This window comes from Poecile atricapillus, chromosome 3 (genome assembly GCF_030490865.1).
Source record: "Poecile atricapillus isolate bPoeAtr1 chromosome 3, bPoeAtr1.hap1, whole genome shotgun sequence".
NCBI lineage: Eukaryota > Metazoa > Chordata > Aves > Passeriformes > Paridae > Poecile > Poecile atricapillus.
In genome coordinates, this window is record NC_081251.1 from 35,971,167 (window position 1) to 36,259,524 (window position 288,358).

The following is a 288,358-nucleotide window of genomic DNA, read 5'->3' on the forward strand; positions in this document are numbered from 1 at the left end:
CTCAGGCCAAGATAAATTGGCCACCCTCCTTGGTGTTAAGGGGAACCTAGACATCTACCTCAGATGTAAGCATGTACAGCTGCATTTCAGATTCTTACATTTGGCCAGATAAAGCTCACAACAAGCCCAAAATACCAAAATCTCACCCTAAATTTACTCTATCCACTCCCTGTTTCAACCACTACAGTTTTTGTCAGAGCATCACTACAGACACCAAGGTTCTGAAAACAGGTTTAAAAACGCCAAGGCAGGTATCAACAGAGGATCCAGAGGCATTCTGCAGGCACCACATGGCCCCAGGATATCCACCGCTGTGATATGGCCGCATATCAACACACCACATCAGTCACAAAATTAGCAGAGACACGGCAGCATGTTTTAGGTGCCTCTGCATATGTTTTCCCTGCTCGGGGTGGAGCTGACACGATGGATCTGCCCGCGGACAAAGCCAAGACTCGGCGCTTGAGGCATGACTGGCACAAGCCCTGTGTTCAACACCTTGCAACACCCAGCTGGCACCTCGCTCACCTCAGCGCTCCCGCCCTTCCCAAGCATCCCGGTGTGCACAGACCTAACATCCAACAGCAAGGAGACACTCAAACACAGTTCAGGGCAGGGAATCACAGCAGGTCCCCAGGAGAGCAGTCTGCAGCTGTTTGCAGAGCAGGCGCTGGTGTGAAATCTCATTAACTTCGGTGATTGTCACTGTCGGACACGAAATGATTCACATGGACGCAGGTGAAAGAAGAAGCAAAGTTTTTTTGTTCTTTCAGTATTTATAGGTTTCCGACCACGACCAGGGATTGGATAGTCAGGTTACCACCTTCCCAACCGCACTGGCTGTGAGAGATGTCCATCAAAAGGCATATTTTTAATGAAATTTACAAACACCTATGTTTATAGTTACTTTCCTGGGAAAGTGGCTAGAAATTATGAAAACAATATCGAAAAACCTGATTCTCAGGGCGACAGGTGATGTCGCAAGTCCCAGTGACTTCAGAGGCATTTAATCATGTACTTACACGTTGGCTGAGCGGGGTGTACATGAGCACAGGCGCTTTGCTGGTTGCAACAATTTTTGACACTAAGCACATGTTGCAGAACGGTATTGGGATTGTCAGGTCCAAGCTTAGAAAGTCTAATCCCTGATCCCACGATTCTTAGGGGGGAAAAAAGTTAGAGGTGGCTAAGTTAGCGGGCTGTGACAAAATTAACCATGAATGTTCAGAGAACTAACTGAAGTAATGTTTGAATCATTAATGATGACTTTTCAAGAAATAACAGCAAGCAAGGAAGGTTCAAACCATAGAAAAGTATAAATACAATACTTATTTTTAAAAGAGAGAATAGAGAACATAGAGTATTTTATCATTTGATCATTTTTGTCAACCTTTTATCCCCTAAAAAGGAACAAATTATTAAATTAAAAAATTGTAAATACCTGGAAGATTATGATAATTATTAAAAACCAGTTGAAATTGGTTAGTCATGAGAAAGATTGTATCAATTGATGCTAATCTCATTCTCTGACAGGATAATTGCTTTAACAAATAAGTGCAAATAGCAGATATGATGCATCGTGACAATGACAAGCTTTTGACATTGTTCCACACAGCATTTTACTAAGTAAGCCATGTCAGTGCATTCCAGAGGTAAGTAGCAACCCTGGAGGTGCACAGCATTTGTAGAGCTGTTCTCGAAGCGCAGTAATTGATGGTTTGTTGTCATTCTGGGAAGCTTTCTCAGGAGGAGTCCCACAGTACGTCATCCTGGGAACAGTTTTACACCCCACATCCATTAACAGCCTGGGTGATGGCATTTGAGTGCACTGACACAGTTTGGCAGTGACATCAGCTTGGGTAAAGTGGCAAAGTGCTTTGAAGGATGGAAATAGCACTAAAAATGGGTCCTAAAGAATCAGCCTAAAATCAATCAGACAAAATACAAAGCAGACAACACTTTGGGAAGAGAAATCTAATGAGGGCAGAAAGTTAAATATAGAATAGGAAACGACTGTGTAGGCAGAAAACAATGGGGGAGATCACAAACTAGAGCCAACAATGTAATAGATGACACAAAGAGCAATCATTCCACTTAATTCAGCTCTGGCAAAGTCCCAGAAAATGCAGAACTGAGTTGGGCACTGGACACTGTGCTCCGAGAAATAAAACTTGCAGTCCATTGCTGAGGGTGAGGGACACATATGACAGCAAGGAATGTTGTGATGTCCCTTCAGCTGTGAGGAAAGCTGAAGGGATGAGGTTTATGTGGCTTAGAAGTAGGGCAGTAAATTGCAAAATAAAGAGCTAAAGGAGAGGTATTATAGTGGCACTCAAAAATGTAGTAAGCTGCCATAAAAGATTTGGTGCCTATTGTTCCACTGTGACAACTAGAGGAAGAACAAAGATCAAATGAATTTCCAGCAGGGATTTAAGTCGAATACTATGAATCCAATCAAACAGTTCAGATTGCAAAGCATTTAAACAAGCTATTTTAGGGGCTGTGAAATCTTCCCTCCAGAAGTCCTGAGCCTGCTTCTTTTGAAATGCCACACAACAACTTTGTTTGTATGATTAATAAAAATATTAAAGGTACATGGTCACCAGTGAGTTTGAAAGCCTGTTTGGTCTCTGTAAGCCAAAAGTTACCCAGAATTGCTACATCATTGCAAGTCCACATCACAAATATTTGCTGTTTCTGTAAGCATGGGTTTGAACAGCAACAGGATCAGACCCACATTTTTCCTTGCACAATGGTGCCCAAGTAATGGCATGCACGTCTCAGATCTTTTAATGTAACATAATTTAATGCAGGTTTTGTATTTGAATAGTATGCATAAATCACTGAAAAAGAATTGCTATCTCTCTATAAGAAAGGAGCTACTAAACAGTGTGTACTAGACAAAGGAAATATTTTTCAAGAGGTTTGCCTGAGGGAGGATTTAACAGAGGAAGTTAATGCATTCCAGCAAGAATCTCCATCACTATACCAGTGGATTAATTGTAAGTAAATCTAAGGCTCTGAGTGAGGAAAATTTGTAACATAAGGATTGTAGATGAACAGTGTGGGATGGCTGTTGAAGATAAATACATAGTTTGAAACAATTTTTTAACTGGTTATATTTTTTCAGCATTTTGTTATTCCCATGACTAACTCTCAGCTATAAGAATGAGGTTTTGATTTAATTCCAAGAAATCATTTTTAATCAAGAATTCATTAAATTTCCATCTTTTCATTTTCACTACAGTGGTTTCTTTTTCTGTGCAATGATTTTATCATCTGATTGCAATCAATACTGCTGTAACAGGCAGTATATGTAGTTCATCATCAGTCAGAGAATGGTAAGGGATTACAGAACATTTATACTACCCCCTCTTAAAGTCCATCCCTCTACCTCCTCCTCCTGCCATTTGCAGGTTGCACCATTTTTTCCTTCTATTGACATGGAGATCTATATTTTACCAAAGGTTTTCAATAATAATTTACTGAAAAATTAAATGAAATATTTTTAAAAAAATAAATGTGTTGCTGTAAAATGTGTTCTTGAGAAGCAGTTTTATGCTTTATCATAGCAAAAATCTGGGTACCACTACTAAGTAATCAATTGGTTATAAACAGCTAAATCATGAAGAATCAGGAATGCAGAATGCATATCAACATGAAAAAAACCCACATTCTTTTAACTGACCTTACACCTACAAGTAAATTCTTGCTTTATCTATAGCAGGATAATCAGTTTTTATTTTAAATATACTCTCTCCTTCCCAACTTGTTCACAAGAACTGCGCTATCCTGGTGACCAATCCCTTTCTTCCATACTTATGAAAAATATTCAGTTCTTAGACACAAAATTAAAGTAACCCCCCCAAAAAAACCCCAACCCCCCCCCCCAAAAAAACGGGGAAGATAATGAAGAAAAAAATGCAATGGCCCTTTCTTTGTTGTAATAATTTCTTAAAGTATAGCTAAAACTCTGCTAGATTCTCTTAATGAGAATTTAACTATTGAGGAGTCAGGCAGTGTGCGCTGGGAAGCGAAGAAAGGAAAATTATAAATAGAAAACACAACTGGAAAGGTAGAAAGGTACCATTAATTACAGGTATTAGCACTGTGGTTTGTATTAAATTATGTTAAATGAGAACATATCCACTCCCTTACTTTTAAGATAGCTCTGAAAATATTTGGTAAGATTTCCTTCTGAAAAAACAGCTCAAGCCATAACCCAGGCTGTATTTTCAAATGTGCTGTCTTCCCTCATCATTAATTTGCTCCTTTCTGCAACCTGAAAATGGATATTGCAAAAGATTTTTCCATTTCTTCCTCCAGCTTATGCAAAGACAACCTAAGAACAGGCTCTGCTCAGTTGTTTTTTTCCTTGCTGTCAAATATACAGGTCATGTTGATTACTGAGTAATATATAGACCTACATAAGTGATTTTGAATATAGGTGAATGCGGGCCCAGCCTTGACAGAAGGCAGCAGTATCATTAAGGAAGATGTAACTACACAACATTAATTTTCTTGCCTCTTTTGGAGATTATGTTTTTATTTGCAATTAATTTTCATGATCAGATCCCTTTGTGCAAATCTACCATTCTACTATTTTCATGAAGTTTATTTTGTAAACTTGTGGAAGAACATCTACATGCCTCAGAAACAGCACTATTTATTGTCTAGTATGATAGCTATGTCTGTTTCAACATATTCAATAATCAGTTACACCATTTTTCTTCACACATTACCATCCTTCAGCTTGAAAAGCTTTGTCCTAACTAAGCTTACTTCTACTGTTTCCAGACCGAAATTACACTTATTTTCACCTTTTGTTTCACTAAGCTAAATGAACTATTTTTATTCTCTCTCATGAAACAGATTCTCCATTTTACTGATCTTTCTTTGAGTCCTTCTCTGTACCTCCTGCAGTGCGATCTCCTCTTTTCTGACTAATAGTGACCAGAATCGCATAAATCGTTTCAGATGAGATGAGACCAATGTTTTTATCCGCAGTATCTAATGGAAACAGCTGACCTGGCATGTCATGTGATTTTAGTAAGTTTTTTTGCAGCTGAATTATATCTATGTTGGTCATCCTCAAGTAACACAATGAGCACTTCCTACCTACTGTTACTTCCAAATAATGAGATTCTTCCCCAGCAGAAAGTATTGCTATCAGTCTCCTTGCATGCTGTGTTATTAAAATTAATCCTCTCTGTTATTAAGGTTCTGAAGGCCACTTAGTCTTGATCGTTCTCATATTGAAATTGTCTCACTGTTTTGTATCATCAGTATGTTTCATTATTATAGCTCTTTTTTTTTTTCCCCTACACCACTGATGGAAATTTCTGGATGAATAAAGATCTTCTGATGTTTCAGATGGGTATAGGATTGGTTTCTTGCTTTCATCTCAAATGTGGAAACATTCATTTTCATATATTCTTTCTCATTAGCCACTACTTTAATTTCCTTTGTAAAGGAACCTGAGCTTCTAAAACTTGTCACTTTCTTCTTACCCTTCTTAATATTTTTCAAATAATCATTTTGTTCCATTCCTTTCAAGATTTTGATTGTTCCAAATGACCCTTCTGAAGTGGCTATTTATCAAGCTGGGGCTGTCACTCTTGTTTGAGATTCTAATTACAGTTTTTTCAGAGAGATTTGGCAGCTGCCAAACTTTTTCCACATGCAAGTCCTCAACCACCTAGATGCATTTGTCATCACGAGATCATTCCCTTAATTTCTCAAAGTTTGACCTTTGAAATTCAGAGCCTTTGTTATCAACCTACTTTTGTTCAAGTAGTGTTTTCCCTAATTAATCTTCCAAAACTATTTCTGTCCAGACTTGACACCAAACGTCTCCAGCACATCTTCATACTCTCAAACAGAAGCTCTTTGACACATTTTCCCAACTCAAACAAGCTCTACTTTATTTATCCTGTCGCTGTTTGTTTCTTCAATATCTATCACACTGCAAATTCTAATCCTCCATTAATCCCCTTAGCTTACCAAACACCATGAGTGTTTTAATATTTGTGTGATCCCATCCTAATCTATATTCTGTCATATCTTCTGTTATCCCTCAAAGATCTAGTTTTGTTGCCAGGGTTCCAGTAATATACAAATATCACAGTTGTTTCTTGCTAACATGACATTATCCCTGGAAGAGTTAGTCCTCCTCATAACTGCTGGCTATATATGCAGTCTAAGCTACATTGTCATCACAATTCCAACCCTCTCTGCTGTCATCATCCTAATAATCTCTGATATTTCTTGTGCTATTTGCTTGATTTCCCTCTTCCACTACCTAAAAACAAATAGTGGGAGACTAATTTTTCATCTATATTTAAAGCTATTTCAAATAACGGATAGGCAAATAACCCACATAAAGGGGAGTTTGGGTCACAAAGACTCCTTTATCTCTTATGCATTTCTAACCAGGCCTTGCATCCCAAAACATAAAGAGTATCTGATGTGCCTCTTCTAAATGACAGCTTTATATGAGACAGGAGAATTGAAGTATAGAGCTAGAAAAACACCACACTATGGGAATAATGAATCAGTCAAGGAAGCAGCAAGAATAAGAGAACAGGGAAGAGTGTAACTGAACCCCAAAGAAATTTCTGATGGTGAGGAATACTTACTGCTACAAGTCCTTACCTTAAGTCTTTACTTCTAGCACACCCAAGTAATAAGCCTTTCAGGTCCTCTTAACAAAAAATTCTGTCTTTGAACTGGTGTAAAATTCAGGTCCCTTCCCTTCCAGTCTTCCATCCTTTTTTTGTTTTTTCTCTTCATCTTCACTGTCTTTGTTCTTTGGACTGTTTTGGTTGGGTTCATTTTCTTCACCCCTGCTTTTAATTGTCCTTTCCAAAACATGCATCTTCCCCATCTGCTTCTCTCTTCTTTGTACTCTCCATTTTAACAGCAAGTGGGTTACTTGACTATATTTACAATTAGAGTCAATGTTTCTTCTGCAATGTAAGCTTCCTTTCTCTTCTATTCACATTCTTCCACTGTCACATATTCTGCCCCACATGTCCATGAAGAAAACAGATATCTGAAAAGAATCTTCTCTGCACAATCTTTCACCTTTCACCATCAAGCACCAGCTCTTCTCTTCCATGAGCTCTATCCACCACAGTGTAGCTTCTGTCAGGAGTCAAATATAGGATGAATAACATGGCCTTGTAGTTGCTCTTTACTCTTTTTCTCAGGCCATTGCCATGCTTGACTCAGTTGCTGTCATCATGTTCTCACTGTTGTCAAGAAAAAAAATTACTCCTTTGTTTTTCACCACTGTTTGTGGTTGTTCCTTCTACTTAATAATTCTTTTCTGGGTCTCTTAGATATAAGCCTAGCAATTAACTGCCTGTGAGTCATGATTAAAGACAGGAGTCCTCCCTTGCACAAGGCCCCTGGAGGCGTAAGTGCAAGTGCTCTGCAGCGTAGCACAACTGAAGGACAGGCTAGTCTCCGCTTGACCCTGAGGAGAACAAAACAAACAACACTTACTCTGCCCTCTCAGAGCGCTAACCTTTGGCATGAGTGAGAAACCCAGACTCCCTTTCTCCTTCCTTCCTGGCCTGGGCTCAATTCAGAACACCCCCTGGTCAAGGCAGAAACAATACAGCAAGCTAAAGCAAGGATAGACTATCAATTGGGCTATTGTGGCTCACCCTTAAGTGAAAATAATTCTAAACAGCACAGTAGTTATCTAAAGAAGAAGGTACTTTAGATCCTGCAGGTATATTAAGTGATTGAGAAAGAATAAATATGTCTTCATGCCACTGTTTCTAGCATTTGCATGACTGACTAGTACTGATGTCATAGGCAGTTTGGTAGTGAGGGATACATACAAACCAGATTTTCCCGATACTAAGCCTTAAATGGAAAAGCTGAAAGTTTTCTCTTCTGCTTGTAACAGAACGGATTTCCTGTACAATAAAAGTCAAGGAACTTAAAATGTTTCAGGCTTACAAGTCACAAATAAGATATCTACTTGGACGTTTGTACAGAAAACTAGAAACACCACTTTGGGTTCATTGCTGTGACCCAAAATGTGGTCGTTTTTGGACCAGATTCCAAGGCCTGTCTCCAAAATGTTGCATATTCAGTGCCATCACCGTGAATGTCTGCACTTGCAGACTAATGTTTCTGCAGTCCTGGAGGAACCTCTTTTCTTCCCAGCTCTGACTTAGTGTTCATTTCACAATAAGCCTCAACTTCTTATAAATGAAAATGGTAGACTTGCCAATACATCAAGCAACACAGTCAATTTATTAATCTGCTCAATAAAAGGTGAGCAAGTATTACAGCACACTGGGTGTGTTGAGGGTCTCCACCCTATGCAACACACAAATTCAGGTCTCAGAGGTTAGTCTCTTATACCATTCTAGGCACTTCCTCAAATCTTCAGTTATTTTCTACTTGCTTTTTCTTCATAATCAGCAGTTGTGGTTTTTGGACATCTGTTGGGGAGGTGGTCTGAGATGGTCTTCTGATGTCTCTTTAGTCTCCCATCTTTCTCTTAAAATATCTTTTTCCATTAGCAGTTTCTTCAAGCAAGCATATATTTTGTTAGTGAGCATATATTTTGCAAGCTTTCTTTCAATCATTTCACAAGCTAAAGCTCACCTGTCTAAAAATACCTTCACAGGCTCTTTCCTCAGTTATTACAAAACTCAAAGTTAGCATGTTTCAAAATGCTTTTGTAGAGCTTTCTAGCTCCTGTTAGTCCTACTTCCCCTTTTTAAGTGATTACAAATTTTCTTAAAACTGATTTATAGTTTATATAAAGGATAGTTTAAACTACAAGGTAGTTTAAATCTTAAAATTTTGTTGTTAGAACAAGGTGGTAGCTAAAAGCTTATTACTTTGTTAAACTTTACTCCCATGCTTTATTTTAGCTGTTTTTCAAAACTTTTCTTTGTAATAATCCCATGGTCTCTGCCTGCATTGCTTGCAGACACACTTAGATAGGCGACTGCTATTTGATTGACACAAATCACCACTAAATTTCTCACAAGCTTTCAACTGTGTGCAAGAACTAGGTAGCATCATTTGTCTTTTGTGACCAAAAAAAAAAAAAGAGAACATCAAATCCATCCCACAATCACACAAGCTAAGATAGCAGATATGGGATTTTGAGTTACACTTGTGCCAGTGCAAGACTGAAAGGCATATTTAGGGGTCTGCTGGTAGTCTCTTCCAGTCAAAAGGCCGTTACACCCAGTTTACGTTTGTGTAAAGTACCAGTGCTCCTCATTTTTCAGATGATGTAAAATGCCCAGCTTAAGACCGTTTAAGACAGGCTGGCTATGAGAAATTATTCAGTTCAGCTTGGGCAGGGCTCTCACTGCTATAACTCATTTCCTCCTCAATTCCTCAATGAGGACTGGCAACACGGAGAGTGTGAAGCCATCAACACACATCAACCTGTGCAACCTAGAAGACTGCAAAACATGCATCCATGCCAATTCAGTGTCCATGATGTTTTCCTTCTCACCATAATCAATGCCTCAGGCCCATCTCCAGTACTTACAACACCTGTGACAGATGAAGAAGTCTCCTCAGCTAATTTAATAGATGCAGGGAAAGACAATGTCCATCACTGGAGCTTTGTGGTGATGTGAATACATCACCAGCGTGTGAGAGGGTGTTTGGCCCAGCATGCAAGGGCAACAAAGCCCACCAGAACCTCCAGATCTCAACTGCTTCATTTCCAATGCACTTCCCATTTCCAATTATAAATGCAGGACAATCTAGGTGTGAAGACAACTCAGTGGCATCCTTGACGCTAACACTTCCTGCGGAGGAAGTAAGGTGACATAATCAACAAGCCACAAAAGTGGTGTCGCCTATGGCCCGTCCAGCAGCAGTTTGTGCCACATGGTGCTCTCAGGTGAAAGGATTCGATGTGACCACTAGTACCATGGTCTAGTTGACATCATGGTGTTCAGGAATGGATTAGATGAGATGATCTGAGAGGTCTTTCCCAGTCCAATTGATTCCGTGATTCTGAACTTGAGGGACAGTGGCAAAAACTAACCAGACCAGACCAGAGCAGACCTCACAGCCCCCGAGGCCGCCATTTGCAGCCGTTTTGCCGCCAAAACGCGTCGCCGCGCGGGCGGGGGAGGGCCCCGTCACGTGGCCGCGCGGGGGCGCGCCCCGGCGCGAGTGGCGTCGCGTCACGTGAGGCGCGGAGGCCCCGCCCCCTCCCCGGCCCCAGCCCGTTGCGCCGCGGGGGGACGGCGGGCGGTGCGCGCGCGCGCGCGCCGCGCGCTCCCGCGCGTCTCCATCTCCTCCGCACGTGACCCCCCGTCCCTGGAACGTGGCATTGTGTAATCACGTGACCCGGGAGCGGAGCGGGGGGAGCCGAGGGAGGCAGGGAGGGAGGAAAGGGGGGCGGGGGGGGCTGCGTACGCGACGGAGCGGGGTGCGAAGATGGCGGACGAGGAGGCCGAGCGGGAGAGCGGCGGCCCGGGCGGCGACCTCCTGGAGCTGCGGCGCCTGCGGGAGCGGCTGCTGGAGCTGGAGACGGGGCTGCGGGAGAGCCGCGAGCCGGCCGTGCAGGCGGCCACCGAGTACTGCAAGCAGCTCTGCCAGGTCAGGCCGCCTCTTCCCTTTTCCCTTCCCTTCCTCCGTGCCCTGCCTCCGCCCGCTCCCTCCCCTCCCCCGCGGGGTGTGTGTGTGAGCTTGGCCGGGCCGGAGCGCGGGGGCCGGGCGGGACCAGCGCCGCCCCCGCCGCGGGGAACCCGCAACCGGCGGCCCGGTGCGGCGGCCGGCCCGGGAGGAGGGGAGCGGGGACTCGGTGCTCGGGAGCGGGCCGGGCGATAGACGTCGCCGCCGCCGCTCGTTGTGGTCTGAGGCGGAGTGGCCCCCGCGCCCGCTGCCGCTCCGGCCCGGCCCGTAATCCCCATCCCCCGCTTCGCCTCCCCCCGACCGGTTCTCGCGGTCTCCAGGCCCCTTTGTTGTGCTCTGCGGCTCGGCTTATCGAAGGGCCCTTTGTTCCTGGCGGTGGCGGACCGGGCCCCCCCCCCGTCCCCGTCCCTTCGACACCCCTCCTCCCCTGGGGGCAAAGGGAGGGAGGCGGCGGTCCGGGAGGTGGGGGCTCCGCCGCTCCTCTGAGGGGCCGGGCACGAGCTGGAAGTCTGTCCCGGGTCCTTCGGCGCGAGGCTCCTGCTCTATGCCCCCTTCCTTCCCCCCGCTGCCTTTCCTATCTCGTACCCTGGAGAGATAGTGGAGTTTCTGCCATTCTGGGAAGGTGTGAAGGTGGTGGTGGACTATACAGAGTCGCCGGTGGTGGTGGCAGGTCTGTGGTGCTGCTCCCCTTTTCTCGCCCTGTCAAGGGAGCGCAATCCCACCTCGGGAGAGGGCTCCCGAGCCGGCACTGTTTGAAGCACCATTGTGTGTAATTATTCTGCCTATGGGAAAAGGCCCGCTTCCCGGACCTTGGGCTGGTCCTAAGGCAGGGTTTGTTTGCAGGTGTTTCTTCTGAGCTAGTGACCCTGCTGAGTATTCGTTCCTAAACAAACTTTGTGGTACTATCTCCACAGACTGCTAAAAAAGCAGACCATTTTAGTCATGTGTATGACTTGTACGTTATGTACATGGCCTTGATCTCTCTTAGGTGTTCTTTCTTGGATAGCATTAGGTGCATCCTAATGTATAAAACAAGTTCTCAAATATTTTGGGCCGCAGAAGCCACTACTTCTGTAGCTTTACTTTGTTTAATAGTCTGGCTGATACAAATGATAGTGTTTGTTTACGCATTGCTATCGCCCATTCATAGACAGTCAGGCAAATTTTTACGAGGTGGAATGGATAAGAGTGAATTCACATGGTTAGTTTGAAATGTGTTTTATTTGTGATTTTGTATCTGGTTTCTTAAAGAGTTCATTATTGGTGGCCATTGTAGCATGCTAATTTCACATCTGTCGTTTCTGGATTAAACTGGGCTCTACTTTCTACTAACCAGGAAGATTTGCTACTAAATATTTTAAGCATAGTTTTATTTTATTTTATATATACAGGATTCATAATCAGGTTTGTTTTTTGCTGGTCAAAATTTATCATGTTGTGCTAGGTTAGACTGTCCATGTTGAGGCACAGAAACATTGGTTTAAGCACAGAGATTGGTTATGTTGGTTCAGATCAGTGTGTTCTCGGTCTATTTTATCTTTGTGCCTACTTTCTTAACTTTATATGCTGAGAGGTGGAAATCTGCCTTTCCTGGCTCCGGCTCGACTTGTGAATGAGCTGTTCATTGAACTGAAGTAGTGTTGGGTAGGTGGGAATGAAGACACCATCCTTGACATGTACAGAGTAGATTACTGATGTCTAAAGTAGATTTATCACTGAAGTTGTGATTATGTGTTCTCAGTGAGTGGCTTCAAGAGTTGTTTGATTCATTTAAAGTTTAATAAGTTTGAATAGTCTTCTTATTACTTTAATGTTACAAAAGTTTTGTAACTTTTGTAACTGACTGTTACAAAAGTCAGTTGTAATGCCCAAATTTACTAGGTTACTTAGCCATGCACTTTTTAAAAGCAAGTCTCACTGAATCTCACAAATCAGTTGTGTAGAAACTGACTTAGAAATCATGCTGTTTTGAAATTAATTACTCCTTTAATTAAATAATTAATTAATTGTTCCTTCCATACTAAGATTTATAGTACAGCCATATCATGCAGACTGAAGGCTGATGTGTAACACTGAGGGTTGAGATATGCCATTTAATGTTGAAAGATCTTGCTTTTCAAATTTTGAACAGAGGTCTAAACAGATGCTTAATGTATTAAAAAGTGTTGTTAGGCAAGTGTTTTTGTACTGGCTGAGCAGGCACTTTTTAAAATCTGTCCACCTGTACTTGTGGTGCCAGAATACTTAAACAGCCTCTTCTGCAGTATTAATCCTTTATTTGGGCTAATACAAAATAGTATTAATGATTCAGAGAGTAGGCTTAGCTACTTAGTTTGCACTGCATGACACAAATTGTAGAAAAAACATGTAGGCTGTTCTAGGTCAGCCTTCTCAAGACATCAGTTCAAAAGCCATCTCAGAAATCTCTTCAAATAACAGTTTAAAGGTATCTGCCATGCTTTCTAGAATAAAGCCTTTGAAAATATATGCATGAAAAAAGGATTTGGTCAAATATATGGAAATGAGAGTTATTATATATATAAATTGAATATATATCACTTATTTATATCTTAGGTCTAGAAGCTCAGTAATGAAGAAATATTTTAGTATTTCTCTCAGTATAATTTCACCTGCTTTTTCTTTTTTTTCTTCATGCTTAGTTTCTAGCCATGTAATAACTGCACGGATCTTGGACTGTCTGGTGTCCTTGTTTTGTTTTGCCAGGTACTCACTCTGGAACTCAGCAACCACCTAGCTTGTTGCCATAAATTAACTTTTATTTTTTTAATTAAGTGGGTAGCAGTGTTCAAGAAATAAGCTTATTTTCAAACTGATGGAAGCTAAAGAATGTGCAGTAAAGCATGGAAAGATCCTTAGGTTCAAAGGCAAATAAAGGATTTAAGTATTCTGTGCTTATTAAATGAAGTGGGAGTTGTACAGCCAAGTCCTTTATCTGCTTTTGAAATACCTCAGTTTGAAATATTTTATTGTTTAGAACCCAACACTGTAGAACAATTGTTAAAAACACAGAAAAACAAGACCCTTTTACCTTGACAGAAAATGTTATAGAACTGTTTTCTTCTCTTGTAAGAATAAAGTTTACTTTGATGTATTTTATATCCAGAATTTCATTAGCTATAAATATGTTTGTGTGCTGCTGCTGATTGCTCTGTGAAATAGTGCAATTATTCTTTAATTTTAAGGGGATTATAGGCTGGATCTTAATCCTGTACCAGATCTGTGTGATTGTGGTTCTGTTCTCCATTATCAACATGCAGTAGAGAGCATTATTTTTATTGTTATAGGGTGGAATTCACATCCATATCAGTATATGTAAAATTATTTTTTAATTGTGATTTGTGCTCTTCTGTTGCGATTTGATAATGAGCAAATCCTTGACAAAATGGTTATATTTTCACAAACTGTATGAGTGCAGACTGTGGCAGACAAAACAGATATCTTCATCTGTAGTGACTGAAAATTGCAAATGTAAATTTTGCAAGAATTCAGAATGGCCCAAAGAAGATTGCTGTTCTTGTCACCATGTGGTGGCTGATTAGATTATTTTCAGACTTGGCTCTTAAAGGTGACCAGTTGTTTATATTCAGTTGGAAAAGACCAAAAATGTATGTTTGGGTTGTCTGTGCTTAAGAGCTAGGTGAGTGTGCTGCTGGTGGGTATATCAAAGTTCCTCACTATGGGCTGTGTTCCCTTCCAATTATCATTTTTATTTATTTTTTTTTTAAATTTTGATAAATAAAAAAATACAGATTGCAGGCTGGTAATAAATTTTCTGTGGTCATTAGGTTGTGAAGTCTTTTTGGTGCTTCTGCCTCTTCTGACTGTGTTTCTGTAGTTGATGTGTTTTGAGTTTTGCCTTCTTTGTTATTTTGACACTTCATCTCTTTCCTGAATCTGCTTCTAAGGATTGGGGTTTTTTTTAGTCCTGCTGTACTTTGTGGTACAAATTCTCCAAAACTGTAAGGTGGTTAGGTTTGTTGTACTGATGTACAAGTTGTCAGCAAAAAGCGTCCTTCCTATATTATAGGCATAAGATACTATTTGGATGGTTGTGAGACCTTTCCCCAATAACTTTGTCTGCACTTTCAGTTCATTTCTTGGTTGTCTTGTCATGTCTGCCTGTTATGAGAAAGATCACATGTTAAAATGTGTTAAAAGTGTGCTTAGCTTTTAGTAGACGTATTAATATCTTTCCATTTTACCCAGAAGTAACCTAGAATCTTCTTAACACTAGTAGCAGAAAAGATGTAATGATGATAGAAAAATTTGGGGGGCTCTGGTGGTAATGGAAATTTTTAGAAGACACCCCAAAACTTCTTTTAAAGGAAAAATATTTTTAGCTGTTCTGGCTGTGCAGTTTGTTCCTACTGTTTTAAGCTGGTTTTTACTGTGTGTTGAGGTTCTAGTGAAGTGTTACGACCTTAAGGTCCTACCCTATTTTTTTGGGATATCCTGTCATGCTAGAGTAGATCTTGGTAATATTCAGGGATACGTAATCTAAGGTGTCCCCCCTAAAAGCAGACCTGCATGTCTCTACATAAAAACCTTTACTATTATTATTATTATTGTAATTGTTTTATAATACAGATTTTCGCTAATTTTTTGTTTCTATTGGAGTCTAATGTTTTCTCTTACAAATTCTCCTAATAATCTTACTATATAATTGGCATTCAGTTTTAATACCTCACAGACTTCACAACTTTCTGGTGCTGTCACCCTCTTCAGCTGTCATTGTCTTCCTTGCTTTTAGTCTCTCAGTTCTCAACTTCCTCTTCAGACCCAAAGTGACAGAAATAATCTTCAGTTCTATACAAAAAATTTGAAATAAAGCCTTTCTTAAATCTTTTTCTTATATGTTCTGGATTTATCCAAACTCAGAGTCTGTCTTAATCTAATGACAAGGAAGTGTTTCAGTGGGCTGCTTTATTTTTTTCTGCAGGAGTTAGAGTATGATCCCTTGCCAAGAGTAATTCTGTGTATAAAGACCTCAACAGCCTTTGAAGGATTTTTTTTTGCTATTTCACTGAACACCTGCAGTTGTGATGTGACCATAAGATTAGTGTTCACTGATGGTGAGAAACACCACCCACAAAATGTCAGGTGCCTTTTTAATAGAAATATGAAGGCATTTCCTCTTTTTCTTAATATCATACTTGATTTCTTACTTCAGACAACTTTTGTCAGACTCTCCACTGAATGGATAGGTAGATGTCCACCTTAGATTTTGTTTGGCTCAACAGCTAACAGTGATGTTTACATTATACAGGCACTGGTGGAATGTAGCTGTTAGTAAGTGAATATTTTTTTAACTTTCAATTCAGTTATGCCCTGTCTAATCAAGTCTGTGTCTCTTCTTTTGGGTATGCATGAATTCCATAGTTTCCAGTGCTTTAGGTAAAAAGTGTTTTCTGTTGAGTCCACTGAGTGGTTTTTACACTGAGGTAACACTTAAAAGTTTGTTATGATGTTTCTGTCTTTGCACATTTTCCTCTACCATTCTGTGTGTTGCTTCTGGTCTCACACACAGTTCCTATCTTTTTCTAAATACATTACCATGAGTGCAAAATTCCTATCATAACTTCCAATACTTTCAATTTTACTTCTATAACTGTGACCTCCAGATGTTCTGCTATTCAGGGAGATATGTACAGCTGCCAGAAATTGCAAGGAATCTGCTAAAATATAGTACACCACACAGATTTCCAAGTGCATGAAGAGAAACACCTGTCATCACTGTGTCAAGTCATGCAGACTTTCAGCTGCCTGAGGCATTTTTGTGCTACTTCATCACTGTGAGACCTGCTATGTCAAACAGTCACATTATCTCTTTGACTGGGGAGGGGGATAGAAGCAAAACCCCCAGATTCATTTTTTTTTTTTTAATTAAACTACATGGAGTTAGGGAAATTGTCTTGCTTTCAAATAAAACAGTATGTGTACCTATCCAGTTAAGATGTATGTAAAAAATATTTAGAAGAAAGCACCCTCACTGTTTAGGGTAAATCTAAACAATGAATATAAATATTCTAATCCTTGTCCTCAATAATGGCATCGAGCCCCAGCATCGTATTAGATTTGAGCTGGTCTTTGTTAGAACTTCTGAGATCTGTATTATAAGGTTTTATTAAACCTGTATTTCCTGTATTGAAGTAGGACAGGTAGACCATGATTCCAAAGCAGCATTGATTATTGGTAAGCCATAGCTACAAATGCTTGTTTAATCTGTTCTCAAAACTATCCATTAAAAAAGATTCAAAAAAACTCCCTGCATAATACATTTCAGTTCAGTGTTCAGCCTTCAATAATTTCTTCTGCCAGCCCTTGCAGTGTAACGTAATATCTCGTTGCAGCTTAAGACTATTGTGATGTGTTGTATCCCACGTAGATAACAAAAAGTAGCATATTCTATTTCTGTTGGAAGCCTGACTTATTTTCAATGCTGTTTTCAGCTCTTTTCCACTTTTTACTTTTGAGAACAGTTTTTGCAGTTCTTGATGTTAATTTTTTCCTATTTCCCCCTTTCCTTTTTGCTTTGTTGCTGTATCTTTGGAATGTATGGGATTTTTCTTACTTGCAGGGAAGGTAGGAATCTAATAAGAATTTGGTGAGAGGGTGACAGTCTATCTAAAACTCAGGATTTAAGTTAAAACATTTCTCCTTCTGAGTACAAATATTCAAGGGAAGAGTGATAGTTCTCTGAAGCATAACAAATTAAGGTAGTTAAGAAGATGACAAAACGGAGGTGGAGGGATAAAAATTATTAAAACTTCAGAATGTTGACAAAAGCTTATCTTTCCATGTAAGTTCAGCAGTTAGATACTTAGTTTCATAGTTACCCTGATGGACATGTTTTGCTAACTTACTTGATGCTTTTACTGAAGTTACTGAGAAAACCCCTTCTATCAGCAAACTACCATTTCTCTAAGAAACACTTCCAGTGAAAAGTTAATACTCAGAGCAGATACAGTTCTGCATAATATCCTTGATTCTTGTTGCCCATTCAAAGACTGAGAGGTGTTCTGCTTTACACAGTCCTTTATCCCTTTGAGAAAACCTCTGAAGACCTCCCTGTAGATTCCAGTTTACTTGTATTAGTTGACTGTAAGCAGCAGCTGCACATCTGTGCTGGCATAACTTTCTGTACTGACACCTACATTCCTGCCTTTACCTTTTCCCAGAAATCCAAACTTTATTCCCCTCTTTTGAACAATGTATATCCATAAAGTCCAGGTTGCTTTCTAAAACTGCAATTACTGAAGATTCACTGTTTAAAAAACAAGGAATATTGGCTATAGGCAATAAGCAAAGCACTGTGCAGGGCTATACAGGGAGTATATGTATGTTAATATTAACATCCAGTAGGGCATCTCATTCTATCAAAATATCTGCATTGTATGTCTCACTTTCATAGTACTGATATTAGATATCTATTTAAATGTTCAGTCCATTTTCTATATATTTTAGATTTTTAAAAATTATTATTTTGATAGAGAATGAATGCTTCATAAACCATAGGTCTTGAGGGAAGGAAACAAAAAAAAGTGCTCTTCTGGGGACTCTTTGCTTCTATCATGAGTAAGAATTAGGGAGTTTCATATGGCCTTTTCCATTTACTCTGCCATTTAAATGTCATCATTTTCTTGTATTCTAGGCTTATTGCAGATATGTTGTGCATTGTTCCTACTTAAGGCTTCTTTAAGTTATGGATCAAACGACAACAGTTACTGGACATCAACATATTGTTTATTCTGTGTGGTACGTTACTTAAACTGACATACAAGGCAAAGAAACTATTTTAAATTCACATATTTAGGGAGCATATCTTCTAGAAATAGTGCTCCAAGCATTGATTTATACCTGTCAAAAATTTTTAGTTGGTTTTTTTAAAGGCCTCCATGCATATCCTTATGCAATTATAATACAGTGTGTTTCTATAGTTTTCATGAGGGAAACTAGCATGAGGTTCTTAGGCCACCAATGAGGATGTACAACAATTTGCAAATTTTAGTTTAAATGACACTTAATGTGTCATGTTTTAGGAATATGCAAGTCTTTTTTTTTTTGAGGTGAGAAATATTTTTTTCTGTTTATCTCTCAAAATGTGCATTAAAGACAACTGTGTGGTATTATTTTTCATGTCTTTCATCTCTAAGGATGAAGTATACTGCTTTCATTTGTGAAGAGTTAATCTAATAACACCTAGTACTTGGCGGAACAAAGACTTTCAGAAAGAAGATGTATGTAACGTCAAAAAAGCAGTGGAGCTTTATAAAATTATTCTCTGAAAATAGACCTGATCCAGTAGGAAATGGGACTACACTCCAAAATGTGTGCCTGTTTTTGGTAAAAACAGTTTGATCAAATGTCTTTTCCATCTTCTCTTCTGTAACTGTTGTACTGTCTTCTGGTATACAATATTACTAGCTTTATGATTTCCCGTATGAAGGTAAAGTAAATTAAACAATCATCAGAGAAATAGGAAAATCCTGTGCTAACTTATCTAGCTCTCACTTGGTTGTTACTCATTCTGAACTAATTCATTCTGAACTAATTCATTCTGAACTAATCATATAGTTCCTTGTTCTTATAGGAACTCATGTAACATGGACAGCTACCAAAGCTCCATCCGTCTTCAAACACTGACTCCTGGTGTTCATTCTTTCCTAGCTGCTTGGCAGGTGCATTTGTTGCTTTGGGGACCTTAACTCCATGAAGTAAAATTCTTTAGGATAAAGACCAGTCTATCTGTAACTCTCTGTTGTCTTTTGAGATGAATAGAACAGTTTTCATTTGAGCAGATGTAGCATTCTCAGTATCCTGTATATCAAAAATACCCCCAGAATTTGGAAGGATTCCTCTTCTGTTTTTCAGAATGATAGAGAGAATGGGTTCTGTCAAATAGACAAATCATGTTTGGTATTTGTGTATCTAACAGACCAAATATTGTTTCGGTGAATTGGTTAAGTACATTCAGTGATCAGGCATTAAATCAAATCATGAATAAGGAGTTCCTCAGTCTTGCGATTCATAGAATCATAGAATGTTAAGGGTTTGGAATGAAACTTGAAAGATCATCTAGTCCTAACCCGCCTTGCTGTGGACGGGGACACCTGCTTCTAGACCAGGTTGCTCAAGGCCTTATTCAGCCTGTCCTTGAACACTGCCAGGTTTGGGGTGTCCACAGCCTTCCTGGGCAGCCTGTTCCAGTGTCTCATTACCCTCACAGTGAAGAATTTCTTCCTAATATATAATCTAAACTTCCCCTCTTTCAAGCTGTACCCATTATTCCTTGTGCTATCACTACAGTTCCTGATGATGAGTCTCTCTCTAGATTCCTTGTAGGCCCCTTCAGATACTGGGAGGCTGCTGTGAGATCTCCACACAACCTTCTCTTCTCCAAGCTGAACAGCCCCAGCTTTCTCAGCCTGTGTTCATGGGGGAGGTGCTCCAGTCCTCTTGTAAACTTCAGAGCAGAGCCCTGCTCTGAACTTGCTCTAACAATTCCATGTCCTTCTTATGTTGGGAACCCAGAATTGGATGCAGTAATGTGGATGGGGTCCCACAAGAGCAGAATAAAGGGGAAGAATCACCTCCTTTGACCTGCTGGCCATGCTTCTTTTGATGCAGGCCAAGATTCCATCTGGCTTTCCATGAGCTCACACTGCTGGCTCATGTTGTCTTTCTTCAGCTATCATCTGCAAGTCTTTCTCTGCAGGGCTACTCCCAGTCACTTCTCTGCCCAGCTTGTCAGTGTTTCTGGGATTGCCACTACCCAGGTGTAGAACCTTGCACCTCTTTGTTGAACTCCATGAGGTTTGCACAGCCCATATCTTCATCCTGTCAGGATATCTCTGATTGGCATCCCTTCCTTCCAGCACACTGACTGCACTACGCAGCTTGGTGTTATCAGCAAATTTGCTGAGGGTGCACTTGGTCCAACTCTCCATCAAAGATGTTGAATCAGCTCTACTACTGACCTCTGAGGGGCACCCCTGGTTTCCATGTGGACAATGAGCGACTGACCATAACTCTTGGCATGTGGCCATCCAGCCAGTTCTTTATCCACAGTGTGGTCCATCCAGCAAATCCATGCCTCTCCAATTTGGAGACAAGCATGTCAATGCAGCAGAGCATCAAACACTGCTTAAGTCCAGGACCAATGGTGGTCCTGTCATAGATTGCTTGTTTCAGAAGCCTGTGATAATATACTGTTTTATAACACAAATGAGCACAAGGATGGGTACAATAAGAGATTAAATGTTCATAATCACAAAAGACACAATCTGAACTTCATTTTTGTTTTTAATCATTGGAGTGTTGCTCTTATGAAGAGAATTACAGGGATAAAAAGTAACTTATGTTTATGAATCTGTAATAGTAAAGATGGTGGAACTTCATTATCCTCATTCTACAGAGTGGGAACTTGCCGAATGTTTTTGTTGAAACTTGTGTAGCAACTGAGCCCTGCTTTTGGATACCCAGCCAGACTTGGTCACCGTGTCAGTGTGATGGCAGGAGTTTAAGAGTTCTGCTCAGGTTTGCCAAGACATTCAGCAGAAGGCATGGCATTGGCTCCACTCCTTTCCCACATGTGGACACAGTGGCAGTACTTTGACACTGGTAAAAAGACACTGGTGGTTATTAGGCACAGTGTGGTAGATGTTGCCTTGTTCTTTCACCAGAAATGTCAATCAGATGGAAGGCATTCTTTTGGATGCCAATTTGACTGTGCTGAGTATACAAGTTTAACATGACAGTTGAGTAATCTTTCTGCTGAGGATGAAGATTATCAAGTTATCATCAGAATTAAAAGGGTTTGAAGTAGCAGTGGGAGAAGTTGCATTCATCTGATAAAGATGGCTAATACAAAAATGTAGTGCAGTTGAACTAAAGAAATATCATAGTGTCTCATTTCACTGGATGAGAGAGCAGGTTTAAGTCACCTATGCTGCAGGAAATGTAAATATTTCCAGATTAGACACAGTTATTTCTGGCTGTATTCCTATTTTTAATCTGTCCATATGCCAGTCTGATAATTAAAAGAATAGGTAAATTACATTTCCTGGCAGTGGATGAAAGTTTACTGTAATGAACATCCCGCCACATTCATGAAATGCTTGTTTAATAGCCAACTGCTGAATGCTCTTTTTAACTAAACAGAGTAAAATATGAATGTTGGGATGACAACACTGAATGGAGACGTGATTGAATAGCTGAATAGAGAAAAATGTAGCCTAGAACTATAGCAAGTTCACTTATGTTAGGATGCGAGAGTGAAATCAGATACCAATGACCAGATCAGAAAGAGCCTGTTAAATGCAAAATGTTGAAAGATGAAAGGCAAACCTAAAGAATGGTAATTTCTATTACCGTATGTGAAGTATGAGGCTTAATGAAGTTATTTACTGACGTTTTAAATAACTTATTTGTTCTAAAATAATTCATGGATGTAACCAGAGGCTCTCCATTAATTTTCTAGGTTTTCCTAGGTCTTTTTCTAAAACTAGCTGGGGTTTGAATTATAAGCAAAATAGTGCCTTAAAAATAATGGGACAAAAAGCACCAAGGTAATTTTGCTTTTGTTTTGCCTTTTTCAGTTTAATAATTAGCAAACTAAGCTCATTCAGTATGTGTTGAGCATGCTCAGATGAAAAGCATGCAAATTCCCTGCGCCTTTTAACTTATATTTGGGGAGAGAAACATATCTGTCAATTAAGAGAAGGTTCGGTGTTTAGTAGTTAACATTCAGTTGTGTCCCCTTCCTGTGGGTTTTTTTTTTAAACTTTCTGGATGATGGTAGATGACATAATTACTGTGAGAGTTGTAGAGCCCCACAAGCTGTTCTATTTCTGCTTCTGTATCTGATGAGGTGCTTTTTTCAAACCTTCCTCCAGCAGACTTTTCCTTAAAAATATAAACATATTTTCCAACAGCATAGTTACAGCTTTTGGTTTCATATCTGTAAATTGAGGGTAGTGGTATTTCCCTGCTACTCAGTTATCTGCATTAGAGGACAAACTTGACATTTTTGTTGCTGTTACATTATCTGCCTAGTGAAGTATAAGTAGTTGTATTAGAGGCATAGTTAACTTTGTGTGCCAAAGAGTTGGGGTGCTAATGTTCCTAAAAAATGAATTATAACAATAGTTTAAAAAAATCCTCAAAAAGTTGATAAGGAAACTTACTCTTAAGATTATAACATGGATTCTTCCCACCATTAGTCTTAACTTGGCTTGAGGCTAGAGATGTACAACCTTGAGAGTTACAGCAAGTAGTTGTAAGAAGTCATCAAGGTCATTAACGCCTTTGGTGGTGAAAATATGTGTAGGGGGAGGAGAGTTCAAATACTCAGTGCACTCCTGCATTTTCAGAATCATTGAAATCTGTTTAGTAATTGCATATTAATGGTAACTAAAGCTACAATGAGTTTTATTTATATATATATATATATATATATATCTCCACAAAAGAGACCTAAGTAGATGTGGTTATTTGAGGAGAATCTCTTTAGGCAAGAGTTAAAAAGTAGTTAATGGTGCTTCTTACTAACTTTGTCTTTGTTCAGCTTCAATATTTTCTAATTTTTGTGGAATGATACTCAACTTATTTTACATAATAAACCACATAATATGTAGTTACGTTATAAGCTACTGAATATATGTATGAATGTGTAGTGGTTGAACAGACTGAGAAAATGAATCATTCATTGCAGGGTAGTTGGTTACATTTACTGGATTTCAAAAGTATTCTAATTCTTTCTAACAAATCAAAATTAGTCAGCAAGCTGTATCAGTTCTTTAACAATTATCTGTTCTCTCTGTGTTCTGAACTTAACAGTTGTGTCTAAAAAGTCTCCAGGGAGGATAGCTTTCCTTAGATATGAACAGAGGAATGAGTTGCTGCATGTCTTGATTTTTTGCTGTTTCTGTTAATCTCCTTTTCTGGTGGAGCTTGAACGCAAAACCTAGATGTGTACAGTTAATTTTTGCAAGTTTGCCACCAAAACAAAAAAGGTGCAGTTATAGATCAGTTATTTCTTTTTATTCTGGTTTGATAGGCAAGATTTTAGATTTACGTGGTTAGTCTGAGAATAAAAAAAATGAAGAGGATGGTGGGGGGAGAATGTTTATTAAAAAGGGCTTGTAGGTAGACAGAGCTTTGCAACACTTTTATGGATTATCTTTAAAAGGAAACTTGTTCTGGAAACTAGTACTTGAAGGTATTTGAGCTCATGTTTCCTTTGTTAGATAGTGCCAAAAAAATCAGGTCTTATTAAGTGATGGGTATCTATATCACAGAGTGCATACCTGTGTATCTGGGTTCTGAAGGTACCAGTAATAAAAAACAGTGCTACCTTGTAGGTGGTACTTCAAATACAGGGGTGGTGAGCAGAGCTCAGGTGGGCTTTTTTTTGCCAATGTCAGGAGAAACGCTGCTATACAGACAAGAGTATGAAAAAATACCTGCTCATACCGTCTAACAAAAGTTGCTTTTAGTGTTCTGAAAGTCTCTTCAGTAGATGAATGAGACATGAGAGTGGTTGAAAGAACAGTTTTAGAGGATACATGTGAACCAAAAGACTGAGTTCCTATATGTTAATACTCTGGATCAGACATGGGGTTTGATTTGAAAGTGTTCTGATCATCCCTGTTAGCACACTTCTTTTTACATAGTGGAACAGCTCTGTAGTGTAGAAATTTTAATGTCTTTTGGATGAAACTAAACCAGAAGCTCTGTTCCAGAAGCAGTTGCAGTCTACTTCACCTGCTAGTGGGCATCCAGTTAATGGAACCAGCTGAATGCCAGTCTGTGATGGGTTCACTGGAGACTTGGGTTCTCAGAACCCTTTTTCTGATGTATTATCCACTCCTTGTGCATTGCACTGGAATGGTATAGTCATTGTGAGCTTTTTGTGGACCAGAACCTAACTGGCAAACTCAGATTCTGGTTTTGAACTTCATCTCTGAATGAGTCTGTCTTGACTCACTGATTCAGTCCTTGCTAATCTTGGCATGACTTTCACTTGTTTTCAGCTGCAGGGTAGAGAAGCCAGTGATGTTAGGATGGCTTTGCAAAGAGTGAAAGCAGTTGGAGTTTTCTGTTTGAAGGGAAAGGAAAAAGCAGCACAGATTGAAACTGCAGCCTGTCAGTGGAAGAGCTGTAATGGGAAAAAAATTGGATAGCTCTGTACCATGCTGCAGAAACTGAGAGTGAAAACAATTGCTTAAATACGATCTTGTAGTAAGTGATAGAATTAAGAGTCTGGCTTCAGTCCACTCTTCTGGGCACAAGTCAATATCTCCATTAGAATTAAAGCGTCATCATCTGATTCTTCAGCCAAACGGGAGTCTTGGCTTTCTAGAGCTATACTTTGCTTTAAAACTTTATTGTGAGGCAATTCAGAAACACATTCAAGTAAAAATAGCATATAAATAAATTAAAATCTTGATAAGTTTTAAAAATAAAAATTGAGAACAAATTGAGATTGATGTTCTTTGATCATAACCATCATTTGTCCTGTAGAAAATACTATCTCATTAGATTATGTCATCCAGAGTTCCGTATACGCGGTCTGATACTGTGTACCTGCTGGAGTTTTGCTGTTTGGTTCTGGTTTGTTTTGTATTATAATAACAAACATGTAAGAGCTAATATTCTTGCATCACTTGTGTAGCTACAAAATCAAGGTAACAGTGCTAAGCCTTGGTAAACAAATACTGAATCAGTTAAGTAGTGCCAGTTTTAATTTGCATCATTAAACTGCTTTGGAAATTATTTAGAAGTGCAGTGCTGTGTTGTTTTGATGTAAAGTAACTTCTCTGTGTACTGTTCTAAATAAATAAAAACTGGTTTTCTTGATTTTACTATGGCAAATTTGTGATAGCAGCAATATTTCAGATGGGTGCTGTTAAGTCTGATACTTGTGGAAAGGTTTGAAATATCTGTGTTTTTCTGTGAAAGTTTTGTTCTAACCTAAAAATCTGTAAAATTGCCTGTTGGGTATCCCAACTTGAAAACAAAATGGAAACAGGTCATTTATGTTTCAGTTTTTCTGTTGGAGACAAAGGTGAAAGGAAAATAAAGATTGATTATGGTCATTGTGATGTGAAGAATGTCTTGATCAGAAGGGTGTCATACCGCAGTGAAAGCAGTAGATACTTGTGATTTTTTTTCCCCCTCCTTTTCCCCTGTACTTTTTTAAATGGGCAAGAGATGGGGTTTATACTATGTAACCATTTAGTTTACTCTTAAATGCTTTAAGAATCATGTTACAGTATTTGTTTCTAATGACTAATGGGCAATCTGTAGTAGACTTGGTTTAAAGTAGTCAGGGAAGTAAGGGTTTTTTCAGCATGCAGAACTAGCTCAAGAGCTGCTCAAGCTTTTGCTTGAATACTCTGTTCATTTGACATCTTAGTTGGGTAGTTTGTACTTACACAAAGTGAATGCAAATGCTGGTTGCATCCCAGCAATTCCTTAGCTGCCTTCACTTTCCTCAAATAAGGTGGGAACTTTTCATGGGAACCTTAACCTCACAGTTTTAAAAAAAAAGAAGTTGCAGCAGTTGGTTTTTTATGTGATGAAGGGCTTGTTCTCCATCTTCTGGTAAAACACTGAACAACAAGGTGGAGAGAAAGGCAAGGAGAGAAATCACAAAAGTAAAAGATAGTTTTCATCTCTAGAAGCTTTAGCTCATCAAGGCTGAGAATAATTGTAGTTTAACACTGTAAAGATTTTTTTTTTGTGTGTCCCTTTAGCATGTAACTTTGCTGTAGGACTTCATAAAGACATCATCTGGTACACATGTATTGGTATAAAATCTTCTTGACTCCAGATATGTCTAAATCTGGACTTTTAATTTATTTTTAGTATCTCAGATACTTAGTTAAAAAGAACACGTTATAAAGCTATTCTGAACCAGTCTGTTCATTTTCCTTACCTGAGAGAGGCATCACAGGCGGTGTTGCTGTGTTCACTTAAGTTCTGATGGTTTGGAAATGCTTCTTGAGGCAATTCCTTTATAGAAGCTGTGAGGACGATTGCCCAGTGCATGGTCTTGTGCTCATTGGTCATGCCTGCTATAATCCTAGTCATCTTCTAATTGAGTTCTTTTACACTGAATTCTTTGGGGTGGGGATGATTTTACTATTGCAAACCAGGACTGATGCCCCACATGGAAGGGAGAGATCCATTAACTTACTTACTGGTTTATTTCTATTTTACCAGTTCAGTTCTGTGACTTTTCATGTGATCCAGTAATGATACTAGCACAGGGCTGGAATTGCACAAAAAACTCAAGGCCAGAAGCCTGACTTAGTTTGTAAGCTATCATAAATTTACCTTAAAAGTAGACTGTTATCAGCTTTCCAGGAATTTGAACAATGCTGTCTTGATCACATGCTCAGTTCTTTATTGGTTGTAGTGGTCAGTGAGCTTATGCTTCAGGCTCACAGTTTTACTCTGAAAAATACAGCTTTCAAAAATAAACTTGTCTTGAATGAGATAAATGTTTAGCCTCAGCCCAAGAATCAGTGTAATAGATTTCCCAGAAAACCACCCAAACAAACCAAAACTTTTATTCTGCTATTGTTAAGTCAGATGATAGCATCTGTGTCATGATACCTAGCTACTTGATTAAGAATCCACATCAAGCCAACATATTCCTTGTGTTCCATCTCTTAGGATTTAGGGCCTTTGTCAGGGACTAATCTGTCTTGCAATTTCTAGCATTTTCTCCAGTACCCATTCTCTGTTAGCATTCAAGGGCTTGTTACCTCTGCATGTCTGAGAAATTTTTTCCTGGCTATCCTAAAAAAACTAGAGAGCATTTCATTCTCTTGTCTTTATTCCTGGAAAGCAGTGTTTTAGTGGCCATTCAGCATTTTTTGGACTCCTTTTTTAAAGATGTTTTATTTCTCACTGTATTGTTCTGTTCTTGGTCTGAGGAATTTATGCATGTTCAATAAAGTTATTTATAACAACTTTATTTATACATTGCAGTTAGAATATAATTCACAGATTTTTTTTAAAAAAACCTTTCTGTTCATTTGTATTTCATGTAGGAATTTCAGCAGTGAATTTATTGGTATTAAAAAGTGGCAATATATTAATGTTTTTAAAGAAATGTGTTCATCTTGGCTATCTCAAAGTAACTGCATAAACCTATAATTTATGAAATGTTTTTAGAAGTTTCCGTATCTGATGGTCTAGCTGCCCAAAATGTAGTGAGACCTCAAAATACTTGGTTAGCCTAGTATCAGGATGTGTGCGCACCCTTAATGTGACACCATCTGGGAACTGTGCTTGTGCACAGTTGCCTTGCGTGCTTCTGCAATGGAGTGCTGTACATCTAAGATTCCTCAGTGTTTCCTCTTAAGATGCTTAAGATACTGGTCCTGGATGCAAGAATTGTCAGTGAGCTTATCTACTGGCAAGATGTGACTGGTGGAGACTTCTCAAGTTCAAGCAGACAGTTGTGTCAGTGTACGCATTCCAGTACTGATGAACAGTCCTCGTGGAGCCATGGATACTGCAAGAACTTTATTGAATATTTCATGGTGCTCTTAACTCCCCTGGGAGAGGAAAGTTTATCCAGCAGTTTTGAATCTTCTTCTGTTTTCTTTTGAGTAATAGTTACACGTTAGCAGTTAGCAGCAGTCAACAATGTGAAGCACATGCATGGGAAATACTTTTTCAGGGAGAAGCAGATAGGTTGCAGTTTTGGAAGTGAAAACTGACTTAAGATTATAGACCCTTGGAGTTAGTATTGGGGGGGTGTATTTAATCTTACTAATTGGGTTATTTTGGTAATTGAATATTATACAACTCCTTTGTTGGAGAAGGCATACAGCAGAGAGAAATCATCCGGGCCTATTAGTCAGACTTTTAAATCCAAGTCTTCATTTAGTGATTATCTGCAAGGTGTGGAGATCAGTGCAGAAGGCGACAAAAATGAAGTACAGAATCATGAAGGGGGAAACATCTTTTCTAGAGATGTAGTAAATCTCACTTTTCTAAGCTTCAGTAAAAGTGTCAAAAGCAGAAGGATGGCAGTTGAGGAACGAGTAATTGCGTGGGGTACAGAATATAGGGATACATTTCCATTTTAATTTCAGTTTAGGTTTAAATGTTAAGAGTCTTTTAGTTTACCTTCAGGGTTACACCAGCTTTGTAATACAAAGAGAAGATTGTGCTGGTAATACAAAACCAGGAGGCATCATCTGTTCTGTTTTCTTCACAGGTCAGTGTGGCTGCATTGTCAGTGTTCTTCACATTCAGCAGCAGTCAGATCACATAGGAAGATTTTCAATAGACACATTCAGTATTTTCATACCCTTACTGCTCTAGTGGCTTTGCTCCTACTTCTCATGGCTCATCATTGCATGTTTTAGTAACTTGCACATTGACAAGCAGGAGTGAGAATATGATTGTGAATTACATTCTTAAAATACAGCTGTTTGTATTTGAAAGATAGTTCTTGCTCATCTGTAGTATTACACAAGAAATTTGAGGAAGCAAGAGTTGAAATAATTGCAAGCAGATAGTAATGTAGAGCTTTTAAAGGTCAATACTAGAATTACCATTAATTACCATTCACTTTTTGTGCTGTTCTTTAGTTGACCACGGGCAATATATTTCATGAACCGAGGGAAATACATACAGCCTTGTTTTTCCTCAGTTTGCATGGGAAAAGAAAACATCTTCTAGATGATGAGTAGTACTCAAGCAGTACATATGTGGTAGTATAAAATACTTCCTTTTGCTTTAGTTGTATGTATTTAAAAAACAATGTCTGGCACTAGATCTGATTTTCTAACACAATCTAATGTAGAAGCCAACTGTTCACAAAGAACATTATCTCACTCCCCATGTCTTATTGTCAGATAATAGTATTGCCATGGTAAGGTGATTTATTCCTTCAAAGAAAGTAAGTCCTTGTCTTTCAGGTTATGGACTGACCATTGACTTAATTCATTGTGTATCTCTGTTGTTACAAGCTAAATTAAGAGAATTGTCTGCTTTTCAGAGTGTCTGAAAAATGACGTATGATTTTGGCAGGAAACACTTTTTTGTGTGCTTTCTGGAAAAGGAATACTAAATATTCTGGCAATTGATATTTTTGAACTACCTTTAGCAAGAATAATTGTGTGAGATCTTTCCTTATTAGTCTAATAAACTTGCAGGCTTAAACAGACAAACTTCAGTTATTCAAATACTGAAAGAAATCAAGGTTATATCTCTTCCCCTGCTTTTTAATTTCTCTAGGTTATAATCTTGTAGGGAAGAAGAAGATAGCACAAATCATTTTCATGTATTGTCTCACCATAAGTCTCTTAAGTGAAGGTTAGGCTCATGATCACCTGAGGAACCCGATTGTACAAAATTTATTGAATCATACAATGGTTTGGGTTGAAAGGGACCTTAAAGGTCGTCTAGTTCCAGGCCATGGACAGGGATACCATTCACTAGATCAGGTTACACAGGACCCATCCAACCCAGCCTTGAGCAGTGCCTGGGATGAGATATCTAGCTTCAACACCTTCTGAGTAAAGAATTTCTTTCTAACATCTAATCTAACATCATGTCCGTTTTCAGTTAAAACCATTGCCCCTAGTCCTGTTACTACTGCCTGTACAAAATATCTCTCCCCCTCATTTTTATGAGCCCACTTAAGATACTGGGAGGCCACAGTGAGATCTCTCCAAAGTCTTTTCTTCTGTATGCTGATCAACAGCTTTCTCAGCCTTTATTCATAGGAGTGCTGCTCTATTCCTCTGTTCATCTGTGTGGCCTCCTCTGGACCTGCTCAACCAGGTCTATGTCTGTCTTGTGCTGAAGACCACAGAGCTGGATGCAGCATTACAGCCTGGATCTCAAAAGGACTCACAATAGAGGGAGAGAATCCCCTCCCTTGACCAGCTGGCCACCCCTCGTTCGATGCAGCCCAGGATGCAGTTGGCTCTCTGGGCTGTGAGCACAGCTTATTGGCATATATTCACCTTTTTATCCATGAGAACAACCAAATCCTTTTCCTCAGGGCTGCTCTCAATGACTTCCAGTTCATGTTCATGTCTGGGGTTACCCTGACCCAGGTGCAGCACCTTGTACTTGGACTTGTTGAACTTCATGATGTTCTTGTAGGCCTAGTTCTCAAGCTTGTCCAAGTCCCTCTTGGACTTGTATCCCTTTCTTCTGTTGTGTCAACTACACCATTCAGCTTTTTATCATCTGTAAACTTGCTGAGGGTGCACTTGATCTCGGTGCCTGCATCATGGATGAAGATACTGAAAAGCACTGGTCCCAAGACAAAGTCCTAAGGGACACTTACTCTGGATCAAATTATGTTATATGTCTTCTTTCAGTCCCTTTAATCCTAAACATCCAATTCTAAACCAGTCCAAAGCAGGCAGTGGAACTTGTTTTGACTCAAGTGGTTATGTTTTCAGGCTCATCACAGTCTATGGCATCTCTCTGCATCTTCCTCTGTATGATGATACCAAACTCAGGATCTCAAATTCATTTTTGTTTCCTCATGATCCATCATCTAGGGATACAAGCTGTGAGTTGCCCTGGTTATTAGAACATACCTGTTGCCTTTACAGGGCAGAATCATAAGCCAAGAAAAACAGTGTTAAGTAATTTACATGGCTCATATGGGAGCCTTGCTTTGCTGGTTTTCTTTAGTTACCCTTTCTTGACTGGAACCCTCACTTTCCTTTGAAATTTCTGTTGGTGATAGCAGAACTGTAGCCATTCTTCACCAGCTTTGAATAAAGCTTGACCTGTTTTCTTGAATCAGGCTATTGGTAGTTCCTCTGAAAACAGCTGCTCTTTCGTGTCAATTGGTTGTTGTAAGGTACTGGAGGAGTGAGAGGTGGTGTTGTGGCAAGGGGAGCCCTGTCTCTGTGGGAATGCTCCTTGTGAGCAGCAAGCAGCAGAGTGATATCACTGAGAAGTGCTGTAGTTCCTGCACCTGCCTGTGTGCGTGGAGCTCGGTCATTGCTTTGCTGCTTCTGCCACTGTGGAGTTTTTTTTTTGTGGAGGGAGCTCCTTCAGCCACTCTTTGTACGCAGCTCCCTAAGATTCATCTCCATATAATGCAATTGTGTTGAGCTTGTTGTTTGGACTTTTCTCCTATGTGGATGTGCTTGGAGAAAGTCACTGAAATAAAGGTTTTACTAGTTCTTGGAGTTGTTTGAGAGGTGCATCTTACCTGTGTGACCAATGTCTGTCACTTTTGCAGCCTCTTAGTCCTTTGGGTGTAGCAGGGAATGAAAATGACAGTCCCAGTCATGTTCTTACATATATTTAAGCTTGCGTTATTCAGGTGTGTTGAGGGTAAGAATCTGTTCTTCAGAGCTGAAGAGAGATGTAGGGCTACATGTGTAACTCCTGTTAACAGTAAATAGTGCTGCCTTTTAATATGAAACATATTTTACCACTGCTTTGGTGTTGTAGGGCTAGTTTTAGCAAAGATTGTTCAGTAAACCATCCTCTGGTGGGTGGGTTGCTACAGCAACATTCTTGTAAGGGTTCTGCTAAAGATTGAAAATCGTCTGAATTAACCTGTGGCTATACATTTTCCACAGTTGAAATCACAGGTATAGTACATATTTATTTTTATTGTACAGGTCAAGATTATTCCAGTTTTGGAGGATTCTTGACTGTGTAAGCTGCTGCTAAAATAAAATGTGTATTTCAGTCTCACAGAGGAACAAAACTTTTGCTGCTGTGCTTGGAATACAGTACTTGGCTTGATTAACAAGCATGTCCCGACTAGGGAGATAAATAACTTAATGGGGCCCAGGGCTGGGGGTAAAATTCTTTCTTTTTATGGTTGTAAGCAGAGCACAACACTGATTCATTAAGCAAAGCAGAATGAATTTGATTTTCTTTGTAAAATGGCAGTGCTGTATAGTCTAGAGACATCCAGACAAGGAAATCTGTCATAGTAACGAATATTTTTGAAGGGTGTGGTGGGTGTAAACGTTTAATATAGTTCATATAAAGGCTTGGAAGTGGCTGATCTATATATATGAGATAAAAATAGCACAATTTAATGCTGAAATTAGTGCCAGTATGTTATAGTGCAAACTCTTCTTGCTTTTTACAGTGTGTTTGCCGCTTTTAAGAGATGATAGTAACAGGTCACCAACACTGAATACTTTTTGTTAGATGGTGTATTCTGAGAATTTGCCAATCTGTTGATTATATCTATTTTTTACTAACTGCTACTGAATTTTCTATCTTAAAAATTAGATTTTAGTTGCTTCAGTTTAGTCTTAATAATCTGAATGTGGATTGTAGTGGTCTTCATTGGAGTGTCATAGTTTCTGCAAGTGTTTTTATAATTCTTCTCTCATCCAATTTTCTGGTATTAATGACTACATGGTATTTCTGCAAGGTTCCTATTTATCTGGGAGAATTCCAGCTGAGTTCTGTCATAATGTGTCCCCCCCATGTGTAGATTGGATGGTGATACTGCCTAGCTGGAGGTTCTTTAGCATGCTGACCACCTACCATGAAACTTGAGATCTCCTGATCTTGTTGTTAGAGGTCTCAGTGGTCACTTGTCATATTATGAATCAGTGTCTCTCTACTGACTGTCAGTTTCCTCCTTAGGTTCTCATCTTTGCAATGGCAGCTGAGAATATTCTGGATATTCTTCAGTCACATTTAGATGACTGTTTAGTTGTATCTTCCTGCCTCCTCCTTTTTTCTTACCCCTTCTTCTTCCTTCTTGTCCTCAACACTTAAGAGACACTTCCAAGTTATGTTGTCCTGGCTAGGTAGCTAAGTTGGAAATGTCCTTCATTTGCCAAAGCTTGCATTAATCTTGTTGTTTGCTGTGGTCTTTTGAAGAGGAGATGAACAAAAATATATGGGCCACATTCAGAATGAAATTTACATCAACTAATAATATGGTGTTTCAAGTATTAAAGAGGATTCATGACTTCATAGATCAGATTCTTAAATATCGACTTAATTTACTAGCAGAAGTTACTTGGCCAGATTTGGCTGTTTGGCTTCCAGGCCAGTTGTAGCAAATTTGGACAGTTTGGATAAAAGATGGGTAAAATTGAATGGTAGTTTATGCTGTTACTGCTTTGGTCTTAAATGTTAGCTACCACTTGGGAGATCAGTTAGTGTTGTGGTTTGGGGTTTTTTTAATATATATTCAGTCTAAAAAGAGGAGTATATATTTTTCAAATTAATTAGAAAGGAAAGTAATTTGGGGTAACAGTGTTAATTTTAACTATTTATCTCCAATTACAAAGCTAATTGTCTGAGCTAAGTAGCATTCCAAACTAATGCAAAGAGTTTTCCAAGCATATCTATGAATCAATATGAGCAGTAAAGTATGCTGAATTTCAAATTACCATGTTTGTCCCTCTTTTATTCAGTCTCACCAGCAACTTGTTTTCACATATTCCCTTTACTGGGGGAATTGTCTTTTAAGTAAGTGTGAAATTGGTTAAGCTGTAATACTCTTTTAACAAAAAGCAGTTGTGTGGTGTTTTCTCCAGTACAAAAATGCAAGTCATTCCAAAGCACTTAAAAGAAGAAAAAGCTTACTCCGTAAGGAAAGAGGATTATATCACTGTGCTTTTTATTTTAAATTTTCTGTGTGTACTATACTATGAAAGGTGCAGTATTGATTGCTCTAGTGAATTCTTAACAAGAAACAACATCAATTTGTGGAGAGAGGACTACTTTTACAGGTCTGTGGCATTCAGGTAAACTGAAGCTTAATACTATTCACTCTTTTAATGGGACTACTTATATCAGCTGGACAAAGGGAAGAAGTTATTGCCTTTTCCATATGAAACATTGCTCCAAGACCCAAAAAGTGAAGAATATAAAGTATGCTTTCCTGGGCTGTTTTTTGTTCGGCTTTGCTGTTTTGCCACTAGCATCCTTAAACAGGTTGCATGTGACAAGTCAGTAATGGAAATCATAGTGCTTCTGGTTATGAGGGTATTAGGATAAAGAGAGGCTCTTCACTGGAGTTTTCTTTCAAGATTCTTTGAAGGCAACTGCTTTGTTCCAATCTGATTATTCTAGTACATTGAGCAAAATTTCCAAGTGGTTCTGAAATAGTGTTTGCTAATATTGTTAGCTTGTTTATCCAGTCCTCCTCTGTTCTTTCTTTCATGCTTCAGCTCTGTTTTGCTCTTCCTCAATTTCTCTGCCATGATCTGCGGTGCTTTTTTCCTGCTGTTAGGAGAGCATCAAATTGAGTGTTACAGCAAAACAGACAGTATTCCATCTAGGTTCAAGGTTCCAATAGGAAGCACTGGATGTTCAGAAGCATCTTCTCCTACAGTGGAGAGAGCATGTAACTTCTTTACATATTCATTGTGTCATAAGATCTCCTTTAAAACCAGACAGGTTTTAATGCAGCACTTTGCCAAAACCTGCTTATTTCTTACCTGTTATGTCCTTGAATGAGATACCTTTGGGTCCTTGTTTTGGGTGAACAATATATAACCTGTTGATGGTATTGTAATTGCAAATGATGATATGAAACAGATTTCTGATTCATTTCAGTATAGATTACATTTTTTATTGAGGGGATTTATTTGGATTTTGCCAAATGTAAGAATTTTAAGTATGTAATATTACCACCGGCTAACTCAGTGCAGACAGCTAACAGACAGACAATGCTGAATTTAACTTAAGCCTATCTTGGCAGAATTGAAGACAGGAATAAACCTAGTTCTGTTTTGTCTTGTTTTTTAATGGGATGGCTTGCCTTTACAGAATAGTTAACATTTTGTTTTCTTACATTCTGATACATAAAATTGCACTAAGTTCCGTTTTATCATTTGAGTTGCATTGTATCCCAAACATAGCAAATTCTTTTAGATAATTGTATTAACATGTTAAAAATTAAACAACATTTCAGCATTTGATGTTAACTGGGTTGAGAACCACTTTGTTCTGTTTCTTTATTTGGGTATGTGAGGGACTCTCTAGCAGAAGAGCTTTGATTTTCCTTACCAGAACAAACCTTGTCAGAATTGAAACAATTTTGTCAAAATTAGTTTAATTACAGCTGTCCTTAGTAAATGGAGAATTGTGACTTTTGCTGAATGTCCTTGACAGTATGAGCTCTGTAACATGCTTTCACAACAACAAATCTGATTTCCTTCTGTGAAGTAGGTGGTTCTGCAGACAAGGGGATAGCGGCAGATGTGTTTTCTTCCAGACATCAGCAGGTCCTAGTATTTCATCTCACACAGTATTCTTATAAACAGATCTATGAAATAGTCCACTAGCTGATGTGTGGGTCCCAAAGACACAGTACTATGAAGTATAGATGACAGCCAGCTACTTGGCAGCTTCCTATCAAAGCTCAGCATTGGAACAAATAATCCCTTAACTTCTTTATTAGTGACTGAAATAGGGGACAGAGCACATCTTCATCACTTTTGTGTATGATAGTGATTTGGTGGGAGCAAGCAAGGTAAGGGAGGTCAGAGAGACTGTTGGGAGGGAGCTTAGCATCCAGGGGGAATGCGCTGACACGTAGTCTGCCTAAGGTGAGCACAAAGCTGGGGGGTGGGAGGGAGTAGCCCCATGCACCAGTAGAGGCTTGGGATCAGCTCTGTTTCACCAGCCCAGCTGTTCTCCTGAGCAGCTCCAGTATGCCCTGTCTAAGGACCTGCTACACCCTCAGCTATGCTAGCACCAGTTTGAGGGGGATTAATCCCTCTGTGGGACTGCTTCACTAGGTACTGGTGGAGGAAAATCCTAATAAATGTGATTCTAAACATTCAGAAACAGGTTGCCCAAAAAGGCTTTAGAGTCTCTGTTCTTTAGTATATGCACAGCTCCATCAACATATTCCTCCAAACAATATATTATAATGATCCTGCTTTCAGGCGTCAGACAGCCAAAACTCTCTCTTACTCTCAGTTGTGTGTTATGGCTCCTCAAGAAGCAAACAGCAAAATTGGTTATTATAATATGACAGACTCCATGCAGCCCGCCATGGTGTAGGAATTAGTTTTCAATCCATCAAGTTACCCTAGGCATGATAGGAGAGATCCGTGGGGGATGTGGTTGGGATGTTGACTGGAGAACCTTATTATCTACTCTGCCTAAATGTGTGTCTGAGTCCTCTGGCCTTAACGGAAGTGAATAGAAGTCTTCTGCACTTGGGTTGGTGGTTTTTGTTTCATCATTCTCATGAGTTTTAGTTTGAAATCACTGGTGTTCATGTGGCAAGTAGGAAAGCAATCTTTTTACTAATGAGTTTTTGATGTACAAATGGTGTCTTTAAAATGCATAGAACATAGTCCTTTCAGAGCCATGTAAAAACCAATGTCCTGAAAATACCTGTATCTTCAAGGTGGCAAAGCAGGGGGAAAGTAAAACTGTTCCTGGAAGTAAAGAAATTAAAATAAAGACTAGTACTTTCAAATTTACCTGCTTTAGAAGCTGAACTATAGAGATGAATGTCTAAATATGAGTTTTCAGTCCCTTAACTATGATATGCTCTTCAGGCTTCGGTATTTGCAAAATAGGAATGTAAAATGAATCATATGATGTTATCACAGGGAGGAAGTGTCAGTCATAACGTTTTTGTATGATCAGAGAATGACTGTGTGTGGAGTCTTTTAAGTGTCAGTTTTTAATGAAACAGTAAATTTTAAGGAAAAAAAAGTATTCGTTGAGAATCTGTAATTCATATTAAGGAGATCTGCTAGTGAGAAATATAAAATTTCAAACTTAAATTTATTCCTGATTTTTGGATTGTTTTTTTTCCTTTTCCTAAATAGACTTTGTTGGAATATGCAGAGAAGTGGAAGACATCAGAAGATCCTCTGCCTCTGTTGGAGGTGTACACGGTGGCTATCCGAAGTTATGTTAAAGCACGACCTTACCTTACCTCTGAGTGTGAAAACGTAGCCTTTGTGCTTGAACGTTTAGCACTGTGAGTATGTTTTTTTGGTTGCTAAAACCAGTCTGTATGGTATTAACTTTTCATTGCTTAAACGCTTCCCCAGTCCAGTTCTCAGCACCTACCTCCCTCATGGTGGATGCTGTATGTAAGGGAGAATATCTTGTTGTAATTGAGGCAAGAAGGATTCCTGACCTAGGACAAGACAACATTCCTGGCTTGAAACACTTTGCTATTAGTGATCTGCGTACTATCTGAAAGTGCATCAATTTGCACAAGAATTTACAGGGTTGGATTCTATGATTTCTTTTTTTAATGGTGTCTTTTAGAGAATTTGCTTTTACAGTTTCTCCAAGAGTGTTCATGACCTCTTTTTCTTAATGTGCTCGAGAAAGCAAACTGTTTCATGGCTGGTGTTGCAAACAACAATTTTGATATTAGAATAAAGAATTGTAAAGTTGACATAATTTCAATGTCAACAATTGCCTCAAATAATACTCCTTTTTGACTTCCAGAAGCTGTATTGAACTTCTACTATGTCTGCCTCTGGACTTACCTGAAAATAAATGGGAAGAATTTCAGGCTTTTGTACAGGTGAGTTTGGTTCATGAAGTGGAGACTTAAGAGCTTTTCAGAATGGTTTGGAAACCTAGGGATATTGAGTATGTAGGATGTCTGTAAGGATCAAGGCCTTTAGCTGGAAATACTATGTACTCTGTAGTAATTGCAGAGTTTTGCAGATTATTGAAAGAAAATTCATGTTTTAAAATGTGTTTGACTATTAACACTCTTAGAAGTGAATCCTATCATATATGTCATTCTTTACTATCTATAGTTGAATGTTTGAAACTTATGAATGAAAAACCAGTTGATACTGAAGGGTTCTTGGATCTCTCTCTCTCACAGGGCACTGGCGGGTTAAGGTTAGAGCTCTGCATTAAAGGAAGGTGTTGGAACAAGTTCTGCTTCTCAGTATTTATCAGAAATATGTAGTGGGGGGTCCAGTCTACAGTTTTAAAAAGAACAAAGGAGGAGGGAGGAGAAGAGAGTAATAATGAACAAACCAGATATAGTTACCCTAGGATTCTCAGTCAAAATAACGTAGGAAGATGAAAGGCTGATTATTTTAGAGTGAATTTTGACTAGCAATTGCCTTATATAAATCAATTCTGAAGAGATGTATTTGATGCTGAGGGGTTCCACAGCCTTGAGAGCAGGTGGAAAAGTAAAAGAAAAATGAGCCATTTCTGGGTTGTTTTTTTTTGGTATTTTTAAAGGACCAGTGTAAGTTGTGCATTGCTGCTTAAGCCACAGATTTTTGCAGGTATTTAGTTTGCTCCTGAGTGTATATCTGCTCACAGAATTTATTCTGGTATATAATTGCAGTGGAAGATATTTTAATTGATTTTAAGACTCCAGCCTGTTTCATCATATTTGCATAGAAACATGCAGTGAGATCTTAACAGCTAAAATCTTTCGACATTATAAAAATATTTTTTTCAATGTTTCCAGTACATAGAAACTGAGCTGCTGAGGAGTTTGAGAAGATAAAGTTTAGGTACCTGCTATCAGAACAGTATGTGGACTAGAGAAATTCCTCATCCATTTTTAAAAGAGAGGCCTATTTCAAAATTTAGTTTCAGAAATTTCAGAAGTAGCCCTGTAAATAAATCTCAAGATGAGTTTGAAGCACTCAGTTGTTGATGTTTCTCAGCTTATATCTTAGGCAGTAGAGGCAGAAGTAAAGCTTATGTAAGCTGAATGTTAAGATTGTTTTGTTATATATTTAACTCTGTATCTGATAAGGTGTTAATTTGATAACATAAGGTATGAAAGACACATTATTTATATATTTTTTAAACAATACCTTGTTTTGTAAAATATATTATTTAGGTGGCTCATAAAAACTTGATGGAAAATGGCAGCCAGGAATTGCACATTTTAACAACACTTACACAAGAGAGGGGAGTGTGGAAGAACCCAGTTTTGTGTGGTATTCTGTCCCAGGAACAGTTGGACCCAGATAAAGGTATAATTTAAAGTTATAGTTGAAATAAAATGTACTTAATTTTTATGATACATTGAAATATTATTATCATCTGTGGAAGTTTTTTGTTCAATATAGTTTGTGATGATTTATAAGCTATATAGATAAAAATGCATGTAGCATTTTTGGAATTATTAAGACAGTGTGTTCATGGTAACATATAAATAATTTAGTCTTGGTATTTTGCATAAATCATAATCATGCTTCAAATTCTCTTGACATTTTATTTATAAGCCATGTGAAGGAAGTTTACATACAGACTAATTTACGATGGGGTAAGTTCAATACTAATATACAAAATTTATTTGACATAAACCCAAAAAATAAAAACTGCTTATATTTTTTTTAATGAAGATGTCATTTAATTCAGTTATGAAATGCCAGGAGGACCTTTACTGAAGATTCATTTAGATCTGAGTTCTGGGAATGGCTAACAGTAGTTGCAAAGGGAAGAATATATGATCAGCAGAAGCTTACAAGGATAGTGCCCTGATATGTTACTTTTGTTTTGGTGATTGCAATTCAGAAGTGGTATCCTTGTGTGAATAAATCTTATTTGTTTTTTCTGATTCTTTGCCTAAATAGTTTTAGAATCTGTATAAAGTGCCACATAAGCATCTGTGGCAGAGGTGCACTGTTTTTACATCAAGTGAAGTAATTCCTCTTACTGTCTTCCTCCTTTTTAGCCTGGTGCTTGCTTATTTCATATGATGTTTTCTATCTATTAACAAGTTAACTATTCTCACATCTTTTAATGAATGCATCACAAGACCTGATTCGATAGTCTGCTATCATATCTCATCTTCTTTCTTATGTAGTGTTTTCATGTCTTCCAACTTTACTGTCCCACTCCTTGTATGGGGAGCCAAAGGTTTATTCAGCAGTCAATATGATTTTCTGCTTCCTTCAGCGGAAATTCCTTTCATAATATTTCATTATGTTAGCCTTGCTTCTTGACTGAGCATTGGACCAATGTTTTCTTAAATCAGAACTGAAAACTGAAAATTTTCTTTTGAGGACTAGTACCTATTTCAGTGTTAGGATTTTCGCCTATCATGCCTATATGTACAATTAGGCTTGTATTTCTTTTCCCCCATGAAAATAATATTGTGAATTCTATCAACATTTTAATTTTATCTACTATGCTGTGTTATGGACTGTTGGCATGTTTTTGCTACCCTGCTTTTGTCAGCATATTTTGTCATGGTTCTCTGCCATTTTCCAGAAGTTTATAAAAATGCTGGACATAGGCTGTCCCTGGTACAGATCCTACAGAAACCCACTGAAAGTATGTTTGGGGTTTTTTTTATCCTTTTTCTATTATGTGATAATTTATTTCTGCAAGGATCTTTTTTTTACTGCCAAAAGAGCTTGGTACTTTAAGGATTTGATAGACTTCCTTTAATGCCTTTAGAAAATAAATTAGATCTTTTTTAATTCGTATTACCACATCTCCCTTGGATAAGTCCAGTAAATGTATAATGTGATTTTCATGGTTTTTAGTTTGTTTGTTTTTTTGCTGAAACTGGGCTTACTCTTCCACAAGATTTGCATTTTGTTGCTTCTTTTAATTACTTATTATACACCTAATACAGACTTTGGATTTGTATATAGTCCTCAGAGTCCCATAAAGTATCCTTTACTAGCTTCCTCTCAACCATCCTGCAGCCATTGTAACAGGTACTTGTAAGAGAGATGTTTAATTAATATTTAATTGCCTTATATTTGAGTCTTTTTAAGAACTTGCTCATAAGTTCAGTATTGGATGAGGAGGACACAGGTCAATAAGTAAGACTGTGACTGTGGACTTCAGGAAAGTGAACTTTAACATCTTTAAGGAATTTCTTGTAAGAATCCTATGGGAGTAGGTCCTGCACCACTATCAGACATTGCATGGCGTTGCATTTGCATGGTGACTGGACTTGCTATTACTTCAGGTTTCACCTGCATGACTTCTTTTTTTCTCAAGATTGCATATGATAGACAAGAAGCACTTGCATTTGGAGAGAGGAATTTTCTGCATTTCTCCACTTAATTAATTGGTTGCGGAAGGAAACCTTAGTAATGTTGTCTTAATTTTCTTAATTTTTGTCTTAATTAATTGTCTTACTGGCCTCCTCCTGAACCACCAGATAGCTTAATGTGAGATCAGGACTGATACTAATCTAGAATTGAAGCTGATCTGAATTAATGACAAGTGAAAATTAGATTTCCTGAAGTTACGTGGCTGTCTGTGCAGCCTTGTTGTTCAGAGTGCCAAAGACTGAAAGTTGAAGTACACCAAAGTGTTTGGGATTATGCCATAGCCTATGCAATGTCAAAACACTGCACTTCCATCCTCGATTTCTGTCAGTGTGGCTTGTGCTCTTCAGCATGAAAGTGCTTTTCCATCCTCGAGGTTATGATTTTTCTTGTAGTGATGGTATGATCTTTCAAAGCTGTCACTGGTAGCTCCTCCGCTGACACTGTGGGTGAGTGGAGGAACTTTGATAACCTTATAAAAAGCCAGGCTGCTGCTGCTTTTTTGGTATCTAATTCTAATTGTCCTTAAATCCTAGAGATTTAAACCCAGATGCCAAGAGTTAGGTTCTTGAATTTTTCATAAGTTTAAATGTAGTAGGGAGGCATCTAAAGAATATCACACTGAAAAGAGGACCTGGATACAACCATCACTATATATGTCTGGATATAACCATCCAGAGACAGTTATGGTGGATAACAGGCAGAACAGTCAATGTGGAACTGTTTTCAGTAATTATAGCACCTGTCACCAGAAGTTGAATGATACCAGCAGCCTCAGTTTTGAGAGGAGACAAAAAAAAGTGTTTTCATCCTGGGTATATTCAAAGCAACTATGTGGAACTTCTTTTATCATTTCTCCAGACACTGTGCCACCACAGAAGCATCCAGGATCGATGCACAATTCAGCAGAATTGTACTGAGATGTTGCTTGCATGAAGGATTCTGAGTCCCAGCTCCTGATAGATATGGAAAGCATCAAGTCACTTCAGAGTCACCCATAGTGTGAATGTACATGTGGACTAACACTTAAAGATGACTAAAGAGGTGTCATGGCTCAACCTCAGCCAGCAGCCAAGCCTCACTTAGCCACTCTCTCATTCTCCCTCCAGCAGTATCAGGGAGAGAATTGGAAGGGTAAAGGTAGAAATCTCACAAGTTGAGATAAAGACGGTACCATAGGGAAAGCAAAGGCTGCTCACACAAGCAAAGCAAGGAATGAATTCACAGCTTCCCGTGGGCAGGCGGGTGTTCAGCCATCCCCAGGAGAGCAGGGCCCCATCACACCTCACGGTGATTTGGGAACACAAACACCATCACTGCAAACATTCCCCCATTCCTCCTTCCCCACCTTTATGCACTGAGCGTGATGTTCCATGGTCTGGAATGTCCCTTTGGTCAGCTGGGGTCACCTGTCCTGGCTGTGTCTCCCCCCAGGCTCCCCCAGCCCCCCACCAGCCTGGCAGTACGAGAAGCAGAAAAGGCCTTGGCTCTGTGTAAGCCCTGCCCAGCAATAACAGAAACATCTCCACATTATCAACCCTGTGTTCAGCACAAATCCAAAACACAGCCTCATAGCAGCCACTGGAAGAAAATTAGCCCAACCCTAGACAAAGCCAGTACATTAGTTTCCTGACTAGCAACTGAAATTCTCTGAGTTGGATTGTCCATGTGTATATTCACCTTCTGGCTTCGTCCTCCTTGGCCAAAGTAAGATGTAAAGGTGGTAAATTCATTTGAACCTACCCTACATCTGATGAAGGGTCTGGTAGTAGGATTAGGAGTGCTTTGTAGGGCAAATATTCTTTGTGCTCTTTAAGTCTAATAGTTAGCCAAAATGTGGCATTAATCTGGACTGTCTTCCACAGAGAACCTGTTAGTGCTTGGAATTTACTCCTGCTCTCATATGCAGCTAATCTGTGGATTACATTTTCTCTGGTTTAATCCATGTGAGGTAGCAGCAATACCTGTAATAAAAGTTTAGTTCATAGTCCTTCTTGTAAACTTGGCATGGAATCACTTGGCAGTAGGACCTACCATGCTGGCTATGGGATTCAAGGGAATAAGAGGGAAACTATCTAAAAGGTTAGATCCTAGGCTGTCCGAGTTAATTTGATAGACTTGGTAGATTGTAGTACCAGCTGTCTGATGTTATCTGCACATCTTTGTTTTCCCTCATGTTCTGTAATTTTATATTAGTTTTGCACATGCCTTGCACGAATATGTTTGTGAATTATAATGGATAAAGGAGCATTGCACAAAAATTACATTTAATAATTTTTCCAGTAATTGTTCTCATTAAATATGTCAGGGTTTGCACTCATAGAGGTTAAGTTGTTCATTTTAGAAAAGCACTTGTGTCTCAAAGCATTTTTATGAGTTACAATTGTTATAGCAGACTAGCAATTTGGCCACAATAACTTTTAAAATTGACATTGCACAATAAAATATATTTATCAAATATTTAATAAATAAACAAAACCTTCCTCAATAACCTCAAAATCTTGTCCTTGAGACTGTTCCCCACCATAAACTTAGTCTTGTAACCCCAGCACTGTTTTTTGTCTTAAAATGTCAGCTTTAGTTCAGTTACAAAACAAATGTAATTAAAAAATTCATGTTTTGAATGAGCTTTCAGATGTTAAACATAATGGTTGTAATCACTGAGATTAGAATAAAGGCTTAAGAGCCCAATATGTAACTCTAACCCTGAGGTCTTCCTGCGTCTTGTTGAGAAGATAACAGAAAATGTGGTGATGCTTATGCAAGGTAGGCTGGCGGAAGCAGTAAATGCTAAAGGAGGGGGATTACTGAGAACTAGCAGATAGAACATGATATTTACAATATTAAATGCAGCAATTATAGTAATAAATCAGAGTGAAGCATCTTGGGTTACCAATATATCTTAAAGTCTAAGGTCTTCCTGTATATTGTTACAGAAATAAGGTAAAATGTTCCAGTGTTATGCCAGGCAGAGTATCCAGGGCTAAATGTTGTGGGTGAAAGGATTATTGGTACCTGGTAGAGGAAGAGCAAGGCTAGACTACTGAATGTAGTTAGTCACAGGGTCATTCGTAGGTTGGCAGGAGTATGAATGTCTTTCATAATGCATTGGTAATGACGTTAAAGGAACATTTATCTGCTGCTTAGAATGTCCTCTAATAAATACAAAAAATATTTACTGTCTACTCATTGTCTGTTAGTGTGCTCTGGTTTTCCTTTCTTCCTGTATAAATACAAATCTGGTCATATCATCATCACCATGGGGAGAGGAAGGAGTTCATTTTACTTGAATATTTGTATACATCAGTTAGCTATTGCTGATCATTTGTAACAGGGTACAAGGATATGAACAAATAACTGAGAAGTTTGTTGAAATGGTAATTCAACCATAAATCTGAAAATGGGTGAAAGATGATGATGGGGTCTAACAGGCCCCATGTCTGCAAAAGGCAGTATTTCCTGCCTTTAAGTCTTGTGCACTGAAGTGCTAAAGAAAACGGTTGACCTGATTTTGATTTCAAGATGGACTTTTAGTAATGTACTGTATAAGCAGCTAGAAGAAGGAGAAATAATGAAATAAAGGCCATAGGGAATCAAGCTAAATAATATGGGAAGGAGCAAAGAATGAAATGAGATGAGCTTTTTTATTTTTTTAGCAAACCATGTTTCATATTCTAATAGTTCAAGTGTTACAGAGAGAATTGATTTCTTCTATGTTGAAAGTATTTATTTCATCAAGTCAAAACAGGACTTGAAAAGTCAAGAAAATATAATTTAAGTGAATGGGCCACATAATTCAGGTGAAATTCAGGACAGTGAAATTAAAAGGAATATGATGAAAATTCATATCAAGATGTGTCAAAAAGTAATCACTGCAGATGACCAGAAGGTTTTGAGAATACTGAAAGGCTGGAAAAAAAATCTCATTTAGAAAAGATCAAAATTTTACTCCTAATACTGAAAGCATGAAATGAATGTGCTGGTTTTCACAAAAGAAACAAAAAACAGTAGAAAATATTTGCTGTTTATAAAAGATGTGAGAATGTGTTATGAAATTAAAGTGAGGGCAATTGAGAACCAAGTTGATTTTTTATGCAGTATTATGTCTACGTTGTGGAAACAGGGAGGGGTTGATGTCAAAAGGATTAAAAAAACCTGATTGTCTTTGTGTCTAGTTTTAACAATTGACTGTAAATGTTCTGGAGGTAGTACTAAACTTCATGCTTCAAAGCTGAAAGAATTTTGATCTTGAAGATCTGGATGAGATCCAAGATGTATATTTAAGAATTGGAACATTAACGTGTGTTCCCCTTTTCCTAGGGTTCTTATGCCTTCCACTGAGGCACCTAGAGTTGGGTTGTTAGTGTAGAATATAGAGTTTAGCTCTGGTGGGAGCATATCTGAAAAATTCAATTCAATACCTGTCTCTTTTGAATTTTAGACTGCACAGATAAATGTACACAAGATAAGCCTCTTTTTTCAAATAAGGAAACTTTTTCTGTTTGAAAAACTATAGTGTTTGACTGTATTCTATGAGTTTATAATATGAAACATCTCACACCAGTTAAAACCGGTTCAGAAACTTCTGTAGTTGTCACATTCTTCAATAGCAAGATCTTTAAAAGGCAGCTGTTAGCAAAGGCGTAGCACAAACGTCCAAAGGATGAGTAGCAGCTTTGTGTTGTCTTTCTGTAGAACTATAATTAAATAGTATCTAAATATTTTAATATTTATATAGTATCTCAGTCTGCTTTGTGTGCAGCTGTTTAGCCAAGAAATTAGAATTAATTAAAACCTGCAAGTATATAAAAGGTCTGTGACAGGGAATCTTTATGATAACGAAAAAGAAGTGCAGTTCACCAAGAAGCCTTTTCCTCATCTCTGCTTCATAGCTTTTTTATCTGTTTTGATTTGTGTAAATTTTAGAATTTTAGGGGTCAGCCATTATTGAGTAAATGCAGTCTGTCAACTCTGTAACATACATATAATGTTTTTGGTTTTTTGGGTTTTTTTTTGTTTTTTTTAGTGAATGAATTTTTAGTGTCAGAAGGCCCTGTCCTGCTGGATATGCGTATTAAGCACCTAATGAAAACAAAGCAATTAACACAAGCTACTGCCCTGGCAAAACTCTGCTCTGACCATCCAGAAATCAGTGCAAAAGGCAATTTCAAACAAACCTACCTGGTCTGTCTTTGTTCAGGATCACCAAATGAAAGGCTAATGGAAGAAGTAAGTAAATAATGAAGAATTTTTTTTTCTTAGACTTATTTCTTTAATGATAGTAAAGTGTTACTAATCATAAGCTGGTGTTCTACAGAAGAAGTTTATCTTTTAAAATGTTATCTAAAATATTTTTGGTCAATTTTTTTTTTCCTTTTCATTCAAGTCGCTTTTAAGCTGAGTAGTAATGACTCAAAATGCATATGGGAGGGTATTATTATGTCACTAATAGGCATTTTCTGGCTGTGCCACAATTTTGTGTTTGATTTTGCTTGAAGTATTTTAAAACTCTGCCTCAGATCTCATTAGTAAACTGAAGTTAATAATTTTCTCATTCTTATTGTTTTAACTATATTGCTTTTTGTGTACACCTAGTACATGGAATGGGGCCTTTTAGATGCTGCTTGCAATTCAGAGAATAAATGTAACTTCACCCAAATGCCTGGGTGCAATTGAAGGTGAAATCAGATCTTTGATCTGGTTCGTAATATAAAATCCTTCTAATTTAAATACAGAAGTCAGAGGTGAGCTGACAGCTTTGCTCTTTTGCATTCTTTCAGGTGGCATCTTTATTTCTCATCCCACTCCAAAGTTTTAGCTGAGCCTTTTACCTTCTTGAAGGAAAACTAACTGCAAATGTCTCTTTTCTTGTCTGCCAATGTCTCTGCTGTCTTTCTGTTGCTGTCATCTTTTTATGTTAAATATTAAGCATATTGCTGCTTAACTGAACCTAAAGGGATAAGAGTTGTGTACTGACTAGGGCTGGAAAACTTTCCTACCCTAGATACAGATGAAATTCTAAGATGAGCTGTTCTTACTGAGCATGTTCTTCAGATACTCAGTAGAATTAGATCAGTCTTGCTCTTCTCCCAGCTCTGGCTGCTGCAGACCCTGGCAGAACAGGCTCAGGAGGGGTTGTGATGGGGCTGTGCAGTCTTACCTTTGTTTGCTGGAGACAAGCAGTGGAACTTGGAATTTATGACCCTGTCAACAGCCTTCCTTCATTACTCAGCCCCAGCACCGAAGGGGCTTGTTCAGTGAATGAACCGTGAATGCCCTGGACAAAAGGAAAGGGTTATCCTTGTTTCTTTGGATGCCATAACATACAGATAAGTTCAAACTGGGTTATCAGAGAGAACCTAATTCAGGTATTTCTGAGCTTTGGATTGCTTAGATTAGCAGCTCCAGCTGCAGCACTGTTTGCAGTGCTTTCCAAAATGACCTTTCCAAAATGGTTAAGGTCATGTATTACCAAGAGAAGGCACATAATCTTTAACATGTCAAGGTGGAATTATGATCTGAGAAGGACGGTCATTTTGTAGTGTGAGAACATAGTGTAGAGTAAGAAAATAGTAAAAAATAAGTGTAAAAAAATATATTATCAGTGTGGAAATTTTTATATCAATTCAGATCAGGCAGGAGAGCAACATTTAAGCAAAATTTCACCTTGGATTAGTCTAACATCGTTTCCTTCAGTAACGTGAAGAATCAGACCTGCAGTATGTGAAATGCTAGACTGACAAACTTGATGGCTGGACCTATACAAACCTTGTTAGAAACGTCTCTTGTTAGAGGGTCCCCTAGGAAGCATGAGAGGCTGGAAAAGCTTTTAATGAAAAAAAAAATAAGTTGCCTTATTATAAGTTCAGTTCACCATATTCTTCTTTAAGCTTTTCATTAATAGTCCCTGTCTGAGACGGAGCACTGAGCAAAGCAGACCTTCAGTCTAAATTGCTGTTACATTTGTATTGTTCCATGCTAAGAAATGCAGTTTTCTTTAGAAGATGACTTTGAAGTTATTAGACCTCAGATGACATTCAGTGAAGGGCTGTTAGTATATTTACAAAGTGTCAATTTAGAGGTGTGAAAATAAGTAGTTGTACTATTCAAAATTGTAGTTTGTTTGCTGGATACCGTGGTGCCCAACCCAGCTGTGCTGCCGCCTTACCCAGAGTGCTGGACAGGCTGGGTGTTTGGGTGAGCACTTCTGTTTCTTGCTTTGGGTGGTCTTGTGATTTCTCAAGAGAGACTTCCAACAGTGCTGTCATATTCAAGCTATTCTTCACCTGCTGGTGTCAAAGAATAAGTAGCAGCATGTCCTGCCAGATGCACTAATTGATATAAGCAAACCAGTCTACTGAGAATCAAATTAGACAGTAGTTGTTAGAGCAAGTGCACTGACTCAGTACTGATACAGCTGTCTAGCAGTACTGGGCAACTGTGATTTTTCCTTTGATTTGCCACAAAATTAAGTACTTCCATTGGTACTTGAGAAATAATTTATATTGTACAGACTGTAGTGTTCTTCTAGAACAGCATTCAGATGACCTGCTTCTTACTGTATTTCATGTCTTTTTTTCATATCTTTTTTCATATCTTTGATTTTTTAAAAAATTCTAGAACATTCATGTTAAACCTCAGATTCACTAACCACCCAGCTCATTGTATTAAAGCAGTAGTGACATCAGTGATAAGTAAACTGGATTAGAATTACAGGTAATTATTTTTTACGGTGTTAAGCTGCAATTTAAAGTTAAAAGTCTTCATATCACTATTATCATATATATGTGATATATATGAATAATTAATATACTTTAAAATTCTTAGGTGACTGAGACACTAGAGACAAGTTATATGTCTAAGAAACAAGTTTATGTTTACTTCAATAAAAGAGTTTTTCTGGTGGCATAAGGAATTTTGGCACTGTCTAGAAATGTACTGATTTGCTTTCAAGCTCATCTCTGACTGTTAAATTAAAGTTCTGAATTATTGTCTTACAAGGGCTAATTTGACCTTGTGTCTGAAAATGCAGCCACTTTCTTAGTCTTGTTCTTCTCTTTCTTCCCTTCTAGATTGCAGAAGTAGATTGCAAAGATGCTCTAGAAATGATCTGTAACCTTGAATCTGATGGAGATGAAAAAAGTGCTCTAATTCTATGTGCAGCATTTCTATCTCGCCAGCTGCAGCAAGGGGAGATGTACTGTGCCTGGTGAGTTTGAATCTTGTTTTGTATGTAAGAACAAAAACTTTAAACACAACAACAACAAAAAAATATCTGGGGAAGATACATAAGCCATAAGCTAACTTTCTTTAGCTGATAAAATCTGTGAGCTGAACAGGAAGGAGATAAGACTCTTGGAAAGCTAAAAAAGAAAATAAATGTATTTTGCAAGATAAGCATCCATTACATGAATTTGAAGGCTGTCAGTATGATGAGGCAAATACCAATGGATGGTTAATGATTCTTCCATAGAAATAAGAAATTTAATATCTGCAGGCAACTGGTCAGCATTTAATCAGTAGGTACTGTTCTTTCTGTTCTGTAATAACACAGTGCTTCTTTTTCTAACAAACTTAGAATGGAAGCTCCTCTTTACTACTACTATAACCACAATAATAAGCTAGATGAAGATACTTATTGTTTAGGGCTTGCTTTCATTAATGTGGGAACAAATAACTGGTCTTAGTTGGTGGATATTTGAGCTGTTAGGGTTTGAATTTCCTTCTGCTAACTAGCAAATCTGTATAATTCCTGAAGAATTTGCTGTGTTTGTGCGTCTCCGTTTTATGTACAGCAGCAGGAGAAAACTGCTAATGCAGTATTTTGCTTTAAGAGATTCTGCTAAAGTTTTGGGGGTTACAGCATTCCACAAGGTACTAGGTACTCTTGACTATTTGCACCTGAGGAGGAGTGAACAAGTGAGATAATGTAGATACTGTTTGGCTTTGGGGGCTAATTTCTTGCTAAATCATAGTCGCATTCCTAAAGCTGCTCTAAGAGCTGAAAAAATGTATCTACCACAGAGAAGAGCCAATCTTCTGTAGGTACTAGTAATAACTAAGAGTTCAGTGAATAGTAAACTACTGTACAAGACTTTATTTTTTCAAGACCACATAATGAGTAAATTATGTAGCATAAATTCTGGTAATACTGGTTTTAATCTGAACTGTCCTTCTAGAATTGAGTAATTGTCATAATTTCAAAATTTAGATACTTAATAGTGGGGGTATTTTAATGAAAGATAAGGTGTGAACAAATTTCAAACTTTTTCCTTTCCCAAAGACAAAATGGAAACTGTTCTTAGCCTTGCATTTCTTGTTATCAGATTAGTGGTTGCATTGATGGCCCTGAAATATTGTTCTCTTGTTCTAGGGAACTGACTCTTTTCTGGAGTAAACTGCAGCAAAGGGTAGAGCCTTCTATTCAAGTGTATCTAGAGAGATGTCGTCAACTTTCTGTGTTAACTAAGACTGTTTATCACATTTTCTTCCTGATTAAAGTAATTAATTCAGAGGTAAGGATACTCCTGAAAGAATATTTTTGGCACTTTCAATGGAACTGTAATCAGGAAAATTTATGAAAACTTCTTTGACATCCTGTATTTCTGTATAGGATCAGTTTCAGGGCAATCCTAATTGGCTTTAGGAAAGGCCATAGCAACTTCCTTCTGCAGGTAAATTATAAATTGATTCATTTTGAATCATTAAAATGTTGGTTCCTTTGGAAAAATAGAGTGGGGTTAAACAGAAAAGGTGGATGCCGCAACTGAAATGAAGGAAGCACTAAAGGTGAGGTTATAGCCTCTAGGTTTGCCTGTGTCTTTTAAAGGTGGTATTTTCTGTAAGGAGGCTCTAACATTCCTCACCATTATTTCCCATAGTTCAAAAATTACAGAAAATGGAGAGAACCAGTTCATGAGGAAAGGAAATTAAGGATGTATAATAACATATAAGAAAAGGAAAATTACAGGAAATTGGGAAAGAAAAGAAAAAACTACACAAAAAAAAAAATCCCAAAACTAGAACTCAAAACCTTTTGAATTGCCACTTATGAATGCAGTTTATTTTGATAAATGAAATAGTTGTCATTTGTGGGCTTAGACCCAATGTTACATTAAAACCCTGCTCATCTCTCTCAGCTAACCTTGTAATCTAATTTTCTTAGTTTCTTTAGTAGTTGCAATATTTAATATTGATAGCTCAATTGAGCTCTTATGAAGATTTCTGTGAGTTGTGATATTAATTCTAGGCATAAAAATTCCTGGCTTTGTTTTTCAGTGTTCTGGTATAGGTAATCATGGGCTTCTAAGTTGAAAGATTCTTCCTCCCCCCTCCCTGAAAGATGTGAAATAAATTGGAGTTGGAGAGGGGGAGGAAAATAACTTTGACAGAGTCTTGTGATATTAAGATCTTTGCCTGCTCCATGCCGTATTGATTTTTCTCCAGTGAGCATTTAATTGTTTACTTCTTGGCAGAAATTGGAGACCATGTAGGTAGTAGACTCATACATTCATAAATTTGCTGAACTTTATTCTCATGTATGCCACAGCCTCTCTTGTGCATCCCTGGCAGCATAAAGAGCTTGTAAAGTCAGTGTAAAAATAAATGGTGTTGCCTTAGGGTATGAATGAGTAAAGACCACATGACCTTTAGAACATTCAAATGATGGAACATTTAACAAAATTTAACTATACTTACTGCTTTCAGTTGGACTGAAGCCGTGTGTTCAGTTGAGGTCAGCTGTCTTTGAAGTGACATCATTTTTAAAAATAAAAATAAACCTTTTACTTTTAATGAACTCCATATTATAGATCTTTCTGAAGATCACGTGTTTTTCTTTAACTGCAGCCTTTTTTACCATTTGAATTCTACCCAACGTTAGGTTGATGTTTCATAGAAGCTCCTCTCAAATACCTGTGGCACAACTGAAAGGCTTGATTCCAAGGGAAAGGCTCAATATTGCTCTAATATAAACTGAACACCTCTAACATAAAGTCCAAAAGTCTTCAAACTAGACAGACCATACAATTAATTGGTTTTTTAGTTGTATGTAAACTTCAGCATTTTTTTTAGTAGCATGAAGACAAATTATGCAACCTAAGGAATAGCATCTGAAGACAATCCATTCTGGTTTTTGAGGTAAAAAGTATTCCTGTGAACCCCAGGTGCATTTTTTTCAGACACTTATGATTGAATAATGACATCTTTTACTTAAAAGTATAGAGTTAGAGAAAGTGACTTACTAAAATTAGTCTTGCTTTTACAGATTGATGGTGCTGGACTTGCAACCTGCATTGAACTGTGTGTGAAAGCATTGCGCTTGGAATCCAGTGAAAATGCAGATGTCAAGATATCTATTTGCAAGACTATCTCCTGCTTACTTCCAGATGATTTGGAGGTGAAACGTGCTTGTCAACTGAGTGAATTTCTTCTGGAACCCACTGTGGATGCATATTATGCTGTTGAAATGCTATATAATCAGCCTGACCAGAAGTATGATGAAGAGAATCTTCCAATACCAAATTCTTTGCGCTGTGAGCTCTTACTTGTACTGAAAACTCAGTGGCCTTTTGATCCAGAGTTCTGGGACTGGAAAACTCTAAAGCGTCAGTGTCTGGCACTTATGGGAGAGGAGGCATCCATTGTGTCATCCATAGACGAACTAAATGATAGCGAAGTTTATGAGAAGGTTGAGGATGGCCAAGAAGATAGTAAAGAAACTTCTCTGAATGGGCTTGCTGGCATTGATGAAGCTACCAGCCTTCTTAGGGGTATCAGAGATGAAAAGCAGAAAAAAAGAGAAATCAAAAAACTCAGAGAGAGAGGGTTCATATCAGCTAGATTTAGGAACTGGCAAGCTTACATGCAGTATTGTGTGTTATGTGACAAGGAATTTCTAGGTCATAGAATAGTTAGACATGCACAGAAACATTATAAAGATGGAATTTACAGTTGCCCTATTTGTGCCCAAAATTTTAATTCTAAAGAAAACTTTGTTCCCCATGTAACTTTGCATGTGAAAAAATCTAGCAAAGAGAGATTGGCTGCTATGAAACCACTGAGGCGACTGGGAAGACCTCCTAAAATAACAACTGCCAGTGAGAATCAGAAAACTAATTCTGTATCCAAACAGGAGCAGCGACCCATTAAGAAGAACAGTCTCTATTCAACAGACTTCATTGTGTTTAATGATAACGATGGCTCAGATGATGAAAACGATGACAAAGATAAACCTTACATACCAGAGATAGTGCCAGTTCAAAAGCCACCCCCTGTTAATGAATTCACCTGCCCTGTAACACTTTGTAAAAAAGGCTTTAAATATTTTAAAAATCTAATAGCACACGCAAAGGGCCATAAAGATAATGAAGAAGCTAAACGTTTTCTTGAAATGCAGAGCAAAAAAGTGATTTGCCAGTACTGTAGACGACATTTTGTAAGTGTTACTCACCTGAATGATCATTTACAAATGCACTGTGGCAGCAAGCCTTATATCTGCATACAGATGAAATGTAAGGCTGGCTTTAACAGTTATGCTGAGCTGCTGACCCATAGGAGAGAGCATCAAGTTTTCAGAGCTAAGTGTATGTTTCCCAAATGTGGCAGAGTGTTTTCTGAAGCTTATTTACTCTATGATCATGAAGCACAACACTATAATACCTATACCTGCAGAGTCACAGGCTGTGGGAAGGTGTACCGCTCACAGAATGAACTGGAGAAGCACATTGAGGATCACAACCAGCAGCCTGAAAAAGAAGAGCAGCCTGAAAACCAAACTAATCAGCCTGATCTTAGTCAGCCTTCTAAAGCTAATGAAAGTACTGATGGAGTTTCAGTTAAAGAGGAATTGACATCTCCTCCAGCTGAAAACCGAAGCAGTTTTGTTGAAGGAGAAAACATCTGGAACCAAATCAAAGCAGAACCAGTAGGGAATGAAAGTGTAAATGCGTCGGTGAGTGTACTTCAGCAAAGCAATTCCTTGCCTAATGCTGGTTCAGACCAGTCTCCTATGAGTTCAATAAAGACAGAAGAAACAGTTCCAGCAGGCAGCATTAAGCTGTCTGTTGTTAACCAGAAGATCCGAGATAACTTTGTAAAAAGAGGTAAATTGGCTGCTACTGCCAGTAAAGTAGATACTACTAAACCTGGAGTCCAGCAGTCGTGTCCATCAGCTGACTCTTGTCTTCCAGTTTTCCAAGAGAGAAAGGAGGAAGGCTGTCTCAGTCAGACTCAGAATATTCAAACTGTTTCTGTGACTTCAGACACATTAAAACCAGAAGCCCTTGAATCAAAAAGCTTAGAAAGACAAGTGAGCATCGTAAATCCATTCAGCATGCAGAATCAGACAGGGTATCGAAACGGTGTACCCATTTCCAAACTTGAAATTGAAGACAGTATTAAAGCTGCAGCTAATCTATATAACCTGCCTCTAAAAACTTTAGAAAGTATTACATTTATTCCATCACAGTCTAACATAAACAGCTCTTTAGTTCCAGCTGTGTCACCAGCAGCCCCAATTCAGAAATTTAGTTGTCAGGTTGAGGGGTGTACTCGAACATACAATTCATCACAGAGCATTGGCAAACACATGAAGGCAGCACACCCTGATGAATATGCTGCTTTTAAAATGCAGCGTAAAAATAAGAAACCGCGAAAATCCAGCAATCTGCAAAATGTGCTGAATGATGGGAAGATTGTATATCTTATGCCATCACAAGTGGGCAATCCCAATGGTGCTGCTTTTACTGCACAGAACAAATCAAATTTGAATCCCACCTGTTCCAGTCAAGTGCAGCATGTCACAAGTACTCTTTTCCCAACCCACCTAGAAAACCTGGCAAATCCTATGTTGCCTATAGTGGAAAATGTCATAAATCCAAATTTGTCCACTCGTATTAAAAGTGAGCCTGAGAGTGTTTTATGTTCACAAATGGAAAATTTGTCTGCTGCAACCTTACCTTCCCAGCTGGATGATCTGGCAAAAACAGTTATGCCTCTGAATATTGATGGTGGTTCAGATCCTTTTCTTCCTTTGCCTGCGGAAAATGGTCCAATGTCTCTCTTTCCTTCATCAGCAGAGAATCCTCCAAATTCAGTCTTCTCACAACTGGAAAATAACACAAATAACTTTGCTTTGCAACTGGAAGGAAACACTAGTTCTACCTTCCCAAAAGAGGAAAGTGTTGATCAAATATTTCCCTCACAACTGAGTAATGAAAATAGCTTCAGTGAAACTAGCTCTCAGCATCCAGCTTCAGAAAAGGTGAAAAAAGATCGTGGCAGGGGCTCAAATGGGAAAGAAAGGAAGCCAAAACATAACAAGCGGGCAAAGTGGCCAGCAATAATCAGAGATGGCAAATTTATCTGTAGCAGGTGTTTCAGAGTTTTTACTAATCCTAGATCACTTGGCGGACATTTATCTAAGAGGTCTTACTGTAAGCCTCTTGAAGGATCAGAAATTTCTCCAGAAGCTCTGCAAGCTAATGGACAATCTTTGCTTGCCAGTATGATTCTTTCTTCAAATTCATTAAACTTGCAGCAGTCTCAGGAGTCTGCCTTCAATCCAGAGACATGTTTTAAAGATCCATCATTCCTCCAGTTACTTGCAGCAGAAAATCGTTCCACACTGCAGACTATATTTCCACGGGCCAACGTGACTAACTTTAATACCAGTGGAAATGAGGAAGGTAATCAAATTATAAAACAAGCCTTGGAAACTGCAGGCATCCCGAGTAGCTTTGATAACACAGAAGTACTTCCACGTGTGGTTACGACAAGTTGTGGCTCTGGTACAACTCAGATAAATGCAACTGTTCTCCCCAGCTCAGCCCCGCCCTCTCTGCTGTCGACAGTCTGTAACCCCAGTACCCTGCTGACAGACCAAAACAGGACCCTCAGTGCCAAAATTCCTCCACTAAGTGAATGCAAGAGTTTGCCTGTTTTTGCAACAGAGGACTTAATGCTGAAGACTGTTGAAAATGGCTTGTGTCCTAGCTCATATTCTAACACTGTTGCAGCAGTGCAAAACTTTGCAGGGAACAGCTCACGAGTTTCAGTTATAAGTAGTCCCAAGAATTCAGGATCAAGCAACTTGAATAAGAAGGGAACCAGCTCTTCAAAGAGGAAGAGAAAAACACCTACACCCCTGCTCGTGCCCAATACATCACAGAAATTAGCAGTAAACAATGCAACAGTAATGGGACTTCTAACCAAAAGCACTGAAGGAAACATGCAAGTACAGGGAGAAAGTTTTCAGTCCAACCTGCTGGCAAATTGTGGCTCTCAAGCAGTGGTAGAAAACCTTGCACAGAAACTCAGTAATGTTGACAATCAGTTACTCATTGCCAGTATCAAAGAGAATTTCAAAACAAATCTTGAGGCTCATACAGTTCTGCCCCCTCTAACAGTAAAAACTGAAAATGGGGATTCCCAAATGATGGCTGCAAGTTCTTGTGTGCAGGCTCATTCAGAAGAACAGATTTCACAGGACAGTGTTATGCAGAACTTTGAAAAAACCCTGGAAATAATTAAAACTGCTATGAATTCACAGATGCTTGAGGTGAAAACTGAAATTCAGGATACTGTAACTGCTTCAGGACAAAACTTGCAAGTAAATAATGCCCAGGCTGCTTCAGAAAGTTCTGCACACAGTGTAAAACTACCCACTTCTACACAGTTTGCTGTGCACACAGCAAATGTTCCTGCTACAAAGGGTAGCTCTGCCCAGTCTGAGATACCTCAAAAGGATGATACTCAAATGTCAGAAATTTTGGAAAGCTTGCAAAAATTGAAGCTGGAAGATGATTCTCCCATTTCCATCTCTGAGACTGTTTCTCAGTGTCCTCCAGCAGATAAGCTAGCACCAGCAGTTCCTGTTGTATCAATTGAAAATAAACCTCTTATCCAGCTATCTCCTGAGGCAAGTAACATTCAATTTAGTGACAGAGTTAATAAACCTTTTGTATGCCAGAATCCTGGCTGCAATTACAGTGCTATGACAAAAGATGCATTATTTAAACACTATGGCAAGATCCATCAGTACACTGCAGAAATGATACTAGAAATAAAGAAACATCAACTAAAGTATGCCCCATTCAAATGTGTTGTAGCTACCTGTCCAAAAACATTCACAAGAAACTCTAATCTCCGAGCGCACTGTCAGCTTGTACATCATTTTACAACAGAGGAGATGGTAAAATTAAAAATTAAGAGGCCTTATGGCAGAAGATCTCAAAATGAAACTGTAAACGCAGCCCCACAGCCTGTTGAAGTAAAAACCGTGCAGACACTAGTAATAGAAAACAAAACTGTAGCTCCATTGGTCAAAGAAACTCAGATAAAGGAAGTTGTAGAGCCTGTAAAAATATTGGAGAAACTTCTACCAGAAAGTAATACTCCTGAAAGACTGGAAAAACCTCCCCAGGTGGTTTCTGTTCCTCTGGAACAGCACAATCCAGCATCCTTTGATAGTACACAGGAACAAGCCAAAGTACGCAAGGTTAGGAGGCACAGGAAGGAGAAAGAGGAGAGGAATGGTAGGAAGCCCGTAACAAAATCTCTGGAGTTTCCCACTAGATACAGCCCCTACAGACCATACCGGTGCGTCCATCAGGGCTGCTTTGCAGCTTTCACAATACAGCAAAACCTAATTCTTCATTACCAAGCTGTGCACAAATCAGACCTCCCTGCTTTCTCTGCTGAAGTGGAGGAGGAGAACGAGCAAGGCAAAGAGGAACGCGAGGAGGTGGAAACCAAACCTGCTGTCAGAGAGTTCCGGTGTGAGGTGAGTGACTGCTCTCGCATATTTCAGGAAGTTACCAGCTTAATCCAGCATTATATGAAGCTTCATGACATGACTCCAGAGCAAATTGGAAATATGAAATCAGCCCCAGAGGTGGGACGGTTTTTTTGTGACCAGTCTCAGTGTAAGTCTTCGTTTACAGCTTATCTTAACTATGTTGTGCATCTTGAGACGGATCACAGTGTTGAGATAAAGCCCAACAAAGTAGAAGATGACGGTATGTTCAAGTGTGACTGTGAAGGCTGTGACCGTATTTATGCTACAAGGTCTAACCTCTTGAGGCATATTTTTAACAAACATAATGACAGGCATAAAGATCATCTAATAAGACCCAGGAGACTAACACCAGGCCAAGAAAACATTTCAAGCAAAGCAAACCAGGAGAAACCATTGAAATCTAAACAGAGAGGACTTAAAAACAGATCGGGAAAAGAAGGTAACAGGCTGTCAGTGAAAACAAAACGAAAGAAGAATGTGAATTTGGAAAACAAAAACTCAAAAGGAATACAGGTTCAGGAAAATAAGGCTTATTCACTGAAACGAGGTAAATATGTATATTTAATAAAGGCCAGAAACGATGCCTTATCAGAATGTACAAGCAGGTTCATAACTCAGTATCCATGTATGATCAAGGGATGTTCTTCCGTGGTCACAAGTGAAAGTAACATAATAAGACATTATAAATGTCACAAACTGTCCAAAGCTTTTACTTCCCAACACAGAAATCTTCTTATTGTATCTAAAAAACACGCTGTCTCCCAAGTAAAGGAAGCCTCTTGTGAGCAGGAGGGAACTGATGAAAAAACTGATGTGAAAGAGCCTGAACCGAGTTTGATAGAGAGCAATAATGATTCAAGCACAACTACCTTACCACAAAAGGAAACTGAAAAAGGTGAGAAGGATGAAGTGGATGAACTGACAGAACTATTCATTACTAAACTAATTAATGAGGATTGTTCAACTACTGAAACTCAAGCAAAAATCTCTTCCAGTGTAAATAGTGACTTGCAGGAGACCAGCTCCTGCCCCTCAGAGAAGCAAAAATCAAACAACCTGAAAAGAGCAAATAAAGAAAAAAATGTATCTCAGAGTAAGAGAAAGAGAACTGAGAAAACAGAGGAAGCACTGCCCAGTGGCGTGAGTAGCCTGCACAAGGAGGAAGAGACTGCTGTCGCCATTCAAACAGCCGAAGAGCAACCTGCGGCTTTTGACTGGAGCTCCTTCAAGCCAATGGGTTTTGAAGTGTCATTCCTCAAGTTCCTTGAAGAATCTGCTGTGAAGCAAAAGAAAAATTCTGAAAGAGAATACCATAGCAGCGGAACCAAAAAAGGATCCCATTCAAACTCACGGAAAGCCAGTGAGAAGGGCCCCGTAGCAAGTGATAACGTCACTTGGTCATGTTCTGAAACTGAAACCCTTGTACCGTTTGCCAACCCATCACGGCTTCCATGTGGTGATAATGTAAAGATAGTGTTAGACAAGACTCTTAAAGACTGCACTGAGCGTGTGTTGAAGCAGCTTCAGGAAATGAAACCTGTTGTCAGTTTGAGAAAGCTCGAAGGACGTTGGGAGGATAATCCCGAGGTTATAGCTGCAAAAGTAATTGTTGTGGGTACTGAGGAAGGGGAATCAAAATACTGAAAACCTAATGTGTTTAACCATAACCTGTAATAGAATTTATTTTGAATAGGAAGCCATCAAGCATGCTAGTAACTGTGGAGCTCTTTTATTTTGAAGTGATTTAATCTAGCAAAAAACATGACGTGAGTCATGTAAATGTCTTATTTGTTTTTATCCCTATGGGACTTGAAGAAAGTAATTGCTTCAGTTTTGTAAATACTTGATCAAGACCTCAACTTTCTATCAGATTGTCCTTTCCATAAACTAAATCTTTGTGAGTTGTCTGTGATTGGTATCTTTCACCAGGTTACTTCTCATGTATAACAGTTTTCTTTATTTGTAGATACATTTTTTTGTATATATTTATTATTGTAAATCATTTGCTGCCACCAGCAGTCTGTAAGTCTAAACTATTAAATGACACATTTATATTCGGAATTTTAATTTCTAACTAAGTGAGCAAGTTTTTACAACTGTCCTTTAATCATTTTAAATTAAGAACTTTTGAACTAAAGCTAGCTAAGTCTGCCATATCCAGTTTATTTTGCATAAAACATTTATTTACAGAAGAAAAGCTGGATAAGATCACATTTCATAGGTTAAACATACTGACACACTCATTTTTGTAAATTTTAACATCCAGTATCTATGGATGATACTCATATGTAGTTAACACATAAAAATAATAGTTTTCTTATAGCTACATTTTTCATTGCTTTTAATTGGTTACAAAGCATTTATGATTCCATAATAAAAAATGGAAATGTGAATAAAAATAGTTTGCTACATTGAAGATTTAAAACAATATTTGGTATTAAAGAATCCATTGTGAATGTGATAGAAAATTAGTAGTGTGGAGCAGTGTACATATTTGAGGTGGTGATTTGTGAAGTAGCCCAGTATTGCCTTAAATAAAAACACATTTCATTTCTTGTTTTATACATGTGATCTTATAAAGGTTATTTTTGTTTCTGTAACTTAGATTGGTGTATAGTTTAATTTTTGTTAAAAAAACAAAACAAAACAAAAAAACTTCAGAAACCATTTTTGTAAATAGTGGGTTTATAAAACAGATGGGTTTATTTTGATAATACCAGTTTGGTATCTATCTATAAAATACACGAGTCCTTATGCCATACCATTAAAAACTAAATAAACAAGGCACTTTCTGAAAGGGAAGTGAGATGGTGATCTTACAGATGAACTCGGTGGTTGTGCTCTGTTGGTGGCATAGGCTCCCTTTGCGCTCCTCTGCCTCTCGCTGACTGTATGTGGCACCACTCACAACCTCTCTTTTCCACACTGGAACGAGCCTCAGAAGCGGTGCTGCTTGTAGTGCCCGGGATTGGAGCAATTCCTCTGTATGCTGCTAACTGAAATGACAGGTATCCCATTTGTTGAGTAACCAAAAGTGTGAATGCATTGGTGGGAGCTGTCAGTACCCAGGAATCTTCAGTGTTGGTTTTCATGTGTGGTTATGTTTGACTCAGCCAGCTGGATTGTGTGGTACCAAAAACTTTTCTGGGATTATTCTCGTTACTGGATGTGACCTACCTTCAGTAATATAAAACAGTCTTTATCTTGGGTGAGATTGGCTTGATTTTATTTTTTTTTCTATAAACTTGTCTTGCTGTGTGAAGCTTTGCATTAAATGCTAGATTTGATTGCTTGTAAGCTATTCACCTGGAATCTCTGACAGTTTTCCTGAATATCAGTGCAGAGGGCACCTTCCTATAACCAAATGAAGTGACTTGTTGCGAGAGTGAGGATCATGTCTGAACAGGAACAGCATTTCACCTCGGGCACAGCCCTTGGTTTGCTACATGGTGCTAAATTGCTTACCTTCGCAGAAAGCCCGTGCTTCCATATGAACAGAGCCCATCAGCTCCTTTCACTTTCCATCCCTCCCAAGTGACCAAACTTTTATTATGCCACGTTAGTAAATCAAAGGTGCAGTCTGAGAATGACAAAACCAAAACAAACCCTTGCATTTTGACTCTAATAGTGATCATTATAATCATTACAAGTACACGGTGCCATTTTCTACCTTCCCAAGGCCGCTGGTCCCCCTGGATGGAGCTGCTGTTGGATACCAGCCACGGTGATTGTAGAGGGAGCTTCTGCAGGGGAGAAGAGGGCAGAGATCCTCTGGAGAGGATCCTCAGAGCTCACCTGAATTCTCACGTTTTCAGCTGTACCTAACCACTGTCACTGTCAACAGACCTTGCAACTGTTAGTCTTTAGAAGATTGTTTGTGTTGTGTAAGTTGAATAGTTTCAGCATTCCTGATGATTGATACTGTATAATTTGCAGTTCTTGGACTGAGAATAGCATACAACTATTAGCTACACAGTGCTATACTAGAATGCTATTTAAAAAAGAGAAAAGGATAAAAAAATCCAATGTCATAAATATCCAGGAAATAATTTCTGATTTGCATCTGAATCTCTGAGAATAAAATATTTAATACTGTCTCATCCCAATCAATCCAATTAAAGCAATGCAGTACCCGTATAGTTAGTACATTCCATGGCACACTCCCTTTTAGGTGGTTACTGACTGCCTATCCAACAGGTAAGCTAGTATGGGGTCTGTTATTTCCTTTTTAAAAAACAAACAGGAGTATTTTGAACTTAAAATGGGGTACCAAGGCAGGGTCTGATTTAAAATATCATAGACTGTAGAGGGCACTCTGGTTTGTAAAGCCACTTGTAGAAACTCCCAAGGAAATAAATTTGGTGTTTGCATTTAGATGTTTTACCTTGGGTGATACAGAAAACCTCCCACCCTAGCACGCCTGGATGGGCAGCTTCTCCGGGGCTTGAAGCCACACGCTTGTCCTTGGGGACTGCTGGGTGGGATGGGGCTCTGTGGTGGCTGAGCCAGCTGTACCAGCAGCACTTCAGCCCCACTGCCCAGTCCTCTGTCTTTTGCCTTTTCTTTCTCCTCTTTGTCTCTGCCTTCCAGAACTGTCACCCACTAACTGTGGAGCATTCAAACAAAGGTGCTTTCTTTTGAAGCCCCTTGTTGCAATTAGGAATGTGCTGACTAAAGCAGCAGGTGTTGCTGATGGGGAAGCAGCCAAATTGAGGAATCTGTCTGAATTCAGAGCATGGACTGTTTTGTGATCAAAATACACCTTTAAACTGACAGCCTCTCTGGTGCTTAATTACGTTTATATAAAGAAATCTGCTATTACCTGAGCCCTAATTCAGTGTAAATAAGAGTAGTGGATTTGTCCCTACCTGTTTCAGGGTGGTCCTTCACAGCTGGATGTGGGGACTGTGGGCTCAAGCATTACAGTGGGTCATTTGGTCTATGGATGTTGGATAGTAAGTAAGCAGTGCTTGTACAAATAACACTGGGATCAGTTGTTGGGTCAGGTGAGGGGCAGGTAGTTGGCTAATTGTTGCGATTACTTTCTGTGCCAAAGAATTAGTTGGGGCTCCCACTTGTGTGCAGAGGAGAGAGGGCCGAGGGCAGGGACAGACTAGTTTGGGGTTTAGGTTCCCCAGCTGGAGAAGCTCCTGCTCGTGCCCTGCTCAGCCCTGCCTGGAGCCTTGGTATGGAGGTGATACAATTAAAGAGATGGGAAATGAGGCCACTGGTACTGGAGAAGGGAGTAGAGGGAAAAAACTATCAGCAAATAGGGAAATACTTTGTGTCTTTTTTTCAAACCTCTTCTGTCCCAAGGCAAGAAGCTTACTTGGATTTTAAAGAAAATGAGAGCCTATGTAAGATACTGGTCCTTTGATGTTGCAGGGATGTTTTGAAATACGAATGAGGTAAATATTTTTGTATGAATGTGCATGCAGTGATTACGTTATTTCTCCATTACAGTATGGACTCAGATCAGCTTTCTATCAATTGCTTATATCCTTGCAGAACATAGCACTTGAGTTAAATTTTTTAAAATGTTAGTCTGAGTGACTCAGAAGCTTAGGGACCAAACCTGTAAACTCATTTGAACCAAAAATGTAACAGCAAATGCCTTCAGGAGTGCATGGATGAGTGAAACTGAAACTGGAGAACAAAGGCATATAAAAACGGGGAAAGGGAAGGAGCCAGTAAAAGACCGAATGGTTGCCAAGAGTGAGGGTTCAGACAGTAGATGAATTTGTTTCTGTTCTCTCAGTTAAGTGATGCTCATTTCCTTTTCATTAGTAGCCCTGTGAAACACTCAAATTTTGCAGCACATGATGTGAAGGCTACTTGGCAATTTGCTGCGAGTGAGTCGGGTTATGTGGAGTTGGTCCATAATAATTTTTCAGAATATTTCTCATGTAACGTACTGGCTTTGTCAAAACTGAAGTATCCTCCAAGACTCAAAACACTGATTTTTGAATTTATTTATCACTTCTTGACTGTTGGAAGATAGAATTAAAAATAAAACTTTGAATATACATTCCAAAGAATTAGAGTTCTTGTTTGATGGGAAAATTTTTGGTCTAAGTGGTAATCTCTGACCAGCCACAGAGCTTTAGGGGGTGCTCTAAAACCCTTCAAGCCCTGACTTAATATACTTTTTTATTAGAGAGCAGCTAATGCACTAATTTTATCAGAAACCTGTGTTGGCTAAACTGTGTTTGCTTCTCTTCATTTTCTCTCAAATAAACCTTACTTTAAAAACAATGAATAAATATTTTTTCATTAATGTGCTCTTAAAAATCTGTCCTCAGTTATTAAAACCCAGATACTTCAGAAACATATTTTTCTTTGATACTGTTGCCCTTCTCTTAATAAAATGATGCATGAGGGTCCAGATGGGCCAAGATAATTCTGGGGTTTGTTCTCAGTTACTTAACCTGTAGCAGTCACATTTTCACAGGGTTCATGGGTGGTGGTTTTGCTTCAGGCACTCTTTGGTGGGTTTTGTCCAGGAGCTGCAAAAGCAGCTTTTCTAAGTGCATTTCTGTCACAGGCCACATTCTGTGTATGTAGAGGTTTAACAGAAAATGTTCTGAATTGTATAAAGCACCCTGTCTCTATATAAGCACAGATTCAGCATCAGTCAAGATTTAAAACTAACTGCCCACAACCTGGCAAGCTGGTCTCTGAGAGACTGCTGTTGCTGTTAAATTCAGCAGCAGCAAATGTCTTTCCATATTTTAAAAAAGGTAGGTTTATTTCAGGGGAGAAAAACAAAAACAAAACCCAAACCCTTCCTTGAAAATCACCACCAGAAGTTCATAGCTTCTTCAGTAGTTGCTAAGGTTCACTCTAACTGCCACTCATTAAATGTAATGCTTTGTAACCAAAGCCAAAGGGCCAGAGGGGGCCTCAGTGGAAAAAAAATAGTTAACCTGCTTTGGCTACTTTTTTTGTTTCTTCCTTCTTATCCTGGCATGAACAGTAAAATTAGTTCAGCATTCAGGCAGCTCCACTTCAGTTGGTGTTCTTCTCTAAACAGTGCATTTTTATCAGGCTCAGTACCAGATGTATGTCCAAAGGTCTTTCATTCCATTAACTGAAAGAAAACACTACCCTGAAGGAAGTTTTGTAAGGCACTACTTTCCACTGTCTTACAAGCCTAGGTTCAACTCCCTTTCCTGTTAGCCCAAACAACATGCATAACAAAGAGCAGAGGTGTGTGGTGTTTGAGATACTTTGAAATTTGGGGGAGGGAACAGGTGATTCCTTTTTACTTTGTTTATACTGGAGGCTTTTCATATTTCCAGATTTCGCATGTTCTTTTGCAGCAGAGAAGTCTACTGAAGGAGTAGCATACATCCAACCTTACTAAAGGGACCAGATTCTAGGCTACTTAATACTAGGGACTACTGGCTACTGTTCTTCTGTATTGTGTGGTCTGCATTTCTCTGTTCAGATCCTAGGGAAGTGCGAATAATCTGTTCACTTAAATGCCACCACCAGAGCAGAAGACAAGTCTAATGACATGGGAGCTGCTTGGTGCAGTTGACCAGGAATGAAGTCTATACACTAGTACATGCTGCTTGCACAAGTTTGAGCAAGTGCCTTTCTTAAAGCATGCTTTTTGATGATTAACAGCCTAGCAGCTGTAAGGGCTCAAATAATTCCAGAAAGAGGTGCTTTACAATCAGCTAAATAACCAAATCTGTCTTTATCACATGGGCTAAACTAGATGTGTCTACCTCTTCTTGGTTTTGTTTTTTTTTTTTCTTTTTTTGAGATGTTTTACAGTAGTCCAATGGAATGGACTCGTGACTACCCAGCTCACTTGAAGGCACAGCAATCATTCTATGCCAGTACTTTCCTATTTCCATTTCAGCAATTACCAGGTCTGATCAACCTACCTGACAAATCCTGTATACCCTGTTGCTGTCTTTCTTCATCAATCCCAGGTTCTTCCTATCTCTGCATATAAAAAGCCTATTTTTGCTTGTACCAAAGCAATTCCGTGTAATATTCAGTACACAACTGTTTGAGCAATTGTTTCTGCATGATTTATCATAAGTATCTGTGTTTATATTAAAGCTTCATGGAATTCTCAGAGCTTCTACATTTCTTGTTTCAACATGAAAAGGTCTCAGTGATTCTATGTATGACATACACAATGTAAGTGAATTTATCAGCTCAAGTAATGGGGAACTAACAGAGAAACAACATTTCCTATGTAACTATCCTTTCAAAGGATAGTTCTGCAAAGCACTGATTGGAAAAGCAATTTGTCAAAAACAGCTTGTGTAATGGGAGGGTGGTCTTCAGCCTTCTTTCAGCTCAGCGGGGAATGTTTTCATGTTCATGTTACATATTCAGAGGCAAAGATGATGAGCTGTTGTGGAGTTGTCCTGCAGCTGCTGCTCTGTTGTACCTGATGAGTTCTGATTCGCAGCAATCACTTTTTGAGCCTTGCTGTTTCTTCACGTGTCTCTTCAGATAACATTTTATGGAGTATTTGAAAATCAGATAACTCAGTTCACTTAGATTTAATATGATGCACAGGCATGAAGTTGCCACCAGAAAATAGAGGAAAATCATTTTCTCTGTGGGTTTGGAAATATAACAGTCTACAATATTGGGACATGGTTTTATGTCACATTTCACAAGACGTGGTATTTTGAATCCATTGTACAATTTATAAAACAGAACAAGAAAAACTATTTCAAGTCCTGTTTTTAAAATGAGGCTGATTAGGTAAGTGCACAGCAATCCACCGTCTATCTTTCCTGGATTTTTATAAAGCTTCTGGTTGTGGTGTTTCTCTCTGTTCTCTCTGTAAGCAACGTGAAAGACAACGAGGAGTGAAGGGGTGGAGACCATGATTAATTGCAAAGCCCATAGTCTGATGTGAGAGACAGGGAAAAAATGGTCAAAGCAGACATTTTCACAACCAGGCTGCTTGATATTGCACTCAAATTCATCATGCTCGTGTTTCCAGATGTTTTCTGCGGCAGCAACATAAACCAGTAAGCGGAACATGAACACAACAGCTATCCAAATTCTTCCAATACCTGTTGAGTATTTATTCACTCCACTCAGCAGATCACGTAGGAACGCCCAGCTCATTTTTCTCTTCAAGGAAAGAAGGAAATGCTGTATCAAAGAAACACAAGATCAGAGAGATGCATCCTCTTGGGTGAAGACAAATGAGACATTCATTCAATATAAAATATAACCACTAGCTGAAACAATTTAAAATATTTAAGCATTTAGAAGTGATTTAATTTTATTAAGCATTTAAATAAGAGCAACAAGCTGTTTTTATTTCTGATAATTTAGTAATTCTGATACATTCTGAGGCTATTGAACAAAATTTATTTGCTGTTTAAATACATTTTGTCAATTAGGCTGAAGTCTAAACATTCTGTTAAGCTGTCCTCTGTGAGAAATGTGCCTGTTCTCCCTGAGGGTCTCCTGACTGTCAGGTAGGTCTTTCTCTGGCAAGTTCAGGCTGACACTACCACTGAATTACATTCAACTTAGCCCTGTTAGTTATGCAAATACTACACACAGCCAAATCAGATTTCAATTTCAAATTTATGTATAGGAGCCAAGAATCCCATACTAAGTTGGCTACAAAAATGCAAATTGATTTCTTTTTTGTCTGTGGTTTAACTTTTGGGTAAACTTGTGCAATATTTTAAATCTTTTCCTGCTTCATTGGCTTTTATTTGTTGTATTTCTTATCATTACTCCAAAATATGTGTGCGTGTGTGTTACAGTTTTTTGGGGGTGTATCAAGCTCCTTTGTTCTGTAAGAGCACAAAGTGGATGTATGCCCAGAAGAGTGACCGGGAGACATGAGGTGAGGAGGGAAATCAGAAGTTTCCAAATCTTTGTGTTATGTCATTTAATATCCTCATTTCATCTTCTGCTTCTGCAAGCTCTGCCTAGCAGGAGAGAAAATGTATCTCTCTGTGGCTGCAGTGGAACATGCAAATCCCACTGACGCTTCTGTAGCTGCAGGTACTCCTGATGTAATGAACAAGTAAACTACTTGCATACTGGCAAGTTTGAGTAGTAATCAGGCCACAGCATCACAAAGCTTCATAGAAAAGGTTTTCAGGCACTGGAATGGGCTGCGCAGGGAGGTGGTGGAGTCGCCATCCCTTAAAGGCGTTCAAGAAACAACTGGACGGGGCATTTAGTGCCATGGTCTAGTTGACAAGGTGGACCTTAGTCAGTGGTTGGACTCGATCTTGGAGGTCTTTTTTCACCTAAATGATTCTGTGATTCTGTAAGGCTCAACACAGATGGAAAGCTCAGTGCTTCTTTTGCTGTCCCCTGGTTCTGCAGCCCTTCATGACCTCTGCCTATGGTCAGGCTTCTGCTGGGAAGCAAAGTTATTTGGATATTCCTGCATTGCTACCATTAGAGCTGAGCACTACCTTGAGGAACTGAGGGACAGCTGCAGAAATTAATATATTCCTGATTTAAACTGCCAAGAATGATTACCAAGCTACTCCTTTATGCTGCAGATAAAAAAGAAAACAGGGAAATACCAGCTTGTATCCTTTCAAACATATGCTTCTATGTTTTTAAATATGTTTGGCAGTGTGGTTACTTTTTCATTAAAGAGCTATTCCTGTCTTCCACGTCTGCAAACAGAGTTCAAGCAGAAGTTTAAATCAAAATTCTGAAGACATGAGCTTCAGGGCTTTAATGCTTTCTAAATAAGTAACACACAGTCACAACAGTCTCCAAGGAACTGAACAGCAAACATGAACACACCACAATGTAATAAATCACAGGCAAGGAAACAAAGCATTCATTCACTGAGCAAGAGTGAATGTTAGTGTGTGTATGTGCATCTTGTGGATGAGCTGTCTGCTGGAGATTTGAAGGGAAACCTCAAGAGGCCTCTCCTAAGGCTTTAAGATGTGCACAAGGACTGTTGGAGGGAATTCTGAATTTTGTTATTCCATGGAAAACAAGTACAGCTGCAAGGGGGCTTTTGCTGATGGCCACTGTAATTGCACCTTCCCTTTCTAAGGTAAAAAGCCTGATTTCACCTATCAGTCCATGGTTGGAGTTACGCCAGTTCTGAGCCTCCAGGTGAACAGAAATGAAAGATATCAACCAGCAAGGAACCAAAATCAGTGTACACCAACACTGGTGGAAATCAGGCCATGGGTATACCTAAATGTAGATAAAGAAATTTACCTCGAGGTCTCTTTTACCCAAAGCTTAGCTGCTACTTCCTTAACTGAGCAGCAAGAGGGATTAGAAAAGAGCAACTTTACACTTTCTTTGTGAAATCCCACATTGAGAAGAACAATATAATGAAAATAAGAAGTCCTGACCAAAGAAAACAGGGATCAAGAATTTGACGAAAGTGAACAGTTCCTGAGCAAGGGGCAAATTCTAACCAGACAAAAGATTGGATGGATGAAATTCCTGCAAAGCTAATTTGAAAGAGAGCAACACATTCTCTTACCTAGATGTTTAGTAATGAGGCATCAGGGATTCCACAGAACTGAAGGTGGTTCCTGGTTTGTGTGTTCTGTTGAAGAGAAACTGAAACTTATTGAAGGACTGCAGGGCAGGTCTTGTGGTCTGCAGTGCTTCTGGAGCCAGAGGTCTGCAGAATTTTGGTTATATTTTTTCCAGTTGCAGCCTTTACTTGATAATGAGAAATGGCTGTAGAGAACAGCCTTCAGCTTCAAACCTAAAGGGTCACAGAGCCTGTTTTGTAGTATTGTTTGGGTTGTAACTAGCACAGCTTCCCTGTTCAAAGGATCTGCAAATGTGCTTTGGAAAGGTTATGTTTGCTTTCTGACCACTGTTGCTATAGATGTGGATGTTAACTGATGCTTTTGCATCCTTTGAAAATGCAATTAATTCATAAGCATTGCAAAGAACATATGGAATGGAAAAAGTAAAAAGGACTTCAAAGACAAGGAGTTACTCAACAGGTAAACAAGACAAAATTGAATTTATGGGACAGCACAGGCACAAGACTGATGAGGGGTCAGGTTAGCTCAGGCTAGAGAAGACAAATACATTAAGTGGGCTGTATGAAATTCAGAACAAGCTGAGGATTCAGGCAACAAAAAAAATCATCTACTGAGCACATAGCTGGGCAGAAGGAAAGATATGGCAGTGGAATGAGGTTTTGTAACACTTCAAGAAGTGGCAGTTCACATGGTAGTAGATGCTGAGTAGTGTCAGAGCATGATGCTTTAGCAAAATTATATTCTGGCTATATTCAGCCTAAGGACAAGAGAGCAAAAGTGTGATCCAAATCCATGTAGCCAAGGAGACATTTCAGCCTTAGAATGTGGAGAAAGTTTTTTTTGTGCAGAAAGAAACAAAGGGAGTCAAGAAGGGAAGCTAGCTAAAGAAATTGAGTAGACTGTGGGAAATGTAGATGACATCAATTTGTGTCATCTAAAGCTAAAAATGAAATGACTCAAAGTTTTAAAAAAATTACAAAACTATTAAAGGGGGAATCTCTTTGGTGGACATAAGGACCACAAGAGACTTGGCCTCTACTGGAAATTACCAACGAGGCATTAGAGAGTCTTAAGCTGTAGAAGATAGATTATTTGCACCAACTACTCAAGGAAACATTAAATGGAGCAAGAAGTGAAAAGCAGGGATTTGTGGTTAGATTTACTTCATCCCTCTGCTCAATACACACAAGCACACCCCAGTTTGAACAAAAGCTGAAGATTAGAAATATGTTGATTTGTTTTTCTCATTTCTAGCTGAAGTACAAGTGATAAACATGAAAACAAGATCTGCCACTCAGGAAATAGAGCGAGTAATCTCTCTTCCTCATCACATACATCCTTTATTCCCTATATGGGATTTAAACACCCCCACTAACCCACATACACTTTGTCCTGCTCATGAGAGGCACAAATGACCAGAAGAGACTTCCCATCCCACTTCCCTCACATGTATCAGTGACTTGATTTTCCCTCTTGGGGTTGGGCATGTGTTCCGCTGAGCAAACAGAGTAACCTGAATGCACCATTAACTTCTGAGTGTGCTGAATGTACTTTATTGAGTAAAGTGTTTGAATAATGCTATTGTTGTTGAATATATTCATCAAATATTAATTTCTGTCATTCACTGAGGTCTACAGGAGGTTGGCTAATGTGCATTGAGTAATGCATCCATTGAAAAGCACAGTGCTCAGAGAATTACTTCACCTAGATTTCAATCAGCTCTGCTAATTTAATCACTTTAAAAGCAGGAAAGGTATTTTTGTGTGGAGGAAAATGGCAGGGGGAAGGTAGTGACAGGGAAGTAAGAAAATGCAAGAAGAAACTGAATAACTGGAGATGAAGTGGGAAAGCATCCTAAGTATTAGAGGCACAAAGGGCAGGCTACTTGGATCTCAAAGAGCTAGGAAATTACAGGAAGGAGACACAGTATTTTGGAAAATGGAACAGTGAGAAATAAGAGAAAGAACACAAGCCTCTGAACAGTGGATCTATCAATTCTGTACAAGCAAGCTAAATTATCCTCAGAGTTTGAGAGATGGAAGAGCTCCTTTTTCTGATACAAACATTGTTGGGGAGTATTTGCTGCACCTACAACTTTTTTTTATTTTTTTTTAAACAGGAAGAAAGAGAACCATAAATAGTGGCAAAAAATTATAAAGAAGAGAGCAGAAGTAGAAATCACAGAGGATACAGGACCATAAAAACCAGAGCTGGTAATCTTTAGAGTCCATTCTCTCCTTTTTTTTTTTTTTTTTACACTTTAATCAAAACATCATCACAGCACTATTTTTTTTTCCAAACACCAAGGATCCTCCCAGTGTTACAAGGAAAAGAAAAAACAAGGACTGGCACAATGGTTTCCATAAACAACCAAACAAATAATGAAGCTTAACTTCAGGTGTTCATTTAGTAACTGCATTTTGCCCTTATCTTTTCTGTTTGTTGATATAAGGAGGTGTGTATCCATTTTATGGTTTTAGAGTCTGTTTCATGGACTGCCTAGTGCTTCCTTACTGACTACCAGAGGTGTGAGGTCCACAGGCTGAGAAACACTAATTTGCTTTGTTCTCTAGCCCTGAAAAGGCTTAGTTGTGCAGAAACTGTTCCTGGGAGTTCAGACTATTCTTAAGTTGATGGAAGCTCCAGTTGTCCCCTCAGCATGCTGCATCTATTCCAGTGCTCTGCTAGAGAAGAGGAGGGATCAGGAAACCTCCTGGGAGCACCAAGGAACAGTATCACTTGATTCAAAGTCACATTATCAAGCTGCACATGCACCAACTGCTGCACATCTTCAGTAGGAGCTGAAAAATTTTTGCTCCAAGTCACTAACCTTGCAATGACTTTGCTTCTTGTTCAGTGGTAAGAGTGCCACAGTGATCTCCAGGTCCTTATGAGAGAGTCAGCAACAGAAAACAGAGGACATAAAAATTAACTTTGCCTTCTTCAGACAACTCACCCCTTTTTATAAAATAAGTAAAGCTATAGCATTAATGTAGCAGTGACACTCACTTTTTAAGGCTCTTCAAAAAACAAGCCAGGTAGAGCCTGAGAACCCATGAGCAAACATAGCCCTCCTGGGTCTGAGTCCTGGCCAAGTTGTTCACTTCTACCAGGATCACTGTTAGTCGTTGGTAGTGCAGCGAAGTCCATGGTTCTAAGGCTGATGTGAGCCAAAATTTTCCCTCCTATTTCATCCTTCTTCCAGGGGAAGAAGAGGCCCCCAAATGGCGGAAGTAAACATACTGGTAATAGCTTGCTCTTCTCTCATGCACAGACAACAATTAGACACTGTAGACGCTTTAGAATGAAATTCATTGATATGAACCCTTCATTAACATGTTATGGAAAAGGGCATCCTCTCCTACAAACATTGTCAATCTAGACAGAAAAAACATGTGCTGCCAAGGGACAGATATGGTTTATCCAGCATCACTCAGCACATCAGAGGGAAAGCTAAGAAAAGAACCACAGTCCCTCATAGCCCAGTCCTTGCTTTCACGTGCCTTGGCTTGCTGGATCTAACCTCTCACTCTTATATGCCTATTATTAACTTTTTACTCCTTGGAGTAAGAAATAAGCCCTTTGGTCCATTGGGAGATAAACCTCTAACTACTGTGATATTAAAAACAGAAATAAGTGGGGCTTAAAATAGACATGTGGTATATAAAGACATTAGCCCAGATACTTATTTGTCAACCAGCTACAGGAAGGAAAAGGAAACACTAGATGGAAGAGGGCTCAGCTGGTCATTTAGCACAATACTGGAGCTGGTTGATTTGGCTTTTACATCTGGCCTTCACATGGGTTTCTGCAGTGGCATGGGACAAATCTCCTTTCTTTCTGTGCTTCAGGATCTTAGTTGCCAAACATTCACTTTCCTGAAAATACAACTTCTAAACTATGGCAAAATCACATCTTATTTTGTATTTAGGGAAACCACAAACACCACTTAAAAAGCCAGCAGCTGCTGAGTGTGATGCTTTGCCAGCTGCTAATTGCTGTGGTCTCTTCTCTGCAGCGATGAATGGGTTTTGAGAGGGCAGAAGCAGTTCACTGTTTTCTTTGTTACTTGGTAAATGATGTATTTTTTAATAATTAAGCTCAGTAGTCAAAATTACTTAATTCTTTTAAAGTCATGATATCCATATCTCATCTACATGACTACAACTGCATTTCTTATCACCTTTGTGCCAAACAGATAACCCATCTCTACCATGCTGTCCTGATGTAAACAAAAATCTCCCTATGCAGCAAGTGATCTTCAACATTAATAAATATTATTGCTCCATTCAGGCTACTGTTACTATTGTCACACTTTAGTCAACTTGTAAAATAAAAAAAAAAATTGACGAAGTCAAAAGATTTCCACTTGGACAAGAAATTGCCACTGGTCACATCACAGAGATTTTAAGTCTGTAATATTATGAAGTACTGCAATAGTGCAACAAAAAGAGGATTATGTCCATGGTTTATGTTGGCTGATGGGACACTTGTATGAGACTACTATCAAGCCTATTTAATTAGAAAATCAACTTCTCATTCAGTGAAACTGTATTTTATAACAAGAAAATCTAACTTACCTGTGTCTCAGTGAATGACTACAGCTGGATCCTAGCTCTCTAGTGGCATTAACAATCAACAGCTCATTTCTGAGACAGGGAGTTACTGCCTTATGCCTGGAAAATGGAACTACTTATCTCCTAGGTAATGCAAACTAAATGAGTGCAACCTGATCATCTCTGCTGGCACACAGTTCAAACCAGAGCCATAAAGCATCTTGTATCATCAGAAAGATATGAGGAAACTGGCATTTATTTGAAGTTGCAGGATTTATCTGCATTTTTTGAGCACTCATTGGCATCAGGCTCAGATGCTGCATTCTGTGTTTTCACAGTAGCACAGCAGCACAGCCTGAAGACACATGCTGTGAGCTTTAACTCACACCCTGTTTGCTCTTTGACATTTTACATCAGATTTGCATTTTATGTTCTCCTGGGAAAGTCAGCTGTCCACAAAACACACATATTCTTTTAGGCACACAGGACTCCTAATAATACATTACACAAATGTTCAGAAAAACTTTTCTCTTAGAATTTTAAAATACAGTGGTTTTCCCAAGCAAGTGAAGCCTGGGTTCTGTTATTGAAATGTATTTTGTTTACTGTATGTGCTAATCAGTTTCCACATTGGCCTAGGCAGCTGAACCACTCCCCACCAGGAAGCCTATAACTTTACTTTCAATAACTAAGCAATGGAATGTTTATGCCCTGCCTTATGCAGCTCCTATCAGGGCTTTGGTGGCCATTTTTACCTGGGATGTGGCCATTCTGCTGGATAACATTACAAAATAAGCAGAAAGACTGAACTCCTTGCCTCTTAAATTAATTCTTCACACTATAATTTATTCATAGTATAATTTAATTAGCTGAACTTTACTGTGGCTTTTATCTGGGAATTACATGTGGATGTTTGGTAGTTTTACAGAGAGGAAATTATCACATAGCCTTACACATGTGTCCGAATCTGCACCTTGGTACTGTCCCCAGAGAAGGTGATGCCTTCAGAGGGTGACTAAAGGTGCCAGAGCTTGGAGCTGGACTGCAGGTAATGCAAAGCTTCCCAAATACCTGCTGGCAGCTCATCACGGTGGAGAGCAGGCAGTCCAGGCAGTTTCTGGAGTGTGTGGAAGGTAACTCCCTAACACAACTTGTAGGGGGGCCTGCCAGGGGCAGTGCTCTGCTTGACCAGCTGTTTGCAGACAGAGAAGGGCTGGTGGGAGGCGTGGTGGTCAGTGGCCATCTTGGGCATAGCAACCACAAAATAATAATTTCTGATCCTTGGTGAAGTAAGAAAGGGGGATCAGCAGAGCCTCTGCCTTGGACTTCCAGAGCATGGACTTTGGTCTGTTCAGGATACTGGTTCACAGAGTCCCTTGGGAAACAGCCATTAAAGGGATCCATGAAGGCTGGACATACTTTAGAAAGGAAATCTTAAAGGTACAGGAGCAGGCCATTGGCATGTGCTGGAAGATGAGCTGGTATGAAAGAAAATCAGCCTGAATAGCGAGCTTTTACTAAAACTCAGGGAAAAAAAAGTATTCATGACCTTTGGGAGATGGTGCAGGCAACTCAGGAAGTGCACAAGTCATTAGGTCATGATGACAGAAAATAAGAAAGGCAAAAGCTCAGCTAGAACTTGATCTGGCCACTGCTGTGAAAGATAAGAAGTGGCTTTATAAATATATTAACAACATAAAAAAGGCCAAGGAAAATATCCACCTCTTATTGGTTGTGGAGGGGAACATTGTAACCAAAGATGAGGAGACAGCTGTAGTACTTGATGCCCTCTTTGCTTCAGTCTTCAACAGAAAGACCAGTGATCCTCAGGGCAATGGCCCCCCTGAGCTATTAGTCAAGGACAGGGAGCAGAGTAGACCCCCTACACTCCAAGAGGAAGTAGTTGGTACACTGCTGAGCCATTTGGACCCTCACAAGTCTGTGGGACTGGATGGAATTCATCCAAGGGTAGCAAGGGAGCTGAAGAGGTTGCCAAACTCCTCTCTATCATTATCATGAGCCCTGGCTAACTAGGGAGGTCCCAGTGGGATAGAGGTTGGCCAATGTGACACTCATCTACAAGAAGGGTTTGAAGGGGGATCCAGGACACTACAGGCCAGTCAGCTTGATCTCAGTGCTGAAGAAGGTCATGGAACAGAACATCTTGAGTGCCATCATGCAGCATGTACAGAACAACCAGGGGGTCCAACCCAGCCAGCCTGGGGTAGGGAAGACATGTCCTACCTGACCAGCCTCATCTCCTTTTATGACCAGGTGATCCACCAGTGGATGAAGGAAAGGCTGTGGATGTTGTCTACCTCACCTTCAGCAAAGCCTTTCTACACTGTTTCCCAGGGCATTCTTCTGGAAAAGCTGTCAGCTCACGGCTTGGACAGGCACACTCCTCTCCAGGTTTAAAACTGGCTGAGTCGCCATGCCCAGAGACTGGTGGTGGATGGTGCAGCATCCATTTGGCATCCAGTCACTAATGGTGTCCCACAGGGATCAGTACTGGGGCCAGCCCTGTTTAACATCTTCACTAATGAACTTGAACTTGAACAAGGGGATAGAATGCACCCTCAGTAAGGTTGCAGATGACACTAAGTAGAATGGGAGTGTTGAGACCCTCTACTTGAGGGCAGGAAGGATCTGCAGAGGGATCTGGACAAGCTGGATCAATGCGCCGAGGCCAATTTTATACGGTTCACCAGTCAACACTTCCATCCCTGGAAGTGTTAAAAAAATGACTGGATATGGCACTTAGTGGTATGGTTTAATTGGTATGGCAGTGCTCTGTCAAACATTCACAGATTCACAGATCACAGAAACCAGAAGGGACCACAAGAGTCATCAAGTCAACTCTTAAAGTGAATGGCCCATACAGGAATTGAAGCCACAACACAAGTGTTATCAGCAACATGCTCTAACCAGCTGAGCTCATCTCAGGGTCAGCGATCTGGAGGTCTTTTCTAACCTTAATGATTCTATTATTCTATGTGGTGGTGTTTATATATTAAAAGACAACTGTAAGGTGCAGAAAATCTGAAGAGTTCCAGAACACTGTATATCAGAGTCCCTTACAACAGAGTTTGTTCTGTTGAAACTGCGAAATTTCTACCCTCTGTAGTCTTCGTAGGTGCTGTGTTCCCTGCCTGAGATTAGAAAGAGTGCCTACATGAGAAAGGATTTTAAGTTCTCACACCTTAAACTGATTTGGAGTCCTGGTGTCAGAGGCAGAGGTTAGTCCTGGTCTGTGCCTCCAGTTCCAGCTGCCTTCCCGACTGCATTGCCCTGTTTACATTAGACGGTCTTGCCCATCCAACTGAAAAATAAATTTTATTCTTTTTTCTTTTCTGGCCATGGACCAGGGAACAAAATTGGCATACTCCAAGGCTGAGCAATTATAACATTGCATGCAAAGAAATCCAGAACAATTACAAATGAAAAGAGGTCCCCCATTGCCCTTCCTTTTTGGAGATGTAGTCTTAGCTCAAATTTGTCTTTAAACCTCACTGTAAGGTACCTGGCTGTATATTGTTGTAGCTAGAAAATTCAGGGCTGCACATGTTTCTCTGCTCTTTCTTTGTAGTAGAAGCCACCTTTTTCTTTCTAGAGCGGATGCTTTGAGTTTTGATATTCTGTTCCCAGTCAGAACCAATTTACCCACTCAAACAATGCGCCTTTTTCTTTCCATACTGAATTCAGTTGAAAAAGCTTTATAAGCTTGATCAGTGTTTGAAGAATAACAATTGCTTTAATCTTTGTTGGAAAGCACGGCTGGGTGATTTGTTTTGTCTCACAGAGACACTGCTGGCTAACAAGTATTATAGAAGACATACACATAATGCTAGGAAATGCAGAAGAGTCACTAAGACACTAAGAGATTTTTGGTTTTAAAATGCATATTGCCTTAAAACTATTTTGTATTGTCAATGGTAGGGTCCCAAACAGTGCATGCTGCTGTCTGAAAACAGCATTTCAATGGGAACAACACAAAGGAGCAAAAGCTGCTGAAAATCAGCATAAGGACTCTTGAGACTGACATGAGCAGAGCAACAACTTCACGGAAAACCCTCAATACCCTCAGTGCCACCCCTGTCTAACTGGTTTGTTTCTTATGCATTTATGTCTTCGGTATGGCCATAGTGTTTCACATGCCTCAGTGAAACAATGGTTACTCTTATCATTAGCTTTGAGCAAGTAGGAAAAGGTACTAATTTTTACTTCCCCTTCTCCCCTGGATTTGTTCAGCACAAAACAAAACAAAAAAAAGTCCCAGTTGTCTACTCTAATTAAAACATTGTGAAACTCATGGTGTCTAAAACATTTAAAAAATAATTTTAAAATGTGAATTTCACATTCACATATCAAAACTCTGACAAACGTGTGGTGGTAGTTGCCCCTCTCACTACAAGTCATACCAGTGCTGAAATCCCAGTGTCGATGCACAAAGGATTTTTTTCTGACCACAGAACTGTAACTGTTTCTGTAACTGTGTCTCTAAAGCAAGGATAAGCTTGTCAGTAGCTTGAAGCATATTATCTTTATTCTGAAGACAATGCAAAGTTCTGTTCTTGTGCAATACTTGAAATAAGCAGGAGCTGTGAGGTCAGTCAGCAAAAGCAGGAGGCACGGTGCTGCTCCCCAGACCGCACCAGGCTGGCTCTTGCATTCTAACCATGTCTGCAGGGCACAGCACTGTCTTTGCTCTCTTCTCTACAGAGGATCTTCTGCAGCTCAAATGATAAGGGCATGTGAGTCTCAAGAAAAGCAGAAATTGCTATTAGGTTGTGAATGGCTATGGCACAAAGCACAATACTGAATGCAGAATCCCAAAGGAATTTAGTTGAAAGGAAAATAAATCTCAGTAACAGCCTCAGGTTTAGAAAAGGAAGAGGTTTTTGTGTGATTTCTTTTCAGGAGAGATACTCAGATATTAAGAGGGTGACACAGAAATACCACAGATGTTTACTATTCTACACTTTATAGAGTCTCACCTAGATAATATGCCAAACAACTTCATAAGCCTTAATGGATTAAATGTTTCAACATCCTGTTGAGATGATAGCAACATAATACTCACATTAAAGATAAAACATTTTCCCACTGTCATAAAGCAAAACGAGAAACAGTAAGCAGTCCAAGCTTTTCATCACTGCACAGTTAATCTGGTTAGTTGGCACATGCTTAACACATGCCAAGTACCAACATTCACATCAAAGCCTAAGCCTGTTTCTACATCCCTCTCTGCTTCTCTTTTTACACACAAAGCCTTATCCTGAAGCTCTTCATATGAAGAAAATTTTCTCTTCAGATAGTGGTGTTCTTTGTGTAGGATTTTCCCCTGTCAATGATATCTGGGACTTACCTGCCCTTAATAAGAAAGAAGGGAAGTGCTACAGAACTAGCAGCAACCTAACAATATTTTACACCAATATATTGCAAATGTGTTCTCGCATAAACCCATCCTACCACAATCTGGAAAAAACAATCATGACCCTGTCTGACTTTGGATCAGAAGTTTTACCTGCATGGGCAGTGTAACTGCTGGGAAGGGGTGCATGGGCCAGTAAGTGAGTGCACCATCCCTCTGTTGATGTAATTCTTTTGGCTTCCAAAATATGGGGGAAAAAATTTGTGGGGGAAAAATTTTGGGACCTGTATGTGGAACATCTCCTATATGACAGTAAAAAAATCCCCCTTCCCCTCAAGAAAACCAAGCTACCTTCCCAAAAACCAAGCTCTTGCAAAAGCCTCACATTGTCTTCTTTCAATTAGACAAACATGAAAACAAACAAAAGCAGCTTCACTCAGATTTTCTACTCAATAGTTTCCAAACAAAATCAGCTGCATGGCATATGCCACCAAAACAATAGCTACCAGATTAGCAGATGGTATGTTGTGAATTAATTGTTGACACAAACCCCAGACATACCACTCAATCCTCTCCTGACACCTAAACTTATTTCCCTATTATTTTTCTCACCTCATTATATTTGCTCACAACAAGAAAAAAAAATTTAGATAGTCCATCTGGATTTAGACATGAAAAGTTAACCTGCAATTTATTATTACTTGGCCATCTTTAAAAAAAAAAAGAAAAAAAGGCAGTTTGATTACTGCAGAAGAAAAACATGGAACAGGAATCTCTGTGAGCCTGGATACCTCTGCATTTCATAGAATCATAGATTCATTAAAGTTGGAAATTACTTCTAAGTTTATCAAGTCCAACTGTACACCTAGAGTCACTGTTTTCACCACTAAACCATATCCACAACTGCCACATCCATGTGTCTTTTGAGCCATTCCTGGACAGCTTGTTACAATGCCAGACTCCCTTCACCTTTTCAGTGAAGAAATTTTTGCCAATGTCCAATCTAAAGCTCCCTGGTGCAATGTAAGACCATTTCCTCTTGTCTTGTCAGCTGTTACTTAGGAGAAGAGATCAGCTCTCACCTCACTGCAACCTCCTTTCAGGTAGTTGTACAGGATGATAAAGTTCCCCCCGAGTCACCTCTTCTCCAGGCTGAAAAACTCCAGCTCCCTCAGTGTCTCCTCATGGTACTTGTGCTCCAGACCCTTCAGCAGCTTTCTTGTCCTTCTCTGGACACATTCCAGCACCTTAGTGTCTTTCTTGTAGTCAGGGGACCCAGAACTGGACACAGCACTCGAAGTGTGGCCTTTCCAGCGCCATGCACAGGGGAACAAACCCTGGTCCTGCTGGCCACGCTATTGCTGATCTAGGCCAGGATGCCACTGGCTTTCTTGACCACTTGGGCACACTGCCAGCTTGTGTTCAGCCACTGTTGGCCAAAACTTATGTTTGTTCCCTTCTGCCTCCCATGCTTCAATAACCAGACACTCCACCAAAGTCCTCTCTCTCACCTTCCAGGTACAGAAAAGTGTGAGCCAGGGCTGGTGAATCCAGAGCTACATGTGCTAATCCAGAAGCTCGCTGCTACTAAAACTGTAATACTATCCATCACATCTCAGTTCTGCCTGCCAGTTTGTCTAAGGGAGCACTGATCTGTGTCCTGCTCTACCCTCCAGGTACTGTTTTTTCCAAAATTCCAAATTTCTCCCCTACTTTATAATGTGGCTGAAACTGCCTGGTGGCACTGAAGCCAGTGAAGGTAGAAAGGGATGCACAAGCAGTCAGAGGCAACCACATGGGCTTTGATTCCTCTGGACTTCAAGTAATTTTATTAATTTTACTGTTTACAAATAAAAGGAAACAAAACGCCACCACACAGCAGCACTTATGTAACCAGGAGTTTCCAGCTGCCCAAAGTCCTGGGTTTGGATCTACACAACAGAAGTCGGACATTTAAATTGTAGCATATTTTTCTGTTCAGCCAGCTGTACTCCCACAGATTGTCCCCACATGAATCACCCCTTCCTCATTCCCACACTTGGGATCAACAGACAGTTCTGTTCTCCTCAGTACAACAGAGACGTGGAGCTCCTGGAGTGGGACCAGCGAAAGGAAACAAAGATGATCAAGGGACTTCTGCATCTCTCTTACAAGGAAAGGCTGAGGGAGCAGGGCCTGTTCGGCCTCGAGATGAGACAGCTAAAAGGGGGTCTCAACAGTGTCTGTCGGTATGTGAAGGGAGGCTGCTGAGAGGATGAAGCCAGGACTGGCTGTGACCATGCTCAGGTGTTAGGAGCGGGCTCAGCAGTGAAGGGCTCATCTGATCAAGCCAGCTCTTCTCCCCATCTCCCACTTACTGTTTTTGAATGCTGCATTCTCTTCTGTGCCCTTCACTTTAAAAAGCACATTGAAGTGCTGGAGTGTGGCCAGCAAACGGCAAGAAGGCTCTTGAAAGGTCTAGAAAACATGTCTTATGAGGAGCAGCTGAGGGACCTGGGGTTGTTTATTCTAAAGAAGAAGAGGCTGAGGGGGCCTTTATCCCTCTCCACAACTCCCTGAAAGAAGTTTTTTGGGGCTGGTCTCTTCTGCCATGCCTGTGGTGACTGGACTACAGGGAATGGCCTTGAACTGAAAGAGGGGACGTTTAGGTTAGACATTAGAAAAATATTTTTTCACTGTTAGGGTGATCAGGCGTTGAAATATTTCCCAGGGAAGTGGTGGAGTCACCATCTCTGCAGGTATTCAAGAGGCGTCTGGATCTAGCGCTGGGTGATTTAGTGGCGATGGGTTACAGTAGTAGTGTCGGGTGAATGACCTTAAAAGTCTCTTCCAGCCTTGATGGCTCTATGACATCTTGGGACATCGTGGGCAGGCAGCTCCACAGCCCCACGCGAGGAGAACGCGCTCCGACCGCCACCACACGAATGGGGGAAGGGGAAGGGGAAAGGCGGGACCCTCTCGCCCCGCCGGCCTCCGCCCGGGAGGGGGCGCCAGCGCGCAGGCGCAGCCCCGCCCCGCAGGGAGGTGCCGCTGGCCGCGAGCGGTGAGTAGCGAGGGGGGAGGGGAGGCGCGCGCGGCGTTAGTGCCCCCCCCCGCCCGCCGCCCCGTTCCGTGAGGCGGTGATCCCGCGGGTGCCGGGAGTTCCAGCTGGGCTTTTCCAAATTAGGGTCAAACTGTCCCTTTCGTCCCGGTGGCGGCCTCAGGAGCTCCTCGCCGCTTGGGATGGGATTGTGTGACTGCCCTTGCGCTGTCCTTCCCAGGGGATCCCCGGCACCGTTGTCTCCTCTGCCCCTCAGTAATCTGCCTAGGGCGTGTTTTTCCACCTTTGCTCAGGTGGTCATAGAATGGTTTGGGTTGGAAAGGACCTTAGAAATCATGTTCCAACGCCCCTGCCAGGGGCAGGGACACCTTCCACAAGATCGGGTTGCTCAGGGCCCCATCCAGCCTGGCCTTGAACACTTCCAGTGATGGGGCATCCCCAGGTTTTCTGGGCAACCTGTTCCAGTGCCTCATCACCCCCAGAATAAGGAATTTCTTGCATATCTTAAGGAGCTTAATTTTCCCCTTTTTCAGTTTGAACCCAAGACATTTGTGATGTGCCCACTGTGTGCAAAATTGAGTCCTGAATGCTGGGGTGGGTGGCTAAAGTGGCTGCACTACAGTAGTGCTTGGGCTGTCCTGCCATGTAGAATAGTTTTTAAAAAATAAAATTTTTCCTGGTGTTGTCTTTTTAGCCGGTGATCTGGAGACTGATCCTACTTGGTCCACAGGTAGCTAAAGCATTGGCCAAAGGCAAGTGAAAAACCCCAAGCCCATTATCAAGAGATTCAGAATTGCTATATGAAAATGAACTTCCAAAAGTTGATTTTAGGATGCACAAAATTACCAGGATTGAAAATTGGTGTGCTTAAGCTACCTCCAGGTCACACTGGAGGTGATCAGTAATATTTACACTAGCTAGAATTCATGCTGTTAGAAGACAAACTGAGTGTGAATTTGCATTCAGTGAGTGTGAAAAATTCAGTGAAAAAAATCTTCCAGTGTTTTTACAGATATTACACCTGTTTTTCATTCTACTTCTAGGAACTATTCAACATTAAATAAAATGTCTTCCACCAAACCTTCAAATGAAAATGAAACACTCAAAGAGAGAAAACCAGGACTGAGGAGTGTTCAGACAACTATGCTTTTCAGGGCTGTGAACCCCGAGCTTTTCATTAAACCTGTAAGACAGTCGTTCTGAAACTAAATCTGCTTGAGGAGATACAGTTGCTTTAAAGTAATTGTTACAATTCTCTGTGCATTATGTAAACATCTTTTGTTATGCAAACCACTCAGAAATGTAACTAAAAAGATTTTTACTTTTTTCCACTCTTGATTGTTGAGAGCACAAAATGTTACATTGTTTATTGCAGCTTTTGTTTTTGCTTTTATATTGTCTGATTCTTTTGTACCTGGGCAAGCTGCTTTCAGAAAGACTTTGTAAACGTATATTACCCATGTAATTTGACAGGTTAAGTAATACTATTATTTATTATTAAGTAATCAAAACAACAGGGGTGGTTTTTAATATTTAAAAGGGAACAAATCATACAATGCAAACTTTCTTGGTATGAAATGAGGTGATTTTTGGTAGCTTCTCAGTATTTTGGATTTTCCTTTTTCTTTTATAATTAAATTGATGATACTCGGGTTATATTTGCATTTGCAGAACCCAGCAATGAGTGAAATGTTGTGCATATAATAAGTATAGATTTAGTACAATAAAAATAGATTTTGTGATAAGAATACAAAATGTGGTTTAGAGGATTGTAATCAAGCAGGACCAGAGTGCATTGTCCCAGTAGTATATCCAGTTGAATTCTGTTAAAAATTTGTAGTAGAGATCTTCAGTAATTGGTTTTGTCTGGTTTGTTCATGCTCAATCAGCATTTCCAGACAAAATACAGAGTACTGGGCAATGTGCTGTGCTGTCTCTAGAAAGAATCTTCTTTTTCAAAAGGAAGTCCTTTTGCTGTCAGAAAATTCAGTCTACAAGAAGGCAGTGATGATTTTTTTGCAATGTCACAATAGTTTGCTGTTCAGTTTCTAAGCTGAGATAGAAGAATGCAATGTTTGAATTTAATGAAAAATGTTTTGACTAAAAACATTTACCGTATTTTTTTTTTTTTGTCAGAACAAACCTGTGATGGCATTTGGACTGATAGCAATTAGCCTCTGTGTGGCCTATCTTGGTTATTTGCATGCAACTGCAGAGAATAAAAAGGACCTCTACGAAGCAGTCGACAGTGAGGGGTCCAGATATATGAGGAGGAAAACTTCCAAGTGGGACTGAGAATGTAAGAAAGAAAATGAGTAAATCACTCACAGAATTTTTCAAGGCAACTACTGTTTTTTTTCCCTTTCCCTTGAACTAATGGACAAATGTCTCTCCTGCATTTTAATCCAATTCAGGTTCCTTTATAAAATGCTCTGCCTGTACAAATAAACTTCAGTAAAGATACATGTGAAAATAAAATAAAAATAAAAGAATTGTTCTTTGTGATCTCCAGAGAGATCACTGTTGGAAGATATGAAGTCACTTCAGACCTGCAGTCAGTACTGGTAAATGCCTTAGAAACTGACATGATAGTTCAGCTTTCTCTTTGCTCTGATTAAATGAAGACAGAGGTTTATCCTTTTTTTTTTTTTTTAAACAGAATGAATAATGTGTTGTCTGTGAAAAGAAAAGTAGATATCTTGATCTGTGGATAACAGTGGTGCAAGTAAACTAATTTTAAGGCAAGGAAGATCTCATAAAGCAATTGGTGAAGGGTTTTATTTCATAAAGGAAACTGTAAAATACTAGCCAAAATAATCCTTGGATGCTTAATATACTCTTCCTTACAAATAAAAGGTAAATCAGTAGCCAAATAGAGGAGAAAAAGTGAAACAAGTGCGTCTGTTAAGAGAAAGGTAGGAAGAATTCAGCCATTATATTTCTTGTTTGGCATCATATAACAGGTCAGTAAGTGTGCTGTCATCGGCCTTCCAGTTGATAGCTTTAGCTCCAGGTTGGCTGGAGTTTTTGTAATATTCTTGACTAATCAGCAGGACTAGTTTTATTTCAACTGCATTCAAAAATTAAACTTCTCTATATTGCAAAGTACGTTGCATTACATGACATTAATTTATTGCAGGTTACTGAACTCCAGATAAGGAATGGGAAGTCTAAAATCCCCAGGTACTGCTGTGAGTGTGGCTGGAGGGTGGGCAGGCATTGTGGCATTTCCCTAGCAGATGTGGTGGTCCCTTGTGAGCCTTTGAGCAAACTGTACAGGCAGGTGTCTTCCTGTTCCAGCACTGAGTCCTTCTCTCAGGAGCTTGCCAGCTGTTTCTGGGTGCCTGACATCCTAGACGGTGTCCCATTAACCATGCTCCAGAACATGTGGTGGGAGGGCACATATCAGGCTGTGATCTGTTTCTACCATATAGCCTTATTGTTGTTAGGTTGCAGTTTTCTGTTCAGTTTCTTGTATTTACAGACCCAACAAGGGCACTCAGGAAGCTGAGAGGCTTCTTTGTCAACCCTCTTCTGACCAAGGTGGCTTGTGTCAGGCCAGAGAAGGAACATGCAGGAACTCCTGCTTTGCCTCTCTGGGAGTTGCTTTGGGTTTTATCAGAAGATTTAGGTACTGAAGATAAAAAAGGTGACTGACTGACTTGAGAGACAGCAGTTGCACTGTGGGATTTCTCTGTATCTCCCTCTAAATCCCTTAATTTTGAATCTGTGAGTTTACTCCTGTTCTTGTTTTATAGTTAACTATCTTAAATTCAGCAGGGCTTTGATTAAGCTGCCTCCTTTCTGAGAAAGAAAGTGAGCTCTACCTATAAAAAAGCCTTTTTCTAAAAAAGGGGGCATTTTTGCAACTTTTAAAAGCAGATTCCCCTCTGTGATCCTGCTGCCCTACAACAGCAAGGTTCCTGAGCAAATGTAAGGTGAGGTGAGGAAACCACTTGCCTTTTGATTGGTGAAGGAATTTCTGGGTGAAATTATCAAATATTCAGAACTCTCACATGCTGTGCATATCCTGCAGAATATAGTTGGTTTGGTCTTTGTGAAGGATCTTTAGAATAAATCTGTTCTTTTAAAAATAGTCACACAGGATTTTAGCTCTTTTCAGTTCATTAAAATGCTCAGGTCTCATACATTTGCATGAATTTAACTAAATTATGCCCAAATCAGAGCTACGAGTAAGTATTTTACCTGTTTTTCTGCAGGTTTTTAGAATACATGCTTTGATCCTCTGCAGATGTCTGCAGATTAATTGAAAGCCCACTCTCTTATTCTCACATGTTTGGGAATAATGCGGGATTTGTATTCTCAAGATTTTCAGTTATGTTTTGTGAAGTGTATATGGATCTGGCAGTTACTGAGGAAAAAAAAATGTGGGAGGCATAAAAGATAATAGTAGACTGACCTGGACAGGGTGTAGGCATGTGCATGCCAGAGACACTTCTTACAAAAGCTGTCTGAGATGGGGCCCCTTGAATGCTGGCTGGACTCAAGTCCTGTTAACAAGTTACTTTGGAACTTGGAGGATGAAGAAAGAATGGGTATTTAAATTTGTCCTATTATTTCTCTGGCAGCTGCTGTACAGATAACTTAATGATACACAATTTATATAGAAAAAAGAGATAAAGCAGTGCAAATACAGAGAGGTATGTGGTAGGTTAATGAATGTTACAGTATCAACACAGGCATTTGCTGCTTTAAGTACCTGATTTTTATCATAAGAACAATGTGTGTATAGGGATTAAAGGGGAGGAAAAAAACCCACCCAAGCAAAACTGCTTTGATACCAAAATTTGTTTGCTCAGCTCTGAAAGCATGACACCCCTTATATGTCTTGGAGGACAAACACATAGCACCAGTATAGTTTTTTTTGTTCCATGTTTCTCAATTTCAGTCTTCAGTATTGTGATAATTATCTATAATGGATGATAACTGGCTTGACAAAAACTGTGAGTCAAAATTATTTCCTGGGCAGAGGCTCTTTGAGATTTTTGCCAGTTCCTTACTGTCTGTGCTGACTTTCACATCTTTTACCAAGAACAGCAACAAAATGCTGTGATTAAAATATCCAAAACTGTAGCTTTTGTACTGTTCCTAAGATCTCCTTAGACTACGTGGTGTGAATGGGAGTTGCTGGCATTCAACAAGAAAAAGCAATTAAACTATTAAAAGGCCAAAGCCTACTGTGATGCTGCTTAACTATTACCAGGGAAAGCTAGTTCTTTGTGGGTGAAACCAGCCCTTCCCCAGTAACAGCTGCTACACTGGAAGCTGCATTCAGGCTGGAAAGGGTCACTTCATGAAACCCTCCCTTATCATCTGTCTCCTGGATGTTACCGAATTATCAACGTGTTTGAATCCTAATTGGAAAGAATATGTTTCGGCTAACTTGGTAAAAAGTAATTGCCAATGATTTTTCTCCTTTCACCAGCTTGAGTATTTTCTGTAGAAACAGTAAGAGTTTTTTTTTTGTTTTGCCTGTAAGATCTGTCAGGAATAGAGTTCTGACACTAGCAACTATTACAGAATGACACTGGAACACCACAATGATTAGAAGTGCTGATCCGGATTCCTTTGTTGTACTATGTGTTCAAAAAGGTACCACCTCCCAGTGGTACTTTTGGTCAGATTCAGGAGTATAAGCCTTCCAGAACACAGTATTAAACTCATTGTAAGATACTGGGAAAGTTAATTTCTGAAATTCCTTTATTTCGTTGCAATCTGAGATTTAGGAAAACACCAAGTCCTCTTGATTCTATGTGTTCTGATGAGTCATTAATGCTTTCACGTCTTGGTGAGAAAGAACTGCATATTAGTAACTCCAGTATATTCAGAGGGGGAACAGGGTCAGCTGTTCTGTTGTGCATAAAGCATTCTGAGTTGGGCATAATGAATTGTGAAAAGCTTTTAGCAGAGGAGCTGCAGGACCATTAGCAAGTTTTTTCTGAAGCTCAAGTACTTTGGTAAGAACTATGTTTGATTTGACATTTGTGCAGATCATCCCATCATCCTTCCACAGGACACAGCTGGGATGTTTTATACTGAATCTCACTTTCTTATACCTGATTTTGGCTCCTGACCTTAGTCTGAAGATCTGTGCAATCTCTTGAGGTTTGATTTGTTCATGGCATACCACAATGATAACCTCAGTGATGAAGGGCTCATGATAGCATTCATATGTTTGAGGATCTAGAAAGAATCTGAAGTATATGCTGTGCCTAATTGTCATATAAGTTTCTGATCAGCAGTGTAAAGTTTTGTAGAAATCACGTTGTGTATGTTTTTTTGATGTGTGTTGTGAAGAGGAATGGTTGGTTTCTATTTTAAGCAATATCAAGAGTTTATCAGTGTCCTGAGAGCTCTGGCAGCAGGGTGAGTGCCATGCATGCCTGGGAGCATGAGGCTGCAGCCTTGCATTGACATGCACAGTGCAAAACACACCCAGAAGGCCAGAGGCCTTGTCTTTTTCAATTATTTTCTCTTCACTGCTTGATAAAATGGACAGGGGAAGAGCTGTGTCATCAAAGCACAACATGCTTTCCTTACTGTGGAAATAGCCAGCATGATCAAACTGAGTGTTTGACAGCCAAGATTTTTTTTTTTTTTGAAAATGCTTGCCATAACCAGGACCTTTATTCACCTAAGATTTGAACTCTAGTGCCAGAAGTACTTAGCCTGAAAAATGGCTTTGTCTTTGTGCTTGATGAGATGAAATCTTGAACTGGCTGGATTTTTAGTTCACTTTCAGAACATTTCACTACTTTTTTTTATTGCATGAAGTTTATGGACTTCATTGTAAGTTCATTGTCAAGCCTTGTTTCAGCCAGCAGCAGAACCTGATTAGGTACATTTCCTAGGGGTAGTAAAGTACAGGCTTAACTTCAAATCTGTCCTGAAGGTTGGTGTCCATCGAAGCTAGGAAAGTGTTTAACCAATGGCTGAACCTGGACCCCAAGTGGGGTGGAAAAGGAAAACTGCCAACATATGTGTATTCCTAAATGAAGCATACCAGTTGTAGCTTTATGTTTTTCTATATGCTTGACTCGTGCTTTATATGGCTTTTTGGATATCTGAGAAAAGACTGATATACACAAAGAGATCCTTCTGGATCTGAGCCTTCCCGCTTTCTGCACCACTTCACGGGGCTTTTCACTGCCAGAGCACCCGAGCGCTTCTCAGCCAGGCTTTACTCAGCACGTCTGACACCTGTCATCCTTAGTCTTGCAGCCTCCCACCAGATGACGAAGGGCTCACAGAGAATTGCTGGAGTGTTTTGCTTTGGAATTTTATTTTATACAAGTTTCTAAATAGTTATCTGTTTATACTGCAGGCGGTCAGAGCAATGTACTTGGCATCTCAAGAGGAAAAGCAGTGAGGTTTGCAGTGGTCTTAAGTTTTCAACAGAGTTCGTTCCATTTTATGGAGCTGTTTTCCAAGGGAGCTCTGTCTCTTGCTGTCATGGTATCTGCTGACAATAGCTGGCAGAATATTAGGAACTCGTGTTTAGCCATTCAATTACTTGCCTTAAGACTGTTACATGTCTTCATAGCCCTGAGTGCTCAGGATTTGAACATGTCCCATTTGCCCTGATAATATTGGCTCCAAGGACTAAGGGCTGGGGAGAATTCCCAGGTGCAGAATTCTACAGCTGTAACAAAATAAGAGACAGATACAACTGAAGTAATTGCAAGATGTTTTATATTTGTTGGGGTTTGTTTCTTGCAGTTCATTTCAAGAGATGTATTAACCTTAGCTTAGCTCTTAGTGAGCTAAGTGCTAACTATCAGTGAGCTTGGACAGCTGGTAGTGGAAAATTTATTCATCTAAGTGAACAGATCAGTGTATGAGTGATTTAAGTGGGGTTTTAAGTGTAGGATGGTTCAAAGTCCATCACTGTACCAAACTAAGAAGTGAAGACAAGTGAAGTTACTGCTTTCTCATGGAACAGCTTAATTCATGTAAAATACTTTGAACAGACATTTGGCACACTCTGGCACTATTTCTGACTGACATGTCTGTAAAGCTTTACCTCACTGAATTATGGAAGCTCCATGTTCATTTCCCTCTTACATTCACATTGAAAAAATCCAAACAGTTGTCTAATTAAATGCATAAACTGCACAGAACACATTGTTTGCATACAATTGTGTGTGTATAAGGCAACATGAGGGGCAATTCTGCAAGCTGCTTGTTAGAAAACCAAGATAATGTTGAAGTATTCCAACACTCCTTGAACAAACAGTTCAAGTTCCCGTACACTGATAAAAAAGTAGATTTGTTAGTTCTTCTCTACTAGGAAGGACGTCATATAATAATCATTCTGCAATGCCTTACTGATCACATGGAATGAAGAGGTCACCCTGTCTTACAGGGTTAACCCACTTTTTATCTGGGATGCAGTGGCAAGGACTGATACAAACCATGGCTGGGTACAGGGGTAGGTGTTATCTTTGGTGGACCTTAGTCCTAGGCACCTCATTCATCCAGACAAGACCAAGGACCTGGTTGGTACACATCCCAGGCCCTTCTTGATCTACAGCTTTTGGAGGCATGTTTGGAGACAGGCAGCAGGGGCTTCAGATCTGGCCAGCTGTGTCTGTACATATCTATGCTGCCAGTACACTCTGGGATGGAATTACTCAGCAGTGTATGCACAGCACATACAACTTGTAAGAGTCTGTCAGATCTTGGCATTGCTTCTCATTGCCTCTTGGGAAGGGAAAAACATTTTGTTTTACTGCTTTCAAATGTTAAGTTGAAGGTGTGTTTGTTCCATTTAGAAACAGCATGTCCTCCTCCGTCTGTGTGCTTGGTTTTGGAGAGATGAAAGGAGCCACAGCCACAGCCTAAATGAGTAGCTTGGTAATATAGTAGATAAAAGATAAAAGATAAAGATAGCAAGCAGTAGGATCACTATGGGATCTGGAGAGCTGTTCACCATGGACACTATTTGGTATTCCAAGGAAATATTTTAGCAAGTAAAGTAACTAAGTGTGATTTAAGAGATTTTTTTTTCCCTTGTAGCTGTACTCACTGCACAATATTAATTATAATTGACTGGCAAGTTTAAAAAAAAGGCCATTTCATATTCTATAAATTTCTGCATGTCAGGTACTGTGAGTACATGAGCTCAGCTAAGAAAATTTGTGGGCTCAGATATACAAGCAAGCCTTCCATTGCATGACAGCATATGTTTGTTGGCTTGATTTTGTTCCTGTTTGAGAAGTATTGCAGCATAAGAAGTAACACTACCCACTTTACTTGCAACTCTGATTCCGCGGGAGTGTGAATACAGTCTTTATGACTGTTATGTATGAATGATGCAAATAAAGAATCTTTCAGATAACATCTGGACGCTCAAGTGCCAGTGATGGCACATATTGACAGCAGAGTGCATGAGACAAAGCCTAGAATGGGAGCTGTAATGCTGCAGTGAATAATACAGAAAGCAGGATTTCTCTATTAGTCATTCAGGAGATGTCTAATAATTGCCAGAAAGTACCACAGTCTCAGGAACAGTCAAATTTTCTCTCTAAGGCAATGGTATGGAAGACTGAAAAGTGGGTTGTCTAATTACTGTAGCTGAGCAGCTGAACTAGTAGAAAGCTGTGGAGTACAGCTGAGAAGCCGCTAATTAATAAAATAGAGACATCTTGCTCGTTAATCCCTCAAAGGTCTGCAGAAGAGCTCTGTGACATCTTAAAAGGAAGATATGCAGATTGTGAAACCTCTGAATGCCTCACATGGAGAAATGAAGTGTGAAAGGAACTAATGAGGCTGGTAGCATTTGGAGTGTGAGCACACACTGTCTGTGCATGTGAGGCAATTAAGGAGCTGCAGCGCCTGATGGACACCAGAGCGCAGAATGAATGCACCATGTCTGTGCATGGGTGGAGGGGTACCCACACTGAGAGAAACCCAGCCATTGGGATTGGAATTACTGGTGTGATTTCCTTTACTGGCCTTAATTAACAGAAGTGCAATGTTACATTTGATGCTACTTAAAATACAGACGGAGGAAAGCAACATGAGTCACTAGTTGCAGAACATAGCAAGTGTCTGGTGGGAGATACAGATGCTGGAACAACTGCCATTAATATTGGCTAGTAGGTACAGTACACGGGTGATTTGGGGATATCTAGGCAGGGTTCTGCCTGGGCATATGTTAGCAGTGACCAGAAAGACATATTCTAGAAGGAAGACTGAGCCAATAACAATGATGGCAACATCCTCAGGAGTGAGAAAACCTGTGCTCCCTTCATTGCAGTTTACTGGGATTAGAGATCAACTAGCTATCTTTGGGTCTATGAGCAAACCAAAAGTAAGGTAAACAGCTTAACTAACTACAGCCAGTAATTTAACTCCAAGCCTCATTCTTACTGCTGGGTCTTGCCTTTCTTTTGTATACTTGGACTTTTCCACTGTACAGCTGCAGCCTGCTGTTGGTTTTCCTAAAACTTGAGTGACTAGAGAAAAAAGTCCTATTCATCAAGGTGTCTGAGCACCACATTTTTTCATTATTTTTCTCGTAAGATTATATTCTTCCTTCCTCAAGTCAACTATCCAAAAGGCACAGGCACTTCTAATTTGTTTATTCAAAAACTTAATCCACAGTATAAATGGAATATTGCTTGCTATTCCACTTAATTCTGTTTTCTTTCATGGCTTCTTGTCAACTTAAACTGCTGATGTCAGGTTTGTTGCAGGGCTCTGGGTGCTATATCAGCTAGCCACAATAGCTGTAGTCCCTTCCCTGGGTTACCTATGGTAGCCCATAATGATTTCTGGAGTTTGGGGGTTTGAGGATTTTTACCTGATGTGCCACACATTACAGGAGTTAGATTTCAGAAAAAGAGTAATTTAGCTTTGAGACTAGCCAAGTAGTGCAAGTAATAGGTTTTGTAAAAGCGTAGTTTAACTGAGGCTGGAATCTGACCAACTTTGATGTGTTTCTGATAGTCCTTCTTTAGTATGAGGTTTATAATCCTGATTTATACCTAGTTCTGATTTTCAATGTGGGTTTAAAAATCAGTGACCTGGACCTTCAGCCTTAAACTTCACCTTGAATGATCGTGTAATTTCACTGTATTGATAGGAATCTGATGCTGAGACACTTAGCTATTCTAGTAAGCAACTTAAGTCCTTCTGTCACATTCCCTTAAAAATATGTCTGTCTGCCAGATATGCTTATTTCTGGGTCGGCTGACTAGATGATTCCATCTTATCCTGTTTTCTGTTCTGCTTCTATCTGGACACCATCACCATTCACCTTTAGTGACCTTTCAGGTGTTGCATCTAATTTCTCAGTTACAAAAGACATTCCTAGTATCAATAATGATTTCAACTTGAATGTATCTTTCCTGTATTTTGAGGAAAGTGGTTTTCTGCATACTGTTGTATTATGAACACATTATTCGTATAAAATAATGAAGATTAGGAACTTTTGAAATAAAGGTCATTGTAATAAGAGGTAAGAGTTGTGAGTCCAGTCAACACATATGCTTGTAGATATTTTGTTATAAAACAGGATCTTTGCTCTTGATTTAATAGAGAACAGTAGAAGGTAAATGCTTGCTGGCATGTTTAATGCATTATCATTATTCCCCACAGTCGTGTGGGGAATACAGAGGAGGAACTGGCTGCTGCTGTAATGTCTGTGTTAAACTTCTCCTAAGGTCTCTTACCTGTGAGACTGACTGTTTTGTGGTGTGTGGGTGTGTGTGGGTGTGTTAAACTTCTTTCCCCACTAGAAATTAAAAATCACATTAGTCATCACTTTAAAATAATAACTTGGATGAGCTTAGGTTAAAGTTAACTCCCTGAGGTATGTTTCTTTTTACAGGGCAACTCTCGAATTCCACAATAGAAAAAAACTCCAAACCTGTAAATGTGTTTGTCTTCTGACTTTAATCTATATTTATACATTGAGTCTTTGTGCCAATGAAAAAACAGAGAGCAAAAACAAGTGATGCCATCACTGTGATAAGAAGAGAAGGTAGCTCAAGGAAATGAAAAATCTCCCCATTTCTTAATGTGTTTAATCAATATCAGAAGATAGCCGTGAAATTATTGTTCTTGTAACCAGCTTGTGTTAGTTTCCCATTTCTATTTAGTTACTGATTAAATATAAATGGTAATTTGTCTATGGATAGTTGAGAATGGAAACTGGGTAACATTAAAGTATATTCAGTAATATCCATCTCTTGGTCATTAAACAGATGGTGCTCTTCTGTAGAAGGCTTGCTGACCTCTCATAGATAGTTTGGAATGCTGTATTTGTTAATGAGAGAAATCTGATCTCCATCACAAGCTGAACTGATCCTTTCATCTGTTACAAGCTACATTAGATGAAATTGATTGCTGTAGTCAAGAGCAGCAAATTCCCATTCCATCTCACAAACCATGTGAAAGAAACTGTGTTTCAAAGCATGACTGGGATAAGGCTGTAATACTGGGTTCAGTTCAGTAAGCTGAGCTTTGTAAGTGAAAGCTTGGAATTACTAACTTTGCTGCCAAGGGAAAGTTTTTATTCTTTTAATTCTGCTGCCAAAAAGGGCTCTATTGGCAGGTACTGGAGAGTTCCTGTGTGACTTTGCTGGAAACCTTGCAATGTTATAGAAACCTCCAGCCACCCAGTCTGCTGCATATGGGACATGAACTATAACTCATTGACATTATTGCTGGTCAATTAGAGGTGCACCCGTGTGACTGAGGCCTTGATCTGTGTCTCTGCTATGCAAGCTGACACATGCTCTTGCAGGTTTGCCAATTCTGCACTGAGCTCTGCAGAGACCATCCTCTGCAGGGCTTTCACCAAGGATAATGGGGAGTTGGATTCCTTTCATGGCATGATGTGGGACCACTGTGATCTTGCCAGAGGATTCCTGGGAAGCTGCCAAAAAGACAGCAAAACTTTCTTTTATTCCATTCAGAAGGCAAATAACCTGGGATTCTCTACACACACCACACTAGCAGAGCTCTTTCAGTATGTGCCCCCAATCTTTTTAGCTTTAAATCCAAGGTTAAGATGTTGGCATGTACGTGGTTCAAAGATCCTCCTGAACAAAAAGCTTCTAATACTGTAAAAGCCTGAAAGCCTTAGTTTCATCTGTTCCTGTGCTTAGTTTTATCTAAGCAGCAATATGCTGAGTGACTTGGAGTGGGTCATGAAAGTCTGGCAGTGTAAAAGGACATGCAAGGTATTGAAAGACTTCTTGAAAGAACTGAGCTCATTTGGAAGTGAATAATAAGGATTGAAGTCTATAAGTCCTGTAAGTTTCTAAAGGCCCTGCTGCTTGCATCTTTTTTTCTTGTTTACTAAAATTATTTTTCCTTTACTAAAATTATTCTTTCTCTAAGGGTATTAAAATTGCATATCTTTCTGTTCCTCTAGTGAAAAAAACTCTACTCTTTTGATTCTGTAATCCTTAACATAAAATCATCATATTTTAATTGCCTAGCAGCCGTACTTAGGGCAAAAAGATCTGTGCTCCTGCAATTTACTTGTCTGTTCTCACCCAAATGCTGGTACAGGAAGCAGACTGGAAAACCTGAGGGGAACAATACTGTCTAAAGCCCAGGGGAACAGTAAGAACCATTATAACCCCACAGGAGGATGGCAGCTGGTGTTAGGTGGTGGCTTTTTCTTGGTTCTCAGTAGGTTACTGTCAGGCCTGTTTCCTCTTGTACACAAAGTGTTTTGTTAAATCCAATTTATGGCATTAAGGAGTTTCTGAGTTCAAACATGCTGTGAAGATTTGTCACTGTTCACTGCACCAGGTCTCCTTCCACAGCTCCTGGCAATAACGCTCTTAAAGCACTTTCTACTGAGCTCTTTTTAAAAAAGTAGAAATTGTCCTTCCAGTAAAAAGTCACACAGGCTTGATACCGTAATGTGCTGGAAAAGCTGGATGTCAACGGGTATCTGTATGACTTTTGACTGAGGATAGCAAAACTTTTCCCCTTTGCCCTTTCCTTGCAGGCTATCTTAATGGATCTGATGTGTGTGGACCAGAGAATTGGTGAGTCTGCCAAAGAATTTGCAACAGTTGAAAGCCACCCCTTGAATGTATGCTGGAGGCAGGAATTCATTCTGCAGGAGCTTCTTTCTCTCTCCCCCTGAAAATGACCATCCTGCAATGTCACTGTATGTGCACACAGAGGGGAGCAACTGCAACATTATTTTTTCAAAGTATTTAAATGGTTTTGACTAACCTACTGGAGTCAGGATCAAAGAAACCAGAACTAGCACAGAATTGTGCAAAAAATGGCAGAACAGCTTCTTCAGCAAATTACAGAGTCACACAGAATCACAGAATGGGTAAGATTGGGAGGGACCACAGAGGGCTATCTGGTCCAACCTCCCTGCTCCATCAGGGCCATTCTAGAGTACACTGCAGAGGATTGTGGCCAGATAGTTCTTGAATATCTCCAGTGAGGGAGACTCCACAACTTCTCTGGGCAATCTGTTCCAGTATGTGGTCACCTGCACAGTAAAGATATCTTCCTCATATTCAGGTGGACTTTCCTGTCCATCAGTTTCTGTGCATTGCTATTTATCCTATTGCTCAGCACCACTGAGAAGAGCTCCGTTCAATCCTCCTGGAACCCTCCTTTCAGAGACTGGTAGACATTAATGAGATCCCCTCTCAGTCATCTAAAGGCTGAACAGCTCCCTCAGGCTTACCTGGTAAGAGAGATGCCCCAGTCCCCTCAACATCTTTGTTGCCCTCCACTGCTTCTGGTCCAGGAGCTGCATGTTATATACACAGGCACAGTCATCTCTCTCAGCTTTACTTCCCCCTCACACATATACCTCACACTGTATGCATATCTCATTTTTCTTACCTGTTGTATTTTCTTCTTCTCTTCTTGACTTCAAATGGTAGAAACATTGCCTGTCAGTAAAGGTAAGAGGCAAACATCTTTCCTTCAGCTGCAGGCTTCTTGTTAGACCCAAGTTTTCAACAGCACATGGAAACAGTTTTTTTCTTCACATGCTGGTCAGAAGTCCCTTCTGCAGCTCATTGAAAGACTGCTCTGAGTCACTGGGCTAGAAAATTTTTGACCAGTACAATAGCATTCCAGTCAGGTATTGTAAATGTTTGATCTTGTTTTAAGATCAAATATCTTAGGGTGTGACTTGGGCAGGCTCTACTTGATTGGGACATAAACAGATTTACTGCAGGATACACCCATTGATGTAGAGTCATTAACTCAAGCTTTTGGTGGAAGTTTTACATTGAGAGTATTTTCCAGACAACTCTAGAAGTCTTACATAGAGAGGATACAGATCTTAACAGGCTGTAAACTTACATTCTTCCTTTTGATATTCCATATTTATTTGCCCATCTAGATGTCCATTTTCTAGAACGCCGTGAAACCTCCAGTGTAAGCAAGTGGTCAAAGAAATGGTCAGTCATCTTTCACCAAAACATCCTTCCAGAATTTCACAAGTGTTTTTGAGAGCACTTTGTACATTAAGGTCATCCACAAAGCTGACAAATAAGCTTTTAATATCAGCTTCCTTCTAAAACTCTTTAGGAGGAAGAGGATGTTCTTCAAGATTAAGTAAAAGGGGATGTAATTTTCAGAGCTGGCTGAAAAGTTTGAAGGTCTTCTGAAACAAAGAATTTCAACAAGTGGAGCCACCAGGCTAGGAACTGGCGTGAAAATCCTTGCTTTGCTCCAAAGGTCCATTTCTCTAAATCTCTAAGTTACTGCTTTGATAGTGTAGGTTAAAGCTTGATCCAGAATTCTGTGTTTATGAAAGATACTCATATCAACACTTAATGTATTTTTTGATTAATCCTATAGGGTGCTTACACTTAAAGTTAATTCTATCCCAACTGAACTTTGAAAAGAGATTGTGAAAGTTGTCAGTTGGAAATTTTCAGCCTGGTGTGTGCAAGTTTAAAGATGGCTAATATGATGTGTCTTGTATCAACACAAATTATTCAGTCCTTCAAACACTATGAACCAAGAATTTACAATAAGATTAAGTTGATAATTGGGAGACCTATTGAGGGAACTGTACTCACCTAAGAATAGAGCAATGACATGAAACTGAGCTAGGAGAAGCACTTCAAGATCACTCCTGCTTAAACATCAGCAATATGGTGACACAGACAGAGAATTACATTAAATTCAAAGAGATTAACAAAACCAGACTAAAGATAAAGCCCACAGATTAAAACTGATTAAAGTCACAGATTAAAAGTAAAACAAGAACTTCCTTGTCTGTCCTATAAAAGTGAACATACCCAGATGACTACCGAGATGACCCACCTTAGCTGTTTCAATATTTCAACAAATACCCTTTGTTCCTTATTGGAGAGTTCAAGATTGAAATAGCATGATGTTGCACATGTACTAAGATAGAACTAACCATGTAGAATAGTATAAAGAAACTTGGTTAAAAACCACCATTATACATTAGGGTTAGCTGTTTCAAAATTTGTTTCAGTAAAATAATCCTGTTCAGTTTCAAATGGAACAACACAGAGATTCATCTAGTCAAAGAAAATCAAATTTTAATAAAAAATATTATGAGGTGCCTTTTTTGTACACAAATACTGTGCTTAATTGTGTTTGTTCTAGCCTAAAAGATTACCTGACAACAAATTAAATTTTCTACTAAAGAAAACCCAAATATTCGACAGTAGAGATAAAAATCAAACTCAGATTTTCAGATTGTGGTGGATTATCTATAATGCCTCTTGTCTTACGTGCACAATGTCCATGATTTGCAACACTGTGAAATCCACACCAAGGCAGATGGAAGTGTTTACACCACTCTTAGAGTGGGATTTAAGGAGCTTCAGGAGTCACAAGGCTTGCAAAAGCCAAGAATTCTGAAAAGTTAATAAAAGCCATGAAAGGACTCCTGTGTTCCAGCAGGAGTGAAAATGAGAGATTCACTTACCTCCTGATCTCCCCCTAGAAAGCAGCAGGGGCCTTCTTGTGAGAGGCCAGATACTGACCTTGCCTTCTCTTGGTCCGTGTCTGGGTGAAGAGAAGTCCCTTGTTGCTTGGGCTGGGACTGAAGATTTGGACTACAAGGTAAGATGCAGACCCTAAAAGGCAAAAATAGGAGCAGAAGTCAGGGCAGGTGATTTGCTCACCAGTGAGTGAACTCTATAAAGATGTAAGAAAAGCTGCCATCAGTAGAGGCCCAAGTGAGGTATATGATATTTCTGTTTCTAATGAAGAATATTCATTAGAATATTCTTATAGCCAGCTATAAGCAGCTATCTAGTTAAAAGACATGTAAATACTGACTAGGAGTTTTGGGAGATGTCAGTTAGTCTGCTCTGGGCTCAAAGATATTTTTTACAGCTTTCTGCTCTTGGTTGATGCTTCAGACCAAACAAGTTATTAGCATGCTGCTTCCCTCATGTGCAGGCATCCATCCATATGTGCATGTCAAGATGTGTGCAACTTTATTAATGTCTTCCTCACAGCTATCATTACAGGTATCTCCAGAAGAAATTCTGACTAAAATGAGACTTAATGTTTATAAAAAAACAGGGCTGTGTAAAATTGTGGTCTCCTTCCGGATGAGGGAGTTGTAGCACTGGCTGGTGACTCTTGAAATAATGACTACCTCGTCGGGGTCAAAGCAAGGCTGGTACCCTGGCTGGAACCAGCACAGGCGGCTATCCTCAGCCGCGCGGTCCATATCCCACTGCATCAATGTGATGGATGGCAATATGGCGATTTATTGCAGGGAAACTTAACATTTTATAGCCTGTGGGTCACTGTGTTACTCCCATCTGCATACGTCACACCTGGGTGCTATTGGCTAATTGCAAGGGGCCTTGCTATCCTAACAGAGAGGGGTCGGATAACTTTCCGTAACATCCCGAATTCTTCCGCATCGCCAGGCCCTAACTACAACACTACCTCCAGCACCTCAAGGGAGCAGGGCATGCCAGGGAATACCAGAGGAAATGCCAGAGGAAACAACTGGCAAAACTTTGGCAGAAAGGACTCAAAGTGAATGTAGGGCTTTTCTTTCTGCTTTTTCTAAATAGATCCTAGATGTTGCAAGTGACCTAGTCAAAAGAGTTGCCCAGAACTAGGGCTTTTTAGAAGCTGTTACTCTTCTTTATATTTCTCAGTAAGGCAGTGTCTTGCCACGGCACATGACAGCACTTGTGTGCTACAATTATTAATATTGGAAACTTTTAATCCGCCATTAAGATTCACTGTGCTCAAAATGATCTGCCAGCAGACACATTTCTAAGTACCTTAAAATTGTAAAGGATAGGTATTCTCTTGCCAAAGTGCTCCTGGTCTCAGTGCTGCAGTTTTGCACATGTCTGTATGACCTCCAGCTTACACTTTGATAGAGACTTGGTGAAAACTCTACTTTCACTTCAGTCATGGGAAGGAGCTGGAGGGAAATCAGCATGGTAAACTGTCCTAGCAAAGCGCTTTCAAATCTTTTTTCAAGACATTCAAGAATCAATTCTAAGCAATCCCAGCTTGTGCTTCTCAAATGTTTGTGCTTGCCAAGGAATAGGACTTCCTCTTCTGTCAGCAAGATGGATTTCACGACCATCACTAAATCCTTTCATTCTGATTTTATTGCTATAGTTGAGCAGTTCCTTCTAGATCACGTTTTGTGTACTTATAATTTCACAAATTAGTTTCCTACCTCCTCAAGTTATTTTTTTACCAAATACTGTTTTCCATTTCTATTATCAAGATTAGCTGACATGCCAGATTGAAAAACAATCACATCTGGCCGGTGCTGAATATCTGAAGAAAAGTCTTAGAATTCATTTCTAAACTAAAAAGTAAGAAAGAAGTGCTATTTCAGAAATACTTGTGGTTTTCTAAAGGTTATTAGACATTCCATGATGTTAAAATACTACTTTTTTTTCAGTCCTTAGTGCTGCTTTTGAAGACTGCTATAAACAGGCATAGCTCTCTAAAGATTTTTCCTGCCAAGTATTCAGCACAAATTGACAGGGTCTTAAGCCTTAATAGCTTCTTTAAGAGAGAGAGGCTGTATTGGGAATAGAACTGCTTTTGGGCAAAAAAAATCAGAATTTTGGAGAATAGTTGAAATCTGCATGTATCTACAAGGGTATTTGGTTCTGAGCTCACTTCCTGACATGGGGAAAACACTGCAGGGAGGGCTCTGGAGTACTGTGGATAATAATCCTCTTGCCCTCCCTGTCTGATTCACTGATCATTCCCTTCCTATCTGACAGATGAATGATGAGCATCCTTGTACATCAGTGAGAAACCTGTAGCTGGATAAAAATAAGCAGGATAAAAATAAGCAGAATGAGAATTTAACTTACAAACTGTGGAATGACCACATTCCCATTATTAGTGTACTTTTTCTTCTCACACTAATGGAGTCAGACACAGCAGGATATTTGTAAGATTCCCTCCTTCATCTATTTATTGGATAGCTGTAGTTCCATAACTTTGGAATAAGTTCTTGTAACCTGAACTGAAAAGGAAGTCCTCAGTCCTTCATCTCCTGATGGATCAGTGCAGGGTGCCACCCAGCAGTTGATTCTTACAATTATTGAGCTCAAGAGAAAATTACAGCACCAGGGAGTTTTTGCTGTTGTGTTTTTGTTTGCTTTTGCATACTGGTGGGATAGTCTCATGACTAATTTCTCAATGAGAAATTACTCATCTGAGCACTGTACAAGGAGGTATACCTGTAAAGAAATTTTAATGTTTCTGAATTATTATCAGGCCCAGTATGATCTAGCTAACCCATGAAATAGCCAAACTCTGGCCAAACTACTGCTTTTTCTAAACATAACTCAGCAGGAATATGTGGCAACTACTTGATATAGATCGAGTTATGGCTTGGACCATAACTGCTTGACAGCAGCACTGTTTGCTGGGTTAAGAACTGGCTGGATGGCCAGGACTGGAGAGCGGTGATGAATGGTGCTGCACCCAGCTGGGGGACAGTCACCAGAGGTGTCCCTCAGGGGTCTGTGCTGGGGCCTGTCCTGTTCAGTAGTTTTATTGATGACATGGATGAGGGTATTTAGTAAATATAATAGTAAATAGTAATAATAAAATAGTAAATTTGCAGATGACACTCAGCTGGGAGCATGTGCTGATCTGCTGGAAGGCAGGAGGGCTCTGCAGAGAGACCTGGAACGACTGGATCGATGGGTGGAATCCAATAAGATGAAGTTTAATAAGTCCAAGTGCCGGGTCCTGCATTTTGACCACGATAACGCCCTGCAGTGTTATAGGCTGGGGATGGTGGGGCTGGACAGGGCCCAGGCAGAAAGGGACTGGGGGTGCTGGTGACAGCAGCTGAACATGAGCCAGCAGTGTGTCCTGGTGGCCAAGAAGGCCAATGGCTCCTGGCCTGGATCAGGAATGGTGTGGCCAGCAGGACCAGGGACGTCATTCTCCCCCTGCACTCAGCACTGGTGAGGCCACACCTGGAGTGCTGTGTCCAGTTCTGGCCCCTCAGTTTGGGAGGGACATTGAGACACTTGAGCGCATCCAGAGGAGGAAACGAGGCTGGTGAGGGGCTTGGAACACAAACCCTGTGAGGAACGGCTGAGGGAGCTGGGGTTGTTTAGCCTGGAGAAAAGGAGACTCAGAGGTGACCTTATCACTCTCTACAACTCCCTGAAAGGTGTTTGTGGTCAGGTGAGGGTTATCTCTTTCACCACACAGCATCTGACAGAACGAGAGGACACAGTTTCTAGCTGCATCAAGGGAAATATAGGTTGGATATTAGGAAAAAGTTTTTTATGGAAAGAGTGATAAAGTACTGGATTTGTCTGCCCAGGGAGGTGGTGGAGTCACCATCCCTGGATGTGTTTAAAAAAAGACTGGATGTGGCACTCAGCGCCATGGTTTAGTTGTGGTGTTAGGGCATGGGTTGGACTTAATGATCTTGGAGGTCTCTTCCAACCTAGTGATTCTGTGATTCTGAGTCTATGATAAGTCCTGGGTCTAGCTTTGAGCAAATTATTTTAGAGGGATGAATAATGCAAAATTCTCTTGATTAATTTTATAAATGCCTTTACCTGAAATGGTAATGTAATGTTAATATTGTTTGGGAGCCTTAAGTAGTGATTCATCTGAATACAGCTGAATAATGCATCTTTTGCAGGAGTTTCCAGTTGAGGCACTGATGGTATGTCTGGAATCTCCCCACTTCCTCTGCACAGTGACTGCCAGAGCTCTCAAGGTTTGAAGGACAAATAATTGTGCTCTGCACCCTTTTCTGGAACCTGGGAAATACAGTGCATCTGTTATGCCTGCTAAGGGATACAGGCTAACAATAGTGCATTTATTAACTGGGTTTCTGTGCTTCTGGGTTGTTTTTTTCTTTCCAGAAATACTAAAATGAAAGGTAAACCTTTTGTGCCATGTTATCTGTGAGTGTTTTTTTTTTTTTCTATTTCTGAGTTAAAAGCCAAATTGGACTTCTTTGTCCAGCAAAATCTTGCTACCTTGATGACAGTTTCATCCTGGGGATAACTGTTGTCTTCCCTGATCTGAGTCCCCCACCCAATGATTGAGTCTAAGGTCCCTTCCAGGTAGCCTCATATTGCAGTGAAAGTCTGATATAGTGGGAATTAGGGGGAGACACAGCACTAGAATACTCAGGCATCCCTTCTTTAATGCAGAAAAATGTTGGAGCTGGGAGAAGTAAATAGAAGAACAGCCTCACATTCCTTTATCATATTCCAAAAGGGAGGGTCAGACCCTAAACTATATGTTAAATGATTGCTATAAATGTTGACAAGGATTCCTTTGAATGTGAAGCATAGTCTGCACTGTGCCTCAATGAGTCTGCAGTGGTTACATACCTACCACTTATATAGCTTTTCAGGAGAGTCATGGAAGCTTAAAATAGCACTGCATGCTCTTGTATGACTATGTCATTAATGCTGAGCTGGTCAGCACTGTTGGCCAGTACCACAGCTTTGTGCTTCAAGCAAGGCAGCACAAGCACAGAGTTTGTTCCATTTGTTGATATACAGATTTGAGGAGGAAGAAAGAATAAATACCCTTGCACCAAAACATTCTCAGCTTTGAAAGTCAGCTTTATTGTGAACTAATAGACAAGCTAAAAAAAGGTGGCATGACTTGTCTGTCCTCACAAAATGGATTTCTGACTGTCACACTTCTCCGCAACACTGTGGAAATAAAGCTAGATAGATGGAATGTATTTTCCTCTCAAAAGAGACAGGCCTTTGATTCCTTTGTGAAGACAGGCTTTCCGTGCACTGCTTCTTTCAAACAACCAAGCATAATCAAGTGGACTTTAGTTTCTACATCAAGATGCAAGGTAGTTTTAGGACTCTGAAAGTAGAAAACAAAAGCCTGCATCACACAGTTTATGTTTTAACTTCAGAGATGAGGAAAGGGACTCAGCTTCTGCTTGCATCCTGCACTCTCAGCTGTAAATCCCTGCACTTAGATGTATCATCTTTGAAGAGTTTTAACCAGTGCCTTGGAATATTTATGGCAGCAGAAGACCTTCCGGCCAAGGGGCTGGCGCTCATTCACCAGCAGGAGGGCCGAGTGCAGAGAGAGGCTAACTGAGCTGGAAGGTCTCTTTCAGATGAGCCATGAATGGGAATGACTGAAGGGTTAGTGACTGCAGAATCCCTTAATGAATGTGGCTGTGTTTATGGAACTCAGACAGACTCTTGCTCAGCCCAGCATCTCCACTGGGCACAGGGCAGTGGGTGGAGCTTCAGAAAACAGTGCTTTTTGCCATCCTGGCAGTTGTTATCTTCTGGGGTGCAAGCTCTCTTCACCTAATGTGACTCAGGCCGTGCCCTGAACTGGACTGCTGAGTCATGTAGCTGCTTCTAGGTTGTTTCTTCTGCAGATCCCTGGTGTAAGAGCACCCAGCTGCAACTTTGTCCCCACACTAGCAAAATGAGGATATGTGCTCAGACTTGAGCAGCCTAAGTAAATCTCCTATATATAGCTGGATAAAGGGGTGACTTCCTAGATGTGATAGCCAGGCATTGTGATAGCAAATTCATCACATATGATTTCCCATGAATAAAGCACTAGGGTGTCAAACTTTACAGAGATTCGAAAACAACCATGTGTGTCATTTAATGACTCCTCAAACTAATCCGGCACTTCCTCCGACCACAAACCAGGAATCTTTTTACTGACTGTCTGTCAATGGCTCATAAACGCCGCCAGGGGGAAGACTTTGTCTGTCTTTCAGGTACCAGGCCTCCATTCCTGGAACTTGTTTAAAACGTGAAACAAATTCTAGAAGAGAAATCCAGCTGCTTTAGCTATAAAACAGTGTTGTACAACCTAAAGTCTTCAGTCGGTTACAAATAAGTTAAAGCCCACTAACAGCAACATACTTCTGCTCCAGGAAGGGCCCCAAAATCTTCTTATCCAGCAATTTGTAGAAAAAGAGGTCCTGTAGATTCTCTTGATGAAAGTCTTGCTATAATTCCTGAGCTTAGGGGTATTGCATTTTTAAAATATCAGTGCAGAGGACATATTAAGAAGCCCCATTAGCTGTGCTACTAGAATGAAACCTAAGACTTTACAAAGTCTGTTGCAGGATTGTTTTGATGCCTGTTCCACAGATCTTCCCAAAGCATTTCCTATGGGTGATGCTGCTAGCACTCCTTACACTGTACCTTTGTACACACACTGACAACATGGATGTAACCCTGCAGCTACTTGCCAGGTAGCATAGTATAATCTTAATTTTACTGATAAGAGTGATTTGTCTGAGGTCACAGTGGAAAAAAATTATCATCTTGATCTCATCATGATTCTCATTGGAGTTCCCTCTGACAGCATAAATCAAAGGGAAAAAAATTAAATCAGTGGAAATCTGGTGTAGCTTTTCATCTGTTATCCCTGCATTCCTTGTGCCTTTTAAGCTTGTTTGATTGCTTTTCAGGGATGTGACTTTTAAATTTAATTAGCATGCTACTACTCATTCCTTCATCTGACATGGAAAAGCTGGAATTAATTGCATATTGACCAACTGAACCACTTACAGCAAGGCATTGCATTCATCCAGTGCTGTGCCCACCGGTGTATGCAAGAACTTGGGGCTCACTGGGCTGCTGCTTGCAGGCTGTGACCTGTAGTACTTGCAGGCACTACACCCAGAGGAGCTGCCACCTCCAGCAGCAATCATGAGACCTGAAAGCAAAGACAGCCCTCTTGCTTGTGTTACAGAGCAAAGTTGCCTCAAAGTTGCCTCTAAGTGCTGCCTCTGCCACCAGCACTTGCTGGGTACCACACACACATTTTGTTTATACATGTATGTGTGAATTTATCAATGTATTGTATGCATTTATAGGTGTGTAAATACATTTATCTGTACCAAGTCTGTCTGGGATGGAGTTAGCTTGCTTATCAGCATTCCCTGTGGCATTGTGCTTTGGATTTGTGGTGTATTGTTAACACAGAGGTGTTTTGGCTGTGTGTTTGCTTAGCATGAAGATTTTTTTCCTCCCACTCTGCCCCCCTCCAGCAGACCATTCATAGAATGGTTTGGGTTGGAAGGGCTCTTAAAGATCACCTAGTTCTGATCCCCACTGCCATGGCAGGTGTATATATTGTATGTATGAGTATATATGGGTCTAGAAGAGTGCCATAAAAATAATTTGGGGTCTGGAACATCTCTCTCAGAGGAGAGACGGCAGGAGGTGGGCCTTTTAGTCTTGAAAAGACTGAGAGGGGATGTCATTAATGCACATAAATTTCTCAGAGATGGGTGCCAAGAGGATGGTGCCAGATGCTTTTCAGTGGTGCCCAGTGAGAAGGTGAGGAGCAGTGGCCATAATCTAAATCACAAGCATTTCCACCTCAACATGAGGAAGAACTTCTTTACACTGAGGGTGGCAGAGCCCTGGAACAGGCTGCCCAGGGAGGTCGTGGATCTCCCTCTGGAGACATTCCAGAGTAACCTGCTCTAGGTGACCCTTCCTTGGCAGGGGGCTTGGACTGGATCATTTCTTTAAGTTCCTTCCGACCCTAACGATTCTGTGATATTAAGGTACACACACCTATGTACGGTACGTATGTGTCTTTATACATACATATATATCTATATTTACACAAACCTACATACAGCCGTAGCTGCAGACGCCCACAGCCACGGTTTGTATGTGCGCCCAGACACAACTACACTCCGGTGCCTCTACAGCCACGTCTTTGGAATAAATGCAGGCGTGTGTGTTTTGCGCGCACACTGCCCCATCTATGCTGTACAAACACTATCTGTGTATGCGTTGTGTGTAAATTCACATCCCCGCCTGCCCTCGCCGCTCTCCCGGCAGGCCGGGCCGGGCCGGGCCTCGTCCCCTTGGCAACGCCCGGGGCCGGCGCTCGGCCGTGGCCGCTCCCGCCCGTCGCCAGCGGCCGGGACGTGCGGACAGCGGGGAGGTTTGGCGTCGGGACGGGGTGCTCAGCAAGCGGCGGGGCCGGGCCGAGAGAGACCCTCGCTGAAGTGAATGGAAGCCGGTGAAGGCGTGTTTGGTCAGCATGTCCGGCGAGCTGACCCAAAGTGTCATCAAGAGAATAATTCGCCAAGTCGGCCTGGAGTGCGCTGCCCGGGGACAAAGCCTCTCGGAAACCTTGGTGGCCTTCATGGTAAGCGCGAAAGGAAGCGTTCAGGGGCTGGCGGCCGCTGAGGCTTTCAGGGGTGACCTGGGCTTGGAAATACCTTGGTTTCCAGTTGCCTGCCGGAAGAAATTTTAAAGAGGCATTCAGGGACATCAGGGTCCTAAAAACTGGGAAAAGTACTTTATTCCTCTGAAAACTTATGTGAATATAATGCTCCAAGAAGACTGCAGGTCCCGAGTTCTGGAAGCTCTCTGAACTCAGAGCTCTTTCCCAGTTTTCTTCTGCAGGCAGATAAACCCCTGTTTTCTTTCAGAAGTGAAGAAGAGAAGTGTTACCAAGGTTTAATAACGTTTCTTCACACTCCCATAAATGAACGTGATACATAGGTGAATGATTAATGCAGCAGCTATATTTGTTCTTCGATGTTTACCTCCTTCCTCTGTTGTGATGGAAAATTTTGTTTGTTTCTCTGCTGAGACAGGTAGTATAAATGGGCGGAATATTTGAAGAAGTGGGCTCTGATCCCACTTAAAGTGAAAATTTAATGGAATCAGTCTCAGTATTTTCTTTGGTAGAGAACTCTAAATATCCTAAAAACATTTTACATTTTGGCATCTCTTAGGCGACACAGATCTCCTGCAGAATATAGTCTGAATGTGCCTGCAAAGCTGTGTCTAAAGAAAGATGGGCTAGGTTCCTTTTTTCTTGATGATCAGCTCTTGATAAACTTGTATATAAATGTAAATGATTCACAGCAGTACTGTTAATGTGCTATTTTTCCCCTAAAGGTGACACTGCAGCTTTAGAAAATAGATTGGGCTGAAAAGCAGATTAAGCAGGAAAATTTTAACGAGTAAAAAATTAGTACAAGTGGCTGGCAAGACACCCAGTATGAACATCAGTTACAAACGTGCACATACTTTCCTGCATGTGGAACACTATGGGTTTTTCATTCAAATGGTAAATGTTTGTACTGATGCATATAACACCAACTTAGAAGGTTCTAAACAACCATGATTGGTTTTCAGAAAGTGTTGCTTAGGAAAATATTTTTCCTAGTGATTTTTAAAGGAGCTATATTTAAATATTTGTATCACAAAAACATCTTTTTCTTCATTTGTGCCTGAGAACTGAGATTGAAACTGGCGAGATGTGAAATGAAGTAATTTTCTTTCATTATCAAAGACTGAAATGGATAAAAAAAGAATAGTAAAGAAATATTGAATGCATCTGAGATTTTTCAGAAAATAAAAGGTGAGTTGCAAGGATGATATTTTGAGATGTAAATTAGTATCTTTCTTTTGGCAATCTCTAGGTGAAAGCTGTTGTTTTAGATCCAAGAAATGACTTTACTATGGATCGAATCCTTACAGAAAATGATACGCAGGATCTTATCCAGGTAATTCTGACATGATGTTGAGAGTCAGTACTTATCTAAGACTCTAGCATTATTTGCTACCTGTTCCTGTAACTAAAATTACATGAATACTTTCAAAGTTTTAGTGCTACTTTAGTCTCATGGTTCTGTAGCTAAAGACTGGACTATGTTTCCATAAATAAGTGCCTTAGAAAAGCTTTATATGGAGAGAATGGTAGTGAGAGGGCTCTATAGCTGTTGTGAAACCTGTAGTAGATCACTATCAGTTCAGATGTTTCCCCAGAGATGAGAAAGAACTTACGTCTCTGACTCTCTTTTTAGCTCTGTGTTACCAGACTGCTTGACACAACAAACCCATCCCTAAGCACAATTAAGATGCAAGTTTACTTTGATATGAACTATGCAAACCGAGGTAATTTCGAATATGTTTTCGTAGAAGTTGATGCTGAGTTTATAATTTAATAATAGTAATTAATATTAAATTAATCCTGGCAGTAAAGCAAAATAAAAATCCCAGGAGAAATTTACTGTACTGGAGTCTGATGTTTCAGTATGGATATGGTAGGGGAAAGTGTACATTAGGTTTGAGAGTACAGTTTTCTCATGCTGTCTGAGAGCTTTCCTGAATATAATATATTAGGTTGTGTTGCAGTCTGCAACCTCAGGATCTCGTCCAGAGAAGCAGCAGGATTCTGGGGACCAGCATGAAACACCAACGAGACGGGCTCCCGTTCATGAAACCATTTATTCAGCATGAGAACAAAGTCAGGTCCAGAACAGAGAGCCCCGAACAGAGGCACAGCAGGGGTTTTTGAGGGACAGAACCGAGGGTTTACACCTTTGAGGGTGGAGTTCAGGGTCAGGGACCATTAGAAACACACCAAGGGAGAACCCCCCAGGGACTCAAACCCAATCAGAACTCCTGGGCCGCCCTTCACAAGGGGTTTGGGGTGGGACAATGTAACTCTTTGTCTCCCTGAGGCCGCTGCAACATCTGCTCCTTTTTTATTTTTTTTTTTTTTTTTTTTTTTTCAAATTTTAATTAGGAGCTTAAAACGTTTCCAAACATACACCTTAAAATCTCACCTCTTCCACAGAGCACCCACTTTGCTTTGTGGGACACCAATAGCTCAATAACAAAACACATTAAGCAAACAGAAAAAACAAAATTGAAAACAAACACTTAAATCTCGGACTACGCCGGGCAAATTAAACGGTGATGGTACTTAATGCAAACATAATGTTTTTTAGTTCAGTCTTTTCCACTTCAGGATTCTCTGTTAGGAAGGGTGCAGCTCTTAGATCTCCTCTTACGAGGGGCAGAATTCTTCGATCTCCAGCTTCGGCTCCGGCTCCCATGTGGGCGTCGCCTCTTTAGATGATCTCAGTGTGACACTGGCTTTCGGAGCTCGGTTACAGTTTCGATCTCCCCAGAGGAGGTGTTGCCCACGATGGAGAAGGCACAGCCCCCAGGGGTGGAGCACCGAACAAAGGGATGGGGCCAAGCAGGAGTTACTGGGAGGTTCGGGAAGGGAAGGTTTGGGACCGGAAAAGAAGGAGCAAGGCGGGAAACAAGGGATCCCAGACCGCGTGGCCGGCGCCATCTTGGGATGGGGGGGGAGGCCGGGACAGGCTTTCCCGGACAGGGAACGGGAATATGGAAAGACAGGGGGTGAAGGAGGACACGGAACGGCGGGCAGACGGCAGCAACCCCGAGCCACCTTGGCTTTTTTCACCCTTTGTCCTGCCCTTAGGAACAGAGGAAAGGGGAAGGTACAGGGAGGTATACACCAAAAAAAAAAAAGGAACTTCACAGAAGACAGAAACAGTCCACCGGAAGAGCCATACCGTCCATAATCGTCCATAATGTTGATATAATCGTCCATAATGTTGGTATCGTCCATAATCGTCCATAATGTTAATAGAATCGTCCATAATGTTGATATCGTCCATAATACGTCTCGTTGGGTGATGTTAGGTGCTTGTCCCAGCGTCTGGTCTCGGCTCCCACACCTCCGTAATCCCTTTTCTTCCCCCATGCCCGAGGCACTCTCAACCCAGTCTCCCTGCCAGGTACTCTCGAGTCCTCCTTTCCAAGGCGGGGGTCTCGCCGGCTCTCAAGCCATCAGCCGGGGACTTACGAGGTGTCCATGGAGCCGGGTCCTGCTGTTCTCCTGGTGCTTCGCTGGATGCCCGCATTCTCTCACCATTTGTTGCAGTCTGCAACCTCAGGATCTCGTCCAGAGAAGCAGCAGGGTTCTGGGGACCAGCATGAAACACCAACGAGACGGGCTCCCGTTCATGAAACCATTTATTCAGCATGAGAACAAAGTCAGGTCCAGAACAGAGAGCCCCGAACAGAGGCACAGCAGGGGTTTTTGAGGGACAGAACCGAGGGTTTACACCTTTGAGGGTGGAGTTCAGGGTCAGGGACCATTAGAAACACACCAAGGGAGAACCCCCCAGGGACTCAAACCCAATCAGAACTCCTGGGCCGCCCTTCACAAGGGGTTTGGGGTGGGACAATGTAACTCTTTGTCTCCCTGAGGCCGCTGCAACAGGTTGCTTGAGGACAATTACACTTTCAGGTTCAGTGGTTAGCTGCCTTCAGCAAGAAAAGCTTGCACCTGCACCTGTGTGTCTGAAGGTACTCAGAACTCAGTATTTTATCAATATCCCTAACTGGGAAATTTGAGTAATCTTGAACAATTAGTTACAGTTTTAGCTGAGTATATTTTTGTCTCATCAGTAGTAATTTCATATGGTCTGAGAATGAGAATGTGAAAATAAAATGAGATGGGGAAAATGCCTCTGCTGTAACTGTAATTTCAGATCTCAAAGGGACAGTGGAGGCTGGCTGGGAAATAGAAGACATGGAACAAGAATAGACACAAAAAAAACATTTCTCTGAAAGGAGATAATGAAAATGTTTTCCTGTTAGCGTGGATTAAAATCAAAAATTAGCAACACTGGAAGCTGATCCTAAATCCTCTGAACTCTATAAGCTCAGTGACTGCAGCAAGTTTTTGAGATCATGAGTAGTATTCTGACTTGAGCATGTAACTTCAGGTGTGTTTGAAATACGTGGGTGTGTCAGAGGAGTCCAGAGTGCCAGAGACTTGCTCTTTAATTTGGCCTGAACAGTTCTCAGGACTACTGTCTGACAGTAATCATGCTAATGATATTAATGTTTATCTCTGGTTTTAATTCTAATGGTGTGATACTATGAACATCTCTTCCACATACCTGTGCTTCAGAAACCTTAAGTTGCTGCTCTGACTGTGGAAATGAATTGCACCCTTTGTATAAGCCAAATTTCAAAGAATTTAGATAGCACTTTCTAAGTGTCCTTCCTTCCTAGATGAATTACTGAGTGAGCAGGAGCGTGTTCTGGAAGGAAAACTGGCTCCTGTGGTTAGAGCTATCACAGAGAGTGGTCCAGGTACGCAACAAGAAATGGAGAACGTGTATCAAAAGATTGTTACGTATGCGCTGCTGAGATCTGGCCTGGGATCCCCAACAGATATTGAGAATGTCAGGGAGGTAACAGGTCAGTAAACTCCCAGCTGTGAAATTGGGCTTTTCTTCTTGAAAAATAAAATTTCACTTTTCTCTTTCACATTTTTTCTTTGCTGATATATAGATACAAATGTGGTAAACTGTGATGATGCTTACTATCCAAACTGTCCCTGCTCAGTCTTGAAGTGTAAATTTCCCATAGATTTCCTACTTTTTTCATTTGTTCAGGAGAGGCTATTTTTGCTTATTTAATGATTTTCTTTTCTGTTCCCTCATACTGAGGATTTTCTTCCACTTTGTAATGCTTATAGCTGCCTTGCAGAGTGTATTCCCCCAGACAGAGATGATTACTTTCATCTCACTCAGTAAGAAGGACAAAGAAGAACAACTGAAAGATCTTGCCATGCTAGTCAAAGGAATTCGTTTGTACAACAAGCAGTGCCAGAAAGGAGGAAGCGGCATTGATGACTGTAAGTAAACAAATGCATTTGAGCTGAGTATTCCCAATTCATTCTTCCTGGCCTTCTTCACTGGAGCTGCTCCAGTAATTTCCCATCTCAGGGAGACGTGTTACTGTTATTGGTATTCTACAAATTAGGGAACTGAGAATTGAAAACTGTGTGGATTCTCTCAGGAAACCGTGTGACTTGTGGCAAGAGAGTTACATCTACTATAAAGCAAGCTTTCTCACATTCCTTGACTTGACTGTGGTATTTCCACACCTGTAATTCTAAATATCTGAAACAACCTGACTAGTGAGATTGGGTGATTGTACCTGGCTCGCAAGTATTTGCAAATGCATGAACATGAGGACAAAATGTAGAAATCCAAAATTCATTGGAAGATCATTATGTTGCTCTTTAACCATTTGATAATGATTACATTAATTCTTTTTATATGTATTTCACATTTATTCTATGTGAATAGTGCCAGACATCCTGAGCGAAGCCATTCCGTCAGCAACATGGACTCTCGATGAACGTCTGAATTCCTGCCAGCTGCTAGCCCACCGCTACACAGCCCTGTTGGAATCCATGCAGGAGGACCCCCACAGAGTCTCCCAGATTAGGACTTTTAAATTAAAAGAAGCATTATTTAATGTGAGACAGTATGAAGCCTTCCTTTGCATCCTTCAGGTGAGATATCATTGTGTTGTATCCTGTGGACTTTTATTGCAGATGGAATGTCTTCAAGTTACCCACTTGCACAGGACAGAAATATAAGAAAAATTATCTGGAAATAAATGAAATAAAAGAAAATATATTTCTAAATAAAGAACCATAGATTGTTTGGTTTTGAAAATATCTTTAAAATCATCTAGTCCAATCATTAATGTATTAGCCTGGAACTGCCAAGTCCACCATTAAACAGTTTGCATACTGATTCTTTGCCCCAAAAGGCATGAGAGACAATATCTCCTTGATCAATCCATAAATCATCTCAGTTTTAGCCAGCAGACAGCCACAGATTATATGGAGTCATCAAAAGTCTTTGAGGAATACAATTTAAATTCTTGCTTTTTTTTAATGAAGCGCTTTTCATTTATCTTTTGAGAAACTGCAGGTTTTTATTAGTCTTTCCTGTATAAGGCATTGAAAAAGAGTTGCTTTTTTTTTGTTATTTTCATTGGGAAAATGTAGAGGATTTTGTATAAAAATTGGTAGTTTATGTGTGAGTGAAGTGCCTGAACACCTGAATATTTAAGGGAAAATGTATTTTGTGGAAAGCTAGAGTACATTTTGTTCCATAAAACAATTGTTCTGAAAATAGTTGAATGAAGAGGCCCAGGTAAATACTTATTACTAAATACTTGATTTTTGGAGTATGATATGTCTTACCTGGAGTTTTCTTTCCAGTCTAATGTAATTACAAGTGCTCAAGAAGTTGAATCGTTGGATGTTCAGTTTGAAGCAGTAATGATGGTATTGAAAAACACAGTGCAGGATAAAACTTCCATAGAGTTCAAAGAAGTTTTTGTAAGTATTAGAAATGGAAAACCCATTACTTCTTCAGTAGAAAAATTATTAAAGTAAGATACTTTACTGGTGCATTTTTGAATAGTTTATGTTTAAAAAGAGGCTACATATTTTCTCTCTATGACAATATCATCTGTGATTTTTGAAGGGGCAGCTAAAAGACTTGCTCTTCAGGTAAGAAAGACAAGGTTCAAAAGGGAGCAAAGAAATGGTATTTTACTGTAAGTATCTTGAGTTGTCATTATTTGTAGATTTACAGTGATATCTTCCTTTTTTGTGTATATATATTCTTTCCTGTTCCTTGCAGAAACTGTAAGAACATAATGATTGCAGAAAACAGCACATCAGGGTGTGTGATTCTTTTAAAGTTCTCTCAGATAGCAATCCCTGTAATTACAGTATGAGTCATTGATAAAATTTTTCTGAAGAAACTGGGTTTCTGTGATGGGGGTGTCAGCCTCTTTTCCCCTCCCAATAGCTTCTGAACCTGTTGGCAAGTTTTAGTCACATTTGTCAGAGTCCAAAGATCTCAAACTATGTCATTTTCTGCAAGTTTTGTGGAAAAAAAAATAGCAACTAGAGACACACAGTTAAGAGCCTTACTAAGATCAGGTCTGAAATGGTTTGTGTGCTTTCTGGCCAGTGAGCAGCCACTGAAGGATTTATATTCTGTAATGTTGCACCCTTGGTTGGGAGCTACAGGACATGGGAAGGAGGTTTTTGGGTGAAAGGCAATGAGTGCTCTGAACTGCAGCTATTATGAGGGAGGCTGCTTGATGAGCCTGTGAAAGCCTGGGATTATTATGCTGGCATGTTATAAAGGAAACAGGAGAGAAATATGCTAGAAACCATTCTCTTCATTTAATTTGCTTTTCATGTAAGAGCTCATTATTTTCTGTGATTTGATTATCATTCAGATTCCATTCGTTAGCTGATGTGCCAGCATGCAGTTTCATACGTATTTTAGGTTATTTTTCAACGTTCTAAGCTAATTATTAGAAAGCAAAATAAAGCCTAATGGAGAAAGAGGAAGATCATGACCTCCACCTACTCAGAGTATTTTTTACACTTCCCATAAGAACATCCAAGCTGGAAACTCACGGGAACAGCATTTTAACTGAGTGATCCAAGCTTCAATTTATGTTTGCTTTTGATTCAACAAACCAGATGTTCTCACTTGGAGAATATTTTCCCCTCTTGACTAGCTACTCAAAGCAATTTTTGCTCTTCTATATCTTTGTGGGACTTAAGTGACTGATGTACCTTACCCTTTTCGCTAAAAGCTGTCTATTTTTGTTTGCTGCCTTTCTAGATTTTTTTTTTCTCTTCTAGCTGGTTAATTGTTTTGTCTTCTCTGCTGAAGACAGAATATATCATGCCTTTTGATTTCAGATCCTTTTCTGATAGAGATTTTTCTATTAACACATCTTTTAAATAACTTTTCTTGTCTTTAGCTTGTTGCTGACAAGCTAGATGTTCTACAAAGTTAGAGAAGCAGGGCATTCTGTCTTTCAAAAAGCATAGGATAGAGCCTATATTGGTAGTAAACATTTGTTTTAGGAAAAATAGTACGTTTCACTAATACACTTTTTTTATTCTATTAAGAATGTTTTTGATCTTCCTTTAGTTTCTTCCATTTTTTTAACCATAACATTTCTACAGCATTAGCAATGCTGATGAATTCCAGAGCTGGCTCTGTTGGCTGCTCTTAAGATAGTGTTGTTAACGTGCTTAAAATGTGTGATTAAGTGTACATTTCAGATGGTTGAATCTCTTCCTGTAAAAGCTCTCTGTGTGTTTAGATGTAAGAGGGCACATTTTATGTCATGTCATTGAAAACAGCATTTAAACATAAAGCTTATAGGCTGCTTCTTTATGTGCCTACACCTGTATGCCAACATCCTATCAGTGCTGGGAAGGGCAGCCTCCCGTTTTGCCCTGAACCTTGGACCACTCTGAAGAGGCCTGCACCCCTTTGACGGTCTGGGGGCTGTGGTACCAACTCACTCTGGAAGCAGGACAGACAAAATAACAAAACCTGATAATTTGTATATAGATGTAGTTTTACCTACTTTGGTAATTAATCAAGTGTGTTCCTTCTGGTCCTTTCTCCTGTACACCATATTTTCAGTTATAAAACTATTGTCAGTGATGTGCTTAATTCAAAGCATGGTCACAGAGTACATTTATTTGAGAAAGGCTCTGGAGTAAAATATAGAAAAGTACTACCCTTGCCTGTGGGTTGACATGTTGGATTTACTTGCTTTAGGCATATGTGGTGGAAGCATCTTTTACAGTGTCCCTGAGTTCCCCTGAATATCTGTTTGCTGAAGGCCTTGGAGATCAGCCCTACTTTGTTCATAGCTGAGTTGTTGTGCACAGTGCTTGGGTTACACTGGAGACATAAAACAAATCTGCATCTCAGATAATTTTCTTTATGTTCTAGCCTCTGTTTATGGAACTTTCTAAGCTTTGGACCAGCTTTCAGGATGAAATGCTACTGCTAAGCTTCTTCACAAATATGGCTAACAATCTGCAACAATTCTTGGAAATCCAATCACAGCTTTTTCCAGAGGAAATGCTAACATCTCTTCTGGAAGGAGTGACTGTGAGAAGTGATGAGGAAAGGATAAAAGAAACGATGGGTATGGAAAGTTGAAACTTTTGGGATTTCCTTAATTTTCCAAGATTTTGTAGTTTGAATTTTCTCTGCAATAGGTGCTTTACAGAGGTTGCTATATATTGATTTTTTAATGCTCAGAATTTGCACAGTAAATTAAAATAAGCCTTGTAGGGTGTAGATTTACATTTTCATATAATGTAGCTTGGGATTTTATTTTTACATATAAAATTAAAACAGAGCTTCTAGATACAAGTATATCTTACAAAAATGGCATAATGATCAGAGAATATTAATAAATTTTGTAAACAATTTTGAAGTGTATTTATGTCTTTTTATACCATTCAGAACTTTGGAAATTGAGGGGATAGGGTATAAACAAAATAATTTAACAGGACTTCAGTCACCAGAAGAGTTTGTAAGATGGTATCCCTAGGAACTGAGTTTTAGGCCAGGGAGTTTGTAATGCATGGGTGGGTGAAAATCAAAGAATAAAATACTCTCTTCCTGTTGTTGTCCTGTGTTTTCAAAGAAAATTAATGCTACTAAAGAAGGTTCTCGCAGGACTAATTTTCAGTAGGTTCTCTTTCAAGGCAGGACTAAAGCTTGACTTTTGGAATCTGGGCACTTCAGGTCATCCTGTGAAAACCAGAGTAATCTAGTCATCCTCTAATATTACTAGCTTTTAGACATCAGGTATTTTAATATTGAAATCCTTCCTTTGTTTTATCTTTTCTTAGAAACCAGAGTCAATGTTTCTGATTTCAAGAACCAAGAATGGCTTTTTCCAGAGACTACTGATAATTTTGATCAGTTGCTAATCCAGTACCATGGTTTCTGTGCACATTCAATTGGTGTGAAAGGTATCACCCTACCAGGTATGCTTTGTAGTTAGGCGTTTTCCATACTATATATTTACAAAGGATTAGGAACAATGTAAAGGTGTTCTGAATGCATCCTCTTATGTCAAAGCTGGAATACTGGTTTTCCACATTTGTAATTTTCACCCCAGATAACTTATTTCCCTTGTTAAAGTATATTTTTTAAAATACATTAATAAGCTGCCCTTAGTAGAAGACAGGAGGGCTTGAAGATCAAGCAGGGGCAGAAACAAGATGGGATGGATAAATGTTTCTTCTTTCTGTATGTGTGTCTGTATAACCTCCACTGCAGCTGAATCATGTTTGGTTACTGTTGTTAATGTGCTATAACGCAGGCATAGGGAAATGGCCATTCCTTCTATTTTGTGTATCCATATAGTGCAAGCATGGCCATTCATGCCTACCTCATATGTATTTTTAAATAGTCATGACAAAGAACTAAAATCTTTCCTGAGAAGAATGCAAAAGTGCACTTGATTAAGTCAACTAATCGTAGGAATGTTTTGTTTCTCTAGGCTCATTTGTCTTGAAAGTTAGCCTTATTTCAAGTATCCTAGTTTGTGTTTTCTGTCTCCCTATCCTTTCTAGAACCTGTCCATATAGAATTTTTTTAAACCTATGGGAGTTTGAGAGGAAAATATGGCCATTTACTTGCCAGTATTAAAGAATAGATATTTTACTGGCCATGTAATTTACTTACTTAGTATTGCACATGAGAACAGCTGTCATGAATTGGACTGAAGGTGTCTCGAGCCCTGTATCTGATTACTGCACATGGACAGTCATGAACACTTTAAAATTATGAGAATTCAAGTCAGAGTGATCCTTCCTTAATTATATCCTTCCTTGTTCTAGTAGTTAGTGGTTATGGGATTTCATCTGATTAATGTTGAGTCTGTAACCTTCTGTTCAATAATGCTTCAAAGAGGTTTTTCATTTATCTAATTGATTTTGGAATCCATCTAGAGTTTGTCATGGGATATTCTTATTCTCAAGAGCCCCACAATTATATATGCTATGAAAAGGTACCTCTTTTCAAGGTGGTTTTAAGCTCTGGCTTGGTAATTTCAACAAAGACTTAATAGTCCTTCTGTTAGGAAAATTACTAAATAGTAATATTATATTGCACACAATTAATGGTTTTATAATCTCCTATCATATTATCTATTTTTTCTTTTTAATGCTCAGGAGGCTTCTTTCTTTAACCTCTCCTTCTATGAAAGGCATCACAGGCCTTTGATCTCTCCTAGCTCCCTTTTACTTGCTCTGTTGTGTTGGAGCAAAATATGTTACTACAGATGTAGCCTACAGGTTGTTATAATGTTGGTTTTATTCTCTACTATGTTTGCATAGTAATAATTCCTTTTTTGACTAAGTAATTTCAAGGCACTGTCTATGATGATTTTGGTCTTTCCTGGGCCATAACATCTGAAGCACAACCTACCACTGTCCTTGAAATCAGTTTATGTTTTCCTATAGAAGTTACTTGGCCTCTATTGATACTTCATTTTCTCTGTTAATTTATTGTTCAGCCTCCCACCTGCTTTATCTGTTTCTTCAGTTAATCTCAGTGTTATGCCCTTTGGTATAAATGCACTACTGATCTGCAATCAGATATTTGGTGGAGATTTTAGGAGAAATATTTGAGGGTGGAGACTGGTTTCTTATGCTTTGCTATATGTGTTTTATGTGTTCATTTTCTGAGACATGCACCTAAGGCATGCTGGATGTGAACTGATCAAAAGCAGTTTAACTGACCTAACAAAATGGACTTTTCTATATTTAAAAAAAGCTTGTTTTTAAGGGTTTATACTGAGTTCAGAAAAAGAAGGAAGTGAAACTAACTTGAGGGAAACACAGAATCTTGATTACAAATGTCTTTTGTATTGGATATCATACTGCTCACAATTTTAATTTGTGGAGCTTATTTTGGGTTGGCTTTTCTTCTCATTTTTAGGAAATCCTGCTATTGGGATTTTGAAGCACAAGGCAAAATATTATGTTTTCAGTTCAAAAGAAGCTGCATACATCTTTGCTCAAGATCCAGATAAGTTCATTCAATTGAACGTAGAAAAAGCAAAACAATATGCAGAGCTAATTCAACTGCTTGAGCTCCGTCATCAGTTTGAATACCTTGTTCCACATGCACAGGTACACACTGCCCATGCATCTTGAACAGCTGCTGGGTCACTGGCTGGTCTGTCCTTTCTGAAAGAGAACAGATGATACCTGTGTTTAGGAAAGAAGTAAAATCCTCTGCCTGTCTGGAGGTCCATCTTTCCCACGTCTTCAGTGTTGAAGAATCATTTCTACTTAATGTCATTCTCACCTTATCTATTCATAGGAAAATATGTAGATCCAAAGCATTCTGGCAGTGATAAAAGCTGTAGTCCACAGCCTAGGCAGGTCTTGTGTCTGATGTTTCTTTTCCTTATTTTTGCAAAAGTAGCTTAAAGGACCAGTAAATAAATGCAACAGCAGATGTATCAGATATCATGTTAACTGGAGCTTTAGCTTAGCAGTCCATCCATGTGTGCTGGATGAATGTGTAGTGGTATCTGGGACAGGAGTTATGGAATGCCGTGGCGGTGGAAACCCGGAGCACCGCGACTTCTCCAGAAGCAGCCTTGAGAAAGGCTGGCCCGAAGCGCATGTGAGCAGCTTCGAGCAGTCGAGTGATTCCAGCTCAGCTCAGTAATAATATAGTGATTTCAGCCCAGCTCAGTAATAGTATAGTGATTTCAGCTCAGCTCAGCTCGGCAGCGGCGGCGGCAGGCAACACAGGAAGCAGGGACGAGACAGCTGGTCCAGCGTTCCACCGAGGCACAAGCCTTTATTCAGGCAAAGCTTCGGCAAAGGGTGCCGGTAACAGCGAATCTCCCGAACAGAGGAAAACCCGGGATATTTATGGGGAAGGAGAGGGGCGGGGGGAAGCCCGAGATACCTGTATCGGGGTGGGACAGCAGGGGGGAACACCAATGAAACACAACAGTTTAACATAACTAACTCAAAGACCCCTGGGAGCAACATTGTGTCGCTCTTACAGCGAAGTATCTCCTCTCCAGGGGAGGGCCAGTATCTCGGGCCCAGCGGGTTCCTCCGTACCCACAATGGAATGTATTACAAAGTAGAAGGAGAGTCATCAATAATGAATGTGATGGTGTTACTATGTGAAATTCAAAGACTTGATTTGGATTTATAGGCAACATTCTCTGTGATCCACCTTTGAATTTTAGATCCCTAGCAGTGGAAAGAATGTAGTCTTGAACTGGCCCTTGGTTTGAAACAGAGATTATAGCAGAGATTGTAGCAGAGATGAGTGCACTACTCCCAGTTATGATTTGTGATTCCATTCATGAAGACAAACTGAGCTACCTGCTGGTGGTAGTGGGACCCTTTTTTTCCAAAATTCAGTGATTAAGCACTCACTAGGTAGGCAGGATCCTTCAACTCAGTTGTGGCCTCTGCCTCAAGGGTTTTCTGACAGAAATTAAATCCATTAGATCCTTAATGTTTTCCTTTTGGTGGGGGCATGGGGAACAAAAATACTGATGAATGTAAAAATCATTATCCAGTTGTGGTTTGCAGGTTTCTATTTGCTTTTTAAAAGTAGCATACCCATATGCTATTTCTCTGTATTCTCAATGCCTTGCTTGGCTTTGGTTGTTTCTTTTCATCCAGGCCAGAAAGGCAAGCAAAAGTTCAATGGAACCACTCCCAAAACATGACAGTGGTACTCAAACTGATACTCATATCTTGCCTCCAACTATTGTGAGATCCTATGAATGGAATGAATGGGAACTGAGAAGAAAAGCTATAAAACTGGTTTGTACTGTTATTACCAGATTTTCATTGTTGGATAACAAATTTGAGAATAAATTATTTTTAACTTTTGTTCCTTGAAACATAAATCTAACCTTTTATTCCAAGACATACACTTCATTAAAACTGGTTCAATTTATTTTCTAGATATTTTCTCTCCTTATTTCTACACTTCTTCTCTCACTTCTTCCCCATTTTTAAGCAGTGCTTCCACTGCTATATTTATTAATTATATTTATTTATTTTAAATTTATTTATATATAATTTATTTATATTTGAATGATATTCATGATTTATAATTATAATTTATTTATATAATATATTATTTATTTATTAACTTCAATTTTATTATATTTATTTTTAATATATTTAATTTCATTTATTTAAATATTTTATATTTAATATAGATTTATTATATTTATATTTATTAATTTCAAATTTTTCCATTGCCTTCTTTATGTAATAAGAGTTTGTTGTTTTGAATTGAATTGCATTGAATATTAGGGCTGTTCTACATTCAAATCAATTTAATGAGTTGAAGATACTTCTATATAATTTCTTTGTGTAAAAAAGCCAGAGCAAATGTTCATCATACTATCAGGATTTTCTGATGGATTGGAAATCACAGTCTCTCTGTAGAAGGATGACCACATATGTAGATAAAAACTTTTAAATTAACAATAAATATTTAAGAAGCTTCTTTCTAGGGTTTGCCAGCACATGTCAAGGTATAGCACCTGATTTTCACAATTCAGTCAAAATTAACAACTTGTGAGTACAGGGAATATCACAGTTAACAATATCAACACACAATACTAAAGGGTTTTTTTTTCCTTCTGTGAGCAGATGCACTGTGGGAGCCTATGATCTGCTGGGCAGCCTATTTCCTTTCTGAATATCTTTTTGCCATGAAATCTCTAAAATTATAAAAGGAAACCAAAATTTTGGACTGAGTAGTCTTGCCAGTATTGATAGCTCATGAAGAATTCTAAGAAATCGTAACTGAGGTATATAAAGAAGCCAATTAGGTTTACAAGAAGCCTAGCTAAAAGCCTCTTTTACTTTTATAAAGCACAAGAGTACATAAATAAACATAAGATGTGGTTAGTGGCTCTTCAGCATAAGCAAAAGTGGATATTTTCCAATATCTGGTCATGAAGACCATTCACAAACAAATTTGTAGCTCATTTTTTTGAAATATTTAGAGAAAGTACTTTAAAGTACTAAGGGTGTTTTAGCCTCAGCTGTCCAAATGTGAGATTAGTAATGCAGAGCTGAAAGAAAAAATCCCAAATGCATGCAGAAGTGCTTTGAATATGCTAATTTGTAATTTGGAGGTGATAAAATATTTAATATCAAAGTGATAAAATAACAGAAATAGTTTACCAGTGCATCAATGAATTTGATACTTCAGGGAAGCATCAGACATATTTGTGGGTTTTGTTAGAGGATGAGCTCACATGCCTTTGGGGTTTTTTGTTGTTCATACTTAGCCAAAAAACTTGTAGTGGTATGAAATATTAAGCTATTACTTTCTTAGAAAACCTATATGCTGTTAGAAGTAAAATTTTTAGCTCACATTTGTTTCTCTGTTCAAGCACAGTTCCTTGTAATAGCATACATTCAGTCGTTAAAACCCTCAGAAAAAAAAGGACTTAATATATTGTCTTTCTTCCCATACCATCTTACAGCTCTGTAAGTTCCTTATTGTTCCTTTCTGGATTCTGCTTGATGAATCTGCATATAAGATTCAGTTGTAGATTAAGGTACCAAAATGTGCCTACATTTGGGTGTGTCACCTTCCATTCCAGCAGAGAGACACATCAGTGGTGGAGTCTGGAGAATATTTTAACTTGCCCTGATAGAACATTTAGGACATTTGGCCAGCTGTATCATTCTTCAGCTTCCACTGACTCCAGTCTTCACTGACTGGACTGGACTCCAGGGACTTTCTCACTTACATGGAGAGGTCTGAATTCCAGCACCTGAGACTGTATTTTGTGTATTTTGAGGAGAACATTATATCATAATTTACAGTGTTTTACATTGTTGCTGACATAGAAGGCTCAGTGAAATAAGGAGCTTTTTTTGTTTCAAGTGCTGGTTTTAGAATATTAACATTTTGTGAAAAGTGGTGGTGTTGTATTTACAGCAATTTCTGTGAATAACCAGCTTTAATCATAAATTACCCTAACTTTTACCCCTTGTAAAGGGGTTAGTGAGCAAGGTAGTGTAAGAAGGTGTTTTTTCACTTTTATCTGATACTTTGTGACACCAACCCCTAAACCTCATCACGCTTGGCAGAAACCAAAGACTGGAAGAGCTTGCCATGAAAACATTTTATTCTAACAAAACAAAGGTGAAGCTTTTAATAAAATTTGAAGGACAATGACCAAGAGACTCATTTAAAATTGTGTGGGCTGCCTAAAGTGCTGTTCACACATCCTGTTAGTTCAGGATTTCCCAAATCACAGTCACAGCCGTGTATTGGCAGGAGAGGTAAGGTGAGCTATGTTCCAGTTTTGTGAAGCCCACAGATGTAAAATAGACAAACACTCCTGAGTATATACTGGTGCTAAAATGTTCAAAGTTTTGCTTAATCTGATTATTTTTGTGTCTTTAGGCCAACTTGCGCCGCAAGTTAACTCATGCCATGCAGACTGATCTCAGCCACATGAGAAGAGAGAACTTCACCCAAGTGTACTTGCCAAAAGATGCTGGCACCCAGACTAAGCGTGACAACTCCACCAATGTACCCAAACCCCAGATTTTCTTGAAAGGTCTCCGAGGAGGATCATCTCCCACTACTCATATGGTCACAGTAGACTTAACAAGACCACTGGATGAAACCTAAGTGAAAATGAGAAACCTGAAGATACATCTTGAATGTGTATATAAAAATCCCTGAATATATCTGAATTTAGACACTAAAGATTTTGCTGTGTCTGTTGATTCCAGGAACAGTTGGTCTGTTTCATTTATCTTATCTGTTAAGGCTGTTGACTGGCATTAAGTGACAGAAATGATAAGCCTGAAGCACAGATTTTAAATAGCAATTTCGAAACAAGATGTTCCCAAGGACTTTCACTTCTAACATTTAAATGTGTAGCATTCTGGGATTTTACTGAAGTTTTAATACAACGATTGCTTGTTGAAATACTGTCTTTAAGTGAAAAACTTACCCCAGGAGTCACTGAAATGTCACAACTCTAGCCTTAGAGCAGAATTGTCAAGAAGGCAAAACCAACAAAATTAAACCAGTCTGGGTCCTTGGCCCTGTTTGTTTGTGCTGGTGTTAACCCAACCCAGTGAGTATAGACCGAGGCTGGAAGGTTGAGAAGAGGGCATCAATTTTGGGTGTTTCTGGCACCTTTTTATGTCTCTAGCAATTTCTTGGCTAAACAGTGTACTGGGTGACCACACTGCAAACCATAGGAACTTGACTTCAGGGGATATTTTTGAAAGCTCTGTTTTGCTTATGTTTGAAACACTGAAGTACGACAGAAAAAGTTTTTAGCTTTATATCATTGCGGCAAAGAAATAAGTTCCAGGTCTGATCAGTGCAACTGCAGACAGTATTTCTGTTTGTGAAAACCCAAATGATTTGAGCTTCAGGATAAAACATTTCAAATGGAAACAGGGGGTTCTCTAGAATAGAGATCCTTTTCATGCCAATAGACTTCCTCAAGCTGCTATGTTCACAGTGTCCAGGTGATTGCATAGGGTGTGCTAAGGTTTCTAAATCTCTTTTTTCTGTGTGTGTGCATTGTGATGCTGTGTGGTTTCCTGGCTTGTGGCAAGACAAGCTTGTGACAATGAAGCACTTTTTCTGTGGTATTGTGCAGGATAGCATTCTCTTTTTGTTTTCCAAGGTGTTTGGGTTAATTTTTAAAAGTTACACAACAGGGACAAATGCCCAGAGCATTATTTAAAAAAACAAAGTGTGAGGGGAGCACTAAGAAAGAACTTTGCTAAATGTTTTTTGATTAAATTATTTTCTCTGTTGGGATAATAAACTAATTATTTAGTAGCAGCTAGATGTGCTGCTCCTCCATGCTTTTAAATTATGAGCAGGCACCAATGATTAGATTTATTAATTAAAATATCAATGCAATCACTAGCTGCAGCTTTTTTTTTTTTCCCCAGAGAAAAATACCCTGTCACTTCCTTGTTAAACACTTTCTCTTGCTGTGATCTCTCTATATTATCATCATTTGCTTTAAGGCTTTTATGTTACAGTTCTTACCAACAAACTGGTATTTCAAGAATCCAGAAATACATTTTATTTAAAAGTAAACTGGTGACTGAAATTTCATTTTATCCCACTTGGTTCTTTTCCACTGGAGAAGGTACTGCAGTGCTGTAAAATATTGGGAAACACAATTGTAATTTCCATCTCGGTTTTGTCGCGGCAGAAACGTGTCGGTGGCTACGAGCTTGCTCCTGGCAATCAGAAATACGTGTGTGAGATTCCTGGATGTTCGCTGCCAATGAAACAGCTCCGAAAAGCGGCCGGGTGGAGCAGGATGTTCTCCAGGATATCCAGGCGGGACGGAGCTCAACTCGATGGTTCGGCGCGGGCGGCGGGGCGCTCTGGGCGGCCGCGCCGCACTCTATGGTGCGATGGGAGGAGCGGCGGGGCACGGCGGGCGGCTCCGGCCCGGCGGTCCTGGAGCCTTCGGCGAGCACCATGTCGCCTCCGAAAGGTGAGGGCGTCGGCGCGGGGCTCCCGGCGGGTCCCGCGGCTCCCGGTGGGCGGCACGGCCGGAGAACGGGGACAATTCCCACCCGCTTCCCCAAGAGGAAACGCGACCCGCGCGCAGGCTCCCCCTGCCTCCCCCCTGCCAGAGGCAGTGGAACTGTCCTCCCCGCTGGGGGCTGTTGCACCGGGCGCCACCACTGCGGGAGTCAAGGGGGGGAAGGGGCTGCGCGGAGTCGCGGGGTCGCGCTGGGGAGGGGCTCTCCCCGCCTGCTTTCCCACCCTCCCGCTCTCCTCCTGCCTCCCGGGAGCTTCTCCCCGCGGTGTGGCACCGCTGCATCCCCGGCTTGGGGGCGGCGGGTGCTCCCGGTGCGGCGCTTGCCGGGTTCCCGGGACGCCTCCGCCTTTAGGATCAGCCACAGTCGCGTCTCCCCCGCCGCCAGTTCCCCTCTGGGAGCCTCTGACCGTGGCGCAGCATCTTTGGGGCTTATCCCGGGGGCAGACGGTCAGTGCACAGGGACATCCCCTGCACCCATCCCGTGGGCGCCGCAGGCGTCCCTGGAAACGCCTCCGCACCGAGGTGCCCTTTGGAGTGTGTTTAGGTTGGACATTAGGAGGAATTTCTTCACAGATGGGATGATTAGTTGCTGGCATCCCAGCTGCCCAGGAAGGTGGTGGAGTCACCATCTCTGGAGGTGTTTAAGAAAAGACTGGATGTGGCACTTAGTGGCATGGTCGAGTTGACTTGGTGGTGTTTGGTCATAGGTCAGACTCGATGTCAACAGAGATCTTTTCCAACCTAATTGATTCCCTGATTCTCAGTAATTCTCTGTACAATGAGGCCAGAACCTCGGGCAAGCCGGGAGGGCTTAAATCTGCCAGGAAGGTGCTGCCTGCCCTGCTTCCAGGTCCCCCATGGATGGAGGGCCTTGCCCAGGGTTCCCCAGCTTCTGGCAGTGGGGTCTGGAAGGGTGAGGGGCCAGAGGCTCCCAGCAGTGTGTGCCAAGTGCCTGCCAGCCCGGATAACCAGGCAGGCAGCGGGCTGTGCTCCCATGCCGGGCTTGGCCCAGGGCTGCCTTACGGGAGCCTTGGCAGAGCCATTAGATGAGCCGTGGAGATGTGTGGGAGGCCTGCATTTGTATCCTAAGGCTTTTGGCCTGTCTGGTCCCTTTTTGCCAGAAATCATTTCATCCGGGTGGGATTTACTGGGGAAAAACCAAAAGCATCTTCCAGCTCTTCTTTTCTTTAGGCGGGTGTAAGTTCAGATTTATCAGTGGAAGTTACAGGTGCCCCAACTATGGTTTCTTCTGCTCCCCTTGCTGCTGTGGTACGGATGCAGACATGTGAGCCAGGCTGAAGAAATATCCAGTCTGAAAAGAATTACAAACACCTTTTTACATAATGCTGGAACTATCTAGTCTAGATACTAGATTCATTAGGTCTTGCTGCATTTGGTTTACCCAAGTTTCTAAACCATTGCCAAATTGGGGCTTTTTTCTTTTTTTTTTTTTTTTTAGAGTAGTTAATAGTGGCAAGGATTAAGTTTAGCTTTAGTTTGGTGGAGCATAGATTTAAAATCTTCGTGTGTCAAATCACAGCATTAATATAATTTCCGTCAGCACTGAAGCATCATTAGAATATACGTTTTTGTAAAACCAGATGGGGTTAATTATACTTCCTGGTTGTTATGCCCTTGGATTTCCTCCCCACAATCCAAATTTAATTTAAAAATGGATTACAGCTTGTAAGTCTCTTCTAAGCATTGTTAGTTTAAAAACTAATTGGCTCTACCTTTTAAAAGTGATTACTGACGTGGGTAAGATTTTTATCTATAAGGAAGTAGCTAATTTAAATGATTGCAGTGGCAGGAGGTATTAACTGTACCTTGAAGAAATGTTATGCAATTGAAGACATCTCTGGCTTGAAAGAAACATGAACCAAAGCATTGGTCGCAGTGGATTCAGCAACTCATTCCTTTATTAAATGAGCAAAGTTATTACAAAAGTACTTATCCTGTATCTCATTCCCTAATCAGCAGAGGAACACAAACTTTCACCAATTAAAACACGTTTCTTTAGGGTATTTAGAACACGACAGTGGCCTCAAAGGTGCTGCTGAATGACCAATACCCACCAGAGAGATGCCAGACATAACAGTCTACCAATTTGAAAAAGTATTTTGTAGAAGCTGCACATTTGCTGGTGTCTCATGTTGGGTCATGCCTTTGTGCAGAGAAATCCCATTTGTAGTTGTGTGGTGCTCTCTTTGCTGGCTCAGATGCAGACTTAGTCATTCCCTGACCTGAGAATGCAATGGAGGGGCCTGAAGGAACTCTCAGGCCTCAGAGGAGTGTGGATGGATGAAAAACTACCTGTGCCAGGAGACCTTGGACAGGCTAACTCCTAAATTTTGCAGGATAGTCGTTGGTCCAGGTCAAAACTGTTACAAATATTGCTACTGTTGTAGGAGTATAGCAGTGGGGAAGACAGAGGGGTTAACACAAATGATACACAGTCTATTCTGATCTGGTTTAATTTACTGGAAGAGCCTTAACCTTAGACCTTTCTACAGGGTATTTGTCAAGAAAGCCCTTTGTGTGAAGTTCCATCACCATTCAGAGCAAAGTCTTCTTTTACTAACTTTGGTGGAAAATAGGGCTGATGGAAATGCTGCCTTATTTATTAAGATTTGCTAGATTTCTTTGCTGATACTGAACTTTTCCTCCATTTTTGCTTTTGCTAGTCTGCCAATGCTCTTTGTGTCAGAGTTCAGTATATTACATGAAGAGGATCAGCTGCCATTTCAGACCGAGTGCCTACCTGTCAGATAAAGCACAGAAAGACTTTTTGATTGTGATTAGATAAGTATTAATGTATGATTAGTTTTTTCAAGAATGAAGGATGATTATGAGGGCAAGAGAGCATCTTATTTTCAAACACTTGAAGCTCCTTTACAACCTTCTTTGAGAAGGCTGTAAAATTTAACTGAAACTTTTGTATGTGTAGTGTTTCCTAGCATTGTAATTATTGTCTTCTGACACAGTGCTGTTTGATACATCCCTCCAGCTGGAGAACACACTGTTTCAGTTCTTAAATTAACATGAGGGTCACACTGAATCGTCTCCTCTGTTTTGTTTCAGAAAATGTCAGCTTACTGTTCAAGCTGTACTGCCTCATGGTGATGACCCTGGTTGCTGCCACGTACACGGTGGCACTGCGGTACACCAGGACAGTGGAGACAGAACTCTACTTTTCAACGACGGCTGTGTGTGTCACTGAAGTTATCAAGTTGTTCCTGAGTGTGGGCATCCTGGCTAAGTAAGTGTGGGAGTGCTGATCAGTGTTTTGAAAACCAGTCCTTGCTTCTAACCTCAGATTCTCAGGTACTGACGTGCAGGTATGTTTGAGAATGTGGCTGGATAATCATGCTGTGGAAGGGTAATTTTAGAGTGGGGTAGAGCTTGTGAGTCCTCATCAACTGAAACTGCTTTGTATACAGCACAATATTCAGGTGTGTCCTTTCTACATATTTTCTATTGTATGCTTTGTAATCAGTTCAGAGTGTCAGCATGGATTATCCACGATGTTTTGGGTCTTTAAAATGTTGGTGTACATGAAAGTTGGACTTTCATCATCTGCTGTGAGCCATCATCTGCTGAGTTACATAAAATTCTAATGTTCCTACTAATAAGTTTTCCCAAACAATGTTACAGACATTTTGCTGTCTCTAATAATGTGCAAACCAATGCTGAAAGACTGTGATCAAAAAATATTAGTTTCTGTAATTCCAGACTGCTGCTAAGAACTAGAACTTTAGTTCTTGCATGAGCATCTCAAGTAAGGAGGCTATCAGTCTGCTGCCTTTTCTCTCAGCTGCCCTGTGCTACATCCTTCCTAGGAAGAATCGTTGGATTCTGGACTTTTCCAAAGCCCTGTTCTTGCTCCTGTGGTAGAATTTGTTCTTTTAGGGTCTCTATTTCTCTTTGTGGCTTTGTGGTACATCAGAAGGCTGGCTGTTATGTGCTAGAGGATCACCGAGTCACATGATGTGCTTCAGATTTTCATCAGCTCTTTTCCTCTTTAACATACAAATGGCATTTTACTTGCTTTAGAAGCGAGATAATACCAAAAAAAATTGGTAAGGCAACTATGAAAAACTGCCTTTTTTTTGTTAACCTTTCATTAAATGAAATGTGTTAGATATAGCAGGGGGGAATTTCTCTTTTTCTTTTCATGCACCCTGGGCTTCTCATTCTGTCAGCACAAAATGCTGGCAGAAATGACTCTGCTGACACATGGTTCTGCTGTGGTTCTCACTGTTGTGACCAATGAGGATTCCACTGGATTCCTGGAGACTGTAGGAACCCACACTTCCCCATAGTAGGGGAATAGGACCTCTGGGTAGCCTCACCTGGGTGTATAATTTGTCCAATCTTAAGCACCTGGCACCCAGGCTGTTTACAGTACAATTAGTGCAGCAGGGCATGCAATCCCTTTTGTTAAGGTTCTGTAATATTGTGTTCATTAAATGTATGAATGGTCTTTTTTACTTGAAATAATTAAAAACTAAATTACTTTTAACTCAGAAAGAAGTCTTAGTATATTGATGTTTTTGGAACAGGCCTGCACAGCAAAACGTATCTGTATCCCATTATCCTCCCTTTGTCAGCAGAGGATGTGTAGAATGGAAGTGTAGCCAAGGGGGCAAGCATGGGCTGAGCTTTCCTTAGCAGGTGGCAGAAACTTATGGATGCTGTTGTCTTAAGTTGACAGATATGATGAATAATCTTTCCTCCTTCATTTTGCTTTTCATATCTCTACAGATCTGTGTTTTCATCACTAATTTATTTTCTAAGCCAGGCGTCCTAGTTTAATTTTTCTGGGATCATCCTTAGAGCATTTCCAGTATTGTTACATCCCTTTTGAAGCAGGATCCAGAGCTGCATGCTGTATTCAGGATGTGAACATGCCATGGCATTAGGCAGAAGGGTGAAGGTGCTTTCTCTCTTGGCCTCAGTTCCTTTCCTAAGGATTCTGCTCATTTCTCTGAAGCTGATGCCAGCCTTGAGCTGGTGCCATCCAAGAACTACTTGCATCTTTTTGATAGGTGCCCACATCTAGATGAGAGAGGGTTGCTGTATGTAGAAGTCATCATTTCCTATGGTTCTTTCTCATTTATTAACACCTGAGCCTTATTTGCGAGTTAAAATGGGAAGAGTCAGATTCATTGAGTTGTTTGGAGGTTATAATATCTACTCTGATCTGGTCAGCTGGTGGGGTTTTTCTCTCCATAGCTGAGGGAGAGATGGGCACCAGCAGACATCATTCATCAGGCCAGCTCATCTCTCCTTGGTAGAATGTCTGGCATGCTGGTGGGTCCAAAGTTTGCCAACTTTCAAGTAACCTTCCCTTTCAGATATTCCCTTATGAATATGCTGAAAAGCATAAATTCCAGCATGGCTTCTTTCTGTGTCTCCTTTACATCTTCCTTCAGTTTTAAATCCTAACCAATTTGTCTCACCCAAGGCAAGGTTCCTTTGTAGCTCAGTAACAAGTCAAAAGATAGAGTACCATCTGTTTTTACTGTACAGCAGGACACATTTGTGTGGGTACCTTTTCTTTTTGAAAGAGACAGCATTGGTAACTGCAGTATACAGGATACTAGAGTACAACTCTCACACTGGTTCAACTGCTGAATTTGTTTTCTTGCACATTATTACATGATGCCTTCACTGTTTACTCTTAAGGTATCTCCTGGAGGGCGCATTGAATGGATGAATGCCAAAGAATTGTCTTTCAAAAGAGAAGCTTATGATAGTTTAAGCTGTGGTAATTGTTAACTGAAGTGTACTCTCCATTTCTTATGCTTATTTAAAGTCCTGTTCACCATCTGGTAATAGCATTTGCTACATTCTTAGCTGGTACATAACTACTTAGCAATGGATGAAGAAAAGCAGAGCTGTTTTGCAAACTAGTTTTAACTTCAGCTTTTCTAACAAATGTGTTTTTCTGTTGCATAACTGATAGTTATTAGTATCTCTCACCTCTTCATACCTAGGAATTGTCTTTATCAATGGGGTAATGAATTTATGAAAGGGGAAATGGCTTTAAAGTGAAAGAAATTATATTTAGGTTAGATATTAGGAATTAATTCTTTAGTGTGAGGGTGGTGAATCTCTGGAGCAGGCTGTCGAGAGATGTGGTGGAAGTCCCATCCTTGGAAGTGTTCAGGACCAGGCTGGATGATGCTTGGAACAAACTGGTCTAGTGGAAGGTGTCCCTGACTGTGGCAGGGAGGTTGGAACAAAATGGTCTTAGGGTCACTTCCAACCTGAACCATTCTACAAAGAAAATTTATTATGTTTTAAAATTCAAACCTAGATCATCAAGAAAGCTGAATTCAAACTAGATAATTTTTATTTTCGAATTTAATCTTGCAGCTTACTTCTTTGGGCACCTAATTTTGCATTGAGGTTTGGTTTGAGTTATTTTTTGGCCATGTACTGAATTCAACTTATAGTTAGAGATTCTTGGTAAGTGCATGCTTCAAAAGCACATCCACTGCACAGATGAACTATTAGATAGTTCATCTTCTTGTTCTCAAAAACTAAAGGGAAGATGGTGATTATTAGACATGTGTTCTTCATTGCTGAAATTAGCTTCTAGAAGTCAAAATAGACAGTACTGTTGCTTCTGTGACTTTGAAAATGTGATCAGTAGATTGACTGAGCATGGTCTGGAACAGAAACAGGTATAGTTTAAATACTATTTTCTAGTTTGACAGCCCACCATGGTATCAATGAATAGAAGTGTGGGGTTTTTTTTTATTATTTCTTATTTTCATAGAGTAGAACTGTGTCTGTGCTAAATATATTTTATTTTCAATTAGACATTTGAGATAGAAGCACTTCAGTCCAGCTGCACTTGAGTATTACCCAATTTTCTTGTATGTCTTATCTCCCAGTCCTCGACAATGTAGTAAATACGTTCAGAAGTGGAACAAACCAAAAAAAAATGCCCATAGTATCAATTACTCCTAACATTTTATATAGTTCTCTATTTAGTGCAATTAACCATAGAGAGCTATAGCAGGAACTCTTCCCCTTTCTTGTATTGCAAACTTCACTTTAAGTGCTACTTGTCCATGGATTTTCTTGTTATGATTGTTCCAGACATGTCTGGTTTTTTGTGTGTGCTTTCTGTTATGGAAAAATACAAAAAGAATCCCTTGCAGCTTCCTGCAGCTCTCCCTACCGGGGAAAAAAAAAAACCCAAAACAACAAGGAAAGGAAGTAAATGCTTTGTGGAAGAAGGGAAAAAGGCAAGGAAAGGCAAATTTGGATGGAAGGATCATGAGAGGGTAAAGTCTGTGAATATCTGGAGAGGAAAAGTTTAGCAACTGGAGTACAGAGTAGGGCTCATGAGGAAAGGGAGATATGCTGAAACAATGTGGTTAAAGCTATTTATTCATACATGTGGGCAATAGAACCCCAGGGAGAGTTAAATTTAAGAGCAGTACAGTTTGCAAGTTGCAAGGCCTGTGGGAGGGGGCAGGAATGATTTTGGATGTTGGTATTTGTCAGTGCTAAGCAAGAGAAGATTGGAAAATGGGGGCCATGGGAGAACTGGGAAGAGGACTGGAGCAGCAGCAACAAGTAAGCAGCAAATGTCAGACTGGTGTGCAGGTGATAAGGGAGAACCAGTAATGCAGCTGTGAAAAGCTGAGTAGCAAACTGCAAAAGCAGCCAGCAGCAACATGTTCTTCCCCATTGGCTGCTCTGTCACACACTGTAATTACTTGAAGGGGAGGTGTGAAATGCAAAGACAGGGACAGGCACAGGGAGCCCCCACACACCCTCCAGACCTCTTCATGTGTGTGCTGGTGCTGGTCCAGCATCTCCCACAGCACAAGTGAGACTGGGAGCACATGGCTGACTGAGGAATGAGAGGTTTTTCTAGGTAAGTAGTGTGCAAGGGTACAATCCTTTTTGACTGTACTGTTTACAGGCCCAGTTTAAAGGGAATCTGGAAAATCATGGGCATGACATCATACACAGACATTAATACCCAGTAAAAAAGGGGAGACGTGAACAACAGCCTTCTGCTTCACTGCCTATATTGACACACTGCTACACATTAATGCATCTAACTTCCTGATTTCAGAATGTCTCTCTTGCCTTCAGGGCTTTCTACTTGTTCAAAACCTCTCTTGTTTTTTGGCAGTTAACCTTTTTTTCTTTTATGAGCAAAAAGATTATGGAGAACAAATTTCCGCCCTCCCAAGGGATTCAGTGATTTGATTTCTGTTTTAAAATACCAGTTTAAGAATGCCCTCGGTTATGCTAATATTTTATTTTGCAGAGAAACCGGAAGTCTCACAAGGTTAATAACATCTTTAAAAGAAAATGTATTTGGAAGTCCTAAAGAATTGTTAAAATTAAGTGTTCCATCTGTGGTGTACGCTCTCCAAAATAACATGGCCTTCGTGGCTCTTAGCAACTTGGATGCTGCAGTCTACCAGGTAAGACAAGTTTCTGTCAATAACAGATCTGGAAATATTTTTCTCTTTCCTGGTTCATGAGGCACACATGTCAGGTATCTTCCTAGCACACAGCACTCTCTTCAGCCTCAGTATTAAAAGCCAAACTGTGCTTTGTTATATTCAGAGCATACACTCTGCTGCAGAGCTCTGGCTTTCTGAACTAAGCCACTCACTGCCAGAGTCAGTTCAAATTCGCTTTGTTGTAGCTGGTGATGGATCTGTAGGAAATCAACGAATATAAAAATCTGTCATTCTGTAGTTGAATTTACTATTTTATTTTCTTGTTTTGGAGGAGTTTATAAAACCATCTTCTCTACACTACATTTCCATATTTTTTAGGTGACATACCAGTTGAAGATCCCTTGTACAGCTTTATGTACAGTCCTGATGCTGAACCGTACCCTTAGTAAGTTGCAGTGGTTCTCTGTCTTCATGCTATGTGGTGGTGTTACCCTTGTTCAGTGGGAGCCTGCTCAGGCTACAAAAGTACAGGTAAGAGTTAATATTTTGCCACTTCAGATAAAGAATAAACGACCCTTGATTATTTCACCTTTATTGTGTACCAGTTCAGGCAGGCTTGTAGTATTGCTCAGTTCTCCCTTGTTGGAAACACAACTGATTGCTACAATTAGTATAAATTACCACAGCTATCGTAATCAGTCTAATGCAGCATCCTAGGAGTGTCTGAGTAATAGATTGTTTCCAGCAGTTGGCCATGGTAACATTGTAATTGTTGGAATGGAGAACTTGGAATCAAAGCACTGGGAGGAATTAGGAGTGAAACACCAGTGCAGCGTGTATATGTCATTTAAACACACCCTCAGAGGCACTGACCTAATACCGTTGTAGGGAGAAACAAGCGTCTTCTGTTTCTTGGGTCATAGCTGCTGCTCAGCTGCATTAGTGGGAAAGGTAGGTCATGCCTCTGGCAGTACTGGCCACAGCCAAGTGGACAGCCTCTGAGCACTGGTGAGGTACCCACAGAAAGTGAAACACCACACAGCAGCACTGAGCTGATCTGAGGGACAGCCCTAGATCAGGAAGTGCACGTGGTACTGCAGTGAAATGCTAATAATTTGGTTATTTAATAATGCTAATGAAGTAACTCTGTGCCCTGGTTTTGACTAGGATAGAATTACATTTCTTCCTAGCAGTAGCAGTTTCAGTGCTGTGTTTTGGATTTAGTATGAGAACAATGTTGGTAACACACTGATGTTTTAGTTGTGGCTCAGTAGTGCTTAATCATGTGTCCAGGTCTTTTCAGTGTCTCCTGCTGTGTCAGTGAGGAGGGACACAAGAAACCAGGAGGGAGTATGGCCAGGACAGCTGACCTGGCCAAAGGGATATGCTATACCACAGAACATTACACCCAGTATGGAAAATCAGGGAACTTGGCCAGGAGGGGCTGATTGCTGCTGCAGGATTGGCTGGGCATCTGTCAGCAGGTGGTGATCAATTATCTTGTACATCACTTAGTTTTCTTGGGTTTTATATATCTCTCTCCTTTTGTTAATACTATAATAATAATAATAATAATAATAATAATAATAATAATAATAATAATAATAATAATAATAATAATAATAATAATAATAATAACAACAATAATAACAATAATAATAACAATGATAATAAGTATTATTAATTATTATTATTATTATTGTTGTTGTTATTGTTGTTGTTATTATTATTTATTTATTTTTATTTAGTTATTAAACTGGGCTTATATCAACCCACAAAGTTAACTTTTTGTTTTCAGTTCTCCCCACTGTGGGGCTTGGGGGGAATGAGTGAAGAGCAGGGTGGTCCTTAGATGATGGCTGAAGTTAAACCACAGGACTCTGGAATTGATTATTGTGAATGACTGAAGTGTTGTATCCTTTTTAAAATAATGGTTGATGTTGCAGGTGGAGCAGAACCCATGGCTAGGATTTGGAGCGATTGCTGTGGCAGTGCTGTGTTCAGGATTTGCAGGTACAGTATTATTTGGGTATGTGGGTTGCACTAAAGGATTGGAGAACTCACAGTATTTAAAACTGAACATTCTACATTTGTTAACTGTCTTCCTTTAGTAGTTTATTCCCTCTGCCCATAATTATCTTCTACTTTTGGTAATTATGGCAGATTCATAACATGATTACTCCCATTGTCAAGAAAATGATCGGAGGATGTACCATTGGTTTTACATGATGCAGCATAGAGGGCTGGTTTGCAAGTGGAAGTGTCTTTCAAATGCTGTGAGTAAGACTGTAGGGACCAGGATAATGACTCACTCTGTACATTTAATTAATGCACATCAATTTTACAAAGTTTACTTTGCAGTGAATAGCTCCCCTTTGGTGATCACATTAAATACTTGCATTTTTTTTACGAGGGGAACTGAGCTCCTCGCTCAGTTCTTATACCAGCTCAGCCCTGAAGTACACGTCACCATAGTTCTGTAGGTGGACAATCTAACTAGGATATAGAGGGAGCATGAGAGAGGCAGAGAGGTAGATTAGTAGCAGGAAGCCTGTATAAACTCAATTAAGGATTTTTTGTTTTGTTTATTTTTGCTTTGTTCTACAACAAAGTGTCTCCCCTCAGCGTAGTTTTTTTCTCTCGCTTCTGGAGAAGGACACCAAAACTTTAGGAGAAGTTTTAGGACAAGCTCAGAAATAAAGATATGCAAATTACCTGGTAATTTGAAATTTGGCTCATGGGACATATTCCCCTGGCTGTAAACTGGATTCTTCCCCCATCCTCTGTAAAAAATCAAAGTACTATCACCCACCTCTGGTACTGTAAAATCTTGCAAGAATAATCTTGTGCTGTGCATAGATGCTCGTTACTCATGGAAAAACATTCTGGTGGGTAGAGGAGGAAAGGAGGAGAATGTCATTCTTATTTGGTGTCATCTCAGTGAAATGGGCACTTCGAAGCAGAAATACTAAATAAAACTGTGTAGAGCTCAGTCAGCTTTTCCTGAAAGGTTATGAATTTCCTCATTTAAATAGATGCTCCCAAGCCGCAGGACAAAATACAGCCTTTGGAGTCTCCTAAAACTCCTGCTTTCCCCAATAATGTGGGTCAATAGCTGTGCTTCCAAAGGTCTGCAAATTCAGAGCACTGACACACTGATGCAGGCAACTTGAGACACTTGGGGCTTTCTTCTCCTGCTAAAGGATTGCATCTTGGGTTTCCTTGCTGACAGCTGAAGCTCAGGGGCAGCTGGGAGGGACTGTGTGTTTCATCCACAGAGCTCCTTGTGCCCTTGGGGCTTTACATGTTGAAAGCATAAATTCTATTCAAATCCCCTTCCTGTTCTTCCTTCCCACGCTCACATGAAGCAGTTATTTTGCCATTAGACCTCTAGTTTCTGGACTGACCATGTTTTATGGTGTGTTTTATTAGTCCAGAAAAATGAAAAAAAGGTTGTGTGTTTTTGTCACTTAGAGATGGAAAAGAAGGTTTTTTTTCCTCAAATTGCTGATCCTGTGATAATTTCCAAGTATCTGGGGCCCCAACAATGCTTTTAAAAGCATTGGAGTGATAATTTAACAGCAGATCCTTTGTGACTTAAAACAGTCCTGAGGAATAAGTTCTCCTAATCAGCCCCCATTCTTTCCTTCATCTTGCCTAGCGGATTTGTGAATTGTATAGTCACAAATCTAGAAGCATAGTTTTATTGATTTGTCTACTGTTTTCTGAGTTTATAACATTTACAAGTATGGTTCATACTCAAGCCAAATTTCTGTTATGTTGATTACACGTTGTTGTGCTCTGTGGGTCTTCTCAGGGGACAGAAGACTCAAGGTAATTATTCTGGATTATTTTAAAGGCTACAGACTTTTACAATACTAGTTTGTTGTTTACACTTTTTATGACATAATGTCATATTTCCTTGGTTTTATATTATTTGAACCCCTGAAATATAAATCTGCCTTCTCATTTATTCACCATAAATACTCACTGTATTCTATTAAATTATAAATTGCATTTTTCATTAATAAAAGAGTAACAAGACCTTCCTTGAAGCTAACTTGGGGATTTTTTGGGGGTGGGCAGTTGTGCCTAGGGCTTCTAACACACGGGTCTTTGTGCCACCTTTGTTGGTTCCATACTAGTTTCTCATATTGCATGAAGGATCATATGTGATATTAATCACCAATAAACTTCTAGCCCTAGAGTCTAGGGTTCTCACCAGAAGGTCATGGAAGTTGCTGGTAAGAGTCCTGCAAACTGCTTTGTGTTTTGAAATGTGGAGGAAATTCCAGAGCTTGGCAGAGTCCTGATGGGTGAGCAATGGTTAAAAAGGCAGGTGGTGAGGGCCTTGCCAAATGTCTGCCTCTTAGTCTGACAAATGCCTCCCAAGTAGAATAATGAAGAAGTATTTGGGGAGTTTCAGTAATGCAAAGCATAAAAATGATGCTTTTCAATGTGGTATTGAGAACTAGAGCTTTAGATTAAAATGGATTCCACTTCCTCAAAACCAAGCTGTAGTTTCAATTAGCAGAAGGCCTCAGTTTTGATTTGCTCTTGTAGTCCCCCGAAGCTGTGGTTTCAGAACGAGCTGCTCTGCCAAGTGCTCTGCCAGAACAAAGCTCCTGAGGAGTTTTCAGTTTCAGTATTGAGGTAATATAGATCCTTCCCTATCCCCCAAGAAAAATCGGATTAAAATCAATATAAAACTAAAATCAACATTAAATTATTTTCATGGAGGCTGTGGATTGAAAAAGCATAAAGATAGGGAAGGATAAGGATAAGCAGGATTGAGGGAGACCTTCCCGTTGAGTCAAAGCATATGGATCCCCTTGCTAAACTTAGCCCTGGACTTGACCAATGGTTTAGGCCTAAAGGTTGTAACTGCACTTAAACTTAACAACCTAATTGGAAAAGATTCTATGAGACAGCAGTAACTCCTTATAGGGCTTAGTTAGTTACAAATCTGAAGTACCTGAGAATGTAAGAGAGGAGCATTCATAGTCCCTTTGGTGTAGTATATTCATGCTCACACAGATGTAGAGGAGTTTATACACAGTGCCATGCGTTCAGTGAAGTACTCCCATGGGATGCCTTCTCATCTTCTCAGAGGGCCAAGGGTCGAGCCTTGAGGAGTGGGGCCACCAACAGTGGATCCATCATTGGTGTTCAGCATTATCTTACAAGGATAGTGAGCTTGGGAGTTTGCTGGCTGTAAGAGGTTGTCTAGTTTTAAAATTCAATAAACAATGAATCATTCTTCTCACTGAAACATTTTCAGGTTTTTGTTTGTTTTGTTTTTTTCAGGAGTTTATTTTGAAAAGGTGTTAAAGAGTTCAGATACTTCCTTGTGGGTGAGGAACATTCAGCTGTACTTATCTGGGATTGTGGTGAATTTATTTGTTGTGTACATGTCAGATGGAGCCAAAGTTCTTGAGAAAGGGTTTTTCTATGGCTACACATACTACGTCTGGTTTGTTGTCTGTAAGTATCTTGTGGGTTTAGTCTTTTGACATTGTTTTTCTTCTTTAACAATGACACAAATGATTGCAGGAAGCTACAAATTCAGTCTGACACACTCTCAGCCCTATTTTGGGGGATTTTATTTAAAAAGTATCACTTTCTTGGAAGCTATTCAATTAAAGTTGTTGAAGAAGTTATTAAATTTAAAATTGTGCTGAAACAGCAGCCTAAATAATTGACTAGCAAGTAAATCATCTTTAAATGAGTTTTATCTTATTTACTGGATGCCACGGAGACATCCCATTCCACGAATGATCTGTTAAATCACTAATTAGGGTAATGGAGCCCAAAGTAGGAGAACACTAGTGGAGTAAAATGCATCATTTCAAGAGTAACCTACTGCACCTGTACTTATGGTAACACCTTATCTGCTTCCCAGTTCTGGCCAGCGTGGGTGGCATCTACACCTCGGTGGTTGTTAAGTACACAGATAACATCATGAAAGGCTTTTCTGCAGCGGCAGCCATTGTTCTCTCTACAGTGGCATCGTACACCCTCTTTGGCCTCCAGATAAGTAAGTGCCTTTCTGGCTTTGATTTGATTTGATGGCTGTGCATGTTTCTTGCCTGCCCAGCCTGCTGTATATAGCTCATACCAAAGCCATCGTTTATACCCCTCTCAGTTTTTCTGGTTTTAGCTTCAAGTCTTCTCCGGGAATCCCATGCACTCATGCATCATCAATTCTTCTTGTGGTGCCCAAAGGTGCCTGGTGACTCTGTGCTTTCAAAGACATCGGTGCTTTGTTCTTTCAGAGGCATCTACAACTTCAAACAGAAAGAACCTTTCTGGCTTAAACAGCTTTATTTTCATGCGTCACTGTCTGGTGCAGTTTAGTGTGATACAGCTGTTTACCTTGGGACTGCTGTTGATGAGTTATTATATCTTGTCAGGTTTAGTACAGCCAGTGCCAAATTCCTCAGCTATTTCTTCAAGGGCTTTACACATCCCTGATGAGTTACACCCACTACTGCCTTAACTTTTACTTTGCCCATCTGCTGTGGACACCACCATGTGAGAAAGTCAGAGTAGCTGGGGTTGTGACTGACTGATGTGGTGAATGTTTTTGAGAGGAAAGCAGATGGCTCTGGGGCTGTTCTGCAACTACAAAGGATTTTCTCCCCAGTCAAGTCTGTGTGTGATACTGTGCCCAGTACTCCTGCTCAGTCCATCACTGTTTAGTTGTGGGTAGTTTCCTACCTCAATCCAAAGATGGTGTGGGAAAATGGCGGAAAAACTAGCTTTTTGATGTAGTATTAGTGAGACAAAACTTAAGGAAAGTTTGCATAAGGAGAAAATAATCAGTGTTTGGCTGCAAAAGAGCACCGTAAAGCAAGGGATGAAAAAATATAAAAAACTTACTTGGGCAGAATGTTTTCCTGACAGTTGACACAAATCAAACCTGGACTAATGAGTTTTCTGTGAAAGTCTCATTAATAGAGTTTCTTAATAACCCTGTCTAGACATGGAAAGTTAAAAAAGGTGTTATCACAGGTTACTTTATCACATCCACTGACTTTTTATTATTAAGTTCATTGTAATGTAAGCCTGTACAAATGGCACCTGGGTCTGCAGGAGAGGCTTCACTCTTGCTTGTATGACCACTACCACCACATTCTTGCTGATGAGACTAATTGGAACCGTGTGGGGATTGTAAACACTCAAGAGATCCCAGTGACAGGATGAAGTTAAATGCTGTGACTTATCAATAGCTTGCTGTCTTCTTTCGTTTTGGGTAACTTCAATACTGTCATTCAGATATCATAACTTACGTGGCTTGCTGAAGGTTTCTTGTATCAATGTATTTATTTAAACTATTTTGTCTCCTTTCAGCTGTTACCTTCTCCCTGGGTGCTTTCCTGGTGTGTATTTCTATTTACCTCTATGGATTACCTCGACAAGACACCACAAAAATCCAGCCCTCAGAGACTAAAAGCTCAAAAGAGAGACTTGCTACTGTGTGATGTTGTCCATAAAAATGGACAGATGGACAAGAGAAAAAACAAACCTTAAAAAAAACTGCATTTTTTTTCCCAAAATTAGCCTTAAGCTAGTCATGAAATGGTTTAAGTGGGATAGACTAAGAGCAGAAGTTAGTTCTGTCTTACCTGTGTTGTTTCCAGCGGCTGACACTGAGGCTACACTGCAGCTGAGGAGCTGGCTGGGTATTTTATGGAAGGTATTCTTCATTCACATCATCAATGAAGAGTCTCATTTACAAGGAAAACCCAATGAAGGAACTGATCACTCAATTGTATATAATGTATATAACAGAGAGAAATCGGTTCTTTGTGTATTTGATAAACTGTCTTGCTCTTTGAGGGCAGAAATGCCTGAAAGCTTCATAAAAAAAAACTATTAAAAAAGCAACTACTGCCAGAATTTTCTCTTAAAATACTTGGCAATTGCAGTTTGATTAGTAACAGAAGAGTTTCTCTTCTAGGCAACAAGTATGAGATGATGCAACTCTGCAGGGAAGACCCCTGCTTTGAGCATCACCTACCTTAGTGTGAGAGGTAGCCTTTGTTGTTTGGTTTAAAAAGTCAGATAAAAGACTGAAGCTGTGGATTGCCTTTTACTCTTTAAAATGTGTTTTTATATCAGCTAGGGGTCGTAAACAGATCTTTTATGTGTAGTACAGGGGAAGGTTTGTATTTGTTCCTGTACCTCTGGCTTACGTGTGAATGAGTCAACACAAAGTTTCTATCTACAAGATCTTTTCTCTGTCAACCCTCTGTGCATTCAGATGCTTGAAAAGAGTTCCTGTAATAATTCACCTTTATTAGTGCCAACTAATTTCTTCTGAGGCCTTCCAGATATTTCAATTCTACATTAAGGGAAAACAGACCCTGGTGCATTTGGGCAACTTGTTGACATTCACAGTGGAGTTGAAATGTGACCAATTTCATACTCTTGGCTACATTTCTTTGCACATGAATTAAGCAGCTGGGATTTACTTGAAAGTGGGGCACGTTAAACACAGCAGTAACAAATATGCCTAAGTTCTCTTCCAGGAGGAGAGGATGGTCCCCTCTGCGTTTCACCAACTCTTCCACCACAGTGCTGCTCTTGGGAGTTGAGGCTTCCGTGGTGGAAGGTATTGCCAGGCACCGGCAGGACCTCACAGGTGCTGCTCCATCTCTCTACAGCAGTGCGAGGCTCAGGGGTGCCAAGCAGCACCTGCCACGTCTGCCTGTGTGCACAGTGCTGAGGGAACACTGTGCTTCCTGTTCCACCAGCTGGGCAGCAGTCTCTTCTCACCAGCCATCACATCAGTGGCACAGGAAGGGCTGAGGAGCAGGGTGTGACAGCTGGCAGTTGGGCTTGGCTGAGGTTTCTGAAGGGGGAATGCAACACAACACTCAGGAAAAGGTCTCTGCAGGGTCTGAGTAAGTCTGTTTGTTACAGGAGACAGCACCAGGAGCCATTGTGCCATAAGGCCTTGGTACACACAAGGTGGAGTGGAGAACTTTGCTTAGGGCAGCACAGTTAATACCACTTCCTCTACCACAAGGATGTGGTATTTACATGGCAAATACACAGCAGTTCTCTTTAATGGGAAATTCCAGGTAGAGCAGAGTGTTAAGCACTCTGCTGCCACCAAATGCCTGAAGAAAGTGATTATGATAGCCTTGCCCACTGCAAATGGCAAATGTGGCTGCTCTGCGGCAGCTTGGTAGGATGGAGAACACAAAGCTCCCAGTGCAGATGGAGTTTCCAACCTGCAGTAGCAGTGACACACAGGACAATATTCTTATCATTGTGGACAAAAATCACTTTACTAAGTGATTTTTACAAAATTTTTACAAGTCTTTACTAAGTCACTTTTACAAAATCACTTGACATTGGATACGGCCTTGTTACATTTCAGTTACGGGTGTAATGCCAAGAAGTTTCATTCCATTGGCTAGAACGGAGCGTGCAGCATGGAAGAGACAGAGCCGTGCCTGGAAAACAAGGAAAAACACTTTAGGGTAGTGCTGTAGCAATAGGGTGTGGTTCTTGGGACAGCAGTTAGACGAAGAGGTGAGAACACTGCGCGAAGCCGGCCCCCACTGGGACTCGGATCTACAAAAATCCTGCGTGCCAGAATTCACACCAGCTCTTGGCAGCCCATTGCACTGTTAGCAGAGGGACACTTTGTCAAACAAAGGAAGACGGAATGTTCAGCCCAGCCCTCGGGGCAGAGCAAGCAGAAATGCCTGAGAAACAGTGCAGTGACTAAAAGCTGAAAATCTTTCATGCACCACGGTCTAGAACAGCCTGAGGATACCGCTGGAATCTCTCCCCTCGACGTGCCTGTGTGACAGGCTGTCAAGCAACTATGGGCTGCTTTGAAAATTTCCCTTGTCAGTGTCTTGGCTGTTACACACCTGGCTGTTTGGGAAGGGCTCTATCAAGCTTGCTCCAAAAATCATAGTTCTTGAAAGTTGTCACATTGCAAGATCTTTATAAATATTTTTATTTACAGGACAAGGAACTAAAGTTTTCCTTGAAGTTTGGCACAGTCCATCTCCAAAGGCACCAATGCCCCCCACAGCACAGATCAACACTTAAATGTTGATGATTTCCTACCAAAATCAAATAGGTAATTCCTTTTGAAGTAGATGAAAGAAAATAAGAGAGGCAATGTAATTAATACATCATTTACTGAGTCACTAGGGGGTCAAACATTGCCTGGGAGATCAGAAAAAAGAATTTGCATTTATTTGGAATGGCACATTAACAGCTGTCAGCCTCTGTGCTTTAGCTAGAAAGGCAATACCGACAACTTGGGATATCTAGGTGGCAAGAAGGAGGAGACAAGATTCCGTTTTCTCCTAATTCTCTATCTTCCCATGTAACCACTAAAGGAAACCATAAAAAAAAAGTCAACGAGCAAGTTAAATGCTCAAATGTTTACTCTTAAAACATTTAGAAGGAAAGGTGATGAGTAGGTGCTTGACTGGGTCTGGAGCAGTTGTCCTTAGATTGCTGTGTTTTTGGAGGATCAAGCAGAGCAGCCCTTTCTGGAATGCACAGCTGTGAACAGCAATCCCTGTCTTCCCAAAGCAGTTCCACCCACAGGAGAGCCTGGCTGTTGGCTCTTCTGCCTGCGGGCTCGCATTCCCCCCAGTGGTGACACAGCTGGGCTGGCAAAGCTGCTGGATCCTTCCTCGGGCCGCCCTCCAGGCTCCAGCCTCCAACCCCACTGTGCCGTACCTGTGCCACGTCGGGGGTGCTGCCTTTCACGGGAAGGGTTTTGTGTGCCACGGCGGCCAGGTGGCTGAAAGGGAAAACACGGGAGAAGGGTGAGAAGGAGCAAGTCACTTGACAAACACAGTGCTGTGGGCTACAGAAAGCAGCAGAACTGGAAGAGCCACCCACAGCTGCAGCATGCCACAGGCTGATTTCCAACAGCCTCTTCACCTGGCTCAAGGAAGGCATGGTTTTCGTAGCCTGCATGATGTTGATGGCACGCCCTGACAACTTCACTCTCCTTAAATAACCCCAAAGTAATCTTCCCACTTCATACATATCCTTCCACTCCCTGCCCTCCATCCCCACCAAAAAACCCACAAACCAGTCTTAAAAGACTGCTCTGGGAAGATCCTTGAGAGCTTACCCTACCATTCCCAAGATGCATGATTCTTTACACAATATTCCTTAACTTGTTAAAGCCTTCCCCATACACAGGCTGTACAGATTCTTCCACCAACCCTACACTAGCATTTCATGGTTCTGTCCAATCCCTATGGGAATTAGATACACTGATTATATTAGTGTATGACTTACACTTATAACAGGCTTTGTTCATGGGCTGAGATAATGGTTAAAAGTGGTTTGGATAAAATTTCCTAGCTGAAATGTTGAGATTGAGAGGATGTCAGCTAAAATCTTCTCCTTAAGACATCATTAGTCCAGCATGATTTTGGGTTCAGATACTGGGTTTCAGCCAAATGATTATTTTTTCTTAAAAGCTGTTAAATTTCCTAGGAGGTTCCCAGCCCCAGCCTTAATCTCTACTATTTATTACATTATTTGCTATACTACTTTATGTATTTCCTGCTTCAGGGAAACTGTCCCACAAATTTCCATCTTCCCCACTCTTTTTACTCTTCAAAGCAGTGCAGATGTGAGGGCTGCAGAGCTAGCTCAGGAAGACCTGTCCTCATTGCACTGCCACTATCAGCAAACACCTTACCTCAGTGTGAGGAGGTAGCTGACAATGTGCTTGGGTTGCAGATCTTGAGAAGATCTATATAGGACCTCATCATACCTGTGAAAGAAGGTTTGTTTGGTGCTGAAGTAGTACAAGGTGTACTCAGATAGAAGGCTCATCAGACTTGCTTAAGTCAGAACAAACACAACCACAGCTGTAGAATTAGCAAAACTAATCTTCTGAAGCAGACCTAAGCCATGTCATTAGCACACAACTGCTTATTCCTTCCTTGTTCACTTATTGAAGGAGACTGCTTCTGCTGCTCATCATGCAAACAGCTCAGAGAGGCAAGCTATAGCAAAGAGAACACAAGAGCTGTATTTGCTCCTGGGACATTATGTCTGGTTTTACATCTCAACACTAATTGTACGTTTCTAGGAGCAAAAAACGTGTTAAATAACCAAGGAAGTCAAAATAGTCCCTTAGAGAACATTGCCTTTAGTAACTGAAGCTTAGAATTTTAAGAAGATAAAAGGAATCTTGCAACATTAGAAAAAGACAAATCCTGGAACACAGAATCACACAGAATGGGTCAGGTTGGAAGGGTGGGTGATCTAGTCCAACCTCCCTGCTCAAGCAGGGTCATCCTACATAGCTTACACAATACACGACTTTGTAAGACAGTATTAAACAAGGTAGTACAGGCAGTCATGACAGCTGTGTTTCTTCTTCATGTGTTTTGCTGTCCTTTTTCACAGCCTGCAAGAAGGTACCAAGACCTCCAGGGCTGAAGAGATTTCAAAGTTAAAGTGAGGATTGGACTTCCTGATCTCTGCTCAGCTCCCAGGCCCATGCCTGCCAGCATGTCCAAGCTGAACTGCTGTAGAATCTTCCTCTCTTAAAGACAAGCTGCAGAACTGGGGAGCACACCGTGGTAACAACAGCTCAGTAGTCATGTAAGAGTATAAAAAAATCCCAAGAAACAACTGACACATTTTCAAAATACAATGACACTGCATAAATAAGACACTACTGGTCTTGCTGAGAGCTGGCTGGTCCTGCTGTTGCTCAAGACCGTGTGCAGCACACGATGGACTGCATGCAGACTCTGGAGGCAATTACAGTTAATGGTAGGGCTCTGCAGCCCACACGTGCAGGTCAAAGGAGCCACCTGGTGCACTGGCATGACTTTGGAAGTCCTAATTTTAAACAGACAACCTCAGGAAGGTCTTAGTTGGTAAAAAAAGGTAACTTGCTGGCACTGCACAGTGTGCAATGCAGTATATAGGAATTCTCACTAGGAATTCTGAAAGCTTCAGTCACTTCTTACTCCATCACAGGCCACGCAACAGACAACTGCCTTGTCTCCATAGTTTAATTATACATCTATGAAATAATGAAACCAGAAAGCACTCAACTTTAAGACTGAATTAATGAAGAACACTAGTGCTATTAGCAGGTACCACTTGTGCACGTTCAGTAGCTCTGAAGGACGCTGAGGTCGCAAATGTGCATGCACGTACACACATCACCACCTCTCTCTTTTCTCAATGACAAAAACAGAACATGAGGGACCAAGCAAATCTGCAGCTAATATTTACACAGAGCTGAGCACACTTTTATGAAGGCAAGAAATAATTAGGAGGCTCATGTACACAGAATATATTCCAAATACCGCCTTTTCCATCATATGGCTTCTAAAGCCACTAACATTTCAAATGTTGCAATCCATGTGGCACAAAAGACAAGACATTGCCTCAAACAGCCATTTTTTCTTATGATCATGCAGTCTGTGCCCTCTCAATCAATGGCATATCCAGATATTTATTTTAAGGGAAATGGTATTTGGAAAGAAAACTAGACAGACCTGAGAAGATGCTGAAGAACAGAGATGGCATCTGGCTCTTGTAAGCACGCCACATTTACATCAGTTAGCTCTGCATTCCCATGCATCTGTTCTAAACTAAAATGTAAGAATAGAAAATAAACGTGGGATGAAAACCACCTCTTAGCAATGCTGAACAAAAAACCCAGTAACCTGTGTTTTTAAGAAAAGAGGGTAGGCTCTGCTCAAGCTGAATGGAACACTGAGACAGACTAGCTGACTTCAACCTAAGATTAAAAAGAAAATAAAAAATTTGTGCTGGCCAGTCAGTTATCAACAGGATTAGAGATATGCATGGACAACAGGTCCAGAAACTGAAAGGAGTAGTGAGGTAGTCAATCCCCCACTAATGGTACCCTGGAACCACCAATACCTACATGACAAGAGGAACAGACCAGAGAAAGGGATCAGGCTTGCATGTTCTCCCTGAACACCATATCCTGCTACCATTGCCTCAGAACATCAGGCTGCTTCACACCTTTGGCCTCACTCAGTTCATCTCACATGAAAACACATATTGAGGCCTGTTCTGGCAATTCAGTATAATTGATAAAATTGTTCAAGCTGGACTCTTCTGAAACTCTTTAAAAAAAATAAACTAAACATGTCAGGTGTTTGACCTGAGTCAACCAGAAGGGATCTCCTTTCAGTCTTGGCTATCAACAGTGGGAAATGACAATGTTAAAAATAATCCACTAGTTACTGCGGCAGCCCAAACATCCAAGTTCCATTAAGTGGTGTGTTTTACGATTGTGGACATTTTGGTTTTTATATCAGTTTCTTTAGTTCCAGGCAACCATTCTTCATCAGTGACACCAACCACAGAGAAGATGTTCCTAGAACTGAGAAACTACATGAACAGTTAGTTCAGTTCCACAAAAATGAGGTAGAAAATGAATTTTAATTGGCCTGCTCTTCTGGGAAGTCTCAATGATTTCTATCTTAAACTCACACTTCTGCTATAAAAGCGAGCATGTGTCATATTTAAGGAGATAGCACTGCTACTAAACAAAGTATTCGTGTCAGACTGCTGTGCAGAAATGCTCCTCTTACCTATGGAGTCTGGCATGGGTGTACTGCAAGAACACTCCTGTATCTCCCCGACTCTGGAGAGCTCGATCCCAGCTAAACTGGTAATCAGATGACAGAAGGCCCCGGAAGTCCTGGAACAATAAATTGACGTCACACAGACATGGCTCTTCATCTCAGTTTATAACTTCTCACAGACAATGCAGACACCTCATGAGGCAGCTCAGACTTACCTGAATTATGAGTGCTGCAAGACCAACCTTCTCTGCTGTCTCCACAGGATCCTGGACCTCTTTGGTTGCTGAAGGGAAACAAAAACATCATTAAGTCTGCAGTACCATAACGACTCTCTTGCTCAGACTTGGAGATGCCAATGTAAGAGCAGATCTTCCTTAACTGTAAACTAGCAATATGGAAATTGTCAGGATGCATGCAGCAAGAGGATATACATCTCTATTAAAAGCTAAAAACAGCTGTTTCACATGGGCTTTTTCCCACTTCCCCCTGTATGCATACCACAGATTTTGAGGTGGAAAGGTTCATTACAACAGACTATGCAGGCTATATTTCACAATTCTGACAGCCAATCTCCAAGACCAGGGAAATGCAGATTTTGTTGAAAAACTGATAAAAAGCTCCAAGTGATACAAGATGCATAAACAAAAAAAGAAAAGTGGTTCCAATGGCTAATGACCATTTGGATGTACATTTAGGGAGTATTCACACCATCCATTGTAAATACCTAAACTGACTATACTGAGGGAATCTGAACTGGGAGAATCACAGAATGCTTTGGGTTGGAAGGAACCTTTAAAGATCATCCAATCCAAACCCCCTGCCATGATCAGCGACACCACCTCCTCATCCATCTTACAAAGAAAGCCATCTGTTTTAAAAAAGCTGAGGAGGCAGAGCAAGGAAGATGCATACTACTTAAACTGATCAGATTGCTGACTCAATCCAGCATCTAACACCAGAGAGCACAAGAGGGGGCAGCATTTCACTGGGAACTGCTTGGATCTGTACTGCATCAGGAGGTACGGTCTTGGAGGCACAGGCTGAGTGGAGCGCAGGCAAACCCCCCCTTCAGCACAATCTGGGGCAGAGCAGTGGCCTCGGGAACAGCCACGAGGCTGGCAGGGTGACAAGGCAGCAGTGGCAGGCAAGAGAGGGAGGCTCTTGCCAGAGAAAACTGTCAGAGCTATAAATCCTTTGGATGAAATCTGACTGATCCCTCAAGTCCAGCCCCGAATCTACTACTGAGTAGTTTGTCTTTCCAGAAAAAAAACAACTGTTGTCCCTGAAAGGCAGGTACTTCCTTCTCAGTGCATGATGAAATAATTTAACTGAATGTTAAAATTTGCAAATCTGCAGTTTAGGGGAGTTCACAGAGTTGCAAAAAATTATTGTAATGTTGTTTATATTACAGGAAGTACAAAAAGAAAGGAAAAGGGCATATTACTGTGACTAGTGCAATACAGGGAGAAGTGAAGGGTGCAAAAGATGACACAATGTGATCAACACAGAACATCAAAAGAATAAGACCTGAAATAGCTAACTTTTTGTGGAAGTCATGTTTTGTAACATCCTTGAGCGAACTTCATTTAAAACATCTTCCAGAAAAATTACTTCTCCTCTCCGAGTCTTCATGCCTTGAACTAGACCAAAAGACACATGCTGGCACCTGTGTTGAGAAGCAGCAGGACCAAAATTATATTTCAATTGAGAGAAATGTTTGCAGTGTTTTTTCAGAGCTGGAAACAGAAATAATAGCTGAATAAATAACACTCCAATGTGGGAAGCTCAGTGATATAATCAGTAACTCTCATTTCAGCAACCAAGCTCCATACTTATTACATAATGGGAAAATTATTATCAGAGTTATGATAGCCTAGTCATTTGTATGCTCTCAGGAATCTCCTGCTACTAGCTTTAGTACAGAGGCCTCAATGCAATAACTTGCAATAAATTGAGGAGAGACAGGATTGTAGACAGATCAAATTACTGTGGCAACAGAGATCTCTTAATATAATTAGAAAAGGAGTCATAATAATTCTATTGTGGCCACATTAAACCAAAAGTATAATTAATCATTGCTAATAATAAAGTATTCATTGTTTCTGCTTGTAAAAATCCCAAGCATTATTCTTGGTCCAGAATCTAAGGTAATTTTAGCACAACTTTAAGCACTGTGAAAGGAGGCAGGTATTGCTGAAGGCTAAAACCCTGTATTTAACCACAAAAGACATGCAGTCTGGCAGAGGGGAATATGATTTAGTCTGGAGATCTATTACTGACCTTTGCTCAGATTGCTAACAAGATTGGTAATTGCAATGAGTAACAGCAGGGATACACTTCCCTGCAATAGATACTTCAAGCCTGAAGCACGATTCAAACTCAGATTCTGATCTCTGCTGAAATAAAATACTTCAAGAGGTAATAATTTGTAACCACACAATATCCCAGAAGCTATGCCACCAAGTCTCTTAAAAATTGTTTCCCTTTTTCACATCAGGCAGTTATGAAAAACCTGTTAAATGAGAGACAGGGCTGTTTTTCACATCCTAAACGCATGACAGTGACTCCATTCACACATAAATCGGATCAGCAGGGGTGGACACATAGAATGAAAAGGTTGCTGGCAAGGACCTGAGGCCCCTATTGCACATAATTCTGAAGGTTTGATTCTCTGTTGGACTAGTACTAGTTGGGTCCTACAGGCCAAATGTCTGCTTGTACCCTGGAGTCCATTACTTGCACACCAGCATCACATCTTGTAGCTTAGTTTCATCCAAAATGCCTACATGATGTGTGCTATAATGTGGTGGTGGATGGACACCATCAGGAGATTCTCTTCAAAAGAGCACTCCATTGAAATTCCAATGTACATATGATATACATTCTTGAGGAAATATAAATTAACCACCAAAACCAGTATGTGATTATGACATTTAAGTACATACCTTTCTGCCCAGTCATAACCCATGAGCTTCAGTATTTGGAATAAATGTTGAAAGTGATTACTTTGGCTTTTATCTGTCTAAGGAATAGAATTGATGCATATCAGGAAACACTACAAGTCTGATGAGGAGTAACTTTTAACACACAAACACACAGTACCACAGTGCCAGTAAGTCATTGCAAGCAAAATCAAGACCTACAAAGACAAGCAAGACTTAAAAATTGTGACAGCTGAAATCTATGACAATGAGATTTTGAGTTATGTTACAAAAGAAATCCATCTTTTCAGAAATGATTATTCTCAGGTCACAAAGGCAAAGATGTGAAGTAAAAGGAAACTTTAATGTTCTTTAGTTTCCCATGATCTGAGAGCTGCCCATCAAACAAAACATCTCCATTTTCACTTCAGATCCTTGCTGCTCTTGTTATACCTCTGGTTATATCACCAGACTCCAAGGGTCCTTTGGCTTAGAAACAGAACACCTCTTTGGCTGTCTGCCTCCAGAACCCACTAGTTTCTATTGTCTCCAGCATGATTTGTAGTTTTACATCATAAGGCAGGTACATAATTTTAAAAAATGTATAAATGATCACAATTTTATAACAAAGATGCTCTCTTCCACTTTCAGTTACACTCTTCTACAAACTGAAGTTGTTTCTGAAGTTGTTTCTGACTATATTATGTCTAACAACAATCTTCATATGTGTTTCTAGCCACAGCTGCTGCTATGAGGTTCATTTTTCTACCTAGTTGTTTTGGCCATCTCACTCAGCCTCCTTTTTATCCCTCCTTAAAAAACAGTGCAGAGATAACCAAATAATCACTATTCCCTCATTTGTTTGGTGTTCTGGGAAAAGGAGTAAAATACTTATCTTGTATTCCTTCTCAACTCTACCACTGTATCAAGCACCTGCCTCCTCTCTCCTAGTTCCTCATAACCTGCTCTGCTCCTGGGAATCACCTCTCTGCCAGCTCACAAGCAAGGCTGATAAATGGACAGCTGATAAATGGACAGCAGTGGCTGGTGCTTCAAACAAGGCCTTCCAAGTCCTTTTCCATGCACCTTAGAGATGAGGTGCCTCTCTCCACAAAGCCAGACCTCTCTTGTTAAGTGGCTGGCTTTAAGGTAGAGGTCTGCAGTCTGACAGCATGGATTATATTTAACTCTTTATATATAAAAGCATTTTCATTTATTTCTTGAGTGCAACATTCAGTGGAATCTTAGTACCTCTTTAAGAAGATGCTCTGAATATTTTGCTCATACCACTGCCTTTTTGTGAAATAAGTCGGATTTTTTAAAAAACCAAAATTAGTGAATACACTGATTTACAGCATTACAAGTAGTAAACCAATTTAATGTTCTTTTAAAGAAGTTGATCTGATGAAAATAAGATGATCTTATTTCATAAGACTCTAGAGTCTCTAAATAATTTTCTTGTAACAAGATTAGGATTCTGAAATATATTTTTATTTAATTATTAAAGACTAAAATCATTAGCATTCTCGTTTAATCCCATCAAGTCCTCTTGCCTCTGGTAACACTGAGTAAAGTCCTAACTCACTACAAAGCAGTGCCACAAAACAGCAGCAAAGCTCAGCAAAGGCTGGCAGTTCCCTCACCAGGCTGTCTGTCCCACAAGACTCTCCTAAGAGTTTGTTTCGTTCTTTTATGACCCACTTTCTCAGCCTTCAGAAAGTCAGACATTACAAAAATATTAACCATGTCTTCTGAAAACCATACAACCTGAGCAAGGCTGAGAGGACAGGACAGGCTAATCGGTCATTTCCCACTTGAATCAGATATTGGCTACAACAGACACATCAGTCACGTCACAGTCTGGCTGTGCTCTGCTGTGTATCTCTTTGGACTTGAAGGAAACCAGGGAGGCCCAGGCAAGGAATTAAAGAGTGACTGGAATTCAGTTACAGCAGCAGTCTGCTCAAGACTCTTGCTCCTATGCTTGCTCACTCCATTAGCTGAAAGTTCAGCTGACATCCTGATTTGCGCAAAGTGGACACCCAACTATTCTTTTTTCTAATTGTTCCTTCTCCCTTGGTCCCTGCTACCTCCTGGTTTATCAAACACAGATAATTGCCCACCCACATGAACTAGACAGGAAACATCCTTAACATCTAATGCTTTGCATGTTCACAGCCACACTGCCCTTTGATGCCAATGAACTCACTGTTCCAGCCAGCAGGGGCAGAAAAGCTCCCACCAAAACCAATTTCCCCTCAGAATAACTCAGAAGTCCCTGTTCTGTGACAACGTGTAAGAATGGCAAGCTATGGGAAACCTGAAGACTGAAGCTAAAAGGAGGAATGTGGTTTAACTAACTTTAAACTGTGCATTTAATGTTTTGCTTACTGATCTCTCTCCCTGCATCTTGTTATGTGTCACAGACTTTTGAAAAAGCTGTACAGAAATGGTACAAAGACATTACCAAACATGACCACGTACAGATTTTTTCCACATGTTACTAATTCTGGACTTCATATAAAAGAATGTGGCTTTCATAATTATTTTTTTTTCAAAATCTGAGAAAAATAAGATTTAGAAGCATCACATGAAATGTCCCTGCTAATATGAGATCAAAAAACAGTTTCAGACAAGTAAGGAGACAGTCCTGCTATTCATATTTGCTATCCATTATTGATACTGCCAGAATAAAATAAAAGTTAAAATAATGAAACCAATAAATATAAAAAGACTCCCTGTCTACAACTGCTTCATTCAGATTGATTAAACAGTACTTTATGTGCAATTTCTACATAATGAAACTAAGGCATTGTTCAAAGCCATAAAAATGTACATTTCAGATAAGATATCAGGACTTCAGAGTAGACTTCGATTCATTTTAGACTATTAATTTCTAAATTAACATTTTAAAACCCTTTATAATACTGACAGCTCTTTCTGGCTTGTTTAATTATTAATTACAACATTTATACAGAAAATAAAATGTCAAGTAAGAGTTCCTTTCAAGCTAATTGTAATGAATTTTTATAGTAGAGAAAAACTCCAGAGCTAATTTTCATAAAATCATAGAAAGGCTTGTGTTAGAAGGGACCTTAGATCATCTTGTTCTAACCTCCCTGCTGTGGGAAAGGACATCTTCCACTGTACCAGGTTTCTCAGAGCACCATCCAACCTGGGCTTGAACACTTCCAGAGATGAGGCATCCACAGCTTCTCTGGGCAGCCTGTTCCTGTGCCTCAGCACCCTCACAGTGACAAATATTTTCCTAATATCTAATCTAAACCTACTCTCTTTCAGTTTAAAGATATTTTTCAACCATTCTGGGCGTCATGCACTGAAGCAGAACCAAGAAACATTGCCACACAGAGGCACAGCTGCTGGGCAGCACGGGCATCCATTTTACTGCCAAAAATACTGTGTGTCAAAGTCATATTGCAAACCAGAGGCCCTGTGGTTACTGCAGAGAGTCAGCACAAACATGTGTGCTGAATCTAGAATTACTTACCACATAAATCATGGTATCCCAGCTGTGCTTATTCATTCTGTCTATAGCAGCTGCAAGATCTCTGAAAGAGATAATGAGAAACTATTCGGACTTTCCCTCAAACATACCTCACTACTTGCCTCTTAGAAAAATAATCTGCTTTTAATGGAGGGGAGAGGACTTCCTGGATAGAAGGATCCATGTATGCCTTACACGTAGAAAAGGACATGTATACTTTGCTGATGATACATCTGAAATGTTTTTTTAAACCACTACCTAAGAAAATTACTGAAGAAACAGTTCTTTGGTGCAGAGTGTCCAGGGTCTGTCTGCCTGCCGGGACCTGAGAGAAATAACCTCTTCCTGGAAAACTAACCCCATGTTCAACCTTAGCTTATATGGTAGAAAGCTCATCTACACACACACAAGCACACAGGACTGTCAGAGGAGAACCATCAGCCTTGTATTCCAATCTGAAAAAAGCATTTGCAATTGCACAAGACTTGTTATGGGATGCTTAGGAGAGGAACCAAAGATAAGAAAAGAGAAGATGATAACAGGGATGAGTGGCTTGTAAATCCATTGCTGGTTATACATTTGCCTAGTTCTGCCCTGCACCTCATCAGCACAGTCTGTCCTGTCTTCCCATGATTCCATTTTAAACTCTCCCGGGGTAAGGGGGCTCTCTCCTCTGTGTGCACATGTGTTTGGAGTGTCAGCAGCTGGAGCTGGGGACTACAGCTCATGTAGGCCATGCATTTGTGGTGCCAGAGACAGAGAGGACTGGGCATAAGTAAAATGAAGCAGCTGGAGTTTGACCAAATAACAGCTGGAGTTTGACCATGGGTCACAAGGTGTCTCAGCCAACAGCTGGAGTGAGGGCACACATCCTGGTACGACTGAGAGCAAATATCAAGCTGAATAGTCGGCAAAGTATCTCAGGGAGTCTCCAGTCTGCAGAAATGAGGCACCAGAGGGGTCTGTACTGTTAGCATCAGAGGATCCAGGCCAGCTGCTGGAGAGACCACAGGGACCTCCAGCTACTGAAGGGATATGTAGTGCATGTAGAATACATATGTGTATTACTTAAACTATTAAATAAAACATGTATCACATACATAATACAAGTATCTATGTCACAATATATATCACATACACATATGTATCTATACACATACATACACATAGGTCTGTTTCTTCACAGGAATAGATACTCATCCTAATCACCCAGAGGGAAATAAAATGCCAGCTGTGCTGAGTGGTTTTGGCCCTGTGTGTGGGCCTGTTGAGATCAGGTGCTCATGCTCACTCCTGGCTGACCTGTGGGCATGGAGCTGTGGCACCTTCGTCTCTATCTGGCTACAGGACTCAGCAGCTCCCTAATGCACAGGATTGACTGTAGCATCTCTCTAATATCCTTGCCCTGAAAAGCTGTACAGAGTTTACCCTGCAGGCTAGACACTAGATTTATTTACATTCCTGACACAAAGAAACTGCTAAGGCTTCCATACTAAAATACCCAAGAGGAATTTTAGGATACTGATGAGGTGGCAGGAAAACAGCAATAAAATTGATGTTACAGCACTGATGGCCCATTGAATCAATGAAGATATGGCTGAACAAGCTATTTGTTCCTGTATCAATACACCATCAATAAACATTTTAAGCAAAGGTCTTTCTAAAACCTTTATTATTTGGCAGCTATTTATTACATCCAGAGATTCCAGCTTTGTTTTCAAAGTTAGTAGCTGGAGAAAGTATTATTATTTATGCAAAATAAGAGATTTACTAACATTACTTAGGGGGAGGAAAAGTACTTAAAAGCCATTTTCACCCTGTCATAGTTAAACTACTAGTTTCACTTAAAACTACCCTAGAAATAAAAAGCTTCAAAATCCATGTGAGCAGTTACAAATGTGCTCGTTTAAAAGTTCCCTGGCAAAATGACTAGCAAGGAGCACAGATGGGCTTACTTGCCTTGTTATATAAAGAGATGTCCCATCACTGCGCATGACGGTGGAAACTGTTGAGAGGTCTTTCTTCTCCGAGAGATCCACAACTCCTGTCCCTTTTCTGTAAGTTGAGGGAAAATACTGATGTCACTGCAAGCTACTACACAGGTAAGTTCAGGCAAGACTGAGGTCAGAGCCAAAACCAATGCCTCTTGCCGCAACCCCCCCTCCCTCTAGACAGTCTCATTCTTTTTGTTTGAATGGCCATCTCCTTTAAGTCTTTTTGAAGACTGTTGCTGTAAGTTTGGTGTCACCACTGCTGATGCCAGGGAGAAGCCTGCCCACATTCTGGTCCTTTCCATGGCTCCCATCCCAGTTCAGCCAGGCACCTCTTTCATCAAGGCAAGGATCTCATTTAGTTCTGCTTATTAAATGGCACACACAGCTACCAAACTAATCAACAGCCTAAAACACCACTAGGAGTTGAACACTGTCATTGCACCCAGTTTGTCAAGGCCAGGCTTCTGTGCTAGTCACAGAAAAGGAAAATGTAAATTTTAGCTGTGACTGCACAAATCCTGATGGTATTCTACTAGAAAAGCTACCAAAACCATGTAACTCCAAAAACATGTAAAACTCTTCCCCTCAGATTATGTACAAAACTCACTCATCTTGTTGGAAGTGCAACGGAGATGTTAAAAAAAGTAAACGACACCAATAGATTGAATGAGTTCATACATTGTTTTCTGAAGGATTCCTTTATCTTCCAGCATCTTCAGAACCTCCTGGGCCTTCTCTTGGTAAAATGATTCTCCAGAATATTCATCAAAATGCACTCCTAGACGCTGAAAAGTTACCAGAATATCAAAGAAAGGTAATATCATTAAAATAAAGGCTAACCATTTTTCTTCAAGTTAAGTCAGATGATAGGTTACAGATCAGATACAGTGCAGAGATCAGTGTTATTGCAGGAAATGACACTTCATTGTTAAAAGGAAAGGATGCTTGGATTTTGATTTAACCCATTTCTGCATTAGAATGAATCTCTCCCTGAGGTGAATATGGTGTTGGATGTAATATTCATGAGAAATCAGGTATCAACTGGTTAGAGCAATTCATACACAAATTCTGAGGCAAGTCCCTTACTTGGTGTGCTGGAGGTGAAACCAGTGGGCTGCAGAGGAACTACCTGGACATGAAACCAGCCCTATTTCAAAAGGATGCTCAAAGGAATTTTAAAAAGTAAAAGCTGCTCACAAACACTGCTGAGCACACAGAAATCAGCATTACCATGAAGGCTGTGGGTACACTCAGAAGAGACAGGATGACCTTAACTGTCAAACCTGGACAGTTCATCACTTCAATACATTTTAGTTTAAATGAAACTAGAAGTGGAAGATCTAGCTGTACCAGTCATCATGTGATCAATGATGGGTGACCTTCAAGATGCAGCTACATACACAGCCCAGTACCTAATTACCTTCAGAGGTCAGCTTTCGACAAGAATTATCTAGTGTCTTACTTAGGAGACCTCAACTTAAGAGTACTTTTTTGGCTCCAGTGATATGTTTCAGGGAAGATGTTAAAGCAGAGCCATTTTGAATTATAAACTGTTTCCCAGTTTTTTAAGATTAATTTTTCGGTCAGTGGCACAAACATGTCCCATGAAACAGCGGACACTGGCTCCACTCATGAGATCACGTGTGCAACAGATGGCTGCGTATTAGCTCAACTTCACCAGCAGGGAACTCCTGCTGCTGTAATTTCGTACACCAAATTTAATATGCAACATTATAACATTAGATCAGAAATGTGAAAACAGAGTTATCTTCTAATAAAATTTATTACATGGAAACCGTTAAATTTGGTGGGTTGTAACTGACTTCAAAGATAAAGCCAAACTAAGTAATATTTATCCAACACTGATTTGCCTTGCTGCTTAGCACCACAGTTTGAGCTTCAGGACTTTTGAGAAGGGAGAATTAGTCTAAAGGCCAATAACCTGGACACCATTAAATAAAATGTATCTAGCATGTCAGCAACTTAAGTGACAGCCTGCTTGGATGAGAAATCAACTACTGTGCTTTTACCAAGCAGAATGAGCAGAATGAGCCTGGCATACTGAGAAAGAGCTTCCTCACAACATTCTAAAGTTTATGGGAAAGGCAATGAATTGATAACATTAGAGCAATCTCTGATCCCAAGTGAGTCCACTGCTTGGCAGTCTCCTAGATGAAAAGGTCACTGTCAATTACGTTGATGAAGCAATACAGAAAGAGACCATTTTACCAGCAACACAGAAAAAACACTTGGATGATTTGTACCTTATAAATCCGGATGTATTCCTCAATACTGAGGTCTCTAAATTGCTTCCAAATTGACAATGTCTGCTCATCATGGTCCTCGAGTTTTCTAAAGAAATCCTTAGCCAGCTTTTTTGTGTTTTCATCTGCTGCTTTGTTAATCTGCACATACACCTAAAATATGACACTGAAAATGTTGAAGCAGTATAATCCTCTCCTGTAATGAAAACAGTTCTACAAGAACAATACAAATACATTTAAAGATGACATTCTTAAAGCCAAAATTTTAAAAGACTTGTTAAAGCAACACATTCCCCATCGAAAGAAACAATGAATAGCCCAAAGCCCAATAGGAAAATGTGCAGTTTATCTTGAAAGAAGACTAATGCCCTAATTCCTTACTGCTGTTGCTATCATCCTCTTCATAACCTTGAAATGACTGCAGCAGCAAAATATGGAAGAACTAATTTATGCATGGAAGGGAACCTATCACAGACTTTTAAACCACAGACATGTCTTCAGAGGACCACAAAATTGACATTTATGGCAACTGCATTGCCTAAAATTGAGATAGCAGTCGAAGCAACAATATTCTTGATAGACTCAGTATTTTACAAGTGTATATTAACAGAAAAGATTGATTTCACACACCAGCAGAAAAAGCACCACTTTGAAACACAACTCAGTTTTTGATACAGCTAGGCATACAGCTGAATAAACACTTAAAAATTTGTAATAACTGAGAAACTAATTTGGTCTCAAACAACTACAGTTTTAGAATCTTTTGCACCTTGACTGAATACTGTTCTCTACACCTAAAGGCAATTTTTTTTAAGGTCATAAAGCCTACATGCTACTGCAATAGCTGGTATTTTGAAGCTTTAGTGCAAAATTCAGGTATAAAAATTTAAATTCCAAGAGTGGACTGAAATTATAAATAAAAATGAAGTAATACACACTGATGCACAATCCCAAATATACAACTGCTTCTTGTTTTCTCTTTCAATCAGTCCTAATGCTCTAAAACACCTCAGTATTAAGAATCTATCACCTTAAATCCACAGGGCTTAGGGATGAGGGAAAAAGCGAGTAAAGTTTCTGTGTCAAAGAAGATGGCAAGCTCAGAAGGAACTACTCTGCCATATAAACAATCTAACATGCATTCAGCTGCTGAGTATCCAAGTACTCACAGTTTGTTCCTTTGCCACAAGACATATTTACACATAACAGCTATCCTGTGTCACTCTGCCTGAACAGCAGCATTAGCCACAGTTCCTGTATCCAGCTCCGAGGGTGAAGCACAGCTCAGGTTTGTGGTAAGAACACACCTGAGAGTGACACACAAGACCCCTGACAAAGCCCTATTAACATGTGAGACCTTTCTTTTAGAGGATGAGGGCTTAAACTTTAGCCATCCAGGAATATTGCTCACCTTTCCTCCTGTTTACTGGCAGGAAAAGGTGTGCAGGTAAGCACATAAATCCCTTATGTGTATTGCAGCTATATCACACCCAGCACGGCTGTCACACAAAGATCAGCAAAAAGGAAATACTAACTCAGATGGTATCAGGCATACTTGAATGGAGCAAGCCAACAAACCATAACCTGTTTAATCCTGGAAAGACAAATCTAGTTGGTCTCCTCTGAACTTACCTCAAAAAGGTGCTGCAAAGGACTTGATTTTAGTTTTTCTTTGTTGCCGAAGGATTGGAAACCAACACCCAATAAGCCTTGAATAACAATTACATATAGAGTTAGACAACAGACCAGAGTATATTGATAGGTTATTTTTGTAAGTCTAGTCTTAACACTGCAACATTTTGAAACAATATAATGGTGTATGCTACAAAAAGAAATTCAAAAGCATAGCCTATTATTCCACTGCATAAACATCACCCCCCCAACGCCCCTGAAATACAATAGCTAGAAAATAGTAAGAAATACTGTGTTGATTTCTCAATTCCTCATAAGGAATTTGTGTTTCTAGACTTGTATAAAGAATTATCTTTCACACAGCAACAAGATGTAAATACAAAGCCACACAGTGGAAACTGATCAGCAACAGAACATGCTCAAAAGTCCTTGTTTTGCTTCCTCCCTTACTAGTATAATTTTAAAGACAATAGTATAATTAATAATATAATTAATAGTATAATTTTAAAGACAATAGTATAATTTTAAAGACAATAAGAATTGGGATACAACATTGAGTTCCTCACACCACTCATGCAATGTTTTTAAGGGAAATTTTTGCTGCTTGCTTAAATATGCAGCTTTTTTTGAGCACCCAATTTGGCTTCAGGACTTTGCAAAAGAAATCTAAAAGAGAAAGAAATCCAAATCCCAATCTTTTTGTCTAAATGAAAAGACCTCATTAACTCTTTCAGTAATGCAGCAATATTAACCTGTCAGACTCTTGGATTATATGAATCTGACTTTAAGGCCATCTTATTCCTCTGAGCTGACAAGGACCAGGACTGGTGTAGGAATAGACATGCAGGTATCCCTTTGGAAAACTCTCTGCAACTAAACAAACAGCACTGTCTCAAGAACTTTCCTCTTAGAAACACTGAGTACAGAAGAAAGCATGGCTGACTTTAAGAACAGGTTAGGTTTTAGGAAACAAAATTAGTCTAATCCTATTGGAAGGGAGTTAAGGACAGCTTGTTCTATGAGCAATCAGAGCTGGGTTTCCTAATGATCTCTCTCAGATATTAGCGTATCTAAACATTCCACTATTCAGTGCTGACTTCACATCTCCAGCACAACTGTCAGTCTTTATTCAACCCAAACACATCCTTCCATGTATTTTTTGTCTTTCCCATATTATCCCCAGACCTTGTTATCCTCACCAGTTAATGGCAAGATGCAGCACATGTTGGAACTGATTCTGACTTAGGGATGGTGACTGGTTAGCCAGCAGGCTGAACACAGAAGCTAACTTTCTCTCCCAGAGGTCAATATACTGTATTTCTACTTTTACTCAGCTGCCAACTGTCGTAATTCCAAAAGAAATTCATTCTCTTGGAGATATTTTTCTTTGTCAGATCTGGCTAAAGCTGCCCAATGGGTTAAAAATTTATTAGGAGCAGAGTGACAGGGAGACAGATAAACAGATAGTGTGACTGCATTTGCTACCTTAAAAAACCTGCCGCAAAACTGCCTAAAGGCTGAGACCTCTCTGCTATCTCTCAGGAAAATATGTTTTCAATTCTCATATTTTAAAGCCTCTGACAATAGCAGTTGTAAAAGCAGCTGACAGACCATTAATTACAGCACTGCTCCTGAGAAAGGACCATTACAGTAATACTGCTGTGCTATAACTCTGTATGACCAGCATGACTATTATTGGTTACAATACCTGCCATATATTTGAGCTGAGCCTGCCCAAATAAAAAGGGGAGTACCTACTTTGAAAGAAATAGTTGGAACTGCTAGGTCAAAAGCATGATTCTAAGAGTTGTGTGCTGCACAAATGGCACACACGTAAATAATAGGTACTGTGATCTTTATACCTTCAGGAACCTTTATATCGAAATACATAAAATTCCTGATATTCAGACTTCAGAGTGCTATTCAGTATCTTCAAAGGCAGACTGAATGAGGTCAGCTGAGAAGCCTTTTATCCAGACAGCATTTCACTGCTTAACTGTCATTGCCACATTTATTATACAATAGGGTAGTGATAAAATTATGTCTAAGGGGCAAACATTAATGAAATATGCAAAGATGAAATTTACTCAATTTTTGGTGAATTCATTCTGTATTCAATTTTTATGAAACAAATCATAAGCGAAGCAAAGCTCTGCTGTAAGATACTGTTTCATCAGAAACAGGATCAGGAAAGGCAAGCTGCAGGGGAAATAATTCAATAAAGGAGAGAATATTTTATTACCACTCTCACAGTCCTGAGACTGTTATACCACACTGCCTAAAATCCAGGAGTTTAATCTAGAAGGACAACAGGTAGAACTGAATGTATTTTAGTTATCTACACTTACAAATCCGAATATAAAAATGGATTGAAAGTAGGGCATTGACTTTAAATTTTTAACCCAATTCTGTTCATAATATTGATTCCTTGATGTCCCCAAAAGCAGCAGTACTATTGAAACTGGAAGGGGCAGCATAAGGACTGGAATAATAAAAAGTGACCACTTAACAGACATTGCACTTTGTGTTTGCCATTTAAACATCAATAAATGGACAGCTTCCAGAGCCTACTGTGAAAGAAAATGGGATTTTTTATAGTTTTCAGAGATGTACCAGCTTTCAAGAATGAGGAAATGGGCATGATTGCCTTTTTTTAAATGCCTAAAAATATGCCCAAACTAGCTTTTTGGGGGCAATTAGAAAGGGAGATGAGACTATATATCAATTTAAAATGCAAGATTAACAACAGAAGTCAACAAAGTTGTGAATGCTATGGATGGGTCAGCTGCCATAACAGAGGGATAGCTATAGATCCAGCAGTGGGATGTAAATGATCTCTGGAGTGGGAATAAATATCAAGCCATGCATCCTCAGGTTGCACTTGAGAGGACTATTCAGTCCCCACTAATCTGATGATTTCAGAAGAGATGGAGGTGCCTATCTGTATGCATACTGGACTGTTAGTCTTCCAGCCCCTATTCACTTGCACATTCTCCATCTACACACCTCTCTTCTGCTACATTTTAAGAGGAAACTGAATATTCCAGGGAAAGTGTAGGGATATCTCTAAAGATATAAACTCTCTGAGCCCCAGTGTGCCAAAATGTGGTTGTTGTGGAAATTAATTATGCTCTATGAATGATGAGAAAAGGAACAACAACAAAAACCCAAAACCAAGCAACCAAAGAAAACCCAAACCCAAAACAAAACATATAACCCCCAAACTACACATTTAGTCTGAGAGAAGAGCTACTGAGAGGGACAGAGAGACAGTTGGATAAATTTGGTCCTGTTATTTCTTGGACATCAGTACAAGCATACAGCTGATGGATCATTCTGGACTATTTTGTTCAGATTTTTTAAGGAAATGAGCTATACATTACCCACATGGAGATATGATATCATTCCTTATGAGCAAAGAGTGAATCCAATGGGCCTACAAAAACTGAAGCTGGAAACCTAGACCATACTATACAATAGAAAAGGACACAGTATAAAAAAATATTGAAACATACCAAACTGCATGCCCCAGTCACCAAGGTAATTTATTCTTACTACTTCATGTCCCAGCGCAGCTTTGAGATTTGCTATAAAATTCCCTGGTAATGAAACAAAAATGATATTATTATTCAGTTGTAGGCAGTCTCTCATCCCTATGGAACCGTTTTCTGGTTTTGTATCACCTGTATTCAAAATTAAGCAGAAAAGCAATCAGATGGAATACTCTGCAGGATTTGCTAAAATACCTGACAACTGAAAGCAGCAGTAGCAGTAATAGTAAAAAGTGAGTTCCTTTCTGAGCAGGAAAAGAAAGGCTGTGCATCTGAACAGTGTCACAAAGTGTCTCACACTACAGAGATAAAAACATACACAGGTGGATGTACATGCACATATTGCAAAGTGTAAGATCATGAAAGACCTTTTAAAGTCATTTTGTATTCTCACACATATGTGGCATTATACATAATTCCATCACAGTCAGGCAACCTCAAAGCAGGTTAGGCAAGCACTCAAAATTCACAAACTGCTGTTAAGTGTGATGCTAAAGAGAGAACATCGAGTCCTGAATCTCTGTAGACTGTTGGAGCAGTTCTGAGCTCTGCATTTAACAGACCATGCTCCAAACTTGTCGTATCCTATAAGGACATATATATATATAAGTTCCAGCTGCTCTTACAACAAAACCCCTTTTTCTCTCTCCTGAGCTTAGTCGTAGCCTTAGAATTACAAAGAAGAAATAATCACATCCCTTCCTCTCTTTTCCTTTGCTTCAAGGGTACCTTTTAATTATAATACTGTTGTAAAGGATGCAGAAAACTCTTATTGTATTGTTTTAACACCACATTCTAGCTTGCAATTACTTTCAATTCCATTCTCTGTAGTGAATTAATTGTCTTACTCTGGGACAAACATTGATCTACAGAACTATTTCTGAAAGCAGCTTTTTTCTGTAACAAAGGATCCAGAAATGGAGCATAAAAAAAACCCAAATACATAATTTCACTCAACTATCTGTCCATGGAAGAGGTAATTAATTTATGAAATTAATAACTATACATGATGAATTAAGTATAATTAAAAACTAATACATTATTAGATGCACAGATTTTGTAGGATCTTCTGCTACAACCTCCTAGTTTTTATTGTGAGATCAGGAAATGAAGGACAAATACAGTTCTCCATATACCACTAGAGCACTGCACAAGAAATTTATTAATTATTCTATTAGAAATTACAGCAACTGTCTCGGTAATACTGGCATAAAGTAATTAGCATATAAAAGCAAGCTTTTTGCAGGGCAGCCACCAAGACATAATGATCTGAACTGCTCTGCAGTCCAGTGCAAATTGAGAATTAAAATTCAAAGGACTCTCTTAACACCTCAATGAAAACTGCCTTGGGTGTCTTTGAAGACCAATTTTAAGCTACTTCATTTAATATCCACAGTCATAAAACTATATTATGTGTGACTTAATAAATCTGCCAGCAACACACCACGTTCTTTTCTTCACTGCATAATGAGCAGAAAGGTTTTAATTAGCAAGCTGAGCCTGACCCAAGCCACTCACACCCGAGGAGTGAGATGTTAGCAGTGCTCCCCTGTCAAGTGAGGCAGGCAGACAAAGCAGCCCTCCCAGGAAGCAGTGAAATGCACACTCACCTACTATGGTGGAACGCAGGTGTCCTATGTGAAACTTTTTGGCAATATTAGGGGAGCTGTAACAGATTTTTACAAATAACATTTGCTCAGTGGACAAAACTGCCAGATCACCAAGTTAAAAGAATTTAACACATGCATCTAGAAGAGCTGAAATAAAAGCTCAATCCTCAATTTTCCCATAAGATTCCCTGATTAGCCTCTGTCCTAGACAGCAAGTGTTCTTATCCAACCAGTTTTCCCTCCAGTATTAGATAACAGACAGTGCTGTGGTTAAACCATCCCATCAACCAACCCAACAAAAGCAAAAAAATCTAATCAAAGCCCAGCTGTATTAGCAACAAAGAATCAAAAATATCTTCTCACTTTTCTACACATTTTGGACATATGGATCATTCTCCTCATGTCTTTTTCAGAGATAAACCAGGATGAGAGATTTTGTGTAACCAAAATTACATCTTTCCAGCAATGCTCACCCCTCACAAAGAAAAACAACAAAAACCCAACTCTTTACACAACTGTTTGTCCAGATTAAAATAAATAAATATATATATATATAAAGTTCAGCTATGAAAATTCAACCTCCAAATTAAAGCCAAGTTCTTACTTTTCAAGACTAGAAGCCTGCAGAGGGAATATTACTCAACAAAAATATTTACGCATAAAAAATTTGACTCAGACACTTTTCATACCATGAGTAGGTGACAGTCAACAAAATTGCAGTGGAAAAAAACTTTTGGGGACAGCAATCAACAAGATTTAGCCAGACAAATGCCTGCCTGCTTTAACAAGTCAGGGAAGAAGGTATAAAGGTACAAAAAAAAACCTGATTAGTGCCTGGAAATTCAGGTTTTACTTCTTCATAAGAAAATAAAAAGAAGCTTTCTTAAGAACTGAATGCTGTTAGGTGTTAAATGAGACTATTCTCAACGGAGGGCTGTGTAAGGCATGAACTCCTTAAATACCAAAAATACATTCTGGGAAAAAAGCCTCAAATCCCTGAACATAATTTATATTCTACTTGGTGAATATATCTGAATGTCAAATACTGCTAAATATAATACTAGTTAATATGGTTTAACATCACAGGCATCACACTTTACAGCAGTGACTATCAACCAGAAAATATCAATCAGCAGACAAGGCAATTGTCTCAAAGACACTTCAGATGTGCTTACCTGAACTCAATCACCGCCTTTTGTCTGGGAACTGTAGAGAAAAGTTCACTTTTTATTCCATACTCTGAGCCATCTTTCCACACCTGCTGCAGCACCGTCTAAAGTATAATTTTTAAAACAACAACAGAAAAAATCAAATCCACACAAGGAATTTTCACCAACAGAAAGTATTGCCAGGAAAACTGTTTACCAGACACAAATCAAACTGATCCCACATCCTTTATTCACATTAGTAATTAGATGGCTGGTTTTCCAAGCAAACAAAGTCTCATACACAGACAAAAATGCCACTAACTTTTGAAAGCTGTATCTGATCAAATAAAAAATTTAAGAGGAATTGTGTGCAGAGTTTTGGTGAAAATTAATGCTGAATTTTGTGAAAAACTTCTACTCTTTTAGTGCCAAAGAAAGCCAACTCTTCAATCCTAATGTGTCCAAACAACTCTTTTTCTCTCTTCCACCTGCAATTTTGTAAGGGCAGTATGAATGATCTGTACTAAAATATGTCAACTTTGAAAGTCTGGAGATTGTAAAATGCCTTAAAATATTCATCAGGACAGTTTGTATGAGTATTATCAGTGATGTGCTCACAGCACCAAGTCAGTCCCTCCATGAACTGAAATGTGTAAGGTCACACAGGCCAATGCACTACAGACCTAACCTGTGAAGCTGTATGAACTGAACAAACTTTCTGAAGATAACAGAAGCCATTAACAGAGTGAAACAAAGTGGAAATCTCACTTCATTCAGTGGAAAATTTTCTTATTTTTCCCACTCAAAAAACATCACTTTAACATTTTTCTGCAACAGCTATTGATTTTTTTTAAAAAAGGAACAGCATCTGTAAAAAATACTTTAATTCTGTTCTTGTTATGACACCTCAGAAGGCAAGCTAGACACACACAATTTACTAATACACCTAGTCTCTTGGTTACAAGGTACATGTACACTTCAGTCAGGATTATTGAAGAATACATCCTCTCTTCTGGATTTTTTTTTTCCCCTGGATTTTTTTTTCCAGCAAAGTGTGTAATGAAAGATCTGCTATCAAATACTTTTATGCCAGGTAAAACCAATAGTGTTTACAAGATCAAAACTTTTGAGTTGTACACTGTCAAAACTCAAAGGAGATGTAAAAAAGCCTGCATTTTAAAGCAGAGAGAGGAAAAGAGTTATGATTATTAGTGAACAGTAGATGCATTGTTTCCTCACACGAGGAAGTTTTCTTGAGCCTCATTTCAAATTCTAGCCCTACATAACAAATCAGCAACAGGGATCCTCAGGGAAAACTTGTGAAAGACAGTTTAACATAGAAAGTACCTTCCTAAGACAATAGTAATCCATAGTTTTATATTGAGAAAACTTATTTTAACCTTAAAGCACATGAAAGACACTACTCACCTTTGCTAATAATTCCCTGTTTATTGTAAAATTCACTGTTCCTGGACCAGCGCTGATTTCACTCACTACTGAATCACATTTTAGCTAAGAGAATAAAATAAAACAGAAACTCTAAATGAAAACAGATGAACTGGAAAACTGTAATTCAATCCACTGTGAATATTAATTAAATCCACTGTAAACATTAAGTGTTATTTGTTTGAAGCAATCATAAATGGATCATTTCACCAATGCTGTTGGAAAAGCGACAATTTTATTATTTCCCATTCGTGCTTAATAAGCTCTGAATATAACTCAGCTTGAAATGCCACACATATGTTCCACTTCAGACCCTGCCTGTGCACAGTCTGTTTTCTTTTGATTTGGAGTAGTAGTTGAACTCTTTGTACAGACAAAAGCTGAGATACATTTGACAACTTACACAGTAGCTGCCAGAACTTAACAAAAAAATAAAAAAAATTAGTGACAACATTTTGCAGTACCCAGTGTCACAAAATAAAGATATTAAAGGCAAATTTATTAAAAATTTAATTTACAATTTCCATAAGGCACATGTCTTGAAAAGTCTGAACCCATAAGGCATATTTGGCCAACTAACACCTAATGTCAACACAAGTTTGGGTCTCTTCACAGCCCAAGAGCTTTGGATCTCAACCTGTCATGTTTGAGAGCTTCTTACTAAACCAGCTGTCCTTCACAGTCAAGAAGTTATCTAAAAAAAAGGAAAAAGAGGGATGGAAAGCATATAAAAATATGACACAATCACCTTCTCACTCAGTATGTATGGGAGAGGCAAGCTATACATTCCTCCTGAAGCTCATCACCATGAAGAGGAAATTGTATGCCCATGTTAGATCTCCAGCTTAAGACACTGATCTAACCAGGAGAAATCGTAGCTAGCTTTGATTTTATTTATATATGCTTTTACTTTCACAAGCTCTGCTAACAACAAATTCCAATGTTAACTCACAAGCTATGTGAAAAAAACATTTATTGTCTTGACACTGAATTTTCCACCTTACTGTTTTACAAATGGTCCTTTCTGCTTACGGGACAGAGAGAAAACAGGAACACCCACTGGATCTTCTCCACAACATTTGTTCTGATAAACTTTTTCTACATAATCTGCCATTTGTCACATCAGTAGTTTTTATCTCTCTTTAATAAGAGTGCTCATTTGTCCTCTCCACAGCTTTAACAACCTCTTCTCCAAGTGCCCAGTGGTCCTTTAGTAACCAGATGTCCCTGTGTCCAAGGCTTGCACTAGGATGCCACTGTGCAGTACAGAAGCATTAAAACACCCAAGACAATGTCCCCTCCACAAAGAACAGACAGTACAAAAATGAAAAAAGAATCAGCCAGCCAAATGAAATCAAAAGCCCATGGAAACAAGACCCCCAGATCTTTCTGACAGACCATTTTCAGTACTTCAGAGCACTGAAGTACTTTGCTTCATTTATTGTCTCCCTGCCCAGCTATTTAGGCTATTTTAGTCAACTGGAAAAACTTCCATCTCCTTTTGCCTAACCTAAATACCTGTATTATAAATATTGTGGCCTCAGAAGTGACTGCGAGCATTCTCTTGAACCTTGAGGCACTCCATCAACTGTTGATCATGACAAAAACCAGTAACTGCCTGCATTTTTCCCTCTGCTAGTTTTTGACACACAGTTATATTTTGCTAGTTTATACACTGCTTACCTTCTTTGGAAATGATATGACCAGTCTAAACAAGTAAAATGCATCTCATTTGTTCATCACCCAACAAAAAGCATTCCTTAGAGATTATGGATTTTTATTTTGCTTTGTCTAGGTGGCACGATCTATTTAATTTGGGGGCTTATATTGATGGTCTATTCTTCTTTGTTAAAATTGCTCCTCCATGAAAAGCTGTAGGGCTAAATGTATCAGGATTATTTACTGAGCCACAAACAATAAAGAAGGGAAGAAACTCGCAGCTTCCTAAACACTGGGAATAGCTGATGGTTTTAAAATGACACACAAGGAGAAAAATAAAACTTGTTACTGTGATGATACAGTCATTGAAACAGATTGAAAGGGAGGCTGTCTAATCCTCCCTCACTGAATTTCAAAAGTCCTCAGCAACCTCATCAAAACCATCTGCACTGGGGAGGATATGGGAACAGATAACTTCCTGAGGTCCTTTCCAACCTGAATTATTTCATGTTTCTAGATCATCTTCCAGTTGTTTCAGAACTTTTGGTTGTATATGTGTGCATCATCAGTTCTCCTTCCACCCAAGTCAGAATATTTATCTCGTTAGAACAGGTCCAAGACATGGATAACTTCAACACCTCAGCAATGAAGAATGACATGAGAAACAGTTTAGCTCCTCAGCAGTATTACAACTGGTTTTATTTGTCCTTTTTTTCAGTATTAACACTCAGCTACTGCCATTTCCCAAATGGCACACCTGAAAAAACTGCTGTTCCAAGAAAACTCAATTTCAGGCAGATAAGGATTTGAAAGTTAGGCCTGTTTGTCCCACAGGCCAACTTCATCCATTGCCTTTCCAGAGCTGGGTTTTGCAGTCTTTGGTTTTCTGAGCTACCACACAATCAATTTCTTCCTCAAGTGCTGGGCAACAGCACAGGCCATGGCACACCCTTTAAGATACCCACCTAACTTCACCAGCACTATTTAATAGAAACTGTTTGAAAACAACAATTTCACAAGAACCTTAACCAAAGCTGCTTCTCCAACTCCCTATGAAGATGCTGTGTACAATTACAGTAAGTAATCATCAAACTACTTTGACCCAAACAGATGCTTGGAGAAAGGATTCTTATCTTATCATACATCCCCTTACACATCTAGTCTGTAAGTTCATTACTACATCAATATATGAGGAGTTCATTAACATACCCTTTCAGCAAGCTGCTGAGCTTGAAGATGTTCTAAGCAATCACTAGAACTGTTTTCTATTACAGAAGCAATGGAGAGCTGGAAATCAGCAACATACCTGAAAAAAAACCCAAACCAACAATATATGAAAATGAGGGAAAAAAACCTGCTGAAATGCTGGGGAGATTTGGCAGATCCAAGCTGACTCTGCATATGACAAGTGTAATTGCCAAGCATAACCCAGTCACAAATATCTGAAGATTCACTATATTTAGAAAGCTGGACTAGAAGGCCAAATATCAGCTTTGCTCTAATACAATCAGAAAGTAGATATGGTGAGAACACCATCACGTAATAAATAAAAACTATGCTCATGAATAAATAAAATTTACTTGCTAACATTATTGCAACTCTTGAGCAGGACACAGAAAAAAATCCTCCATAACTTTACACTGGCTCTAAGCAGTTTCACATTCAGATCATCACTGTTGAAGCATTTGCCATCCATGCACTGCCAAAAATTCGTACAGGCTTGTAAGCAATTATATTTACTTTAAGCTTTCTTGCAAAAATATAGGGATTTAATTGGATTGAACTATCTTATAATTACATTGGTATAAAAGGCTTGGGATTTTTGTGTGTTTTTTCCCTGAAGTCTTGTTAAGCTTTTACAATAACAGGCATGCCATAAAATAATAAAACATGACCAACATTGTAAGATAAAATGTAAACAACTACCGTTTTTTGGAGACAGGAACTGCAGATATGGACTTTATTAAATTCTCTGGTGGCACATCCAAAACTTTTGAAAGCTAAATTGAAAATAAAGAAAAAATTGACTTAAGCTGAAAGACAAAGATCCAAGAAAAAATACTGCTCCCTGTTTAAATACCCACGGGGGATGCACCTTTTATATCTGAAATCTAATTTCAACCCAGGTAAAAAAAAGCAAGGACTCGATAACTATTATGAACAATACAAAAAAAATTACAAACTTTAGAGATGTTAAAGGAGCCTTAGAAAAAAGGCAAGGCAAAACACCACAGAGAGTTGATTTTTTATTTTCTCACGAAGGATCCCATCAAACCCATTATGGACGGGTCATGGAATGACAGAATGGTTTGGATTAGTAGGGACCTTAAAGACCACCACGTTCCAACCCCTGCCATGTGCAGGGACACCTTCCACAGCAGCCCGGGCTGCTCAGAGCCCCATCTACCCTGGCCGGGAACACATCCAGGGATGGGACAATGACTGTGCCCTCCTCACTCCAGCTCAATCCCAGCAGGAAACCCCAAAGCGCGCCCCAGGCAGGGGCGGGGCGGGTCGCGCCCACTGTGAGCCGCCCGGGCAGGGGGAACCCGTTGTGAGGGCACGGAAGGGACATCTGGTTCAGGGGGCACTCCCGCTCCGCGCCAGCCGCGGGAAGAAGCGGTGCGTACCTGGGAAGCAATGCTCCTCCGGAAGGAACCTGCTGCCATGGCCGCACCGCCCGGCGGAAGCTCCACGGCCCACCCTTATTCTCCACGGCCGACCCTTATCCCCCCCCGCCCCGTTCCTTTCCGCCCGCCCAGGGGCGGGCTGGGCCGTACCATTCTCAGGTTACAGGGGGAGGAGGAGAACAGTGGTTGCGCTGGGGGTGGAGGAATCGCGCGGCGCAGCGCAGAGGGGGCTGTACCACTGCTCAGGGAAAAGGGGGGGGGAGCAGCGGCGCGGGGACGCGCAAGGCTGTGGGCGGTGCGACGGAAGCGCGCGTGCGCGGGAATTCCTCCTCCTCTTTCTCCTCCTCCTCTTTCTCCTCCTCCTCCTCTTCCTCTCCCTCTCCGGTAGCGGCGGGCGAGGGGCGACATGAACACGTGCTCTGTATCCAAGGTGAGGAGCGGGAGAGAGCGGGGGGTGCTCCCCAGGGAGCAGCGAGGCCTGTGCGGGAGCTGGACCCGCGGCATCATCCGCCGCGTCCTGCGCCTGCTCCTCTTCCCGCCTGCTCCAGCCGCTGCCTTTCCCGCCTCCCTGGTGCCCAGGCTCCGTGTTCCGCTGCCCGCCCCTTCCCAAAGCCTTGCTGGATCTCCATCCGTACCCGGCCTCGCTTTGCCCGAGGCTCTGTTTGTCTTTACCGCAGTCCCACAGAATCACCGAGTATCCTGGGCTGGAAGGGACCTCCAAGGACCATCGATTCCCTTATCCCTTGCACAGGGCAGTCCTAGAGTCACACCATGAGGGGTGAGTGACCCCGAAGTGTTACCTGCCCGCTGTCTTCCTGGCACAATAAAACCCATTCCCACTTGGAGTAAATGTCACCCAGAACAGAGCCAGGAGTGTTGTGGCTGAGGGTTTTGTCACTTCCAGGTGAAGTCGGGTGGCGTTGCTTGCTGCCGCACTTGTTGCTTCACCCATCCACCCCCCGCCGCCCCAAAACAAGTTCAACAAAGAAATAGAACTAAAAGTGCTGTCCCCCACACGTAATGTTAAGTGTCTGTTATTGCCTTGATATTTCCGAATTGAAAGCTTTTATGTGAGCTGTGTTCAGAGGGATAGTGCATTCATAAGAGCGACAATGAATAGCGAGATTTGAAATGTTGATTTGAAGCATTTAACTTATTTCATCTCTTGCTTGATCATGCAGTGGACAACAGTAATGCTTCACGGCTTGTGTTTTATCATCTCAGGAAGACTCCTTCCCCTTCCATTGCTTTTCACTGAGTTGTGATATGCAGCTGCATCCTTTGGTGCAGAAGGCACTGTGCAGTTTATTACTTTCAGAAGTAAAGTGCTTCCAAACGAACTTAAAACCTAATCTGAAACAGCTGGATTTCGCTTTTGACAATGGCCATTGCCTGATAGTTTGGCAGTGAATCATGTCCCCTCACCTCGCCTCCCACATTTTACATATAATACTTCTTTGCAGTTTTATGTTCCAGTCTCAGTCACATTCAGTGGTGTGGAAAAGCCAGTGCTTGCAAAGCATTCATCAGTGTTTATGTTTAGTTTGATTAAGCGTCCATTCTTCTTTTGTGTATATGATTTATACTCACTGGGGCCAATTCCCTTTGTGCATGCAGCAGCACAAATAAATCTGTAGGACACCTTTTTGCTGTGGTTGTTCCAGAGTGTTTGGCACTTGTAGAATAACCACTGCTTTTGTCCAGCTGTTTATAAATGGTATTTAATATACGTGGTAAAATGGAATGTGTCTGAAGGCATCTCCAGTTCATGAGGCTGTTTTTCAGAGAGGGTCAGTATAAATGTTGGTGGTTTACTGCAATTTCTTATTTGTGCAAGATAGGAAATAACACGTCTGAAGTCACTCAACAGACTGGTGAGTGAGCAAAATTGAACATACCTCTGGTGTTTGATTTTTCATTACATTGTTCTTACTCTAGTGGCTGAACTATCCTAGGTTGAGTTCAATAATCCTTGTGTAAGCATCTCCATTGAGAAATGTGGGATTCAGTATGTTTATTACCAACACTTAGGTGTTTCCTTCCCCCTTGCTGCAGCACAAGAGCCTCACAGTGAGAGTTGGCATGTGATTTCTGATATATAGGAAATCTTCATAACTCTTCAAAAGAGATGAGCTTCTGTAGAGAGGATGGGGGAAGAAATTTCAGATTTTCTAGAAGAAAATGAAAACATCTTGCATGATGAAATAGGTTTAACTGTGACGTGTCTTGTCTCTACAGGAATTCCTTCCAACAGTGGGTTTTATATGAACCTTTTCCCAAGCATTTGTCATTCTACTTCTAACCATCTACTTTTTTTTTTTTAGTTGGGATGCAATTCACTGTGGCTTGGGCATGTAATTTTCTTTTATAAATGACTTAATAACGCTTGTTGTGTTATTTTGGATTGTGTTTTCCATTCATCTTAGCCTCTTGCGTTTTGCTTTGTTTTTAACTGAAACTGTACTGAGAAAATTGTACTGATGGGTCCCCAGGGAATAATTTCCTTTTAATTCTAAACCTGTTGGAGGTTTTGAGACATTTAAAGAATCTGCTGCTGGCCCAGTTGATGGTTGAATCAAAACATAATGGAAGATGAAAAAATTCTGAACAAGTGCACCGGGTTACTGCTTCCACTAGTGTTCCAGCTTGAAACAGAAATATAAAGGGGCAGTATGTAACTTGATATTCTTAAGAGGCTGGCGATTTAGTGCAAATTACTGGTTTAATGGAGCACTGAAATAAAAGGACAATAAAGTGGCCTCTGGAGCCAGTCAGATTGATGTTTGTATTGAAGTCTATTTGGGGTTTTTTTACTGTTCTCTAGGGCTGCTTTGTTTTTAAACCAAGTACCAAGAAGAGAAGATTGTCTGAGAAAACAGGTTAGTGCATTTTCATTTATGTTTCTGTTCTTGAGAAGGGTTAATCCTGAAAGGTTCATCACATCTGATTGCGTTCATATCGTGACTTCTGTCCTAGCTGTGTGAGGTTTTCTCTTACTCCTTGATTACTGAAAACTCTTTTCTTTGGTGGAATGTAAGCAAATTATTGTCTAGAGTAAATGCTGGGCTTTTTTCATCTCCAGCAATCAAGACTGTGTAGCCATCTTTGTATTTTTTTTACAACAGAACTCCTCACCATGCTACCATAAGGTTTTTACTAACAGGCAAACAATTCACCTGAAGGTCTGAATGAGCCATTTTCAAGCTGTGGGAGTCAGAAATCGTATCCCATTCATAAATCTTACATTCTAGGTATTTTCTGTAAGTTTCTTGTGGAAAAGAAGGAGGAAAAGCCATTCGTGGCTTCTGTCCACTAGTATTTGCTGTGTACATTTTTCTCTAGATGTGTATACAGGTCTGTTTTCATTTGAGGACTGACTCTTCTTGGAACCAGAAATAAGGCATCTTAAATAATTGCTATTTGAGACTCAGCTGGGAAACTTACTGTTTTTATTCCCAGGTTAATCTACTTTTATCATCATTAGAACTGCCAAAAGGTGTAACAATATGGAAAAGATGGAGAGGAAAGTAATGAGCCCAGTTTTTTGTCTCATTGCAAGTTATTGCAATGTTTGGATTAAGGTCTGTGCACTTTGACCGCATTGAAATTTTACTCCTTACTGGATATTCTGTTTTAGTTTTTGAGAGATTAGAAATGCTTGGGTAAACTATTAAGCATATTGTTCTAGTTAGCAAAGGCTTTGAGGTGGAAAAATAAATTAGCCCTAAAAGAGAGAGATGGATGTGAGCTGGTTTGGCTTTTCACAGCAGTTGGTTAGAGTAGTGTTCTAGAATGTGTACTTGGATGTGCATCTGCCCAATCTGGAAGCCCAGTTCTGTCCTAAGTGAAGTTTTAGTTGTGAAACTCCTCTGCATCAATAGTTGATAATACTGTCACGCCCCACAAAAGGCCTTTTGAGGAAATTTGCACCTATAGTTTAAGTTTTGGCAATGAAAAAAGGATATTATGCCTTGGGGTGTTACCATATAATGTGGTGGCTGGATTTTCTTCAACTAAAAGCCTATAAGATCTGTGTAGTCAGATTTTTTTTGTGTGATTTTTCTTAGAGATACAAATGAGGTAATAGGGGAGACAATGAAAATGGAAAGATGTCTCTCATTTGTTATTTACAGACCTGTTTTAGTGCTTTAGGAGATTATGTTCATCAACTAGCTCTTTTCTAGAGATCAAGCCACTGCTGGTGCTCCATTGAATGGCAACCAAGTGGACCCACAAAGCTTTCTGAAACAAGAGAACAGTGATGATGATTGTTTTACTTTAATAATAAAGGCTTTGCTCTGATTAAGTCTTTAGCTTATCAGAGAGTTGACATAGAAGCCTCTTCTTTACCTTTTGCCCACATACTTGGGTAATAGATTCTGCTTGTTCTGTTGCTTATTCTACCAAATAGCAGCAATTAATTGCTTCAGAGAAAAGTCATCTCCCTGAAATTTATATGTACACTTGGGTGCTTTGTTTTATTCTTAGGAAAAAAAATGTTTTGTTTTCATGGGCTTATTTGTGCTGTCCTTTGCTTTTGGTCTTTCCAGATAATTATTTCAGAAGCACAAGCAATGATTCAGAGGATACTGTGCTACGGTTTGTCACTTGTCAGTCTTTATGGAGCCAGATCAAATCCGAAACAGAGGTGAGTCTTGTGCGTCACAGTGAAATGGTGTTTTGCATTTTTAGCAATGGTGCTTGCTTCTTTGTTTCTGGGGATCTTTTTGACATGCTTTAAAGTGCATGGCAGTTAATTAAAGCAATAGGAGGGCCAGAAATACTGACTGTCCAGAATATAAAGTAGTAATAATAAATGCATCAGGTACTTATACGTGTGTACTTACACATTACATGTAACCACAGAACTGTGCTCTTTTGCTGCTTCAAGCTGCTGCTTCTAAGCTTCTTTTCCTACTAATTGTCTTCTTTATTAACTCCTTCTTTATTAACAGCATACTGCTGTTTCAGTTCAGTTAATGCTTGCCAGCCCTCTGAGGATTTTAGGCTGGTCTCGAACTCAATGTTCCAGAATTCAAACACAGCAGCCCAGGATTCATAGTGGATTTATGTGAACACAGCTGTATGGATGTCGGATACAGAATGACACCGCTGCCAAATTATGGCCTATTGAATTAGTATGGGTGGTGTGAATGGGGTCAGAGTTAATTTCCTACTCAACTGTGGCCTCCTGTCTGTTGTGTGTTACATGGCATTCTGTTGTTGTGTCCCTGTAGCCAGCTGGATTACATTATAGTATGAATAATTGCTTTCATACAGCAGAGGTTTCCTTCCCTCCTCTATTCAGTGTCATGGATTCTGGGCAAGTATTCCATAGTCCCCTGCTTGCTCTTGGGCTCTATAGACATTAAGAGATTTTTTTTTTCCCAAAGGTTTTTTTTTGGGATGTGCAGTAGAGGCCAGATGGATATAGCTTAAAATCTGGACCCTTGGGCTAAGTTCATAAATTCCTCTAATTCTGTTCCTACCCTTGTTTTCTTTGAGGCTGTTAGGAGTTTTCCAGATACTTCTGATCTTACTCCTCCTGATGAAAGACAGTTCCTCCTATGCTGACATTGATATGAGCATTTCCTTGGAATTTGAATTGCCCAAGGGCAGATTACTTGCAGTTATTTCTGCTGCTGCAGAGGGAATTTTCTTCATACTGCTTCTGGTGTATCTATGATACCTTTCCTACTGAGTTTTGAATCAAAATCCTTTTATCCCACTGTTGGCAAACATGGAGCTGATGATTGTTCTTACACATAAAATAGTGTGATAATTTAGGTTGGTAGAGGCCTTAGAAAGTTTCTAGTCAGAACTCCTCAAAGCAGCATCATCTGCGAGGTCAGAACAGGTAGGTGAGGGCTTTAGCTAGTCAGGATATCATTTCTTGCATGTTTTCAAACCCTAGTGTAGCAAACCTGATCCCTGGCAGAGTAGTACGTGAGAAGCATGTGGCTTGCTGATCTGGGCTTTTGTTTTAGGGGTTCTGGTAGTGTGCTTAGGGAGCCTAGCAGGACATTCTCCAAAAGTTTTGCCAGGGCACTGCTGCCTGGTGATTTGTTAGCAGGCCTTGTGCTTGTGCTGGTATTTTCCTGGTTCTCTAGTGTCTGTCTGAAGTGTTCAGAATAGGATTTGCCCTCCAAGGCACTTTGTTGTAGAGCACTCCTGACCTTTGTATGTCCATCATAAACTATGCTGTGGTTGTGGCACAATCTGTCATCTGGTAATAACATCCTTTCGTGCTTCTCACAACTGAGAAGCTGACAAAAGTGTGGCAGAAACTGCCCTTTGTTTTTGGAGGATGAATTTTGGATTATTTTTTGTTTCAGTGTTGGGGTATATCCCAGTTTTGACCCTGCTGTCAGAAGTGGCGTTGCAAATGTTCTTATGATAAATCTCATCAAGGACTTATAGAAACATTGTTCCCCTTTGAGGCGAGAATTTGTTCTACCAGGATCTGGGCTAGAAGCAAAAAGGCAAAGTGCAGGGCTAAAATACAGTAATTTTTGCTCTAATATGAAGATAATGGTTCTCAGACCGCATAACAAATAGTCATGACTAAACCTGGTGTCGTGGCAGCAACTGAGCTTCCAGTTCATGTGACTTTTCCAGAGTGAGAGTGCCATGTAACTAAGTGCCTGGGTTACTTGAGGTGCAGAGCAGCCTGGTGAACTTTCTGGAACATTACCAAAACAATGCTAGTAACGAAGTTGTTTTGACAAGAAAAGACTGATGTATTTTAAGAAAGCTAGGTAAATGTGTAATGCTATGGCAGACTGAATTCCATTGTCACAAGTGCACAATGGAAGAAATATATACTGTAATCATGCAGAGTAAGAAATGACATTTTTGTTATGTTGTTTTGCTTAGCAAAAACAATAGTGATTACAGGAAGCTTAGGGTTTGATGGAATCTGAAACAGCTCAAAGGATTGTTAAAGGATCTGTGGTAATACAGGAGTTGTTACAATGGTGTTAAAATGCTGATGGTGTAAATTCTTTCAAAAATGTCATGTTATAATTTGTTCTGAGTTGCATAGAATTTATCAGGTGGGAGTTGAGAGCTGCACAATCAACATCAGAAAGGCCAGAAGAATATTCTTCAATAAGTGGAGGATGAAAAGACTAAAATTACTTTGTGTATAGTTTTATCAATTGTTTAGGAAACTAACAGAAGCTCTTGTGTATTATGGAAATGGAGTTCAGATTATTAAGCAGGCATCATGCTCAATCACCTGGAGATGTGACCGTCACTCTTTGAGAGTGTCCTCTTCAATGCTGCTGGAAACAGCCTTTGCCACTTTGCTTAAAATCAAGTTCACAGCTGTGTGTGTCATTTTTTTGTTGCTACTAAATCTTGATGATGATTTTGTTTGGAACAAGGGTGTAATTTTGTTTCTAACATGTGTTCTAGAGTATATATTGATATCCTGAACTTCAGCATACGGGAGGTTCTTTTGTCTGTTCTAGAAGAAGGCATATCTTGGTTTATGGACAGATTTTCAAAGGCACACATAAAAAAAATAAATACAAAATGTTGCTGATGTATATTTACCTTTAAAGATTTTATCTTCCTCTGCTTTCTCTCACCTTTTAATTTGTTCCTGCTTATTCAAATTGTTGTGTGAAAATCATCCTGAAGGTCAGAAGACAGTGTAGCACACATGGGAGTCATGTGGTTTAGTATTTTTTCCTGTAAACATATTTAATGATTTCCTTTATTACTATTTTTACTTCTTTTATCCTGAATGAGATTTGGAGGAGCAGAATATTTACTCTTCTTTAGATCTCTCAGAAAAATGTTTACCACTGTTTTGTAAGGTGAGAGGGAAGAATAGGAATTTCCATGAACATCGTTCCAGAAACTAATTATATTGGGGTTTTTTGCCTGTCACTGAGGCTTTGTCAATATGTTGGTTTTTTCTCCTTTAAAGCCTGTGGTGTGAAAACACAGTTAAGGTCACTTGCTTTTCAAATTATTCTTGGGGCACTTGGCCAGAAGTTCTAAGATGGGAAATGTCTCTGTTTTCCGCACAATAAATTAGCGTGGTTTATAGATCACATTTAAAATCCTGGAGTTTAAAGGGTTAAGGATTATGCAGGAAAGGAGTAGAAAAAGGAAGATGCAGTGGTGTTTTCACATTTTTATAGATAATTCTCTCTGTGTATGTTTGCAGCAAATACAGGAAGACATGAATAAGCAGTTGCTTGATAATCTGGTGAGTTTTTTGAGCCGGTCTCATTCTGACTTTCAAGAGAAGACAACAGAATGGACTTCCAGGATGAAGTTCAGAGAAATTCCTACTGCTGCTCTTGTCTTGGGTAATTTTTCTAAAGATATGTTTTGTAATGTACATCTGATCTGATTTTGTACATGTGATTAAAACTCACAAGAAGATGTGTCTTTTTGACACACAAACTTACTGAGCCCCAGCAATTCATGTGAGCAACATCAGCTTGTCATCAAACATGTCAGCAGAAGAGACTGGCCAGGGAGAAGGAAGTCAGATAAAACCTCTTTCCCCTTTTGTCTATGTTGCTTAATAGTCCAGTAAATCAACAACTTGCCTACAGGTATCTCTTAAGCAGCTGGTAGTGATTTGAGGTATTAACAAAGACAGTAAATGCTAAGTAGTTCATAGTGAATTCAGACTGAGTTTCATAGCAATTGACAGTAATTTTCCTCTTTACATGAGCCATGAGAGGATCCAGGTATGGATACAGCATTCTTCATCTAGAGAAGGTGAATTTAACTTCTTGTCTGCAGGCCTTACATGGCTGTGGATGGCTTCTGAAGGATGTTAGAAAAGAAGTCCTGCTTCTTGCAGGTTTGCACGCTTAAGAAAACTTTCTTTAAAAAACCCCTCCAAGCTATATGATGAACGGTATTCACAGTGACTCCCTGTTTCTTTTAATCGGAGACCGTCAACATATATGTCTAATCTTGCTCTAGTTTTTCATCTTTCTTCACAGCTGATGTAATACTTTTCATTCTTTCCTTAAATATTTGAGGTGTCTTTTTTTGTCTACTGTACAGTTTATTGTCCAATCATTGTGCTCATGAGTCACAAGGAAGATGGCCTTTTGTCCTTTTTTTTTTTCTAGGTGTAAATGTCACAGATCATGACTTGACTTTCAGAGGTCTCTCAGATGTCCTTCAGGATAACGTTACGCCTTATGTAGCCTTGCTGGAAGCCAAAGATTGCCCAGGTAAATGCTGCAATAGTATAGCTGCTTCTTTTGAATAAGATATCAGTTAATGTACCTTTGTCCCTAAATGTAAAAGTAATGGACAGAGAGGGATCTTGAAGACTTTCCAAAGATTTGCTCAAACCTATGTCACCAGAGCAGTCATACCTACTGTGTTTTGAGTGGTATCCAGCTCAGTTTAAAACAGTGAAGATTGAAATGCGACTTAGCTGTAGCATAACAGTTAAGAACATGCTGCTTACTGTATTGCATGTTGATGTTTAGGTTGGTTTTCTTGTTTAATTGGACAGTGGATGCATGCATTCCACTTTTTAAATGCTTACAGTCACGTTATTTAGTGAGAGAATGGGTAGAATAAAATGGTTCCATCCTCCTTGCTCCATTTTATTTTTTAAGTAAAAAGATGAAAATCACATATGGCAGCATCCTCAGTTCTGTGGAGTGGCTGCTTTACTTATTTCTAGGTCACTCTTAAAAGCATATGGCTGGAGCTCAGGTAAAGATGGAGGACCAGCATCTTAACCTTGGTTGTTGCCATCTAGGCAAATTCCATGAACAGCATTCATATCATTAATGCTTTCAGGAGCATGAGATGTGCATTCTGAAGAGAGAAGGAGAATAATTAGAAATGTGGAAAATAATGAGTAGTAACTTTAGAGGGTAATCTTTTATACTATGAAAGAAGGAGAAAATAAGGAGAAGTGTTACAGATAACCAAGTGTCTTTACAACGTTTTTTAAAATGTTTTGTGAAGGCATAAAAAATCTGATGCAGAAGCTGATGGGGCAGCTGATGAACTGTGATATAGATGTGGACTCACTGGAAGATGAGGACTGTGTGCAGGTTTCACAGAATAAAATACGTTGTTCAATGCCTTCTCTTATCAGCTGGTATGAGAGTGTAACAAAGGTATGTTGTTGGCATTTTTTTTATCTCCAGTTTATGAAAATGCCTGACCTTTAGATGTGTTTAAAAAAGAAATTTAATAACTCAGCTTTCTGTGAGAAAATGCCAGAGGTTAATTTTTAACATTATACTAAAAAATAACATGATATTGAGGTGATTTGAATATAATATGTGGCAGAGCAAATGTGGTGTTAGTTACTGATGATGTATGGATGTTAGAATTATGAAACACAAGCAAGAAGTACTGTTTTATCATATGTTTAATCTGGAACTGGAAGCTTAAAATGCAGTATAAGCTTCATGCCAGATGCTTTTCTCCCAGGACTGCTGAGATATTTTGTTTATTAAAACAAAACTTTACAGAAGAACAGCCATCCAGGGCAAAGGTACTGTATTAGTGCTAATGAGCCATGATATCATCTGCAGCCCACACTACTTTGGCAAGAAGTAAGGAAATTACTTTCAAAATGCTTTTGTATCTTTGTGCTTGCTAAACCTATTGAAATTTTAAGTTTTGTTTCTGTCATGAATACAAGTTACAACTGATTTTCTGATTACTTCATCAGAGCAGTGTGATAAACCAAAGTGTACTGAGTGCATGCACTTTTTATTACTGAGTAAAGATACAGAAAATAAGCAGTGTCTGTGTACACAATTCAAATCTTCTCCCTCATTCCCAACAAAACTCCAGCAGTTCTGTCTTTCAGAGCTATTCTTGTCATTGTTGGACTGTGTGTTCAAAATCTATTTATTCTTTGTACTTCATGCTGTGCCAAACAGACAGGAGAAAAACAGCAGTTCTAGATGCTAATAATAAATACAGCTGACAAAAAGTCAGTCTTGTCACTTTCAAGTATCATAATATCATAGATGTGATTCAGTCTTTCTAATTTTGCTGGCTTCTGTATATTAATGTTTAATTAATGGTTTTAAAGAAAACAGATTCTGAAACTCCAAGCAAAAAAAGAAATTCCTCCTCTAGACACTGGCAGTCTCCTCCAGTTGTAGTCATATTCAAAGACATGGAAAGTTTCGCCGCAAAAGTTCTGCAAGACTTCATAGTCATCAGCAGGTAATGTGACTCAAACCTTAGTTCTTCTAGTCCTTTTCCCATTTTCTATTTGCAGCTGTTTTGGAATGTAACAGTGCAGCCAGTGAAGCATTGGAATTAAATATTGGTGCAGCTTCTTTTCAGCAGTGATTGAGTGAAAACGTACTTGCTAGATTTTAGGGGTAAATTATGCTAAAGCTAAACTTGAGACTGTGAACCAGAGTGCCTAAGGGCCAGGTTGAGATAAGGGGTGGATGATTTTCTTCACATAGTAGGGTTTACTGGTACTACTTTTTACAGAATTTGTCAATGTGAAACTAAATTTTTAAGATGTCTAGATCTTTTAAAATTGTTTGCAGAGTGTATTTTTTGTGTGACTACCGATGTAATGCTGCTGCCTAAAGGTCCCTAACTTACTAACAGAGGTGTATATAAATCTTCTTCAGCTGGCCAGGATCTGTAATCAACAGCTGACTACTCAGGTGCTCCTGTACTTCTGTTATTCTTTAGCCTGTCTTCCTTAATGTAATCTCAGGCATGCTAATCAAAAACTCATGCTGCTCTCCAAAAAGAGTGTCTTGCAATTAAGTCCCCTGGTTGGAGCTGCTAGAATTGGGGCTGCAGTGTGTGCACTTGATGTTGCATCAAAACAGGGCCAAGGCAGTTCACTTGCTGTGCTACCAGCAAGAAATTGTACAGCTTGTGTTATTATCTTCATCTCAGTCTTAAGCATGTTTAATAATAAAGGTGAAGTGGGTAAATGTGAGAGGTTCCTCTGATTTGTCAATCACAAGTTCTAATTCCTTTCTAAGCTTCTCTAAGATTATCAACAGTGGACAGTAATATATGAAGTTTCTTGGGTTTATGTTTGTCTTCAGCAATTTCTTTTGAGGAGTTACAGAAACTAAGTTATCGGGTGATAACAGTGAAAATCCAAAGTCAGAAAGTTGCTGTTGCGAAAACAGAGGAATAAATTGACAACTTTAACCTAGAAGCTGTTTAAGATAGCATATTTTGTACCTCCTTGAAGCTATTAAAAATGGAAAATAATGATGACATGATACTGAAAACACTGTAGTTTGTATAAATTGAATGCTGTCCTTAAGGGATACATTCAGTCCTGATTTTCAGTTTAAGGTAAATACTAAAAAAATTATCTGAAGAGGAAGATTAATATGGAGATGTTTGTATTTTTTTTAAGTGTGATTGGAACACACTTAAAAAAAGAGATGTTTCATATTTATTCTGAATTTATTAAATGGTGTAAATCTTGTAAATTTTCTTGGCTGTTACTTACTGAGTGTATATTCTTATTTTTTCTCTGTATCTTTGAAAAAATCCTATTATAAGGGGCTCAGTTCTCTGAGTATAACTTTTTGGGAAGGTAGGATCAACAGAATACTAACTGAAATTCAGATGCTTTTTGTGCCACTTTCTGAAATTTGAATCCAAAAATGGAATTTCATTTTCTTAATCTACTTTAGGGCTTAAATAGCATCCTTTCTTTTTAATTTTACTCAATACCAATTCCTCTTTTGGTTTACCTGCAGCAAATCTTTTAATTTACCCCTTTCTGCATTTAAACTCAGTGCTGTAGTAGAAACATAGTGCATTTGTTACAAGTTTCTATAATGTAACCATTATTTTTTAATTATTTCATTTTTTCCCCTTTCCCCATTATCCAGTCAGCACATCCATGAATTACCTCTAGTGCTGATTTTTGGAATTGCTACATCACCAATGATTATCCACAGACTACTTCCTCACTCGGTTTCCTCTCTGCTCTGCATAGAGCTTTTCCAGTCCCTTTCCTGTAAGGAGCACCTGTCTACTATAATTGACAAGGTAATTCCCTTTCCAAATAGAAATGAGGAGTGTGTGTGTTGAAGCACAGTTTACATGTGTGGCCTTTAAAGGCAGGTTTGTCTGAAGATTTTGGAAAGGACTCTGTTCCTGAAAGCTGTGGATTTTAGATATTTCTGCTTGCAGCTGCAGAGTAGTGCAATACTGAGAGCTCCCTTCTCATAGTGAGAGACACACACCTGCTTTCATCTTTCGTTTGTATTGCCTTGTGCAATTACACTCTGACATTCACACTTCTTCATTAAAGTCAAGCTGTGATTTCAGTTTTACTTTGTTCCAGAAAAAAATAACTTTGAAACTTAGCTTAAATTCCAAAAAATAAAATTGAGCCTGAGTTGAGCTGAGTTATCCATATGTTCAAGCCATATAAATGTTGTGCCTGTAGATTCTTGGTAGACCACAGGATTTCCAAAATCTCTTTTTCACGTGCTGAAAGTAGGGGTATAATAGTTTATTACAGCAGTCTCTGTTCTATTTGTAATTTTACAAAAGTAGCATTACACAAAAGTAACTTGAAATGTTGTATTATTGAAAGATACTTATGAAAATGTGGTAAAATGATAAACTGAAAATCAATCATTGCATGGATATTTTAGTAGAAACAGTTTTTAGAAGTTGGCTATTTAGTCTATTTAGTCTATTTAGTGTCTCAGTTGAATGTTAACACATACTGAGAGTTGTATCAACTTGCATATACAAGTTTTACTGCTTGGAATTCAGGAGAAAATTTCTGCTATAGATACCTTTTTTTTCTGTCTCCCTTTTAGCTGCTTCTGACATCCCGTTTTCCCTTTAAACTGGGAGAAAAAGTTCTGCAGGTTCTCATCAACATATTCCTGTACCATGATTTTTCTGTCCAGAATTTCATCAAAGGATTTCAGGTAAGGCAGTGGTAACAAGAATTCAATCTATGATTATGAAAAGAAAGGGTAATTAGATACTGAAACATTTCTTAGGTCCTAATATTGCTGAATTACCTGAAAAAATATTGTTTGGAAACAGTTTGGATCTGTGAACAGATGGATATTTTAAAATCTTTACTTATAAGGGTTTAAGAGCAAACTTGTTGGACCTGTATGAAGAAGCAAATAAAAGCTTGCTCTGCCAGAAAACCCATAATGTTTTAAGGTTGCATTTAAAAGGGTGGCCTGGCTTAGTGGGCAGAATGAGCTATATTTTGCTATAGATTAATTTGTAGCTTTCTAATGCCCCTGGCAGAACTCCTCAGATCATCTGTACTGTCTCCTTGGAGTCTGGTTTGTCTTGGTGAGAGTAGGCTACAGCAGTGTCTCTTCCCCACTTGAACTCCTCTGGCACAATTTCTGGATGCACACCTCCTGCCTTTTCAGGGAAATAAGAGCTGCAGGGTCACTCACTTGGTGCCTCAGGGGAGGTAATACCTGTGCTCCAAGCAGTTGTGTAGCAATGTGGGAGTTACATTTGCCCTCTCTAAGGAGACAAAGTGGGACAGCTAAGGGGGCTTACAAAAAGAGTCTCTACAGAGCATGTTAGTTAAGTTTTTATTGTCTTATATAGTTCTTCATATCTAGATGTATTTCTGTGTCTAGGTCTCCTTGTAGTTTTTGTGGATTGCAGGCAAGAGTTCTCTGAAGAATTTGTAGCCCCTGTCATCTGTTTTAATGCAGGATTGTGAAAGGATTTCTTTTTTGCCTAGTTCCATGTGTGAACCTGCTAGTAAAATATGCCCTTTTAATGTAATATATATTTAGAATTCCTCTTATTTTTTGATACATAAGATTCAATGATTACATGTGGCCAGGAGAAGTATCCTAGCCATAGTACCTTTTCCTGAAGACTTTGTGGGCTTTCACAGGTTTCAGCTCCTCTTAATTGAAAGAGTCACCAAAATTTAGTACTTCTCCATTGGCCTGACACGCAAATACAAGTTTTAGACCTGACAGTGTATGGCTGCATGCTTGTGTATTAAAAGTATTCAGGGATGAAGCAATTTCAGGTCAGATTTTCAAAGTGATAAATAAAAGAGATCATTATCATGTCATATCTAGGTGTGGTGTTACCTAAGAGGGAGGGAAAGCTGAGGTACTGAAAAGGAATAGCACATATTGCAAAGAAGGTAATTATGGGACTGTGTACAACTGTATAATCAATGTCCTGTAGTGTCTTACGGAGTATCTATGAATTATAGTGAATTTTTTTAAAGGAGTATTGTTAATTCCATTGTATTATATGCAATGTAGTAGTAAGAAAGCATTAAAAGGTAGATGCAGCAGGGAGATTGAATTTTATTAACATCCGTAGTTCTTTGTTTGTTTTTCAGCTCTGTATTGTGGAGCACTTCTATTCCCAGCCTCTCAGTGTACTGTGTTGCCACCTGGTAGATATTAAGAAGAGAGTTTATTCTTTATCACATGATCAGTGTGAAAACATTCGGAGACTACCCTCTTTTAGAAGGTAAAGGTGGAAATAGATTTTTTTTTTTTTTGACAATCACGTATTGAGTTGGTTTTAAAGAAGATTAAAAGAATCTGTAGATGTAGTTCTGTGAACACTGTAGCTCATTTGCACTCATTTCTATAGCAAAGATAAATCAAACAGAGAACATTTCTAAATAATTTCAGGAAGTCTTAATGTTCTAGTCTAGAGAGTACAGCTTCTGTGATCCGTAATCACTTGAATTTACTTTTTCTTCTTGTTCTTAATACAGAAACAAGTTATTCTGACAAATAACCATAAATCACTTTTGAACTTCTTAAGCTGATTTGAAGCACAATCTCTAGGGTTTTGGAATGGCCTTTCAACTTGTTGGGTTAGACTGTCCTTTTTGAATCTTTCCAAAGAAAGATACATATTTCTTTCAGCAGTATAAGCATTTTAAATGTTTTTAGTCCTAGAATCTTCCTTTACATTATGATTTTATGCTGTTTTTCTTTTTGTGCCATAAGGTATGTGGAAAAGCAAGAGTCAGGAAAACAGATTGAGCTGCTGACAAATGACAGCTTCTTAAAGGTAAAATTTTAAGAATGTCTTTGGAGAACATTGTGGAGCATAATAAAATACAAGACTAAGATGTATAGTTCTGTATAACATCTTTCATACAGAACATACTGTGTTTTGTGACCAGGAATGAGGAATTAGGATTGGCAAATCAAAATTCCAAATCTCTATGGTTGCCAGGTCAGCCTTCATATGAAGCTGCACAACTTTCTTCTATCAACTTTTTCTATGTCTAGAAACGTAACTGCTTTAAATGAAGGCTACAAGGTTTATTTATGGCCAGGTCTTTTCATACTTACTCAGACTGACTTTCTTGGAAGGTTAGTTAAGTGTTTGAAGAATTTGTAAGTAATCTTGGAGGTGATTTCACAAGCTCTTAATCCTTCATAGCCTCTGCATAGTTTCTGATTGAACTCAGTAGGGCAGAGTTTGTGTCCCAAGGCACACATTCACACTAGACCTCATACAGGATTAAAACTAATTTGTTGTATGTTAATCTGAAGCTTTGCCAACTGATTGAAGTCAGACTACTACTATTGTGAGCTGTTTAGGAATTCACCAACAAAAATCTGTTGGTTATTTTCACCATCTGAGCCACTCCCAGTAAAAGCAAGGTAAAGGGTTTTTCCTGACTCTTGATTTCAAGTATTTCTAACCTATCAGGTAAGTGATACTTGCCTGGTGTGTAAGGCTTTTTCAAGTGTGAAAACGATGTTAATGCTTGGAGGAGAGGTTAGGAGCAGGCAACATTGCAAGTACAGTTACAGTATTCAAGATGAGATAATGATTTTACATCATTTTATGATCCATTATCTAGATTGGCAAAAATAATTTCAACTACTGTTCCCTTGCCCTTTATTCATACCTGCTTTGAAAGTTGAATACTCATCAGCTTAAACTTTATATGTTTTCAACCTTACATGTTTAATAATACACCCCTTATTTCACAAGCCTCACCTTTTAACTTTGGGAAGGAAGCTGGAATTCTCATTAGGTGCATATGATGTTTCTCACAGATTTTAATTGAAGACACTTATTCTAATCTCCACAATTGAGGTGGGACCATTACTGCCTTGCCAAGCTGGCAGAGTATTCTGCCTGGGAAAAAAGGTCCTACTGCTGCATTAATGAGGTGCTGTTTATTTTGATGTCATGCTAATCTACAGTGTCATGCTCTGCTTTGGAAACATTTTCAAAGTTACTATAGTAATACTTCAGATGAACTTGGTGTTTCAGCACCAGGTCACTTTAGTCTTCCAGTTTAGCCCCTAAACCTTCAGTACACTTTATCAGCTTCATTTATGTTCTGTGTTACCAATTTTTTTAGTAACTATGGAAAGAGTTTCACCTATTTAAAATAATCAATTTTAAAAGCGGTTTTACATTGTAATTTTTAAGAAATCTGTCTGAAAGGTTTCTTGGTAAATTTAATTTGAAATTTGGTAAATGTGGCATTCTATGTCTTATCTCTGTTCTGGAAATAATATTGCATAGTCTTCTAAAGACATTTTCAAAGTCTTCTGAAATGGATTATGTCTTCACATTTGGCAAAATACATTGCTGTTTACTTACATGAACTGTATCTGTCTTGAGATAGTTATCTTCCCAAGATGAGGGAAACATAGATGTGTTAATGTTTGGGATTTGGGGAAATAAGGTTGATGAAGCAGCATTAGAGAGAGCTTGTTTTCTTTTCTTAGCTTATTTTGTGGTGAGGATAATTTTTTTCAAAATGATCATACTTAAAATATAAACTTGTGAATATCTACCCTAAGGTTTTAGACATTGCCTTAACAGTGTTGTATCAATGACTCTAAATTTCCATATATAAAAGTCTATGAGGAGAAAGATGATTAATCTTTTTAATAATTTAGAACTTTTTTTTAACATCAGAAAGCTCTCTGTAGCACTGTCTTTGTTAATTTCAGTCTTTGCAGTATGATACCTTTTCTTTCCGTACACCTGTACTTCCTTATATTGCCTGTAGACAAGGTTTTGCCCTTCTTTTATCTTTGATACCCTTTGTTTCAGTTCAACTCTAAAAACTTCAGTGGCTTGTTTTGTTTTTCTCTTTCTGTTTGGAATACTTTGCTCAGAGTTAGGCAAAAGGGCAGTAAAATAGGTAGAGGATCATGTGGTTTTTCCTCTTTATTTTTGACTGAAGACAGAGGAGAGAAGATCTGTTGATTCACAGACTTAAATGTAATGACGACAAAGACTAAATGACTTTAGTACAGGTACCAGAATTTTTGAGTGTGGCTTTCCAGAAGTGTTAATATATGCTTCCATGGCAGGCCAGTGATAATGTGGTCCGTCCAGAATATTCAGTAGCAGCAGTCAATAATTTCTTTTTCGTAAATGTCAGCTTTTATTTCTGCAGTTCTCAACACATGAATAAGCAAAAGTCAAATTAAAAACAGATAGGAGCAGCAACTGGTTATTTTTTTGTTTTCTGTGAACTGGTCTTTTAATGTACATATAACTAATAAAAACAACAACCACCTACAATATAAGAAATATATTTTTGAATGCATTTGTAGTATAAAAATGCAAGTTTTTGACTAAAAGTAGCTATGTAATTTCTCGTTGCATACTAAAGGAATGATGTATACTCCCATTGTTGTGAGATGACATTTCAAATCTAAAGGCCTAAATAATAGCTGAAAACTGTAGGATAATGATGGGAGTCAATAGCAAATCTCTACTGAGCTGGGGGAATAAAGTAAAGGTAACAATATGCAATGGGAATACGGTGAACTGTTGAAATACAGCTCATTTGCTTAGTGGTCTTAATTTAAGATTGGTGATTTAAATCATAGCACACTACCATATCAAAACTTCAGTTATTTTAAGTGCTTTAGGGGAGTTCTAAATGGGTGTCAAAATTACTTTTTAAATTATTCTATCACTGTAGGAAGAAACAGAGAAGTTGCTGGAGGACTTGCATGTTTACCATGAAAATTATGTTTCAATTCTGAGATGCCTTCATGTTTTCACATCTTCTCTTCCAAAGTATCCTTTGGGCAAGCAGGTGATGTACTGTTATATGTGGTCTTGTTGAGTTGTTTGTTGTTGTTGTTGTTGTGGTTTTGGTTAGGTATGACATCTAAATAAACATTTATTCTTTATTTACTAATGTGCTGTTTTGCCTTCTGCTTCTTAAAATGGAAGGAGATGCTGCCTTGCTATGGGTGGAGGATGAGAGTATGTGGTTTCTTAACTGGCACGGATGATCCCCTTGTCAGTCAACAGGAGGGAGTTTCCAGGAGGAGGCAGGTGCACAGATCAGCAAAAGAATCCACACATTGACTTTCCCACATCTGAGATTATCTGTATGCATTGCAGACAATGTACACTCTTCTGCCACCTATTAGATCACTAGTTAAATTCAGATGAAGAGACTGAGTTTTTAGCAACCTTCTGTAAAAAAAGCAATAGTAGGAGGAACAGTGATCATTTGTCTTAATAGTCCTATTGCTCTGATGTCATTTAATTCATCTTCTCATGCTAAGCGATTTCCTCCAGTAGAAGAGCAATTATGCATTCTGTGCATGTGCACTTGTCTCTCAGTTCTCAATGTATTCCATACTGTTACTAGAATCTGTCACTGACTACAAAAGCAGCATGAACTGTCCCACTAGTTGAGAATGAAAGGATGTTTTAGCTGAAGCATTTGAATGGAATTCCTTTCTGTTCACCGCAGTTTATCTTCACCCGAATGTTAGTTATTTGGAGCCTGGTGCAGAGCTGCAGTCTCCAGCAGAAGCTTAGTTCTAGAAGATACTAAGTGCTCTCATTCCTTTTGCAATCATTCTGCATCTTTGGAAAACTGGCTCTAAAGGAATTGCATATTGGTTTGAACAGCTTGTTGTAAGATTTCCACATTACTTTGTAAAACACTTTATCCTTTCTTCACCTTCTGCATAACAGATCAGAGAGTTGCACTGTGCTTGTTTGGAAAACCAAGTGTGGGAGACAAACGAGTATGAGTCATCTCTTCAACTAGCAAGGTGATTTTTTTTTTTCCCATTTTGTTTTAATACCACCGTACACATGGAAAATATCAGTCATCAGTTATTCTGGAACTTAAAGCTGAGGCTTTTACCTGTTCACAGCTAGTTTTAGGGTTGTTTTCAAGTGTAATTGGCTGCTGTTTTCGGTTTGTTTTCCTACTGATTTCTGTAAAATTCAGCTAGGTTCTAATATCTCATATTCCCTGAGAAATTTTGCTGAAACCACTGAGATTATGTTGTGTGAATGAGAATGGGTTAGGTTTTCTACTTTAAAGTATGATTGTGGTAGATAGTGTCGATCAAATTATTAGTCTTAGTTGTCTTGAATTTAATGTCTTGTGAAAATTAGAATCTGTTCCAAATGAATATTAGCTGAGGCCTTTCTCTTTTATTGCTTTCCTCCTCTGGCTAATTTGGCTTCACAGTTTTTTCAGGGACTGAGTTAATTTTTTGTGCTACTGTGACTTTAGGAGAGCCTGTACTTGTGTTGTCTGTCAGTGTTTAAAATGCCAAAGTCATCAAAGCCAGTTTTCCTGATAGAAAACCTTTCAGTTGCAGTGTTGCAGCTGCAGACTTTTAAATGTGCTTTAAAAACAGACACATGGCAGTGTGTGTCTGCTGATTGTTGCACTCATTCATCTCGCTTTGTCGCACAAGGAGCCAGTGCGACCCCATAACTATAACTTCCTCTTCCAGACCTCCTGCTCTGCTCAGGTTTGATCTGTCTGACAGTAAAATGCACAGAAAAACAATATCTGTGCTGGGTGGAGGGTAGCTTTCTGGCACACACAAGGAAACACACCTGTCAAACTGTATCTTTGCTATACTGAGTGAAACTTAAGCATAGCCACTTTTTTGTGCTCTTTACCCTCATCCCCTTTTAAGGATTACATGCTTGAGTTGTCATTTCTGCAGTCTTTCCTTTGTGTTCCTTCGCTGACTCTCCTGAATCTTGACAGCACTCGGTCTCCTCTCAGCTCTTGCCCACAAATGTGTCATTCTGCTTTCCACTACTGTCTGTCTGTAATCTCTTAATAACTGCTGGCCATTTTTCCCTCTCCATTATCTTCTCCTGTGTTTAATTTGCTTTCATCCTATCTGAATTCATCTGTCTCTTTTCCTATCTCAAAGTTGATGCTGCCATCAGATTCTGGCTTTCTCCCCTTTTATTCTTATCTGTTCATCTCCCTCCTGTTGTTCTTCTGGTCCTGGCTCCCACTGTGGGAGCCTCTGATAGAAATACAGTGATCATGGTCGCTGCTTTCATAGATGGTGACTCTATGATTGCTTTTTTTTATGCAGAAATTTTTTCATTTTCCTAACAAAACTTGTCCAACACAATTCCTTCAAGTACTTGAAATTCTAGCTGTGATTATAGTTTCTTCAGCTTTTAACCTCTGTTTGCCTTTTTACAAATAATTCCCCTTGTCTCTGCTTTTTCTATATAGAATCTCGCTGTTATCTTTTAAAAGAAAATGATAAAATTGGTCTTTCTCCTTTTATTAACAATCTTTTTTTTCCCCCTTTTGCTCAGGTTTAAAAGTTGCTCATTCTTCCTTAATATGTCTGCCTTAGTAGGAATCACATTACCTGTTGATATCCTTATGTTCATCCTTCCCCATCCTTTACTCCTTTTCAGTGTTTTTCTGGAATCCATCTATTGCCTTCCTTTTATTTAGAAAGTGAAAAATAGAGAAGCTTTAGATCAGCTTGTTTCTCATTTTCTAACAAAGTATCTCTTTTGCCTTTCATGAATTATGTTTGGATGTAAGGTTTTAAGTTGCTGAAGTGTCTTTTGTGATTGGCTTCTCTACTTCAACCTTTCCCTGGACAGGCTTTTATCCCTTCTGCTAGAAGTGCTCCTCCCAAGGATGGTGTTTCAGGTGATCTAACTTGAGCAATCTAGACAGTAGTTACTCTACCTGAGTTTTCCAGAGTCTAAAAGATACCATGGGGCGACAAAGAGAACGTGCGAGCTTTAGTTCATTTTGCATTGATTCCGTCAGAAGAGAGACATCAAGAATATTGGAGAGTGTCTCACTTGTTAGGTCATGTAGAGCTAACTGGCTGGGACATCTCATCAACCTTTTGGGTAGCAAAACTTCAAGGACTGTCTGCCCTATGGTCTTTTGTCTAGATATTATACTCTGTTTTTTGTCTGCTAATTATGGATGGCTTTTCATCACATGCTGCTTTTCACAGTCCTGCCCTTCTGTGACCAGTCATTTTGGTGCTGACTAACCTGGTATTACTTCTTCAGGTGATTCCCTACTTCAGCTTTCAGAAGGAGGTTCTGTGGACTTCATTGTAGCTTCCTTTCTTCTCCTTCATAACTTGTCGGAATAATCAGTGATAGATTTATTTACTGCCTTATGGTAATCTGAGATCTTCTTTCTTGCTTTAAGCCTGACTCCTCACCAAGTTAAAATCTTAACCCCACTGATACCTAGCATACCTGGCAGTAATCTTGAACCTAAAAGGTTGCACAGGATCCTTTACTTTTTTAATACGTGATAACTGTCTTCTTGCCTTTTCTTTGGGCCCTATAATCCCATTGTTGTTGTAAATAAGTTTTTGTAGAACTTGCAGTCTCCCTTTGAATAATACTATGAAAATAAATTTGTTTCCCATTCACAGATCTCCAGATCTGCTTTATCTTCTTTCCATATTGGGTGTTTAACTGCAGTGTTTTGTCTGGCTTGGAACAAGGCTATCTTGTTTACCCATTATATTATACAAGACACTTTCAAAATGTTTTGTGTGGTCAAGGTCACCTTTTCTGTTGTTAGCTCTTGACACTTTTCTATGCAAAACAAGTGCATCTGAAGGCAATACCTGTAATTTTGCAAAAATCTAAAGCCCTGAAGCAGATAAACTGAAGTTTTAAATTTTAACCTTTAAAAGCATTTAGTATCAATTGCCAGTTAGAAACTAGAGCTCAAATTGCATTTGGCCCTCCAGATATCCACAGAGCTTCCCCAGCCTCTTCTGAATTCTTCTGTAAATTTCTTAGTCAGTTTTTAGGTAGCTGATATGGAATCCCACTGCTTGAGACACTGACCACCAGCATTGCTTTGATATCTTTTAAATTAAGATTTTGAGACTGGGCAGTGCTCAGTGACATTTGGGAAAGGCCCTAATAACTAAATAGTAAGTGAATGCTGAGCTGGAGGTTGGGCTAGATGATCTCAAGAGATCCCTTCCAACTTGAATAGTTCTGGGATTCTAGTGATGGTTAGATTTACAGCAATTAAATACGGGAAAAAAGCATAGAGATTTCATTTGAGAGTCATTCATTCTGAGTCACGTTCTTAGATTAGTTTTGTGGATGAGTTTACACAGTGATTTTTTTTTGACATTTCATTTATTGGTTTTGGGAATGAGTTCTGAACCATACCATGATTGTGTTTTGGATATTGGGTTTTTTTGTTTTTTTCGTTTTGGTGTCTTACTCATAGTTTCAAAAATTGCAACTCCCATGTCCAACAAGTGTTTTTAGATAATCAGGAAAACTATTGTTCTGAAGAAAATGTAAAGGTTTATCATCATCACCAAACCTAATTGGTTTGTTTCTTTCTGTTAGTGACAGCAGGGAGAGAAATTGACCTTGCTGTAAGATTGAGTGCTTGAAATCTTGGAGATTGTTTCTTTTAAAAGGAGTTTTTCAATTTTTTTAAAAAACTTTTTTCAATTAAGTACATGGAAAGCTGTTTCATCATTCTGCATTTCAAATTCAGCCAACAATTGTGTCTTTTAGGATGTTGAATAAGACTGATTTGGTAACCATGCTCCAACAATGTGTGGAAATTTTGGTGTCATCTTCTGGAAAGGAGTTTGATAAGACAGTAAAACACTTGAAGGAGTTCTTGACCCAGTTTCAGAATCTAGAAGGTGGGTGTGTACCATCATGTATTCCATTACAAATTATATAAAAACTGTTTTGTAATCTGACCAATGAGTAATCTGATCATTTTCCCTGAGATAGCCTGTTATCGTATTAAACCATCATATTTGCAGGTTTTTTTTTTAAATACATGCACAGATTTAGGAAATGTTCATATTCTCTACTGGAATGTGGTTCATGTTTTTTTGTAATAAGGAAGAGTGATATAAGATAAGAAATTGGACAGATCAGCAGACATTATCCCCTAAATCTCTCATACATGTATTTTGAGCATTTTAGCAGATGTTCCAGTTGTTAAAAACAAACTGTTTTTAAACATAAATAGCAGCAGAGTTCCCTATGACATGGTATTTAACCCAGATGTATGTATGGTTCCTTCCCCTGCACATTCAGAGCTAGGACCCCAAGTGGCAGCTGTCAGCTCTGCTGGCAGGCTGTGACTCATCAAGCCCCTAGATTTGATTGTCCATGGTAGAGGACACCTTTCAAAGTTCAGCAAGGCAAATGAGCAGCAGCTTTCTCTCTTTTAGAGGCAGGTTAACTGAAACTACTGCATACTCTCTGAAATAGGAGTGTGATGTAGTCCAGCATTCTTCTGAAATAGGAATGTTGTTGTGTGCCCTGAATCATGGAGCACTCCCCAAAGATTGCCTTTTGAAGATTAATTGGTTATCATCTGGTCTGTTTTATACATATTAATTAAGCTCATTATCACTGTAGTTGCCACACAGCATTTGGATAAGTAGGCAACAATCCCCAAATGCAGTCAATATTAATTAAAATAGTCACATTACACTGTAGGGTTAACTGAGGGTTGTCCAGAAGAATCAAAAGGCTCTTGTCTGTACCATGTATTTTTTAACAGTTGTAGTAAAAGCAGACCTGTGGTAGACAAAATAGGTCATCACTTTGAAAAAGCTGTGTATCTATCACTGCTGGTAAGAGCACTGAGGAATCTGAAATATGATGGAAAACTAAAGGTTTGTCTAGTTTGGAAAAAAAGAATTAAAGCAAAAGGCTTTTAAGTATTTGGGTTCTTACCTAGAGGAAATAAATAAGGAAAAAAACTCTGAGGATTCAGAACTTGCAGAACTATAAAGCAAAAAAGACAGTATTTATTTTCACGTAGGATTTGAAGATGATTTTAAAATAGGCAAGGTCTGCTGAATCCATGAATGATCTTAGTTTGTTTTCAAAGTGGATTAAAGCTCCAAAGGAAATGTGAGAAGAGGAAGTTAAGATTTACTGTAGGTGAATAGATTGCTGAGTTAGATAACTTCTTACTTTATATTTATGTAATGATATTGATCTTCAGTAAGGATTCTCAGACATCTGCCAAAAATGTGATGTACCCAAATTTCCCACAGAGCTTTTAGAGTGAAAGAATAGTCTAAAATACTATTTTTTAATAACAACAAAAAAGTCTATTGTCCTGACTGCTTGATGAACTGAAAAACATAAAATAGTGAGGCTTGAACAAACAAAATATCTTCACATTCAGTCTAGTTTGAGCTGAAGGATATGGAAAATAAAAAAATATATTGGTGTACTAGTGGAGAGGAAGTTTTCTGATTTGAAGACTTCAACACTCAGACAAATGTCCGCAGGACCATGGAAGATACCAAATTATTATCTGCAGGTTACCAAAAAGCTTTTAAGTATCATGATTGTCACTGCTGATAGAGCTTTACCTGTGATGTGTGGGTGGAATCTCTATCTGCCATCTTAAGTAAGGCAAGAAATTTAGATTCCTTTTGTTCTGATTATCGCTCACCCTAGCACTGATTGTGCTTTGGGAGGTTTTGCTGATTTGTTTTTACCTAAAAATGACTAATTGGTGAAATTGATCAACAAACTACATGTCCATGAACCTGAAATTTTCTTATAAATTAAGGTGAGAATAAAACTGGGCAATGAAGTACCTTAGTACACTTCTGTTTGCTACCCTGGTTGCAGTGTTTGGGTTAGGTAGGGAGAACTCATTTCTTACTCATTATTTTTCTGCACATGAAAAGGGAAAAAAATGCAGCATGTGGCTTTTTGAATATTCCAAAAGCATCAGTGGTACCTAGTCATAATCTGTCCAATTAACAAATGTTGAGAGTATGACCTAGGATGGCCTAAACAGAATTAAAGTGATGGCTTAAACAAGGCTTGTGCTGGGCCTTTGCCCAGGGCTGAATTGTTACTTAATCACTGTTGGCTAAGCAGACTCCTCTTTTAACAATATTTTAAAAGATGCAAGACCCAAAAGCTGCCTGTGATTGGGTCTGTGTGAAGAAGGAAATACTGAGTACTTTGAAGATTGCTTGGTTGAAGAGGTTTGTGTTGGAAAAGTCTACCCCACGTTTCAAACATTAGTTTTGTTCTAGGTTTTGAAGCTTCCCAAGAACAAGATGTGTCTGTATCGTCACAAAAGGAGCTCCAGAAGAAGACAGACCTTTATCACCTTCAGAAGGTTAGGCCTGCCTAGGCTTTACTGACTGTTTCCTTAAATTAACATTGTAAAATGTTCATGGTTAATTCTTCCCAGCTTGCTGGAGCTCTGAGTAAAGGGTTGTGTGTGTCTCATCTTAAAAATGAATGAATAAGTACCAACCATGTATTTCAGGCCTTCCTGACACATAGAAAATTATAGAAAATATCTATCATAAACCAGGATTTTAAAATGCAAATGAGATGTTTTCTTTTTATTTAACTTGTAATTTAGACATTCTGCCTAACACATATTTCTTTGAATTTCTCAAACTCCTACGGGTTTGAGAACTGAATACATTGGCCTAAATAAAAATAACTGCATGATTACATTTCAAACATCATCAGTGAGAACATGCCAGCAAAAATTAATTATACATGTTAGACATACAGATTGTGCTCTCCAGAGAATAACTGCCTCCCATGTAGTCTTATGCACCACTTTTTTTTTTTAAAGACTTTGTTGGAATTGAAGGAATCAAGGAGGTCTAAGAAACTGACAAAGTTTGAAATGCTTCGTTTTGAAGTTGTTGACTATATAGACAGACTTGTAAGGTGAGCCTTCCTGTTTTATATTCCTGCATTACTTTGCACCATAAGTTGCAAATGAAATTTGACTAACATGTTCATCTTGTCAAAATTGTGTCTTGGTCCTTGTGGCACACTTTTTTTTCCCCCCCTTCCTCTTCTTTCTTTGAGGGCTCTAAAAATAATAACTGAAAAAAACCCCAAAACCAAACATACCGCACCTTTTTCCAGTAGATCAGTTGAAATAATTAGGATATGAATTGACCAGCCTACTTTGGCTACTGAGACAGTGTTGAGGGAGGAGTGGGTATAAGTAGCAAAATAAAGTCAAGAGTCTTTACCCTAATCTTTGCTGATCTGTTCTACTTATGAAACTGTACAGATGTCAAGTGTGATATCCTGTCCATTTTGGGAACTGTTCTGGTGAGCAAGCCATAGCAGATGCAGTTTTGGAGGCAGCTCTGCAGTGAAAGGCTTGTTGTGATGGGGGAAGAGATGAAGGCACTTGTTAATTATAGAGGGTGGGGGGAGCAGAGGAGCTAACAGAAATATGACTGCCAAGCAAAAAGCTTCAGATAGGAAGACAAAGATGAGCAGAGAGACTCATGGTGATGAGATCTCTCTTGAGATGGATAGCAAGATCTGTGGAGTTCTTGACTGGGTTAGCACTGTAGCTGCTGCACTTATTTTTGAATTTGTCAGTGTCCCAGCTAGAGTTCTATGCTAAATCCATTAGATGTAGAGTTGATAATAACAGGCTTCTCTGCTTAAAAGTTTATTTCAGTGCTGTTCATCTTGTTTTTCAGAGATTTTTCAGTACTGGATGGGAAACATGCATTTTTGTAGTCTGGCTGTAGCAGACTGGTGTTGTTTCCCTTAAGCTGAAGCTTGTGTCTCCCCCACTCCCCCCATACCTCATGCTTTTCCAGAAAATACCTTGTTCCTGCAGGCGACAGGACCCTGCATGAGATTGTGTATTTCAATGCAGCCACTGTTCTCCGAGGGCATTTGAATGCTGCCCCCAGGACTGCACTGCACACGGCTTTAAATAACCCACACTGGTACCTGAAGGTAAGAAACAAGTGGGCTGTTTGGCTGCTGGAGTAGTTGTGGAAGGCTGTGTGAGGATGGTGTGCAAGGCTGAGTTTTGCTGTTTCATGAAGCTTGGCACATATTCAGCTGTTTTGCAGAGAATTAGCAAGTGCTGATAAGCGACTGGGGACTTTGTTCAAAGAGCTGGGGAATCTGTCTGGTGAAGGTAATTCTGGAAAGAGTTCTGTAGGAGGAATCCATTTTTCAGAGGCTGTTCTAGCCATGATATTTTCTTCTATAGATGTAGCAGAAAAGTCATTTTGTCCTCTGCTGCAATTAGGATGACTGTCCACAGGGAAAAATACAGAGTCTGTTACTCTTTCCAGAGACTTTCTTAATGGGGCTGCTGCTGAGTCCTCACTATGTAGATCAGCTGTAAGGTAAAGGCTGTTCAGGTGGAGTCATAACATTAAAATAGTATAAATACAGCTTAACTCTGCCCTTTTCTAGGAGAGAAAAGCAGACTGTTCTCCACTTCTTTCATAAGTCAAACTGAAAGGATGACCAACAGAAAGAAATAGACTAGGATTTGTAAAAGTAATGTACATACATTTCTTTTTGTCCTTGACTACAGAAGGTACTTGAAGTTGTTCTTATGTCCTAACGTTCTTAAAAAACAGATCATAATTTTGAAGAAAGTATTGGTTGTAGCTGTATCTAAGTAATGCACTACTTGAGTCAAAGCCAACACTTATCAGGAAGCATAAAGGCTGATAAAGACCTGCCTTTGAAATCTGCAGCCTGATTTGTATTGGGTTTGTTGGCACTCTCCTCGATTTGAATGAGGGTTATCAGTTTTGCTGTGTGCAGGGGTTATTACTAAAAGCATTTACAAAACTTATTTGTGAGAACAGTACTTAGCAAGTGACCATTAAAGAAACCTAATATGAACCTCAGTAATATATATTTTTAGAAAACCTGTAAATATATGACTAGGACAGCCAAGAAAATTTAACTACTGATGTCTTTAATAAGTATTCTGTTCTCTTTGATGAGTTGACAAGATTTAAAGCCCTATGTCATCCTGTACTTTGTACTTGGAAATGTTTTAACATATTTCCAGTGTTTTCTGAGAAGATGGTGAGGTTTTGGCATAGCTTCTAACAGTAGCAGTATTGGCTGGATACCTTGCTTAGCATTTTAATCCATGTGGGTCAAATATTTTCTGTCTATGACTTCTGCATGGTTTGTGTTTTTCTGCACTGTGACCAGAGCAAAGTTCTCCAGAACTGTTCCTTCCAGAAGGCCAGGACAGAAAAGTGCTTCAGTAGAGTACCAGTGAATGATTAATATGTGATACACTGCTTACAGGAATCCAGTTCAGTTATTTATTTAGCAAAACGTGAACCAAGGGTCAGATTTATCCGGGGCGGGAGAAGAGAACCCCAAAAAACTGCACCAAGCCCAGCATAATTCTGGTTTCGCTGATCCGTTAAAAATTTAATAAGCTGAAACTTGGGATAAGAGCTCCCATATCAGGGAGAGAGGATTTGATCCTTGGGATAACAGCGTTGATTCCAGAGCAAGGTATAGTGTGTCCTCTGCCTAGCTTTGGGGCAGGGTCAGGCAAGAGCAATTCCTCATCAGCTGTGTTCTGGGTTGCCCCCACATCTGTTCTCTTCTTTTGGGAGCAGCAGCTCTGTGCTGTACAGATGGTTTCACAACTGGCTGCTCATTGTAGGGCAGCTTCCTGCTTGTCAGCCTGGTTATTTCCTTTGGAACCACACGTGTGCTGCAGCCTCAAAGCTGAGGTTTCCCCACTGACAGCTGCAGCTCCCTCCAGCTGCTCTGCAGAGGCTTGGCCCAGTTACCTCAAGGGATGCTCGGATCTTTCAGGTGCTGCTACAGATGAGCTGGTTCTAGGAGTGTGCTGTTGCTCTGGAATTTGCATCCTCTCTTGGTTGTGATAACTGTCCTGACCTTAAAATTAGAAAATCAATGCCAAGGGTTGGCACACGCCTGAGGAGCAGAAAACCACAGAGCTGGGTGCTGTAGGAGAGGGAAAAAGAAAAGGGACTAGTGTTGTCCTTCTGGGCAGTGGTGAGCCACTAGATCTAGATCAGCCAGAAGTGTAACCTCATGTGTGCCAGGTACTAACACAGGAGTATTTGAAACAATTATGGTACACTTCTGAGTTACTGGAGTGTACCATAATACTCCTGAGTTCCTGATAAATTAATATCAGCATTGTAACATTGTGAGGGATTAGCCACATTTCTCTGGATTTTTCTGGAAACCATCAGTAATGAAACTGATAGATAATGAAATAAGGTCTACAGCTTTTATGTTCCTTGTAGAAGAGAGTAAATAAACTTGAAAATTGCTAGGTGTTCTGGAAATTGTGAAATGTCTCAAGTGTCAGTGTCCAAACTGGAGCCGAGTCTCAAAAATTGCAGGAATTGAGGTCTATGGGTAAACTGGAGATTCTTGAGCAAAGTTATATTCTTTGCCTAGCCTTTTTTCCTGTCTTGAAAAGCATTTTTCTTTTGAAGGTGTCTGTTGTTGCTTTACAACTTCCCAAAAGTTGCTTGCATATTTTACTAGCATATGAAAGCATTTTAGAACAAACTTCTGTGAGCTGAAAGGAATGATCAGTGTTTGTTTTCATGTTAAGACAGCTGACTTCTTAGAGTGAAAATGAAATGAAATGCTGTAAATTTCTGCAGCTGTACAGAGACTTTTGCCTCTGGTTCGAGTGGCTTTTCAACTTCCCAATGAATGGTTCAGTGCTGATGACCTGAATCCAAGAGGCTGGAAAGCTGCCCAACAGAAAAGGGCCTGGGGGTCCTGGTCAAGAGCAGCTGAACATGAGCCAGCAGTGCCCAGGTGGCCAAGAAGGTCAATGGCACCTGGCCTGTATCAGCAATGCTGTGGCCAGCAGGACCAGGACGGTGGCCATCCCCCTGTACTCTGCATTGGTGAGGCCACACCTCAAGTGCCTGTCCTGTTCTGGGCCCCTCACTTAAAAAAGGACATTGAGGTGCTGGAGAATGTCCAGAGAAGGACACCAAAGCTGGTGAAGGGTCTTAAGAGGAGCAGCTGTGGGAGCTGGGTTTGTTTAGCTTGGAGAGAAGAAGGCTCAGGAGGGACCTTATCACTCTCTACAGCTGCCTGAAAGGAGGTTGTAGGCAGGTGGGGTTGGCTGCTTCTCCCAGGGAATCCACAACAGGACAAGAGAAAATGGTCTCAAGTTGAATCAAAGGAGGTTTAGGTTGGCTATTTGGAAAAACTACTCCTTGGAAAGAAGCAGCACTGGAACAGGCTGCCCAGGGAAATTGTGGACTCACCATCCATGGAGAGTATTAAAAGACACGTAGGTGTGGAAGTAAAGAACACAGTTTAATGGTGGCCTTGGCAGTACTGGGTTAATCATTGGGCTCACATGATCTTTAAGGGCTTTTCCCACCTTAATGATACCATGAATTTCCTGAAATTTAGAATACTTAGTGAGAAATTAGACTTTTGCCTTTACAGATGCTGAGTTTCAAACCAGAGATAAGTGACTGTTAATCAAAGATAAAACTCTGAGATGAGAGAAGCAATTATTTTTAGTACATACAACATATCTATAGTAAGTCTTCCTCTTCCTTTTTAGGGGGCTGTGGGAAAAGGATACTTTCCTATTTTCTACATGGCAAATCATGACTAGTTTCTTCTCCCGACTCCATAAAACTGAGTATTTCTCTCTCATATATAAACAGAACTAGCAAAAAAAATTGCATGGAAGCATAATCAGATAATTGCTCATTACAGTAGATATTGCAGAAATGTTATAGAAGAAACGCCAGAAGTGAAGTAGCTGTTGGGGGGTTTTGGTTGGTTTTTTTTAACAGTATGCATCTTATTTTACTGTTTGTTTCTCATTTTTGTTTTGTTTATTTTTTACCATCAACTTGCCATTAAACACACAAACAGTAAATATTTGCTTAAAATACCTACTATCTAACTTACCTGAAATAATATTTTCTCTAGCCCTTAGAATTGCTCAAGATTAGACACTGATCAAAGTTACTGCCTTCAATTTTTTTTCATCAGAATGAAGCTTTGAAATGTGATGGAGGAGGCATTTCTAATAAAGCCCCTGACATATGCATAGTGTATAAGCTTCATTTGGAATGTGGCAGATTGATTAATCTCGTTGATTGGTTAGAGGTATGTGATGATGCAAACAGTGCCTTTACCTGCTTTCAGTATTCTCATTTATCTTCTTGCTGCATGTCTACTTTTCTTTAGCGCCCATTTTGACAGTTTAAATCATTGCATACCTTGGTCCACAAGACCATGAGAACCCATAGTAACTCCAATAAGTCTTTCTCTATTGTGCGTCATTTATTTCTAGCTCTGTTACTCTGTGATGAAACTACTTTGCTTCTGCTTCTATTTTACGTTTGGCACAGATCAGACTTTGTGCTTAACAAAATTGCCTTTCATATTTTTGTCTTTGTTTTTAAGTATTCTGTGACACTTTTATGGAAACAGGCAAGTGGGGCTCTTGGAGAGAATGCTTGTGCCAGGGAAAAGCCTGGGTCCTTCTAGCATGACAACCTGTCTCATACTGTAGCCAAAAGCAGAGAGAGCATATGATGTATACTCTCATATCAATTAATATGATAAAGTCTCCCTGGCTAACAATCATATTTTAGTTCTAAGGTTTCCTAAATTTAAGTGGTTCTTCTATATTTTGTAAACCTACCTGGGTGTCATTACCAATATATTTTAGCAACCACAGCATCCTCTGCAAGAAACTCTGTAGCTTAACTACCTGCGGTTTAGAGGATAATCGTTTTACTTGTTACAAGTGTTTAATTTGCTGCTGCTTTGCTTGTGTATTGTATATTCCTACCCAGACTCTTGCTGTCCCTCAGTTTTATAGATTTCTTCTCAGCCAATTTAGCTCTATCATTTCCCCAGGATATTTAAGCAGTCTCACTTTGAGATTTTTTTGTTCCGTTCTGTAGTTTTGCTGAGAACAGGTCAGCACCTGGAACTGTTTGAGATTTAAAATGCAGGCACACGAGTTCACAGAGTGATGTCTTGCATTCTGTATTCCTGCCATGGTAATGTGTAACCTCTTTGATTGCTGCTGAACTGACACTCTCCTAGAGTTCTTCTTCCAAGATCTTATTCACCCTGAGTGATAGCCTTCAGCTCAGAACTCACTATTTTATATGCAGATCTGTCTGTCTATGAACTGAATAAATCTGTGCTGCTTTTCCTTTTCTAGGCTTTCTCAACTGTGGTGACGGCAGCTGAGGAACCAAATGGAGATGCAGCTTCTTCAGACCAGGTGGATGATATTATCCAGTATCCTTTCTCATTTTTCTCAAGCTTGACATGGAAAAGCTTACAGGATTTTTGAACAATGGGTTTTAAAATACAGTTTCATGTGGACTGATTAACTAATTTCAGAAAAATTACTTCAAACAGCCTTGATATACTGAAAATGTTGAAGAAATAGATCAGTTGAAATAGTTAGGCTGGGAGTATATATACAAAGCAGCTTTTGTCTGCAGGAGTTGTTTGGGTCTGAAACAGAACCAAAAGTCCATAAAACAAGTTGAAACTTGGTTTGGTTAAGTCATCAGAGTTGATATAGCTGCTGGATAGGGGTGGAGCAGTACTGGGGAACAGATGGGAGGAGGGCTGTGACCTAGAGAGCAGATGGAGAAATGGAAGCAGTAACTCATTATGTTCCAGTACCTTAGAGCTGAGAATTTACTTTCTACAGGATACCCATTCTGCTTCTTGCTTTGTCCTGATCCTGAACTGAGGTCTGAAAAATATTTAGTAGATGAGCATTATAACCAAAACTCATGGCTACAGCAGTAGTGCTGCCATACAGAAGAAATGAATAGTTGTACAAAAATAGGCTTAACTAAATGAAGGATAATTACATGCTCTAATACTATATCTGGCTTTCCTGGCTTTTCCTTTTTTACAAGCACCCCTGTTAATTGTCACTCACAATAAATTAAATTCTCAAACCTGGGACTATACACCATGCCAGGCAGGCAGCAACAGAGGCAGAATGAATAAAAAGTAGAAGGTGGTGCCATGAAACCTCAGAAAAAATCTGTATAATTATCTAGTTTTTGGTCAAGGGACATAAAAGTAGAAATTCTTCTGAGACACTACAAAATTGGTATGTTTGTTGGCTTTAAGCTTCTCTTAGCAGTGGGAGAAGGAACTCTTCCTTTGCTGTCACGTCGTATGCATGTGGCAGAAGTACTGATCAGATTGAAGATTTGTGCAATTTGTGCTCTGCCCTTATTTCCAACAATTTTACTGTGCAACACACTGTATAATCTGTGCTCACCATGACTTAGAAATCCTGCCCTCCTAGAAGAGAACAGTGTCTCTGTCACTGTCACAAAAAGTGAACTTGTTTTCTTTCCTTCACTGACATGTCCAGCGCTCGCTTTATTCGAGCCGTTTCTGAACTGGAGCTCCTGGGCTTCATAAAGCCCAGCAAGCAGAAGACTGACCACGTGGCAAGGCTGACGTGGGGAGGCTGTTAAAGTGCCACCAAGGTGCCGATAAACCTTCCCAACACAGCAAGGGCTGTGCTCCCACTACACCACTCCTCACTAACTGCATCCTGAGTCAAAGTCAGTGGTGCCTGAATGTTGTGAGATGCATCCTGAGTGCCTGGGCAGGCTTGAATAGAGATGGTTTTTTAAATGTTCATCATCCTTGTATAATGTTCTGCTCTATTAATGCTCATGTTCCAAATACTGTGTTGTTGTGCCAGTTTCAATCTTCTTTGATGTGTCATGTTTAACAGTCCACTGCTACAACTCAGGCTAGCAAGCCAAAAGGACAACTCTGGCTGTGTAAGCCACAGAAGTGATGAAGCAGTATTATTAACATCCTTATATGCTGATAGGATTTGAGTCATTATGATTAAATGCCTCCTTGATCCTTGAACAAGATTTAAAAATAAATAAAACAAGTTTGCTAAAGAAGACAATGAACTTCCATGTTCAGCCTCTGCTGTGTCTTTTTTGAAACTGGTCATAAAGCCCTAAAAACTCCTTGAGAAAGAGAAGGGAAGAAAATAATTGTGAAGATACAAAGTTTTGCTCTTTGTTAAGAGCAAAAGTGAGCTGTTTGAATAATTTCCTTTTTTCTGTAAGTTGATGGACACTAGCTGACTTCTGCTGTTAGAGGAACTCGTGTCAGCACAGACTGAGAACACTGCACTTGAGCACTCAGGTGGAAGGTAGGAAAACCCCCACCTAAAGCACATGTTGTAACTTCCCTCTTTGCCGAGGGTCAGTGCTGCATGCCGGCAAAGGAAACAGCTGTGTGAAAGGCAGTGTGGGCTGGGCATGTACCAGCACTGCTCGTGTGATGATCTTCAGAAAGCCTTCTCAGGCCAACCATTTCTCTTTACTGCATTTAAGGAGCAAATGTGTTTATGCTGGTGTCTGAGCACTGCTCTTCAGCCATGGGAAAAGCTGCATTGCCCTCCAGAGCAGTGCATCTGCCATGCTTTTGTAAACGCTCCTGAGGGCTCTGACAGGTGCATTGCAGCTTTGTAAGGGCAGGGACTTCAGGGCAGCCTGACCACCCCCCTAGAAAGGGCTACTGTTAAGAGAGGTGTTCAGACTTTGTCCCTGCCAGACAACTGCAAAGTTGAGTGGCAATTACTTTATTGTAAAAGACTACCTCCAAAGAACTTCCACACATCCTCAGTTGACCAAGAAGGGATTAGAGCCTTCATTTTCCTTCTGAGGCATTGAAGTGCTCCCTCGTTTAGCCATCAGTAGACTCCAGATGCTTCTACTTAACTGCACTGGCACTTCAGCCTGGAGCTCCAAAAACAGTCACTGCCATAAACCAGATCTTGTACTGGGAAGTCCTGTTACAAGAACCAGTAACTTACCCAGCTGTTTCCCCAGGAATGTAAGTAAGAGATGTCAGACTTGTTTTAAATAAGTTCAGAGGGTAGAAGTTGTGTATTTTCCAACTGCAGGAACTGCAGTCACAGCAACACATCCTGCCGTGTTTAAGTGGGGGTCTGGTTCTAAATGCTTCCAGCCAGTTCAGGAAGGGGAGGAGGAGGAGCTTATCAGACTCTTCTGCCAGAACATAAAAACTAGAGAAACAATGACAAAAACCTCAAGAGCATGAATTTTCAGTATTGCAGTGGAACACTTGAGAAAGTTCCAAGACATAGGTAAAAAATTCCCATTCTTCCCTGGTGAGCATGCTCAGGGACCTGTTCAGTAGCATATACAGCTTTCCAGTAGCAGAAAGACATTTCAGCAAAGGAGAAAGCCAAACACCGCCCCCCCGCCTTCCTGAACCTCACCCCGTTTATCTTGCAAACACACTTGACGAATGAAAGGGAGCAGCACCAAATGTCTCTGTGATGTGCAAGAGGACAGGAAGCCAAGTGCTTTGCTGTGTAGCTGTCCCCTGCCACCCCCCTCTGCTAACCTCACCCCAGGTCTTTCACATCCCTGGAGGGTAAAAATGTTCAGAAATAAAGAGAAACCAGCCTCAACAGTGTGTGGCCTTTAATCCCCAAATGTGCAGGCAACATGACATTAAAACAGTAAAATTAATAGTTAATGGCTGTTTCTTCCCTTTAACTAATAACAGATTTGTACGGTTAAAGTCACATTTGCTGTGCTACATACGGTTTCTCAGATCAAATCTTTTAATTCTGTATTTGGCGCTTCATTTTCTTCAGCAAGGAGGGGAAGAAGGTTGAACAGTTAAAAACACAAACTAAACTGGTCATAAATTTAATTTAGTTCACCTTTCTTCAGAAGCTGGACTTTGCAGTCAGTCCTACCTTCCTGGAAAGAGCTTAACATCACTGAATCTGGAACAAACATCAGTAACAGCTGAGACATACCTCACATACCTTAGCCAAAATAAGAGATTTCAACTGGAAAATTAAAAAGTAGTTTCTACGACTCTCTGCATACTAATAGCATGTTTGCAGATATTCCAGAAAATCTTCAGTCTGCAATGTTCACTTAAAAGAAAACAGGACCAAAAAACCACCCCAAGTGCTAATGTCTGTAGTCATCACAAAACTCCAGTGTAAAGTCTCACCTCTCAACTAACTTTCATCATATTCCTAGGTAGCCACATCTTTCAACAGAACTGTTGCCAAAAATCAGACCTGAATCCAAGTTAACACTCATTAAAATAATTTTCCAACCCTTTTCCTCTACTGTTACAGGTGCTGTTCTTTGACACCTCTTTACACTACTGCACTACTGGTTTCAAACACAAATTTTCTAATTTTTATCTTGAAGCCTACAACAGCAATAAACTATAAGAACAGCCCAGGTGCCTGTAAAAGCCATTTCATCACTGAGAATGACTTCCAATACAAAAGTCACAAGCACTGGTTAGCAAGAGCATAAACTCTAAATACTTTACCAGCCTCCATTTTTTTCTCCCCGCTGTGGAATCAGAAAGCTTAAATCCTTCCCAATTCCCAATTCAGGAACAAAGAGATATTTCACAAAACAGAGTTTTTTAAGCAGAATCTGTGACTGGTCACGCTGCTCAAGAGTACACAGGCAAATCTCAAAACATCAGCACACAGGATTGCTTAAATCTCCCTCCTCTGCAACCTTGAAAAATGCTGAATCATCTTATGGTTATATGCTCTCACATCTAGACACAAAAATCAACACACAGGATGTACATGCTGCTTTTCAAGTACACAGAAATGAGATCTGCTTCGAAAGAAAATAAACACATCAGTACCTTAAAAACAGGTTAACCAAGATCTTTGGTTTCACTCTGTTCAAAGTTCCAGCTAACTGTTCTCAGCTTGCTTGGCTTTTGGACAAGACAGCAGTTACATACAAATGGAAAAAATATTCTATACGTGGCCACCACAAAATGTAGCACTGAGAACTGCGTAGTTACTGATCTGTACCCATTTCTCCTTGACTTAAAAGCGTTTTAAAAGGCTCTGTAAAGCCTGTTTGTTTTCAAGCACCAGCCAGCTCCTCAGAGTACCCCAATTTCCCTAATTTTTTCAACAGCCCGTCGAGTTGCCAACCATTTTCCTACTGAAGAGTGTCTCTTGTTAGAACAAGCCTTTCATGTGTGATTCATCACACCAGATACTGGCACTGAGATCAGGAAAAGGAGCCAGTCTGAAGCCCAAGACAGAACAAGCAGCAGGTTAAAAAAATGAAAAATTTCAAAGAATGCAACCTCGTTTCCAAAACAGGCGCGAATTAAGCAACCACAGCTGTGATACATCAGCACCCACAGTGTCATGCTTTTCATCTGCCACAAGACTGCTTATTATGCATCAATTTGGAGCAGAACAGAAGTGGCTGCGTGCTAGCATGACATCACTTCTTATTTATAAATCTTAATATCCCAAAGGAAAAGATAAGAACACAGGAAATATATTAGATCTATGAAGATGTCAAAATTTGCATGGTGGTCCACCTAGAAGCAGTGATTTTCCTAGCCTGGGCAACTTAATAAAAGGTCAAAAAAGTGAGGAGCAGAAAGAAGAGGGACTGAGGACTTCAATGCAGACAAACAGAAATTACAGCCCTTGAGAGTTTTTATCTTCAGTGACAGAAGACCTGAGAGGGGAGTCTAGCAGAGATTTCTCATTTCTGGGATTCTGAAAATAAAGTAGTAATAACCCAAATATTTAGGCAAGATAGGTTTCAAGAAAGCGAGCAGAAAATACTGATACTGTTGGACAATGTGTCCAATTCTGAACCCTCAATCTCACTCCTAAGTGAAAGAGTTCAAGAAGCAGAGCTCATAAAGGCTTCTCTGATACCATAAGCAAGCATGAGCCAATGACCAACTTAACCTACCAGCTTCAACTCAAACTCCTCTGTTCATCTGAGATGGGACAGAGATCTATCACAGAGCAGAGTTCCATTTAACCAGAAGTTGACAATAAGTTAGAAAAGACAGCAGTTTAAAATCAAATGATTACTTTGAAACTGCTTTCTTGTCCCCAAAGCAGGTAACTGAAGGCCTTTGGTAGCAAAACTTCCACCCCACAACACACAGATCTGGACTTGTCTTGTAGGATCTTTGCAGTGATTCAGAGACCCAGCAGTGCCTGACAGCAGCAGTGAGCACCAACACAGCAATCTGTCAACAGCTGAATGCATCCAACAAGGCTCTCATCTCAACCCTTAACAGGCATTACACACCTTCAGCTCTTGCAACACCTACACTGTTCCAGCTTGCAGTACATGCACTTGCTCTGTCTCATGAAGACTGCCATTAGTGTGTCACTGAAATCAGAAGGCAAGTGCAGCTGCTGTTTTGAGTTAGCTGCAGCAAGTTTTATCACCAGTTTTATGTCCATTCTGTACCAAACGCGCTTCCTCAACATGAAACAATACAGCCGATCTAAGGAAGATTTCTCTGCCTCTGAAGATGGACCTGAGATTTTAATATTCCTCCTTCTCCTGATCTAAAACTGACCCACCCACTATTGCTAGTAAATAAAGTTTTCATTTAAACACTCAGATTTAAGTTTATTCATACACAGCAAAAGTTCCACCTGTATATTAAAAACAAACAGATTAGAAGTAAATGTTTTATTCTTCCAACTAAATTCCAGTACTACAAGGGCAGTAAAACAATGATACACTGAAAAATTGCAGCAATAAACATTTGTTAAAGACTGATAGAATAAATAAAAACTACAAAAATGAGAAATCATATAAACCCATTCTTAACCCCCAAAAAAGTCATGGAATACAGAAATGCCCTCCTTCACTATTTCACAGGCAGTACTGTGGGCTATTTGCTTAAAATTGTCCTGGGATTACATTCTAACTTAACTGTGATTACAGCTCTGTTGTAGTGCACAGTTATGAAAACCACACTAACTTCAGTCAGAAGTGTCATTCTACATTTTTATTTACACAACCAGTGAAGGGCAACTTCTAGAACACCAGCTTTAATCCTTTACTTTTTCAAACTTATTAACATAAGAAGCCAAATCGTAATGATACAGCAAATGAGGCCACTGGTATTATTACAGGTAGCAAAGGTCCACATCCAGGTGGTACTGACATCAGGGAGCACTCCAAAACCAGTTGCTGCATAAGAGTGGTTGCCACTGACAAAAGCTTGAAATAACCTGTGTTCACAGGGGGGAAAAAATATGGCATTGCTGCAAGTCTTTACTGGGATAGCTTGCAACAATAAAACAGGGTGTATAGGGCAGCCCACATATGCAGAAAGTGTGATTCATGAAACATCTGGAAAGAGAGAAAAAAAGAGTTAATGACAGCAGTAATAAGTATCAGCTCTGTGCAAACTTTCTATGGTAGTATCAAAACTGGTTTCAAAACTAAAACCCCAGCATGCTATGGGAAAACAGTTCTAGATGTTTTAAACACAAACTGCATTTTCTCTCACACCTCCCTTTCAACCTCAATATTCCACATTTTTAATTTCAAGTATTTTATCTTGGAGCCTAGCAGCTTAACAGCAAACAATGGCCATTTAAATTATTGAACATTTAGTAACTCAATGCTGCTACAGGGACCAGAAGAAAGAGATACTCACAACTGGCAGGCTGTTCTCCATATCGTCGCATGATCTGATCATGCGTGAACTTCACAAATGCGTCATATTGTTCTGGAAGGATGAAGCAATAAAAGTATGAGTTTTAAGTTTAAATCAAGCAGAAAAAAACTTGGGGCTAATTTTTATACACAGAAATCATTCATGTTAAACACACCCCCAACTAGTACTAGTTTTAAATAACATAATACAGTTCATAGCTGCCATTTCCTTTTTATCCTTCAGAACAATTCAGCCAATGTCCCCTTAATTAAAAGGCTGTCCCTTACAAACTTCTGTAAATGAGAAAGATGGCAGTAAATTCAGAGAGAATTGTGCTGCACGTAACAAAAACCTCAATATACCTCACACCTGCTAAGTATCACACACTGCACTTTGAAGAAATTAAGTGTGCCCATTTTACAGATCCATAATGGGGGCAGAGTAGTTAAGGAAAACATGATATAAAGGTCAGTGCCAGGGTTGGAAACATAATTTGTCTGCTCCTACCACTACCAGATTTAAGAAAATTAATTTAATGAAATGGAAACACAGAAGTACAGGAAAGGGATTTGCTAGAGAGTTAGAGATTCTACTTGCTGACCACCAGATAATCAAAACCAAAAGAAACTGAAAGGATGAAATGCTAAGTGACTAACTTTTAAGTAATTTCAATCACAAAAGTAGCTACTATGGGAGACACACAGTTGATTGTGGACTGCATGAAAATGGTTAGTGTCATCTGAAATTTTGGTACAGAACGTACTTGGCCTTGAACTAAGCACCATTATTTCCTAGAAAGGTTACTCTTTCTACACACACATACATACAAATACATTCACAATATTTTATTCAGTTTTAATACTGCACTCATTAGCAGGATATCACCTTTCATAATTAGGAAATTGAACAAGGAGAGTAATATCTACCAGATGCCGCTCCTCTCCATTCCCCTTCCTCCCTTGTGGAAAAATACATGTGCAGCAATGTGGGGTGTTCTGAGAAAAGGGCAAGGTCAAAGAAGGCAATCTTCAACCAAAAATGCAGTTAGATTTGTAGTGGTTCCTAGTCCCACAGGTTTGCCCCAATAAAGTCCCCATCCTCTTGCAGGGATGAGCTTCACCTTTGAAGTAAACAGGGTATCAGTAATCAGCAAGTAGTGCAGCAGCAGCCCAAAGTACGGAGTGGACCCAAAGATCTAAGGACATTCATCCCTGACCAAGGGGGCCTGGGGTCAGCTCCCCTCTGCCAGAAGCAGCACCTGTTTCACTGCAGTTCTGACCAGCAGCTTTTCAGCAGCCATGCGAGGACTTCAGCCAAACAACAAAATAACACAGAGCAGATTGAAGGATCTAGTGCCCTGAAACCATTTCAAAAAATAACAGCAACTACAACTTTTCCTTAAAGTATGTATTAAAGGCTAAAATCAAACTTGCAAATGTTCTTCCTTGAAGGTGGAAGTCAATATACACAGCTGCTTTTTACCATCACCTCTGTTAGAAGTACAGCTTTGCAAATTTTTAAAATATCTAGTTACTATAAAGCCTTTTTCGTGACATTCAGAAGTTAAGCTATCCAAAGGCTGGAGCAGCCTACAGTGAACTACTTGAAAATTTAAGTGAACACTGCACAAACACATCACTGTATTATATACATCCTAAGTATTTTACGTCAGGTGGCTAAATTACATGAACACAGATACAATTACAATACTATAGAAGACTTTTTCACAAATTCTTTAAAACCTTTCAAGCTAGTATTTCCCTAAGGCTCTTGCAAAACCAAGGCTGCACCAACAGCAGCTTCAGTTTCTGGTAATGGAGGCAGGAAGAAAAATCAGGGCATTACAATGATCTGAGTTTTCCATTTACCAAACATTTATTCTGCATGGAAAGCAACTCTGCTTGCAAAGAATATGGGAGAAGGAAAGAATAGGCAGTATCTGACTAACTACCTACATGATGACTTGAAAATATCCAAGATGCAAACATTCACTTAAGTCACTTGAAAGAAGCTATTCAACTGAGATTTATTATGGAATTTCCAGTTATACTTCCTTTGACTTCACTTTTGTAACAAAGAGTATCACCTCACTGCATGAAGTTTAGAAAAGGATATAACCATTCCGTCGAACAACCGTAACTGGCCTTCTATGTAAGGAATTTATAAATTCTTTTGTCAGTCTTTGAATTCCCATATAATGTTGAAAATGTGTTACTGGCTTAATATATGTGCTGCAGTAACATGATCTTCCTAATTGCTCTTTGGTGAGCACCATGGTAAGAACAAGTAAACCTGAATCATCTCACTAAACCACAACTCCCAGATAGAATTCAGTCCCCTCTCTTTCCCAAAAACAACCCCAACAATGCTCCTTTTGGGACTGAGAGACAGAGCACATGTAAGGAACCTGACCAAGGGGCTTCCTGTGTAAAGAACTACAATCTTGTACTCCAAAAGTGTCTGGAACAAATGTAAATCTATCTGGTCTTCAAATGGTTATGATCCCTGCTAAATGAAATGCATTTAAGAAAATACAAGAAATGACCCAATTCCTAACATACATAAATTAGGAGAATAAAATTCTATAGAGTCCTAATTCATCAGGCTGAAGCAGGTTAAAAAAAACAGCACTGAAATGGAACACCAGGCCCACAGCAGCAAAAATATTCATGGCTCTAATTTTAGTTTTAAATAAATGCAGATTTAAGAGAGACACAGAACTATAGCAATTTCTTACACAGAAATGGCAGCTCAGCAAGTGCAGAACATGAACAGAACCTTGGGTGCAGAGACAATACTATCACAAGCAACCCACAAGCCTGGTGACCCTCTGCCTGTAAAGGGTTTTATTCCCACCTGAAGAGACCTGCCAACTGTAATTCTGATGTGTTTTTAGGTGGGAAGTGGAACAGCTGTAGGTATTCAAAAGCAAGTCTGCAGAAGAATGTGCTCAGATTTTCATTATCATCACACTAAATATTAAATTAGACTCCAAATCATACTGTGAAAGTATGAATGCGTAAGAATTTAGATGCTCAAATGCTAGCAAGAAACTCAGAGGTACAGGATCTTAAAAACTGAAGAAAGGTCATATTTACAATGCTGACATTACCATGATCTGTATGGAATGATAAGCTGGAATCAGGTGCCAGGAATTTCAGCTGAATTGTGAAATACAAGAATTCAACATGGAGCATCAGAAAAACAGCTGAAATGATTCTCAAGCAGATAACCAAACACTGCTGACAGCAGTGTAATGTTAAGTAAAGGGAAGAGAAAGGGAAATCTTAAGTACTGTCATCTTGCCAAATTCCAGAAAAAGGAAGTCAGTTCCCAAGCAGGAAAAAAACAAAACAAAAAACCAGTCCTTCAAAAAAGAGATCTAAAGGCAGACTTTCTGGAGGAAAAAAAAAAAAAAAAAAAAGAAGGGGAAACTGCAATTCAGACACAATAGCAAGAGAAAGTTCTAACTGAAATAGAACCACTGTCTGCACTGAGTAGTAATAACTAAGAGTCATACTTTCTATCCAAAGCAGCACAGAAGGAAAAAAAACCTATCAAAGGGAGTATTTATTTTTTTCCATGTCATGTACGCAACCCCATTCCTTCATGAGATTAGGTCAGAAAAAAACATACACTGTAACAAAAATAAGAGAAGTTTTAAGCTTCCAAACTCACTCTGATGTATATTATTCTGAACTATAACATACCTGCAAGTTTTGTGGTCAAAATTTCTTCATACTCTTCACGGATTTTCTCTTCACGTTCTTTCAGCAAACGTTCACAGATCATTCCAACTTGTCTGAGAGTAAACAGGGGCTGTTCTTTTTTCAATGGTGATGATGCTGCAGATGAAGTACCTAAGAGTAAATATTTGGGGATACCAATGTACAATTACAAGCAGATCAGAACCAATTTTTTATAATCTGTTTTTTTCACACCTTTTATATTAAAGGAACTTTACAAAACATTTGAAGACAATTTTCTCTGCCATTTGATCCTCCTAGTTACTACTGAAGCAGAACTGGATGCTCAAAAGGAAGCCATCTGCAATGGACAATACACACAACTATCAAAATCCCAAGAGTATCACACTTGAACTGTGAACACCATTTACATGGCAGTTGCCACATACAAATTTAAGCTTCTATTCTATATAATACATATAGTACAGTATATTGGTGCCAAGACAGCTGCTCTGCAAAAGCCTATTACAATATCTGTGACAGAGTAGGTAGGATGGTTTACTGAAAACAATGCCAGGTTTTTTTGTCCAACCAACTCTTTAAATGAAAACCTACCATCTTCCAGACCAATGCCCTTATTGCCAAAAAAAGCAGCAGTAACTAGTGGAATGTGTCACAACACAACAGGTAACAGGGAAAACTATTTACTCAAATGGAATCTGACAGAATAACAGAATACAGCAGAATTACACACAATTTATGGCCAAAGAACCAACAGTAACTGGTGAGACAGTGCCATAAAACACCAAGTAACTAGAAAAAATTGTTTACACAAGCAGAGTCTAAGAAAACAGAGGAAAATTACACAGAATTATCTGGGTACCTGGCAAAGCTGGTCCAGTAAGGAGAAATGCATGTGGCTGTGCATCAGTAGAACAACAAGGATCTGTCTGCTGGAAGCTATTTTCTAAATGTCTTCTCTTCTGCATGCGTTTGTACTCCTGTTTTATGTTGTACAGAATTTGTTCTAAAAAGAAAAAAATAACAAACAAAACCAAAACCCTAATATAATTATCTTTACATTTCATCATTTTCCTTGATTTTCACTCAAACATCAAATACTGTAGATAAGTAACAGGTGATAGAAGATAAACAGACTCCTAAAACATGACCTGTAAAACCCACATAAACTAATTAAAAGAAAGGTAACCCAGACTATTTTCAGTAGGAGAATGCTAGCAAAAATGTTCTTCATTAAGGTCAAGTATTGGCACCAGAGCACTGCTAACAAAAAAACCCAGCATCCTAAAATTTAGGAACGATACAATGAGCATGGATAAAGATTGGCAATAAAATTTATAGTGGTATTAATTATCTTTGCTTCATATATTTAACCTCTAATTAAATCTTTCACCCACACAGCATTTATCACTCACAGAGTTAACAGTAACAAGAGACTCTAGAATAAAACATCCACATAAATTGCCATTCCTATCTGTAGGTTTGAGTGGCCTGCTTCACAGGCAGCACAGTGAAGAGGAAAACACAATTTAGACAGTATGCATTAAGCACCTACTGCTTAAGATATCAAAGAATTGGAAGCTGACAAGAAAAATACAAAAGCTTTCCACAACATTTTTGACAGCCTCAAATTTGTCCAAATAAATGGATCAACAGTCTTCTTTAAAGGAATATGGTAATATGCAGTGCAGTTTTTGATTGTAATGAATAAAGTACATCAAATTATTTTAATAATCTCATCTCCACTGTAGAATCATAAGGGAAAAAGTAATCCTTGCAACAGGAACCAATCCTGTGTGCCTTCTCTCTGAAATTCCACATACCAAATGGCATTCAGGTGCATCAATGGCCTAACTGGGAATGTTAAATTTTCAAGGAAAAAAAGTAATTTTCTATTTTTTACATAAGACCTTCCCATAAAGAAATTTCCAAACACTCTCCTCCTTTATGAGAACTCTTACTTTAAAATACTCAAATGCAGTAAGAAAAAGATTACTTGCATGATTGCCTTCCACTGACACTTCTACAATTTTAGCAAGGACAACTTTCCAAAACTCAGGTACATATAAATCTGTTTGATCATGTCAGAGTTACAAAGGACTCTACTCAGAACCTTCCTATTTCTGTCGCATTTTGCCAATACCACGAAAACTTAAACCAAATTTCATGTTTGTAATCCCTATGCTACTGAGCTTACATATCTGAACACTTCTAAAAAGGAACCATGTGATTGATGCAGGTAACTTCAGCTACCACTGTCTTCAGTCAGTTGGCTGAAGCCTCTGCTAGACCAAGTGGAAGCAAACACCAATTCTCCGCTGATGTCTAAATACTGTCATGATTCAATTTCATGAGTCAGTCTAGAGATTTCCAATTTATAAAAAGAGAGGAAACTGTTTTGAATCAACGAAGGAGCTTCTTGGATTTTGTCCTTTGATTAAGGACTTGATAACTTTTCAGTCCCATGCCTGTAGCTCTACAATTTTCAACTCTAATGGGAGGTCAGTAATATGGTTCAAAGCAGCAAATGCAGAAGACATTAATACAACAGTAATAAAAAAGCACAGCAGGTAAATTAAGAGAAGGAACCACAAGAAAGTGGTGCAGGGGGATGGAGGATTCATACTTTCTGTAGTACAAGGTACATACACTCCTGTATGGTACATAAATCCCGTAAACTACATAAATCATGCTAAGACATAGTCAGGCTTCCAAAATTAAACAGAATCCCATGCAGAGTTGGTCATGTGCATACACACATCAGTTAGAGAACCACCTAACAATATTTATACTGATACTATTTATACATTTATAATGGCATTATGGTGGTAGAACAATACCTCTCCTCAAAATCAAGCGCTGTTCTGGCTGCAGTGATACTGCATAATTTTGAATGGGAACCAAATTAGCTGATAGGATCATCTGTCCTAAAGCATGTTTACACTACAAGAAACATGACTGCGCATATTCACACTGCATTTGTATTAACTGAAGAACATAAGAGACCATGACCATCCTTTACTATGACTACTTTGTCCTGGCTGTACTTTCCCAACTCCATGTGACCTGCGAAAAAAAAATCAGCCAAATTTCAGGTGTAACAACTAAGATAAATATCTTTTCTACAGTTCTCCTTTTATCTTTTTGCAGAAACATTCTCAAACCACATTAACCACCAAAATCATTAAGGAAAATAAACATAAATAGTCTGGCCAACACTCCTAGAGTTAAATCAAAACAACAAAGGAGCCATGTCTCCTTGAATCCTAACAAACCCTTGAAATTAAACAAGGAATAATTTAGAGAAAATGTTAAAACACCAGCCAGAAGAGAAGGAACAAAAGCAAAGGAGGGGTGTGGGGGAAACAGGGAGAGGATGAAGAGAAATCAGGTGTGGACTTTGGGAAAACAGGAACAACTAGGATAGAAAATTATGATTTGTGCACCAAAGATATATGATTCTATTCCAAATTATACTGAATTGTGGGCAAGAAGTCTTAATTATATTACAGCAATTTCATCTACTTATAATTTGGCAACACTTTTTAAATTGTCACCTTCATATATTGCTGTCAAAATCAAAAATCTCTAGAAACACTACGGACAGATACTAGAAGAGCCCCCTCCTAACAAAGCCACCTAACAAAGTTAGCATTACAATGACTTCAGCTAAAGGCATAGAACTAAGCAAACTTAAAGAGAAAGGACTATTTAAACATGACACTGCCTACACTGCAAACAGTAACCAGGAGAAAAAAAGCCTGAAATGTTAAGCACTGACTGAACACTTGCTAAGCATGTCCATAACCTGTTCTGGTAAATTGTATTCCTCTGTTCAGACTAACTTAGAAGATTTAAGGCACAACAGCTCAGCACAGAGAACTGGACCGTAAGGTGTACTCAGTACCTTGCTGATAGGAGACAAGGAGACTGACTCATCTCATACTTCCCGATTTCCACCACTTATAAAATGGAGATTAACAGTCAGGAAACCCAAGTTTAACACAGCACCAAACTTTTAATGATTTCTCACATGAATCATGAGACCAGGAATACTTCAAATAAAGCAGGCACATTTTTGTATCAGCAAAGACTAAGCACAGATATTCTTATTAAGTTACAGTAGCATAAAATCTTACTCTTAAAACAAAACCGCTTCACTGTGAAGTGCAATGTAAGCCTGCAAGTATTTATGACTCATTTTAAATGAAAATCTCAATGCCAAATTAAAATAATCTAACGCAGTAAGAAAAACTATTTAAATGCACCAAGTTACTTCTCCCATTTTTGGTTCTGTTTCATAATTCCACACAAATGTATTAACAACATTTTTATAGCACTTGCAGGAAGCAACTGAAATACTAAGGTAGTGCAAATCAGACAACTTCTGAACACCACCTATACAGCAGACATCTAAATCTAAAGACTTTTAAAACTCTGACCCAGTTAAACAAAGCTTAGAATTAGTAGATCCAACCTACTTTTGCCTCCAGAAAACTTCCCTGCTTTTTCAAGCTCAGTTTTTTAACTTCTCCAGCTTCCAATTATTTCTGACTATTCTCTCTGCAGTGCACAACTGAACTAAATAAAATGTGCACTGAAGTGGTGTCAAACACAGAACAGTATTTTTATGTGCCTCAGTGTGGAGGCCTGAATTGTCCTTTTAAACAGTGACATGCATTTTAATTAACAAATTATTTTACATATAAGAACTTAGAATCTGAAAGTGCACTCATTAAAGAAAATCTACTGTCACCTTAAGACTATAAAATTAAAGTGAGATCTTGCATCACATACATTACAACTTCTTAGATATTTTAAATAAAAGCTTTCATACACCTTGAACATACAAACAACAAGTTCAAACCAGATATTGTACATGAGACAATGATTTGATCTGAAATGATAAACTGAGTATATTTAATATGATGAAACACACATCACTGTGACCTATCCTCAGTTTATTTGTGATTTCACTCTATCCCCTGTGCTCAGTGTTTCCTACTGGTTAGAGATGCCTCTGAAGGCGCAGAGCTATTTAACAGGAAACACCAGGCAGAGGTGCTAAAACTGAAAATTAGACTTGTCAAATATGGTGTAGCAGCAAGAAAAAGCCATACTGCTAACACACCAAAATGAATTAGTACTTTATAAATTGCATTTCAAATACAATATTACTATGACTCTCTACCAGTTACACAAGAATCTGTTTTATGCCCCTTTCTCCTTCAGGTTCAAGACTAAGATTAAGAAGGACAAATGAAAACTATCATTGCCTCACCATAACCACCAAAGGCATCAGAGATTCAGACAAATACACCTGAATGCAATGAAATAGCTGGATACTCTTTTTTATCCAGACCTGTATACTGAGAGAATAAAGCTGAGTACATAGGTTAGGTTTTGCATTAAGATCTTTCAGAACTTAAGATGTCATCTGGAGAACAAAGATTTCCAAATGAAGAGAAGATGAAATAAGAACAGGGCAAAATAGAGTTCAAGTTTGACATCTGAAATATGACTGTCACATTAATGGATTACAAAGCCAAATATTAATTTCCAAGGAGCAATGTAGTCTTCCTACTTTCTTTAATTCATGATAAGAAGTCAAGTAAATATTTTTCAAAATTCTGCCATCTAATTACTTCATCCTGACACGTAATTACCTAGAAAATATGTACAAAGGAGACACCAGTTCAATTTAAAAAGTTAACATGGCAAACAATTATTTTCTCCTTTTAATAACTGCTTATCAACTATGAAGGTGCTGACTGTTTTACCTGAAGGACTTTCTTTGGGCTTTTTAAACTAGCATCTCAATCTCTCATCACAGTTCCTGGCTTCTCTCATTTAGCTAAAGGAAAATTCAGCAAAACACACAGGAAGGTGACTCAATGTGCTGAAATCAGAGTAGCAGTCTTCCTGGCCTGAAATGGAACCTTTAGCTCAGGTTTCAGTTTGCAATGTCACCATTCAATGTATGCATTCAAACTTAAAGCATGCCTGAGATTTCTTCTAAGTAATCAATCAAATGTTATTCTGATGTCAGTGGCATACATCTTTAGGGATTTTAACTTCTGTTAAAACAAAACTGCTCCACTGTCCTAGTTGAAATTAACATATAACGTAGTTCCGTTAGACCTTCAACCTCATTCGACACCTAGGTGATGTTACCACATTCCTACTTTTGGTCTCCCCACCAGACTACTGACATACAATGTTGATTTTAAGATTCCAGTTTCCTCAAACGCAGAACTGCAGCAGAGCAATGGGTAAAAGTATTCCTCAGGGGTTTTTTTCTACTTAACCAGGGAACCCTGGCAGAGATAGAAATTAAAACAACCCAAATATTCCTCTTGCTCTCTTGCTTTGGTCTCAGATATCAACCACTCCACTTATGCTTCTCAATTAGGCACGTTAAGAGGTTAGTTACAGAACGTATACTTTTGGAAAGCATGCTCCCCCTCAGAGGAGTATGCTCTAAGCCGGAGAAAAAAAAGATAAGGGGTGCATGCTGACACCTCACAGCCCCTGGCTATAGCTACAGAACAGAAACAGCTTGCCATGGACTGGGGCACAGAGCAGAGCGCCTCACAAGATCTAGTTACTCCAGGTTTCAGGCTAACAAAAGTTCTGGCTCTCCCACAAGAGGGATGCTCACATATGCATTAGCTCATTCTGCAAATGTGTTATTTCTGGAAGTCCCTGTTCTCCTGATCAAGGGATTGAGGAATGAAAAATAAATCAAGCAATGCAAAATGTATTAGACACAGCAATTAGATCTTTCCCTTCACATAAAAAATTGTCACATTACATTTATCAGACTTGCCACTGAAACAAAAAAAAGCAGCTTCAACATTTTATGACATCTTCAACCAAGGGTATTTAACATTTACAGTCACCATGGGCATCTATACAGAAACTTCTCATAGAAATTAAATTATGAAGTCTAGATGCAGCCATTACGTGACTTTTTTTAAGGGGTGGGAATGTTTTGTTTTTTCAGATCCTAATGATTTCTGCAATACTGGAGAGCAATGAGAGACTTGGCATTTTACCAAGATAATTTAGCAATAAATACACATGTGAATAAGTTAACAAAACAGAAATTAAGAAGAAAGAGATGCAGCACTACTAGTATGTAACACTCCAAAGCCACTGGATCTGTTAATTTAAAAGCTAAACCTATGCTTGGCCATTGCCTGACCAAGTTTCAGACAGGAGTTCCGTTTACTCAAGGGGCAACTCAAAGGTCATAGGAGGACAGCCCACGGGGAAGACTAACTGTTCTTCCTATACAAAAAGGTCAAAGACATTTTCTTGCATTAACTTTGAAAAACTGTGTCAATTATATCAATCTTATTCCAGACTATTCTGTGAAAGAGAAAGGACATACTAAAGGCAAATTCATCTACCTTCTGTTTGTAGAGTCCCCCATGAGAGGCCTGTTCTTAACAGCTCCACCCACTATGGTTTTTAGTTTGCAACATTAGTTAGTTGCTGGGGAAGTGTTGAGGCCGTTGAGTGCTTCAGATGGAGGAAAAACTGCATGCACTGAAGTCGGTAGATTTTTAAATTATTCCATCCTTTTTGACTGCATAAAGGTCTTTCAAGTTAACCTGTGGCTTTGGATGAAGTGTGGAAAAAAAACCTGTGATCTCAGTCTGTCTTCAGAGTTTCTATGTACCAAGAATCAGGAGATTTAAATCCCTAAAATCAACATTATTTCTCTCTTCTGTCCCCCAAGTTTCTTTCAACGGTATTCCCCCCACTGTAGCTTCGATCTCAGAAATATCCAGACATGCAGGTTTTCAACAACTAACCTACCTCTGAATTTAAAAAATTGAAGTGTCATTTTTTTCTCTTTTCTCTCCACTCCCAAACAATCTATCACCTGGGTAAAAATGCAAACAATGGTTCCAAAACATCCAGCAGAGGACAAAGAAGTAATATTGCCAATGTTTTCTCCTATCATCCTTGATTTCCTTTAATAGCTTTGAAACAGAAAAGCACCCTCTGGACTTTAGAGGAAACCCAACAAGTGTATGCATAACACATAGGCAGCATCCAGACCCAGGTGCAGTTATTCTGATTACACAGAATAGACTCATTTACAGCTAGAACTTAAATGAAACTAAAACTCATCTGCAGTATTCAAGCAGTAGAAAAATATTTAAGAGGAGCCACTCTTTCAAAACTAAACCAGTATGACACCAGGCAGGTATGTTCTGCACTGCTTATAGTGAACATCGTTTTAAAACCATCATTCCACATGCAAATAATGCTATTCAAAAATTAGCAAATGTAGCTATGAGTATGCTCAAGCCAGTAAGCACAATTCCACAGAAAGTACAGACTGTAAAGCCACAATTGCAGTTTGGCTGCCAAATTCACCAAGAAACTGGAAGTGACCTAACAGCTGTTCAAATAACCACAAAATATTAAAACACTCTTGCGAGAGATAAATTTCATCCTGAATAAGACTACCCTCTCTCAGACAGACATTGGTTATTTGTCTATGACCACTCTATACAGACAGCTGTTTTCTCAAATGACTACCACACTATATTCTCAGTACACCCCTCCATCAATCTGTATTCTGCTTCCAGATAATTTGTTTTTGAAATGATGAACGATGTGGTTAAGAAGTTCTGGTGCTGATATGGTCTCCACTGTGTGAAGTTAAACTCTACCAGGTCAGAATATCAGACAGAAGAAAAACGTTTAAGCATGAACTTAAAGTCTAAGCATCAGGTCCTTTACATCCGGAACCCTGATTTCATAGGAACATTAATTCTCATCACGCAAAATTTAGACAGACACTTTTCAAGTCAACCGAATTCTGGCATTTGTTAATAAATTTCCCAACACAAAATCTAACACAAAATGGTGACTCAGGAACACTTTTTAAATTGGACTTGAATTCTTTTCATACATACTGCATGATTTCTCTGACTCTAATGCAGACATCTGCATCAGAAATTGTTGTGTGAACTCATTTTACAGTCAATGGAAAGCAATACATATTTCTGGAGCACACTAGACCTCAACCTAAGTCAGTACTCTAGAATAAACCATCTGATTCTTCCAAGTGACTACCAGGAAAAATGCAAACTATTAGCTCAAAGGTACATTTACAAAATTAGATGAATCACACACAACCTTTCAACTGGCCCCTTTAAAATTATGAGCCCTAATTTGCTCAGTGAGGGTTGAAATGAAATATACAATGTGATAATACCCCCAAATTCAACTGAAACTAAAAGCTAAGCAAGCTGATTAACAGATACACTTATACCAGCACGGTATAAGGATTTTTTTTCTGTAACAGAAACCACAGAGGGAGCTTTTAAGCAAAACCCATGTAAAAGTGCACAACTTCTAAATGCTTCAAGTTTTGCTTAGGAGCATTCAAGTGCTGTACCAGACATTTTGATTTACTGTCATTCATTCCTCATTACATTAAACGCATTTTTTATATATAAAATACATCCTTGTCTATACAGAAATCACCTTTTCACATGGATTTGCACCTCTGATTTTCACAGAAGATAAAGAGGCCTGTATTTGCTTTATTTCAGTAACATTTCAGTTTTTAAGCCCTTCAGAATGTTTAGGTATTAGGTTCAGAAGCTTAGATATTACCTCAAGTACTGCTGTAGGTTGTCTCTTCTGAAAATTCTATTGATTTGCCTCCTTTCAGCAATACATATTTACTGGCCAGACAGTATTTAATATTAAATATTCAGAACCTAAGCTCTCCAACCCCCAAAAAAATCATTGCAAAGAAGTAACACTTATCCTCTAAAACCATCAAATTAGGTCTGAGTTTAAATATCTGTTTCAAAGTACATGTAATGCCTCGCTGTACCAGGGAGTGCCATCCATCACAACTCTCATCCCAGACCGCTGACTCATTCAAGATCCTTTCCTAGAGGTTCAAAAAAATATCAAGGCACTGATGCCAAGTTTTACACTGTATGCCCTCTGTATTTCCTCCATAGCAATTTTTTATTATTTGATTAAAACCTGTAAAAATGTATTGTACGGTACCGTTTTATGAACTAAGAATATTGAAACAAGGCACTGTCCTACGAATTTGAACGTTCAAACTTAGTGCTTGGTAACCTGGAGCCAACTTTCGTTATAAAAGGGAGTACCAAATACAACAGCGGAAGGAATTCTGCTGTAACAACTGCAGAGAGCTTTTTTTTTCCTGCACACAAAGGACACGGATACATCCATACCTCGGCGCTACAGCCGCTTATGGCCGCGACCTGCACCGTCCCTGAATGCATTGCTGGAAGCTGCCCACTGGACTAAGCATGGCACTGGCCAGTCAATCCTGCGGGCCCAGCCAAGATTCGTTCCTTTCTTCTCTCCCTACCCGCTGCTAAAAAGAATTCGGTTGATTTTTAATTGACAACCATTTCACAAGCAGACCTCGAGCTTTCAGGGCCGCCGGTTGACTCATCTCTCGTACCTTAAGAATGTAAATGGGTTTCGTTCTTGCCCCGCGTCTCCCAGACAAGAGAAGGAGACCGCCCGATTCCATTTTATCTGCCCTAAAGGCAACTCTCACCCTTGCAGACAACCGCTTTTAACGCCCGGTTTTCCTATGGAACTTTTAAGGATACCACAGAAGGGGTTATCCGGGACGATAGCCCGTATTAAGGGACTGGGAAGTGGGATTACCCCTTTGTTTTATCCGCTTTTGCTTTTTCCCACTGGCGTTTTGCGGGTGATGGATGACAGGCCGGCCTCCCCGCCCTGCCCCCCTCGCCCTCCCCCGATGTCTGAGCAACGGGAGGAGGTGCCGCCGCCTCGACCCACCGATAATGGCTGCGAGGAGGGATCGACTGGGGCCCTGCCGACTCCCGACCCCAGCCCCACCTCCGTCACACCCCCCTCCCCTGCCGCCCCCAGCGTTTCCGCAGCTCGACTCGCCCCTGCGGCTCTCCTTGCCACATCCAGGCACCCATGGAACAGGAGGGGAGGAAAAAAAAAAAAAAAGAAAAAAAAAAAAGAAAAAAAAAGAAAAAAAGAAAAAAAAAAAAAAGCTGGCCTCCTCCTTTCCTTGGATCGAGCTTTTCCCCGGCAGTACCCCCAGCCCCCACACCCCGTCCGCCGCTCGGGTCCCTTTCTCCAGTCTTAACCCCCGCCTTCACCGACCCCTTTCCTATGGCCACCCGCCCGCGTCGGCTCAACCCGCCCCCCCCCTTCTTCCTCCCGGTCCCTCCTCCTCCTCCCCCTCCTCTCCTGCTGCAAACGGCCATTTCTATTGTGTCGCTCGGTGCCAAGCCGAGCAGGAATCGCCCCGGCCGCTGCCAGCCGCACAGCCCGGCAGAAAATGGCTGGACGAGGACGCCGGACCCACCCAACACCCCCCCGCCCCTCTTCCCCGCTTCCCGGCCGCCTTCCCGGCCCCCTCCCCGCCGAACTGGCCCCGGGGGGGGGCTGCCGGGCGCAGGGAGTGCCGCGTCCCTCACCTGTGGTGAGCCGGGACGACACCTCTCCGAAGGGCGAGGGCTCCATGCGCAGGTATTTCTGCGGGGAGGAGGCAGCGGCGGCGAAGGAGGAGGAGGCGGCTGAGGCCGGGGCTGACAATGGCGCACATCGCCTTCGCTTCGGGGACGCCGGGCTCAGCAGCGGGTCGAAATCCAGAGTCCTTTTCAAAGTGGCGCCGCAAGCCATGGCGCGGAGCGGCCAAGGGGGCTCGGAGCGAGGGGCACTGGTGGAGGCAGCAGCAGCCGGCCCTGCCCAGAGGCGTCTTCCCCGCTGTCTGGAGTGGGCTGGGGGGGAGGGAAGGGAAAGGAGGGGGCGGCTGCGTCAGGGCCGCCTCCGCCGCCTCCCCGCCGGCCTCTCTCTAGGGAGCGGCCCCGGCAGCGGCAGCAGCAGCCCCGGTTCAGTCCGGCTGGATCTCCGCTCTCCCCGTCCGCTCCGCCCTGCCCGGCCGGGACAAATTTCGCCCGCGGCCGGTGGCGGGGCACGAACAGTGCCGAGGGCCGCGGTGCCGGTCCCAGATGCGCGGTGCGGGGCGGCCGATGCGGGGCGATGGCGATGGCGGGGCCCGGGCGGCGGCGATGGCGGCGGCGATGGCGCTCCCGGCCGTAACCCCCGCACCAGCAATATGGCGTCAACAACAACGCCGCCGGTTCAAACGCCAGTCCCCCCCCGCCGCAGAGGCTCACGGGACTCGTGGTTTCCCCGCCCCGGCCCCGCCGCTCAAAGGCAGGATGGACCCTGGGGGGTTGGGACTACAGCCCCCGGCGTGCATCGCGCCAGCAGGGTAGGCTTCCGGGTTCTGGTTTAAATCCCCCCTGGGAGGGTGCGGGCTGGGGTGTGGATGGAGGACGCGGCGGGACCCCGGGGGAGGGCTGGCCGGTCCCCTTAGGACGCGGGGACACAAAGGGGGCGATAGTCCTACCCTGCCTCCCGTTAGCGCAGGTGTCGAGCGGGCCGGGAGGCAGATATACGTCCGCGTGGCGCTTGTCTGCATGTGAAATCGGGGGCAAAGTGCGTTTAGTAGCTTCCATGGTGAGGGCAGGGAGTATGTGGGAGTTCGAGGTGACAGCTAAGGACACGCATGGAGAGGCCTCACCATGTCGGGATCTATGTCACGGCGTAACCGAGTGGTTTCCTTGCAGTTGCATAAAGCACATTCTTGCTTAAGGATGGTGATGAGGGAGGAGGATCAAAGAACTATAAAGCCGCTGCTGGGAAGAGCACAGCTCTTTCCTGTGCAGCTTCCTGATTGAAACAAACTGTGTTACAGGTCACCGCAGTGGAAACCTAACAGAGGTTGATAACCCCCAAAATATATGTAACTTTTAGGTTTTCTGTATCTGAAATTGTTAATTTAACCACGAGCACAAAGGCAGGTTGTCTTTGAAAGATAAAATGATAAATATGCCCTCATAAAGTTTTAAGGCTTTGGTGGTTTTTTGATTCTGTTCTGAAGTGTAAGCTAGGCTTTCTCTAATGGCATAAAAGAACCCTGCAAACCTTGAAAGCAGGATTTACTGTACATGTTTGGTGTGTGGCATATATTGTTAATTAAGCCATAGTGGCATCCTGTCAGTCTAAACTCCAGTCTGGTTGTGCTGGCACGATGGTTGTGCTGCTCTTGGGGTAGCTGAGGTTTCAGGTGGTGGGGTGACTTAGCAGAGCCTTCCTTCTCAACAAATGATTGGTTTTCTGAGACAGATAGTTTATAACAATGTTGGAGCAATTAGGTGAAGTTTACCTTATGCTTGCTGGAGTTGCCTTGGCCTAAAATTAATATCGCAGGATGAATCCTCTGCTGTGAGCTGTTCTTCTGAAGAGGAAGTACTTGGAGTGTTTCCTTGGAAATAAGGATGCTGACAAGCCTTTCTAAAACTAAGACAAGTTCTCCTTCTCTGCAGCAAGACTCAGGAAATGTGCTGATGTTATTACAGTGCTGCAACTGTCCTACTATTAGTGTACTGGTGTAACTACTTCTGTGGACACTCTTCTTTGGAATAATGCTGGCTGGTTTTCCATTTGTTTAATTCTTCATTTCCATTACATTTCCTTAAGCATATAGCTTTCCCTGTGTTTGGGCACCAGTGTTAAATATTCTTACCAAACACTTAACCCAGCAAGACTAAAGCAAAATTGCTCTTGCAGACTTTGATTTAACGAAACCCCAAGTGTCTCTTAGTGTGTATATGATGCACCTGTTTAGTTTGGAGTGCTCTGTGCCCTGCTTCTGCCATCAATTGTATGCTGAGAAGTGTCTGTGTTTGGGTGTGGGAAAAACAGGTAAGTTTCAGAGTAACCAGCATTTCCTCACTAAAATTATTATTTTAGGTATATATTCTGCATTCAGCAGAAGCAAAGATTTGGTGACATTAACCATGTGGCACTAGATCCTAAGGACCATTTAAGTCAATTAAGACAGTCTGAGGAATCAGGTGAAACTTCATCAAGATAAGCCACTAGAAAGTCAGCTTTTGCCAGCACAGGCAGCACTATAATTGTAAGCAATTGATTAGAACTATGATTGTCCTAATCAACAGAGTTACTTGGCTTTTATCTGACCTTTAATTTGTTGAGCTAAACTGAAGCAAGTCTGATTTAGGTCAAAATAAGAATTCACACAGCCCTTTGCAGCAAATTAAACCCAGCCAAACCAATGTAGTTTTGCATGTAGACAAGCCCTAAGGCAGCGAAATGTCCAACAGCAGTGACAAAGTACTTCATGGTTGTCAGGGAACATGTGTTTTTACTTTCATTGTGGCAGGAAACACCATAGGGTCAAGGCTGCAAACCACTGTTTATATTGTTCTTTCTTCTACTTACTTATTATATAACCAATTTGCAGTGCCCCATTATGTGCTACATGGGGTGCCTTTAAAATTATATATTACAAGCATCTTTTTAAAATAAATAGTACCCACAAATTTTATTAATACTGGTAGTGGGAGAACTTATTCATAACTGGCATTGTGCTAGATTTTATTGAATATGTACTTAAAGCATGACACCTGTTAAAAAGGCAAGTCGTGACTCAAGACAATATTTGGACCTCTGTACAGCCCTGATTGAGGTGGGAAAGTAACCCTTTCAGTGTATTGCTTTGGGATGGTGGTGGAAATATCACAGTGAAGCAAATGTAAAGCTTTGTGCATTCTCTTTCCTTCCCCTTCCTTCTGCCATTGCTCCATTTCCCCATTGGTTTTTTGTTTGTTTGTTTTGGCTTGGATTGGATTTTTTTGTTGCTGGGGGTTTTTTTGTTTGTTTTGGGGGTTTTTGTTATGATTTTGGTTTTTGAGGGGTGGGGTTTGGGGTTTTTTTTGTGTCTTTCTCTCAGTCTCTTTGTATACCATCTCGACTTTGTTTCCTTTTCTTTGAGACATCATATTCATTTGATGCAGGATCCACATCACAGTCCCTGTCTTTTCTCCTACACCATCTAACCATATTCTTCCCTCTTCTCATTAACCAGGCGTGCTTGCCAGCACAAGACCATGGATTAGTTGAACAGTTTCTAGGGTTTGTTCATTTCACAACAAGTGAGCAAAATTCACTTTAAGTGGTGTCATGCCACTTGAATTTGGAGATGGGTACCAAAGGTTTCTTACTTATGTATTAGGCACACACTGTGATTGCAGATTTTGTGGACAAAATGCAGTGGTGGTTATCTGCTGTGATGTTGGTGAAGTGTTTGTATGGTGCCATGTGAGAAGAGATTAGTGAAGTTGAAAAAAATTTAGGTTAGTACAGGAATTGTAAGGTTGAAAAAACAGCTGAACAAAAACTGGAATAAATTTCTCAGTCTGCTTTCCTACATAGGAATGTCGATGGTGCTGGCCAAAGGGAAAGGATACACGGGAATAGGAATGAAAGGCAGAGGTCTGTGAAGGTCAGCTCTGCTTCTTTAGATGCTGACTTATGCTGATAAACCATACCAAAAATTATGACCTGAACCCTGCACATGCACTGACTTTCAATAGGACAAATCTGTTTCTTAGGCCTGAGCTACTAAGGAATTGCCAGCAGAAGTACAGAAGTGTATTTCCCAATATAAAAGACATTCAAAACACCTATTTCCTCTAAAATACTATATATATACTTCCACATATTCAGAAAATATTGATGAAAACCAAAATCTGTATAGGAAAAGGTAACTGAGCTGATTAGAATAATATAAAAGAGAAAAATTAACCCCAGGAAATTAAAGTATTGTTATTTAAATGTTATTGCCCCTACTAATTGTTGAATTCTGTGATTTTTCCCTAAAAGCACAAGTTAAAAGTTCAGGAGATCTATTTTAGTGATGAAGACTAGTGATGAAGTTGATACAGGAACTGTCAGTTACCCCACCCAAACTCGAAATAACAGTAAGATTTATAAGGGCCAGAGGAATGAGTTTCCAGAACACTCTTCCAGTAGCGCCAGTATGGGTGAAAATAAACCCCAGTCTTTGGTTGTGGGTTAGGTGGGCTTTAGGTAAGGCTTTGTATTTTTACAATAAGGTTATGATGTTTTCAGTGACATGAGACTATTAAGAATAACCCAGGAAGTTTTGTAATACAAAATGACAACAACAAAGTCACAGTGGAATTAAACATTTTACTAGTGTGTGGTTTTTGGCTGGGATGGAGTTGATTTTCTTTTCAGTAGCTGATGTGGGGATAGGTTTTGGATTTGTGACCAAAACAGTGTTGATACTACAGGGATATTTTCATTTTTGCTGGCAGTGCTTGCATAGCATCAAGGTCTTTTCTGCTTCTTATCACACCAATGAGGATACTGTGGGTACTTGGGAAGCTGGGAGGGGACACAGCCAGGACAGCTGACCCCAGCTGATGAAAGGGGCATTCCACATCATATGGCATCATGCTCAGCATGTAAAGCTGGGGAGGAAGAAGTGGGGGTGGGGGGGATGGGTGTGGAAATTCATAGTTGTCCTATTTGCCTTCCCAAGTCACTGTTGGGTGTGATGGGGCCCTGCTTTCCTGGGGATGGCTGAACACCTGCCTGCCCACGGAAAGCGGTGAATGACTTCCTTGTTTTGCATTGCTTGCGTGCGCTGCTTTTGCTTTCCCTATTAAAGTGTCTTTATCTCAGAAAACTCTTATGAGTTACTCACGTTTACCTTTCTAATTCTCTCCCCTCTCCCACCAGAGGAGTGACTGTGTGGTGCTTAGTTGCTGGCTGGAGTTAAAATGTGACAACTTGAAAGGCTGTGAAGGAGGAATAACCCATTTGAGTCAGTTCACCTATATTCAGAATAATATATTGAAGCTATAAAAAGAAAATGACTAAACTCACTGGTGTATATGCATGAATTGTGCTAACAGACCTGGATATAGACTAACTAGGAAGCGCTGAGTAAAATTTTGCAGCTCTGACTATTGCAATTACCCCAATGATTTCAAGAAAGCATCAACTAGAATATGGATCTAGTACACGGATCAGTATTCTTTTCTATCTGTTGTTAGTCACAACCTTGTATAAGATCACCAAAAAAAGTAATGGTGTATGAGGAGGGCAGTGTCATGAGGTACTAGAAATGCTACTGCAGCCTAAAGAAAGATTGCCTTACATCACTATGTCCTGAATACCCTTACCCCCCAATGTCAATCATTTTTATACACAAACATTTACATTGTGCCTATCAGTTTTCTTCCTCCCTTTTACTATTGTTAAGAATTCATATTTTTAAACTTCACATATAATTTTCTCTGCCTGGATTTTGGATGAGCACTGCATCATGTTAAACTCTGCTTTGCTATTGATCTTAAAAAAACCTGGCACAGTGCTTTAGCAGAAAGGAAGATTGTACTTCTTATGAAAAGACTTTTTTTCCCAAAACGTCCTCTTACATCTTTGTAAAAGAACTTTTCATAATTGATTCTAAGGGTAAAAGAGCAGCATGGTATTGAATATTAGTTGGAGAGTAGAATTGAGTCAACTAAAAATATATTGAGCTGGAATGGTGAAAAAATTACAGGCCAGGTATTAATGTGAGTAATACTGAACATGTAAATTAAGAGCTGTTGAAGTCAAATATGCTGAGCTGTGAACATCTCTCCACCTTTCCAGTGGACTGGAGCCTGGATCCTCCGTGAGCTTACACAGCTGTGTTGCGCTGAGATATGGTAAAGGTCAGTTTTTCTTCTGTGCTAGTATGCTAGTGAACAAGCCAGCACAGCACAGAGTGACAACTGAGCTATTAACTATCTCCTATTGATGTCCTCAGGACTAGGAGGTTTGAGACACTGATCATTCTGTTCACTCACAACACGTAAGAAATGGGCTGGTACTTTCCCATGTTGCCTCTGGACATTTTGCATGGAAGCCAGCTGGAAATTTTGCTTTTATTAAGCTCAATTTTCTGCATAGAACAATAAAGAACTGGGTACTTGAGTTAAAACTCCTATTTTTTTCCAGATCATTTATTTACTAAGTGTTCGACTCCTCTGTCACTATCTGATCTGTCTTATCCATCCTTCTGTTCTTTTCAGATAGTTCCTGGCTATATTTTATTCTCAAAAACTTTTTCCCTTCTGCAGCAGCTGACCTCTAGGATGCTCCTTGGTCTCCCAAGCAAGGTGCTATATATGTATGCTCTACCATCTATACACACCTATAGCTTAACTTACTTCTCCCCCTCTGTTCCCCTCTTCCAATCCTCTACATTACTTCTCATTTAGCATACCTTTTCCATTCATAAAACAAAAGACAGCACCCATCCTCTGCTGTCAAACCCACTCCTTGTCCTTCTTCTACCACCACTGCTAATTCTGTTATCCTTCAAGCTGATCTGCTCCTTTTTCTCTCTTGCATAAAAGCTGGTTTTAGGTCATGGTTGTTCTTCTGTGAAATATTTCCAACAACCCGCTTCCCCACCTCAGACCTTGTTTCCAAAATTCTTCCCCAGACTTAGGTCACCTCTAGCCTGAAGATGCTCATAAATTATCAGCTTTCTAGAACTCTCTCCCAGGGAATCTTTAGTTTTTCCTTCGCACCCACAGTTCAGGGTCTCTCTTTTCACCATTTCAGGAGACAAAATTTTCACTGCCCTCCTCACCCTTTTTGCTCACTAACCAGGATCATCTCATCATCTTTGTGCCCCTTCTTGGATGTTTTTGGGCTGTTCATATCTTCAGTTTCAGGCCTCACCTTTGGGGCCTGGCATTCTTCTGCTGATGCATTATTTTGGGGTTTGTCTCAATCCCACACATTCTGCTTCAGTCCAGCTGTCCCCTAATAACTTCCTTCCCTTCTCCATTCCCTCCTCTGGCTCTCCTCAAAGGACTTTCACTCATGCTGCCCTTTTTTCTTTAAGCCTGGAACAACTGCACCCATCTTGTGGACCAAGTCCACACTGCCTTCATTCCAATCTCCCCATAAAATATACTTTTGCTATAATACCTATCCAGCTCAGATTTTTCTCCTGCAATATATCCTGTTCCTCTATAATAAAAACAAATCCTGTTTCATAACAAAGCAAAAAGAACCGAGCAAGAGACTGACTACACAATTAATTTTTGCCAGTTGCTTTCTGCCAAGAGCAACATGCTTGTTCTTATCCCGCTCCTTAGGATTGTCCTCCCCGTGTGCCTCCTGTTTGTCCTTTTGTTTTGTTACCGGCTTTTCATTCCTTCCTGAGGGCTCCTGGCCTGATCCTGTGCTCACACTGGTGTGAAGCAAGGAGTAGCTCCACTGCAGCAAACAGAGCTCTGCCAAGGCGAAATTTCTGTGGAAGCTGATCAACTCTTTGTTTTAATATTAGCTAATAAAGCCTGTGCACAGCTCCAACACAGCGTTCTGGTTTTAATTAATAAGAATTAGCATATACAGCTACATACATTCTTCTCTTTCCCCCAGCTGCTTTGAAGAAAATCTCTTTGCATGTCTTCCTGGTTACTCTGTGTCTTGACATTAAAAAAAAAAAACCCAAACGAATAAAACCCCAAAACCAAAGTAACATCCAACTCCCACACAAACAAAAGGCTTTGCTGCTGCCGAGAGGAGCCAGCTCCCAGCCCCTGCTCCCTGCCGCTGGGGACCATCCAATTCCCGTCCCTTACTCTGCCTTTGCACAATCCCACTGCAGCGACTTCCCAGTCTTAATTGGAGCCTCTGGGCATTATTGTGTTATTATTATTTAATAAACAACCACATAAAACACTGACATTTAAATAAAAGTAAAGAAAGGAAAGCTCTGACTCCTAGTCTGTTTAGTTTTCCTGTTGACTTGGGTGGAAGCAGGAGCAGGTTTTCTATACAATACCCATGCTCACATTTAATGTTATAGGAAAGAGAACCCACTGCGGATGAGCAGGCCAGATGTACTGCAGCTGTCAATCCCTGTTCCAACATAAGGTGTAAATAGAGAGTAAAAATCTGAACATTCCTGATTAAAAGGCACTGCTTTTCTTGTCTGAGCTACAATTTGCAAGGGTTTAGCTCCATTTTCTGCATTGTGACCCCCAGCACGTTCTTTTGAGTGGCTATCTAAAACTCACAGCCATAGGGATGCTATTAAAAATAATAAATGGAAAATATATTTTTATTTTTGCATTTGATTGTTTGACGCATTCCAGTGTGAGAGTTATCATGACAAAAGAAAACGTGGTGTCCTTGAAGTGAACACAGAGGAGCACAACTCGTTCAATAAGGTTTTGAAAGGAAAACAAAGAGCTGAGGGCCAGATCTGACTCCTTTAGAAACAAGTCTAAAACGAGACAGGATTCAAAGTGCTTAAAATACTTTGGTGACAAGCAACAAAGAAGCATCTGTTATTAGAATTGATTGAATTAAGAAAAGAGAGAGAAAATCTTGAGAACTTTTTAGAAGTAGTTTTAATGTATGGGGAATATAAGGACAAAATTCTTCTGGGCCACAGCTAAAGCTCTGAATCAGCATAGCTCCTTTTCTTGAAGAAAGTGAAAACTAGACAAGGGCGAGTATGCACACCCTTATTATCCTTTTTCATTGTGGATCAAAGAGGAGGAATTCAAAGGGCTGCCAGCTCTTCACTTTCCTGCAGTGATTCTGGAGTGTGGGCTCTGTTTATTTCACTCAGTTAGGCAATGCTTCTCTATTGCTCTAAATGATCAAGTCCTGAAATGGACTTCTTCTGAGATCTGAATTCTATTTACTGGTTTGTGTTTTTAAAATATTCAGTACAAATGAAACATTCCAGCTGTTTATAAAAATTATGTATATATATATATATATGTACATGCTTTAATTCTAGGGAGTCACCCCTCATTCTTCCCACCATTTCATTATACGGTTGCTTTCCTGTATTACATATTAAAAATTTCATGCAGTGGCTCACTTGCATTTACATATATGGACTGTAATAATTCTGTGATGTTGCTTGGAACCTCTGTATGAACATGTTGTATAGAGTCAACTTGACCATGACAAATGTATTGCAGATTTTTTGTAGATAAACACAGTCAGTGAATGCAAATATGAGTGAATTTATGTGCAAGTTTTAATATCTAAGCAGAGCTAATAAGTGCATGACACCTGTAACCACAATTGCCAGTACAAACAGGGAAACTGGTTTTAAGGCATTTGCACAGTTTTAAAAGTCCTGGACTTTGAAATATTTCAGCTGTAATGGTAGAGAAGTGTTCATCCTCTGGCAGGTATTTGAGTGTATGGACTCTATTATTAAGAGTACTGAGTTTATTAGCAGCTGATATGCCAAAGTCCTTGTGAAAACAAGTACCAGAATGGTGAGGACTACCTTATGAAGCAATCTGTAGCTTTTAAAGACATCATGGAAATCTTGTTGTGAAATGGATTAAAAAGTGCTGCTTGATGATCTTAGGAAGATTGGTGTTAAGCATGGAGATTTTTTTGGAAAGCAAAATAGGAATTTATTGGAAGGGTGCTGTATTTCCATGAATGGCTGTATAGCCAGTAATAGCTCTGGTTTAGAAGCAGGGAGCTTGCTTAGGAAAGGCACTGCAGGAACATACAATGTAAAGAGGAAATGTAATGTGTTTGAATAGGGGGTATAGTAATTCCCTAGAGGATGATGGAATGACTACATTTTGTGAGAATACTGAGGCAAAATATATTAAATTGTTACCAAATTTGTAGAGAAGTGTGTTCTGTAAAGCTTTCTAGTGCATTTTATCAAAACCATTTTATCAAGGCCAGGTTGGATGGGGTTTAATGGAGTTGGAACTAACTTTAAGGTGACTGATCTTTAAGGTGACTTCTGACACAAACCATTCTATGATTCTATGAAAGTGTTCATATCACAAAAAGGAGATGCATACAAGTCTGAGAATTTAATCATCAAAAAGGCAAAATGAATCACTTTCAGCTCTTTATTCATGATTACAAATCTTTGCTTGTTTCTGTATTTGGTGGAGATAAAATTGTCCTTAATTGGCCTGCAAAATATTTCTTAGGAGGGTAGTTCACGTTTAACATGTGAAGGAAATTGTTTTGAATTCACTGGAAGTCCACCATCTTTTTCTAAATAAAACCATGTTAGTATAGACGTTGAACAACAACAAAAGTTATATTTCTCAGAGAGGGAAAATTAAATTGTCTTTGTATTTGCATTTCTTTAGAGCTCAGTCACAGTGATTTATTGATGCAAAATCAGAAGGAGAATCTTCGAAATGGCCAGTCAACTGAAGAAGCCAGACTGGGAACATCTGTATCTTCCCACTTGAAAACCTCACCTGTTGCTTGCTCCTACAGAGTACCTGGAAACACTGGTAAAAAACAAATTACAGTAATGCATGCCATTGTATTTCAGCAACTCTTTTTTCTGTATAGCATTAGAGTGATGTCAGAGGTTGATGACATATTAGGTTGTTCCAGTGAGAACAATTAATTTTGGGGCAAAAACCAGTGAGGACCCTGTCAGACACGGAACAATGTTTTTGGTTTTCATGTACTGATTCATCAGTGTTTATAGGCCTCCAACATGTAAATCACCCTGAGGTAATCTGGAAGGGAAGGATATGAATAAGCCAATTAAATTGGCAAAGAGCCTAAGGAACACCCTGTTTAGGGATAAAATCATGCCTATCCTAGTGCCAGTAGTTTTGGAGAAAAAATAGGCTTAAAATCCTTGCAGAGTTAAATTTCTTTATAGAAAGAACTAATTTAGAAGTCTCTGGTCTTCTTCTTTTGTATGTGTGAGCTTGGGTAACTGAGATAAGATACTGTTTTCTGCAAGTAACTTTTATTTTGATGACACAGAAGGATGCCATCCAGGTTGCAGAGGGTGTAGGAACTAGTTGCCTCATTTATGGTAATTATTTCATATTCAGTTTTATGATATGAGCATTCAAAGGACTGAATTGCCCTTTATCTTTCCAAGTTCCTCCTCTTTTCTTTCTTTTTTTTTTTTTTCCCAAAGGGAGGTACAATTTTCCATCAGGAAGCTCCTCCACCCAACTCAGCACTTACTAGCATACATTAAGGTGCTCTATATCTAAATAATAGCAAAAGCAAATACTCATTTTTTGCCATCTGCCAGGTCTGTGCCTTCAGAGGTGTGATGTAACAGGAAAAAGAGGCAGAGGTGAAGAAAAGTTTTCATTGAAAGTTCTACAGAGGGAAAAGTATTTCCATTCTCAGTTTACTTCCTTATAGTATAAATGGATTCTCTTTGAGTTTTCAAGAGCCTTGCTGCTTGCTGGAAGACTGGCTATGTTTTGCTGTCATTCCACTCAGGTCTTTGAAATCATATTCAATTCCAATCAGGAAAATAGATGTCTCTCTAAAAGAGACATGCCATGTATATGCCTTCACTGGAGGAAAGGCCCAGGAAGAACTCAGATCTGACACCAGACACTTTACGTGGGAGTGGATCATTATGATCTCTCCAAATGCCAGAGAAGCTGTAATTGGCATTTGTACATTATTAAGCACCAGAGAATTTAACTGTAAACAGGAATCCATAGGAAATCAGGAGTCACCAGTTACATTGCTCAAAGAGCTACTCATTTAAGAGCAGCTTTTGGACATTTTTCAGATGCCATTAAGAGTGGGGGAGAGGTAACCTCCCTTTTTTTTCCTCCATCATCTTTGTAATTCTAGAATTGTGTTCATGGTTGACAGGAAGTAACTTTCTGAAAACAAAAGCAGCCAGAAAGCAACACAGACATGAGATCACTAGAGACATCACTATCAGTCCTCTGAATGCCTTGGAATTGACAGCATCAGGACATCCAAGATATAAATGTCCAGATAAACAAAAGACCCAGATAAACATACCTGTTAAGATTATTTCAGTGCCTCTCACCTAACCCCAGCCTGATAGCTCAGCATCTAGCTCATACCAGTCTTCACATGCTATGGAGACAAAGAGACGCCTTCCAGGAACAATTTGTACCAGCCCAAAGTAGGTGTAAAAGGGATGTGATGAGCTCTCTTTGTCTGTCTGTCTGTGTGCTGAGGAGGCCTAGATGACCATCTGAATTTTTTTAGACAGCAGGTGTTCAGTGATATGAATCCCAAGTTTACTGTACAGTTCTTGCACAGTCTGACCACATGTTGCTGGTAGCAGATCAAACTCCTGTTACTAGATGAGGACAAGAAATTTTGCACCAGAGGTTTAGTTCAAGGATCCCTTTTGGAACTAGATTCACTCATCCGCTTGGAGGTGTCTTGACTCTTACTCACTTTCAAGCATTCAGGAACTGTTCAGAGCAGTCAAAAGAAACAGAAATAGCTGCTTTCACTTCTCTTGTTGGTGTATGTGCCCTGAAGAAATAGGAACCAAAGTAAGGTTAAGCTGGGTTTAAAGGAACAAGATAATGTTTGCTAGAGGAAGGGAAAAATGCATAAGCTGGCCATGTGTCTAACCTCAGTGTACATAAACTGTTGCCATGTCCCCAGGAAAACAAGGGATTCGGGAAACAGTCTAAATTGGGAAATAGTGTAAAGCTATGCTGCATGAAACACAGAGCACGTGACACAAGCCTGAGTCCCTTTGTCTCAATAGACAGCACTCTAGAATTGGTGTGACCTCTACTTCTGCCCTTGTTAGTCTGAAATATGTAGCACAGCTGTAGGACGTAGTTCATCATTTATCAAGGGAAAATACAGTTCTGGATGGGAACGTGGAGGTGAAAAGTGTTCTGCACACCACGTTCACTTTCATGTCATAACTTGCTGCTTGGAAAAAAACAGAACGCTTTGTCTTCTTGTAACACTGGTGAACAACTCCTTATCATAACCTTGTAAGAGGTTTCAAGTACATTCATGAATAGGAAGACGATTAAGATGACACATCAAGGTTTTCTGAATACTTTTTTCTATTCATACACATCCTCATATTTTTTTTAGTTTTCTTTCCAGAACAACATGTTTCTAATGTCTGGTGTGATTGGTAGATCACATCCTTTCACTCATGGTGTGCCAGCTTTCTGTGAAACTCAAGCTGAGCAGTAGGAAAGTGAGTTTACATGAGGGGCTGTCAGACCTGAAGCAGCTAATTTAGCTGAAAGGCCCTGCAGTGACCTTTGCAAAGGAGGCCACCATTGCTCTGAGCAGTTACTGTGACAAAACCCAAGGATAAAACCCCGTTTAACCTGACTAAAATGTTCAGTGGGAAAGAACTTAAATGGGAGATTTAAAGGATGTAATTTGTAGGATAGAAAGAGGAAGATATCTATGTAGCTGGGGAACAATTGAAAGTCTTACTCTGAACACATTCATAAATCATCATGCCAGGTAGGGTATTTTCTCTTCCTTCAAGTATTTCCCAGGCTGGGAGTCTGCTTTGGCCACAGCTGCTTCTCTTCAACAGTCCGTTAGAGCCCTGAGACTGGGTCTTGAGCAAGCTGTGTAGGAAGGTTGTAATGCTTGTCTCAGTTTACAGCTGAAGACTAAAGTTTGTAGCCTGATGTGCTCTTTTTGAGGAGAGGACTCAAATTAATTACCCTACATCTAAGGAAATCTAATTTCAGCACACAAGGACACAGTGGAAAAAAGGAAGCCTGATTTTTCCAGGGTTCAAATGATCATACTAGTTCAGAGATTGGTGTCACAGGGAATACCTTAGGGCCTTCTTGCCACTAGGGTGGTTAACAGAGGGCAGGAAATAAACTGAGACAAATTATTTCAGTGGCAAGATTCCAGGTGAGTAGAGGTGGTGTCTTTGACATAAGGCTGAGGGGGCTGCAATTGGTGGTGCAATGGCTGAAACGTTTACCCTGTGTCTCATTGCTTCTAGGGGTGTAAATGAGAGCTGACCATACAGACCAACAGCACAAGTTTAATTGTGCGCAACAGCACATTTGCAGAGTTAAAAAACTCTAGTGGTTCCCTCTTCTCTAAAGTGTTTTGCAAAGCCATGTTTGGGGTATGAATGGTATGGACATGTCCAGTTCAGTGAGGTAGAGTTAGTAGAGGGAGTAGGTTGAATTTATGTTGTAGTCTTATTTTCTTGATGTGACAGAGCAAAGAGAGAAATCCCAGAAGCCACGTATTTTGAGATTCACTCCAAGTCAGTCACGTAGAGCAAATTAAAAAAGTACATAAGCTTTTTGAAATCGCCACTCTGACATCATACACTCATCATGTATGGCCCTTCCTGTCTACTTCTCCAACTCAGCCCCCTGTTCCTACCCCTTTAACTCTGTAGCCCCAAGGACCCAGATAACACCTGCTCCTTGCTGTCTGGTGCCCTCTGGTGCTGCAAATACCTGTCCAGGCTACATCCCATTGCACCCTTGTGCAGCTGTGGGAGCCAGCCTGTACCCCAATGGGAACCCATGCTTTTCCCCACTGCAGTCTGGAAGTATTATGCCCTGGAGCAAGTGGAATAGGCCCAGGAAGTAGGAAAAAGCTTCTCTAGCCCTGTATCTGTCCTTGAAGGAGGAGAGTGGGAAGTGTATAGGATCCCCCTGTACACTTGGACTCCCCCTCCAAGCATATCTCTCTTGCTTTACTCCCTTTCCCTTGCTTTAGCCTCTAACTTCTATCATCCATACTTCCGTGTATCTTTCTCCTCCAAGGTACAGCTTCTCTTCCCCCTGGCTATTCCTACCACACACCAGACACCTTATACTGCAGTGCCCATGGCTCAGTAATGACTGGAGTTTACACATACTCAGTTTTATTGTTGAGAAAATAGGATTACGGTATCTTTGCTGTCATTATTCGTCCCTTTAATTAATCAATGCTAATTGATTGATTGATTGATTGTTTGATTGATTGTGGCTCTCTGGTTTAACAAGAGAGCCCCAAGCAACAGCCACATGCCTATCATTCCCACATATTTATCTGGAGCATCCATAATGTATTTAACCTCCAGAAATTACTTAGAGCCTTTTCTAAGTTAGTTTGTACAAACTGGCAGGACTCATTTTTCTGTACTTAAAGAAAACTGATGACAGAAGCAGATAGCAACAACAGGCTCACTCAAAGGTTTTTTCCCTTGATTTGGTCCAAGTAGTTTTTACTTTTTCAGGGAATAATTGGAACACTCAATGACTGCAACTGCACACTGAAGGTAGGCTCTTCCCTGCAAGCCTGCTTCCCCATACCTGATACTTAGTGCTCTGTTCAGTTTAGTGCCTTCTCAAGTGCCTTCTTGAGATGGTCAAATGCTGTTCCTGATGATGTTGTCACAGTGTGGCACAGTCAGTAGCTATTTAGAAAGACCAAGCTTCATCTACTGCGTGGGCTGCAACATGACATTTGCAATCTGATTAGCTGAAACGTCATTAGCATGGGCTTTCCTGGCAGATTCATGACCTGAGGACCATCTGCCTGACAAATTTCAGTTCTCTACCACAAGGAGCAATTATAGGAAGAAATCAACAATATTTTTTTTCTGTTGTTTTTGTTTGTTTCTGTCTTTTTTTGTTTCTTTGTTTTTGACAAACCTCTCTTGGAAACAGCCAAACTGATTAAACAGAAAATAAGGTATCTGCCCCAAACTCAACCAAACCAAATCAAACCCAACTAGCAGACAACAAGCTGTTGGCAGGCACTAAGCTTGAAACACGTGAGCTGGAACTGATAAAGGGTTGGCAGAGATGTAAGGAAATAGAAAATGGGACCTTATAAAGAGAAGTTGGGCAACCTTCAAAAAAGTGGAGCTACCAGTCCTGTCAATGAATACTTAGATATGGCCCTTGCAGATTGCAGGTCTTTGATGCAATGCTCACTGGTGAGTCATTTGGAAGATCACTAATTGAAGGATAGAAACTGGCCTGCTGCGGCCTGCAGCCATTATGAGCTGTGCATTTTTTAAGGGATGTTTGTTGCAATACCCTCTATTTTCTGCAGATAGGGTGTGGCTCTCCCATTCCTGGCAAAGTGGCTGGTGCAGCTTTTGGTTGGGAAAATATGGGTGCTGTTGCATGACAATCTGGACTTCCCCTAGGGGGGAAGTCACCTTCTTCCTCTACAGTACAACATCAGGGGTGTGACAATTCCCTAAAGCACAATGAAACCACACAGAAATCTGGCAGCTTTACCCAGTTTGTGGTTATATGGGTCTGTCTCATAAAAACATCTGAATCACATTTTTCACTACCTACCTACCTGTATAAACACAACCCCATCCTGTTCTTAGGATATGAGCCTTATATTCTCAGACTACGCCTCAGTTTCCTTTTTTCATCAGAGGTCTTGTGACTCTCACTCCTTACATAATTATTCAGGCTTTAGTGAAAACAGCTGTGTTTCAGCCTGCAATCAAAAGTGACACTGTCACTTTTTGTTCATGTTAAATACAGGCACACAAAGTTTCTTTGGCTCTGATGCATTAGAGAACTCATTTTTCATGCAGGATGGGAGGGACACCACACTGAGCCTCGCAGATGACAGAGCATGGATAAACAGCCATCCTGCAGCTGTTTCCGTGGTGGATAAGACAACTCCTACACCTCCTTGACTTCTTTTCACATTTCCACCACTCTGCTTTTCCAGACCACTCACTTTGCCAGTTGAAGACCCAGTCAACTCTGCTGGAAGCCTGGGATCATGGTTAAGGAGACAGGCTATATCACTGTGCTGCAAGTATGGGAAGCATGGAATTAGTTTTGTGGAGGCTTCAAGGGGGGAGCAGTCTGGTGAGTATCCGCACGGACACTATCCAGTCTGGAAATGCACTTTCCATGTTTATGGGAATATGGAGGTTGCTGTGCAAGGGGAAGCTGATTAAGTCTGGTATCCTGCTTCAGACATCAATGAACACTGCTTGCCAGAGGAGATGCAAGAAATGCTGTAGTAAAGCAAAGATTTTTTCCATGCAGCATGGATATTTCTTGTCATCCTACAATATCAAGGTCACTAGTTAATCGCGTCAAAAACTAGTCACCAGCATGAGTTGGGAAGGGTGAAGGCTTTACGCTGAACTGTTCCAGTCAATGCCCTACATGATTCCTCTCAGCTGAAACAATAATGAACAAAGAATGATACCCTCCTCATCCTGTTACTTCTGAAATACGTGACAAACCCCATATTATTATCAAATGTGTAGGTTCAAACCTGTCATTATCTCACAGAGAGCACAGTAAATATCATGACTAAGAGTTAACAGTGAGTCAACAATGATCATCTTTAAGTCTTATTGGCATGCTTGATGTGAACTGAACCAGGTTGTCAGCTGCCTTCTTCAATGAGAATGCAGCAACTACTCCGAATAACCATCTTCCATCACTGCATACTACAGGTAAAAAATGCAGGTGAACAATATTTTACATGTGTAACTGATTATATTACAAAGAACTGCAAGAATATGTAGTTTATTTTACACTTTTAGGAATTTGAATGAGGAGATCTCATTACCCAGAATCAGCATGCATCTAGCTTGGTGAATACAATAAAAAAATGGGTTCTTCAAATCACTAATCCACAAGCATTTCAGAAAGAGAGTTCGGCAGCACAAGATGTCTTATTCCTAGAAATCTCCACACTCAACTGCTGTCCTGGCTGTCCTGTATCTTTCTGTGATTCAGTAGCATGGCAGTTATAATTGAGCACAAACAAACCTCTCTTAGTAAACAGGAAGAAGCTGGACAGCGGCACCAAGATGGCTTTGGGCTCTGTGAGTGAGTGATAACACCTGGTCAGGGCTGTGAGATTGCTGATATGGGTAAGGTGGTCAGGGTTGCAGAGGGAAAATCTGAATATCCTGTCATGGTGTAGTGGTAAGAAAGAAGGATGCCCAAGGAGGATGGTAACCTTGGGGGGCACCTAACAAGGCAAAAAGGAGAGAAAACAATGCTTCATTTATATTTCTTTAACTAATTTGCTTACATTCTCCTTTAGATTGAGTACTTTGTGTAAGAGAACGCACTGACTGCAGCATTGAAACAAAGTGTGTTTACACTACGTTAGTGTACTATTACAGACATTGTGTGACACAACTGGAGAGAGGATGGACTATCAACAGGTAGCCAGAAGCCTGGGGTGAGTTTCTTAAGATTTTTGCGCTCCCATGTTCATCTCCTCAAGTCCTACCCAGTCTGCTTTGGGAAAAAAAAAAACCTAACAAAACTGTGACTGTGCTCCATTTATGAAAAAAATAATTAAATCAGGACAAAAATATAAGATCCATGTAGTTCCTGAAGATAGGAATTACTCACAGGATGTTGCTAGGGCATCAGATAAAAAATTTAACAAATGGGTGTAAAATTTTTATCACAAGTCTGTGTTTTGGAACCCTTGGAACTGCTTATATTTTCAGAAGTGTGGAATCATGGACAACTTCAACTGCTCTCTTCTTCATGCTTTTATTTTGTGAATGGAATAGAGCTCAGTTGCTTAGGGTTTATGCAAGTTTTTCTACTTGCCTGAATTGGTAATGATAGAATCATAGACTATCCTGAATGAGAAAGGGACCCACAAAGACCATCAAATGGAATATCCTGATTAGGGAGGGACCTACAAGGATCACTGAAATCCAATTCCTGGCCCTGCACAGGATCAACCCAAAATCACACCACGTGCCTGAGAGTGTTGTCAAAATGCTTCCCGAACTCCCTCATACCTGGAGCTGTGATCACTTCCCCAGGGAGCCTGTTCCAGTGCCCAGCTACCCTCTGGGTGAAGAACCTTTCCCTAATATGCAACCTAAACCTCCCCTGACGCAACTTCCACAGGCCATTCCCTCAGGTCCTGTCACTGCTCACCACAGAGAAGAATATCCATCCGTAAGACACCATAAGATGGATCAGCTGCTTTTCCTGTCCTTTATTTGAAGTTCTTTAAAATGACCAAATCTCTGTACATGCATAAGCTATCAAAATGTAAATAAATTAAAATGAAAATGTTAAATGCCTTTTCACTCTCCACTCCCATTTCCTGGCTAGATGTTCCTTCCTATCAGACAGATCCCTGCACCAATCAGTGTGTAGACACATTCTTCCTGCCTCCCAATGACTCCTAGGGGAGAGAAAAATCTGTCCAAATAATCCTAAACAGAGATTATGTCTTCACTGATTAAACTTCTTTAGGTAGTGACGTGTCCAACTGGGCTTATGACTGCAAATTATTAGTTTCAAGCATAGTTCCAAGGCCAAAAAAAGCTTCACCACTAAATTTGGTTAGTTTTCCCAGCTGAAATGTTTGTTGATGACTTGTATGTGTGAATAGGTCTTGTTGATGAGCTATCTCCTCGAGCATCTCAGTTATATTTGTCTTATTGCCAACTTCTCTTGACAGGCTTTTGGAGGGAGGAAAGGACGTCATGAATGCAGAAGAGCATCTCCATTACTTAGGTCATTTTCTTTTTACCAGCACTTGGATCTAAAATGGCTCTGCTGCCTTGTTGCTGTTGCTTAATTGCAAGGATCAGAATTTAGTTAGCATTAATTTTCTGGCCCTAAATATTTGAAGTCTAGAGCTATTCCAGTGAATAATTCTATTTCATAACAGCCTTGCTGTCATGAGTTTGTCTTGATCATCTCTATTTCAGCCATTCAGAGGTCCATGTCTGAGCTATTTTTGGTAGTAAATGGTTTCTGGCAATCAGTGCATGGAGATTTTTGAAATAAGATCATTTGTAGCAGAGAAGCATTAGGAAAGTTGTGAGCCCATCAGGGACCTAATAGCAAGACAGTATTGTCCTGATTCTCCCATTTTGTAGTGTAGGGAGATCCAGCTGTTTGACAGCCCCAAGTCACAGCGAAGCCTTGGGCAACATAATTGATTTCCCAGTGTACTCATGATGATCAGTGCTCTGGACCAAACAGCCCAGGATGTGACATTTCTCCCTGTCTGTGCTTTGTAGGGGTGTGGGCTTAAGGGAGCTCCTTCCCTACTGCTGGAAGAAACAACTTTATGTTCACTAAGTTCAAAAGAGGATCTTGGCTTCTAGACAGATGTCTGGGTGTATGTGGCATGATGACTGAGCAGAGGCTGTCACTTATGGGCCTGTGCTTGGAAGAGACTTGTAGGAGTGCTGCCAAAAAGCAGCTCTTGGGGTCAGCCATGTCTGTGTGGTGCTTGGGGGTACATCCACTCTCTCTTGAGCAACTGAGTGAGTGCCCAGAAAGTCAGATGGATGCTGTGCCCCACATATCACTTCCTAAACATTGCCCTGTCTCTAATCCACAGCTGCTGTGGACTTTCAGCATAATGTTGCTTTGTTTGAATAAGCAGCAAGAGCATCTAAAGAAGCAATAGATTTTGAGACAACTGGAGCAATCATTCTTTGATCCCTGGCAAAGCCCAGGGGCTTGATTATTATCCAGTGGAAGGAGCTGAGATAAATGGGTTTTCAGGAGTAGGCAACTCAAAAGAGGTCAGGCTGGAGGAGGATTAGAGTGAAGGGTGAGAGGGTGCGCCCTGCTCCCAGGATAATGAGGTCAGTCATGAGCAAGCCAAAGGGTCCCCTCAGAGCCCAGTGCTTTTACAGGGTTCACATGCATTTTCTAGGAGCAGGCAGGAATGCTTCTTTCCATAGACCTCTGTCACCTCCTTGGAAGCTGATCAAACACATTTTAATAAAAAACACCATTTGACTCCTGATGTTTTTATACTGATTAAGAACATTGACTTGGCTGACTGAACAAGGGAACCCATTGTAGCTCATTCACATTATGTCAGAAAAGCTTTGATCGGACTGAGTGGGAGTTTAAGGTACTCTATAAAATGAATTTTGGTGATAAGCCTATAAACTGAATTTGAACCTTGCACAGGCTCCAGAGACAAGGAATAAACAGCTCAATTTATATTCTTTAAAGATACACACCAAGATGTCCCTTTAACCTTTAGTTATATTGCGTTGGGGGTCAAACTGTTTCTTAAACTGTTTGAAATTATTTGTCCAGATTAGCTGTCCATGCTGAAGATGGAGAGCTTTGAGGATGGTTCCCAAGAGCCCTGAAGCCAACTATAATGAATGAGTTTGATGCTTTACTCAGAGAAAAAAAAGCTGAATGAGTTATGGAACTGCTAAATAGCCCCAGTTCATTCACACAGAGTTAAGGATGGTGTGCTTATCTTAATCCCAACATAGTATTGTTACAATAGCTTATTTCAAGGGCATTTCTGTCTGACATTTTCCTTCCCTCATTACTTATCAGCCTCTTTAGTTATATACAGAGGTTTAGAAGACACTGGTATCTGACAGAAAGCCTGGGGTCATGTAGGATTCATCTCTCATTTCTGCTGAAACTGGTGACCAAACTTGCAGTGGATCAAGTGGAAGCAAGGTCAGGTGGTCATCTTGTGAAATCCTCTGGTCCAATGCATCTGGGGAGGCTGTAAACACACAGGACACAGTCTGAGGAGTCTATTTACCACCAGTGGTGCATTCAGGACTGATCCCAGCACAGCCATTATGGAGAGTCCAAGGCTGCTGCAAACCCCAGGAACAAAGGAATTGCATATTGCAGCAGTAATGCGGTCTTTGCCCAGAAGAGATTTTCTTTAGGAGGTGAGATTGTGATCTGTCTGAACAGATGTCTAAATAATTTATCAGAGGATTTACCCCATTGATACGTAAGTCTCACAACAAGAGGATAAGACACTTCTGTTTTCATTTTTTACAGGGTGGAGGGTAGAAATGAAAAACCTGAGGTCTGGCTCTGTAATCTCCTTCTGCCTATCTGCGGGCAGGTTACTCCCACTGTCACGCTGCTCCTGAAGTCTCTCCACATCTACTCCAAGAGGTAATTGCTGAGACCCAGCAGCACCCTGAGCTTCTGCAGTCATTCCTCCTTCCCATCTTCAAGACAAATGCATTCCATTTATCATAATAAAAGGAATAATTTTTTTAAACCTAGATCACAGTTTGTGCCCTGCATATGTGCATATGCCTCTTCATCCCTCCAGATGACTTCTACCCTAATACCCAACTCCAGATAAGTATGGAGGCCTCAGTGGTATCAAAGTTATATTAAATCTCCATGAAATTGGGAGAATTAATAGTTAAAATGTCACTTCTCCTGAGAAAGAAGTCTTACCAGGTATCAGAGAGGAAAAGGGATAGAGGGACAGAGAAAAGACATAAGAAACAAGGCTTCATTTTCTCCGTCTGTTGCATACAGTAATTTTATTTTGGGTTTTCTGTTTGTTTTCTCATGGCCCATCATTCTCTAAACCTTACTTGTGATTTGAAGTGTAAACTAGTATATTAGCAATCAAATATTCCTCCCATGAGCCCTCAGTTGCTCTCTGCATTGTTTCTGGAAAGGCCTAATGCTTACCTGGTGTTGACTCTCCACCCAGGGGCAGAATTTATGTAGCAGGGACACTGGACATGCAAAGGGAACAAGTCTGTTTGGAGCTGGAGGAGGCCCATTGTGGACTGGGGCCCCATTCCCTGGAGTAAAGATCTTTTGCCTCCCCTGCCTTTGCCCATGTAGAAACAGCTATGGAAAAGAGCAACACAAACTATCAGCTTCTGCAAGCCTTCTGAGGGCATTATTAACTTCTTCACATGTTCCCATTCAGGAATTATAGACTTCTGAACACTCAGTTTTGAAGTGACTAGCTTTACCCTCAGCCTGCTCTATTCATCACGCATTATTTTATTCATCTTCCCTAAAATAACAAGGTTTAATTGGCAGTCTGGTTCTGATTTACTAATATATCCTTGTGCATGGAAGGAGACCTCAAATTCTCTGTACTCATTCTCAATCAACGTCAGCTTGGTATTAACTCAGTGTTATTACATTATTGATTTTATTCATCCCAGGAGCTACATCAATTTATCATGGAATTTACACTTCTTTAACAACCAACACAAATCAAGACCATTTGTTAGGCTTGCAGTGTAGAGTAGAAGGTTTTTGGAATCTGCTCCTCATTTTCCTTTACATTTGTTTAGATTTCCAGTTAATCTGAATTCCTATCTTGCCCCTTTGAACTCTCACCCAACTGTAAATACTTTTGATAAATTTCCATGCTAAAAACTGTATTGCAACACAGTTGTTTTTTTTTTTAAAAAAAAAAGGAAAGCCAACTGCAAAATATCCAGTGCTTTATGATGTATTGATGTAACTGGTTCGGGGAAATAAACAGTCAGCTGCTTTAGGTTACTCAGTGGCCAATGTAAACAATAAAATTTGTTTGTAACCTCAATCATGCATTTGGTTCTGCTATACAGTATAACCATTTGCAGTTTTAACTCATGTCTTGAAGGTGTGTAGTGAATTTAAAATGTCCTTTCCCATTGCATTTTACTGTCTAATTTATTTGGAACAGATGAAGAGATTCTGGGAAAATTAATTGCCTGCTTCTGCATTTGTTCAGTCTTCTTCTCTGGCTGGATTCTGTGATGGTTGGAGAGATACTGAAAGGATGATGTCAGAAGAATGGGAAGTGAAAGCTGAAGGGAATTTTAGTCAGATGCTTTGAACTGTTGATATAAAAAAAAATAAAGTTAATGACTACATAGCTGAAATGCTGATTTTGTATTTGGGAGAAAGAATGTGGGACACCATAGAAGTCACAGCACTGACTGGTGTTAACAGAGGTACTTTTTAGAGGGCTAAAGCACCTCTACTGTCTTCCTTCACATCACAGGAAAACCCACTACTGGCTGGACTGTGAAGGACAATTGTAAACTTTGCTAGGCCATATAGTAATTTTATCACTCTGCTGTATATTCATCCTGTTCTTGCATCTGTTATTTGGGTAATATAGTAAAACTAAAACTTTCAGGACATACTGTTGCTTAGTAGTAAGAGGGCAAAGATGAGACTTTAATTAAAATTACAGGACCGGTTCAGCTGCATTTACCTTAAAGCACATGAGTAATCTAGAAAACGGGAGGATTGCAAAATCTGTGTGTTCATGGCATTGCCAACCTTCAGTGTTACCTAACACTATTAGGATTACATCATCAGAACAAACTTTCATCAGTTCATCATGGTTTGCTTATGTCACATTTTGAGCTCAGCAGGGAAGTGATGGAAATTTGTCCCTTCCTGAGTATTGCAAACGCTGTCAGAAACTCCATTCTATATTACTATAGCTTGCCACAAAGTGCCTAGGGGAGGGAAAGCCACTCCACTCAAAAATATAAAATAAAAACTTTAGGAGCTAGAGGATTCATGCAGAGCTTTTCTTTGGAGTCACCAAAGCAGGACTTTCTTGGCCTTATTGCTCAGAAGAATTTCAGGAACATATATTACCAGTAGTTTCCACATCAATATCCTGGTTTGGGTATCAGCATTTCACATGGTGGAGGAAGGTGAATACCTGGGTACTTAAGTGCTTGTGAGGTTTGAAATAGGCATGTAAGACACAGGGAAGAGAAGACCAAGAACTTCTTTTGGATTGCCTGGGCAGACAAATCTGGGGTTTTATGTTTTCTACTCGGATAGGACAGCCAGTTTGCACCTGCACCAGAAACCTTTATGCATTGGTTTGTTGCCTAGTGGTAGCTGAGGTGCTCAAAGGGTTGTAGTGAGATGTCACATCTCTTCTCAGGCTGAGCAGTGAAACAGGAACTCTCCTCCAGGTTAGACCTGGGGTTACCAAAACACCACAGAAGGCACAAACCAGAGCACCTCTGTGGTACTGGGGGGCACCAGGAGGAAGCAGAGCAACTGTGAAAGGCATGATATGCTCCTTCCATAATGTGCTCTGCCAGTCAGGGGCTGAGTGAGGAGCTGCTGTGCAGCTGTAACAAAAGACTCACCACTCTTGTATAGAGACTGGCCAAAGCATGGGATTTGATAAGAGCTGAGATGGTTACCCCAGCTGCTGCTTTGAGAAGTGTAGAGCGGTTGCAATTTATCCTGGTTTCTTTGTCACCGTCCAGGTGTGCAGGTAAGCAGGCCTTTGCCAGCTTCTCAGATCAAGCTGCTTGAAGCCCTAAGCTCTTTTATAAACCTGTGCTGCAATTCTGCAGGTGCTGGGCAAGAGCAGGCAGGTGACTGCTGTCAGATTAGCCACTGAATTTATGCTGTCCTTTTACAGCTCCTGGGAGGATGTGATGCAGCACAGAGGCAGAGCAGCATGAGCAAGCAGCGCCTCATCCAGCACCCATCACGCTTGTACAAGGCTAACCCACCAAGGATTTTAAACAGGCGTGAATAGCCAGAGCTGATTTATCAAAGCTTTGCAACATGTGGCATTTGGCTTGGCACTGGGCACCCTATTGCTGGTCTCAGCGTGTTTCTGGATCACAGGTCTGGCCCGTGGCTTAGCCAGGGCGTTTGGATGGGTTGGTAGTGGTGCTTGGCTGTGCTGTGGAGGTTTTGGCATGTTCACCTTTGCTGCCAGTGCTGCAGCAGCATGTAGGCTCCATCTGCTTCAGCTACAAATCACTGAGCCTCCTGGGCCAAGCCCTTGGGCTCTGCAGGGGAATGTGACCTGCGGCAACTGCACTGTACCACTTTGAACATTAAAATATCTTCACTTGCTCAGTGAAGTTGCTCAGACTCCCTTGTTTTCTTGTTGCTGGATCTGCACAGCTCAGTGCTGTCTCAGGAGTCTGTCTCAGCAAAGGTCACCCAAGTCATGTTTCCACTTACAGGCAACTTTTCTCACCCTACACGGTAACCATAGTGATTTGTTTTCTTTTAAATTCCTTTCCCTTAAGTTCAATGCTATCTTTAGATGTCATCCTGTTTTGACAAATGTCCATGTAGTTCCTGATACTATCAGGGAACTATGGCATGAAAAGGACTGGCTTAAGTAACAGCTGAATAACTCTGTCAGGAATGAATGATGCAGCCCATTCCCTTTTTGGAAATACTCCCATTTTCAGTGATTCTTGTTCTGACGCAGCATCCGGTAGCCAGTCATGGCCTGGCTTGCCCAGGTTTTGATCTTTCCTGCTATTATTATGCACAACCTGGTAAACATGAAATCTAAAGAGTTTTATTGTCTTATTATTCAAAGAGAACTTCAAATTTGCTGTACCGAAGAAAAGTGAACGTATTTTTTTTTGGTTGTTTCTTACAACATTTTGTATTTAACCACTGATGCTCTTGATATAGTCACCTGTCTCTCTGTAGATGTGTGTTTATCAGGGCTAACTAACACATGCTCATTTAAATGCCACAGTTTTCCTGATGGGTTTCCCTCAGCATAGTAGAAGTGAGCAAGAGACACACCAGTTCTCAGGCTTCCTATGTTATGTTCCTCAGTTCTCGCCTGGGTGAGGCTGTCATGAGGACCTATGCAAATGTCTCCCTGGAGAGATGTTTTGCCTGCTAGAGGATGTGCACTAAGCAGCAAAGGGGCAGCAAGGCTGTGAGCCTCTCCTCTGGCATCTCTGGCTTCTTAAATACCCTAAGCTTAAGAAGGCTCAGAAGTCTGACCATTCAAGTTTGTACTTCAGAGTCATCAAATCAAAATATTATTGGAAATCTGACCTAAATTATAGACCATACAGTCTGTCATCACCTTCAGCTAAACCATAAGATGAAATTTCCATCCTATAATGGACTGTATAAACCTCAGCTTAGAATGGTGAACAAAATTATCCCATCATTACCCAACTGATATAATGCCAGTGTGCATTTAGAGGCACAGAGGTGATCTTTAGCAGTGCATGTGAACTTTATGTTTCTTTAATTAACTGCATCATACTTCACGTTGGCAAAGAGCTGTAATGAGCCTTCCATCCTTCAATCGACCAAACATCAGAAAGCTGCAGTGATAATACTGTCAAGAGACAGACTAGGTCTTGATTTAAGAACTACTCTACATACCACAAAACAAAATCCCTTTTAATAGTTCAATATTATATACTCAAAATGCATATGCTGTAATGAGTTGCTTAGGATAAACAGCTGGGACCAAAACCAGTGTTATAGCTATGTCAAACTTAGCTTTACAAATAGTGTTTTGGATCCAAATAGCTAAGAACCTTGCGTGTTGTGCAGGTGGTTGTAGGTAGGAGGTGCAAAGTATCATAAATTTTGGTCAGTTGTTTTTAAGTATAAGAAAATACGAAAAGTCACAGTGAGAGTTCAGGATGTGTTTGGCTTCCTCTCCAAGGATTGCCTGCATGATGATTCTCAGCTTTTTTTCTGTCTGGCAATGTTTGGTACATGCCTGGGTCCAGCTCCAGCCCCCAGCCCTCCTCCTGCCTCTGTTTTGCTGCCTCTCACTCAATCCTAGGAGCCCTGCTGCTCTCTGCCTATGTATCTCCTGATGCTGGCTTGATGCTAGGCCAGGTTCAGGATCCCAGCCTGGCCTTAAGCCTGTAGACATCTGTGGAGGCACTTCCCTGGGATCTAGCAAGTACTGCTGAGGCAGCCCAGGCTGGCATGCCTCCATGCGTCACTCCCTGCTTACATTTCAGGATGTAAGCCTGAAATGTAACCTGCATTCCAGGAGGCAAGTACTTCTGGTCTGCCCTCAGGTACTGGGCATTAAGCAGAGGTGATATGGTGGCAGTGCAGCTGAGGGCTCCAAAAGCGGTGGCTGTGGTGTAGCTGTCAACCATGATCTCCTTCAAAATAAGAAAAAGTGGTTGAGTCCTCCCCCTGTTTTGACCCAGGTGTCTTCATGGACTGAGAAGCTTAATTTTTTGCCACCCTGAGCCATTGCAGCTATACAGGCTGTTACATTTTCTGATCTGAATCCAACAGGTCTGCTTCCATGTCTTGCCTCACTGTTCCTTCCCCTTCTGCTGCCTGTACTCAAGGCAAGGTGCAGGGCTCAGGACCCTGCATGTTCCCTTTCATAGGAAGTCTGTACTAGAAATTCCTTTGCCACCCCTGCCCCTGGCAGCTCATTCCCAGTGCAAAGCCCCAGGCTGATACCACAGGGGCAACCATCACCAGCCAAGGGCAGGGGAAGGGACTCTCATCCTCCCAGAAAATTAAAGTAGGCAACTCCACCCTTGGCTCATCTTCTCTGCTCAGAATTTAGAGCAGCTTCAGGTGTTTGCTTCTGTTTTGGGTTTAAATATGTGTTTACCTATCTCTCAGAGCTATCTCAGATGCAGGGGTGTGGTGAGGCTGCATAATTTAATCCAGCCTGTGACATCCTACAGACGGATAGCCTGTCTCTAGAAGGTTCCTTTGCCTCCTTCATTTAGGTTGGTTTAATAGCTGTCCATTTGATTCCCTTATTGCCACTCTTCTTTTAGCATAAGGAGACGCAGTCTTAAGTTAGCTGGTAACTGAGACAAAGAAAATAAACCCTCTCAGAAACAGAGAAGGCTCCTGCCAAAGAGAGCCAGTCTTTCAGAACACCCCTTCAGTTGTCCTCCCAGGAGGAAGGATGTTCTAGGTGATCATATGGAGGCCCAGTTCCTACGCAAACTTTCATCATATTCACTTCCTTACATTACCTCCTGTCGCCAAGGTCCTGCAAAACCCATCAGCCAGGCACAGCGCCTGCCATGCCAGTCACCTCCTTCACATGTCAGTGCAAATACTCAGGCACCAAACTCGAGGAGCTTCATCACCACCCCACTGGAGTCACTGGAAGAATGAAAGCCTCTGGCTTTCACAGGGTTAGGGTTTCAGCCTAACTAGCACTCTCCAGTTGAACAGCTACAGGCCAAACACACCCACTGGATCCACAGCATACATCTCTAGCAATATGTTCCAATTTCAAAGTATTTGCATATAATCTTATCAGTGAGGGTTTTTCTACTAAACTCTTGCCTGACATGATGAGGAATGTTTAAAACAGCAAAATGGAAAATGCAGTAGGATATATGAACAAAGAGGGCAACCTTTTCTCTCTTGTTGGCCCCATCGCCATAGGTTTTGGTTTCCAGAATTGTCCTATGGTGGTCCTAAGGAGCATGTGTGACAGGTGTGGACAGCAGCATTCTGGTCCTCATGCTTCTTCTTTCTCATTGTACATTGTGATGTGCTGTGTATCAGACACCAGCCTGTCATGTCTGCATGGAGCTTGACCATGCCTCACTGACCGAGATATTTTTTTAATCCAAGGCAAGGTGGATCTCCAGACCTCCAGAAAGGGGGATCCCATTCGAGAGAGTTGCTTGCTGCCAGGGATTTACAAGGTGCAAGGGGAGTGATGTGTTGTCTGTTATGGACAGAAGGCAAGAGGATAATTACAGTGCTGTCATTTTTGATTGTGTAGGGCAATATGCCACTAAAAGTGTGTGCTTAGTCTTCAAGGAGATGGTATTTCCTTGTCTCTGTCTTTTATGCTCTGTCTTAATTCTCTGTGAGATAGATAAGTGCTATTACCCACTTCTCTTGGGCTGAAGTCACAGAGGATGAGAAAAGTGAGAAGCTGAGCTCTAGGGTCTAACCATCCCCCTTCAGTAACTCCTCCTTGGTTAAAGGGAAGAAGGTGGGCACCCTTTCTCAAGTGCACCCAACCTCACCAAGACAATGGCATGATATCCTCATAGGTAACCTTGGGAAGTGGAGACTAGATGAGTGGATGGTGAGGTGGATTGAGACCAGGCTGAACAGCAGATCCCAGAGGGTTGTGAGGTGGGAATACACTTCAAGGGCCAGCTGCACACAATACTGACTAATGCATCATTTTCCCCCCAGATACAGCCCTGTCCAAGATGGGTTAAACATAGACCACCAGCCATACAGACTGTCCCTTCATTATATCATTTTTTTTTCCCCCAGAAACTCTTGATTTGGGATGTACTTCAGCTAGTGACCTTGACTGGAAAAGTACCAGATCCCATGCTGTGTATCTGGGGGATACCCTGTCTCATTAATAAGTACCTTCATTTCAGAGTATTGTCTATTTATTTTGGAAGTTTTACCTCTCCTTGTTGAAATAACAGAGATGAATTGGGATAAATACAGGCAGGAAATGGTTTCCATGGCAACACTAAGAATACATAAGAACAACCTCATCATTCACTTTTATTCCTTAGATACACTTTTAAAAGAAGTTTGAGCTACATTAAAAGACATCTCCTGTTCATAGGACAGCACCCAAGTCAGCAAAAATAATCAGCTCTGATTTCACTTTCAGTGAGATGGGAAATAAGTTCCTTTAAAAAACAGGGACGAAAGGTCTTAGTTTCCAGGGAATGAAAGCTCAGTCAAAAGAGGAGTTCATTCAGATTCAGTGCTGGTCAAAAAAAAGCTGCTTTATGCAACATTCAGCTTCGCTGAAGTGCAACTCACACTAACAAACTTCCAGCATATCCTGCTCAGAGTCTTAGGTTTTGGTGAAGCCTTGGTCAGATTGACTGTAAGCAAAATATAATCTAGTTGTGTGACAGTACTGGGAAGGAAATCCATAAAACTCTTTCTGAGAGCTTATTAGTGGAGACATCAAAGCTCGGCACGATGTAATTTCTACTCCTGTCACGTTGCACTACTACATTCCCCCTCCCTTCCGATCTGCTTGCCATTTCTGGCAGCCTCCCCATGTGCTGTAAGGTGCAGGAGAGACATTTCAGCAACTTGGATGACTTTACCTTCCATCTGGAATGGTGTGCCCAGCCTCAGAAGCCAGGGGAGAGCTCACTAGGTACAGTCTTCTCGCCCAAGTTGGTCTACAGTCTTTTGGAAGGGTCCTAAGGGAAAGCTGTTTGGGAAGTAGGTTTTAGGCTTAGCCCTAACAGACTTCTACCTCCAGAGGAAGCAAGATCTTCCCTTTCTCATCATTAAAGAGAGATCAGATGGGCCAGCAAAGGTGTCCCAAGGACCTGGTGTTCAACCTGCTTCCTTGTCTCATGTCTTTTCTAGGATCACTGCTTTCCAAACAACAAACCCATTACTGTATGTAAGACCTATTTTCTTGGTTCTCATCTGCCTAATCAGCATCAGATTTTTCTTCAGTAATGCTGGGGATTAATGCATAAGTACAGGTACACAGAATTATCCACAAGCTGGGTTTTTACTGAACATATTGATGCTGCGGGAGGAGGACCCATTGCTGATGACATGTGGAGATGATGCCAGAGAATGCCTGTGGTCACAGGAGGATCAGTGGTTTAGCTGCGTGTAAACAAACCACATGTGCTTCAGTGTGTCTTAGATGAAGTCACAGATCTAGGAACAGAAGTGGCAGAACACAAGAAGGTTTTCGGGGCCTGTCTGGTTCATTGGAAAGAACCTGGTCTCATTAGACCCCTGAGAACAAGACTGGTCACTGCTTACTATTGCCTGGATGAAGACAGATACCTGATGGCTGAATGCTTTTTGTTCTAGATGAATGGAAAAAGGGTGCAAGCTGAAAGGAAACTCAGACAAAAATAAGATGCATTTTTTTGTTGTGCATGTAAAGTAAATGGACTTCAATGACTTCAAACAAGGTTGAAGTGTTTTTTCCCTCATAAGAAACTAAACATTCGTGGTGGTTTTCTTAAAGATGACTTTCAGGAGGTCCACTGAGCCAGGTTATGAGGGAGATCAAAAAAGATAATCACAGTGGTACCTTTCTGAGAGCCTATTGCATGAAGAGCAGAGCAGTGGAGAAGGTAGTCCAATATCATGGTCAATCTAGTAGGCTCTGTCTTGGAAGGACTTGTGGGAGAAAGGGGAATATATGGTACATCAACATCCTTTAAGGGCTCTGATATTTGCAGAAGACTGCTGATACACATCTTTCTTTTCCTCAGGCCTCTTTGGAGACCCCTCAAGAGGGAAAGTGTCTTGTTTTACCATCCCCAGTTTATTTGGTCTTGTCATCAACTTATCTCCATTGCTGCCTTGTATTAGTGGAAGGGTTTGATAATCTTTTCTGAGATGGATTAATAGTTTTCCTCTGAAGTAGCTCAGCGTGGCCCAGCTGATGGTACGCAGACAGAGCTTTCAAGAGGATGATGGCGTGAGTGTTAAGGGTTAATGACTCAAACAATGGGCCAGTTGCAAAAGCAGCAGGGTGCTTTGCCGAGGCCAGGTTTGCACACCTCAGCCGAAGGGGAGAAGAGAGTTTTTGTGTGTGTGGTGGCAAAACCTCTGATCTGCATAAGAACAGCCCAGGTGCAGAGGGGTTGCGCTCCCACTGCCAGAGGATGACCAAGACAAACCGACCTTTGTTTCGCAACAAGCTGGGTTTTGAGCCAGATGGGGGAGAAAGGCCGATAAGAAACATATCCTGCAGAGGTGGGATAATGCTTTTTATTATGACAATGTCCTCTCTTACACAAGTGGTTCAGGTGTAAATCTCCCCTGCCGGGAGGTACAGGAACATTCACATTCACATGGGCCTGAATGCTTTTATCCCTTCTGACAGGGCATAGCTGGCTGAACTAAGCTGGGTGAGAAGGTGCTGTCGGGTCCCGGGGGACTCATGAACCATCAAAGACCCCCGAGGTACCTCAAACTCACTTTTAGTGGGCACTTCGGAGAGGACTGGTTACGATTCACAGAGTTGCAACGCAGTGTAAAACTCCCCCAGGATGAGGTACCTGGGCGTTCTCACCTGAAGCTGAGCTTTTATTAACCCCTTGAACTTTGTGTGCTGTGGGCTTCCCCCATGTCCCGACGGATCAAGATGGGCACCACCACTTGGACCAATGGATGTCGAAACTGCAACAACTGAGTCCTGTTGCTTGATCCACTGATCTTTCCTGTCCACTATTCACCCTTATCCTTTTATTCTTGTTCTTTTTCTTAAAAATATACTCAAGTGATATCTTTATACTTTAATGTAGTTGCATTTTTACAGATAATAACAAAAATAGCTACATACCTTCTTTCCATTGAAACCAAATTATTCTAAAATAAACCTGCCAAATGTACGTATATATGAACACCAGTGGTCATTCAGTGTCATTTCACTCTAATCAGCCCCAAGGGATCTATTGCCAAGAACCTCAGTTACCCTTGCCTCCAGGACTGGGTTGTAAAATATGGTTACTGGGAAGTCAGGGATTTCCAAAGAGCCCCAAAACCCGAGTCTGTTTTCCACTGATGTTGTGCCACTCTGGATTAGCTCATAATAGGAAATGATGCTGCAGCCAAAGACAGCCCTAGAAACTAATGTAGTCACTTCCTTATCTCCAAGAGTCTGATTAAACTCAGAAATTATTTCTAAACCTGCTTCTGCATTTCCCATCTAGAGTATTACTAACTTCAAATAAAAAAAAATCCTGAAATGCTGCAATAGAGTAATGATGAAATATGTCTGAGGTGTGGGTGGTTTTGTTCTGTAAATGAGTATGCATTATTTGTTTCAAGATCAAAATACAACAATTGTCTCTAGAATTTCTGCTCTGTGGGGCAAGATTGTGCCATCTGCGGTGTTTGGCATTAGGGATGGACTTTCCTTACCATGCTGCAGGTCTTAAACAAGATACTTCTCAAAGATAAAACCTCTGTTCAGGAAGAGCTCAGTGCTGGGAGGCCAAATGAACCAGGTTATGGAGACCAGACTGGATAACCACAGCACTCTCTTTCTGGTTTTAGCTGTAAAAGAGGATTTCCTGAGCATGAGGAACAGGACAGTTAAGAGACATAGTCTAGCATTGTGGCCAAACACCAAGACCCATCTTCTGAGAAAGAGCAACAGGAAGAGGGAGACTCCTCAGTGGGGAACTTTACAAGGCCCATGCTTCATAAAGGGCTTCTCAATGCAGTGTGCAAGCCAGGCAGTGGGCCAGGAGCCAGAGCAGCAGAAGCCATGGGGCATGGCCCAAACTTGCATGATCCATGGTGACAAAACATGTGGAGCTCCTCTTTTGGGAATGAGATCCCTAAGGGCCTGGCTGTGCCCCTGCCTGCCCTGGGTGTGTGGAAGGAGAAGGTATACACACTCTCCTTGGCTAACATACAGCAGGGTTTGGCTGGAGGATTGCTAGTGCCTCTACACCTGCCCTAGCTCTGCTCCTGCCCAGGATTAACTGTGCGAAAACCCTCACTGATTTCAGCAATTGTTGCCTAAGCCCCTCTGTCCATGAGTCTGTGCTTCTATGCCATGTGTATCAATTAGGCCAAAGCCCCAGACATCCTTTTGCTCATACAATGCTTTAATTATAAAGTAGTTTGCTTCTGATTGGCAATCACTCTGCTTGGAAATGGGCCTCACAAGTGGGTGAGCTTTCCAGACATGGCTGTCACTCATCTTGTCCCTTCCTCCATCTGGCTGCCAAAGAAGCATGAGGTCTCGCAGACTTTTCTGTGAAATAAGAGTACTAATTAAGAAATGGACTGGATTGGCCTTCACTGAGGCAGTATCTTTGATTTATTTCTTTGGGTTTTTTCCCTCCCTTGTGAATAGGAAATGTCAGACACTCATTGCAATTCCTAGGCTGACCCAATCACACCGTGGCACCCAGCTCCTCCTGCCAGATGTGCTGTAAAGGAGAGAAATGAGATAGCCATGGCTTACAGAGAGCCTGCCACTGACTGCTTCTGCTAAAGGCTGTGGGACTACCCTAAGAAAAACACTTCTCAGAAAAACCATCCCAAATCCAGATGCTGGAATCTTCATGAGGTCTGAGGGGTCACCATGGGGGTCTGTGCAAAGGGAAGCGAGGGGGCAGGGCCGGGTGCAGGGAGCAGACTGAGCCTTCTTGCTCTGAAATTCCTGAGCTGAAGACTAGGGATAGAAATGCAAATGTGAAGAAACTGGAAGTCTTTTCTGCATCCTGACTCAACTGTGCAGATTTGCAAGCTACCCTGGGGTCGGGGATGAGTGCAGGAGCCTGGGCACTGTTTTTGGTCCTCCGCCTGGCCTGGGGAAAGCCCCTGCCTGCTTCTGACCTCATCTGCTCCTGGTCCTGCACTCTTCCATCCCATGACATCCTGGCTCCTGGCACAAGCCAGTCCCAGCTCAAAAATACCATAATGAAAGCACAGGGTTGGCCTGATATGGTCAAAGGCAGCCTGCCACAAGCAGGAGTCAGCTGCTGTTGTAGTGGTCTTCTCATAAACTTTCTATGGCAAATGAATCTGGGTTGTGCAGCACGTTCTCCTATGTCAGTTGACCCTTCAGACCCTATCCTAGCCCTTTCTCACATCAGTAAGTATCTAGAGACAGAACCTTTTCCTTTTCTTACTAGAAACTTTACAGGGTTAGGTCTTAATACCCTGTGCTTTGATTTTGCTTATTAGAATCAGACTAGTTGTTCAACAGTGAGTATTGGCAAAGATCAAATATTTTGTGGCACAAAGATTAGGAACTGAGCACAGTTTTTATGAAACTCTCCCTTTTTTCAGCAGCCTGTGGGTTTTTTGAGCTATTTAGATTCAGCCACTAGAGAGCAAACTTCTTCTTTTTATCAAATGGCAATTTATATATTCCTTTAAAAAAGAATTGTACAGTTCTTCAGGCTAAAACCCATGAAAATTGAAAACAGCTCTAAGTTTACAGAAGGGAAAAGAAGCTTGCTTGCTTGCTTGCTTGCTTGCTCTTTTTATCTGTCTTTTTCTCTCTTTCTGTCTTCACAAGCTGTGGTTTAGGAAGAGAGAATAAACGTGTGTGTTTTGTTGTAGTGAGGGCCTCTGTTAATGACTGCTGAAGCTCTCTTCCTTCATGTCAATCACCAGAGGTAATTGTTCATCCTGAAGTTTGGCAGGCTGTGTGAGTGGAATATCAAAAGGAGACCTTGGGATGCCAATATGCAACATGTGCAATTGTGCCAGAGTTAGAGAGGAGGGGATCTGCAAACTCTCGGGGTTATACCCACTAATATTGGAGGCTACCTCTTTCTGGATTTGTGCTGAGCAGCTGGGCTCCTTAGACCATGTGGTTTAAATGCCCTTGAGATGTGGATGCAAACAGGTTGGAGAAGTCAGATCTTTATAGGAAGGAGTCTTGAGCCATGGGTTTTCATTTGTCCCTTGATCTTTCACAGCTAGGACATGCCCCACTCTGATAGTGAGGTCAGGTATGGAGATAAGTGGTGTAACAGGAGACAAGTCCTAGGTATGGACTGGGACTGTGCTGTGTGTCCCAGGCCTGCCAGCCCAGATAGCAGCAGGAAGCAGGAGGGAACTGACTTTTCTGGGAACCACCCTCAAGTGGCCCAGAGCACAAGTGAAGTAAAGCTGGTTCTTTGAAGGTCTGGCAAGCCACACAAGCATCTGATGAAAATCAGCCCTTCCCAGGAAAATGGAAGGGGATTTTATGAAATACTTAGTGTTGTCATTAGTGTGTACACGGTGGGTTATCTTCCTGTCTTTCTCTGTGAACTGACCAGCTGCAGGTGCATGCTGTTGCCTAATATTCAATGAGGTGTGCCCTTCTGGTGACTCATAGGCATGATATTAGGTCCTATGAACTGACACGGACCTCTACAAAAGGGTCCTTCACTGGGCTGTGGGTGATGTGTGATTTGACTGCTAAGAGGACAAGTCCTACCATTTAATGTCCTATTGACATTATGAATTGCCCCATGGGGTGATGTGGCCCAGATTTCATAAATTTAATCCATTGTACCAACGTGGGAGCTAGTGTTTTATACTGAAGCTGCTTTATTATCCTTGTGCTACATTCATCCAAATGAAGTGGCAATGAAATGAATTTGTTGTACCCCTACCACATACTGTGAGAGACTATACAAGCAATATGTTTTTTCCAGATCCCCAGGCATCTTAGGATTTTGGACTCAGAGCAGTATGAGAGTCACCGTTGGAAAATCTCACCAGGTCATTCTATTGCTATGTGAATTTTTATGTTCCCTGTGAAGCCACTGATCTTGAGACCAACTACATCTTAGGCAAGTGCTCGACAAATGCAGGGAGCAGGCAGTAAAATCCTTTTGCTTCTATCTTGGGAACATCAAGGTGTTGGGGAGTTGATGAGTCAGAATGTGGTACTTCCATCCAGCTTTTAGATGCAACTTAGCTACAACTGTGACTTCAAAGATCCATCACTTCAGGGGCTTGGATGTGAACAACTTCTCTGTAAGGTCACAGAGATCACAGAGGTACAAACTGAGAAGTGAGGGCAGAAGCAGGATTGGAGTGTCCCACACTGCCAGGCATCCAGACCGCCACAAAGAGCTGGTTATTGACCTGCCTGAGCAGTGGTCAGAGCAGGTGTGACGTCTCCTCTGACCCTTTACTAATACCTGCTTTGGTCTCCTCTGTAAATAACTAATAACCCTTTGTGAAGTGTAGCTTTGGGCAAGCTTGTTCCACCAGAGAAGCTCCTAGCTGGTGCTCAGGTTAAAAACAGCCGCTGAACAAAGTAAACGGGTCCCAGGACACATTGGCAGAAGCTGCATAGCTCATGTCTTTGCTCTGTGCTTGACAGCCCAGCACAGTGTCAGTTTAAATCCAGCCCTTGGCACATTCGGACCTCTTGTACACTCTTACCTGCCCAGCCGGCTTTTACAACTGTGTCAGAAGCAAAAGCTGATTATCAGCTTAAGCAGTGCTGTTTCTCCTCTTTGGCTGTAAACCCTGGGCACAAGCAGGGGCAAAAACATCACCTGGAGCTTTCTCTAGAAGAGACCTCTGGATAGGAACTGTTTAGGCACTCAACATCTACTTCATTGGTAGGTACATAGGGACAAGGATCTCTCTCTTTTAAAAAAAGTAAGGCCATGATGATTTTTATTCTGTGTCTGAAAACCCATTTTCTGCAAATGTTTATGTGCCTACAATTAGATCCTATGACCTCTTAATGGAATGGCTTGCACACTTTCCTCCAGGAACTTTTCTAAATGTCTGTCAAAAGTGATTGTTTTCAAAAATACTTCCTAGCTTTGAGTGTCTGCTTTTATTTTCTATATGCCTTTGAGACAGGTTGAATTAATTGCTAGTACCATGCTGCTGTTGCTGAGGTGTCCATCCTCAGCACAATTTGGTGCTGGACCACCCCAGCATTTTGTGCCTCCCATGGGTGAGAACGTGCGTGCAGGGATGGGAAGGAGATGCCTGTCTGGCACCATGGGGGAAGGACCACGTTTGTAAGCTGTGGTGGGAGTGTGACTGCCTGCCACTTCCTGAGTCGACTGTCTGCATGACGTTAAACTATGGCTTTTCTTCTCCAGGCCCTGAGCTAAAGCACTTGTCTGTATTTCTCTTGGGGTTTTTTTGTTTTTTTGGGGGGTTTTTTGGGGTTTTTTTTGGGTTTTTTTTGGCTTTTTTGGGGTTTTTGTTTGTTTGTTTGTTTGGTTTTTTTATTGGAAATTCTTTGTATGAGGATTTTTTTTAATGGAAAAATGAAGGACATTTCCTCCTAAATCCTATGGAAAATATTTTGGCACTGTGTTGTGCTAAACAGAATTTCATTCTTGGCATCTGTTCACTCTAAAACACTCTTCTAAACTGCCTCTTTATACATCCCTTCTTTTCATACAAGAAATGTATCAATTTTCATAACTTATCTGTCTGTCTCTCTGCCTAAAATTAGACAGCCACTTTCCTTGTCTCTAACCATCTCCACAGTGTTACGCTTTTCTATTTATTTCTTTTTTTTTTTTTTTTTCTTTTTCCTTTTTTTTTTCCCTTTGTGATTTCTCTCTGAAGATGTGGCTTGCAGTGAAAGTTTACCAATGCTGGAAAGGAAGATAGAACAAAATAAAAACTGGACTCTGTCTTGTTTCCTTTCTTGACGTTCCAGGAGTGTTCGGTTATTTGTCCTTCAGCCAGACCTGTGAATCTCTTCCAAGGCCTTATCTTTGTTTCTTGCTCTGAAATAAGAATTAGCATCTCTGGTTAAAGAGATAAAGAGAAATATGGCACTGCTGTCTGATGTGCTGATGTGGGGTCTGCTGCAGGGTCCTCTGTGTGGGGATACTCTAATGACATTTGGTGTCATTCCCTGTTTCAGTGGGGTAAGGCTGGTTGTAAGTGACCTCGAGCCTTGCTTAGCAATTCCCTTGTGTAGTTTTAGGCTTAAGCTGGCAATTAGAGCTGTTCTCCTTTCAGTGCCCCATCAGCACGCTTGTCATGCAGAGAGCATTGCTGTCTTGGAGTGGTCCCAGACCTAGCTTGGGGAGAGCAGAGCTGGGAAAGAAAATAGGGTGTGGAGGGTGGGAGTGAGAGGACAATCACCTCTGGCATTATGAAACTTATGCCCTATAAAACACTGCAATTATATTGTTTTCTAAATCCAGTGGGAACTGCTGTTTTTCAAGTAATAAATATCCTCCTGCAGTGTTGGCAGCCATAATATGGCAGCTCTGACAACCCGACAGTGAAACTCATTCTGGTAACATGAAACAAGACCCATGTTAGTGACTTTCTATTAGCTAAACTGAGAAAAACTGTCAAAAAGGGTAAATAAATTGAATGTTCAAATTTATTTTCCTTTTCCCTTTTAATAATCTCTTTACAATAAATCCAAGACCTTCACTAGCAACATGTTTTTGATAACATTTTGACAACAGAGCCTTGAAAGATGCAGAAGGACTCACTAATAACTGATAGGCCAAACCAAATATTTTTTGTTAAGAATGATGCTCATTCTTTTTGCATTTTAAACTTTTCAAGGCAAGATGATATAGGCAATCATTCATTCTTTGAACACCGACAATATTTTATTTTCCCATCTCTCAGCTGTTTTGGTCTAGGATATACAACACATTCTATTGGTATTCCTGTAGCAGAAATTCAAATGAATAGCAAATACCCAATAACCAAAAAACCAGAATGATGTGATTAAACTGAGGTTCTAATGCAGCAAACCTTAGCTTTCAGCAGCACTAGAATTACATGCTTCTTGGTACAAATAAGAATGAATGCGCAGAGCATTAATGCTGTACCTAAGCTAGAGGCACTAATGTGCTATAATAATTAAACAACTTTGTTATGGAAATATATTTACAGCTTGATTGGTTAAATAACAGGATTTGTAAGCTAGGTTTTCACACTTATGCAGAACTGTCCTTGTGCAAAATATCCCTACTTTGATGCAACCTTGGGCCTTAAGGTAAATTAGTCAGGTTTGTGTGTACAAACAAGCCCATTAACATATGTTAGACAAGATAATAAAATTGCAATACAAATGTACCAGGCTACCTATGTAGTGCAGCTGACTTGTATTCCTTGGGAAAGGAATAGTAGTATTCTTTGGGAAAACCCTTACCACAATGCAGATGTTGCAAACCCAGGTGGATTTCACATGCCCCATTTTTATCATGGGCTGTGAGTTGTACACACATCTCTTGGCCATCATCACTGTAAATCCCAGTCTGGGCTCTGACACCAAAGACAAGGGTAGACCTAAAGAAATGTAATCTCATGTTATCTTGTTAAATTTTGCTCTCCAAGCCATTTTTCTCTAGGCTTGAGCACTGAGTGCCATTGTTATCTGGACATTTTTGAAATATATCCATAGTTCTCACACTAAATCTTAGTCAACAGGCTATGTAGTGAAGTAGTTGATCCCAAATTATCTTTGGTTTTTCTTCCTCTGTGTCCAACAATTTAGAAGTCACAACTGACTTCAAGATGTGCTTAAATGTGAATAAAATTTGCAGCAGAACCTTCCCTATTGCAAGAACCTTACATATACATTTGTAATTGTAAGTGCATTGCCAGAGATGGTAGCATAGACATAATAAAATTATTAATTTTATTTTCCTGCCAGCACATGTGTGTGCCTTAATTGTGTTTCGAAGATACTCTTAGAATCCTCTCTGTCATGTAAATATGCTCACTGGCTAGTAAATATTAATGCTGCACTCTGGCTCCAGCTGTGAGAAGATTTTATTGTTGTGTTAGTGGTTTTCATTAACCTCCAAAAGGTTTCACAGCATCTACTCTATTTATTTGAAACATACAGAACTGCTGCAAGCAAGGGCTGCTACAAAGAAAATCATGCACTTTCCTTCATTGTTTTTAATTTAGTTTGTGCCTCTTTAATGCTTTGGAGTCACTCTCTGTGAAATTCCAGAGACAGGGAAGGAGCTGCCTGGTACTTTTTAGTTCCAGTTTTCGGCAGACAGTGCTGAAGTAAAAGGAACATATGTCACGTCTTCCCATTATTGTCCCTAATTGTCATGGCAATTTACCCACAAGCTGACATGATAGTCATGGAGGGAAATGGAGCAAAACCCTTTACATAACTCTGGGCTCCAGGAAACCATGGAGGCATATGGAAAGGGGAGATTTGGTGTCTGCTGGGTGCTGCTGCAGGGGCCCTCCCCCATGAGATCAGCTGACAAGGTTGGTGGCCTGTCTTGACCTTCCTTCATCCAGCTGATGGAACAAAATCCTGCTCAGCTGTCCCTGCCATATCCCTTACAGCAGGGCACAACGTTCTGCGGAGTTACCCGAGCTGCTGGTGCTGAATGTCTCCCCGCCTGCCGGACTGGTGTCCGTGGGACCCGTGTCCACCCTATGCAGGGATCCAGGTGCTGTTGTGCAGCCACCAATGTGGCTCTTGATGGTGAGAGGCACATTCTGTGGCTCCCAGTTTTTGCAATGAGAAGGTTGTCCTGAATTCCCACATCATTAAGAATGGGTGAACTTGTGCTGTATCCCTCCCTCCTGGCTCTTTAAGAAGTGTTCTGGAGAAATTAACAACAATGATTGTATCCATTCTCTCACCCAGGCCACTACAGTCAAAATACCTTGGTAGTTTGAACTCTGGTCTGTGCTACTTCACAGACAACCTCAGAGGAAAGGGTTTTGCAAGGTAAATATTTGAGCTTGGATGGTTGCTTGCTGGGACAAGCCCAGTTAGTCTTTGCAGGGATATTTCTTTTGCCTTCTGATTTGACTTTAAGACTTGAACTAAATATGCCCAGCAGGTATTGACTTCTAAGCTGGGAAGTTGGGCACTCTCCTGTCAGTGAAACATCTGGGACCATAGGCAGTGTCTGCTTCACAGTGAGGCTGACCCAGATCATCTGAGATACACACATGACATCCATCTTCTCCTGAGATTTCTGTCCATGAGAAATCCAAAACATTGCACCCTGGTGGGTAGACTGTTTGGACATGGCTACTTTTACTTATGGTGACTATGTCTGGATTTGAGCCAGTTTCCTGGAGCTAAATTTCCAGTCTTCTCTAACTTATTGGGTGTTACTTTTCGACCCAAAGGCCTTTTTTTCTGGGAGCTATTTTTCAAACCTTGGTGCATTTGTGGGGCTGAGCTCTGTTAGTAAACTGGTTCTTATATGGAGGTCATCATCATCGCTAACCTCCTTTACATAAACCTTAAATAAAAACCCACAATACCTTTGCATGCTGAAGAATGTCTTGTTTCTATTATTAAGAAATTACCACATTTTCAGCTGATCTTTTAAGTGGTTCCTAATAAAATTGTTAGGACTGGAAAATCTTCAATAACATTTTTAAATGCAGCCCAGCTCCACAGTAATAAACTCAGCTTTTAACAGTCTTCATTTATAACAATCCCAACATCAAGAACTAATTTTCCCTCTGATAATGAGGCCTATTAGCAGGACTGTTCACACAGGACTGACCTGGATTCAATAGTCATATGGGGGGTTTTTTGTTATTTTCAAGGCACATTGTGTTTAGCAAGTAAACATACAGCTTTCCCTCTTTTTCTTGTCTCTACTTGTCTCTTTAATGATTGTTTGAAGGTTGCTAAACAGAAAGCACAAAAGTAAAATGCAGCGATGTTCTATGCAAATAGCAGCTTTCTTCATTATTCTGATGCAGCTAATTGCTGAACCCCCGCTACAATGTGTACTTTCACAGCGGGAACATTCATCCTGTTCCCACTGGGGTTTGTTACGGTGAGAATACAACACTTCAGCTTTTAGTATGGGCAAAGGACATGATTATTTGAATACGATGGCAGCATTTATCATTCCACACAACTGCTTGCTATAGGCTGCAGAGCTGGAAGATGTCTCCTGAAAGCAATAGTGCAACTCTGATTGCTTCCCACAGAGCAGGGTGGGTGAGCAGTTCCCACCAAGTTTCCTGCACCAGAACTTGCAGCATTCCCTCCTTGCTAGGCTCCGTCATACAGGACCATGGGAGCAGTTCAGCACAAGGGCTCTGCCTGTGAACTGCTCATGGCTCCTGAGTGAGGCCGACTTGGCTTGAGGCTGCAGGCCAAAATAGATGTCCCTGGTCCAGGCGTCTTCCTGACACCAGGCAGCTCTACCTAAACACGTGTCCTTCACAGAGCATCCAGCATCTTCCAGGGATGAGCTTTGCACATACCTACTTTCTGCTGAAAGGGACAGCTCGTCAAGGAGAAGTTAGATTTGGTCCTATTGCCCTCTTGTGGCTGCCCAAAAGAGACCACAACTGTCTCACCATTGCACAAGTGGTACCTGCCCATTCAAGCTGACATAACTTTCCCATAACTTAAAAACACAGTATTGGTTCCCAGGGAGCTGCTGTGTCGGGTAAGGTGGAGCACCAGCCAGGAAACTGAGATATTCCTGAAAGCGACATGGGGTGCCATTGCAGGAGACCAGGTGCAAGGGTGTCTCAGGCCAAGCCTTCCTTCCCTCCTTCTCTCACTGTCACAGCTGCCTTGCCTATTTTTCAGCCGCGTGACAATGGGAAAAATGGTTTGGCAGAGTTCTCAGGGCTCTCATATCCAAATATGACCATGAAAAATGCCCTGGTAATGCTGGCAATACACCCTTTCCTTACAGTCAGGCCTGAAATGAACCCCATGCATTATCAATGAAGTATACAGTGTTGGTGCTTCCATTCCTGTAGCACATGATGTGCACAGGGTGAGGAGATCACTGTTGAAAGGTTTCACCAAAACCCAGTGGTTAGAATTAAAACTAAAAAAAGAGAACTAGGAGGAAAGATAGCAAAAAAATACCTCAAAAAACAAGAATAAAACCAACCACTGTAACTGCCCCAAAATCTTAATATGTCTGTCCATGCATGTGGATGTCCTGTGTTCAACTGCACCTGAGCTGCTTTCTCTTTCCTGCTTCTCCTGTCAGGCTGGCAACATGTAAGCAACCTGTACACCTCGCTGATCCTGCAGCTGGTGTTTATGCCTACAAATAGATAGAAAATTTACTCTGAGATACCTAAAAGAACCATCAATAAAATCAAACATGCATGCAAACCTGCTTGCATGCAAGTTAAATCTTCTGATAACAAGCGGTAATGTTATTTGGTTTTGGGCAAACAGGGCAATAAAAGCCAAGATGTTAAATGAAAATTTGCTTGCTGTATATTGGCCTCGACACAGTGTTTTACTCAACATAGCCTGCGCCTAATGGAAAATCTTGGCAAACATTTAGAGCCAGGACTATAAAATTCATAAACTGCTGTGGCTTTCAGTGTGATTTTCCCCAGTGAAAGTCATGCAAGAATAAAAAAGGAAGATTCAGTAACAGTGTAATTGTGTCACATAAAGACCACTCCTGGGAAGCCATTTGAAGTTTTAATGTTTTAAAATGAATACTGAATTCACTTATCCTTGATAAAGCCTGTGGTTCCTTTTTCTGGCAGATGTGTCAATGCATAGAAGGGCCAGAACAAACACCATTTGCAATTCAAGTGCCTTTAGACCCCAGATGAGACGGTCTTGTAACCACTTCCTTGCTATTATGTAGCTTGATTAAAGGTAAGAATTATCACTCCAGTCTGATGTTTGCCAGTGACTACCGAAGATGTGGCTCTAACCTCTCACAAATGAAAATGTCAGCTCTCCTCAAGGTAACAGAGGCATTGAACACATTGACATCAAACCACTGAAATGACACGAAATCAGACTGGACCCTTGGAGTTGGCCATCACATAGTCCTGGTCTCATCTGATAAAGTAAGGCATTAAAATATCTGGAGTTTGCTTATAAAATCATCACCTCAGCAGGTCAAGAAAACCTCTTCCCTCTAGGGCCAGCTGTACTGTCTGTATGTGAGGCCTGGGCTGCCAAGAGAGACAGACATGATGCATGGAAGCTGCTAGGTTGAGCTTTGCATACAGCAGATGTTCAGGTATGTTTGTTTCTTTTGCAGGATTGAGTTCCCAAGCTTGTCCCTGGGCTAAGCTCCCCTGATGGGCCCTGATGGTCAGCAGCATCCCAGACCCACCTCATGCTTTCTGGGCTTTTAGTCTTCTTCTTCTCAACTTGACATTTGATCATTAACAACAGCAGGTAGTACAGGGCATACCATATATTTGGTTTCTGGAGAAATTAACAATTTTACATCCATAGCTCCACCACCCTCTTGCTGTCGCCTGTCACTGCAGTTCCCTTGGCTCTAGTGTCTGTCTGCATCTAGTCCCATACAGTGTATCAGCTTTTGACTATTTGAACTCATCATCCCTTTTCTGAAGTCACAGGATCAGTTAAGTTATTTGAATCACACCTTACAATATTTATTTTGTTTCATTATCAGGGAAAAGGAAGATGGTTGTTATAAAAATGACTTGCATTCACTGTCTGTCCTCAGCTGAGGATCTTTGATATTTCTGTACTGGTGCAGCTCTAACATAAACAGTGTTGCCAGAGAATAGCTGGGACCAGATGAGGCAAGTTTCCATTTGAGAAGTCCCTTGCCACAAGACAAGTGTTTTTCTTTCTTCACCCAAAAATTTCAAATGCAGCAGGAAAAGTTGCCTTTCTTGCCTTGTTGCCTTTCTCAAAGACAGACTTTTTTTCTTTGCCATCCAAAGAAAGAATTGCAAAGGTTTTAACATGAATTTAAGAAAAACACAGAACTGAATTGTTAAATTTAAAAATTACCAAAAATAGCTGGGCATTTATTTCAAGGGGAAGTTCTGTAATATTGAACTTACTTATAAAAGGATAATATCAAGCTTATAGAAAAGTGTCCAGGGCTTCTCCAAGCATGCCTGGAGCATCAGATTATGTGAAGGGCAAACAACTGGTTGTTTCTGCAGCAGTAGCTAATGTTTGTGTGTGATTTAGTAGCACAGTTTTGAAAATGAGATCTGCATGACACACAGAGTATTTAATGATGATTCAGAGGTCACCATGGACCAAAAGGTCACTGATAAGTAATCCAAATTCCCATTAATATTTTATAATCCCTGCTTTTAGCAGAGTGGCGGTGTCTTCTTTGGATTTATACAGCCACTAACACAATGTGATCTTGTTCCTGTCTTTTACACTTCTTGTCATTCATGACTGGTATTTCTTCAATACTATCCCTAAATAACAGAAAATGGAAACACTTGATAAAAAAGTGACCTTTCTTGTGATTTCCACCTGTATATGGAGACTATCAGCAGTACCTGGCTTTTCTCTGTGAGTAGAGTCTGATGGGAGTTCTGGTAGCTTCACGAGAGGCAAAGAGAAGCCATTCAGTCAGCCCCAAAGTTTGTCCTTTCCATGTTGTACAGGAACTGAAAGATCTGCATTTGACACACAAGAACATGTCCTCCCCGGAAACATGTGTCTGTCACTGGCACAGGGAGGGGAGGGGACCCTGGGTCACCCCCTGCTCCTGTGCTTTCCTCATGCTCCTGACACGTTGGAAAAAGCAAAGGCATCTCTCTCTCACCTCTAGCTGTGTTTTTCTGCTTCATCATCTGAGAAACAGACTTGTGAGGTGAATGGAGAATGATCCCAGCCTTTTGCTTGGGCAAGTGGGATGTCGAAGGTGGATTTTGTAACCTCAGTGACCTGGTAGCTCAAGCAAGCTCTGGGTAGGCCAAGCTGGTAGTAATCCATACCAAAGTGTCCAAGGCACAGTTACATTTCAGGATGTAACCATGTAACCATCTGAGCCAGCCATATTGCACATGTTGCATGCTCGTGCTTCTCCTGGTCCTGCTGCAGAGCCAGCCTGTGCCTCTGAGGCTCCATCCCAAAGAAGGCAAGAAATGAAATTCCCTTCTTCCACACTGCCTGGTTGTCGTACCCTGCCTGGATTCCTACATTGGCCTGTGTTGGCAGCCTTGTGATTCTTGTGTCGGAAGAGGGCTGGAAGCTTTATTGGGAAGGTTAATGTAAGGTATAAACTCACTTCGGCTGGGTCACTTTGGAATATTAATGAGTTTTAAGGTCAGAATATTAATATTGTCAACTGTGCAAGTGTGCTGCTTGTAATTCATGATGAATATGCTGAAGAACAGCACCATTTCAGTGCCATGACACTGAGATACTTCTGTTTTCTACTGGAAATATTCCATTTTCTGACTGTATTACTTGGACATGGAGTGAGAAGTTTGTCATGACTGGGAATGTGCACTGTCCTTCCCTGCTCAGGAATGGCATACAAGCAATAAAAATCTCTAAATTGTTTGCATTTAGTAGATTAAATAATTTTTCAAATCAAATAGCATCTATTTTTTTTTCTGTAAGAATAAAAATATTGTTTTAGTTAATGTGGGCATGAATAATAGCTTTTTCACAGTTATATTTGCTGCTTCTGTTTAATTTCTCTGAGATGACTAATTGTTTTAAGAGCTGTATTCCCAGAGCAAAACAAACAGACAAACAAACAGCTCCCCTCTGTTTCATTCCCCAAAGCTTAAAGCAGCACAAATAAGGACAAAATAGATTTTTCCATCTGTAACTGTAAGTTTCCTCTTCCACCAGACTTTTGCTTGAAACAGATAAGGTTCTCTCTGCATTAGCAATTAGGGCACTATCTCTTTTTGCACAGATCTGAATCAGCCATCATCCTAAGCCAAGATCAGAGACATAGGTAGTGAGACTGAATGCAAGTTCAACAAAGTAGAAATTCTAATTCAAGGAGCTGTTTATGAAATCAGACTTTCCTTATTAAATTAGGAAGAAAAATTCTCTCAGGATCCAGCAGTCTCTAGTGAAAATGTTCAAATAATTTTGTCAGTCTACAAGCTCCCTTTCCCTTTGGCATTACTATAAGCAAAACAGACTAACAAAAATACGTTGTTTTATAAGGATGCATAAGTTGTTCCATAAGTGTCTCCTTTGGTAGCAGGATGCATACTCATTATTTATGATGCAAAAGTCTGTGTCCCTGAAGGACTTCTCTTCAGTCTATAAAGCTTAGCATTTCCTTCCTTGTGGTGTTGGCCTAGCTTCCTAACTTTGTTTTCTCTCCTTTGCCATGTTTTCCAGACAGTGCAGCTCAGAAAGATGCTACTGCAACGTGATCAATCTGCAGTGGGTACTGGGGTCCCAGGGAGATGGCAGGTAATTGAGCAGGGCATTTTCCCAGAGCACACAAAAGAGTTACCTGCCTGCCTGGCATAACCCTCACATGTCAATAACCCACAGGTGTTGTGGTGGAAGTGCTGGCACACAGACAAAAAAAGGTCCCACTCAAAGTTTCTTCACTCTGTTGTGTTCCTGCCTGAGAAGTGATGCCACATGGAAAACCAGTGCATTCAAGTTGGGTGGTATTTATCCCACAGAACTCACTTTTTTTCACTTTTAAAAAGGTTATCCTGTTGTTGGAGTGAGGCAAGGATATCTTGAGGAGGATCTGGATCATCAGGCTCAAGCCCCCTACCTGTGTCACAACTTATTGTAGTACCTAGCTGTCTGCTGTTTAAAGAGGGGCCAGAGACAGTGAGACACCTGAATTTTAGACAGACAGACTTAGACTCAGGGAAATGAGTCCTGACATGGTGATAAACTGCTTTCATGTCAATCATGCTGCTATTTTGGAATAAAACCTTCAGATTTCTGGGATTTTTATGCACTGCTAAGCAGCAATATTAAGGAGTTTGTGGTCCAGTTAAATAATTCACATAATTTTCTTTGTTTTGTTCCATTTCCCTCTGGTTTTTCTGATAGTCAGTGACAGCAATTTCCCAAGTGCCTTCAGTGTGGAAGTACACTGATGCTGAACCTCATCAGCCTGCTGCAAATACATTGATATTCATGCAGTGACTCCAGAGCCACATTCCTGAGGAGGGTGAGACTAAAGCCAGCAGACAATTTTTCAAGAGTTTTTTCTGCAGTGGCCCATATAGGGACCCATCTTGGGACCTGGATCAAGCTTAAAAAAAACCCCTAAAATTATAAATAAATAAATAAATAAATAAATAAATAAATATGAAAGTACTGTTGTGGAAAATTTTGGGTTGTGCAGCTGGGTTGTGCTGTCTTACTGGGGGAGATCTGTGTGGCCCTTCTTGTTGTGCCCTGGAAGGATTTGGACTTTCTCAAAAGAAAAAAGCATTTCACAGTGATGCTTCAAGGTGAATTAACAATGTTGGGACAAATTAATTAATGTGAATATTGCTGAAAAATCCCTGGCAGTAGGGTGTTAGCTACTTTCTGAAATGGGCAATGCAACTTCTGTATTCATGGACTTCAGTGCTGCTCCATTGCTGTGCTCATTATGAGTATCCCATTTACACTTGTAGTTAGTTGAATTGAGAAGAAATATGGCTCTTTCACCATACTCTACCTAGCTGAATGAGCAGCTGAAGGAAGGGTATTTGGAGGATGTTGAGGGTTATCAGCAGCTTCCTGAAATTTCTGCATGTAAGAAATGTTGCCATCTCCAGAGGGGAAAAGTCTCTTGTTTTTCATCAGGGAAATAATACGAGAATTCCCAGGGCCTTTCAGGCAGAGCCATGACAAGAGCTTAGCTCTGCTCTACCTGTGGCACAGGGAGCACATAAAACAGTCAAAGCCCCCCAAAACCCAGAACAGCACAGTACAGTGATGATGAGACTGTATGATGTCTGCCACTGGCATAGCCCTGTGTGAAGGCAGAAGGAAGTTGCTGCGGGTGCAGCAGCTGAATCCCAAGGATATTCATCCATTTCTAGAGTGCATGAGGATGTACTACCCCTGTATCACAGTAAGGTTGTTTGCAGATTAAAGAACTGTAAAAAGGAAGGCAATTTTTGATAAAAAAGTGATGAAAAAGTAGAAGTTTAAAATGATAGACCACCTATCGTCCTGCAATAGATATTTGGTTTAGGGAAACCTTAGGTCAAAGATAGCGAGCAGAGAAGCACCACACCTATCCATGCATGAGTGATAACAGAGGCCAACGTTTTCACATATGGAAATCTCCAGAAGTACTAAATGAGGAGACTGGAAAAATCTACAGATTTATGAATATTATTAGCTCTGAACTTTAATTACACTGACATTTAAAATGAACAGAAATGGCACTTTAATTGCACTGTAGCCACACTTTTCTTGCATACATTTAAATACATTAGAAAGAGGTTAGATCTGTACTGTGCTGTATGGGACCAGTTCAGGCAGTTAGACATTAAAAATGTCTAAAATAAAGGAGATTTCAGAGCTGCATCTCAGCTAAGGAAAATTGGTTCAGTAGTTCTCTCTCAGCATCATAGAGGAGCAAAAATAAGCCTTCTCCAAGCTTTTTGAAGTTCTTCAAGGAATTCCAGGCACTGTATTCTAGTCTGCTTAGATGGAACTGCCTGTGGGCTTTAGATAGATGGCCTTCTCTGTGATGCTATTTTCAAAACAGACAGAGGTTTTTCAAGTACAATTTCGCATAACCCTGCCCTTGGTATAGAAAGGGTCTCACACCAGCCTCCAAAGTATGAGACAATCATCCTTAGAAGTAATGGGCTGGATGAGAGAGGTTTGGGAAGACTGTGTTGGATTTACAGATCTGAGGATGTGACATTGCCTATCTGTGATGCTATGGTAGAAACCAGACTCCTCCTGCATTTTCATTTTTCAGTTGAGAATGCTGATATATGAAAGTCTGACACTGCACTTCTTCCTTGCAAACCTTCTTCCTGTTTGTGGAAAGTTGTTAGCAGGAAATTAAAAAAACCAATTCTGCTGTTTGATGAACCCCTAGAAGAGATGTTCTCTGAATGGTTCTGGCACTGAAGAACTTTTTTCAATTCTTTAGTTTCTAACTTCTCTGGGCAAATGGCTCCATCTTACTGGTCTCTACTCAGCTGTGAGGCATTAATGATTTCAGAATGGAGCTCTCAGCCTCAGCTCTTCAGCTGTAAAGCCATACTAGGCCTTTAAACATACGCATAACTTGTGATCAGACATACTGACAAATTGGGCTGCATAAGACTTGCTTGCTTAAAACTTTCAGAAATGGAAACCACAGGTTTGTGCCGTTTCTGTGCTACAGGCTAAGACTTTGAAAATTTGAAATGGATTATTGCAGACTCCTCTGGGGACTGCAGCATTTTGTTCCTTGTCCTAAACATCTGTCTGATGCCTTGAATACACAAACCTTAATTCTGCCCTCATGTTTGACAGCAGTACAAACGTCAATGCTCCTTTCATTGAGTAAGCAGTCACGCTAATAGTGCAGATATTAGGTGCTGATATGCATATATCATATGATGAGCGGGAGGGAAAGTGTCTGAGAGAAGTGCATTGATGGCCTCCTAGAAAAATGAATTGTCAAATTAATTTTAACTTGGGAAATATTTGTATAGGAGACATTCTGATGCCTTAAAAGATCCCTTCCTTGGATTTTTTTTCTGTTTTGATTCACTGTTTACTTAAGTGTTGTTATGCCCTGCTGTGATTTTGCTTCAAGATCCCTTTTCAGTGGGTTAAGTTTGAGAGTCCCCATTTCAAAAACACACTTCCTCATCCCACAGGTATGATGTGCATTCTTAATTTCCAAAGATGCTTGTGATTTGCGTTTTGACATATTAAAACTCATACTTGTCAGATGAATCAATTTTACCAAATTATCTAAATCTCTTTGTATCATTGACTTGTCATTATTTTGTACATCACTTTTTGTACCACCTGTAAATGTTAGTGTTCATGGCTTTAGATTTTTTCATAGATTAAAATACCAGCAACTATTACATACTCTAAAGAGATGCTACAATTGTGCTATAACTGTGTTCTCTATTGCCACTGGTAACTTGGATGATGTACATGAACCTGTGAGGAACTGCTAACATGCTGAAAAAAAAGACTAGAAATTTGTAACAGTCTTCCTAAATGAAAGGCATGGTCTGAAAACAAAGAGGGTCAGTTTCAAGAAGTAAAAATTGCAGGTAGCACACTCAGGTAGAAGTACCCCTGTATGGGAATAGCTAATGGAGAATAGTTGGTTTTCAGCGAATCTGCAGAAAAGTCTGGAGTTTTCCATGAACTGCAGGTTCAACATGAGGCAACTCTGTCTGTATGATGAAAAAAGAAAGAGGTAAGTGTTACAGTGGGGAATATAGACATCTGTTTAGCCTGCAGCACAAATTAAATATTCCTGCTGCTCTGGTCAGCGCTGGAAGGGTGCAGCTCTAAGATTGGTCCACACTCTGCTGCAGCTCTAAGATTGATTTTAGACGCTGCACTTCAAAGCAAATGAAATCAGCTGGAGGGAACCCATAGGAGAACACCACTGCTGACACATCTCAAAAACGTGGGCTCCACAGGAGGAGTAAAGTAACTGGGTCAGCAGAGTGTACAGAATGAAGGACTTACACGGCCTTCAAATTTGTTAAAAGTCTCTTTGAAAAGAAAAACTTCCGTGCCATGTCTGTAGGATAGGAAGTGCACACCTTAACTTGCAGTCCCTGGAGGCTTTTATATATAGGTTTTATAAGCCCTTGTGGGGCTGGTAAATGTATCATTTACTCTTCCTTGGAACAAGGATGATTTGGATAAGCTACCAAGTTCCTCCTGGTCCTCTTTTGCAATAGTGCAACTACTGACATACAGTTCTGTTGTTGATCTCCTGTTAGATTTACCATAAAACTGAGTTTTGGAATCACAAATGCCTTTGAAAATTGTCATTGGATTCTGGGTCCATATTTATTATTGCTTTTCAAGTCCATAAGTACATCTAATGTGTGCTACTCTGACTGACACTCATGTTAACTCTACACCACATGCTATGGTTGGGTGAAAATACAGTTAGTTCTTTGGTTTTGAGGCCACTATTTTGGGCCCCTGCCAGCACATTTTAGAGATGTACATTTCATTTTTCTCATGCTCTAGCTTTGACCCCAAGCTTCTACTGAGCAAGGTGCTAAAGTATGCCAATGTATGCATGCACCTCTAAACAACTTTAATAAAACCACTATTTCATGAACTATTTTTTATTAAGTCCTTTTTTTTTTTTTTCCAGTTGACTTTATTTGCTGTTTTTACATGGTAAGCTATGTGGTATGTGGGACATGTCATATTCATGGGACAGAGGCCAGGTTCACTTTTATGTCTGTGTGTGATTTTTCAAGGTAGCAATTGCATATGACTTGCTCTTGCTACATCATTCTGGGACTTGTGAAATCCTGCGTACAGATTTCTATAGCTGGAGGCATCTGGACACAGGGAGATAGTGAAAGTGGGATTCCCCAGCTGAAGAAAACACATGGAGAGTCTCAGAGCTGAGGTGTTTTCTTGGGTTTTCTAGAGCAGCTGCTTCCCGAAGGACTACTTTTCTCTGCAAATGGCTGGCTCAGGAAGCACTGAAGCTAGATTGCTTTGGCCATGTGCATAAGGTGCCAATGGCCACCAAATACAACTTGGTATCTGTGTTCCTGTGACATGATTTGCCCATATCCAAACTGGATCACGGCCTGTAGTTTGCTCCCGTACTGACTGTGCTTTACCAGCCATTGTTGCTCCCGAGGTGCAATGGCAGGAGGCATCAGGTAGGATGGGAGTATGTCAGGGGCTCCTGTACTGGTTTCTTACTTATTTGCACCCCTGTGATGTTTGCCAGCTCCTCTGGAGTGAGTTGTTTCAGGCGTGCCTGTTAAATTGGCAGTGACTGACACTTATTGCCAGCACCCAGGGATTCCCTGTCATTCGAGAACTATTGGGACCTGTCTAATAATCACACTTTTCACATGCACCTTCTCATCCAACCCTTCCTTCAGCTGCTGTTGTCTAATGTGATCAAAGCCTTTACCCATCACATACTCCCTCTCCACTTTGTCGCTGGTGAGGTTTGATGACTCACCCTCGTTATTATTCTGAGCCTGCAGGTCACCCAGACACAACACAGTGCCCACACAATGGTGACAACTGAATTATAACAACTTCTCGGTTTCCTTTGCAGCACAGATACAATATTTATGACACTATTAATGCACAGAGCTGTCAAGATTTTTAAAATGAGAGTAACTCACCTGCCCCTGTCACACATGCATGTCCTCCATGTTTCAGAAGTGTCAGGAGAATTCTTATCAATTTTTCTATCTTAATAGTCTTCTGCCATGAAGCCTGAGTCAAAAATGGCAGGCTGTACCTCAGCAGATTCTGATGGATCTTTCTGTGGAGACAGCCAGCATAAAACTTTCAGCTGTGTTGCTTAAGCAAGTGACTTAAAGAGCCTTGAGGCCATGGGGATGTATAAGTACTGTCTCCCCGTCACCTCCTCATTTTAAGCAGCATTTAACTCCCAAATACCTTCATAGATTCATCTCATAACCTTACAGGGCACTTGATACTTCACAAAACCAATATGTGACACAAAATTCACTCTCCTGCATCAGAAGGACCAAATTACATGGTGGTATTTATGCCAGGTTGGATGTCAGTTGTCTCCCTAGGGTCAGGCATGGAGCTGGCATCAACACTGCAGTTTTGTGCTCTGGCTATATTAGCAGAAATATGATTGATTGCCCTTGACCGTGGGTGATCTGGAACATATTTGTACTGCCAAGGGATGGAAAAACCCATGTGCTGGGAATGAATGGATACAGCAACTTAAAACTCCCACTCTACCTGGCTCAGAAGGCAAGAACTTGTACCTACACTCTCACAGTAACTTTGTGAAAAATACACTCAACTATTTCTGGCCATCATTGCTCTTCCAGTGGAAGTTACAGTGACCAGTTACTCGTCTGTGGACTTGTTTATCATTTAGGCATTTCTGTATTGATCTTCTTTACCCTTCTTTAGCTGTGGGTTCAAACACAGAGCCTGAAGAAAGCTGCAGAGGGAGGGGAGCCAATGTACAACTGGCCTTCTTCATAATTTCTCTTAAGAACTTTTATTTTTGTTCTTGGAAAGCTGGTTATTACATTTCCCTCATGTCTTTGCACTGACCTGAACAATAATTGAGCTCTATTATAGTCACTGAATAAATCTGGTCTGAGAGACCCCCGTGCTACTAGCAAAGAACATTCATGGCACATTCTTTCACTACCCTCCTCAGCCCATTTCTTTTAAAATGAAAAACCTTCATTTAGAAAAAGTAAATTTATTGTGGCTTTTCTGTGCAGATGGTGATAAGCGTGAGTTAGCATTTGTAAGCTTATAAGCACATATGGTTTTGTACATATCAATTAAGGCAGTTGGCTAATCACTCTAATATCATTACTGATTCATCTGTATTCCTTCAAATAGACATTTATGCTCAGCCTGCTGGTTTTTATACGTATGGACTAGATTGTGCAATTCTCCCTGTCACCATTTGTAGTCAATAACATTTCCTTGGCACCAAAGGGAGGAAAAGGGTACATTTTAGAACTGTGTGGGCAAGTCATTTGGCCCATGCCTTATGTATAAGGCATGCACATAAAATATTTGTGCGTGTGTGGTTTCTTTTTAAAGGATCTGCTAGTCATGCTGTGGGCTGAGTGACAACAGCATTATGTTTATGCACATGGGACATACATGCAGATTCATACATGCACTCATCCTGCTGTTAGAAAGCCTGTTGGGCATGGCCAAGCATCTTGACCCTAACCAGCCTCAATTCACAGCCCTGATTTGGCTGATTTGGCTCACCACAGTATTCCAAGGTACCTGAGTCTCTCTTTGGACTTTGGGAGGTGTTTGGGATAAAAAAAAATTTAAGAGCTTTTGGAAGGTTTTAGGAACTGGACTGCTTTTTCAGTGCTTGTGATAAAATGACCTGCGTCATCCCCTGGTACAGGAAGCCTGCAGGACTGGAGGGCTGTGTGACTTGCAAGTCCATCCACTGACCAGAAAATGTTCATCCCACCTGCCCTGATCTAATCCATATGTTCTCAGAGCTCATCATCAAGCCAAAAATATGGTGCATGCAGGCTGTAAAATGACCACTCTTGACAAAGATTTTAAAAAAGGGACTTGGGAGATTTTTCCAAGCTTTATGTTTGGGCTAAAAGGAATATTCACATAAACATTCTATGGGCTTTTTCCTTCCTTTCACTTTCCAAAACTTCATGGACACTTTTATTTATTTTGCAAGTGAATGATACATAGTCTCACTAGGGAAGTGGTGGATTCCCCAACAGTGGATGCTTAAGATTCAGAGGGACAGAATGCTGGCCCATCGTGTCTAGAGCATGCTTTTGCCAAGAAAGGTTGGACCAGATGATCTTTGAGGTCCCTTTCAACCTATAATACCAGTTCAGAGCCAGAAACCCATGCATTTTAGAGAACACAAGATTTTTGGGAGTGTTTTTACCTCTGCCTTTAAATTGTTTTTAAAATTCAACAGTATCTTTAGTCAAGATTTTTTTTTAAGAAACTGTTTTTCTTCAAAAATTGTTTCTGGTTTTGGTGCTGAACAACTCTCAACAGCTAGGAAAAAACCCTGAATGCTTTTAGAAGGAAAAAAAACCCCAAAAATGGTCATAAAATGAACGAGATGTCCATTCTCCCAGCTGTGGTCTCAAGGAAAAGTTCTATGTTAGTTCCTCACAAGAGTTTATTTACAGATTTTTGCAAGCTACGGTGTTAAAATTGCTATGGAGTGGTGGCAGGATGGTATTTTTAGAACTCTGCCTGGAACCTGGTGATTTCCCCATAATCCCCTGGCAACTTCATGATGGAAACTGTAGTTTAGCTATAGCAAAGTGCGGATGAAGCTGATAGTCCTGCAAATGTCCAGCACAGAGGTCTGCTTTTGGGTGGCTGTGGGTGAGTTTGCCTGTAAGGGAGCCCTTCTAGAGAACCAGCAGTGCAATTGATGAACTCTTCTCATCTCCCTCAGTACTCCATCCTTAGTTAACTGTGCAATTAACTAGACCTTTGCTGGCCTAGAGAGAGCTGTGTCCTGTTGGTGCCACACATTTCCAGTTCCCCCTGATGTTAGCTGAAATTGGGGGCACAAAGTGCTCTGGAGGTTGGGTACAGCGAAAGCCTGAGCCAGGCTCTTGTCTGTGCATGTGTCATTGGACAGACTTGCCCTCTGTAAAAACTACACCTTGCTAGCTAAAGGGTCTTTTCCACTGACATTTTTCAAAGGAAGTGAAGGGGACGTGGGAAGAGGTTTTCAGTAGAAAACACTTGTGGTTTTGAGAAAAAACTTGAAATACTTCAGATCCCTCTTCTCCCCCACTTTAGCTGTGTTGTGTGATCATCACTGCTGAGGTGGACCACGGTGTCTCCATGTGGGTGCCATGCAGCACCTGTTAAGAGATGTTTTATGGCTGCTGATTTTGCTGACACTAAAGTACAGGAACATGAGGAAACTGGACTGTGTACAAAACATCTCTTCCCAATCAAAATACCTTAGTTGTCAATATGTAAGAATAGTGTATTTACTCATAATAGTTTTTGCAACACTAAATTGAAATATCTGTAGAAATCAGACAGTGGCGAAATATTTAATAGAAATTTAATTCCAAGGGTTTTTAATCAGAAAATTGATTTAATTTCATCCCAGAGCCAATCTTGCTGTCTTGATTAAATGAGGCAGAGAGAATAATTGCTGGCTGCACGCATCTCCGGTCCCTCATTTAAAGGTGTGTTTTTGGATAGAGGAGGCT

The 288,358-nt window shown here is 40.2% G+C and overlaps 8 protein-coding genes and 1 long non-coding RNA gene across 18 annotated transcripts; 6 read left to right on the forward strand and 3 right to left on the reverse strand.

Moving 5' to 3' along the window:
- The first annotated feature begins 10,427 nt into the window (after nt 1-10,427).
- Nucleotides 10,428-60,498, forward strand: ZNF292 (zinc finger protein 292). 2 transcript variants are annotated; one of them, XM_058834480.1, is made up of 8 exons: nt 10,428-10,605; nt 37,452-37,606; nt 38,089-38,167; nt 39,467-39,602; nt 46,669-46,871; nt 49,715-49,851; nt 51,016-51,157; nt 52,909-60,498. In XM_058834480.1, the coding sequence occupies exons 1-8, from the start codon at nt 10,444-10,446 to the stop codon at nt 60,082-60,084; spliced, it is 8,190 nt and encodes a 2,729-aa protein (XP_058690463.1). In that variant the 5' UTR covers nt 10,428-10,443; the 3' UTR covers nt 60,085-60,498. The 2 variants fall into 2 exon arrangements, with proteins under 2 accessions (XP_058690463.1, XP_058690464.1); XM_058834481.1 differs by lacking the exons at nt 10,428-10,605; nt 37,452-37,606; nt 38,089-38,167; nt 39,467-39,602; nt 51,016-51,157 and having other exon boundaries at nt 46,742-46,871.
- Nucleotides 60,499-60,638: 140 nt separating this feature from the next.
- Nucleotides 60,639-67,551, reverse strand: GJB7 (gap junction protein beta 7). Its single transcript, XM_058834485.1, has 3 exons — nt 66,857-67,551; nt 63,215-63,227; nt 60,639-61,314 (listed from the first exon to the last, which is right to left on the reverse strand). The coding sequence occupies exons 1-3, from the start codon at nt 67,549-67,551 to the stop codon at nt 61,192-61,194; spliced, it is 831 nt and encodes a 276-aa protein (XP_058690468.1). The 3' UTR covers nt 60,639-61,191.
- Nucleotides 67,552-82,873: 15,322 nt separating this feature from the next.
- Nucleotides 82,874-88,091, forward strand: SMIM8 (small integral membrane protein 8). Of its 3 annotated transcripts, XM_058836671.1 has the most exons (4): nt 82,887-82,914; nt 83,606-83,641; nt 83,955-84,096; nt 85,048-88,091. In XM_058836671.1, the coding sequence occupies exons 3-4, from the start codon at nt 83,977-83,979 to the stop codon at nt 85,204-85,206; spliced, it is 279 nt and encodes a 92-aa protein (XP_058692654.1). In that variant the 5' UTR covers nt 82,887-82,914; nt 83,606-83,641; nt 83,955-83,976; the 3' UTR covers nt 85,207-88,091. The 3 variants fall into 3 exon arrangements, with proteins under 3 accessions (XP_058692655.1, XP_058692654.1, XP_058692653.1); XM_058836672.1 differs by lacking the exon at nt 83,606-83,641 and having other exon boundaries at nt 82,874-82,914; XM_058836670.1 differs by lacking the exon at nt 82,887-82,914 and having other exon boundaries at nt 83,606-83,663.
- A 20,194-nt stretch (nt 88,092-108,285) lies between these two features.
- On the forward strand, nt 108,286-125,692 carry CFAP206 (cilia and flagella associated protein 206). The gene is made up of 12 exons (XM_058835331.1): nt 108,286-108,540; nt 109,829-109,912; nt 110,213-110,303; nt 113,253-113,441; nt 113,722-113,880; nt 114,338-114,546; nt 115,267-115,386; nt 117,833-118,031; nt 118,747-118,884; nt 120,845-121,038; nt 122,569-122,712; nt 125,333-125,692. The coding sequence occupies exons 1-12, from the start codon at nt 108,433-108,435 to the stop codon at nt 125,561-125,563; spliced, it is 1,866 nt and encodes a 621-aa protein (XP_058691314.1). The 5' UTR covers nt 108,286-108,432; the 3' UTR covers nt 125,564-125,692.
- Nucleotides 125,693-127,130: 1,438 nt separating this feature from the next.
- Nucleotides 127,131-143,805, forward strand: SLC35A1 (solute carrier family 35 member A1). The gene is made up of 8 exons (XM_058835304.1): nt 127,131-127,415; nt 130,548-130,725; nt 135,769-135,928; nt 136,289-136,441; nt 137,857-137,923; nt 141,218-141,394; nt 141,813-141,947; nt 143,264-143,805. Exons 1-8 carry the CDS (start codon nt 127,187-127,189, stop codon nt 143,392-143,394), a joined length of 1,230 nt encoding a protein of 409 aa, XP_058691287.1. The 5' UTR covers nt 127,131-127,186; the 3' UTR covers nt 143,395-143,805.
- Nucleotides 143,806-145,142: 1,337 nt separating this feature from the next.
- Nucleotides 145,143-174,970, reverse strand: RARS2 (arginyl-tRNA synthetase 2, mitochondrial). Of its 3 annotated transcripts, XM_058835301.1 has the most exons (20): nt 174,865-174,970; nt 174,161-174,234; nt 173,444-173,540; nt 170,558-170,641; nt 169,157-169,254; nt 167,982-168,037; nt 166,336-166,419; nt 162,821-162,897; nt 161,189-161,341; nt 159,603-159,709; nt 158,890-158,985; nt 156,934-156,994; nt 153,450-153,526; nt 152,046-152,170; nt 150,720-150,787; nt 150,511-150,620; nt 149,440-149,535; nt 147,615-147,689; nt 146,633-146,696; nt 145,143-145,377 (listed from the first exon to the last, which is right to left on the reverse strand). In XM_058835301.1, exons 1-20 carry the CDS (start codon nt 174,901-174,903, stop codon nt 145,291-145,293), a joined length of 1,728 nt encoding a protein of 575 aa, XP_058691284.1. In that variant the 5' UTR covers nt 174,904-174,970; the 3' UTR covers nt 145,143-145,290. The 3 variants fall into 3 exon arrangements, with proteins under 3 accessions (XP_058691284.1, XP_058691286.1, XP_058691285.1); XM_058835303.1 differs by lacking the exon at nt 173,444-173,540 and having other exon boundaries at nt 174,865-174,964; XM_058835302.1 differs by lacking the exons at nt 173,444-173,540; nt 174,161-174,234; nt 174,865-174,970 and having other exon boundaries at nt 169,157-169,187; nt 170,558-170,640.
- A 165-nt stretch (nt 174,971-175,135) lies between these two features.
- On the forward strand, nt 175,136-209,862 carry ORC3 (origin recognition complex subunit 3). 2 transcript variants are annotated; one of them, XM_058836365.1, is made up of 20 exons: nt 175,139-175,294; nt 177,689-177,743; nt 179,415-179,512; nt 183,047-183,191; nt 183,975-184,079; nt 184,834-184,988; nt 185,921-186,057; nt 187,722-187,881; nt 188,667-188,780; nt 190,199-190,332; nt 190,824-190,887; nt 193,790-193,906; nt 194,806-194,885; nt 198,646-198,779; nt 201,165-201,250; nt 201,725-201,822; nt 202,725-202,866; nt 206,923-207,039; nt 208,112-208,191; nt 209,300-209,862. In XM_058836365.1, the coding sequence occupies exons 1-20, from the start codon at nt 175,271-175,273 to the stop codon at nt 209,403-209,405; spliced, it is 2,151 nt and encodes a 716-aa protein (XP_058692348.1). In that variant the 5' UTR covers nt 175,139-175,270; the 3' UTR covers nt 209,406-209,862. The 2 variants fall into 2 exon arrangements, with proteins under 2 accessions (XP_058692349.1, XP_058692348.1); XM_058836366.1 differs by lacking the exon at nt 206,923-207,039 and having other exon boundaries at nt 175,136-175,294.
- Nucleotides 209,863-214,439: 4,577 nt separating this feature from the next.
- Nucleotides 214,440-231,332, reverse strand: AKIRIN2 (akirin 2). Of its 3 annotated transcripts, none has more exons than XM_058834559.1 (5): nt 230,630-231,332; nt 220,003-220,146; nt 219,144-219,278; nt 215,434-215,505; nt 214,440-215,123 (listed from the first exon to the last, which is right to left on the reverse strand). In XM_058834559.1, exons 1-5 carry the CDS (start codon nt 230,832-230,834, stop codon nt 215,113-215,115), a joined length of 567 nt encoding a protein of 188 aa, XP_058690542.1. In that variant the 5' UTR covers nt 230,835-231,332; the 3' UTR covers nt 214,440-215,112. The 3 variants fall into 3 exon arrangements, with proteins under 3 accessions (XP_058690542.1, XP_058690541.1, XP_058690540.1); XM_058834558.1 differs by having other exon boundaries at nt 219,144-219,293; nt 230,630-231,327; XM_058834557.1 differs by lacking the exon at nt 214,440-215,123 and having other exon boundaries at nt 215,372-215,505; nt 219,144-219,293; nt 230,630-231,331.
- A 14,751-nt stretch (nt 231,333-246,083) lies between these two features.
- On the forward strand, nt 246,084-252,832 carry LOC131577126 (uncharacterized). 2 transcript variants are annotated; one of them, XR_009277151.1, is made up of 5 exons: nt 246,084-246,126; nt 247,554-247,696; nt 248,898-249,038; nt 250,293-250,348; nt 252,626-252,832. It is a non-coding gene; the product is annotated as an uncharacterized LOC131577126 (long non-coding RNA). The 2 variants fall into 2 exon arrangements; XR_009277150.1 differs by lacking the exon at nt 246,084-246,126 and having other exon boundaries at nt 247,433-247,696.
- Nucleotides 252,833-288,358: the final 35,526 nt, after the last annotated feature.

Coding starts and splice junctions, on each gene's coding strand:
- ZNF292 (XM_058834480.1), top strand. CDS start 10,444: ATGGCGGACGAGGAGGCCGAGCGGGAGAGCGGCGGCCCGGGCGGCGAC. Junction 37,607..38,088: donor GTGCTTGAACGTTTAGCACT/GTGAGTATGTTT, acceptor TTTGACTTCCAG/AAGCTGTATTGAACTTCTAC. Junction 51,158..52,908: donor TTAAAGTAATTAATTCAGAG/GTAAGGATACTC, acceptor TTGCTTTTACAG/ATTGATGGTGCTGGACTTGC.
- GJB7 (XM_058834485.1), bottom strand. CDS start 67,551: ATGAGCTGGGCGTTCCTACGTGATCTGCTGAGTGGAGTGAATAAATAC.
- SMIM8 (XM_058836672.1), top strand. CDS start 83,977: ATGTCTTCCACCAAACCTTCAAATGAAAATGAAACACTCAAAGAGAGA. Junction 84,097..85,047: donor CCGAGCTTTTCATTAAACCT/GTAAGACAGTCG, acceptor TTTTTTTGTCAG/AACAAACCTGTGATGGCATT.
- CFAP206 (XM_058835331.1), top strand. CDS start 108,433: ATGTCCGGCGAGCTGACCCAAAGTGTCATCAAGAGAATAATTCGCCAA. Junction 109,913..110,212: donor ATACGCAGGATCTTATCCAG/GTAATTCTGACA, acceptor CTCTCTTTTTAG/CTCTGTGTTACCAGACTGCT. Junction 114,547..115,266: donor CCTTCCTTTGCATCCTTCAG/GTGAGATATCAT, acceptor TTTTCTTTCCAG/TCTAATGTAATTACAAGTGC.
- SLC35A1 (XM_058835304.1), top strand. CDS start 127,187: ATGTTCGCTGCCAATGAAACAGCTCCGAAAAGCGGCCGGGTGGAGCAG. Junction 127,416..130,547: donor CACCATGTCGCCTCCGAAAG/GTGAGGGCGTCG, acceptor GTTTTGTTTCAG/AAAATGTCAGCTTACTGTTC. Junction 135,929..136,288: donor TGGATGCTGCAGTCTACCAG/GTAAGACAAGTT, acceptor CATATTTTTTAG/GTGACATACCAGTTGAAGAT.
- RARS2 (XM_058835301.1), bottom strand. CDS start 174,903: ATGGCAGCAGGTTCCTTCCGGAGGAGCATTGCTTCCCAG. Junction 159,710..161,188: donor AATACATCCGGATTTATAAG/GTACAAATCATC, acceptor GTAACTTTTCAG/CGTCTAGGAGTGCATTTTGA. Junction 156,995..158,889: donor ACATCTCTTTATATAACAAG/GCAAGTAAGCCC, acceptor TATCTCTTTCAG/AGATCTTGCAGCTGCTATAG.
- ORC3 (XM_058836365.1), top strand. CDS start 175,271: ATGAACACGTGCTCTGTATCCAAG. Junction 183,192..183,974: donor TACTGCTGCTCTTGTCTTGG/GTAATTTTTCTA, acceptor TTTTTTTTCTAG/GTGTAAATGTCACAGATCAT. Junction 188,781..190,198: donor ATTTCATCAAAGGATTTCAG/GTAAGGCAGTGG, acceptor TTTGTTTTTCAG/CTCTGTATTGTGGAGCACTT.
- AKIRIN2 (XM_058834557.1), bottom strand. CDS start 230,834: ATGGCTTGCGGCGCCACTTTGAAAAGGACTCTGGATTTCGACCCGCTG. Junction 220,147..230,629: donor GTCGTCCCGGCTCACCACAG/GTGAGGGACGCG, acceptor TTTTCTTTTTAG/AACAAATTCTGTACAACATA. Junction 219,294..220,002: donor TACTGGACCAGCTTTGCCAG/GTACCCAGATAA, acceptor ATTTACTCTTAG/GTACTTCATCTGCAGCATCA.